Here is a 216,761-nt window from a genome sequence, read left to right as displayed (position 1 = left end):
TATAAAGTGTTTATTTCTGTCTTTTATAGCTGTGAAAGCTTTTTTAAGAGATACCAATAGATTAGTGGATTCAATTAAGCATTGTCTGCTAAATACAGACTGATGTGAATCAGTGATGAGGAATACTTGCCATCAGCACAGCATACTGCTGTGAGTCATTACTCTCTGGTGAACGGCTTCATTTTAATTTCTGTACTGTCTGCAATGTTTTTCTCCCCACCAGACTGACAGATTTTAACACATTTTTCCCAGAAAATGAATAATTACAGATATTATCATTTAAACTTGATTGAGAGAAAATAAACATGCTTCAATAAATATTTTTTTCAAATTTCAAGAAAAAAGCATCATCTTAACTTGAAATGTTCACCCTAAAAGGACTGAACATATGTCGTATATTAAAAAAATAATGTGTACAATAATGTGAACAGAGTTGCTGTTAAACTCGTCTGAGGGACTGATTCATTTTTTACGGGTTTTCCCTGTATGTTGTAATTTATTGATCTCTGACATCATTGTTTTTCAGTCTCAACAACTAGCTCAAAGGTATTTTCAGACACTATTTCAACTTCTGCCTTCAGTTAAATGTACATTATTCAAAGGTTTTGCAAGCATCCCTTGCAAAAATGTATTTCCCAAACCTGCGTAGCATTTTGAACGTAGAATGAGAGATACGTTTAAATGCAGCCATTTTAAAAGGGTGAACTTAAGACAAGTTAAAAAGGGTAGAAACAAATCAAAACAAAGTCGACCCTGAAACACAAGCAGATGGTCTGGTAATAGGAAGCAGGCTGGCCTTGTTGCTAAGTGACACGGGCTAAGAAGAGAGCCCATAGTTTTGGCCGCGGTTTTGCAGGAAAAACACTTCTCCTCCCTAGTCTGAGCCACCCTTTTTCTCCATAGTGCTGTGGTTCTGACGCAGTGGGGAAGGATGGAAGGCAGGCCTAGCCAAATGAGAAACAGACACTCTTCACCCCAGTATTGCCTATTTCTCCCTGTGGCTTTTTTTCTTCTTTTTTTTTTTTTTTTTAAAGAATTCTATCCAAAAATAGATTTGGGGTTCGCGTGCCATTGGGTTTTGAAACCTTCCCTCCCCCCATTCCCTCTAGTCACGCAAGTAGCCTGGCAAGACCTTGAAGAAAGAGCAGGGGAAAAAACACAACTCATGAGAGACATGAAGATTGTAGGAGTGGAGGGAGTCTCTTTGAAGAGTTTGGAGAAAGGATCATGTTAAGCTGAGGATGGGATGCTTTGGACCATAGCCATCTGTTGAAACAACAAGAAGCAGAGACTTCCGTGCAAGCTTCAGGTATGAGGTGTTTATAGGTAATCCAAGCATGAGTGGAAAGACACTGCTCAGCTTCATGTATTTAATGAATGGAAGCCTGGGTTTCACCACAGAAGAGTCTGTTCCCTACAAAAGCACAAATGAAAATATTCCCATGCCCTCTCTTTGTATGGGATGGATGTCTGCCGCTGATTTTTATCTTTACACAAGTCTCTTCATATAAAATGTCATCAAAATGAGAACACCACCTTGGTTGTAAAAATGAGACGTACCCTTGAAATCTTGTTAAATGCTTTTAAAAGTCTGTCTGTTTTGGTTGAGTTGCAATAGAAAATACCTTTAAACATAAGGCAGAGAGAGTGACGCATAGCCAAAGCATCTTCTGTGCAAGTCATGTTAAAACCATTGCATTCTTGTTGTCATTTTTCCTGCAAAGCTGGAATCCTATTTCTGAGGAGCAGGGGTATTCCTTGGAAGACCTTCATAAGGGTTGTGGCCATTTTCTTTCAACAAATGTTATATGCAAAAACAAAATCTGGCCACTGTACTCTTCATCTTAAACTGTAGTCACTCTGTAGACTCTGATACTTCTCCAGGTACATAACTGATAGACCGATTCATCCACAGTATTTTATTTTTCCATTGAGAGTGGGGACAACACATGAGAGAGTTGGTGCTAGTCTTTACTGAAGCGGAAAGTGTATCCCAACTATTGAGAAATTGCACTTCTCCATCTAGTGTTGTTAAGGAGTTGTTAAGGAAGTTGTAACTCGTCAGTTGTTGGATCCGAGAACAGTGAGACTTTCCTGGCCTTGGAACCGGTAGTAATTTCAATACTCACTGATTTTGCAAACAGCTACATTTCTCCACCCCTAGGAGACCACGATGAGCAGCATCTGGAAACCGTACTTGTTATGGACAATGAGTTTTATGTTCATTGTGTCATAGTTTATGGGTTTATAGGTCTATGTGTCATGATCTTTGAGATTTTCTTGTTTTGTGTGGAAGTCTGGATTTTTCCAATGTATTTACATGTTCTGTTTTGTGGTTAAGTTTATTTTATGTGTTATGATATTGCTTTGTGCACCTCTGTTTTTTTTTCTCCTCCTGTTTCTGTTTGCTGTTTTGTTAGCCGACTCCCCACACATGCAGTTTGTTAGATGATTAGCCCTGACAAGAACTTAGTTCTTTTTGTTGTTGCCAGCATGTCATCAATGTTTCATGAGTGAGCTGTTCTTTGTTTCAGTCTTGTTCCGTTGTTTGTCAGTGGATTTAGGAAGTTATAGTCTGCTTTTCAGTGTTTTAACTGTTTTGATTCTCAAAATGAAACAAAATCTGTTTTTTGGGGGGGCTCTTCATCCTGCTGCCTCTGCTCATGAGTCTGCATTTGGGTTTTACTTTGTCAAGTACACATGCAACCCACACCGTTTGCCAATACTAAAAGATTTGTTTAAAAGTTCCCATTAAACAGACAAACAATACTCTGGGAAAATCCAATGAGGTCACATCAAACCAGAGAAAAAGAGAGCTGCTCAGGTTTTAGAAAATGTGATGGAATAATGAGGAATGCCATTCAAGTGGTCTGCTATCAGGTGATCAGGAATGATGTATCTAAATGCGTAGCCAAGCTCTTCAACACAACAAACTTACATTTCTCAAGAAGTAGAATTTCCATGAAAAGCTTATTCAAGACATTCAAACTCAACATGTGGTTTGAGCTGGAATGAATTGCGGCAGCTTTTAAAGTTGTGACGCTCGTTGTGTTGCAATAAAAAGACAATGTTGCATCCATTTGGAAGTGTGCAACGCATGTACCGGAGCAAAATTACTCAACATGCATGAAATGACTTGAGCAGCATATTCCTTGATCAAAGTGTGCAACTGATCAGCATGGGTAGCAACACTCACTTCTCAAACAGGTTTAAGGATTTCAAAGAATGAATGTTTGTTCTGTGGAAAACAGCTTTAAGCCTGAATATCATAAACATAGAAAGCTACACAAACCATTGCTTCACTTGCTTGCTCATATTACTGAGAAACTGAAAAATAAACATCAATAGCAACATTTATTTGTAATGTAAAACCAGTAGAGGTACCATATCTGTATTCTTTCTACAATATAGTTTACCACAGCTGGCTCATAGTGTCTCAAAAACCATTAAAACACCCATTTAGTCATATTACAATGAAAAATATAAATTTACTTCACTGATACTTTTGAGATAGACCAATGGAAATCAGTCCATTATCATGAGGTGTAAGAAAAGTGAGGAATATATATGTTTTACATATCTGAAAAACTTGGCATGGACTTAGACTCCCTGAGACACTTTGGTAGAGCAAACATTCACTAATAGTTATTTTGAGGTATATCTCTACCAATTTTGAATATCTAGAAAAGTACAGTTTTTGATAAATTTCCTTTCCAAACTAGTTCAAGCTCTGTCAGAATGGATAGAAAGCAGTTTTTTTGGCATCATTTTTCAAACACTTGTGTACCGCTGTTCACACCTCCCCCTTGCTCTTTGCCGCACTGCTCCTATATTACTACAACAGAGTCTGCCATGAATGCTCAGGCTAGTTAGCATGGCCTCCGATAACGACAGATCAAAGGTCTTCCTGGAACAATAAGTTGTATCCCTATCATTAACACATTGAGCACAGCATACACAAATGTGATTGATTGCGCTAAGACCTTCCTCCTGCCTTTGGTTGGTTGTGTTCTTCTGCGTCCTTGAAATTGACTTCTAGACACGGCTAACAACAAATCTAAAGCTTTTCTGTTAGTAATGAGCACAATTAATACTTTTCATTTTGACAGATTCCATGAGCCTTCTAACTACTTCTCCTACTATTCTGTTTAGATCAGCAAACATGTGTTGGCAAATTTTCAGTATTCCTCAGTTTTGGATGATCAAGTGGGCAGTGGTCCATGAAATATTCAAAGCTAAAAAAATTTCCAAAACGTCATCTCTGACCTGGATGGTGTGTCCCTTGGTCTTCAGAGTGCTGCTCATTCATTCAAGATGGCCTGCACAGAGCAGGTGTATTTAGATTAAACACACAAAGGTGAACATTTTATAACTAATAAGGTGACTTATTAATATACTTGATTATATTCAGTGGTGTCAAGGTAAAACAGAGCTGAATACAAATGCGTACCACGTTTTTTGGGCATTTTCTTTGTTAAATTCAATTTAATTCACTATCAGTTTGTGTTGATCGGCCATATAAAATCCCAATAGAACAAGTTATTTTGTGATTGTGTGGCAATGTAAAAAAGTACTTTGTCAAGGCAAGGTATATTGGTTGTATTATTTAAAAAAATCATTATTTCATGGATTTCTAACCTTGAGGAACACAATTTTTAAAACACAGGCATGACAGCAGTGACAAATCACTGAAAGCCACAACAGTGAGCATGAGCAAAAAGACAGCCTGGCACTGAAGATTGCATGCTAAATCCAAGCCTTTGTGTACTGACTTTGTGTTGATGGGAAAATGATAGACTTCATTCGATTTGCACGCAGCCTTTCATTTAAGCTTGGGTAATTACTTGCCTTTTACCCTCTTACTCATATCAACTGAGCTCTGTTGTAAATACACTGACTTCTGATGCCAGATTTGGGCCACAAAACTTATTTCATAACCTGAGCCTGTATTGGAGCTATAACTTGTCTGTATCTTTAACTTGCTACTAGATTCTGTTTACTTTGCCTTGCTGAAGTAAACCAATCTCTCCCATCTTGTTGAAAATGTATTTTCTTATTTTCTTCAGGATGCAGCCTGCAGTGAGGTGCTCAAGAGCCACTTCTTTCTTGCTGGTCATATATGATGGCGAGTGAGTTTCGGAATGGAGAATTTATAAAAGCTTAAATAGTGGATATTCTTTGAGAAACCATCCATAGGAATGAAATTGGATGATTTTACAACTTTTTTTTTTTTTTTTTTTTTTACAACAATCTTTGTTCCACCACAAGTGAACACATGCTGGTGGGTCTTTCATTTTATGGTTTGTATGAATGGGTGTTATAGATAACTACATAATTTCACTTTAGGGTCAATAAAGTATTTGCGTGTGTGTCTGTCACATTTAACATGTTTTTATACTTCTGTTTTGATTAAAGGTGCTTCTAAAAACAGTCCAAAACACACCGAGTCTTCTAAAACCACCCAGACATTTTTGGCAATAAGTTAATGTTTTTTTGGTGTATGGAAACAGCATTATGACTGCAATCCCTGCCAACCCCTCATATAAAAACCCAAGTTCACATTATGGAATAAATATGTTTAGATATATCTAGGCCATCAATATGAGCTTGGAAAGATGCAACAGAGGCAACAATGAGATATCAAGAACTTTAATCAGGCACTTTTTCCTTAAAACATCACTCAGGACAAGTTTAGACTTGATATGCAGTATTTTCTCATGTTTTCTCTTCAATACTGACCGTAAAAGAAGGCAGATGACAAATTTATTTTCAACATCTGTTAAATAAAAATGTTACAAAAAGCAAGGTGCCTTCATTCAGTTAAATATGTAGTGCTTATTTTGTCATGGTCAGGATATTCTAACATTCCTGTGAATAATTTATCAAGCCCCTCTTTTTCTGGGCCTGTTTTAATACGGTTACAGTTAAATGCTAGATGATAATATAACTATAAAACTGGCAACTAAGTAGGGGAACTATGAAGTTAAAGAAATAGATTTGAACATGTTTTGTTCTGTAAAAGCCAAAAGCACATTATGATAATGCAGATGATCAGATCTCTGCATAAAAGCAACCGAAACATTCCTGCTTGAATATCAAAAATTAATTGTTTTTAAATTTGTTAGTTGATGATAAAAAGTTTAAATAATGTACACAAAAACTTACCAGAGAAAAGATCTTTCCCAAATTAGAGTAAAAGAATGGCCCTGTTATTGTGTTTTTACCAGTACAAAAAAATGTTAAAGTAGCAGAATTGCTTACATTTTCTGGAATGGTTCTGCTACTGACAGAGTAAGTGATTTTCCATTTTTCACATACCTGCTTAACAATTTTCACAATAAAACATGAAAAACAGTAAGGCTTAAAGTGATAAATTAAAGCCGTTGCTCTTACTGTACAAGAAAAATGGGTGTCATGTTCTCCTTTCCTTTGTACAGTTTAAAGGAGCGTGTGTTAAGGACATTTCAGCTTTTCACATTCATTATTATCAGTTCAACATATGATCACAGAACACTTTTTTTCTGACTGATGTTCCATTTAGGAAAGTAAAGAAGTCTCTTCTACTACAAATATTTACAGTTATCTCATACAAAAATCTAAACTCATAAAACCTTGACGAGGAGCTTCATTTGAACCACGAGGTTGAGAATATGTACAATGTCACCAACATAAAGTACGGACATACAGTACAAGCTACAAATATACAGATATATTCTGGTGTCTTCTACCCCTTGACACTTTAATGTTTTTGACAGAAACCACATGTAAGTACAAAAATATAAACAATTACTTTGTACAAAATATTGACATCATGTATAAATCTCCATCTCAATGTGCAAATTAACACTGATCAACAAAATAAAAATACATAAAACACACAAGCACACACAGAAAGGCATAATCCTTTTTGGCCTGTAAATGATGTTTTGTCTTAAAAAGCACCACAGCTTCAACTTTTTGGTCTGAATGAAACACTGTGTACTTGTTCTCTTGAGAAACAGAACAGAAGAGAGCTGAGCATTTCAAGTTGCAGCCTATGGTCCTACAGTAGCACAAGTTTTGAACAGCAGTGACTGGGTTTTAAACCAGCAGTTTAACATTTAAATCTGCAGATCTGCCTCCTCGCTGTGTTCAAAACTGTGCTCAGTTGTGCTGATTAAGGAGGCAGAGGGACCCTGTGAGACACTGAAGGGTGTAACTGCAGGAGAACGAGCTGCCAGCGGCGAGAGAGATGGGGAAAAACTAGGAGACATTGCGACCGAGGAGATGGACCCCTCAGCGCTGATTGGAGATCTTCTTAACGAGGCCAAGTGAGAGAATGTCCTCGATATGGCAGGCTTTGGAGGTACAGTTTTGGCCCCAGGGTGGGCCACAGAGGTTATGAGAGGCGGAGGGTCAATCCTTGACTCTGCTTTTGCTTTATGATGAAATGACCTGCGGGAATGAGGAGGAGCAGTTTCATCTTTTAAACGTGCTATTTCTGTAAAAACGTTAGCTAAGGGTTGGAACTGGGGGCACCAGTTAAGAAGGTAGTCCCAGTTGTAGCTGCCCCTCAGCTCTTCATCACTGGCCACAATGGCTGTAAGGGAACCGTCCACAGGAGGCTTCCCGTCCTCTGGGAAGGTATAGTCTTTAGGGTGGGAGATGTTGAGTCCTCGCCCGACACCCACATACCCACCCCGTTCATCCCTATACACTGGCACCTGGCCAGCTATTAAAGTACTATTTGTGCTGCTCAGTTTCTTTCCTTTAAACCAGTCTAAAGGTGGTTCACAGGAAACATCTGACAGCTGATCAGCATCCTGCTGAATTCCAGAGTCTGGACCTCTGGCAGATATACGCTCCTGCATGGAAGAAGAGATGCTTGACACTCGAGGATATTCATTAATCATTCGGATCTCGTCATCCTCTGCTGCCTCTGCAGAGCCCCGGCCACTAGAATGAGACGGATCCAGGGATCCCCCACGAGTGTATGGACCCCCAACATTACCACTCTGATCAGATGCGTACCCAGGAAGTGCCTGATGGTATATAATTTCATTTGCTGCTAGTTTTGTTTCCTCAAAATTATGCAGCAGAGTTCCTGAAATTGTGTTTCTTTTATGGGTTCTTTGCTCCCTTTTGTGGTGTCGCATTCTCACAAAAAATAGTGCCACAGCAATTACTATTAGAATCATTATGGTCCCAAGTGAAACAGCAATGACGCTGACAAGCAGCATATTCATGTCTGTGTTGAGGCCAAAAGATGTATGGCTCACGTCAATGGTAACTTTGGCGACTGCTGTGCGAGAAGTCTCTAGAGGGCTGTGAGCGGTAACATCCAGAGTAATCAGGCGTATCTCTCTTTTAGATCGGCTCATATGCCTAGAGTTGCTGTCCATCTTTATAGCAATTTCTCCAGTTGATTCATTGACTTCAAAGTAAGGAGAATTTTCCGATAACGAGTAAAGGACAATGCCATCCACACCTCCGTCTTCATCTCTAGCTTGTATTTTGCCAATGATCTGACCTTTCCTTGCTCCTTCTGGCACTTTAAATGAGAAGTCTGATGAGATGAAGACAGGATCATATTCATCCTCCCCGGTGACATAAACCTGTACTGTTACAGTGGAAGAATAATTGCCAGCATCCATGGCAACAGCTACAAAATGGAAGGAGTTGACCTTCTCAAAGTCAAATGTAGAGCGTGCTCGTACTTCGCCTGATGTTTGATTTATGAAGAAGTCCTCTTGTCTATCTTTAGAGGTATCTAACAGGTAATACTTCAGCTGTCCAAAGACTCCCTTGTCATGGTCAACTGCATGCAACATGGTAACTAATGCATTGGGGGGCTGGTTCTCCCTGACACTTGCAGTTACTGATTTAAGAGGGAAGAAAGGCCTGTTGTCATTTATGTCTTTAACCTCAATATTTACTGATGTCAATGCATAATGGCCTTGACCATCAGTAGCCTGAACAACAATCATATGTGACAGCCGAGTTTGGCTGGCTAGAAGTCTTTGCAGCCTCAGTACTCCAGTCCAACGATCCACCTCAAACAGATGTGTCTCATCTCCTGAGCTTATAGAGTACTGCACCTCTCTATTGGGGGCAGAGTCTGGATCTGTGGCTGATAAATGCAAGATTTCCGTCCCCATTGCTGTACCTTCACTAAGCACAACACTGTAATCTGTTCGACTGAATGTCGGAGGGTTATCATTGGCATCTGTAACACTGATTAGGACGGGCACGCTGGCGCTTCGCTGGGGGATTCCCCAATCTGACACCACAACAGTCAGGTTATAAGTTGGGACCACTTCAAAGTCCAGCTTTTCCACCAGAATCAGGCTGCCAACTGTTTGGAATCCCCGGCCCTCCAAGAAGTGCACACTGCTCTCAATCTGGAAGGTATTACCAGAGTTGCCACTGGCAATGGCAAAATCAAAACCACAGTTTTCCCGGAAAAGGTCTCCATCCACAGCTTCTAATGTGAGAACAGTTGATCCAGGAAGACCATCTTCAGAGACAGTGGCTCTGTACTCCAATTGGTGGAAAACGGGAGCGTTGTCATTAACGTCGGACACTTGGACCTGGACAGTGGCGATGGATGATAGAGACGGAGTACCATGGTCCCGTGCTTCAATTGCCACAAGGATGGTGGGATATTCAAAATCCAATTCTGTCTTCTGGCTAATAAAAAGAGTCCCTGCAAAAAAGGGATGTTTTTAATTAACTTAAAGCATCTTTTTGTTAACTTTAATTAACAAAAAACATTCATTGTAAACACCAGAGTGCCTTTCAGTGGTAGTCATACCCTAGGATCCTTTTCACATTTAGTCATATTACAACCTCATGTTTGAATTAGTAATGGGACTCAATTAAAATTTTAATCAAGTTAATTTCAGGGTCTGTAATTAAATAATCGCAATTAGTCACATTTTAATTGAAAGCCATATCTCAACAAAATAAGCAACGTTTTCAATTCAAAAAAACTTTTTGCTGCCAAATTATTACGTAAATGGACACATAATCTTAACAACAAGAATATTTCTTGTTTTTAATCTATAAAATAGGTTATTCAGCCATCGGATTAGCGCAAACTGCTGTTATACCCATCCAGCTTTCCAAAAATCACTTAATGATTAAAGAGATGTATGAATCCTTTTGCAAAGCACTCCAGCTATTAGCAATAACTACTCAAAAACAAAATGGCAATAATAAATATGAGGACTGCACAATTTATTGCACATAACACCATCACAGTTACACACAGCAAATTTAAGCATTTGTTTATTTATTGCACTCTATGTCTGCATCACATTTACCAAACTTGTTGCATATTGGACATTTTCATGATATCATGCTGCCCTGATAGCTACAATATCAGGAATATATATTCATGTACGATGTTATTGCTATATTTGGTAGAGTTTATATCCGGTTTGGGTACAAGATGAAAGTGTAAAAATGAGCTGAGGCAAATGAATTAATTCTAAAAAACAGTGACAGAAGTAAGTGAGGCTACAGCAGCTCTTGTCATTGTAGTGCAGATTTTAATAAAAACAAATTGTTAAATAACGTATTTAAGTTTATATTATGTTTTATTGAAGGAGAACCTTAAAAATTGTTTGCTTCCTTGTTCTAAACATGCACAAGACTCAGTTAAAGCATGTGCAAGATTATTATAAACTTATAATATGCACACATTATGCTTACCATTGCTTGGATCAATGAAGAAAGCACTCTTAGTGGATGACATTACTCTGTAGGTAATTCTTCCATTCTCACCAGAGTCACGGTCAGTGGCTGTCAAGGTGATCAATGCACTGCCTGCTCGTAGGTGTTCTGAGACGGTCACCTGTTCAGAAGCACAATGCAAATATATAACTGATGTCTAAATGATTTTCAAACAACAATTTGCTTCTCTAACAGATGCGATACGTAGGTGTGTTTAAACATGTTTGAAGGTAATTGTACCTGGTACAAATCTTGAGTAAACGCAGGGGCATTGTCATTCACGTCATCCACTAGCACAGTAAGATTGGCTTCACTTTGATGTTCAGAGTCAGATGAGCGGACTGTTAGTGTGTACCATGTCCTTTCTTCATAGTTGAGAGACCCTGTCAAAGACACTCCTCCCCCATAATGATGAACTCCAAACATGCCTTGGCTGTCAGCATCTAGGTGGAGTGTGTAGGATAGCGGGGGTCCCGAGTCCACATCATTTCCTGTGACCTGAGTGATAACTGTCCCAATAAGAGTGTCTATATGTATAGGGGATACAGGAAAAGAAAATAAGTCATTTAGGTTGCATCTGAAATGAAGCAGAGTCTATAATGAAAAACTGTTTTTTTGTTTTTTTTTTCTCCATGAAGAAATATCCGGTTCTGAAAAGCCTTGACTGAAGACACAGGAAATGAATATAGAAACACTGGCAATAACTTGTTTCATAAAAAGGGGTCTGATTTTTAAACACTGAGCTCCAGTGAGTGAGCTGCCAGGGAGCATGATGCGAGGCTTTATGATAAGATCACTGAACTAACTTCCACTGAGATGCTTACCCTCAGGCACCCGGATCTCTCGAGGCAGAGGAATCATGGGGCTGTTGTCGTTGAGGTCGACGATGATCACAGTGAGGGTGGCGGAGCCAGCCAGCCGTGGGGTTCCCCGGTCTGTTGCCACAACAACGAGCCTGGTGCCACAAAATGAATATCAGTATCTGAACTGCAGCTGAACTCGGATGGATAAACCATCATAGCAAACAAGATGAAAAGCAACCACAAACCATTTTTTTGGCCTTCACTCAACAAAAAATACTACAAGAACAGAATATACATTAAAATTTAAGTAAGTACTTAAGTAAAAATAATGATCTTCAAAACACTTAAAACTATGACAAGTCTAGCATAGAAGAAGAGGAAACGACTGACAATAAGCTCACTTTGTTTGTGTCCATATCTCCCGGTCCATGATGGCGCCAGTGGTGATGCTGCCAGTCAGCGGGTCAATTCTGAACAAACCACTCATGGATGATGACCTGATGGAATATGTTACCTGACCATTCTGACCCTGGTCGAGGTCATCTGCAGCAACCTGAAATGAAAATGTCCATATTGGAGGGAAATATATATTTTTTAAATAAATATTATCAAATATTGTGTTAGTGTAGCTTGAACTTTGATGTCAATTGTTCATTACAACTGAGAACCACACTTTATGGTACTAAGAATGAATAGTTATTTGCACTTATAGAATTGGAATAGGTTGGTTTTTTTTTTTCTTCTAATCTGACCCTAGGTGCCAACTCAGTTTGTAATTCAAAATTTATTTTTTTCCAAATTCAGTTTCCTAGGTTTGTCCAGAAATTATTTATTTATTTTACATTATGAACATTTGGTTTCCAAACCTTCACCAGGTTAGGTTTTATTAGCTGCTCTCTTCCCACCTAAAGCATGAATTATCAATTTAGTGAAGTTGGCTTCTGGTCTGGCAGTGTGATAAAACACTGCTTGATTATTTTGTGCTCTGGACAAACTTAAATTATTTAAAATATGAACTGATCAAAAAAAGATTATAATGAGCAGACGAAGTGTCAACAACTCAACATAGATAAATGTAAAAAGACCATTTCCCCCAAAAAAGTCTTAAATTCAGGTATGTAAAGATGAAACAAAAGCTGGGATCAAACTTTAATTCCATATTCAGACTTGGGAAACTTGTCCATTCTATTTAAGGACTCAAATTCACTTTTAAACTCCATGCAGCAATAGAAACATCAGAAAGAGTGGCTACGGTACCTGAATAATAGGAGAATTGTGACCTTGCGCCTCTTTGATGTATGCTACATAGTTCTGGAGCTGGAACCGTGGTAAGTTGTCGTTCACATCCTGTAGAATTAAGTTGACAGCCATGTAAGAGCTAGAAGATGCTGTCTCTGCTTTCACCACTAGGCGGAGTTTTGGAGTCTCCTCATAGTCCAGTCCTTCAGATTTCTGCACCCAAATTTCACCTGGTTCACAAGAGAACATTCACATCAGAAGTTAATCAATGACTTGGACTGGAAAATATTTCCTTGCACCTTTTGCAGCCATGAGTAAACCTACCAGTAATAGAGTTTATCCCAAAGGACTGAATTTTATTTCCACTGAAAATGCTGTAGATGATCCCAGTTTTAGAGCCATCAGGATATTTGGCTTCAGTTTTTGTCACTACGGTGCCTAAAACATCAAGAACGCATAATATTGAAACACTTCAATTTAACTTCTTGTTTACATCATGATACATTAGGATTTATTCAAACCTTTAGCAGCGTTTTCTTGCAAACTGACGTCTCTAGCTGTACGAGAGAAGCGGATCCCTCTGTAGTTTTGCTCCCTAATGTAAATGATAACAACTCCCAAGGAAGACTGAGCAGGATTTCCTTGGTCCATGGCCTGAACTATCAAAGTCCTTTGGGTTTGGGTGAGAGTTTGAAGTTTTTCTGTTGCCTGGATGTCTCCTGTTAGTGAGTTGATGGTAAATCCTTTGATAGGATTGGCAAAGCGATAAAATACAGACCCATTAGCCCCAAAGTCCTTATCCTCAGCCCTCATTGTGGCTAAGATTTGCCTATTAGATATGCTGCTGGTAGAGATGTTCAGAATAAGTGGATCCTGAACGAAAAACGGTGCATTGTCGTTCACATCTTGAATGTAGACTGTTACTTCAGTAGTTGAATTTAGAGGGTTTGCAGGGGATGAGTCAGTTGCACAAACCTCAAATGTGTAAGAGGCGGTTTTCTCTCTATCTAGGGGTGCTGCTGTGATGATGCGGCCTGTGTTCTGGTCTATAATGAACATGCTCTGAGAGCCATGGCTCAAGAAGTAGAAGATTTGACTGTTGGGTCCATTGTCCAAATCAATGGCCTTGACCTCTAGAACCAGGGAACCAATGGGAACGTCTTCTGAAATGTCAGCAGTAAAGCTGCTGCTTTCAAACTGTGGCCTGTGGTCATTAACGTCCAGAACTGTCACTTCAACAGTGGTGCTGCTACTGAGCGGAGGACTGCCTTTGTCCTGAGCTACAACTGTTAAGGTATACCCAGGTCTCTTTTCTCGATCCAGCGGCCTTGAAGTATACAGGACGCCTGATTTACGGTCAATGTGGAAGTTTCCAGATGGATCCCCAGCTGTAAAGAGAGCAAAATTTGATAATGACAGTTAAATATTGTCACCCTAAACTATAAAAACTAACAATAAACATGGAAAACAAAAAAGGCAATTAAATACACAGTAACACCTGTAATTCTGTAGCTAATCTCTCCACTGTCTCCTGTGTCCGGATCTGTGGCTTTTAGGGTGAAAAGAGGTAACGAATCCAGATTTTCAGGCACCTCTATGCTGTAGTAGAGACGTCCAAAAACAGGGGCATTGTCATTTACGTCAAGGACCTTGATCTTCACTGTTGCTTTAGCATAGTTGGGTGGAAGGCCTCCGTCTTTTGCGTAAACTGTCAGATCATTAAAAACACACAATATGGTTATAATAATCTGCTGTTGATAGAATTTTAAAGCCTACAGTTCCTTGCAAAAATATGTATACCTATGTAACCTTTCCATATTTTTGTCATCTTTTGGAAATCATGAGATTGTATGTGTTAAACCAACACAAGATATTTGTGGGGCTTGGGGAATATGTTGTTTTGTCATTTTTTGTGCAGTTTACATGAAAAAAGTGTAGTTTGCATTTGTATTTAGTATTTGTATTTGGGTAAAAACTTGGTGGAAAAACTCCACAAAGTATTTGCAGCTATTTAAATCTATTTATAAAGTTGGATTTAGATCTGGATTTTATTGGCCTATTTTAAACCATTGAAAGATTTTGTTCAAAATCACTCCACTATAGCTCTGGCTGTATGTTTACAGTTACTGCCCTGTCAGAAAGTGAACATCCACTCTATAGTGAAGCCTTTTTAAGTCTCTAAGAGAATTCCCTCTGTCTTCCCAATTAACTTTGGCTAGTTTTACTATCCCCACCAAAAGGGACAGTAAAATTAAGTTTGGTTAAAAAAACAAACAAAAGTTCAAATGTCTTCCGTTTGGTTGTTTAAAAGGAGAACACTGGGTCTTACAGGGCTAAGCAATCTCCATCTATTTTTAAGTGATGCATTTTGGCATGCTTAAATTGTGGAAAATACACATCTAACAACCTTGCTTTAAACTGATCTGTGTGCTTTTTTCGTACGGTTTTATGCTCTTTTCACACTGTGTCTTTCGAGAACAGATGTAATTAGAGTTAGACTAAATTACACACAAGTGGATTCTATTCACAAATAAATTGATTTCAGAAGGTCCTAGGCTGCATTTGGATTATTTTGGGGGTGAAATGAGCTTGATATAAATGCCCTCCACACCTCAAAGTTTTTATTTGTAAAGAAAAAAAAAAAAAAAATCTCTTCTCCTGCTTGTGGTATAACTTCAGTAATGTGAAAAGGTTAAAGAAGAGTGAAGAGTTTTGCAAGAAACGGTTAAAGAACATGTTTTTCTGTGATAGCTTGAGCCACACAATGGACAGTACCTGTGACAGAGTAATGATCCTGCAGCTCCCTATCCAAAGACTTAGTAGTCGTTATGATGCCTGTGACCGGGTTGATGGTGAAACTTCCCTGTGAGACACCATATGTCACGAGCCCATTGGTTCCTACAAAGAAACATGCAGTCACAACTCATTCATTTAGATATTGATTGTAAAAAGAAAAGCAAAACATTCAATTCTAAAATCTGCAAAGGAAGTTAATTATTGCTGTCTCATTTTAAGCCTTTATTCTTGTTTGCTGTGAAATTTGCTGTTTAAGCACTTGGCAGTGATAGCTGCCTCCCTTCTGTTACATGGATGCCAGATTGCGTGCTAAAAGAAAGCAGTCTGGCAGCCTCACTTGTTTACTTCACTAATTGCTTTTAAGTAGAAAGTTTATAATTTGCTTTTCTGTTTTATGTGCTTCTAAGTTCGGGCCAGTACATTTTCTCTGTATCTCCTTGCCTCCTGTGATGCCTTTATAATTGGAAACAATTGTTAATGTCAACATAGTGATCACAAAAAAGCATGAGTTAGAGTAGAAATAGATTCTGTTTACTTTTTCAGTGCAAATTAAGGTATTCTGTTTACAATAGAATGATGAAAAGAATGCTAATATGCATTTCTGATCCTTAACACAATACTAACAACACTTTCAACCCCAAATACTTCCAACCCCAAATATCCAAATCATATACAGTACGATTCCATGTTCTATGTCTTCACCTTGATCCAGATCTGAGGCCAACACTGTTAAGACACTTGTTCCGGCAGGTTTATTCTCAGAGATTTGGGCTTCATAATGACTCTCTTCAAACCAGGGCACTTCATCGTTGACATCAATCACATGGACACACAGCATCTGGCTAGACGAGCGTTGAGGTATCCCATGATCCTCAGCAATTACTGTGAGGTTAAAGATGTCCTGTTCCTCACGGTCCAGAGGTTTGAAAATAGAAAGAGAGCCTGAAAACAAATGAATGAAAAGTCAATTTTGACAAAGGAATAGCCCTTTGCAATAATACAGCTGGCTTCACAGAGTCTGTTGCATACAAAATTTTCAGTGTATCATCAAAGAGAGGAAAAACAACCGCTTTCTAGGACTGTGTGACTGCATCTTATTTAGAGGGTAAGTGTGAAAAGTTGCCGTGTGAAGGCCAAATCAAAGCTAATATCCTCCACATACACAGCTTTGCCTACCTGAACGCTACCACCACCATTGTTGTAACAGCCGACTAGTCTGGCCACAGTTTACGAGATTTTCCATTGAGGAATACCACAGCCATCGAGAAAGAAGCTGTAAACACACACTCTAGACACGCAACAGGCAGGCCTGCCGTGCTCTGGAGAAATTAGGGGCACCCTCGCCTTTTCATTATCCTGCCCTTAGAGGTTAGAGCTTGCATTGATTCAATTTCAATTTCATGCTATTAAATGGGATGTAACTGTTTATGGCAGAGGGGGCAAAGACTGTTTTGTGTTTAACTTCTTTATGTTTTTTCACTTTGTTTTGCTTGGAATGAGATAACTTGGCCCTAAGCTTTAAGCTGGTAAAAGTTAGTGCTGGGATTTTTTTTCACCTAAATTTGACTCCTCTCTGATCCTGCCCCGCTTCCAGACACTGATAACATGTGAGAGAAAACAAAGAAAGATTGTGGGTTGTTCAAGAAAGGATTTTGGATGTTCTAATCCCAATATATTACACCTGTGTAGGTTTATGGCGCCACATTCTAACTGTGTTGCTTTTAGACATCACAGTTGCCTCCTACATTGTACCACAGTATCTAAACATTTCATTTGGTGCACTGAGGCATGCAAGTGCTTCTTACTTCTCTGACTGTAGTTGTTTCAATGAGGAAACCCTTGCAGAATCTTATTTTTCCATCAGCCTCATTGTGGAGTTCCCCAAGGTCCCATTCTTGGACTAATTTTACTATCCATCTACTTTGTAGACTCACTGACTACAAAGTGAGTCAGTGAGACTCAAAATTAATCCTTCCCTGCCAGATTTAGGTGTGAAGTAATCTATTTCATCTTCTAACTGATCCATTTTGAAGTGGATCAACCAGAATTCCAGCTTTAATCCAAAAGAGAATAGAAAAAGTAAAAGATTAGGGGTTGGCAAAGCAACCTTCCAAACTCTGGTTTTTCTTGTTCACTTAATTAATTTATATAATTTTAGTGGTCTTTATGGTTTTAGATGATGTGGTCAATGCTTTATAAATAAACTTGAACTCAAATAGGACTGTACACTCTTCCACATAGTCTTACAATTGACTGAAAATTAAATTAATCATCATTGCCCTTTGACAAAGAGCGATGAAAATGTGCTACACTCTCTGACTCCTAAAGATTCCTGATAATTGGCTTAATGGCTCTCTCTAAACGGGTTAACAGTGTCATTGTAACATTGTGATGACTTGGTCCAAGATCGAGTCAGTCAACCCTATAACAGGAGCCGCCCAGGTGCTTAACTTTGTCATTATTTAAACAAATAACCAGTGTGCATGAAAACACTTCACAATGAAAACACACTGGGCAGAAGGGGTGACTTGGACGACAGATTCTGAATGTTTTCATCCTTTCAGAGGGGGGATGCCGATTGGGGAGTTGAAGGAGAGGTGGAGCAAACGTTGACACGTGTCTCAAACACCACAACAAAGCCCACAGGACCAAATAGCTCAGGGTCAGTGTTGACTAAGTGGCAGGGCAGTGTAATGTGAGCTCACAAACACACAGAATGTGGGTGAACACGTGCACACACACCCCCACACGCCCGCACACGCGCAGATATGCGTAACTGATCCCTTCTCTAATGGTTCCCAGAAGCCTGGGCAAAAGGATCTTTGGTCTTTCATGGGAATAGACCTACAATAACAGATGATGGGTTGTTGTGTGTGCACGTGTGTTTCTCGTGTGTAAGTCTATTATTTGGCAGGCTGCTCTATTCAGCCTTCAACTGTGAGAGATAACTTAAGAAAGGTAAAGTAGGAGTGTGTTGGTAAGTAAGGAATGTGTTACTGCTTCTGTGTGTGTTGCAGAATCTGTAAGAAATAAAATGAATTAGTTAATGGTTTAAAAAAATATGTGTTAATATCAATATCACAAATAAAGGGATATTGATATTTTTTGTAAAGTGCCTTGAGATGACATTTGTTCTGAATTGAATTAAATTTCAGACAACCGTCAGTTTAAAATAAATGCAATTGAGAGTTTTTATGTATATCTTTAAAGATGGATACATCGTATGTTATTGCTCACAGAAAAGGAAAACCTTTTATAATATAATTGTTGATATTAACTGAACATACCCGTATTAGGGTTGAGGTTAAACGTCCCGCCCATGTTGCCTGAATGGATTCTGTAGGTCACTCTACCGTTCTCCCCTTGATCTGCATCTCTGGCCATGAGAAAAAGCATCACAAAGCCCACTGGCTGGTCCTCCATGACGCTGACTGCTGTTGGTGATATGAACATCGGTGGGTTGTCGTTCTCGTCGGTTACATAGATCCTTGCTGTGACAGAACCCCAACGCCTCTGGCTGACATTGAGGGCCGAATCTGTTGCCTTGACAACCAGTATCATTGTGGATGTCACCTCATGATCTAGCTTGTGACCCAAAGAAAGAACACCAGTAACCGGGTCAAGAATAAAAAGGCCAGGGGTATTTGGCCACTGCTGGAGAATGGAGTATTTCAGTTCACTGTTAAGCCCACTGCCATCTTTATCCATCGCCTGGAAAGTGTAGACAGAAGAGCCAACTTCCATGTTCTCAGAGATGACAATTGTTATGGGATCCTCAGCAAACTCAGGGGAGTGGTCGTTGCTATCTTCTATGTTGATGTCCAAGTTGACAAGCGTGCTTTTAGGAGGGACCTGCGATAAATCATCCACTTCGATTCTCAGGCTGTACCGTGTGTCTCGTTCATAGTCAAGAGGACGAGCCAGATACACATCACCAGTAAGGCGATCCACAACAAAAGTCCCATCCCGATCTGTCCCGCCGATCACTGTGTAGGTCACCTTGCCCTCTTCTGCAGTTCCTCTGTCATGAAGGCGAACTGATCCAATAACAGTGCCAGGACTGGCCTCCTCCTCCACAGAGTTGAATGAAATGGAGTGCAGGCTCGTTTTAGTGGCTTGACTGTTTTTGCTGATAACCTGTAATTGAAAGAAACCAAAGTATTTGAATTAAAATGCAAAGTAAACAGAATGTCATAGGATGTTCCATTTATGTAAATCCGTGGCCAAGCAGCAGACAATTTTATAAAATCCTCTCACCTGCACAGAATGTGTTCAGTGGTAGTTAATGAATGCCAGTCACAATGAATGTAGTGACAAAAACTGTTTTATGGATAAAAAAAGCTGCTACTATTAATCATTTTCAATATGATTTTTGCATTACTGCCAGGACAAATTATACATGATAAAAGTAACACAATCAAAGGCAAAAAATAGTTCAAGGATCTGACTTTAGCTCTGGGAAATAAATTGCTCGCTTTGTAGTTTTTAAAGGGGCTGTTTATGCTTCTACAAATATTACAGCATTTTACGAAAAGAGAACATGTGTAACTAAATATCTTGCTTAAAAGTGATTGTTAGTTTTGTCTGATTTCAAGAGTAATGAGATGTTTGCACTAGAAACTTTTGTGTTTTTGCAGTGTAGTTGTTTTTAGTTTTTGATTCTCACAGTGGATTCCCGTTTCCCCACTAAGTATGTACTCTTAAAAATTCTAATATGAAATAATCATAACAATAATACATTCTAGAGAATAGTTAAGATTGAAAAATAAATAAGGTTAAAAGAATTAGTAAAGGGAAATTTTATTACTGCACCAACAGACATGGAAAACACAGCAATGCTCAATTGAATTAACCAATAATTATGACTTTCATGTTTTTTTAAATAATATTTGAAAAGAAAAAAATTCTGGACTTGCATTTGATGGATATGCTAGTTCTATTTTCCAGGAACCCATAAATTGAAGTTCCTTCCAGGGCTCTATGTTTCCATTTCTGTTCCACGTTATATATTACCTTTAAATACCATCAGTGCTGTGTTTTGTTGAGTGTAAGTAAAGCTCTGCTACTTTTCGTAAAAAGGGCTACTGTACCAAAAAAAAGTGTTGAAGTCATTGGGTATGACCTTGATCTGAGAATTCTACAGCTGGTTCTCATCATAACCCAGCTGGGAGTGTTTAATTTAGACCCACTTTTCCATTTCAGATTGAAATTTCCCTTTAGAAAATTCACAAGAGGAGAAAAGGGAGGAGGGTGGGAGGCGACCTTGTCAGAAGTGAGGCCGATATGTCGGCAGCTAGTCTGAGGGGCCCGGAGACATGGATCCTCTCAGCCCTGGGTCCATTCTTTGATATTAAATAGGTGTGTAGTGAGAGTGTTTGCGCTGGCTGAGCTCCAGTAGGAGTCTGACCTGAATTGTGAGAGAGCAGGAGGCGCTGCGCGGGGGTAGTCCTCTGTCAGTGGCTGTCGCTGTCAGAGTGTATTCAGCCCGTTCTGAGTGGCTAAGAGGGGATGATGAGTGCAGCTCGCCAGTGATTGCGTTCAAAGAGAAACGCTCAGCTCTGGGACCTTGGAAAGACACAAAATGTTACAGTTAGCAGGAGACGACAGGTGTAGGCAGACAGAATACAAAAACCTGACATGCTAAAATGAAGCCAAACATTTGTAATCGGGACACTAAATATGACAAATGAGTTTGTCTCACTGCTAGTGGGGATATAATGAGAATTTGTGGTGTTTCTTACATATGTCTTCAATATATTAGAAACATTATCAGAAATGTATTTCAGTAACTCGCTAAGTAAATTGATTATTTACATGCACACACTTATATTTATAAGTCTGTATTTCTGTAAATTATAATTAATTAAGATTTTTCTACTTTTTTTAGTTAATGAAACTACGACATCTGAGATCAGAATATTGCATCAGACTAATAAAAAACATTTCACCACAAAAATGTGGGTTTAAAGAAAAGTACATTCATAATCTTCGGGACTTTAGTCTTGTGTTTGTCAGTCTGCATTTCATATTCTGTTCATTTCTTAGTTTTAACATCCCTTATAGATTTGCTGTATACTCTATAATTTGATGACTTGTATTTTTAATTTTCTATTTTTAATATGCCCTGAGTAATTGGTTGCATTTCCTTGATCTTAGTTCCTGAATTCCTGTCTTTTTTTAGCTCTTGGTTAACAATCTGTAGGATTTGACTTTCTGTGTAGGCTTGTATCAGCTATTTACTTGTTTCAGTGTCTGTGTTCTCAGATCTACCCAGTAGCTTCCTTCAGTGTCTCAGCTATGTGTAGACCCAAACTGCTTCACATCTGTACTTTAATTAACCTGCCCACCAATAAAGCTACCCTTTAAAAATACTACTTGGTTTTCTCATTCAGTGTTGAATTCTCATAAGCTGTTTCCTTGTGTTTCCCTTGTGTATTATTTTGGACTACCCCATGAACCTTAGCTTTGGTAAGGTATTTTAATTTTCTTTTTTAAAAATAAAACTGTTCATTTTCATGAGCATGCCTCCTTCTCTCCTTCCTAAATTTGGCTCCTGCTCATCATCTTTATGTGACATTGTTGGGTGATAAGTGTCACCAAAATCTTGTACCCAGTCAAGAGCATGAGCCAGATATACATCACGGCTCAAATTGCGATCTGTGCCTCTGATCACGTAAGGTCACCAAGTGAACATTTTTAACTTGACATTCTGTTGTGTTTATGGATGGAAATAAAATTTTGAAGGTTAGTATTTCATGGCTAACTGCTGTACTGAAAGAGCTGGCTAATAAAGAGCTGGCTGACAATACATAGAAAACTACTGAAGAAGACCCCGCTGAATTTAAATCATTTATCTGGCAGCATTTTGTGGAACGCAGTTGAAAAAGGAAACTGATATATTGAGTTTTGGGTTTCAATTCCAACTTTCTCCTGCCACATATCGATGTGTTCCTTGGCAAGCACTTAACCCCAAGTTTCCTACTGATCTGAAAGTGATTGGATGAGTGAGGCTTAAATTTAAACCACTGTAAGTGGTCAGCTTGACAACAGAAGAACTACATATATTCAGTTAATTGAGATTCTTTAAAACACAGTGCAAGGTGAAACATTTACTCTGATTGTAAAAACAAAAATGTGGGCTTCTTCATTGTCCCAGACATATTGGTAAAATATTGTCTCATCTTTTTCTCATGAACCCAGTATCACGTCCTGTATCTTCCTGTGAGTTGGACGAATTATCAAACCCCTGCTGACGAGCCCTTTTTATTCAAGTACAATAAAAATATTTCACCACATTGGAGAAATAAAGAAAATTATTTAATCATAACAACAACCATTCACCTACTTTTAGAATCCCTTGAATCAAAATTATATGTTGTGCTACTGTAAGCAGCCTCTATAAACAAAAAGCTTTCAGGAGTATAACTATAGCAGAAAATGCAACAAAAGCAGCAATTTTTACCTCTTACTGCATGCAGTAGGAACCCAATATATTTTAAGCTGTCTCTTGTTTGATTTAATTTGTTAAAATACATTTGTTTTTGCACTTCAGACTTTCAACACATTCCAAAACCAGCTTCTTCTCTAAACACTGCAAGAAATTCAGGCAGCTGCATAAATGTGTCAGCTGTTATTTTCTCACATTCCTCCTGCAAACACATTTTTATATGTGTTTGCAGGAGGAATGTGAGAAAATAACATTGCATTTTTTTGCATCTATTTTTTGTTTCAAGAATCTTCACACATTTCACAGTAAGGACAAGTCAGGTCATACACTGGTGGATATTCAGTGTATGTTTTTCTGCATCTGTGGTTTGTTCTGCTGTTATTTTTAATTAGATTTTTTATGTTCATTACTTGTGTTAAAATACTGCTTTACAGTTATCTTGCAGTTAAATGTGGTAAGTGTCAATGAAAGAATTGTGTCTCCTAAAATCTTATGCCTCCTAATGAAAGCGTAAATAACTTTTCCATGTGCCACTGATGCAAAATCCATGCCATCACAGAGTCTGGATTTTGAACCTGTTGCTAATAAAAGTTCGGGCAGTCCTTTTTGTCTTTGCCTCAGAACACACTGTGTCCATTTATTCTAAAAAGAAATCTGGAATACAGACTCTTCTGACCACAAACCACTATTCCATTATGTGAAGTTCAATCTAAGATTTGTTCGCTCACTGAGAAGACAATTTTGCCATTAGACAGGGTTAACACAGGGCTTTTCTGTTGCACAGTAAAGTTAGAGCTGAGAAACTAATTGTGTATTGCACAATGAGACGCTTTCTCAAACTTTCACCATGCCCAGATGGCTACATCAACAACTGACATTGCAATTCTTGATGATATTCCATTTGAGGGATCAGAGATTGTCCAGTTTAAGCTTCCACCCACCTACCCCCAATGGCATTTGCCCAAATTCTGCCAGTATGCAAATCCTCAGCCATCTTCATTGGAGGACATTTCTGCTTCTCACACATTTGTTGGCAAACAAATGTGTGAGAAATTTCTTTTCTCCTTTTTTTTTCTCCACAACAACCCAAACAGTTGCAACTAATTATGATTACCATCACTTGTTGGACCCATTTGTTGTTTTTACCCTGCAAAATTGCCACATTACAACTTTTTGGAAGATTTTAAATGTGTTAAAGCAGGACTGACTATATATCATCACATGAAGAGTTGACAAGATTATTTGTTAGCTTAGATGCAAAATAAAATAGAACAGTTAATAGATGTATTGAACACATTAAGCTTGTCAATACATAAATCTATAAGAAATTAATTCATAATGTACCTGACAAGGAGTAGATTATTGTGCCATTCTCTCCTTCATCTGGGTCTTGGGCTTGCAGAATTCCCAGCACAGCGCCAGCAGATTGACCTTCTGTCACCTATTGGTTAAAAGCGAAATGCACTGATGTAATTTTAGACATGAGGTTCCCCCCCCCTTATTTGCTCATCTATGTCCCTCAGCTATGACATCACCTGTATGATGACATTTTTGCCTGACTGACTGTGGATGAAAGTTGGATCATTGTCATTGTCATCGAGTACAGTAATGAAGACGGTGCCTGTCGCAGAACGAGGCGGTGAACCTCCATCTTGTACCACCACCATCAGCTGATAGCTTGACTGCTGCTCTCTATCAAGAGTCATCCTTGTACTGATTTCACCTGAGGAGGAAAAGGGGGATGGATGAGAGGGAGTTTATGCAGAGAGACTAGCACACCGGAATAATGATGAGGGACTTAGCAGTCAGCAGGCTTTTATCAATGACACTCAGGAGTAACAGACATAAGCGCATGAGAATTGAATGCATTCGCTTGCTCAAACACACACAGCCAAATTTACAAGTGGATGAGGATTGGCAGATGTTGCAGACGTGCAGAACGGAGCTGGAGACTCATCACAAAGCAGAGCATGAGTCTCTACCCAAAGACCAACAGGCTCAATGGGCCAATTAGAGTCCAGAAAGATAGTTCATGCTGCTGTCACCATTATCTGACTTATTTATAACCATAATCAGGGGGCAACTTCACACTCTCATCTTTAAAACATTACTCAGTTAGTTAAACTCTGTTTTTCTTTCCCAAAAGAACCCTGAAGATTTCACTAAAAAACTATTTGCTGAAGTGTGATGTTTTTTTTTACTCTGCCATGCACGAGTGTCCTTGAAGGCAAATGTTCTAGATAATCAAGAATTCACCTAAAATTGTATATTAGAACTAACTGTACATTTCTTCTGGTTTATGTCTTTTCCCCACTGATTAGTATTTGCATGGATTTACAAACTCCTCTTTTATACATCCTGGAGTAAACCCAAGCAGTCCTAAGTGTTGTTTAAGCAGCCATCTAATTGACTGCAGACATTTTTCTGCAAACCTGTGTGTGTGTTTATCTGGAAGTGGCGGTCAGTATGCAGGAAGCGGTAGTTGAGCCGTCCGTTGGACCCGCTGTCTCTGTCTGTGGCCAATACGTGACCGAATCCTGTTCCCGTGGGCAGATTTTCCCTCACAGCCATGAAAACTCTCTGCTGGGCGAGCCGAGGAGCATTGTCGTTCTCATCGGTCACAGATATGCGAACCGTGGCACTTCCCGTCTTCTTTAGCCCTCCGTGAGTCACACTGGCCAGCACTGTTAAAAGAAACATGTCCTTCTGCTCTCTGTCTAGAGAGCTCTTTACAAACAGCCAGCCGCTGTCTGCAACAATGCCAAATCCTGCAGCATCTCCATCTGGACGAAGGTGATACATCAGCGGGCTCAGATGACCCAAGCCTGGGACCTCTCTGCTCATGGCCCTGACTTGCAGGAAGCGAGTGTTTATTGGGGTTCCTTCTTTTAGCTCCACTCTGTAAGTGAGGGTATCAAACACAGGACCCTGCTCGTTTTCTGCTTGCACATGAACTACAAGCATAAGGGTGGCACTAAGCGGGGGCACGCCTTTATCTTTGGCAATCACCAAGAGGTCATAACGGGGGTTAGTTTCATAGCTGAGGCTGCCAACCAATCGGATCTCTCCAGTGCTGCGCTCTATGCTGAAAATCCTCTGGATTCCATTTGGAGAGGAAAGTTCAAAGCTGAGTTGTCCATTGAGTCCTGAGTCTCTGTCCTCTGCTTGGATCCGATACACCACCGTGCCCATCTCTGTGTTCTCCGGCAGCAGCAGGGACTCTGAAGACGAGGGCAAAAACACTGGAGGGTTGTCGTTGATGTCTGCTATGGTGATGTGAACACGGGTTTGGCCAAACGCCGGAGGGTTGCCACTACGGGCCTGCACTTCTAAATCAAGAACAGGCTGGGTTTCGTGATCCAGTGGCAGACTGGTCCTTAAGGCTCCAGTGTCAGAATCCACAGTGAAGTAGCCTGCTGGGTCCCCAGAGCTTATTGTGTAGGTGATGCTCTTGGAATTGCCTGAAGTGACAGAAAGACACCAAAACAAGAACTTAGTTTTGAATTTAAAACTTTAGCAGTTGCGGATATCATTTAAAGGGGACATATTTTGCAAAATTATGATTTTACACATTTTTCTACTTTTAAAATACTTCTAAAAACAGCCTAAGTGCTTAAAAGATCACCTAGCCTTTTTATGGTAACAAGTTCATATTTTTGGTGTCTGGAAGTGAGCCGTTTCAAAGATTGTGACTGGGGTTACCTAGCAACCGCAGCCAAGCCCAGCCCGGTTACGTGGCAACCCAAGCAGAGCTCCTGTATGTTTGTTCAGCTGGTTTTATCGCTGTATGCACTCTTCAATGGCTGCTGGAAAAGACAGGTGTTTTGTTGTTGACTTACCATCCAGAAACCGCTTGCTACATTCTTATTGGCTGCATTTCAAAGATGTACGGTTATATAATTGCGCATGTGTTTATAGGCATTTTCATTTCAATGTGTAAACATTGAGTTGGGAGAGAGGAACGCATGGCCAACTTATTGTCTAGGAATGATTTTGTGCAAAAAAATATTATAATGAACAAGTTGTGAATAGTCCAGATACCTTTCCTAGTTCTCACCTGTTTTACTGCTGGCTTGGACGATGCCTACCACTGTCCCACGCAAGGCATCCTCTGATACAATAAGGTGGTACTGAGTCTGTTCAAACACAGGTGGTGCCACAAGTCCTGCCATCACACTGATGTTGACTCTTGCATTGTCTAAGGCTAAGAGTCCCCCACCGTCTTGAGCAGAGATAACCATGGGAATAATGGAGTTGACTTTCCCATAGACCGACCGAGACAGGGAGATAACACCTAAGAAATGGTTAAAAACAAAATATTAATTTATATGCTTAAGAGAAAATGTGTTGGCGTAAACAGGAAATTTTGTTTTCCAACCTGTATCTTTGTTGAGAGTAAAATATGGAGAGGCTCCTCCAGGTACCGTTTTGTATGTAATTTTGCCATTCTCGCCAGAGTCAGGGTCATAGGCCATCACTCTGACAACAGATGTCCCAGGGGCACTCTGTGTGCTCAAACTAACAGCATAACTGAGTGGATAGAAAGCGGGTCTGTTATCATTAATGTCAACCAGATCCACCTTCACGTAGGCTACTGAACTCAGTCCACCCTGTGGAGGAAACAGAAAGATCCACTGTTACACGTACACCATACCATGAGCAGAAAATAACACACATGAAAGAGAAAAGGTTCTGGTCAGGCCGTTGCTGAACAAAAAACACATTCAAGGTTCTGTTGGAGTTCTAACCCCTGTACTGCACAAGATATCATAATAAATGTTTAAAATTATTCATCACTGATTCACTTTAGGCTATTTTACTACCAGAAGTATTTTTATATCACAGAAGCCCCCCACTCAGATGTTTTGTAGTTGCTTAGAGGGAAAGTTGTGCAACAACAGTAGAAAACAGAGAAAGCTATTTTCTCATACTGTAGCTCATATGGAAACTGTTAGAGAACGACAAAAACATCATAAAATCCTCCAATTAATGTCAATAAATTATCAAACAACAAACTGAATAACAAACATATTTAGATATATGACTGGAGGCAGGCTCGGTTTTGTATTGTCCATGTGGAAATCAGCCTTTGCTGTAATTGGGTGCATTTACATTTGTGTTGATAAAAATATGCATTAATGCACCTATCCCTCTTCATATTGATTCTCATGTTGTGAAGAATTGCTTTGTGTGAAATTTCGCCAGTTGTTTTGTGTTGTGGAGCAGAACATTACTTTGTATCTTACCAGCTCTAGACAAAACTATTAACCTTTTAGTTTAGTATGAAACCAGATTAGTTAGTCCCAAAGGCTGAATCTAGTGGGAAGCTGAAAGGGACCATGACCAAAACAGACTTGATGTTTGAAGGAACTTCAATCTTTAAAATGTCACAGTATTTATGGTCCTTAAAATTGTAGTCAGGCTTGTACAGAATATTATTATTTAGATAGTAAATTATGGTTGGAGGCGGTGTGCCTTCAATGAACTTCCTGTGTAAAATCCACAGATGTAAAACATTTCCAGTGGAGAAACTGAGCAGAAAAAATAATAATTTTTTTGGAATATGACCTTAAAAATGTTCACCTTGCAAGCGTGTCTCTAATGTGAATGAAAATAAAACCTAAGTGACATTCACAGAATAATGTTTTTGGTTTTAATTATAAGCTGAAACAGTAAAATATATAGAGTTTAAAAAGAGAAAAAAAATATATTGAGAAATGATGGGAAATGAGAAATAAATCATTAAAATAGTATTCATAAAAATGCATATTGGTGAGAATGTGATTTAACCCACATGCTATACAATTATTTGTTTCTTCGGGGATAATAACTTCCTGTCATGATTGTAAGTCCAACTGAGATTAATTATCTCAGCTAATGAGGTCATAAAAACACTTTTAAGGATTAGTTTTGGCTTGTTGTTACAGTTCTGTTTTTCAAACAGTATTTCACACTTGAATTATATTTCTGCTCCACAGCGGGAAGGACCGCAGAAAATTACACAAAAGTAATTTTCATCTTTATTCTGAATGGATCAAGTTTTACTGGTACAAACAGCAAATCTAGTCAGTGCATCTAGATTTCACCCTGTATAAAACCTTCCTTTTTTTTTAAAGACGTGTTCGGTCTTTAGTATCACACAGTAACATTATTGGAAGTGTACCAACTTCTATTCTTTCCAATAGAAAAGTCCAGAGACCTTAACTGCGGAATACAAACTTAATGATAGCTTAGAGGTTTAAGAAACAGCATAAACTATTGCATAAACTGACATTGTTGAGATTGGAGTTGTATTAAAATACTAAAACTCTATTAAGCTTGCTAACTAATTTGAGCTTTTAAATTAATGACGACTCAAAAAGGGATATCTACTGCGGTACAGCATTGACTGCTTATTTCAATATAACCTCCTTTCAAAAATCCTGGACTATCCCATTAAAGGTGAAAATTAACAAAAGCTGTAAAGCCAGATTTGTGAATGAACAGAGATTAATAGCTTCTCTTGGGAAAGAGAAATGTCTCATGATCCATACTGGGTGTGTGTTCCCAAGGCACCTGAGACTGTTTCATTGTTTTTTTTTTATTTGAAAAGAATACAGTGCAGGCTTTTCATTTGGACCAGGTGGCAAAACCGAGGGAGGTGGCAGTCCAGCTTGTTAAAGTATTACTCCCTGACAGTTGAGGTATTTCTCCATCTGATTACTTTAACATACCCAAATCATTTTCCCTCATTTTAAACCTTTCCATCGTTGAGTATTTTTTGGCAGCCAGTGAACAGGATGGTTGAGCAAGTCTACCTACCATGAAGAACTTTTCATACTTATATTTTTTACTTGGCACTTGATTTCAGAGGTTTTTTTTCACTTATTTTTATTTTATTTTATTTTTTTAACACTGCTGATTCTGTTGCTGCTTTCCCATCAGTAAAAAAAAAAAAAGCATGGATGCTGTGTTTATAGGGTTACAATGTGGCTTGCAGGATTCATATTAAGCATAATTTCAAAGGATGGTGGCTTACCCCGTCTACTGCTGTTACAGTGAAGTCGAAACTGTCCGGCCCTTGATCCCTGTCTAGTGGGGCATTAATGCAGATCTGGCCCGTCTGCTTGCCAATGGTAAAATGAGAGGGAACAGCGCTGTTACTGCCAGAGCCGAGGGAGTATGACACCGAGCCAAAGGAGCCGCCATCCGCATCTGTCGCAGTCACCTACAGTAACAAAAACATGTCAGTGGTTAAAGATTGCTGCTCAGCATGTTAAAATTTGCACATTAATGCACAATGGTACACTAAAGTGGCAATATATTAAAAGCATTTTTAAGGGATGCTAGCGGGACGGTCAATCAAAAAACAGGAGAAAGCATCTTTAGTGTTTAGTGTTTATTTGAGCCAAACAGGACGTTTGGCAGAATCTAACTCTGAGAAAAAGAAAGATTTTGGCAGAATGTTGGTTGACTTCCACAGGGTCTCAGAGAAAGCTGCCAACAGGATATACAGCCTGCTTTACGAGTGGTGTCTGTCTGGTGACAGGATCGGCTGGCCGATGAGAAGTTGCTCTACATTATGAGTAGTTTTATTCATGCTGCACATCTAGTGGTGGAATCAGTAGTCTTGTAAGAGCAACTCACAAACCGTCAGCCAGGAAGTGCATTTAATTGCTGCAGGATCTCCCAGGACAGCAAAAGGTAAACAGAACAATCAGATCAGGCCCCTGGGTATCAGTGGTGTAATTGTTAGCAAGTGTGGGCTCTAGATTACTTTGGGGGTAAACCTCACAAGTTGATTAGATTCCACCTTCCTTCCATGTTTAATAAATGGAGCTTTTGAGGAAAACATTAATGGGAAGAAGTGCTCGGGTGCTCCGGCTCCCAGTGGCACATTCATCAGGAGAACTGCCAAGAAAAATAAGGCAACCCGTGCTTATCATCAAACGTTTACTCTTTTTTTTTTTTTAAGACGGCGTTGGAATGACTGTGAGTAGTTGGAAATCATTCATTCGAGGTGATGAGTTTGGCTACAGTCATTGAGCCTCCATCTCTTTCCTGAGCAGATGGCAGACGGGGGCTGAGCAGAGAGCATGGCCCACACTCTTCAATGTAACTCCTAACAGAGGGTGAGTGGTGTGTAGGAGTGAGAGAGTTGTAGAGCTGGCAGCGATGCAAACCGAAGAGAAGAATAATAAACCACACGAGGAGAGAGGAAACTGAGCGCAATGCAAGAAGGCTACTCCATTTTTTAGCAAGCAGGGAGGCTGCAGCCGACTTCAATGTTTTGTTACATTTTGGGAATTGTGTGTGTGTGTTTGAAGTGGGGATGAGTATTTATAATCACTTCACATCTTAATATTGATGCCTGAATCTTAATTAAATAAAAAAATCCAGAAGTTTTATAACTTTTTTTTTTTTTTTTACGAAAATGTGTTGGAATAAGTTTGTCCTTCGTCACAGAAAACACTGAGCGATATGAGAAGCTCCCCATGTTACCCATTATTAATGGGTAAATACACCCACCAAATGCTGGACATCTATCAACATATTTTTATGATTCATTCAGGTTGGCCAGTTCTTGCATTTTGTAGTCCAGAAAAAAAAATAGAAAATGTAAACTTTTTTAGTCTATATGTCCTGTCCAATTTAGGTATACATTAGAAAGGTTAACACACCTCATCAACTCAATCAATTTCCAAATAATCTGACTGGGGTATATTAACACCTGAAAGAACTCCTAAAAAAATTGAACAAACTAAGTGGGACACAGAGCCGCACTTCTATTCAGAGTTTAATGGTGCCGGCTCAGCTGGCTGCCTGCACACGCAGCTCCCGTTGTGTGTGTGTTAATCTGTGTATAAAAAAATTCTTGCTGTAACTGCGAAATAATTTCCCTGCTGGGATGAATAAGGTAATTCTTCTTCTTCTTCTTAAACGAAACATATTAGTGTCATCTTACTGAAACACTGAGAAGTTGTCTCTCTAGGAAGCAATGCCAGCTTCCATTTTCAAAGCACACAAGAGACCACAAGCAAATTTAAAAAAAAGAATTTTAATTTCTCAAACCACAAAGCATAAATCCTGAGAGATGAGTGCAGCTTAAAAGAAAAAGCCTTTGGCACTAAGAATTTTTCAGACGACATGATACGGATGAATCAGAATATCTAAGCAGATGAAGCAGAATTTCAGGAAGTCTTGAAGTGAAGCTTGTAAGAAATATGCAAGTAAGCATGATAGGCTAAGAAAGACATTCAAACAATTCTTAAGTTGAAAAGAGGATTGAACACAGGATCTCTGTCTTAACTAGTTAAGCTACGTGACAAGACAGCTGTCAAGTTGCAGGACGTAAATAGGTTTTATCGTCATTGCTGTGCAAAGGCACACTTTTTTGTCAACAAATAACTAAACTCCATTTTCACCCGCCTTAGCGATATCATCTCTATGTTGTGAGGGCATCTCTGCGAGTTAACTTCAAAGGTTGAGAAGTGCTGCAGCTCTATACGGTGTCTATTTGTTCTGGGTGGAAATGATGATTCATACTGAAAAAAATCACAGTTTGCTTTTATGAAAACTGAACACCATCCTAAATAATATCCAGAAGGCAGTTTGTTCACAGCTTAAAAATGCATTTTTAGATAAAATCGCATTGTTTCCATCCACCACTTCCATACAAATGTGTAAATATGCTTGTTTTTATTGTACTATTCTCTGGGTTTTTGCTTGACAAACCTGAAAAGTTATGTCTTTTTCCACACTTTCAACATTATTCTTGGAATATAAAGAGGTCAGAAGGTGGACATGTGCAATTTTGTACTTTCTGGTATTGCATTTATCTAAATGTGGTCTAAACAAACATCTAAATTTGGTTTCTGCATAGAGCAAGGTCTACATACAGCCTCGATGTTGAAATCAGCTCCATTGTTCAATATGCTTCCCTCGAGCAGATCAGAGAGAGACATTAATTTCATAGAAAAATATCTAATTCACTCCTGATAGTTTGTCTTTCTGAAGTTATTTTGTTAATATCCAAGACTACAACCACTATCAAAATAAACATTGGTGTTTAACTGGACATAGATATATAGACACTATTTCAATGTCCAATAGAAATTCCTAACACTTCCTTGACAATGCACTTCATTGGTTTTACACAAGGTCTGTTTTCACTGGATTCAATGTTTGAAAGCAGAAGTAACCTTACCTCATCTGCAGCAGCCAGAAGTATTCTCCCTACACTTCTTGCCTGTGAGTGAGGCATGATGGGGGCTGTCTTATCAGTGGGGGAAAGGCAGCATTTGACTTTTCCCTTCATAAGTCAAGTTTGTGGAAATCTAGAGATGACTGGGGTGCTACAATCAAATTCAAGAAACTTCCCAGATAGGATTTTTTTATTGACTATCCAATGAAAAGAAGCTGACTTTCAGCACAGAGTATATGTGTCTAAGCAGATCTAAAGGCTGTTGGTTTTTTTCTGTTCTTACCACAAGGTAAGGCAGGTTCTAAAAGTCTTGGACTGTCGAGTTTTCTGCCTTTTCATAAAAATTTCAATTGGTTACTTCTTAGTCTGTCTTTTTTTGCAGCTACTGTGTGTGAAAAAAAAAAAGTTAGTAAAAATCTGCAAAATGAATGATGCAAAGCTGAATCCACTGAGAGGTCAAATAAAGCCAATGTAATTTTTAATCATGCTCCCTGTGTTTTAGAGCGCCCAGTCAAACAAATCCATGACACGAAGCCCTCATTGAAACCAGCCAATCAGGACAGTGCCACTGCCAATCCAAACAGGCTGCAAATGACGGAGTCGACGTGTAAATGTTTGCCAACTGAGAAATTACCATTCACGTCTGTGGAGCTTAACATGCACATATCCAATGAGTGCAGTGGAGATGCAGAGGGAAGGTGCAGAAACATGTGCTCCTGTCCTTGTTTCAAAAACTTATTTAATGCAATTTGGTAAAAAATTGAAATCGATTGTAGTTGATCGATTTTAAAATACATGTAACTAGTGAAGAAGCAACTTCTGTGAGGTAGCAATCTCAAACCCCTGTAACAGCAGGACCAATGCAGTCCAAGACTAATCAACATGGAAAGACTGGTGACACGACACGTAGCTCATTAAAAGACAGCATGAACAAAGAGGAAGGCGTGGGTTCAATAAAATCAAACGAATGGGTGACTTGTAGAAATCTGGAGTGAGAGATGCTTTGAGCTGTCACAGCTGTGGTGTGAAGCCATGCATTCTCCCCCCTGTCTATTGTCCTGGCATCACTTCAGAGAAAAGCAGATGTGAAGAAAATCAGCCCAGTACCTCCCACCCCCTACCCCCAAGGCCTCTTTCACTACTTGCTAAAACAGAGGAGATACGTAGGTCAGAATGTTTGGGACATGTTTAACACCACACGAAAGAGCCGGGCAGAGACCGCAATGTGCCGGTGGAAGGAAGAAGCCCACGCATCTGTTGACAAATATGTCAAAATAACACACGTTTGAAGCTCAAGAAATATTGTTTGGATTCAGACCAACCATATGTGAAATATTTAGTTGGTTACATCAGAAGAGGCCATAGGAGTGTGCCATCGAATTTGCCCTGAGATGTTTGGGTCTACTTTGTGGAAAAAAAAAAAAAAAACTTGCAATGTGACTTAAATTTTAAACAATGTATAGAATAAAACATGAACTTATGAAGGCTGACAGAGGGCAGTCTCCACAAGAATAGCAGAGTGATTAAATTTATGTCCTTTTTTTTGCAAATATGACTGCCAAGTGCTCTTTCTATAGAAAGTACAACTGGCCTGGCGCCTCTGCATGTTTGACTGTGCAGTTTCTGCAACTGACAAAGTGCATTGTGCACTCCTTGATTTTCCATCCATGGAAAGTACTGTAAGCCTAGCTCATCTGTTTTTTTCCGTGTCTTCTTCCTGTTGTTTCCACACCCAGTGATAGCAGCAGCTATTGTAGTCACTGACTCTCTCCGTTAAAGAGGAAGTTGTCCCTTTCCACTATTACTTCATGCTTGCTTAGGATAAGAGATTGCTGAAATGTTAGTGACTCAATGGAATTGGCTGGACTCCCTTACATAGATAAATAGCCATTAAATTTTAACATATTGTGGTCAGGATTACTACATGTCTTAATAAGTCATAGTAATCTTAAGGGTTAGTCCATAAAAGTCCTAAATGGGTCCAGACTTTTCTTACCAAGTCTTAAAATTTAGTAAGCCATAAGTGGATTTTGCTTTAGAGATGACAAGAGCCATTCACTTGCTCTGTAATAAAGAGCTATAGCTGAGAAATTTAGGTGTAATTTTGTTGTGATAAAAACTACAAACCCAGTGATACAGGGAAGCAACAAGCCCTATCATAAGGAATGCATCCACAGAAATTTACTTTTCCCCACAGAGCTGTGAATGAGTTTCAGTCTTGAAACTATCTTGTAACTTAAATTTGAATGTTTAGGTAATTAAAATTGAAATATTTTTGTCATTTCATCCACTACCAGCTCTGTAAAGTATACATTCAAAGAGGTTTGACTTGAAAACAGATTTCAATAGTTGGCTAAAAACCTCTTGTCAATAACTGAAGCTGTGCTATATACTGTGGGAGGGATTTGAAGTTGTATGTAAACTTGAGGTGAAAGCAGCACAGTCATATGCCCGAGATGGAAAGAAAAACAATCTGCCAAAGTTATATTTAACTTGCACAATTCATTAAGTAAGTTCTTAAGTTGGATTAAACTGGACTGTGTGTCATCGGATCAGGATGTTCTCAAGAAGTGGAAAAGTTTCAGTTGGTTCCAAGACCAAATATGAGTCAAAATGGACTCTGAAATGTCTGTCTACTTTGAACCATGTCTGATTATATAATAGAAGTGTATTGGAATTAACCGGATTGATCTGCATTATTCATTGAGTTGACATTTTTGTGAAATAGTGCCTGATCTGAAAGTCCGAACAGAAAACCTCAGGGTATTACAACACAGTCCTGTGGCGTGTTTTTTAATGCAACATCAGATAAAAGTGTTCAGATAAAAGTTCCTAAAACAAATTGTTATTACTACTTTTCAAACCTGACTAAATTTGTTTTGTTTTAGTAGTAGTCTGGCTTTAAATAGGTTAGGAACCTGTTGAAACAACAGTTCATAGGAAGGGCAGGAATAATGGAAAACAGCAGGATTTACCCCTGGGGACCATAAATATCCAGAGTGAATTTCATGGAACCAGGACACAGTTAACTGTCTAAGACACCTTATCAATTGCATGTGTTGGAAGAGGCTAAATGTTGACCTAAACTGAGGTTCAGAGGGCCAAACATGGGGTCAGTGTACTGAAACACAGCAGCACGCTTACACTTCACTGATTTTCATTAAAAAATAGTAGACCTCTCTTGCAAGGCATGCCAGGCAAATGCTATTAAAGGCAAACACTGAAAAATAAGTCTCTAAAACTATCTATTTAAGAGTAATATACTTCAAAATAAGTTATGTTGTAAAAGGCTCAAAATCGATGTAAGCGCAGGAGTACTGGTACAAATTAAATATTGCAAAATGCAAAAACATCAGCAGCTCTGCATGACTGGAACATAAACAATCTATTCCAGATTTAACAAGTTAATTCTCTGTCCATATGTGCATTTGGGTGAATTAGGGTATCCCCATGAAGCACAGTATAACTGTCAAAGTCAATAACTATCTTAATCACACAGATTTTTAAAACATGTACCAGTTGCCAAATCGCATCCTCCAAATCTGTCTTTCACTGTGAAACTGGGTTCAAGTAATGATTTAACCAGAAATGAACTGCAGATGAACACTAATAAAATATGATGCACATGCTGCAGGGTAAACATGACAACATTTAATATTTGTTGCTAAATGTTCACATCTTGAAACAAAGTAGGTGATTTGTTAGACGGAGTAATATTTGGCTGCCTACAGAAAAGCTGTGCAAAGCAATAACTACTTTTTATTGCAGCAATTCCTATAGTCCTTGGAACTGGATTCTATCAGCTGTCCTCCAGAATAAATGAGGCTACCTCCTGACAAAAGAAGGGAAAATGTTTTAATATGTAAACAATGGACCCCTGAACTGGAAAGTTTCATCTTTCTGTACAATAAGTGATGCATTTATGAAGAAATGGACTAAGGATAGCAGGTTAGAATGGTGCTCAGTCCAAAGGTTTGGCAGAGGAACAAAAGGGAGGCAATATATAGTAACTTGCAGCTGGATTGCTCACTTGGGAAAGTATTACATTTCCAGCTCTTCCCTGTCATACATCGCTCTCTGTAACCAGCACACTGCTGGAAAAAATAAACAGAAACATCATAACAGTGTTTCTGTATTTCTTACCTCAGACAGAGTTCAGGTCAGTGTGTTGAAGAACTTTTAAGTTGTCAAAGACATTCCTCTTCACTACTACTGGACGTAAAACCCCTAATGCCTTGCCACCTTTAAGATCTCGTCTATACTATCAAGGTAAAACGATATGCTTCAAATGCTTGGGTTTTCTAATTTTGTAAGTATCTATTTAGTAATTTAGTTTCTTTACAAGTTTTGTGTTACAACTTAAATTTGTGGTGTGTGGTTTTCATAAACTTGAGGTCAGATCTAACTAATTTTAGGACATGGTAAAAAGGCAAAAATTTACTTTTTTGTAGTCTTATATAACTCTAGAATAGCAAAATTCCCTGTGAAGATGAGGGTTTTTCAAAAAATATTCCTGGAAATATATTTGTAAATGTACTGGAACTGTGCCACCACAGAACTGCGCAATTTTCTGCCAGAGTCTGGCTGGTCGGAAACTCAAACATTGGATTTTTTTTCTGATTGATGCACATTATGTAAGCGACATTAAGTTGTTCTGACAACAAAAATCGTCAGTGATGAAGTTGTTGTTAAAGAAAGAAGACTCAAAGTTAGCTACTGTCTGAAAATATTTCATACAACATGTCAGAACATGAGACTTTTACAGATGTGAAAGTCTGTAAAAGTCTTTCACATCTGTGAATCACATCTTTTCCATATCGGTGAGTACACCATGTCTTGTTTCACAGATCGCACAAACAATGACATTCTTTGCTATGGATGATGTTATCCAGTTTATGTATCAGTAAGGTATTTCAAAGTTAAGTCAGAGACAGCACATGGACATAAGTTATTTAAAAAGTTGTGGAGGCATGTGTGTGGTTTATACTGTCTGTGATATAGTACAACTTTCAGCAAATAGCAGGAAGGAGGATGGAGTAAAGTAAAGTATCTTGGTTTTATCTGCTTGAGATGTTACACTCTGGAACATGGTAGACTTGGAAAATCATTTGGAGTTTGGAGTTACAGTAAAGGTCTACAATCTCTAAGGCACGAGTCTCAAACTCACTGTGAAAATATAGAAAATTTGGAAAGTTGCAAAATTGAATTTCAATAAGGAGAAAGAAGTCAGGCACAGCAAAACCAGTATCCATATCTTAAATCATAATAGTTTTATAATACATCTTGGCATTCTTTGTAATTTAGGATGTATCACAAAGTTCAGGTTGCTGAAAGTTAGGTGGTCTGTGTTTTTTAAGCTTTCATTAGGCTTTCTTCTAAAACTCTAGAGTCTGTTTCTCATCAGGACCTTGCATCTGGAAGTTATTAGGCATCTTACCTTTTAAGGAAAAAGAGAATCGTAAAAAAGCTAAGTGAGCAGAGAGAAAAGATATAAAAGGTAAAGCTAGTAGATCTCTGTGGAGAGGGGTGCACAAATTCAAGCAGACATGCAATACTAGTTTTTTTTAGGTTTAAAATTGTGAATGCAGTTTGATAAAAATCACACTCCTACGACAGTGACAACAAAATATTCTGCAGCATGAAAACAGTGGATGCACACGTGCAAATGCACTAAAAACCTCTCAGTGTTCTGGGATATCTACTAACATGGACCAGATTATTCAAGATGGAAGAATGAAAGAATCCAGATAACTGCAACATGAAATCTTTCTAAACTATTCTGGTGAACATCAAGTCAGTTTACATTTGACATAAGTCATGATCCAACAACATAAACCGATAACACGAGACTTATAAAAAGAAAATGTGTTGAGTTACACAGCAAAGACAGTTTTATTTGTTGATTTTATATTGAAAAGTACACCAAAAAAATTTTGAAAAAAAAAAAAGACTGCAGGACTGCTACCCAGCAAAATGAAGGATTATTGTAATGTAGACTTTAAAAAATGCTTTTAAAGATAAATATGACAAAAACTCAACTGGATATGTTAAGTGTATTGCTGATGTGGCGTTAACCCCTGACCACCAGGGAATGACAGATGTTCCCTCTGAGACGCTTCTGCTCTAGACATTAACCTTTTTGTTTTTCAAAGGTCAAACAGCATAACAAACAGCCACATATTTTTTCAAGGTAGACAGCAAATATTTATCTAGTGGAATAAAAATTTTGATTATGCTAAAGATAAATTACTCTACTAAATCCCTTGAATATATTAAAAAGTTAATACCTTATTACTTTACATTAACCTTTTATTTGGTTTATTTCTGGTTCCCTAGAGCTGCTATACAGATGTTAAAGTTGGGTTTTTTTGGACTTATATTTTAAAATAGTAAATCTCTAATGAAGTAAACAAACTTGACTTGTTTCAGCCATGAACACAAAGCAGACGTGTCAGACTGACTGCCCTTCAAAGAAGGATCAGCAGACACCTTTGAGGGAACCTGTTATAAACTTAGAGCTTAGTATCGCTATGTGTAGTGATGTTAGAAGCATGCTGAGTAGATTCATTGAGTAGACTGAGGTAACCTCATATCAGACACCCAAGAAAGCAGCCTTGTCAGGCTATTACTTGGCTCTGTTTCAGCTACTCATCCCTTTCACAGTATCCAATAGCAGTGCTGAGGCCTGGTCTGGTGAGTCAAAGCAGGCGGTGAATAGCAGGGACTGGGTAGGTGGGAGGGGAGCTAATAAGAACCATCCACAGCGTGGGGAAACAAGAGCACTGATGTGGGTTAGGCGAGTGCTACAGCTGCTTGCGGTGGGTGGGAGAATGCCTACTGAGCCTGGCATGCACAAACAAAGTGCAGATGTAGATGGAGAGTCGGAGTATACCTGGGCACCATAAATCAATGAGTCTCTTTGATTAAATGACAAGAGAATATTCAGTGCATCAGTGGTCTCCCCTCCCAGCAGCACTGGCCAAGACTGCTACATTCCTGCTATCAAACTGAGTGCGTGCTCCTCTATCAGTTGCCAAGCTTCGCTGAAATGTCAGTATGCACTAACTTATCAAGCAGGTATTTTGCTCAACTTGACTGACCATAAAGGAAGGACTTGATATTGCATTATACCACCTGGATCAAATATATCTATTCACTGGCCACTTTAGTAAAGTACACTTTGCTTGTACTAGGTTGGAAACCCTTCTGCCTTTAGAACTGCTTTGACTCTTTGAGACAGATTCAATAACGTATTGGAAACATTTTTCATTGATTCAGATCCATATTGGCATTATACCATCAAACAGATTCAACAGATTTGTCGACTATACATCTTTAGTTCTAATCTCCTTTTACCCTACTTTCTGAAGATGCTCTACTAAATAAAAACCTATTTGTCGTGGAGGTCTTTTGGCTACATTGAACTCATTATGAAGTTCAAAAACAGAAAAATACACTATGCCACCTTCACTAGCCTGAACTCTTCGTACAAGATCTTATAGATCCATGCTTTCATGTTCTTTACACCAAATTCCAACCCTACAATCTAAATGTCACCCCTGCAGAGATTCATCCAAACAGGCAAAGTTTTTCAATCTATCACTGCACAATTTTTGTGAGAATATCTGAATTACTAGCCTCAGTTTGCTGTACCAATATGACGAGAGTGGCATCTGGTGTGGTCTTCTGCTAATGTAGCCCATCTGCGTCAAGGTTCAACATATTGTGCATTCGTAGAAGGTTTTATACATACTTTGGTTATAAAGAGTAGTTATTTGAGTGACTGTTGAACTTCTTTCATCTCGAACAAGTTTGCTGTCATTCTTCTGACAGCAAAAGGCTATTTTTCACTGCACAACACTGAAGATGCTCTCTTTTTCAGCCATTTTCTGTAAACTTGAGCGATAGTTGTGTGTAAAAAATTCCATGAGATCAGCAGCAACTCATCTGGCACCAACAACCATGTCACAATCAACGCGACGTAAATCTCCTGTCTTCCCCATTCATCCAGACACTTTTGCTGAGTTTCAGTAGTTTGTCTTCATCATGTCTAGGAGCTTCAAGACATTGATTTGCTGCTGCATTGGTTGATTCACTAAAAATGCTAACAAGTAATTGAACCAGTGTCCTAAAAAAAGAGGCCAGTGAGTGCATGTCTTTGAAATGCCAGATTCTAACATAAAACAATCATTTTAAAGGTACACCAGGGAATACTGAATCCTTTCTTCTATTTATCTCTGTTTTTACTCAGTTACATGAATAGTCATTGCTTCTAAGCCACAGATCACATACTCAAATTATACATAAAGAAGTGGTGCTTTTCTCTCTTAATGTTGATTTTCTCTATTATTTTACACTAAGGTACTTCAAATGCTATTTTATATGTAATAGAAAGCTAATAAAATAATAATAAAAATCCTTGTCGTTCCTTCAGAGGGCCAGAGATGGGTAGAACATAACAGAGAGAGTTGAACCTCAAGTGAAGATGTTGACAAACATTGTATAATATATGTATATTGACAGATACACTGTGCCATTGTAATTTTTTCTGCAAAACATCAATTGAACCAGACCGCTTGGTAAGAAGAGATACAATCACACACAAAGTACACACTTAATTAACTTTTGGTGTTTTAAATGTATTATTATTGATGCACCAATCTAATATTGAACAAACTGTAAGTGGTAGGTCAAGTTCCTGTCACTTCTTCCTATCTTTCTCCATTTATCAGTAAATCTAGAACTTTTACATGGGTCTAAATATGAACAAATTAAGTACTTTTTTCATAAAAAATGTTAATATTTGGTGCCTGCAAGATACATTTTCTCTTTCAGTAAAAACGAGCAGAAAATCTGGTCAAAATCAGAATCAACAGGAGAGACCTGAAAGCAAAACTTGAAATCTGTATCAGTCACAAAAATCTAAATCTATTCATCTCATTTCACCCCCTGTTTTTTCCACAAATCATCTTTTTATTTTCCTGGCTCTGTAATAAATTCTAACATCCATGAAAACATAGAAATGTTTTGATATAAATCTGCTAATTTAAAAAAGCTAATTACATACCAGCACAAGACGTTCAGAGCTACACTTGTACTGAAGTAATCAGCCCTGCAAAAAAAAAGCAAAAACTGGATTATTCTAAATTGGAGACTGCAAAGCAAGGCATGGATGAGAGAGGTGGTGATGGAGGGGTGAGCCTGGACTTACAGGGTCATGGAGGTCCACTGGAACGATAAATATAAACATACTCTGTCACTGGCTGATAAACACTACAAACAAACCAAAACTGCTCAGGCTGTGTTCTGGCATGAGCTGCATCTGTCCTGTAAACTATGTTTAAACTGCGAGCCCAGAGTTGAAGGTTAGACGTGGTTTAGACTCACGGAGACAGCATGCTGTAGCATTGGACACTGTCCAGATAGCTGACTGTCTGTTTAGATCTTTTTATTTCATTTCGCCAACTCGCATAATTGCAATTCAACATAAGCACATCCCGAGATGACAGAAAATTATGTACTGATATCCAGATGGATTTAGAAACAGTAATATGCAACAGCTGTTATACTGGTGGCTTGTCGTCATCATGCATTGAATCCCAACTTTAATCCTGCTGGGGGAAAAAGACCAGATCATTGGATTTTCCATATTTACACAAGCAGATTTTCCACTTTTTATGAAAGATAAATTTTTCCTCCTTAAACCTGGGTAGTTTCTGTTATGGCAGCACATTGTTCCCATTTGGCATGTTCAGCCTAATTTCTAGGCATCACTGGTGGGTATCAGCATTTGATTCATGAGATATTTTTCTTTCTTTTGAGCCTCCGAAGTTATAGGCAGGATTCATTTCCTATCCACGGTATTTATTTAGCTCTCAGCAAAATATTTAGGTGATAGAGTAATTATATTTTATCTTGTATACATGTCCAATCCTCTCCTTCATGTGATTCATTTCAAACAATCCCCTCTGAGTATACATAAGGTAGTCAGTGAGCACTTTAGTTGTTTTTCAGTGCAGAGGGGACTTCCACACTAAACATGTCCTTCCAAACAAGCTCTTAAATGCAACATGCACAAGTCTGAATAAAACATTTTTCATCTATGTAAAAGATAAGAATCTGTTTGGGTTACACAAAACAAACCTTTGGCAAGGACGTCCTGAAAGTATACTTACACACACCTCAAATTCACCTCACTCACTATCCAAGAGCACTTATTTATGAGCCAGAATCTGCTCAGTGATTACATTTCCTGCTTTCTGCAAAGCAGGGAGGCTTGCATAGAACGAAGTTGTTATCATCAAGTGTCTGGAGATATGCTTCAGTATTAATTACTTTTCCAGCTGTGCAGGAAAACGTCTTGTGTGTAAATGTTATGTGGAGGGCTGTTGAGAAAGGAATCCATGAGGTGTCCACTTAGTGAGGAGCAACAACTGATTTTGAGCCAAAAATGTTTTATCAACAACTTTGGAATTTCAAAAGAACACAACTGAAGGTTTAAGTAGCCTATAAAGCTGCCATCACACTAAATTCTGTCCTGCCATGTATACTGGCGCGTTGATGCATGTGTGGTACATGAGTCTAAACATCAGAAACAAAATTTTTTAAATATGTGGGTCACTTTTTGCAGCTAAATTACACTGTTTTGCTGAATTATGTGATTATGTAAAGCATGTGATTTGATTTTTTGTAATGTGTAAGAATCAGCCGACCATCTTGAATGAAATGTAGTTATAGATCAAGTAATATTTTTTTTTTAATTAATCAAGAAATATTTATTGAATTAATCAAGAAATATTTGAATTGTCAGTTTTACTTTCAGTTTCAACTATTAATCTTCATCAACTTGCACGAAGCATTTGCCTGGTGTTGTTTGAGGTTTAAAATCCCAATAAAATTGTTATTGGATTACAGTGGGTAGAGTATTAAAAAATCTTACTTAAGTGAGAGTAGCACAACTGCAACACACTTTTACTCATTGTGTTGAAACAGTTGTTAAAGAAATTAGTCAAGAGGAAAGAGTCACAACAACAAAACGCTGTGAATTTTTTTCAACATGGCGCGCAATACTGTGAAGAGATTATAAGGTTCAGTTAGCATACCAAAGGATGTCATTCCACTGTTACCCTAATGGTAGTCATATGCAAAAATAAAAAATGTATTCTGTTACATCATTACAAAAGCACCTTAAAGACTTTAATCTTTTCAACAAGAGCAAGAGAGAAATGCTGTTTTTTTTAGCAGCACAGCTGAGATTGCCCCTGTAGATATAGGTTCCTTGTGTCATTAGACTAAGTCAACCACAACAAAATTCAGAGTTAAAATGAAAGCAGATCTTAAATTTGACATTCAGATCAGGGCAGATTAAGCTTTTATCAGTTGAGGCAGCTGGCCAGAATAAAGCCAATTTGCCCTAGGAAGTACTTTGAGATGCCGATCTAGCCTTTGTCACCACTGGGCTAGATTGCTGTAATGTGCTTTATGTAGAAGTAAGTAGTTCGTCCACTGCTTAGCTACAGTGCATAGAAAATTAGGCTGTAAGTCTGTCATCCACCACACATAAATATGAAAACATTTTAGTTTCACTCAACTTCCTGTTTAGAATTAATTTTAAAGTTTTATTTGTTTCTACAGGCCCCCATTTTTTTTTCTCCATCCTACCTCCTTGAGGCCTGATCTCTAATGTCAGCTTATTAGCTGCTCCTCATTTTACATGTGATTACAGTAACCTGGGAGGGGCCCTTACTTTTACTGATGCAGTTACTAAATAAAAAAAAAGTGGAATTACCAACCTTTCCACAATAAAGAGATATTTTCTCTGTTTTAAAATAACATCTAAAAATCTTTCTCTTTTGAACTGGCATTTGCCATGGTCTGAGATGTTTATCTTATTGTGTTATGCTTTATTTTGTTGCAAGGCCGATCCGTTTCGATGGATTGTAATGCCTTTTCTTTCTTTTATTTATTGTTCTGTGCAACACTTTGATCTTAAAAGGTATTTCGTAATATAGTTTTATGCTCTGCTCACCAGAGATATTAATTGTTTTTTTGTTTACCTGGGCCTACAGCTTAGCACTGTTTCAAATGTTCTTTGTACACCATAAAACAACAGAGAGTCTGTGACAGATGTGTGATCAACATTACTGCAAAGGTTCTGCAGTCTGCAAAACAACTGTTACTGTGTCTCACAAAAATTTCAATACTTTAAAGACATTCCTCCAAAAGTGCAAATGTAATTAATGAGCTCTCATGCAAACCACTCTCATTTCTTTCTTTGCAGAAAAGAAAAATCTGTCTTTCCTCTTGAAATTAAATATGAACACAGTGGTGTGTCATTAAATGTTCTAGCTGTTCTGTTTTGTTCTTGGTTGGCCTGTCATTGTAAAAAATTGTTGCTTTCTGCAGAGAAAACTGACATCACAACCTTTGCAAGGCTTTGGCTGCTTCAGTGCCTGTTGCCTCAGGTGGTCTCAGTGTACGACATGTTTATTAATGTAAACAGAAGATGCCTTGTTTATGCATATTTTTGAAGCTTATGGATTTAACAGCCTCATTTTATCCTGGAGAAAAGTCTCAAGACACTTTCAATATATTTATATCAGTAAACCCAAAAATAAAAGGGTGAAAAAAAATTCATCTGCAAGTTTTTCAAATCCTTGATTTTACACATAAGTCAATGAGGAGTAAGAAATGTGGATGTAGTTTAAATAGTGATGATACAAGACTATTTGTGGATGAAAAGAATTGAGCCATAAAACTTTCTGAGCCTGAATTTGTTCTGCATATAGTCTGCAAATCTCATTCTGTTAATAGTTTTGTACTGCAGATTCAACAAAAGCTCAATTTTCATTTCCATGTAATAAGAGCACGATGGGCCTTTTAATGCCTGCATGTTCACAACTGAGACAAATGTGTCCCATACAGAGAAAGGGGTTTAAAGCGTGCCAAATCCAATCCAATGCAGTAGAAAGTTTTGACTAACGTGTGAGTTCCTGTGTCGCAGGTCAGCCAACCTGTTTTGACCTTCAGTGTGCTCATCATTTCACCCTCCTTTCATGTGTTGGCCAGCGGAAAAGTGAATTATGGTGCCATTAGGTAAGGAGAAGTGATGTGGATCACAGATTAATTGGCACCTGACGTCTCCCCAGAAACCTTTGTGCTCTTGCATGACCCAGTGAGCTATAATAAAAGACTTCACTGATATTCTGAGGAATGATATTAAAGGCTATCTCAGACCGGCAATCAACCTTCAAAAACACCACAGACAGTAACCCACTTATTAAACAAGGAAGCCAAGCAAAAAGCAACCCACCATTTAATGCCTTAATATGTTTTGCTATGGTTCTGCAGCACTGAGAGTCTATCATTTGGATTTTGGATTTCACGCTTTATTGGCTATGCTGGAATCTCATTTCCAGACATCACTAGCATTTCTTTTCATCTCTGTTTGCAGCTTGCTTCTCTATAAGTAATGAAAATTATGAATCAAATTGAACAAGCTAATCAGAGATTAAGTGAACATAAGAACCAAAGAAGGAAACTGAATCCTAACTGAATTGCAGACTTCATGTAAACAACAGTGATCAATGAATAATCATCTGAAAACACTCTGAAGAAATTAGTGTTACCTTTTTTGCTGGTTTGATTGTAGACTCTTTATGAAGAGATTGCATCATACCTCTGAGTCTAATCAAATTAAGAGGTTGCACCAAGTGAAACCAATATTCAGTTTTCTATGTGTATTTGGGATGTCCCAATCTGATCAAAGCATTTTTAAACAACCAGTACTGGCAATCTGCGTATAAACTCTACTGCTGATACCTGTTTTTAGTTCACGGTCTGTGAATATTTCAGGCCTACACCTGGCAAGACACACAGCCTTACACATATTTCACCCTTTACAGTGACATTTACAGGGAAAAAGAAGATCCAGCAGCTCCTTGTGTGTCTCTCTGTGTTGTGACTTTCACTCTCTGGAACTGAAAAGACTACTTTAAAATATCACTCAATGAATTATATCCAAGCAGAGATTAATTTTATATGATATAATAATTCTATCTGAAGTAATCCTAGCTAAATATTATACACACAAAAAGAAAGGGAGTGAAAAAATTTCCTTTTGTAATAATTTGAGACTTAAAAACACATTTTCTTTCTTTCAGCTGTTAAACAGATCCTCTATATGTATATAAAGTATATGTATATTATATGGACTTTGATGTGTATTGTAGATTTGTTAAGAAAAAAATATATATATTGTATACTGTTAAAGGAGATTGTTTGATTTTACTTAGTGTTCTGTTCAATATCATTTTTGTAATGTTCTCTGTTCAAAATAAGTGACATTTTGAAAAATGAAAAGCTATTCCAACACAGAAAGTGAAAGGGAATCAAGCTAACATTAGCTTAGCATAGCAAACTAACAGTGTAAACAATGTCAGCAAAACAAGAGGCGCATTTATTTAAAGCTATTGTTTATATGTCTACTCAGATATAGAACTTGGATAAACTATCAGTAATATTATTTGTTTTGTTTGAAAACAATTAGTAAGGCAAAGGTCATTTAAACTTTCTTAACTGAGTAAATGTAGGTTGGAGCAACATAGCTGTCCAGAAGAAACCTTATTTAAAAAAAATAAATCTTTTGCTTTTGAGCAAAAACAATATTAAGAGTAGCTGCACTATATAGAACATAATTGGTGAGTGAGTTGTAAAACTAAGTAAATGTCATGATGAAAAAAGCCATTGATTTTATTCCCCATTAGACAAAGTGTCACATCTCTTTACACCCAAGCAGCAGGGGGAACTCCCTAGCAAGTCAATGCAAACTCTCTGATTAGCAATAATCTGTACACCATTCCTCTTCTGTCTCCAAGGTAGTTTGCCCCAGTTTCATTAGTGTTGGACAAAGAAATTCACCACAGCATGCTGGACATTCTCCTGGTGTGTCCACTTGCTTATAAATGTTTGAAAAGATGAACATGGCACCTTCAGGCATCTGGAAATTATACGAAAGAATGAGCCATACTTGTGGAGATAAATACTTCTCTTGCTGATATCCTCATAGATTTCGTTTTATTCTTCTTTGATATCACAAAGGACAGCAGCATGTTTTACCGGTGTGTCTCGATTTAAGTCCAATACTTATTGGAGGTTTAAAAATATATTTATCTATGCTTTTACAAGAACATTCAAAAGCACCATAATCTTAATGTATGTAAGCTTTCTAAGTTAGTGAACATTGTCAAAATCTTTCTGGAAATTGTCTTTATTGTCATTCTGGTATTCAGTACGCATAAATAATTTGGTAATCACAAATGACTTAAAATAGTCAGCTTAGTCTAATTTAATGACAGGAAATGAGAAAATGAGTCTTTTTATACAGTGAATGTAAATATCTGGTTTCATCCACATTAAATTTGTGAGGTATACTTCATGCTTCATTGCTGTGCAGCCAGCCATTTGCTGAATAATCCAATTAAATGAGGCACTAACCTTGAGAATCAATGCTGTTTTTCAGTTGACATTATTATTTATAGCGCTGCATCTGTCTTCCAAACATACCCATAACAGCTAAACTAATGAGCCCATTAAGGCTGTATTGCATCGGCACTGAATGGGGTAATGTGTTGCATCCTGCTGCGAGAACCCAAACCCTAACATCTGTGACTCCGTTGAGCACTTTGACTCAAGACCCCTTTGACAACAGCAGAAATAAATCAGAGTTTTAATCCTGGCGAAAGATTTATTTAAGAACTGGAATGTGTCACAGGGCGTAAAAAAACTGCTATGCCAAACAGACACAAAAAGAGAGAAAGGTCACAGTCTGCCTCTTTTTTCTGTTCATCAGCAAATAAAAGGAATTGAAAATGTCACATGAGCTACTTTTTCTGAAATTCTTTTCTAAAGAAATATTTTTTAAAAACTTGCTAAATGGTCATGAAATAAACCAAACCGTACAAAATGCCTACTACAAACTGCAAGAATTAAATGTTTGCTTGTGGCTTTTTGGAAAGGAAAAGCTGGGAGAAGGCTACATTTATCTAGCTTGCAATGGAGCAATAAATTGCTCCTTTTAATGAATTCTTGAAGGCAGCAGACTTTCCCTTACTTTGATTTAGGCACATATGCGATTCAGTCAAGGAAATATCTTTACTCCAAAAATGTTTTTTTTTCTTTTCTTGATAAGTACTAACCCACTTTATAACTTCAGAATACTTTTCACATCTAATATTCCCCCTATTTTCTTTTTGTTGCTCTTAGGCTAGCAGACAGCAGAGCCAACTGTGATAAAATGTCCTTCTCAGAGCAGGCATGTCCTTTTACTTCTAAAGTGACGGCAGATTTACTCTCATATGGTTTTTATATTACAGGCACATTTTTGAACAGATTCTCTCAGCACCTGTTCTGTGACAAATTGGTCAAAGCATCTGGCTGCTTTGTACTTCAGCAAAGTATATTCCTAATATAAAACTGTCAGTATATTTCAAGTTCAGTGTTAGTGCAAAAGCCAAGGTGTATCTTCAATTGGTGATAACAACACTTGTGGTCATATTTCAGGGTAATAATACAAGAGAGGTCATAGAAGCAGAACAGCAGAGAGGGAGGCGGGACGCAGACCTTGACCAGATCAAAGAGAGGTTTGCTGAGGGTTTACTGTGCATTTCAACAACAGTAGTGAGGATGTTGAACTGTCTGAAAAACACTTCTCATTCTGTTTAGCAAAATAGCAGATTTTCACATTTTTTAAATTAAAGTCTCAAACTTCAGGGTATTTTATTGATTTTATGTGATAGACCAAGACACATATTTGTGAAATGGGGTTTCAAAATCTTTTAACGAAACTCTAAAATGTTTGCATCAGTGACGTGGGGTCAGGGGAGGCAGAGCCTCACCTGTCATCATGGAAAAGTAATATATAGTGATAAAATCATTTATATTGCTATTTTCACCCTGTGGTTTGTACAGTTACCTATTTTTTCATTTAGCTTAACCAATTCTGATTTATTTATTTATTTATTTATTTTCAAAATCGCAGAATTTTTGCATTTTCCCACTCAAATGCTCAGAAGTGCAGCCGGTGAGGCAGCAGCGAGCTGGGATTGCGCAACCTCTGCACTGGCTGCCATTCTATGAGAGCATGCTCCTCCTGTCTGTATGTCGCCAATAAAGTGGCTAAAAAGCATTTAATGTATGAACAGATTTTCCATAATTTAGCTTATGTATATAATATACAGTGGGAGTTTTTTTTGTCTCCAACTGTGTGTGTAACGTGTTTCGTGAGCTGATAAGCGATCACAAACGGCAGAGAACAGCTTCGAGGTGAGGCAGGCAGTTCTCTTGTTTCATAAGGACATACTTTACTTTCTGCAGAAATAATACATTTGTGTGCGCGTCGTCAGAGTATACTAGAGAACATCATTGAGCATAAAGTAGCATCTCCAAGAGAGGTCAGCCATAACTTTCTGGTCCACATACAAAATGAAATGTGTGTCAGAAATTATCCAGAACACATTAACCCCACAGTTTATTATAATGTTAGCATCATGCTGAGGGGCTGATTTTTTTTAGCAGTAATAAAGAAGCTCTTTAGTGTTTAGAAGAAAAGGGTTGGAGTTGGATCCAACCAAACCTGAAAAAATAGCTTTGAGTAGCTGTATGACAAAAAATAGCTGCAAAAAATTTAAATACGTTCAACTTGCATCTGTGCTGAGACATAGCCCAAACTGCAAGCAAAATGCACTACAAATGTTGATTTAAAAGAACAATGTTTTTTTTTCAGTCATTTTCTGTCACTTGGTAAAGTACACCAAATTTTGAAGGTGTAGCTCGAAAAAACGTAAAACAAGTTCAAGGTGCGTGAGTCACAAAATTGAGTAAATAAAGAAGTCAAGTAAGACAAGTTACAAAATAATTTCCACTGATGATGAACAAAACTTACATGGATCTTCCTTATTTCCAACCACCAGCTCTGGGCAATCAAGGATAATGGTACATTAAGTTTTTCTGTGCTAATGATGTGGGTTTAGTTTCTCCAAGGACTTAATGAAAATCCAAATAATTTTATGTGGATACAATCTGTTCTTCAGCACAAATTTAGGCATCTAGCCTTTTATTTTCCAGGACTTTGTTAATAATAATAATAATATTGAACAGCTACTTAAATCTGTCATTCATACTTGTCTGAATGGGTGAATGGGAGCATTGTGCAAGGTAAAGAGTAAAGCTAGTACCCTCTTGCAAAGAAAGGGAACTGGGAAAAGCTTTAAGGCATAAAATCACAGAAAGCAAAGTCTGAAAATGAAACAACAAAAAAACACTTCATTCCCCTCATCCTCCATTCCAAGTATCCTCTCAGGCTGGGGCTGTCTACAGCTCATTCAGCAACAACTGTACTGTGTTTTTCTTCTCTTTAACAGATTACATCAGCACACAGAGTCCATCCCCTTTAATTACAAACATTTGCTGTATTTCACAAATCTGGAGCTGATGTGAGAGGCTCCGACTTTCATACGTGATGTGAGAGACACGTTTGAGTACACATAAATAGTACAGGTCATTGCAGAGGGCCTCTGAAGAAAGCCATTTTATGCATTTACTGCACTTTATTGCAAATTCCCAGCTGCAGGCTGCTTAATCCATCAGTCTAACAAGACCACATACAAACACTGAAAATATTTTGTTGAATACCTAAAAACTGGGGTAATGAGGGATTAACCGTGGTTTTCGTAAGGAAACTCGAAGCCATGTGGGGTGTTTTAGAGTTAATTGCAGAAGAGAAAAAAAACAGCACAAAGAAAACAAGTTTTAATCCAAAAAGCCAGTGGGTTATGGGGACTGTGGATTATTGGCAAGTCATGGGATCTCTCTAACTTTGGTCCATTAACATAGCCTAAGAAACCTAAGCTTATTTAACAGGTTTAGGATTCAGATGTCACATGCTAGATTCTTTGGAAGGGAAACAGGTTTTGTGTGTAGTGATACGATAAGCTGATCAAGCAGACCTCAAGGAGATTACAACTAATTTCAGAGGCCAAAAGTTCAGAAAAAGGAACTACACAACTCAGAACAACAGTTGCATGACCAAAGTTGGACTGATCATGTAGTATTTAGTGGCTTCCAGCAACATCCAAGTCACAATGCCAGATTTTTCCAGACTTGAATTCCTAGAGTTTGCAGAGCCATTGTCAAAGAATAATTAAAAAGCTCATCATGAAGTGTAAATATTTTTACAGGTTGAGTTGCAGTTATGGGATGTGGCAAAACCTCAAATTTTCAGGAAAGTTGGATTAACATAAGGCTAGGTACAGGACTGAATGGATGGCCAAATGAATGGATAGATAGATATTATAATGTATAATAGCAATAATAAGCAAAGAAAATGAAGACCTATCATTAATTCTTTAATAAATATTATATGCAATCCAAGTTACTATTTTGGTTATCCGCCTTCCTAGTGTGCTGCCTAAGCAAGTCTATTGTGTAATAAATCGTTTATAAATTTATTAATCTATAAGGTTTGCTGCAACAGGAGTATTATTCTATTTTCACTCTTTTGCAGTGAATCCGTCACTAATGCTCCAAGGCAGACAATCGCATTATGGTGTGTTCCTAAGATGCCTAAAAAGAACATTTAAAAATCTTCTTTCATCTTTATCTTCTATTGTATTTCCTGGTGATTTTGCTATATTACTGCAAGATGCATAAAACAGAAACAATCTTTTCTGAAAAATATTTCCCTGCACTCAAACATCTCAGCAACCTTTCAACGCTTTTTATGCTATTCTGAAACACGAAAGCACAAACAATGACCCACAAATTCTGTGATTAACGTTTAATGCAGAATGATATCAGCATTTATTCGAACCATGTGCTTATGTTACTTTGTAGCACCAACAAGATGTTTAAGTACTTGTGGGTCATGATTACAGCATTTTCTCAAAGTCCCATTAAGCAGTTTTGCAGGGAAACAGCAATTTCTTTGCCAAAAAGTTGCACTGGAGATCAAAGCCTTGGTTTTACAGATATTTCCCTTCTTATGCTGCACACTGTGTGGCCTTTCCTGAAAGGTTCAAAGGAGTGTAGTGCTGGAAACACACTTTAACCATTCAAAACTCTCACTGTTACAATTATGACCTGGGATAATGAGGGCTTTCAGCATGCTGAAGTCTGACTTTTAGTGAGCTCTTCTTTAATTGATATTTCAATGCCAGTTGAAGGCATCTTCCTTTCAAGTAATAACTATTACCTGCTCATATCCCATAAACTCATTATTAGTATGGATCTAATTTCAACATATATATATATATACTGTATATATATATATATATATATATATATATATATATATATATATATATATATATTGATTCCTTCTACAGTTCATTGTCTGCTGGATCGCTGTTAATATATAGACAATGACATGAGGAGGTGACTGTCAGCACTCTCAGACCTGACCTCAGCAGAGTTTATGAGGTGATTTTTGATTGTGATGATGTCACTGTCGGCTGTAAAAACATGTTCAGCAGCATCTGCATGAGTCCTAACTCAAGTGTTCATATCATACCCAGGGTAGTGGGGAAATCTTCTAAAGAGGTGCTGGGGACTGAGAAATAGAGAAATGCTGCTCAAGTGCTCATAAAATCTAAATGTTAGCTTGCATTTTTAATCACACATTAAAAAAAAAAAAAGTTACTCTCGGTCAAAGCCAGAGCACTTTGCATCTAAGCACAGCAGTTTCATCTGAACTTTTTTCAGATGAAACTGAACTCTATCAAATTTACTCCCAATTTACTGTAAGAATGCCTGTGTTTTATTATTATATATTTTGGAATATACAATTGATTGTGGCAAATCAATTCAAAAAGAATAACTTATATAATATACAAATAATTCTTTTGTCTGTTCGTTTTGATTTTGCAGGAAATGAAACCCAAAGTAGTTTCTCATAGAATTGTAATATAACGTAAGACTACATATAAAAAGCTTTAAACCCCCCCCCCCCCCAAAAAAAAAACAGAAAAGTCAGCCTGATGAAAACATGTCCATGCATTTTCCATTATATGCAATCAGTACTTGGTCAGGGCTCCTTTTCCATGAAGTCCTGCATTAATGCAGCGTGGCAGAGAGATGTTCAGTCCAGGTCTCTGCTGTGGTGTGCAGGAATGCCAGATTGTTTTCAACTCATCTGCATTGTTGGTTCTGGTGTCTCTCATCCTCTTACTCACACAGTCATTAAAAAGAGGTTGGATTTTGTGCCTCTCCACTCTTCCATTAAACTCTCTTTTTTGCTTCACATTCTTCTCAAGGCTGCTGTAATAAATGGTATTTATACCATTTTTCCCCCTTCCACTCAATTTTTTTTTAATTGCTTGAAATGGCACTTTTTGAACGGACAGTGTCATTGGCAATATTTTTTTTTAATTTTATCTCCTACCCTCCTTATGGAGGATATAATTCTGCTTTTTGGAAAAACTGTTGAGTCAGCAATCTTCCTCACAATTTTGTAAGCCATAATATATCTCTTTAACCCACTGCATCACTTTGTTGCGAATCTAAAGGATATGTAAATTTCACTTTCAGTTGAACTGAATTACAGACATAAACATTTCAATCCCTAGTTACCATCATCCAGACTGCTAAACTAAGGAATCCAGTAATGATGGCGTTACTGGAGTTTACAATTTCAGAGCTGATGCTAGCAAGCAAAGTCAAATGTCTTTGTCCTGAACTTATGATCAGCAAGACAACATGAGAAAAAATAGGCAGGGGGTGCTGTAGATTGGCTGGAGGATACGCCCGGAGTCTAAAGTTTGGCAGAGCAAGTTGCATTGGATCTTTAAATCTCACTCAATGTTGTCAGATCAAAGCGGAGGACATGGCTGCAGACATTGGGATGAATAAATAAGGTAGTCCAATAATCCCATGGGGTGCACAGGGGCAGGCAGGGGGAAAAACTAACTAAAGGCAACAACTGAGTTTGAGGAAAATATACCCCAAGAAAGAAAACATCAGAAGAGATACTAAAGCGAAACAAAACAAAACGAAAATAAAACGTAATCCGGTGACCTACGGAGCCGGACGGAGAGTGATGCAAGACAAAACCTTTTGATGTTTGATGTCTTGGTTCTTTTAATGAATCTGGAAAATGGAGTAGGATGATGGGAACTGAGCAGGTAACAGTACCTCTCAGGATCTTACATGTTTAAGTAATACATTACATCCATTATTTTGGTATGTGCACAATAACAAAGAAATGTATGGAGTGTATTGTAAAAACAAAACAAAAAAAACAACAGAACGTTCTGAAGAGAGAGATCATTAAGGATGACTTCTTTTGTTGTTTAAAGTTAACTCTGCCTGCTTTATCGTCAATGTTTTTGTCTTTTTTCCCCCTCAATTGCACAGGGGATTTTAGATGCAAGGTGTGAGCTGAAAGGAAAATTACAGGAAGTGAGGACCTATAAACAGAATCATGAATGGAATGAGAGCATATATGATTACATACATGAAAGGGCGGACACATTATTTTAAAAATTCATTTTTGTAAAAATATTGTAAAAATGTGATATTCAAGGTTGTACCGTGAGAATCTCGTCCCTTCCCATGCCTCAGCTCAAGTATGATCAAGACAAACAAAACAAAGAGCTATATTTATCTGTAGAAATTACCCAAAAACCCAAATCATTACTGCCGGTCTTTGAATGCTGACCTACAAAATAATAATCTATCCCCTCATTTGGAAATATAATGAAATACTGATGTGGCATTAAATTTCAAAAATGCTGTGAGATGTATACTATTTCCATTTTTGTTTATGTCTTCTTTCCTGTGTGACTGATTTTCAAACAGCAGGTGGGAAGTCACTCTCAAAACCAATTATTGACCTCAGCATGAACTATTTTTAGCATCCTAAAAGACGTTTCAACTGTCAAAGTTAGACGTAGCAGACAAACAGCAGGGGCATTCTTCTTATGTTTTGGTCTATTAAATTTAATATAAACAAAAAAGAGACAAAAAGGAGTTTACATTTAGTAGCAATAAATTGATTTCCTCTACTGACACTCCAGTGAACAGGGTACATTATCTGTGGGAAGGTTTGTCTTATAGGAAACTTGACTCATGAATAATTAAGAGTTTTACATTTACCTTGATCTACTGACTTCATAGTGAGTGCAACCAAATGCATAAGTCTGATACTTTTATAAATAAAAACAGAAAAAAATATCATTATGTCTTAGTTTATGTACCCATGGTTCAGAAAGAAAGAAAGAAGTCTAAATTCAATCTACCTTCTGTGTGGGATAGACCAACAGAAGGTAGAGGACAGAAACATGCTAATTTGTGTAACCTCACACAATACATAGCTACAATCTGGAAATACTTCAGACCCTCTCAAAAAACTTATATAACTACCATTTTTAAGATAGGTTATAAAAATGTGGTTAAGGCAATTCACAGACTATAACTTATGATTCATGTTCATTCATGGTTGATATTTATTAAAAAATCACAATGCTTATATTCTATGTAAACACTATTTTCTTGCTTTCTTAAAACTGTCACAAGACAAGTCTAAGCATACAGGTTTTTGCCTAACTTTTTTTTTTCTATTACAACTTCACAATTCTTTTAAAACAAAATGACAGTGTGATCTTAGTCACACTTTCCTGGCATATGTTGCCCCAAAGACAGGGAGTCTATGTGATAATGGGCTATAAATGTTTTATTTATTTATTTATTTTTCACAAGTACGGCCCTAAAAGAGTTAACTCATGTTCCACTAGAAGCAAACAAGTCTTTTTTTCCAATAGTTCCTTTCAAAAAAATTCATTCCCACTTGTTACACTCAGTAGGTTTGCACATAAGTTTCCTAAATGACTGAAGAGAAGTGTCGTTGTCCCACTGGTACAGAACAGGAGAGAAAAAAAATTAACTGGTTGTGGAAGAAAAGTGTTAAATGTGTTTTAAGTGATAAAGATTTGTTTCTAATTCTTTTTTGAATAGAAATCATTGACGTGATTTATGCAGTTACAGTTAATGGGATTTTTTAATACACATCTTAAACAATAACCCTAGGGGAATAAAACCTATTCATCAGTGTCTTCTTAACAGGGTTTTATGAAGATTGTAGAGTGGAAAAAAATGTGTACAGTATGGAAAACAGTTCAGAAAAGGTTTCCAAGATGGGTGATTGCTCTGCATCAACATACTGGTAAATACCTCCTAAAAGCAATCTAAATTTTTCACGAAGCAATAGATGAAAAGTGTGTCCAATCTTTGCATTGCAAAATTCAATGTAAAAAATGTCAAATGATATTCACCTTCATAAAAGCCAAAAAAGCCTTATTATAATAAAGCCAAACCAATAAAGCCAACTTAGAATGGGGTACAATGAAACAATACTTAACTACACTTAACCTTAAGTTATGTGTCTCTGACCAACAATATGTAAAACCAACTGTCTATCATGACAAATACACTCTCACATCTATAATCCAGTTAAAACCCACAGGCTGGAATTATGCACTACACACTTTGGGATCATATGATCTTATAAGAATTTTCACCACAACGTATCTTTATATTGGAGATTAGGACCTCAGTAACACACAACGCAAATGGAGGGAAATCACCAAGCACAGGAACACTCCTCCAATCTAATTAAAGGCGATATTAAGCACTAATCCTCCATAAGTCTTTTTTTTTAAGCCAGACATACAATAGAAGGCAAAGTAATAAAAGAGAGATGTTCGTATCCACTGTGCTGCCTGAATGTTCTACTTTATTGCATACTAATTTACAGTACTTTGTGTTACACATTCCCCAGACTGTAATGGATCAAACACTGGAACACTGTAAAAACTGAAAGAACATAACAGAAATTACGGATGGCATTTTTGAATTACAAACAAGTATGAATGTTTTTAATTCACAACTACAAAATGTAAAATGATAATGAAATATTTCCATTTGAAATTCGACACTAAAACACTGATTCAAGTTAAAAATATATACTACTAACTGGACACTTATTACTCTCACTATTATGAGTTACAGTAATTTATGATAGCTTGAAAAGCTGATCAAATTTTTTTTAAATATGACTGTATCATACCTATCCTATCATACAGATGTTTGTTAGTACAATTTGAGCAGCAAGTGTTGATTTGAGATGGCTTTGTGAATTACATACATAATTTCTGCTTTGACCCTGTTTTTGGTACAACAACAGGTGTTCAGGAGGTGGCTTGTATTTTTAATCTTTATCCTATATAAAGTACTTTATGTACTTTAACTTTCAGTTCAGTACTTTGGGTGAAAGAGCAGAAATAAAATGAATGAAACCTTAAAGGAAGAAAGATGGGTGAATGATTAAGAAAATAAGGAAATAAAATAAGAAACAGCAATTTTAAGAGCTGGTTGCTGCTAAAATCTATCCCGTAGGAGCCTCTTTGTTATTTCCAGTGTTTTCTGATGGCATATTCCCTGCATGTTCAAAATTAATTCAGCCAGAACATTTACGACTGGAATGAATGAAGAGCTTCCTACCAAATGTCAGAGAGTGACATGCTGGGAATAAGAATTTCTCTGAGCATCAATTTTTTATTGAAAAGTAAGTATAATGACTGCCGCAACCTTTATGTCTCGAGTAACATGCGTTTGGCCTACAAACGTGATTTCTTAGCATTTTGTGGTGTAATGCTTTGCCACTAATATAGTTCTCTGCCTACAGCCTAAACCTGAATCAGAAACAAATTGACCAATCACTTATTGTGCCATACCTCAATGTTAACAAGTCGTGCTGGACTAAGTTAAATAAAACTGTATAAATTGTATTTTCTCCAAAGGCATGTCAGCTGTTCATTCAGGCTGTTTCTTTTAAACGGGAGGATTGGTAATGATACTTATTTATCTTTGTTTTGAAAAGAAATTGTGAAATGTTGTTTTGACAGCAGAGCTGTGTAACTCTGACTTCTCTCCCTCACTCGCAGAACATGGTGCTGCTTCTAGTTCTATTATAAATATATATATTTTCATGATTAATCCCAAGACTTCCCTATGTAACAGTAAATCTGAGTTGGACAAAGCTACCATTTGTTTTGTATCTTGCAGAGATATTTGAAAATCTTTTTAAGTGCAAATCTGTATTTTAGGGTGTGCAAATGAAGATAAAGTTACAGAAAAATGTTTTTGAGCTACAATCTGACAGATACTGCATTCCAAGAACAAGTGACGGGGAGAGACAGCTCTGTAAGTCCAGGCTGTTGTTTTACTTTTCTAGTAACATTGTCTTGCTTAGACAGTTACATTTTCTGTTCAGGCCATTGAAGAAAAAATATGTTGTTTTTTAATTTATAGTTCCAAAAGAGAAATCAGAGCCAACTAAAATCCTGATCGGTAGGTCGGAGATTTGGAAAATTACCGTGGTTGGAACAAACACCTGAGTAAATACTACACATTTCAGTTCATCTTTGATCTTTCAGGACATGACCTGAAACTTAAGTCACAAAAACTTCCTCTTCCATTAAAGTGTCTATTGCTTTTTATTGTTCTTTAACCCCCCCGATGTTCATGGTTTCAAATATCTTCTTGGATATCTCTGTGCTTTTAACTCGATCTGGAACACAAAACCTCTCCAGCTCAGAATTGCTTCGGATGTATTAGTGAAGGTTGTTTTCTGTTGGGTTATGTATGATAACCTTTGAACATAATTGAATGAGGCTTTAAGCTGTACTAAAATAAAATCTACGGGGACAAGAACTGTGCTGCTGCCCCAAATTTAGCTTATTTTCTTGATTTTTAGAAACAGTCTGAGCTAAAGTGGAGTCCCAAGCTACACTTAAGTGGGCCTCATTGGGGAGGTGAACAACAGCTCAAAGACAAATTGTCTACTCTTCTGTTATCACTGCAACCAAGATTTTTGGGCAGCTTGCCCAAACAAGACTATTACTATGGCATTTTACTGCAACATAAATGTAACTGAGAATTGGCTTGTGTGTGATTTTAGGTGGGACAATTGATCATAAATAACAATTAATAAACAATTCAATTGTTAACACCTTTCTATACAAAAAGGCGTCTTTAAGAAACTATTACGATTAGTGGCATAGCTTACAACTTTGAATGTTTTTTGCCTGATCCAATGAAATGTATGGTTGTTGGGGAAGAACGTATTTAATGTTGTTATTCTAATACATTAGCTTGCAGTCACAAAATAGTCTATTTTGACTGATCCTGCTGAGATAATAGGAAGAAGCCTTTGATTTGAGGTAATTTCAAGTAATAGTTTCCAGAGCCATTCAGCTCAGGGGAATGCAAAGTAATCTGCTGAACATTTTAGAAGATCCAGTCAGGTCATCAACCTCATAACACCCACCCACATTTACATCCCTCTACCATTGAAATTCAAAAGCAGTGAAAGGAAAAGAAAAGAAGGACGTAGTCACACATTAGCGAGTGAACAATAGGGGCTGTTCAAGTGGACAATAAATTCATGTCACAGTGCTCTAATCAGCACTAATAAATGGTTGTCGGCCATAATGAAAAAAAATGTAATTCTTTGACAACATTGTGCCATAAAATTCAAAATTGAATTCCTTTCTGTTTTTTAAACGCTGGTTTTTCTGGCAAGTGTTTTAAATATCACCATGGCAAATAGAAAACAAATCCTCAGCAGCCAGGACTGTTCTGTAGCGATCTAAGCCAACAAATTAAGAACGCCTGGTGTACTTTGTGAAATCTTGTTAAGGATACCGTTGACGGACAGGGACTTTGTCACTGTGCGGACAATGGCTTCACTCTGTTGCTGGGTCATTTTCATTAATTAAGCAATGTGGAGCTCCAAAGTTAATCCAATCTCTCAGCCGTCCTTTCTCACGGTTTGACGCCTAGCTTCTGGTTAATTCTACCAGACCTGGCGCTTGACACCACGAGCAACACAACAATGCCCACAAGAGTTTTAGGGAGGATTGAGGACGGAGAAAAGGAACTCAAAGAAAATTCTCATGAATAATCTGTAAAAGGCCAGAACAAGTAACTCTTCTTGCATGTGGCCTTAAAACAACTAAACCTTCCCGGAGAATAGTGACTGAGTTCACAGCTACTGTGGGTTATGTGGAAAGAGCTCAAAGGTCAAATCTGTATTTTGCTGTTTCATGATTTGTAACTCCTGCTTTCTCTCTTTCATCATGCAGGCATCCCTTTGGGTAACACATCTGCACAGAACAAATGTTACAGTGCTGTGAAAAGTATCTACCACTTTACAGATTTAAATTTGTGTTTGGCAGCATTTGCATTGTTCTATCAAACTGATTTTAATACCAGATAAAAGTGACATAAGTAGATGACAAATGCAATTTTATATGATGTATTTCATTCAAACTAATTTGATTGCCTCAAACCATCAAATACCCACCAATATATTTGATTTCATGTGTGCCATTTCATCTTCTGAAATGTGTTAGTTTTATGCCAGATATAACAGGATGTTCTCCTACCAAAAACTTCCACTTCTGTCTCATCAGTCCACAGAATATCTTCCCACAAGTCTTTGGGATCATCAAGATGCTTTTTGGAAAATGTGAGAAGAGCTTCTGTGTACTTTGAAACATTTTTGCCCAGTCTCTTTCTCTTAGCTGAATCATAAACTCTGACCTTAACTGATGGAATTGAGGACTGCTGTGCTTTAAAATGTCGATATGGTTCTTTTTGTGAGTGTTCAGTATGCTTTTTAGATATTCCAGTAGGGCAGCTTTTTTTCGAAGCTGCCGTTCACCAATGTTTATGGATAATGGCTCTCATTGTTGTTTGCTGAAGCCCAAATGTCTTGGAAACTGTTTTGTAAAACAAATTCCAGACAAAAAAGTGTAAGCAAATTTGTTTATCTGTTCTCGAATTTCTTTAGATAGGAGCATGACGCGTTGTTTAATGAAAGATTTTAGTCTGCTTCATTCTGTCAGACAGGTTCTGTTCTTGCTTTAGGTCATCAGACCTGAAAGCAGCTAATAGAACTAATCACAGCTTCTCAGAAAGTAGGATTCAGTTAAAAACGTATCATTTTATTCAAAATCTCAATGTATTTTATAATAATAATAATAAAATTACTACTAAAATGTGCAAATAAATACATTTGGAAACATATAACAATTCTTTAAATATATTAAAGACAAGACATATACAGTATACAGTATATATAATGTTCTGCAGCATATTTATTTTTATCTCTTAGGCTAAGAGACGAACACAGGTCTAAACAAAGGCAGCTGGTCCAAAACTCATTAGTGACATTTAAATATTTTTGAGAATATATGTACTTATCTACAGTTTGATTTTAACTGTGACATAAAATGTTACATAATTGTTTATTAAATTTGGAAACACTTGGCATGCAACTTCTTTAGTGGTTTAAACCTGAAATAGTCTGATCTCTCAGTAAGAATATGGCTGACTTGGTTCACTCTTTGAATCAGTTTTTTCTCACCAGTTTCTCTTTTGAAGTGTTTGCTTTAATTCTCGGTGTGTTACAATGTGCCAATATAACAACTGCTGCAAACAGTTTGCCTTATTCATGCAGGCAAAGAGCCTCAGGCCTCCTCAGGCTAATGGATCTAGCAGATCACACAAACTGCACAGACTGAAAGATAAAAGTTAAAGTGGAGAAAGCAGCAGAGGTAGTAAACTTGCAGAGAGACCCACTCAGGGTTCCCTTTCTTCTTGTTTCCATTTGGAAAAAACTAATTTGACAGATAATCCTGGAGCACAACTTAGAAGAGCTTGTCTCTAATTTATGAGTGGCGGCTCTGGAGAGCTGCTTACCCTACTGTTGGCCATCCTTTCACCCCTGACCTTTGCCCTTAATCACTCTGATCTTCTGCTGCAAGACAAAAACAGAAAAAACTGGTCTGACCTAAATTCTTCCTACTTAAAAGGCTATTTAATTTCATCACCTTTTGAAATGCTTCAAATACTACAATATTTTTCTAATTTACTAAAACTATCAAGAATCCAGTTTTGAAAGGCAAAATAAACCCCAGCAGATTACAGCAGTCGGCGCCATCTGTTATAAGGATTTGGGTTTACAATTATGAAGGTAGGGTTATTTCCAAACTGGAGACCAACTGCAGGATCATCACACCACAAAACTCAGTAAAATCCACCATGAAATAGCCCAATCTTTACAATTGTGCACTTCAGATTAGTGGAGCTGATGGGTAACATATGGATTTGATAAACTTTGAGGTTGGAACACAGACAACCATGCAAGAGGGATCTATTAGTGTGCAAATGTAACTTGTTGCACAGTGCAAAATAAAATGTCAAATGTTGGTATTTAACACCACATCACTATTTCTTAATCCAGTCAGGTCCAACTGACAACCGAACTCTTCAGTGTGGAAGCAGTTTCTGAGTGAAGAGGCAACATTAGCTATTTTCGTAACTCTTTATTTGACGGGTTGTGAATAAGACTGACATGACAATGTCATAAACATGACATAACACCTGTCATGAACATGAGTAAGTCTTCATGAATATTTATGATTGTTGTCATAAAGTGTCATTCGGTAAATAATTACATTTTTAATACAAAGTTGACATTATTCAAAATATCTTCGTTATGACAACTTGACATTAACTTGGACAAAAATGTCTTCATTATGACTTACTCATGTTCATGACAGGCGCTATGTCACGTTTATGACAGTGTCATGACAGTCTTATTCACAACCCGTCAAATAAAGTGTTACTGCTGTTTTCACCATCAGCAAGAGGAAAATAAGCACAATAAGCCCAGGCAAATTTTTTTTTTTTCTCGCTTTGACCTTAGGTCTCAAAGAAAATGTCATACATTTTTGTGACAGATTCAGATGTCTTTAAAAGAGGCTGAAAAAAGTGGATGGACTACTATATTATTATACTGTAAGGACTGAGTGACTCACTCAGAAATTAGATGTTGGAGATACACTACCCAAAGTAAGTGAAACGACACTTTTGGTGACACTATTCCCACATTCCTCCCGGTGAGTCCTAGAGATAAAGATAAACTTCACAGTGGTACATCGCATTGAAGGAGTTGTGTAAATGATATGCAATTACAAACTGAAAACATGTCTATTTCAAAATTTTTACCAGGATGCAGACAGAACATGAAGGAAACCAGAAACATGAAGAGAAGTGAGGAATGGGCAAAGCTTAGTCTGCAAGATGTCTTAGCTTTGCCTACGTTGGCACTTCAGAGCAATCTTGAAAAAATATTTTCCTTCAGTCTAGCCGTATCTCAGCAAAGTACTGGACTAACTCAGTGTGACATCTGCTTCTATTGGGTTAAAAAAAAATGTAAAGAGGCCCACCCCCTTAAGATGCAGTCCTGAAAACAAGTCATTCCCTTTAGACAAAACTTATACACAAAGTCAAAAGAGCAGGAGAGCAAGCCTACTGTTCACTGTGTCACTGGGGAATCTGCAGGAACACAGAGGTGAGGGGGGCTGCGGACCCTGTATGCTCAGGTTTGTCCCAGAGGGGTCCCGTGCTACTTCCATTTCACAAACAACCTAAGAACTGCTTGGCAGGATGCCGGAAGTGGTGGAGCCAGCTTACAAAACACAGAGAAAGATATAAGTCTGAGTCTGGCATGAGACCAGGTTTATATCTCAGTGACTGAGCCCTGACAAGAGGAAAGGGGAGGAAAGCTCTTAGCAAACTCTGATAATTTAAAATGGAGATATCCTGCTTAATGGTGGTTTAAGCAGCTGATGTCAAATAATGATGAAGTTAAACAACTGAGATCCAAAGCTCATTTATTTTGGGCTTTAACTTGAAGGAAACTTCCGTTTTTATCATGACTGTTCCTGGAGTGTAAAGTTCTCATGTACGCAATTTGCATTCATGATCTTTACAGAAAGGCAATTCTTTAAATGTCTTATTATGATGACTTGTTTAATCAAAAACACAAAGAGCTTATACTTATGTGACCTTCTCAGCAAGAGCAAGCAAAAAAGAGCAAGCAAAAATGTTTTGAATAATGATTCTTCAAGTGCAGAAACCTTTATTGGAGCCTTTATGAAATTTACAATAATAATAACTTTGTCTCAAATGGCTGTTGAGATGCAACGGGATAATAAGATTTTCAATCAGAGCAAAGACAGAACACTTATGCTGATTGTCAGAGATGAGAGGAAGCTGCTTTGTGTTGATTCACTTGGTCCTCCCTTCATGCAGGTGAAACCCTTCATAAAAGGCAACTAATAAACTCTCCATTATGATCATACATTTCTTTTTGCTGTTTATTCATATAAAAAAGTCATTCAAGGATCTAAAAGCTTTGTCTACTTTCCATCTTGTGATAAATTCCCAACCTATTCATTTTGTAACCCTGTCTTTCATACATTCAAGCCTTTTTCATATGGCTTGTAGGCCATGCAATGCTTCAAGGAAAAGAAGATGTAGACAACAAATGGATTCATGGGTAGATGAATGGTCTTCTGTGACATAGTGATTCAGTTTGCTTTTACCACTAGTCCCTTATCTTTATTTCTGATTTATCTAATCTTTCTAAAGTTGGTCTGAAGGCTTTATTTTATTTTTCTTTGCACTTTTTAAAGCTGTTTGTATTTGTGTTCTTCATGGAATTAATGAGTGTTTTCCTCTCGTGTTGAGATACTGTTGTAGTTCTTAAACCAAATCACAGCTCATGGTTGTGGATTAGCAACATCTCACAGAAAATGGCTAACAACTACACTAAAAGTAGCATAATCCATAGAAGACATTTGAAATAACTTTGCAAAAGGTCTCAATACCTCTTTGGTTTACAAAGGTTCCTGTAATCCTCTGATTATCTTTGATTTGTAATATTAATTGTCTCTTGCTTAGTTTCTTATTCTTCCAAATCTTTTAGCAATCTTTGCTCTTTCTGTATTTCTAGATCTCTTTTTGTAGGAGTAACTCAGTCTCATCTAAAGCCACAAGCCAAAATAGCAGATGCCAGGCCATTTTCCTGTCTGGCTCATTTTAACTGGCTTTATTTGGACACCTCTCATTTCCTTCTCTTAAGTCCAGTAAGAGCAGGCATCCCACGACGAAGCCCTTCATTGACCTCAGTGATATGACACACTGCAGCTTTAGCCATATGCCTACTGCTCCGGGCAGGAGGAAGCACATCACATATTTGGCTGCTTTCCATCTATTCAGACAGACACTTAATATTACCCTTTATCCCAGGTCTTACTTTCTAAAGTTGAGCAGATAGAAGTCGGTTTAAGTTCGATAGATAGCTGGCGGCTGTCCCGTCCTACTATGACCTGCTGTGTTGCTATCATCTGTCTACCAGGTCAAAAAATCTGAATTGAAACGCATGGAACCAGTTAGCCAGAAAAATACGACTCCACTATGTGATGACTTTGGGTGGAATTCATAAAAAGGATATTCAGTCTAGTCTCTTGAAGGATTACATATGGTGCGTATAATCTGGCAACAATCACTTACATTGCATGCACACAGGTCCCATTTTCTCTGTTTGCACTTGAGTTTATGCAATCTGGTGCTCATTTTCCACATCAAGCCCAAACACAGTGTGGTGACTGTCTCATGAAACATGAAAGAGGAACCAATTAAAACCAGTTGGCTGTATACGTATGAAATAACCACATTTAACTGTAATCCCACTGTTATTTTAGAAGTAATGAACAGGCAACACGTTTGAAAGGAGAAAATGTGTTTCAGTTAATGCTCCTCCCAAAAATAAATAGGGAGGCTTTTGAACTGATCTCCTTATTTTTCTGTCCGCCTAAAAGCTATTATGCACAAATGAAGTTTAAACTGGTATTTTCCATTTTAAAAGTAGATTATACCTCAGTGAGTTTATACTCCCTTTCTCATTTCATTGCAGCACAGGACGGTGGCTGATGCATCGGGCTTTTTGGTGACTGAAAGCTCAGAAGCAGATTGCTACCAGATGAAAAGGTCTCAGAGTGCAAAACGGCGGTTTTGAGTGAATCTATAACTCTACGGTTTCTATTATATCAACTAAATAACACCAGTATGACATGGAAAGAGAAGAAACCTGGCTCCAAGCAGTCTGATCATGAGACTAAATAGCATTTGCTTAAAACAGGTTATTCTGTAAAACTAAAGGTAATTGGGCTTTAACATTTTAAAAGGACAAATGATAAATTGACCGTATGACTTTCTTGTGGAACTCATTTCACTTTAGTTGTTGGATAATAAAGTCTAAGAGGCATGATTGACCTTTATAGAAAGTTATTCTTGTGTGTCAAAAGAAAAAATAACTTCTCTGCCTTGAATAGACTCGCCTGTGTTAGCAACAAAGTATACTAGTAACTAGAAAGTGAGTTAATAATTTCCATCAGTCTTTTTTTAAACTGAAATTTTAAAAAGGTTTAATTATTTGCCGATTAAATCTCACATGTGTTTGCAAAGTAAATATCTTTTAATGGAACAGAGGAACAAACTATTTTATGGCATCTTTATATCTGTAATGTTTGCGATTTCCCTTGTGTAATTTCAAAGTGACAAATCTGAAGACACGCATGCTCCAGGAAGACAAAACTAATTCAGGCCAGACATTCAAACATTTTTTAACTATGTGTATACGGTCCCTTTAATCTGCCTAATATGTAAAATTCAAAACAGTTATGAAAATATTTTCCCCCTGAATATTCTCCAGATGAGTGAACATGTTGAGCTGTCAAGTTTTCTTTTCTTCTTTGTCAGTCAATATCTCCCAGATGGTAGTGCCGTCTTCCTGATTAGGATCAGTTGTTTTTATATAAAGCATACTTTACTTGCTGCGCAATGACAATCTAAAGCAGAAAACTGGTGTCAAAGCTTATGGTCCCATGCTGTTTCAGAAACCCTAAAACTGACAAGCATTCTCAGTTTACCGTACTGTATATTGATCAAATATTTACATTTTCATTTCCTTTCTTCACTGAAAATTAACCTGAATAAACCCTCTCTATTGAGAACAGGACAACAAATGATTCTAGAGATGGATCAATCCAAGATCTTGGGCAATTTTCAGATCTGTGCTTCAGATTCCAAAGAGCTGACCTGCCACTTCAGAAAATTTGTAGAGACATACAGAATTTCTCGAATATTTCCAAAAAATAAAATAGAGCATCAGTTTTATTTAGCATGGTTTATGCTGCTAACTTTGCTGAACAGCAGAAGTTTCTCTATTGCAATAAATAGGCCCTTACCTTAATTAGATTTACAAATGTCAGTCAATATTTCCAAATCCAGAGCATTAAAGGATGCAACATCTAAGACAAATCAAATGCAGTGTAACTCCCTGTTGTGTTGCTTTTAATGAACAACCAAGATCCCTTTTTACACTTAAAAAAAATCTCAAAACTAAGCAAAAAAAGGGAGGGAAAACTAGCTGTAGATTAACATATTGGTTAAGAACATACCAGCACCAACAAAAAAACATAGTTACAAAAACTATTTTAAATTGCAGATATGGTGGTAAAATGGTTAGTTGCCCACATTTGTCTCTTCTCACACAAGGAAACTAAGCCTGCATTGTAAGCACAACATACTGTAACTGCTATTGGTGCTTCTTTTGGTATTACCGTGGCAAAACTAATCAAACTCATACTATATATTGGGATATCTAAAGGGTTGAAGCTTAATCTTTTTTCCTAGTTGAGCAGAACTGATGTTTGAAGCTTGTTATGATATTGTTATTCCAAAACAGGTCAAAAGTTCTGTACCAAAACCTGTTATAGTGAGAAAAAAAATAACACATGCCGATTTACTTTTGAATAATTTGGATAAAAGCGTTGGCAAAACTCCATGTAATCTACCCATGAGGACAAAAAGCAACATTCTGTGTTTGGGTCACCGCAGCTTCAGACATGCGATGATGATAAAAAGCTGATCCCACCCATGTCTAGAAAATAGTGTCTGCAGTGGAAAATGAAACACTGTACAGCTGCGATGAACCGTACCAAACAGAATGGAAAAACACCATGAATTAATAGTTCACTAGGGGTTTGTGTCTGTCTGTTTATGTGTGTATGGTTGCTTTTTTTCTGATAGGTCTCTCTGTTGGTCCTTTAATGAACTGACAATCTGTCTATGGCGTACCCCCTGTCTCACCCGATGAGATCTGGGATAGGCTCCAGCCCCCAGGCAATCCTGAACAGGACGAAGCAAGTCTGGAAAATAAATGGATGACTGACGAAGGCATTATCAGAACTTACTGATAGCCAAGGCACGTTGCACATAATTACCTGGAGAAAATGTAAGACCTCTGGAAACACAAAATTAACATCTGCATTGGACCAATGTAAAAAATTATATGAACACTATCACAGATTTTAATGCTTTGTTTTAGTTACCAAGTCAGTACTTGGCTCAGATGCATTTATTCCAACTTCCATACCAAAGTACTTTCTTGTCTTATTTGATTCTGTTTTTCATACAGTTAGTAACAGTGTGCTTTTAAACCACCTCCATAATTGGGACCAGTTTTATTTATGTCATACCGTCGTTCTTCGGGTGAAAGTATTTCAATTAATTGATGTCAGAGATGAGATGACATCTCTGAGATGTCATCTCATGTCAGAGATGACATGAAGATTTAAATGTCCTTGAGTCTTAAAGACTCCCAGTCAGAAAAATCTAATGGATATGAATAGCTTCTAACATTTTACAGTTATATGATAATATTTCAGTCCTTCAAACATTACATTTTCAGATTCAAGCCAAGAATTGTCATGTTTTGCAAACTGTAAAGACCCAAATGCAGGCAGGAGATAGACAGAATCATGAGGACACAGTTATTTAATCAGGTGAACAAAATTATACATTCTTGAAAACAGTTTGTGATTTGTAGATTACATATTATTATTTTATTTGTGAAAACAAAATATAATTTTTTAAATTTTCTTGGCTATATTCCAACTGAGAACAAATAGCCTGGTGGGATAAACCATCCTTTATTAAGAATAGAAATGCTTTATGACAGGGTTTGTGGTAGGTGAAACATCTAATGCATAAGTTAGAAAATATGAATGTACATTGGGAGAGATGCAGTGCTGTTTGGCAGTTTACAGACATCTCTTGGTGCATTTAAAACACATCGGATGTATTTTCCTGAACTACACAGAGTCAGAACGGGTTACAGGACCTCAGGTATTGATAGTTTTATCAGAAGCACTCACGCTTCAGAAAAGAACAGGTGTGAAATGTACCACTGGGTGCTGGATGATGGGTGGAGCATCTTCCAGCACCAGATGCCACAATTATGGGTTGATTCATAGAGAATGTTTGTGATAAGTTACAGAATAACTTTCTTAATAAGTTATACTTTTGTCAAGAAGCACAGGTAAAAAGAGAAAAAGAAAGATGCAGTCCAACCCATCACCTGTTGACGTTTGGTACCAGCTCCCATTTGACTTACAGCAGGTTCTTCTAGAAATGAGAGCAGCTATGTTGTCTTTCAGACTGATACTACAGAGCCCCCACCCCCAAACCCAGAAAGCGGGAGAGGTGGCTTGACACTGGAATCTTTGGGAGTCTTAGTGGTGAGAAAGATCTGTGGTGAGGCCCCTCCTTTTTACTGGGGTGGGATAAGGCAGGGATTGTGGCGCCTCTGAGGTTAGTGGGCTGTCTCATTGAGACACCATCTCCATCATGAGGCTATTTTTATTCCATGGTCTTTTTTTTTTGCCTACCCCACCAGACCACTCTTGCATTTTATTCAACTTTCAAGTTCAGCCTGTCTTCCTGCACTGTAAATTGTGTGTCAGTATGTATGGAAAATGAAGGCATACAAAAAAAACTAAATTGTTTGATTTTTGGACCTCAGTATGTACTTGCTGTTGCCATATTTTTTCTGTCTCACAGGAGCTTGCCAATACAGTTTGAGCTCTGTATCACTGGTTTGGCAGTATCAATGCAGTGCAAAAAGCTCAGATTCAAACTAAACAAAACTGTCCTGTTTTCTGTTTTAATTAAAAGTAACTTTAACCTTTGACCTTCTGCAATGATTATGTTGTGAGATCCATAATTATCATGCAGGATATATAAGGCCTGTCTTTGTTGGCATTATATTGCACTAAATGTCATGATTGTATTTGTGAGGGGAAAGTTCCCCACATTTACCCAGCTAATCCTACATGTTGAGTTCATTTGCATGCAGTGCTGTTCGGCCCGTGAGTCAACAGGGGGCTGCCAACTTTCAGGAAGGGAGTTTACCATCATAAAGCAGCTGTCCCACATCAACAGCTCCTGCAGACACAGACAGTGCAATGTTTGTACCATAGCCCATTCTACACAAGAGCAATCCTGAAGCATTTTAACAGCCTGGCAACAGCAAGCTCAGGGACTGAAAAGGTGTCTAGACCAGCCTTCTCAAGAGACTTTTAGTTCACATTAGCACTTTAGGTTAAAAGAAACATCACAACAAGGATACTAATGAATTTGAACATTCCCTTCATTAGGACTCCAAACTGGAAGTAACTACAGTAAATCTTGTAGATAGAATGAGAGAGAATTGAATTTTTTTTTTTAAAAAAGACCAAAAGCATACAAAATCATTTGAAGTTATTAATTTGCCTTTGATGTAAGTACTGTGTCAATAAAATAAATTATTTGATGCATTTAGATTGAATTTATTTTATTCTCAACAACCTTCCATTACCTACTAAACAACCATGGCTAAATGAGATCTGCAACTCTCTACCAAAAAAAGAGTTTTATATAAACTATGCTGTCAGCTGTCCTGGCAGAGCTGAATTCATTTGAATAATTTACTTTGCACAAAGGCGTGGAACTGTGGAAATGGTTTATCCATCAATCTAGTCTGGCATAGCTTGAGAAAAACACACTTTCTTCTCCATTGGTTGTTTTTGTTGATCTAATGACATTAACAAACAGCAACTGGAGGCAGTGATATAATAAAGTCTTCTTTGGCGAGCCTGGAAAGTAATCAAATGCTGTGAAACGGTTAGGTGCTGAATGAGCACACCGTTTCCTCTCTGTCATCCAGAGAGCACCCCACCACCACGGTGCTCATTTTCTCTGGTTTCCTTCGGTAACCACATCTAATGATTCCCAGGCTCAAGCAGAGACTGGAAACTAACATTCAGTCCAGCGAGAACACGGTTCTGTGAGCAGATCAAGTCTCTCTTTCCAGTCAAAGAACTGTGACATCACACCAGTAATCCATATTACTCTACCACCCAGGCCTTAGGAAGACCCCACACCAAATTGAGAAACTCCAGAAGGGGATTACTGAAGCTCACTACAAACCATATAATGTGGACACTGACAAGTTCAAAAGCTAAGAACTATGGCTATTGTCCTTTTTAATGTTTGGTGTGGTGGGTAAATCTATTTAAAGACCCTGATATTTATTTTCTCACCATTTACAGAGTAGCACTACACAAAGACAACCTGGAATAATGAAAAACGGCATCATTATATATTTAACTACACTAAAACATATGTAGTGCATGCATGCAGATTTACTTCTAGCTTGTACTATCATATTAACTTTGTGTTACTTAAAGTAACTTGGTGTTACCTCAGATAACATTACAATAATATGATGACAATACAAACTAGCAGTTCTTTTGATGACACAACACCCTACAGGGAATTAATATAGTGCCAGAAACATCAGTTCAACGGACATAAAATCTTTTTTGAGCTCAAAGCCTCCCCCACCTATTGCTTCACACAGTTGGTCAGCCAATGGGCTGTAATAAGTATAGGTGGTGAAAAACACTTAAATCATATTAAAATACTGATTCAAAAATGACTGTGGGACAGTTGTTAGCATTGTTGCCTTGCTGCAAGATGGGTTCTGGGTTCAACTCCTGACCAAGGAACTCAGTTTGCTGGTTCTCCACATGTATGTGTGGGTACTTTGGTTTCATCCTAGTCCAGAAATGTGAATGTTAGGTTAATAGCTGCTCAATATTGGCCTTAGGTGTGAGTGTTTGCATGCATCATTGTTTATGTCTGTGTTGGACTGGATTGATGGTTTTTTAAAAATGTTCCTCTTCTTCAACTAGCTGTGTACATTTTGGTGCTGTGTTATTAAACTAAATCATTGTAATTTAAAGTATTACTGTAAAAATAAAACAATTTCTAGTCCAGTGTTTAAGCTGCAGATAATTTTGTTTTTCTCCTGCTGGTCTGTATGTATCTGCTGTGACTGAAGCTTTGTCTGTTGTAAGTCCAGGCCAAAAATCTTTTCAGCTTGTGTGTTTTGGCCTCATCTTGATGCACCCTTTTCCTGCTGCACAAACTCTTGCCAAATCCTGCAGCTTTGTTTCACCTTCCCAGACTGAGAACAGAACACTCTGACATAGACTGTTGCTCTTCGTCTCTCTCACTCCCTTCAAACATAAAACCTATTTATGTTTTTTCAATTTCTCATCTATCACATAAATTATTTGCATGTCAGCTCAACTAAAAACCTGAAAAACCTCTAAGAGGTAAACTGAGAAATGACTGGAAAAAGATGATTGTTCTTTTTTTTTTTCTAACATGCAGATAGTTTCCATCAGTGTAGTACCTGTAGAATCTGTAGAACCTAGCATTTTAGACATCTAAAACCAGTGTCTTGTACACCCTTAAACCTTATCGCCTTCTGTCACATTTTAACCACAAACTTGGATTATATGTGATAGACACAAAGTAGTGGATAATTGTAAAAGTTGTGGATTTGATTTGTTCTGAGGCACCAACATAAAATCCATTGTACCTACTTGCATACATTATGTATAGTGGAACATAAATACCCTTGACACAACTCCATCATGAAATATGGCAGTGGCAGCATCATCATATGGGGATTCTTTTGTTTAACAGGGGGAAGAAAGTTAATCAGAGTTGATGAGAAGAGAAATTTACCTAAAGGCATGGGAACCCTGAAACAAAAATTGCCGAAGGACTCAAAGCGTACATTCACCAGACATCCACACAAAAGTCAGTCTTTATGACCGCGAAGACAGTCGTTCAGTAAACTGCTTGGTGGGAAACGGTGTTCACATTGAGCTGTTTTTGTGAGACAATGAGCTGGGTTAAGAGTTAGCACAACCAGTCACAAGGAAGTGCACCAGCCAGATTACCACTTTGTGCCACATCAGCAGGTGACTGGTAGCTGCCCTGGAGGGGAAGAAATGGGCCTTGCTGCACTCTAGGTTATCAAACTTGCTAGTAACCATTTGGATTGTGGAAAATGAAGGAATTTGTCATGAGAAATGTAGGCAATCAGTATGCAAGACTATGAAATCTCAACCATCTGTGGTTGTGGACACTGTGCACAGAATACTCAAAGTACGTAGGCCCGAGAATCAGGAGCCTGTACCATCAATGTCTACACATAAATTTGATTGAGAATCTGTGGCATCATTTGAAAACTGATGCTATTCCTACAATCTGACAGAGCTTGAACTATTTTGGCAAAAGCCATTCTTGCAGACATGCAAAAGTAGTAGAGACACTCCCAAAAAGATTTGCAAATTCACACCACACTTTATTGTTTCATTTTCCTGCCGCTTCACAAATATGCGCTATGTTGTATTGGACGATTAAATCATAAAATATGTCTAAGTTTATGGTTATAACATGACAAATGAGTTCACATTGTTGTTTGGCCTGACATAAACCATTTGTGTCTGCTTCCCCATATGGCTAAACTGTGGCAGATAAAGTCACAATGATAAGCGACAGTCTGGCTGCTTTTTGCGCCAAGAGACTGTACGATAGGTGCGGGATAAGGATGTTTCTTCTGGGAAGTGTTTTTCAGACTGATAGTTCCTCCCTTGCAAAAAGAAAAACACAAATTGAATCTAATCATGCTGGCACTTCATTAAGGCAACCCCTATCTATTATCAGAAACCAGGGTGCTGGAAGCAAGAGGGTGAACAGAAAAAAGTAGGGACAGACATGTCTAAGCAAAGCTTGGGGTTTAGATTGAGGGGGTCCACATGAACTTTCGCTCATTTGTGTCCATCGTGACGGATGCAGGGGCCCAACCACAGTCCACATGTGAAGACTGGAGGCTTATGAGATTGAACATGCTGACATATTCAATCCTCTGCAACTCTCATATCCTCTTGAAATAAAACTCTCAGCAGATATACAATATACATTCATCTGATAGCTAAGTTTATACTACGTGTTTACAGACCAGGATAAATGTAACCCTTCCAGTCAGCGGATCCTGATGTTTCCTTTCCCAAACAAACATCCCAGGTTCGGCTACACACTCTCCGTGCTTCTAACGTATGTTGATAATGTCATGTGAAAGCTGAGACAACAACACGGCTCAAAAATTAAAAAGGGATGAACCCTGAAAAATGGGACAGCTTTACTCTAAACAGACCGCAACATTTGGAAAAACTAGAAGTCAAAGAACTATGTTGGCACAAAGCTCAGCCTCCCAGGTTTAATAAATTGCCTTTCCTCAGGAAATATAGGAACTGTAGAAGCTCCTGTGCAACCAAAATGGTGAACCAGTTAATTTGGGATAATGATTAGCTCATGAAATCGATGGGGTCTCTTTTTAGACTACTTTCTACTCTCCCCAGTTTTTTCAATATTGCCATGGTAACAAACCACCACTACAGCTACATATACACACCATTTTTGCACTCACACTGCATGAGGTAAATCGCCTACTATTTCCTCACAGCATCTGCTTGGTTTCTCACTCTTCCTTCTTCTACATCTCACATTCACTTCTGTCATTCTACACCCTCATTTAGCCTTATTTTCTTCCCCTTATTTAATGTGCTTTTTTTCTTCTTCTTCAGTTTTGCCCAATTAAATATCACCCAACCCAAGCTGTGTGTTTTCTAAAAAGGAGCCAATGGTAAGAAAAATCTACAAGAGGTTATTTTAATTAGACTATTTAAAAGTATGATCAAAATCTTGTGTAATTTATGTAGTTTCATGTGTGAAACAGTAAGTAAGACGAAAATTTTAACTGGTGGGGGAAAAAAATCAAAGCGAAAAAAGTTTTCCTGCAGAGTGTCTGATATTGGCCCAGTCCTTTACCAGTAACGGAGCCCTTCCCCCACTCCGCAGCAAAAACATTCACCATACGTCTCTGTATGTGTGTCAGCATGATGAATAAAGAGCGGAACCAGGGCATAGGGTGACTTCACACTTAAACAGCTTGTTTACGAGTAATTCACAGAACTGCGGGAGATGGGAGGCCCAGTGGAGTTTCCCAAATAAAATTTATTTTTTACAAATACATAATCAGAGTAAAGGAAGGCTACAGAAAACTTTGAGTGAGTCTAAACAGGACTTGTGTAATCTTAAATATGGCTTCCGAAAAGCAAAATTTATTCTTTTTATTCTTTCATTATAGAGAAGATGATCAGTTTAAAAGAAAATGACACTAGAATCAAATTAAATAGATACCAGAAAACCTGCAAATAAGACAGTATGCTTGAGGTTAAAACATCCCAGGAAGGGAATTGGCCATAAATAAAAAATGGTGCTGTAGCAGTGTTGACAGGAACGTTGACAGAGGAAGAGTGCGGCTTTGAACTGGCTGAAAACCAAATCTAGAACACTTCAATTTTCTTTTTCTCTATTCGACAATGACTTCCTTTTAAATAACTACTTTGTACAGTCTCATTGTTGCAACACAATGCATTTCCATAATTTGCACATATAAAAGTAGATTCAAATTTGTTGATACTTTTGGCATATGGATGTGTGGAAACATGGAGCTAATACAATTCAATTTTAAGCAGACACCCCAATAAGGGGCTTCATCAAAATATCTAACACAAGTAGAGGAGCATATATGTTTAGACGAAACCCAATAAATTTGATTTCTCCAGAGAAGTTGATTTGTTTCACAAATTCAGTTTATGTAGTGAAGCTCAAAAATAATATTGATTATTTACACACAGTCTTGTGTCATATTCACAGGAATATGATACGTGATGAATAAAAAGAAACAATTTAAATTCATAAACATAATGTTATGGCCATGACCTACAGAATCACAGGGAAGACTGCTGACTTGATAGTTTTTTAGAAGACAGTATGTGACACCTTCCATAATGAGGCTAAGTTGCAAAAAACACACATTGCCAGTGAAGATAGCCATTCCAAAGGGGCTGTATCTGACCTTATTAAAATAAAGTTGTGTGGTAGGAAAAACTCTCGTTTTGAAAAAGTGCGCAAGCAATATTAATGAATGCAGCTTTGAGATATTTGTTCAGTCTTAAGAGGTTTGAGGAGATTGACAATGTGAGAACTCAGGTCAGAATCACTGCTTAAACACTAGAGGTGGGAAATATATGTCACTGACAATAGTACTGTAAATGTTGCTTTGAAACAGGAACAATTTTACATTATTGAGTACTCATGCCGTCCCAAACAGAAAGCAAATGGATGACGCATATACGGTAAGGGAGATCTACAAGGGTGTCCTCATTTAGAAAGCGTGCCTCGGAAGCCAATCAGCAGGCAGGATACAATCTTGTGATTTGCCACATTCAAAAAACGTTCTGAGTTGAATTGGTGCCATAAATTAACTTTTCAATGAAATCGTAATTCATTAGGCGTTGAGGTCACTTAGCAATCAAGAGTCTCCAATTGGCTATACAGAAGATTATTTTTGCTCCACAGAAAACTTAGCAAATTGCTGAAAGAAACTGTGTTAAAGTGGACTTCAAATATATCTTAAATCGAAATTGTGGTCATTATATTGATTAAACAGGTATTATAAATCTTGCAAAATCTTTGATGAAACAGTTGGGCTGCACAGTGTGGCAGTAATTAGCGTTGATGACTCACAGCACGAATGTACTCACTTTCTTTGTGTGTGGTTAGAGTGTTCTGCCTGTAAATCATGTGGTTCTCTGGTTTCCTCCTTCAGTACCAAGCCATGCATATTAGATAAAATAAAAGTTTCCAATTTGTCCCAAGGTATGAATATTGTCTTGAATGCCTCTGCTGGCTTTTTGATTGAACTAACCATGTCATGTATTCAGCTTCTCTCCCACTGACCACAGACCATTTCCCTCAATGAGTTTTACCTAGGATAAAGTATGGATGTGTATAGAAGATGAATGATTCAATGGATGAATGAAAGAAACAGTGTGCTTCTAGTTTTAAAAGATGTTTTCCATTTGAGCTTTGAAGTCAAACTTTTTGAATTCCAAGAGAGAAAAATCTACTGCCGCGCCCCTTAATGTAGTCTGATTAATTCTGTGGTACATGTAGTGTGGTCCAACATGTATTGCTGAACATGCTACTAAATTCAGATGATGTTATTTTGCTAATAGTAGTTTCCTTAGTGTTTCAAATGGTTTCAAAGAAGCAATAAGATGTATATGATTATGTAACAGTTTTTTTTTCAAATAAACAAAACTCTTGTTGGTATGCACATACTGGTATTTATTCATAATAATTTTGGCACTAAAGCATCAATGCATTCCTACTCAAAATTAAAGTGTCTCCCTAAAGTGCACTGCAAAATCGAGATTTTAGAGTGCTAAATAATCTAAAAAGCTAAGAATAAATCTCAAGCTGGTCCTTAAGTTAATGCTTTATACTTAACTTTTGCCAACCACAGATCTGTGCTGGTTTAAAAATCCAATATAATTTGCACATGTTCCCTTTACAGCCCTAATTAGTGATATATAAGAAAGTCAGTATTGGAAAAAAGGATTTGCTTACAGAATAATTCTGAAGTGGTGTTTCTCATTTGAGCTTAGAAGAGATATTTAGGGAGGTTGACTGTAAGGAAAAGAAAGTCCGATCAGATCAGCTAATGTTTAAATGGGAGACAATACAATAGTCTGTGGAAACTGCATGTGGATATTTGAGGCTTGTGAGTTCGCAACAGGATCTGATGAAAGTTATCATGTATAATTTAGGTTTGAATGGAGACAGCGTCTCAAACCAGATGTCTGGATGCTTTCATTCCTGGGAATGATGCATTGGCTTTCTGAAGTCATCAGCAACTTCTTGTGCACTGGTTTTTCTATTGTTCATTGAGCTGCGTATTGAGAATACTTTGAAAATGTCACAGCTGACTGTACACAGTGTATCTGGATGCCAAACTATTAAGAACCTTGTTTATGAATCCTTTGAGGGTGATAAGCTTTGCTCGAAATCCTGGAAGCAAGCCTACATACGACGTGCTTAGGGGACTTACAGCTAACAGTAACATTTCAGGACACATTTATTGTGCTGCATTGCAGCACAGATAGTCATAGCTTCTGCTAGGGATGATTGGGTGGGCACATTTTAGTCCTCAGCCTCAGTTTTGATGAAAGGTTGGTGCAGAATAGCAATGTGCATGACTTCAGTTTGGCAATCATAGCTAAGATCTATTCCTGAATCTCTGAGATACTTTGTATTCCACAAAAAAACTGTAAGACAGCTTTGAGGTAGTATAGGTAGGTCACTGCTTAAGGAATTTGTGCCACTTTGTCAAACATCTAGATGTGAATAAAAAACACAAGCTTACCTGGTTGTCTGTCCCAAGTCACAGATCTTAAATTCAGCATGCCAGCTCAAGTTAATTACACCAGGAAGTCCCATATCGCACTTTGCTCTGCACACTAAGCCTTACACAGTAATATAAACACAAGCTATGTTTTTCGACACAAGAGTAAAGAGAAGCAGCAACATAAATCAAGCAACATCAGACCAAATTAACCTTATTGATGAGGTAGACAACCCTCTGGTAATTAGTTCCCCTGCTAAATCTTTAAATCACCTCAGCACTCAGAGGAAATAACTATTAACCCAAACAGTTGTCTTTTTGTTACAACTAATCATCAATGTGGATTGATAATTATAGGAGAAAAATGTCAGATGATTACTTCAAACTGATGTCCCCTCTACCTTTTTAATGTCTGCAAACTAATAGCTGGATTATTTTAGTTTTTGGCATGTGAGATTAAAGAGGACGTACGTGGTACATGAGCACACACAAAATGGGAATCTGGTTAAAACAGTCTTCAGTCCATTTTTGCTTGAAGCCAATAGAGACAACAGTGGCGAACCACAATGTAAAAGTAGAGGGACTCATCACACAGTTCTCCCCATCTGTGCAGTGTATCACTCTCTCCCACATGCTTTGCTTTACAAGGCTTGGATAAACGAACATGGTAGAACCGAGCCAGGTAAAAGAACCAGGAGATGTTTTACTTAGGATTGTTTTCAAATTCTCTACTGTTCACTGGGACTTTCATTTGGTTTGGGGAATTTCAAACCAAAATGGGCAATTTTACAAGGAATGTTTAAATTAATAGCTGCTGTAGTAATATAACTCAAACTGTGGCTTGTAGAAGGGTCAAAACATCAAAAGCCATTGGCTGTAAAAGTTGTAACAAAGTTGAGATGATATGTAATCCGTAGTCCTACTTTGGTTCAATACAAACAAAAACTGCATATATTTTATAGCTCTGGTCTCTAAGCTCATACAGAAACTGAGACATGCTGTTAATATTAATCATCCGCAAAATACCCTTCATTGCCAGAATACAGTTGATTCCCACATAATTTGACCCAACATGCCAATTCAATATCCATTCCTACTTGCTTGGCAACTAAGTTTCTGAAAGATTTCAATGTTCAGTTTTCCTCCTGGGATAATTAGATCTGGTTGTAAACCAAAGCTGGCCTTTTTTGAGAGCACAAAAATGCTCAGTGACTCTATGCTCCAACACATGAATGAGTTTGTTAGGCTGCGAAACATTTTTCTAAATCATTATGGAGCAACCGGGGGTGTTGAGGTTGCTGGCATTTGAAACCGATGCATTCTTTAAAAAAGTCGTTCAGGATATGGAAACATTTGCTCAGTGGTTAAGATATTTTAAGGTTGTGTAATGTAAGACTGTTTTTTCCCCTCTAGGAAGATGCAAATATGCCATGAATGGAAGATTCAACATGCTGGCAACCCCAGATACAGAATTATAAAACACCTCACCCTGTTTTGTGTGATCTAGTTTAGGTGGTTACTGATTTTTGTTACCTGGCAAGCTGTCACTCCGCATCTGTTTCCCAGTCTGGCAGCTTCTGATGGACAGCAGGGGCTTGGATGGATGATTTAGCGCAGATTTGCTTTTGAACAGAGAATATCATGAGCAGATGATGCTTCCTGATGCCCGGCTTGTTTAGTGGTGCCAAGTGCCTTGCACATGTGCTGTAGTACCAAGGGGGTGGTGAGAACAGAAGGCCTGGCAGCCGTCATCACAGCCAGTCTCAAGGTCTAACCCCCTCTCCATTAATTTGTCTCAAAGAAGGAGGCAAAGTGAATAATTGCCACTTTTTAAAAGGTCAAACAAAGAAGCTCCTCTCATTTCTGAATGCAACACAGTGAAAACACATGCACCTGTTTTACTCTAATGGCAACCTTTATTCTTGTGGAAGCCAAACCCCAATTGCACTGAGACCCACACGTCAGCCTACTTGGGTCACTCAGAGGAGGACTGAGCATCCACAGGCAAGCAGATGTGCTACTATCACCTGCCCTTATCCTGATGTCACCAGACCACAGGGACAACAGGAAGAAGCAAAGAGGCGTAACAGGATCACAGTGGAGACACAACAATGTGGGAAAAGGAAATTGGAAGAGATAAGAAACCTGGTGAAGCCGACAAGGCAAGGAGTGACAACCAGACAATGAGACAGGACACCTCAGCGTCAGAAGATATATGTTACAACTGGGATCAACAACTGAATCCCGCAGCTGGGCCAGAGCTTTGTCACTGCTGCCAGAATCAGATTCCCCAGTGGACTGTCAAGTGTTTCCACTCATTTTCTCAGACTCTTTTCTTTCAGAACACCAACACTCTTTCAGATAAAACTAGCAGTCATACTAGGAGGTCTGCTTCACCTGTAGGAGGCGACTTGGGAAACAGACTGTACTGATGAAATGTCATATCCCACTGGGTATATATATTTAAAAAAATCTCAACTTTTTTTCCCTACCAGCTTTAAGCAGGAAATCTTCCCAGCTGATGTTTATCTTCCAGAACATTCACTTTAATGGCAATATACCACATGTGACTGACCATAGCCTCTGCACTTGAACGCTGAGTTTTCACAGTGATAGGCAACAACTGACAAAATTCATACAGCATGTTTTGTATTTATATGTAAAGTGAACAGAATGCACTAGATTTGACCTTTCAGATACACTGAACTGTGTTCGCCATGGCCCTTCAAAAGGCAGTTGCTGGAATCAACAACAATTCTACAAGTCTTAAACAATTTTTCATCTCCATGTTGGTGACATCCTGAATCTTCAAAATACGTGTTGTCTGAATGCTGGAGATGCCAGATCTCTAATAGAGATTTCTCCAGCAGTATGAAGCAAAAAAAATAACCCCACAGACCTGACTCTCCCTCCCCTATTTCTGTACACTGGCACCTACCAGGAAGGACACCCCCTGAAGTCTGACTTCCAAGTGCGAAAGTATGAGTTTACAAATAAATCTCAGAGTTTCATAATCCAATATGGCATCTTTGTATGTATGTTGTGAAAGCTGCTTTACAAAATTCCAAACATTTTAATATGTCTTTTTTGTAACCAAGAGAACAGTGTAGGGGAATTGATCCAAAATGTCGATACTAAATTGGTATCAGTATTGGATCAATAGTAGCGTGATAAGATCAATACACAAGTTTTAGATTCCCTCGTAAATGTTATTTTATTTTTATGTTGTTTTTCAACTTTAACTCAATTTGATTCAAATGGAAATTTGATTTACACTTTAGAAAAAGAATGCACACAAATTAGTTTAGATATTCTATTGTCTATGTGTATCATATTAATGTTACTAAAGTATTTTGTAGACACCTAGAAACTTGGTCCAAATTCTATCATAGGTTTTTACAAAATAATTAAAATGAAAAACCACAAAAACAGCTAAAGGTCACATGGTTGATGATATATCAAATTTAATTAAAAAGCATCAGCATCACTATCAGCATTACTAGCCTTGTTTTTATTTATATTGGATTGATACTGCCATATGCAGTATCGCACACCTCTATTTCCTGGAACCTTCAAAATACCAACTTCAGTATAAAAGGAGAATCCGCCATAAAATTTTGTAAAATTACCATCATACCATAAAACTGCAGTATTTTACAGAGATGCATACCATTCTGACCTTCAAAAAATCTTTCAGCTCATTCGGAGCTTAGGTTTGATCTTATTAAATCCCATTTTCCACTATCTTCTGAATTTAGTAATTGCTGTTAATGTTTTCCTCAAAACCTTCCCCACAACTCTTTCCAAGCTATTGCTGCGAGACTGATAGTGAATTCACAGATGTCTAAACAGACAAAAAAGTCTGTCTGAAGAAACTGGCCTAAACACCCCACCTTCTGTTCAGACGTACATGACCGTTTATGTTCACATCACTGCCCCTGCTCAAGTCAGGACTAAGTGTTCAGGGAAGTATTACATTCACCAACACATAAAGTAGCACATCCAGTTTCCTGCAATTTTGGCATTCCTGGAAAATACTGCTATCCCACAGAGCCACAACGAAGCTTGGTTGTTATGAGGAGGAAAAAGAAACAGAGGTAAAACCATGTGCAGAGTCAGCTATGCTTCGAGCTAAACCAGTCTCTCAGTCAGGCAGGCATGTCTAGCATTAAAACTGACAAGTGAACATTTCATTTGACACACACAATGGCCAGAAAATTTTCTGGTGAGAAATGATTGCATGTTTTGTGTACCAAAATACAACTCTGAAATTGGCATTTTCCTCACATCTCCATAATTAGCTTTTCTTATTTTCAGAAAGCTAAAGTCTTGGAACATCTTTCTTGTAAAATGGAATTTTTATGCTTGCGGCATGTTCTTTTTTTTTTATAGTCGGACAGGTTTCCTTTCTGCTAAAAAAAAATGTGTCCTCCAATTTTGTGGTCCTTTTGCAGAAATCTAATTTGGATAAAGGTCATAATAAACAGTGTTTATGCACAATCCTTATAAGGCTCAGCAAAACAGATTAAACAGTGAGAGAGGAGAAACTGCTTAGAGCTGAAATTAAAAAATTAGGTAATTGTCTAAATAAGCAAAAGGACAAAGAAACTAATTTATGTTTCTAAAGGACAAATGCATTGCTAAACCTAATTTCTTATCAAGATTCTGTTTAAATTCCACTTTAGTTTTCAATCTAAATTAATGAGTCTATTAAAAGCAGCACACAAAAAGCAAATAACATTTATAAATTAAATTTCAATGCATCTGTGCAGACGTTTTGAAAGACTATTGAGGAAGGATAAACAAAAGCTGATTCTGTGATTAAATTGTGCATACCTCACCTTTGTACTGATTGTAGCACAAGTGTAATGATTTCTTTTTTTTTCAATTAATGTAATCCACCTTTTTTACTAGCCAACACTGGAGTGAGGAAATGGTTTTTAAGGATTGAAATTAGCCTTATACACTTTTGGCTGGTGGTTGCCAGCAGGTGGCCAGTGTAGTAAAAAGAGTTCAGAAACCATGAGAGGCTGGTGTGAAAGAAAAGACATTCATTCAATCAGTCATACTTTTTTTCTCCACAGCAATTATGAGTAGTCTTTTTCCTCTGTAGACCGGCTACTTTTATGTTGGTAGGAATGGAGAAGTGATTTAGAGTGCCACTTCACTGAGGTACCTCTTTCAACTAGGCTGCCTTTAAAGAATTCAGCACAGAATAATGAATATGTCTGAGGGTTGCTGTTTGAATGCTGGGAAAGTTTTAGCTGTAACACTTTTCTAAAATAAAAACTAGAAGGATCACAGTTTTTCATCCCAAAAGACATTAAAAAGTCATGTCCATAGCAAACAATCCAATAAAGGAAAAAACCCCTGAAAGTCTCAAAACACAATTGATACCTTTGAGAGAACAGTAATTTTTAACAAAAGCACAGAGAAAGAAAACACCTTTTAAGCGTCATACTGAGTCACAGCTTCAACAAAGAAAAGTTGTTTTCTCCAGTAACTACTGCAATCAGTTTGTCTCAAATTGCTGAGGGGGCAGCAGTAGTAGTGATGAAAAAAAAGATCCTTTCTCTAATGAAAGTAGGAAAGGTGACATACAAAAAACTTATTATGGCCTATCATCACACCCCACTAATGGAAAATGAAAGGGGATCAGATAAGAATTTAAGAGGCAGACAGACCAGCAGACAGAAAAGGAAGCCCCCCTGCTCATGTCACCTCCGCCACTTCTGCAGGCGCTTGTCAGGGTTCATTTCCCCCACAGCTGCCAAGAGACCCCTCTCGCTTTTCTGCTGGAGCCAAAGGACCCCCGCAAAAAAAACAAAAAAAACAGACAGAGGTACAATTCTTAGCAGAGACCCTCTATGTTAACTCAAAACTGCAATGATATTTGTAAATTATTCTCTGGTGAAACATTCTGATATAACCAACTGAAAAGATTTATTACTTAAACATATGATAAAACAGTACAGAAAACAATAAATGACTAACTCCTTAAGCCAAGAAAACCTCTCTTTACTCTACCTATACTCTACCTTCCTATTGCAATGCACATACTGAATACATGGCATTTCAGAAGCAACTTTCAGATTATCTTTCTGTTTAAGAATGTTCTTTATAGTCAACTGTAAAGGACTGACAGGAAACAGGTGAATGAAGTGGACCCACCAATATTGTGCCCCTGATCCACCACAGGAGGTAATAAACCCCAAATCACTATGAAGTTGAAGGGGTAAAACAGGATTAGGAAATAAGCAAGACACAGAATATGAAACATAACAAAGAGTTCATCTATCGCAACAGGAGTGCAGAGAATGGAAAGATTACACGGTTAACCGTTTATCTGATTTCAGAAATAAGCATAACATGTTTAGGATGCTTCACAACCACTTTGCTTCTCTTTAAAGCACTGAGTATAACTGAAAGGCCAGCTTGATGACTGTAACACAGCTCTGCTATAGGAAAAAATTCCTATCAGGTTAAATCTCGAATTCATTTTTTTAGGCATTGCTCAGGTGAATAGTGTAAGTTGTAAGCTACACCTATTTGATTCCATAATTTCTGCTACATGGTCTGTAAGCACACATGGCCTGGTATATCAGAAGATCGAACTGTGCAATGAAAAAACTAACAGTGATTGATAGATTGGTTAATTATTTTGAAACTGAAATGAACCGAGGTATGTGATAGTGGTAATTCATTGTTCAACATGCCCCCAAAAAATCTATAGAAATAGATTAATTGCTTATCTGGTCATTAAGTTGTATATAACACAGTGTCAGATGCTTATTAAGGTGATGCTGAAATTTTAAAAAGATTTATGTGATTAGGTATTAAAAATGTCTCTCCCTCATTATCACTCATAAAATTTTGTAATATTGGCTTTCATCGTACATTTATGGATTCACGGCTGATGTTGCCAACATCTTGTCAGATGACCATGCAGTAATTACTGGTTCGTTTAATTAGTTTCCTAATGTCACGGAAAGGATACACATATTTGTAATGTAGTGCACAACAAAGAATGTCTCCTCTTGATACAAGCATGCAATCTGCAGAGAACATAATCTAAAAGGAGTAGCATAAAAATTAAACTTAACTTAAAATGAACAGAAGTAATTAATGCAGGACATAAGACTAAGAATACCACATTATAAGAATTGCATAAGCACTTAGGTCCCTGTATTTCATTGGATTTGCTGTGTAATAATATAATTTGACCTCCACACTATGTGTAAAACTTGCAAAAGTAGGCAGAATCAGGATAGCAAAAAAGTAGACTTAAATTAGTAATGCCTCATACTACATTTCAGTTTGTAACTCAGTGTTTGTAAAATGTGGTTTTCCATGTCATACTTGACTTACCCACTGAAGGAAATGTTTTCTACGCAACCAATCTTCTCTATTGAATTACAAAATTGACTGCTGTTAACTTATTTTCAGTTATCTCTGGACTTCCCTGATCTGATTATAAAATTATTCAAAAACCAAGTGATGTATAGTGGAACTTGACAGAAGAGCACAGGCGCAGAGCCAGATTTCATTGGAATAATCATAAACTGCTGTGCTGGTGACCCACAGAGTAAAATAAATAGAGAAACTTCAAACCTCTGAATTAATGATCACAATGCCCTTATTGTAAAGGGGTTTTTTTGGACCAGAACTGTGGATGGAAAGGGGACAGACACAGTGAATTTAGTCTACTGAGAAAAAAGGCAGTCATCTGATGTCTTGCTGTGATGTTTGGATGTAAAGCTGGCACCCTGAGTAAGAGCAGTCTGTTCTCACATGGTCCGCCAAATACACATGACTGCAACAACTAGGCATGCCAAAAAAAAAGCCTAAAAGCAGTGCCTTTCAGTGTCTACCTCACATTTAGCCAACCAATTTTGCATGGGGTGGGAGCAGCAGTGAACATAGTGACCATGGATCATGAACAAATGTTTAGTATTTGGTTTGATTACATTTTTTTACAACCAGCTTCAGAACACCTCGAAAATCTCATTGAGGTTTATAGATGAAAGTCAGAAGAATTGGAACGATGCTACCTAAAAGGAAACAGACATTTCTGTGGCTTGTTTGGCTGTGAGAGAGTGAGAAAAAAGAACACTTCTTTAAAAAGCAACAGAGCTAAACAGAGTACTTTATAGGATAGCATGTTTTATTCTGGTAACTCATGGCAGCCTTTTGGAAACCTCTACATTCAGTTGAGAACACAAAAAGACACTGTTGTTTTGGTATGCTAGTTGTGCTAATGACACTCATGGTCAAAAGAAGATGAGAAAGTCAGTTCATAAAAAGCACACTCCTTAACAATTTGGACTTTGTTTTAAAATAACAGTAAAACCTTCTCTGCACCCCCACAGCACTAATATTAATCTGTTTCTCAGACAAAAAACAACTTTTTGCAAAGTGTTTTATATATGTTCTTATACTTCTTAAAAAAAATGTCATTGATCTGTAAAGTACACATCAAAGTGTTGTAAAAGCTGGAAATTATATTCTCCACAAATGTCTGATTGGTGCAAAATTATATATATTAAAAAAACACACAACTCAAAAATATATATAAATTACTTCAGTAACATTAACGCCCAATGAACTTCTTTCCCATTGTAATATCGGCCTTTTTCCATTAAAATTGCCAGACATAGTTGAGAAAACAACATTTCCAAGGAAACAAAACTACAGCTGAATAGAGAGGTGTAATTTGTCTGAACTTTAATTAATCTTGTCTTCTGTGGCCATTTTTTTTCCACAATGAACAAGGCTAATTAAGTTGCCTTTTAAAAGTGACATAACATATAATTCTTTAGATAAAGCCCTGAATTTGTCTCTGCCTGTGTATGTGAAAAACCCTTTTGTGTCTGAGCTGACAGGGTACTTTAAACTGCCCCTGTTACCCTGGAAACCTTTCGAGAGGTGAAAGAAAGGACAGCCAAAATGGAGATCATCTTGGCCTAAAATTGCAGGTAAATCCTCAATAAGACCATCCAATTTCAACAGCTTTACCAATAAAAATAATTTGCCTCAGAGGAATGAAAGGTCTCAATAAACTCACAGAAACATTGTCTGCTATTGATTCTATGAATTTACATTAGTTTTGTCTTTCCAGAAATCTTGCCTGTGATTTTCAGGCAGCACCTTTGGAACTCGGCCTATAACCGGAGGAGTTCTGATTAACATTAATCTCTCAACATACTTTCACTAAAACAAAAATCCAGAGAAAAAAAGTCCTACCTGTAGAATGCAGGTCCCTGGAGCTGTGTTCTCCTTGATGGACACGTTGTAGAAATTTTTCTCAAAAACAGGCTCATTGTCATTTATATCCTGAAGTAAGATGTTAACCACTGATGTGGAAGAAAGGGGAGGTTTTCCTCCATCTGTGGCAACAACAGTTATACTGGGACTAGGGTTCTTTTCATAATCCAGCTGGGATAGAGTGGTAATAATGCCTGTGATGGAGTCTATACTAAACCAGCTGTAGTAGCCACTTGGATCTTGCAGGATGCTGTAGTTAATATCTCCATTTGGCCCCTGGTCTTTATCTCTTGCAGTTACCTGCAACACAAAGCTGCCTGGGAAGACCACTTCGGGGATCACTTGTCTGTACACTGGCTGATCAAAAAGAGGAGGGTTGTCATTGATGTCAGTCACCTGGATGACAAAGGAGGACTCCGCCCGTAGTGGGGGTGTGCCCGAGTCTGTTGCCATCACCCTCAGTTCATAGGTGTCCCTCTCCTCCCGGTCCAGAATCTGGTCCACACACACAAGATATATGATGCTATCTTTTGTTGTCAGGCCAAATTTTCCATCTCCTCCTTCTAACGACACATTCACATTGGCATACTCTCCATAATCTGGGTCGGTGACTGAGATCCGTGCTACATACTGGCCTGGCTGCGCGCCTTCAGAGATTCTAGGAGACCCATCCTCACTTAAAAAGATGATAGTCATGGTGGGCTGGTTGTCATTGTAGTCTCTGACATGAATGGTTACAAAGGCATTGGTCACTTCTGGATGGGTTGCATTGTCTTGAGCCTGGACCACAAGCTCATGGACTCTTCTCATCTCAAAGTCCAGCGGCTTGTTCAAAGTGATTATCCCAGAGCGAGTGTCCACGACAAAGTACCGATCGGGGTCACTTTGCCTCCTGTTGATTTCATACAGCACCAACCCGTTATCACCCTCATCGGCATCTGTTGCAAACACCTGGAGGATGTTGCTTCCTGGTTGGAGATTCTCAGATATGATAGCATGATAGCGGCTCTGGTTAAAAACAGGAGCGTTGTCATTTATATCTTGTACAATAATATCTAAAGTTATCTGGTCAGTTCTTTTGGGTGAACCGCCATCAAAGGCCTCTAAAGATAACGTGTAGGTTGATCTTTTCTCTCGGTCTAGAATGCCATTGACCACCAAGTCCAGGAAGAGAACCTCACTGCTTCCCCTCCTTGTCTCCAAGGTGAAGGCCTGGCCAACATTTCCATCCTTGATAAGATAACCCTGTGTTGTGAACTGTCCTTTATCACTGTCCACAGCTGGCTCAAGAGGAAATCTTGTGCCAATGGCTGTCTGCTCGGGAATTTTAAATGTCACTCTTTTTCGGGGAAACTTTGGAACGTGGTCATTTATATCATTTACGTTGATAGTCACTTCAACAGTCACACCTGTCATGGTGACTGCAATGAAGCTGTATCTGTCTCTCAACTCCCGGTCCAGAACTTTGGCAGTTTTAATTATACCCGTGCTTTCATCTATGTCCAAATCACTGCCCACTCCAGTGCCCTCATGATCAGAGATGAAATACAAGGAAGCCGTGACACCAGGAGGAAGTCCAGCGCTGATATCACCCACAACTGTGCCAGCTGGTTGTTCCTCATCTAGCTGTAGCTCAAGGGTCCCAAAGACAAAAGATGAATGGAGTGTTAAAAGCTCCAAGGCCACATACACTATTAGCACTATCCTTCTGCTAAACCACCCCTCAGAGTGCAAAGGATCCATTTTAAACTTTCCAAAACCCTTGGCAGCTGTCTTCATCTTTGCTTCTTCGTTTTAAGCCTGAAAAAACACAAAAAGACGGAAACCTGAGTCATATCAAAGTGTCACAACACCAGGAACCAGGAAAAATATTTACTTAATATTTCTAAGGTATTTTAAGAAAAAATAGGAATGTCTTTAACACCTTCTCATATGTTTTTTGGCTGATTTCTCTACCATAATACAGAAAAGGTCTAGTATATAAAATTTTCCAACACGTCTTAGCTCAGCTAATAAGTCAGCACCTTGTTCCTTCTTTAAAATTCTTCTTTTCTATGGAAGCAGCCAAAACCCGGACCACAGCATACCCCCTCAGAAAGTGAGTCTGGGGGAGTTTCATGCAAATAAGGTGAGAAAATCACATTTGCCTGGAAAACCTACATGTTTTCTGGAGGAGCATGTTCACATGTAAAGCAGGGAGTGTGTGTTTCTGTTGCACTTACAGTGGATATGAAAAGTTTACACACCACCTTTAATGTGACATGTGTCCTGCATTAAGTGAAAAAGCAATAAATCTGTTAGAAGGAAAATGTAATAAAAAGAGAAGCTGCAATAACCTGATTACATAAGTGTGTACCCCTTAAACTAATAATTTGTTGAACCACATTTTGATTGAAGTCCAGCCTTCCATATTCCACCAGGCCTTCAATTATACAGAATCTAAACAACCATAAATAAAATTTAGCTGCAAAAGTCAGCTAAGCTTAACTTTCATTTCCATCCTTTAGCTAAAGCCACAGTTTGCAAAGAGGTTACAAAGAACCACCATAGCTACAAGGGCACAAAAACTGTTTACCATGGTACATTAAAGACAACCTTTCAAAACGCTGTCTTTACAGTACAGGTGTAAAATGACCCTGTATTATTTGGTAAATGTGTGTAGTGAACTGACAGGGCTGTACCCAATATTTTTGGTACAAATAATGCTGCGCCTCTGGATTTGAACCAAAACCTTCAGAAAGTCGAAGATGAAAAATGAGTTTATTGTTCAGCCTCACTGCGACTGCAAGCATTTGACAAAACCCAACAAAATTACTTCAACAAAGGAAAACAGAATACAGAACAAAATCCAATCGAAAACCAGTGTGGTCACCTGGAGAGGGCTGTGGGAAAGAGATGTCCTCAATCTACTACGGAAAACTTTTGCCAGACAGACTGGGTAAATATTGCCAATTTAAGTTGTGGGCTGCCGACTGACTCTTCTCAAAGGGAGATAGAATGCTAAAATTGTCTTGATCTTTGTGACTCTGGTTTTGTGTTCAGCTTTATTTTGGTATTTCATAAGCCATTTCTTATATTTTCTGAAATCAACTTCAATTTCTTGCCTCCTCGCACAGCTCCACACAGTTTCACCTTATTTACTTTTGAGCGTAAATATCTCTCAGTTGGTCAGATCATACTGATTCAGGAAGATGTGAGTTGTGTGGGGAAAGTGAGACAATAGAACATATAATGTCTATTTGTAGCAAAAACCAGAAAGCAAAGCAGGACTAATCAGTCTTGAAATTGATAAATAACAGTGCAATCTCTTAAGAAAACAACCCTATTAAGACCCTTTGATGTATGTGAAAAGATTATTTTTTGTCATTTGAAGTTAACCAGATTACTTACAAATATAGGGTGTTTTCTTTTTGTTTGTTTTTGGGATTTTTAGCCTGCTTTTCTTGATTCACATTCCATTTTATAGCCAACCACTATTAAAATCAAGAAGATGATCATCCTATCTTCACATAAGGCTGTTTCTCTGTCGTCTGCATTTTTAAGTAAAGCTATTTATTTTCACTTGGCTGTCTCATGCCTGTGTTTGAGTCTTGCTCTAGACCATTACATAACAAATATTGAATTAGAGGTGGTTAAAAAAAGTATAAGCTTAAGGATCCACAATTATGCAACCAAGTTGTTATAACGTATTCAGTACACATTTTCCCTCTAAAGGATTTTTGTAATCATTTGAATTGCACAGGATACATGTTCAGTTTAAAAAAAACAAAACAAAAAAAACACTTTTTGCTACCTTAAACTGATTTTAAAAACAGATTTTCCATAGCAAAAAGCATCCATGAAAAATTTGGCATTGCACCCACTCCACCACAGACAATCTGTAACTGAGAATGGGAGACACTGTGAAGCTGTGTGGAAACAGTTCAACAAGATAGTCACCATCTGCTGAATAATCCTGAACCACTAAGTGTTTGGCACACAGAAAATTATCATGTCTTTTGAATCAAATGGAGAAACTGGCTTCCCAGTAGTGTGCGGTTCTGTCTAGATTGAAGTAATTCAAAACTACTTTCCTTGTTTTCAAAGAAAGTTCTACTTTAGCTTGAAGGAAACGTATAAAGACGAACGTAACACAGGCTTGAATTTCTAAACACCAAAATTTCTCAAGAAAGCTTTCCAAGACTCCCCCCAGTGGTTTAACAGACACATACATGGAAACATTCACAACACATCTGTATGTGCATATATGCGGGTGTTTATGAGTGCGAGTGTACCCACTAAATCTCTCCCATGTGTCTGTGAGCGCAGTGTGGTGATCTGTCTCAGCCACGGTAGTAGCGGTGTGTTTGAGTGACAGAGTAGTAGGCTAGAGCAGAATTGAAGGGCTCCACGCAGTCTACCTCTTTCCCTTTTTCTGGCTCGACAGCATTATAATTGAGGTCCTCTGGATGTTGGCCATATGTACACAAGATTCCAGGCCTAATTTCAGTCTGCCATAATTCAAAGCCCACAACACAGAAAATGCTAACTTTTAATGTAGTAAATTCCATTTTATGTGAGCAGAAAGAAACCTAGAGGGTCTTGTTTTAAAGTATGTAATTTAATAAAGTGTTGCAAGTGGCTGTCTGTAGTTAGCAGCAAAACTAACTTTGATCCTAATGTCCTACATTAAGTTCAAATTCATATTTCTTTCAAGAAGACAATATAAACTCCAAATAGCACAACCTTAAAAGTCAAGCACTAGAAATTCACCGTTACATTCCATCACTTGGATCGCCTTGCACGTTCTCCTCTTGGCAAAAATATATAAGCACACATCCATGACAGCCTGAAAATCTTGACTCTGTGTGAACTTTGTAGTCTCAGTATTGATTTACTTTACAGCAACAGTGGGGATAAACTTCAACATCCAAAGCACAAAAGGGAGCATTTTAAGGCCCTCATCTTTGACCAAATGCCACGACTGAAATAATGCATTTTCTAGTTGAGCTCCAGCAGTGGACCTCTGCAGAGCAGTTCAGCCTAATGGATATAGCAGACACAGCTGGGTAAGACAATTGCACAATACCAAGTTTAGTAAAGTGTGTGGTTTAAAAAATATATAGAAAGAAAGGAAAACACATTTTTGTACTAATGCCAATAAGTACACCAAGGGAGAAACAAACACAGGCGCACAAACGTAACGCGATATAAGTTTAGTTTCTGAAAAACAGAACTCCAAAGGTAGAATATTTTATTAATGTAATGGTGACAAGAGGCAGTTCTGTAAAATAAACTCTTTGTAAAAGTGCTCTCATTCAGAAAAACACAATATTCTCCCATGCATCAAGAGCCACAGATTATGTTTAGTAATTTCCTCCGGAACTTATTTCCATGCATCAGAAACAGTAAACATGGACGAAGGTGCTCTGGTAGGCTAAGACTATTGAACGTTTTGACCCAAATGCAAAGTTCTGTGTGACAGGATACTAAAACTAAACCTTAACACCAGTCACAGTGTGAAACATGGTGGTAGCATCATGCTGTGAAGATGCTTTTCTTCAGGATGAACACAAGCTAAATACAACCCGTCACAAAAACGGTTATTGAGCCTACAAAAGAATTGAGACAGCACCATCCTGGAGGACAGTGACCCCAATCAGACAGAAAGCTCTACAATGGAATACTTAAGCTTAAAGCGTAATCATTTGTGAAATTGGCCCCATGCAGACCAAAATCTATTTGAGAATTTGTGGCAATGTTGTAAAATCTGTCTGACCTCCAGCACATCACCACTCATTCATGCTCTCTTTGTTCTTCCTCTTCTACCCGCCTCACTGTTCCCTCCTTCCGCCTCATCACCAAGGGGAGCAGAGCCTTTTCTCACTCTGCTCCCCAACTCTGGAATTTTCTACTTCCTGATATCTGCAATATTGACCCTCTTCTTACTTTTAAATCACAACTCAAGTCGCATCTGTTCTAGTTGGCTTTTTCATTGTAATTTCTTGATTTTTTTTTTTGTTTTTGTTTTTTTTCTTCAGCATCTGTTTTCACTTTTGGTTTATTCTTGCATTTTTTCCTTGTAAAGTATCATCGAAAGGATGATACTCTCCTTTTATTGACTACTGCTCTAGTCAATAAAAAGAGAATAGAGTCAATGAAAATGAAAATGAATTTTAATGTACGTAGTAACAAATTAAAGTACATTTTCATTGACTCCATTCTCCTCTGACAAAGATGAATGGGCAGAAATTGCAGCCTCTAGCTGTCCAAAGCTAGTAGAGAAAAGACTTGCAGCTGTAATTGCGGTGAAAGGCAGTGCTACAGATATTCACTCATGGTGATCTGAGTACAAATGCAACCTACACTTGTTCTAATCACTAATTTTTAAAAACATACACTATTTTCCTTCCACTGAATAGTTAAATTCCACTTTGTGTTGATCCATTACAAAAACTTATCATAAAATTCATTGAAGATGGTGGTTGTACTGTGACAAAATGTGGAAAAAATCCAAAGCAATAATTACTTTTGCAAGGCACTGTATGTGTGTGAGATTGTTAGTAATAACTTTAGCAGTGGCCTCATTTTTCTTCCTAAATCCTTAAAACTAAGCCTGTCAACCAAACAATACCAAAGCAGTAGGTTTGAAACAAATATATTTCTGAGCACTTTGTTAGATGAACTGAACTGAATGCTGAAAACATCAGGGCTGTGATTCATCTTCCTCTCTTGTTATTCACACCTCATAATGGAAAATGTGTTCCATTTTGCTCAGAAAGCAGATTTGCCAAAATGTACCTGACTTCTCAGGTTTCTCTGAAGTATTATTTACGTCCTGCACTGCTGCAAAACCAAACACGTCTCTGGTTAGGCATGTTCCACTAAAAACAAAAGCAAACTTCTGTCTCTCACCTTGAGCCAATACAGACACTGAATGTGATATAACGACACTTACAAAAAAAACAAAACTTTTAGTATTTGGAAGTAGTGGAAACTGCTGTTGCCCTGCGACAGACTGGCGACCTGTCCAGGGTGTACCCCGCCTCTCGCCCGGAACGTAGCTGGAGATAGGCACCAGCAACCCTCCCGACCCCATTGGGGACAAGGGTGAACAGAAAATGGATGGATGGATGGATGGAAACTGCTGTTGCACATGAAGCTAAAACAACTGCTTTGCATTTGATCTAGTAATATGCATTTCAGGATTGTCTATATGAAGTTGCAAACATACATATTTTTAATCTTGTGTTATGTCTGTAATTTCACTTACTCAGAGAACAGCTTGAGGTCTAGCAGCATAAATCAAAATACAGTAGAATATTCCTCAAAAGCAATGGGACAGCTGACCTACTTTAATAAACACAACTAAATTTTTATTATCATCAGAGAGAGGGACAAATATAGTGACAGACTTTGTAAAATGAGCATGTCAGAATTCCAGTTAACTCAAAGAAAACGTCTGTGGTTTCAAGACCATGCCAGCCAAGCGAGGCTCAGAGGAGCCATAATGGAAACCACAGACAGAGCAGCAGATTGCCTGGACATGAGGATGACAGGCTTAGCACAAAGCAAACTAAAATGCTATGAATGTTGGCCAAACTAAGTGCTCCGTTTCTGTGCCTCACATTAGTCTTTGAAACCTCGCTCTGTGTGCATGTAAAAAGAGCAGGAAAAGCCATCATGGGCCTCCACATGCATGTGTGCTCCCCTGGTAATAACAAACACTGTGTTGAAAAGGCACACTTTCTCTTCCCCCCCCCCCCCCCGAGCCCTTTAGCCAGAGTATATGAGGGTGCGTGACAAGACGAATCATCCTCTTACCACATCAAGAGCAGCATGGGTCTGTTTAACTATTTGTTTAAAATGTTCTAGCTAAAATAATAATGATATATTTTAAAGTGAAACTTTTTGTCACTGCACTGGCAGCAGCACACAGTACTGCATCAGTAAAAACACATGTGCATTTAGTTACAGTACCAGTGATGCAAGAAGACAACAACTAAAACAAAAGGTCACCGTATGTGAGAATACTTAAAGGGATAATCCAGGGTTTTCTGAAGTGATGTTCTGTTATAAACATCCTGATGTCTACCTGTAATAGATAACTCCCTTGGCATTTTCATTTTGTATGAATCCAGATTAGATGGTTCCAGGAGCTGAAGTTAAACACTTGTTAGAAAGGGGAAAGGACCAAAGTGGACTTCCACCATATTAAAACCAACCTGATCTCCAAACATCATAGTGGTTTATGTAAACACTACTTTATGAAAAGTCATCACATTTGAAATGAGTGGTTATTTACACAGGAACCTATAGTTATTTACACAGGAAACTGAGGTCGGCCGAAGTGTTCCACAAATGACCCTCCTGTGTGAAACAAATTCTTTCCACTCAAAGAAAATTAAGGCAATGTAAAAATAAAAAAAACTTAAACCACTATAATAATTTTCCTTTTTACATCACCTTACTTTTATATCAAAGAGTTAGCCTGGCTGGAAAAAACATGTTTTCCACTATCAGCATGTGTTTCTCACTGAAAAATCATCAGTGCTGCACAGCCTCCGACCTTTATTTCCCATGAAACAATCACATCAGTGTAGGTAATTGCCCTATGTAAGCGTGTTGATACTTAGCAAACTGTTTTGACTATTTCTTTTAGATTTTGTTCACAGGTGGCCTTTATTAACACCAAGCCAAACGGGGAAGGAAGTAGCAAAAGGAGAGGACGGATATGAAGCAAATAGTCTAGAGTCGGAAGTTGAACCCTGGACTGTTGTCTCAAGGAATAATAGCCTTTGTATAAGGTACTTATGCTCTACTGCTGAGCTTCTCATTACCTGCGCCATGACAGTTTTAAGAAGAATAAACCGTCAAGACAGAACAAATCTGGTAGGGTCTTGTCTCCTCCCAAGCTGTTAAATCCAACTCCAAGACCAACTGTTTGGTTTAAATGAAGATGCCAAAAAAGTTTTTTTTTTGTTTTTTTTGTTTTTTTAATGACCTGTTTATGTTTTTATAAAACCTAAGTTCACAATCCTGGACAATTCCTTTAAGTACTTTTTTAGAATTCAAGTACTTTTAGGATTTAAAAGAAATTTCTGGAGTGGGAAAGCTGGACATCTCAGAGACGGAATATGGAACAGACAGTTTTATGAAAAGTTGTATAAAACACTGACTTTATTCAAGCAGGCTTTCTTCTTTTCCATTGTGATTTAAACCTGGTCTGCATGCAAACATCAGCATAAAGTTCTGGACTGAAGTTGGTGCTAAGGTTTTGTTATCTGTATGAAAACAACTAAGCACATTTGTCGTGGCCAACTGCACCATACCAACCGACACAACCACAACTCGGGTGCGAGGTGATGAAACCCTGTGGAGGTTTAATGAATTTATTAATTGAGGGAAAGGAAGAGCCCATTCACGGTTAATGAACATAAGTCTGCCGTCACAGTCATTGTGCCGTCATGTGGAACCGTTTGGTTTGGGCTCAACTGGCGCAGGAATGAGGCGTAAAAAGCGCTGCAGCGGCTGCAGGAGCTCCGAGGACAATAACTTCATGCTGCACAGTTTGAGAGGAATGTTTTCGTCTCTGGGGGGCTTTAATCACAAGCGACAAAAACGGGCTGTAAATCTCTCTCTCTTTTTTTTCTCCTTTGGCCGCTCTTCAAAGTATAGGCTATGTGCGGAACTTTTGTAATTTTACAAAGAGTTAGAAGTGGGCAGTGCTTCTAAGCAAAAGTGTCTCTTCAGTAAAATCTAGGTACTATTATATCAAACTTTTTCAAGTTAAAATGAATGTTTCAGCCACCTAAATGCAAAACAAAAGTTGACATAATCCTGTTTTATTAATTTTTTACAAAAGCATTGACAGCAATTTAATGACTATTCTCAGATATTTAGACTGCACTGACAGTCAAGCCCATCTCATGAGGGAGTGAGAAGATCCTTACTGTGAATGATACTCACATTCATCTGTTCCTCTGTGCTGTTTTTCATGCAGAACTACAATAAATCCACGCTCTTATAAGTTCCCCGTTATGAAGCACAACGTGAAAGTTGCATCCATCCCAGAAAAAAATAGTTGGGTCTCCTTCTTCAGTGAGTAGCCTAAAGAGATCTTCTCTGCAGAATTAGTTTCTTTCAAGAAATCCTTCACAGCCTCTTTCGGATTTCTTCACGAAAAGTGAAAATGCAAACTTGCGGCAAACTTTCCTCATCTAGGGGACGCTCTCAGCTCTGCGGCAGCCTCTACCTGTTTGTCTGTACGGCTGCAGACACACTGCTGTGGCTGCTGCGCGCTAACTGAGACCAAGCGATGTGGGGGCCGAGCAGTGGACGTCCGTCTCCAAAATCTGATTTATTCAACACGTGACGGGCTGCAACCTCCTGCTCTTCTCCTCTTCAGCGCTGCTGCTGCGGCTGTGATTGCTTTAAGGAGATACCGCAAGGAGGCAGTCCAGGTTTGTGCTGAACTCTGGTGCCACCAACCTATCCAAAAGAGAACTGTAAGTCACTTTATATTTCAAATGCTTACTAGTAGAGTATTTTCCCCATCATGCACTGTTGCGTCCAAATGTATTAGAATATCATAGAAAACGTAATTTATTTTAGCAGTCTTTTCAAATGACTGTATATATTTAATTTCAACTTAAAATCAAAGCTCAATATCCAGTAATTAAATTACTAAAGAACAAAAAACTTAAGTGCCTGCTGACAACAACAAGCACATTGTGTTGATGATGATGTATGGATTTCAACAACAGGAATTCACAAACAATACTTTTTTCTTTCCAAAACCACGCTGAAGAAAATAAGCTAACAATTCCACTTTGTATATGGGTGCATGTCACCACATGAGTCGAGCTGACCAGCTGGCTTTAATAAATATTATGGAAGATGGTAAACTTTTAACAGATTTTCACATATATTAAGAAAGACTATAGTTGCATAGGGTTCATTCTTACATATCTGAATGAGAGTTTGACTCAGAGAACTTCCCAAGCCATGATGACGAGTCTTCAAAACTTTACTGGGTACAAATCTGTTTGAGGTTTCACTGTGTATTTTTACCACTATTCTTCACTGTTTGTATCACCTTAAGTTTTCTGTGATGCGCAAGAGAACCTTCAAAATACTAATGAAACTAGAATGAAATCATATTACAAAACAACCTAAGATCCTGGGATCCTAATGCTCAATGTTTACACTCGCACTTGACAATGGCTGTAAACAGATGCACATTTATACAACCATACCTCTTTGAAAAGCAGAAGTAGAGCCTCCTCCCCAATCAACAAGTATGCAGCAAGTAGTTTTTGGATGGTAAGTGCAAAATTAAACACTTGCTTTTCCAGCCGTCATTGTACAGCACACCCAATGACTGCTGTTTTGTTGCAGCTGAAACTAGCTGATCAAACATGCTGGAGCTCCACTTGGGTTGCTAGGCGAGGGGTGGTGCTCGGTTGGGGTTACTAGGTAACGGCGTGGTACCAGTTGATTGTGATTTAACAATTGGGAGGTTCATTTTCCAGACACCAAAAAATATTAACTTGTAGCCGAAACTGACTGGGTGTTTGCTTTGAGTGCTTTGGCTATTTTTAAACACAATTGAGACCCAAATAAAAGTATAAAAATGTGCAAAAGGTGAATTTGGCATGATAAGTCCTCTTTAAGTTTGTTACGATGATGCTTTATGAGTGATGAGAAACTGTAGCACAATGTGATTGTCTATTTTGAAAACTGCCCAGACTGGTGACACTATCAATAAAATTATTTTAACATGAGAGAAAAACCTTTAAAAAAAAAACTTATCAGACACAATGTAAACAACTGTAATGTAAAATAATGGCTCTGGCTTAAGGGCACTCAGGCTCTTTTCCAAGGGTTAATTTACTACTGCCCTAATATCCTCAACAAAAACACAGCATCACAAGAAGGCCCAGCCATCATACACAAAGCATTTTCCCTCAGATGTTAGCAGTCAAGGAGCCCCCTGGGGGTATTTTTCATCTAAAGTCTAGAACAGAAACAAAGCCCGCAACTTTTCCTGGGATCTTGTGACTCTTGAAAGGCACATCGTCTGCATCATCTGTCAGCTCCCTGGAGGAAGCCCACTTTTATCTCTTGTAGTGCAGGAGTCATAACTGTGCCTTGCTACCTTGTCAGTCATTGGAAGCATTAAAACAGACTGAACCTGTGCCATGTTTTGTTTCGAGCTGATAAATGAGAGCACAACAAAGTGCTACCCGCTGTGCCAGTGTCGTACTGAGGAACATCTGATACCGTTTGGACGCATCTTCAGGATTTATGTCGTGATCACAAAGAAAAGACATCATACTTACTCTTGGTTAAACAAAATAAAGTAGTTTGACTTATGATAAATAAATCCAATGACAGTACACATGATTTAAAGTAATGATGCAGATGTATTGTTTTGTATGCTGTGAATACAAAAACCAAGCCATAAATGAAAAGTGGTTGGACAATGTGCTTCCTGCCAGAGCACAAGATTTTTTTCAGCTAAATCTTTTTTTTTCCCTCCTGGCAGCCCAATCATCTACCCCCACTATGTGAACCTCTCTATCACAGAGTGAAATGACTTCCAGAGGTGCCAGCTTCTCATTATAACTGTGACAGCAGTGTACGCAAACTCATATAGACATTTATGCACCTCCCAAAAAAGCCCTGATAGCCCAGTACTTTGCTTCCACAGGGACAATCATCTACTCTGCCTGCAAAAACTGTCACAGTTTCAATTCAGGAAAATAGATTTTGTTTTAATACACATCTTGTTTGGACATAAAGTTTGATAGTGTTCAGAAAGGATAATAGAGGACAATGTATAAAAAATGCAATGTCTGCACAACTCAATTACAAGGTTTAATAGAAGTTAGTGTATAAAGGTAGGGCTACACAAAAATATGATAAAATGACAAAAAAAACCCTTTTTATTCAGTTTTCTGTTTTCACAAAAACTGATAAGAGACCGTTTTTGATGAGAGTGATGTGGTTCTCTACCCAGCGTATCAATCAGCCAGGTGGCAGCAATAGCATTCAGTTAACAAAAGAAACAAATCTCCTGCTTCACAAAAAAGTTTTCTTTTGTTTATTTCTATTTTTCAGTGTGGATTGGCCTCTCTTCTATGGTCTGCATGGTATGAAAGAATATGGCGGTGTGCCGTGGTTAAAGTTGAATTTGAAATCTAAAGTAAGCTTTAGCTATTGAAGTGCTTTGTCTGTTTGCTTTTTGTAAGAAATATGCAATGAATTTGATTATCTCTAGTTCAAAATCCAAAATGCCTGGACAGGCCGCAATTAAACTGAGTCAGTCTGGTAGCTCGCCAGGGTGCCATTCATTCAAGAACTACTGCTAAGCCTTCTTTATAGTGTGAGTTAAAGTAATAAATGAGATGAGATTATTTTTCTCGGGTTTGATTAAGGAAGGCCAAAGGCACTTATCAAGATCAATTTTTTGTCTGCAAATTCATTTCAGTATAAGTCTTGTAGACTTATAGACTTATGTATTGTCAAATTTCCTGTTAGCATTCTTATCAGAAAACTTGTGAGGATGAGAGAATTGTCTTTCACTGTGATGTATGCTCAAAGATGAAAAGATGTGCTGAAATTAAAATGTCAAACTGATTCATTTAGTTATGGGTTCAGGCAGATTAGTACAGACTCTGTGAAAATGTATGAGCACATGTATAATGGAGTGACTGTAGCTCAGTGCCCATAGATACTTATTTCACTGCTCCTGTGAGTCATAACAGATTATGAATAAAAACTAAGGTGTGGTAATGAAGAATAAATCTGCAGTTCTACTTTGAGGTTAGACCCTGTCCACATCACAAGCTTGTAGTCCTAGTAATTTTTCTGTCATGCCTATTTTAGAGATATTAAACCATGAATTGGAACAAAAACCACAGCGCTTGGCTCACTGATCCCCGCTCAGAGGCCATGGCAGAAATAATAAACAGATCAAATTTAATCAGTGATAAAGTTAAGGGAAGAAAAGCTCAGTCTATCAGAAAATGTTACTATGATCTAAAACAAAAATGGTTCCATCTTAAAAACCTTTGAATTAGTTTACCACAGACAATAGGATCCATTTTTTAGTTGCGCTTTATAACATATGAATTTCTGTAGGTTTCATGTTTACTTACTTTTACTTTGTAATTTCTCATAAAGACAACTGTGTGTGTGTCTGAAATTTAGACTTGGCGCTGAGTTGAAGGAACAAGGATATTCTCTGAGAGCAGTGCAGCTTCCACTGTTCATGTCACTGATCCTATTCATCAGCCAGATTGTCTGTCTTGATTGTGTTAATCCTACTAGATTCTTACAAGTTATGATTTCAGTAAAAAAAAAAAAAAAATTAAAAATCACAACTTTATCTTAATCTCCTAACGTCCTCAAACAACCTACCTTGAGCTTTAATCTTTATTCATAGCTCACTCCATGACTGAAATTCTCTCTTTTGAGTCTCAACTTAATCCACAAGAGTTTGTCAATGATCCATTAGAAGAACACAACATGATATAACTCACCTATCTGTCTGCCCTCAGCAACAACACCAGTAATAGATAGTAATAGATTAGCCAGCCTTACGGAAGAAGTAAGATTCATCATTCACTTACTTATCCATGAAATTGTTCATCTGACTTGGGATCAACCTTACTTTCCCTGTCTTGGTAAAAATATAAGAAATAATCAGTATACAACTCAGCTCCAATCAGTTTTCCAGAGCTTCACAAATTCCCTTCTTGCCTTTCAAAACATTCCCCCAGACTGCTGATTACGATTACTGGCTACTCTTTCTTAATCTATGCTGTCAGTCACAGTGAACAGCACTTGAGTAACAGATTCAAGATAGATAGATAGATAGATAGATAGATAGATAGATAGATAGATAGATAGATAGATAGATAGATAGATAGATAGATTACTATAGACCTACTTTTTTAGATAAAATACTGTTTCAATATTCCTATTAACTATAAAATACTTTTAAAGTCTGTTTGCCTTATTTGTTACTATTTTTATTTTATTATTATTTAGTTTATTATTATAACTAGTATTTTTACTCAAATTCACAGTTACTAAAACACAAATTAACTTGCACAACACATATTGTTATTTCAGACAGGACAAGCTTTTAATTTTAATTTAAAAGTGGATAAGGAGAGACTGGACTTGCCAGCTATCTGGATCAAAACACTTTGGGAAGTATTTCTATGACATGGGTTAGCTATGAATTTATGAGAGTAGGGTACTTATCTCAACAAGAGGTCTGATGTAGACCTTTACTGAGACCAAACACTAGCCAGAAGCCCTGTCAGAACATTTCCTGCAGACTGTTTTGCATGTGTGGTAATATGAGCTCCACGTCTGTGAATGTTACCTCTGAAAGATGGAAATGGGACAAGTTCATAGGTTATTTGAAACGATCTATATAAATCAATTTGAGAAATTTGAGACCAGTTCACTGCATATTTGCCCATATTCACTGTATGCACTGTAAGGACTTATTCTGCATAGACCTACACTGCGTGATCCTTTCAGGAGGATATATGGTGTTGAGTGCACAGATGGTTTTCATTTGTGTGAAAACAGATCTAGGAGCTCCTTGTTTTTAGTCATGAGGTTAATTAATAGATTTGATCGATTTCTGCTTCTGCATACAATGAACACGGTATACATATATATATATATATATATATATATATATATATATATATATATATATATATATATATATACTGTATATTTATTTTATTTTTTTAAATTATATTCATTATATTAATTTTGAATATAATTCAAAATTTTTATATATATATATATACGTATATATGGATTTATATTCAAAATTTTGTGACATTCACATGAATTTATAGTGCCAAAGTGAAATACTGTGTCTGCCCTAAGTCTGAAAAAAAAAGTATATTACACTTTTTTTTTTCCAGGGTCTAGTGGGTTGGAATAGTAATTGGGGAAAGGGAGATATTTTATCAGTGTGGATACTAAACGTCTTCCTCTATTTCCACACTAAAATAGAAGACAAAGGGAATAAATTCAGGATTATCTCAAGGAAAGAGCGAGCCTAGTTTTCAAAGGATCATATTTGTTTTCTTCACTGAATTTCATTCCAGAGGTGAAATTTAAATTTGGCAGAGCCCTCCTTCTCCTCGACAGCATGCACTTCGGCGGAATGATTTGTTTGTGTGCAACAAATTGAACTCAAATATGTGTGACTCTATGAATGCGAAACAGAGCTATGGTTGACAGAGATCCTCAAAGTCACTGTAAATATACAATGGGCTAAAAAGTCCTTTTACCACATAGTGACATTGTGTGTTTCATACATTGTTTTGACAACAATGTTTTCTGTTACAACAAAACAGTAAGCTGCTTGTTGTCTATGAGTCACTTGTTTTATTCCTATTTACTGCATGTCAACAGATTTTATATTGTTTACAGTTGCCACCAGGAGATGAAGCTAAACACGTCTAACATCTGTAATGTGTTACTGCAAGAAAACCTTGCAGTGCCCTGTGATGGCCTGGCAACCTGTTTGGTGTGCAACCCTGCCTCTTACCCAATAATGGATGGATGGATGGATGGCTTTGTAATCTTTATATATATGTGTGTAGAGGTTTTCAACTAATCCAGATCTTCATTTAGAAACTCGTGCTGTTATGATCCGTTGGAAATTTTTCTGAGTTTTTTTATTTTTTTATTTTCCGTGTATCTATTCTGTATCAGTCATTTTTTCTTCCCTGTAGTCATGCTCCCCAAAGTGTTGTTGCCCATTCAATTAGCTAGACTCACTGGTTCCTTGCTCCAGCAATTACTGTTTCCTAGTATTTAATCCTCCAGTCTTAATTGTCTCTTTCTGATTTCTCCTCCTGTTTCCCCATGGTTTGTGGCTCAAGATCCTTCTACTCCTTTTAGAAACACAACAAAATCCTCCTGCATTACTTCTTGCCTGCATTTGGGTCTTATAAAAACTACAAAATGTGGCAAGCATTTGGTGCCTCATACTTCTGGTTTACACTGTTGTAGCACAGACTTACAAAACAACAGTACATTTCTGATCAAACCAAAACAACTTTAAATCATCTCTAATATTAAATATTAGTCACAAAATCACAGTTCTATGAGTGGACTATGAGTTTATTATAGGAAATTATCACCTAATTCATTTGTAATCAAAGAGATTTGAAGTTGACACAAATTTGATGCAAAACCTCCCATTAATGAAGTCTCATGTTCGTATTCAAAAGCATAAAATTCATAAAAGCAATGTAATGTAAACATACAGAACCTTCTTAAAATGTCTGCCACATAAAGAATATTATTATTATTATTTTTTGTTCTTATATTTTTATGGTAGCAGCTGCAATGTATATGACAACACTGGAATCCCAAATATTCTTTATTCCTCAGATTCATTGCTTCTAAAAACCGCTTCAGATTGAACCGTTTTTGGGCATATAACAAAGACACCTACGACCAAGACTTCTCTCTAATTAATACACTATCAATCACATTGTCTGACATTTTGTTTTCCTGTTGGACGAAATTCCTGAGACCTTCCTGGGGGTCTGACCAATTCTGATGGAGATCACTTTTATTCCTGAGGAATGCATTGTGTAGTGGAAACAAGGAATGCACAGCTCTGAGGGCGATGCCCTGGAATTTCCAAAACAATTAAATTGCTCAAGCAAACATTTCTTTGAAGGAAAAAAAAACTTCAGCAAAAAAGGGGTATAATCTCATTACTTCACATTTGCTAGTGCTGTCACTTGAGAATGTTTAGATTTTGTTGTCTATTCGTTCCATCGTTTTCTGAGCAATAAGATTTGGCACTAAAGTGAGCAATCACAGTCAGGGTCAGAGTGAAAAAACCTGAGGGAATTCCTTCATGTCTTTGCCATGGTAGCCTTATTGAACTTTACTAAATCATGAAAGCATCATGGATGACAATATAAACAGGAATAATTTAGTACCATGAAAACTATTTTCCCTGTCCTGAGTCAGTGGCTGTGATATTTTTTCTTGGCAGATGTGAAGCTTTTTGGTTGGTTCCACAGGAAACATAACTGACCCACACCCACCTAAAGCCAGTAAATTATTCTTCCTTATTTATAGTGCAGATAATAAAAGTCATATCATTTTTCATTTCCTCTAAATTGAATAAGCAAGAAATTTCTGATAAAAAGTAAATAAATATAATGATGTGTAAACATTTAGTAAATTAGATTGTGAAGAAGCTAAACAGTTCCATGAATTCATGAAAAGTTACTGTGTTAAAAGATTTTGTTTGTTTTGCAATGAAGTTGTACTTTAAAAATAACAGATGTGCAGTTAATAATATAATCAACTATATCAAGTGTTGGATCACAAAGGTTTAAATGGTCTTGCTGGTGGTTTAAATGGCCATGCTCCTCAGCAGACAGTTGCATAACGAGAAACAGGATGGAACATTTAGAAATGGTTTTCAGTTTTGTGAAAGAATTGCACAAAAAGCTGCTGGTTATCCTGTTTTACATTAGAGTTAAAATATGTAATAGCCACTGGCAAAACTGAGCAGAATTAAAAGAACAGACACCTGGGTCTTATCGCATACATTTTGACAACACTTTCTTTTTCCATTTTAGGCAACCAATTTGCATTAATTACATCATTTAAATGAATGCCTTTGGTTGGTTTTCATTTTGTTGCACAATTAAAAGATGTGCCTACTTTGAGTTCCAACTACAATCTATGTTTTTCTAACATTTGCACATATATTTAATATAAATTCAAACAATATAAAAAAAACTCAATATATTATCAACTAAACAATAAGAAAAAAACTTTTAATATGTTCATTAAATGTGCTTTTTTTAAAAAAAAAAATCATTTCTGGTGAAGGATAAACTTTTATTTTCACTTAAAATGCCTACCATTGCACATATATACATTGAACATCTACCAGCAGACGCAAGTCTAACTATCCCTCCAAGTTCACCATGAAAGGAGACCGCAAGATCCTAAAACAAGTCTCCAAAAACATTAGAAATACATTAATTTTGGCCAATAAAGTGAAAAGCGCTGAACATGTAAAATAAACTTAAATAGCCCATTGAAAACAAAACTAGACAATTTTACCTAACACGTATAACAGAAGGATACAGAATCTACATATGCGCTGGGAGAACATCCATTCAGAAAGGCTCTGTCCAGGCTGTACCCATCAACTTACCTAATGACAGCTAGAAACCAGATGAGAGAGTATCTGGTTCATTCACCCAGACAATGGGTGAATGAATGGATGAATTGAATATTGTGTTCTAAGGTCTCCTCAAATTTAAAGTAGCAGTATTAAATGCAAATTTCCCTTCTGGGAATATTGTATAACAGCTGCACAGTGGCGCAGTTGCCACTGTGCAGTACTTGTGCACTGTTGCCTTACAGCAAAAAGGTCCTGGGTTCGATACCTGTCCCGGGGTCTTTCTACATGGAGTTTGCATGTTCTCCCTGTGCATGCATGGGTTCTCTCCAGGTACTCCAGCTTCCTCCCACAGTCCTAAAACATGACTGTTAGGTAAATTCTCCCTAGGTGTGAGTGTGTGTGTGTGCATGGTTGTTTGTCCTGTCTGTCTCTGTGTTGCCCTGCAACTGGCGACCTGTCCAGGGTGTACCCCGTCTCTCGCCCGAAACGTTAGCTGGAGATAGGCACCAGCACCCCTCCCGACCCCACTAGGGACGAGGGTGTTAGAAAATGGGTGGATGGAATATTGTATATTGTATATAATATGAATATAGTATATTCATTCATTGTATCTTTTATTGCCACATTGTGTCATTTTATAGCGCAATCAAGTCACTATGTCACCAAATGCTGTATATCAAATATGGCTTAAAAGAAATTTGACTTCATAATTTAGCGCCTTGAAATTAGGCCTCTGTCTCCTTAAGAAACTCTTTCTCTTTCTGATGCTCTGCCTTCAGAAAGTCATCGCTCCACTATTACAGCAACATTTGCACTGAGAAGTAGCTTGTATAATGAGCTCAGCAGATGTGCAATTCCACCAGGCGTATGCTAATTGCTGCTAGCTAGTCTGAAGGAGCTGAGTGGGTTAGTTGCAGGGCAAGAGTGCTTGACTTGGAAGCTGTAGCTCTGAGGAAGAGTTTTGTCCTCAAAAGCTGCGCTTGGTCCCCCCAAGCATTTTGCACAGCTGAATGGTTGCCACGGGAGAATAAAGGATTTCTCAAACACGGATGAAAGCAAATCAAAGCAAAACCTCAGATATGTTTTTGATGAGGGAATAACAATATATCATGATGAATGAACTAAAGCTTTACATAACACTGCCCCTTTAAGAATCTCAGCTTATTTTGATGCTGCTCAAGTATTGGGGAATATATTGACATCAAAGGGCCATGAAGACCCAGCTTTAACTACACACATTCATCTCTGAAGGTCTGGACAGCAAGTCAGTTATCTGTGAAACTTTTCAAAACATGAAATACAGCCTGTTGCACAAATTAAATCCATCTTGGGAAACATAATAAATGCTTGTCAAAAGTTTAAGAACAATTCTAAGCAGCAAAGCCAGAGAAATCAATGGCACGCTTGGGCAAAAAGGATAGAGCACTACAATGATGTGGAGTAAGAGGCACCCATGGGAAGTTTCTACATCAGTATGTCGTGTTTTAGTATTAGTCATGCACAGATGTTAAACATGAGAGCTGCTATTTTGTAAAAAGCCACATGTGCTTTGGTTTTCACAAACGCTATATTCAGTAGCACTTTAAAAAATGGTACAGCGCCCATGATCAGGATGGAGCATTAAAGATTACAAATTATTGCACCCACAAAATCCTTTTAATGCGGAAATTATTTTGTAAGCATTTAATTAAAAATAACTGCATCCACTTTAACCCTACTGTTGAGTCACTTAGGATTTGAATCACAATCTTCATGAAGCAAAATTATTATTTTTCCTTAATAATCAGCTTAAGAATCTTCAACCAAATAACTCAGAAATGGTTCAGATGGCAAAAATAATTCAGTAGCAGGCTGACTAAAGCTGTTTGGAAGATCAACATGTTGAAAAGGCAGCCTTGGCCTTTTTAACATTGTAGAAGATAAGTTTTCAAGGTTTATTTTCCAACATTTGACTAAGTGCTTCATCATGTACTTGTGCTGAACACTGTGAGTAAACAAGTAAATCCAAACAGAAAAAAGGCCAAATGAGTCATAAAAATATGACATCAGAGAAATTCAAATGAAATGTCTGGAACAAACAGCTTTCATAAGAATTCGACTCTTACACTGTTACTGAGATTTATAGTCATTTTCCCACTAATATTTCAATTAGAAGTGAAAGGCACAAGTCTGAAACAATTTCACCTATATTTCTCCATTTAATTGTGCAGTTATAAGGGATTGATTAACAATTATAACAGCTCACTCAAAAAGCCTCAGAGAGATTTATCACAAAGTGCCATTATAGCACAGATAACCTTATTAACTTCCTTCTCTACATGTTCTCACATTTCACTGCCTCATTTCTGGATCTAAATGTCAGAAATAATAAAGCAGCCTTCAGCAATCTTCTGACAGCTAGAAGAATATCCACTTTGAGAACAAACTCATGCTGGTGAGAAAGGAGTACATAAATAGTTCTTGTACAATTTAAATTTGAGAAAAAAATATATATATAATTACATATATATATAATCTACTCATAGTTTTTTTTATGTTCAAGTTGCCGGAGAGACCTGAGGAAGATTTAGAGCCAGTAAAAACAGAAGACCCCTCTTTGATGTACAGAACGAAGCCGTTTTATTCCTATGAATGAGCTATGAAGGGTCATGGTGAGGGTAGGTTACTGAACCTTGCTTCAGATGTCATGCTCGGTCAGACTGGACCAAAGATGTTGTTTTAATAGGGTGCAAAGAGAGAGAGCAGGCAGAGACAGCGGAGAAAAAGAAAAACAGGGTGTAATGTCCACCAAAGTGTTTTTCTAATCACCATAGGGAGTCTGTGGGAGTGAAGGATTCTCTCCAGACCTGAAAAGGTCTGGTTTTAACATCAACTACACTTCATCACTGTGTCTACGCTACAGCCGCTCTCTAGGTGTCTGTGCAGTGCCAGGCTTACATAGGAAATCATTTCTTTAATAATTTATCAGTCAATTTCTCACTTGCCTCCTTTCACAGTTTGCAGTGTGTATAAATGTATCAATCGGGAAAACAGTGCAACACAATTTCACGGCAATACATTGTGCAGCAAAAACAAACGAGATCAATTTCATAAAATATTAGAAAATCTTCATAATCTTTCCAAAATTTGTGAAAAGACGAGATGAAATTTGGCTTGACTAAAAGGTTTGACGGCAGGATTTTGCATGCTTATCTGCAACATGACAGAAAACATCCAAGCCTGGCTTACCAAAACCTTGTGAGAGAATGTGTTATGTTATGATGAAATTATTCCTGGATTCTTTGGTCACAACTCCTACACAAAAAAACACACCTCATCCCACAGTGAAGAGGGGTTGTGGCAGCATAATGCCCTGGGGTAACCTTTCTTCAAAATAGAGTTGAAAGTTTTGTTGAGTTATATGAATTATTAATAGTTCTAAAAATAAATTTAAAAAACACTGTTTCTGCTACAAACCTCAAGAGGAATACATTTTTTTGCATCACAGTGACTCCTAGTGAACATCTAAAACCGTCCAAGGATGGCTTCACCAGATTTTAATTCAAATCGTATGAAAGTAACTAGAGGTTGCCTAAAGTTGGCCATGGACATGAAATTTCCTCAACACTGATTGATTTTGAGAACCTTTTGTAAAACAGATTTGCAAAGTCAAGGTGTGGCAAGTCATTGGGTCCTATTAAAAAATACTGCATTATTTGTCATTAACTCTGTTCAACTGAGTATTAGTTGAAAAATAAAAATTCATATACATAGGTTGTTGCATTTTATGGTTGTTCATTTTTGCAATTTCATTTTGAATTCAAATATATTCATTTGAATTCTATTTCAAGGTATAAAGACACCCAGGCTAATTTAAATTGTAATATTTTAATTTAGATTCAAGTCTATTTTTTGTTATATTGCAAGTAACTTAAAAAAATATGTATTTCTTTGCACAGAAGAGAAAATTTTTAATAATAATCAATTTATTAGTAACATTATTAGTAACATGTTTTTCCATGTTACATAAAGGTAACATGGAAAAACAAACAACTTGCATGCTTTGATTTACAGTAATTCAAAATTACAATGAACTGTGCATCAGTAAACATTACAAATCTCACTGGGTAAATAATCCTCTAATTTACGTAAATTCTGCATCTGTTGGTTGAAATGTGCCAAAAGATTTTGCAGCATTATGTCCTTCTGTTATTGATGATAATATTTCCCCCCACCCACTTAAAGAAAACACTGTTTTGCACTCTTTTCTTTGAGCACTTTGCATTCAGCACTGTTTTCAATCATCTTACTGAATAGCGACAACCCACAAGCCAGCGGCATAACCCAAGGCACCAAACCCAATCTGGGTGCAGCACAAACAGTCTAAATTTAATAGGACCTCAAAAAGCGTCCTGTGGTGAATGACTCTGACTAACAGAAACATCTGTAACTTACGTGAGATGATCTACACATCTGCTCTGATTGTTTCAAGGGTGTGGGCACACACCAGCAGCTGCAACCAACCACTCCCAGATGTTTTTGATAGGCCGAGTGTGTTGCTGTTTGTTAAGCAGAAGGTGATCTTTGATCCGTCAGTGGCGTTGGCTGCACTGTTATGGCGAGCAGGGCCTGAAATGTTCTGAGAGGCTCACAACGGAAGCGCAGCAACCTCACAGAAGGGCCTGTGGTTCGCTGTGGTGAAAACAGCCATGGTAAAGTGGCTTCAGCTGTGGAAAAGAGCTCTTTGGAAGCCACCCAGCGCTTCTCTCCAGACCCAGTTGCGCTACTGGCATTGTAACAGAAGAAGTCAACACACGTATAATAAAGGCTTGTGATTTACAATTGAGCTGAAAAAACAACAGCATTCTTTAGTAAGGCTTTCAGTAATGGATGTAAAACAAAATATTTGAAGAACTGAAAAAAAAAAACCTTAAAGTATTTTGTTGCATTTAACTTTTGGACTTATATTTTTGATCCATATCAGTAATAATTGGTATAGCAAAAAGCTGGAACTAAGAAAACCAGAGTAATAAATAACCCCTTTCTTCTGCTGCTGGCAGAAATGGAAAGGGTTTGCCCCGACAGGATCACACATGGCTTAACCACTTTGAACTCTGGAATATCCTACTCCTACATCCTGGAGCCATAAAGGCCTAACCATCCCTGTCAGAGCCATGACAAGCTTTGTACACCCACCATTTTGGTTCAAAGGGAACTTATATTAGGAAAGAGCTCACATGATGCCAAACCTCCCCAAATAAATCTACATTTTATGAACCAGTAGACAGTGCCACCCCTACTTCCTCTAATATGTATAGTCTGAGGTGGATATTAAATTATTAGTAATGTTAACAATAACATACAATTGTACATATAATAGGCTAGTAAAGATGCCTATCATTTTTTACCTCTACCACCCACTTCCCAACAAATGCCATTTTAGGGCACTTTACTAGACAAATAGCTTTAGTTGATATGCAATTACAACTTTTAGTCTAAATTCAGTTCAAATCAATACAATTTTCAATATAATCCAATTAGTTGAAGTACTTGCACTCCAATTCTATCCTAATATAATTGCTTGGCCTCTTTATTTGATACACTTGTTAAGTTGCTTGTTAACACAGTGATAAAATCTCATGCCGAAGAATCAGTGCACTGAGGCATCCAGATATGATGAAGATGACTTTCTGAAGTTCAAACAGAGTATCAAAATGATGAAGAAACTGGATTTAAGTGACCTTGAACATGACATGGTTGCTGGTGCCAAATGGGATGGTCTGACTGGCAAAGAAACTGCTGATCTACTAGGATTTTCATCCACACCCATTGATCAGGTTTACATAGAATGGCCTGAAAAAGGACAAATAACCAGTGAGAAGCAATAGCTGGACTGACATTGGACTAAGGCTTTCTGGCTTTAATTTTCTCTACGAAATTTGATGTTACCCCTGATGTCTAGTATTTGAAAGCAAGTACACCATGCTCTAATGCTGTTCACTATCTCCAAATCACATCCCAACAAAGTATTTGTATTTGAGATTCAAGTCTGCAGCCATCGTGTGATGCTTTCTGGTTAATATGAGCCAAAATCTCTGAGGAATGTTCATGACACCTTGTTGAATCTATGCCATGAAGAATTGAGGGAGTCCTGAAAACAAAATGAAGCATTGGCATAGCACCTTTGAGCATAGTAAAGTGCTATGGTAAGGGTAATTCAAACTGCTTTACATGGAAATAAAGGACAATCGGTTAAAAAAAATTACATTATGTGAAAGAAATGCACAGAATAAGTAGTTACATTTAATCACTGAATTAAAAAAAAGAAAAGTAAATCAGAAAAGCATACTAGAAGTCCAATACAGGTAAGGTGTGAAGGTTGCCAGTAGTGAGTGTATACAATACAGTCAAATTTAGTTGATGATGTAATGCTATAAAGGATGTAAATGATTCTATTGATTGAAGGTCAACTGCTTTATTTCAGTTGGAGATTTTACATTAATCCCTCATCCTTGGCAAACATGTGGCAAAAGTGGAGAGAAACCACTTCCTTTAAACAGAAAAAACCTCCAGTAGTACCGACCTCAGTAAGGACAGCCATCTGCTGTGACCAGCTAGACGCTGAGAGGACAAGAAGCAGACATGGAAAAAAAAAGATAGAAGCTTGGAAGCAGAGGTACTATTTATGGGAAGGAAAAACACAGAGTACCCTCAGTTGTAAGAGCTCTGTTGATGGCTTCCTCCAGGAAAGGAGCAGAACTTAAACACAGAATCACAATATCAGTGGTAGTTTCTGTAGGAAGGCAACAAACAAAGATTTTACTGTGTTAATCCCTCCATCAAGGGACAAATGACTGAGAGAAACAGAATACTATGTGATCAAGAACATAGGTAAATAAATTTCAGAAGGAGAAATGATGCTCAGGATCAAATTAGAAAAAAAATCTGCTAAAACAATAATTCATACGTAGCTGACTGGGAGAAAAAGAAAAGAATAAATTAAAGTAAAAATGTAACAAGATTGATTTTAATACGAAACCTATGAGCCACTTAATCATTTTAACATCGTAGAATCAAACTTGAACCCTGTTTCTTTAGTATTTGACTTTCCTCCATCCCCACTCCACCAAATATTGTAATTTTGTTGCTAGCCCATGTTACAATAATGCTGCTTATTATAGCAAAAGACATCATCAAAAGAAAACATAGAACTTGTTGTAGACCCTGGTCTTGTGGAAAACTATTTTTTGAAAAATATGGAAGTTAAGCAGAGAGAGATATAATCTGATTTATTTGAAAGATAAACATTTTTTTAAACTCCTTTGGATATTTAACAACACAGATTAGTACATATCAACTAACATCTGAGCTTTTTGTGAGAAGATGTTGGCCAAATATTTGAAATATATAAAAAGAGAGTTACAAATGGTCATTGTCAGATACAATATTTGCAAAAACCATAATTAAATTGTTTTAGCTAAAAGAACAGACAGGGAATGTTTTTATGCTGTCATAACAGAAATATTTAGGAAGATTTAGTCCAGAAAAGTCATTTAAGTAGTTTTTAGTGGTTTCTACTCCACAGGCAGATGTGTTTTATAGAATACGCAGCAGTGAGCTATAATTTAATCTTCTGAAACCCAAGTAACATTCCAGACAATAGCAGACTCTGTCAGGCTGACCTCACAATAGATGTTAAATGACCATATGTTACATGCAGCGAAGTGGTGGCTTAACTACAAATAAACTTCACAACAAATTACACTATCCTGTTTTTTTATTATGAACAAGACTATCTGACTGGATTAAATTTTAACAAGTGAGCCAATGGATTAATCAAACATCTGCTCATTGTTAAGACCTTTTGTTTTCAGGATGAGGTTTTGTGCATCATAGCTAAGCTTTACAACTGGCAAATGCGACCCCTGGTGGAGATAATATCCTAAGATAATTTACAATGCTTGTCAGGAGATGAGCCTTCTTGACTTAATCAAAGACAGTTTAAAACACAATAATGAAAGTAAGGCATTGCAATGATACCTATCAGTGTTCAGTTTAAGCTCTGAAGGTAGGAAAATATACAGATTAACTCCTTGTTGTCTGAGATGGCCTGGCGACCTTTCCAGGGTGTAACCTGCCTCTCTCCGTTGACCACACCAGCACCCCTCACGTTCCTGCTAGGGATAAGCGTGTTAGATAATGAGGGATGACCTTCTCATTGTATTTCCTATGGAACAGTTTTGATGACAACACAAATAGATCTCACTTCGTTGTAGCGTCATATTTTTGTCTTTCAAATTATTACAACATCAATCATGACTTTCTCAGTAACTATCAAATAGAGAAAAGTATTTTGGAAAGGCTGTGTCTGTATCAGTGCAATGACGCCAAATTGCATTATAGGAAGGTCTACTTTTCTTTGTGGGACCACAATAATTACCCTGCAAAAATAAAAAACATTCTTTTTATAGGTGTTGCTGAACACAAATTGCTGTTCATCGTTTCAAGATAACATTTAAAGTTTGGTCAGTCAGCCCCTGAAGCCATCTGTTGAAAGAAAAACTAAGAAGAAGCTCCAATTTAGCCATAGACCACAAACCCTTCAAAACGGCAACAAAGCTTAGCCAGAACTATGTTTACATGCTCTAAATGTATGGTTCCTCACTGTTTTTTACTGGGACAAGGTGGAAACTAAAGCAGGGCATGTTGGAACTGAAACAAAGCAAGCAAATAAGTTAATAACAATGCAATACCTTTGCTGCTGTTTCAAAATATAAATGTAATGTGTCAGACAAACCAATAAGGGATTATTAGTCATAAGTAATGACTTTATATTTTATTGGGTTTTTTTCATACTAAGATCAAAATATGTGAGTATAAAAGGAGTGGAACAGCTCTTCCCTAGGGTTGTCTTTCAGTACTGCCTTGTATTTAGCTTCATCCTCTCATCAACTCTACTTACGTTCTCTGTCCGTGCTATATACCCCACTTTATAATGCTGCTACCACCATGCTTCCCATATATTTTTTATATCACCAGTCGCAAAGGGCATTTCAGAATATTAGAATAATTGGTGTTCCTTCAAGGTGAACTTGCTTGAACAGTCAAAATAAAATCTATTCTTCTATAAAATGCCGAAATAATATTTTAACTTTATGTGAAATAAATTATTTTATTTTACAGGAAGTGTGTAATGGAAAACATTGTCGTTTTCTTTTTCGAAAGATGAAAGAGCTTAATTTCGCTGAAGTCCACGCGAATAATGCGGAACTAAAATTCGGCAGCAAGAGTTTCAGCTCGAACAATAATCTCAGATGGGATTTTTCTGTTTACTTCTCAACGTGGGTTTCTTTGATGGCAAGTCCAAGTAGTGAGATGAAAAGTTACCTGAATAGACGCAAATAATTGGTTTAATCAAAATGAGTAAAAAGCGCCCCAGCGATGCCCCCGTGGAGTCGGAGGCTCCGGCGAAAAAGGAGAAAGCTCTGGAGTTTAACGGGACTGTGTTCAAAACCATGCTGAAAAATCCCACCACAGCCATGAAAGGTAAGATTATTCTGACATTCTGTGATATTACATGCCGAACGTTATGTCAAGTTTAACTCCTTAATTGTTGCCTGCAGGGCTGGAAAGATTCATATCAACCGCGAAGAAGCTACCAAGCTGCGACCTGTACGATGTGGTCGAGGGTTATATGAAAATATCGATGGAGTGTGCAGAAATATTCAAGTTGCTTGAAGCGGAAAAGCCCCTAGAGACCGAGGTGAGCTGGGGCAAGTTTTTACAAAGGATGGAATTACTTTCGTGATTTGTTTTTGTTTTTGTCTCGTCCTGCTCATTGAGCTTCGCTTCTGTCCAGATGATGCTGATTTTTGGGAGCTTGGAAGTGATCCTTCTGAGGACAGCCAGTGATCTCTCCCACTTCAACATGGTCGGCAATGTAATAGTGAAAAAGATCGCTTCTAACTACATGAAGCTTCTGCAAGGGTCTTTTCATTCACTGAATCACGGGTTGGTACTATAATTATTATAAAATGTTCAGATTTTTATTACATTTAAAACACAAAAAGCCCCGTTGTATTTAATTGTCATTATATGATCCAATATCAAGCAGAGCAAAAAGGGGGTAGTTGTTGATTTTCAGATCTTTGCAAAGGTAGATAAAATCGGTGGATAAGATCGATTTCAGGTGCAATATTGTCTAATTGCCCAAAATAAAAGAAAAACTGGGCCAATTTATCAGCCGGATGATTTATAGTTGATCTCCTAGTTTAAATCAAAGTATGTTTGTGTTAGAATGAGTCCAGACCTAATATAATTTATAGTGAATAGATTTTGAAATTTTATGTTCACAGACACTTTTCAATGGTTGCCAGACTTTTTAGATTTTTACTAGTATAGAAATATTAAAGCCTTTGTATCATTATTAACTTCACTATAATACTTTTGTTTGTGGTGTAGAAAATGTGGCAAATTTTAAGGAGTGAGAATATTTTTGCTCTCCACTGCAATTCTGCAACATTTACTTCATGTTTTGTTTAACAGATTTGTCCGTCAGTGCCTCAATCTGCTGTCTGCCATGGTGTCTCAGGGTGCTGAAGCTGCCAGAGAAGTCTTCAGTCATGTTCAAATCAAAACACTTTTTGGACTGGCCAAGAGGAAAGATAAAAGGGTATGGTGTGTTGTCCTTTCATTTCTGTCTACCTGTCAGAGTCTTTTCAGCTAAATTGAATTGTGTCTTTTGAATCCTCTTGCAGGGTAAACCTGATGTCAGACTGGCTTTCATCCAGTTTGTCCTGTCCTTTTTAGTATCTGGAGATAGTTCAATCATTGGGCAGGTTTTAGAGGTTAAAGGTAAGATTTAAATGTAGATCACTATTTTTACAAAATACTTAAATTATTTTCTTATATGCTGATGATCTGCTCATCTGTTGGGTTAGAACTCCTGCCACAAATCCTGAACACGGGTCTGAAGGAGGACAGGATGTCCACTGTCAATTTGATTCTGTCAACACTGAAGACAAGAGTAAGTACATCAGATCTCATTTAAAGTGAAATCTCTTGATTATGAGCTTTGTGTTGAAATATTTGTCTGTGGTTAGATTGTGTTAAACAAAGCCATCAGTAAAACGCAGAAAGTGCGCTTCTTCACCCCTGCTGTGTTGGCCAATATCGCATCTCTGTACAAATGGAATGGAATTGTTGATGCAACCACTGATGATGACACAGTAAGTTAACATTCATTCTGATAACATAAAAACCATTTCAGCTAAATGCAGCCTGATAACTTGTATGTAATCTCGTAATCATAAGATGGCAGAGGACTCGGATGCTGCTGGGATATCGGTTGTCCGGGATCTTGTCCACAGATTCCTCGTTGACCTCTGCTGCTCTCGAAAGCATGGCATCAGCTTCCACGATATCAGCTTTGGCACCTCTGGCAGGTCAGTAGTTGATGTGTTAGGCACATATTTTACTAATTTAAAGATTAAAAATGCCTTGCAGATTGCTGATTGTAAAATTTTACTTGTGCAGACCTGGCAACCTCGTCTTGCTTCAGTTCTTGGTTGGACTGAAACAGGCGACTGAAGATGAGCTGGTGGCAGAGCTGGTGGTGAATATACTGAAAGAAAGTCCCGACATCTTGTCCAGATTTTTCAAGGAGACTCAATATTCATACACCCCGCGGATCAGAAGTGCTTGGCACGACAATGTCAAGCTCCTTAAAAGGGTAACTATTATTGATTTATTTTCTTATTTAGAAACATTTGTGTGGGTTAAAAGCCTTAGCTTTGGGTCATTCTGCCCCTTCAATAGTTTGTATGGCCATTTCTTTATAGGGGGCACCAATAAATTGGTTTCAAAATTCTTAATTTTCACAGATTGGCAAATGGCCAGTACTTGAATGTGAAAGTGATCTTATCCACCAATCTTTTCCACCTCCTCAAATGTCTGAAAATCAACCACTGTTTCATTTTTGCTGTGTTGTGAGAGAGAGCTGTCCACCAGCTCTCACGGTGTTCATGGTTAACAATAGTCCTCCCACTGTTGCCAACTTAGCGACTTGGTTGCTATATTCACCAACTTTTCAGACAAGAAGGTCGCTATTGGGCAAAATTGGAACGGGCAGGTCAGACTTTTTAAAGATCAATGATCATCCATAAATCTGTAATTAGTACACCTTAATTTCATACCATTTCATCCCAACGTTCTTCCATTTTGAAAACAAACTATGTTGCACATTACAGATTTTGGGGCTGTGCTCTGACAGGGGTATCTTGGTGGTGTTGCTTCAAGAAGTTGCTGTGTTGGGCTTGTATTAGAAATGCACTAAAATATGCAAATAAACAAATAAGCTGCTGCTAACATTCTTCTGTCTTTCTTCTTAATCAGATTTATGAGGCCCAACCAGAGATTTCTACAATCTTTCACAGCAGTGAGATGATTCCTTTGCCTCGTTTGTTGTCCATGGCTATGGTCATCTCTCTTCCTCCTGTGTGCAACAAGGCATTCTTTACACAGGGTCTCAATGTAAGCCACTTAATTGCATACTATAAATTATGCATATTAGTACATGAAAATGGAAAATATTCAACTATGTATTAATTTAATCCACAGCTTTCAAACTCAACAGTGCAGCTTACAACTATATCCATGATCAATTTCATTCTGAAAAAAGCCAATAAGAGCATAGCGTATCTTTTGGACAAATCAGTGTTGCACCAGTCAAATCTGTACACTGTTGAAATGATGGAGGAGCTTGTGCAGCAATACAGGGAGACTCTTGGCAAGGTAAGCTCATTAAAGAGATGTTTTATTAGGTTTGCTGTTGTGGGTTGACATATTATTTATTCTTGCTCTATTCCAGATTTTGCCTGATATGACACTGATAATTTCAGCATGGCAGTCTCTGAGCAAGAAAGAAAAGGCAGATGGTGAGAAGAAGATCAAAAGTGAAGAACTGGCTGACAATAAAAATGAAGTTCCTGGTAGGAACCTTTGGTTCTTCTTTTGTTCAGGGTTTGTCTGGGTGCTTGAAATCCTTGAAAATGCTTGTATTTTAATTAGGTGCTTTAAAGGCTTGGAAATGCTTGATTTTTGTATAAAGTCATTGAAAGTGCTGGGTATTTAAACTGCAAAGTTTTTTAATAATCTAACGCTTGATTAAAAGGCTAAATCTGGAAAACGTTATTTACATTTGAAGCCTGTTATTTACATACACCTAATAAACACCTAATAAGTGCATTTTTTTCCTCACTGTCTGAAATTTTTTGGTCAGTTAGAATTACCAAATTTATTTCTATTTTCTAAATGCCAGAAAACTTAGTGAGAAAACTTGTTCTAATATTTATGACTAATGTGAGTGATCCTCAGCTGACCGGTTCATGCTCTTTGTTCTTGAACAGTTGCAGAAAAGGCTGAGGTCATTGTGCTGAAGGCCTTTATTCTTCAAGTCATATGTCTTTACCAGAAAGTGGTCCCACATCTTGTTACACAGTGCAAATTTGACTTCAGCAAACTACTGAAAGGTAAAGTATTGCTCCTGATGTCTGGTATTTATTTTTTATTTGCCATGTTAAAATAAAACTAGTTTTTCCAACCATTTTTTTCAGGAATTGTGTTTGAGAAAGGAATGAAAGAGGAGATACCTCCGGTCTTGCAGTATCAAATACTCCAACTGGCTTTAGATCTTCCTGCAAACAAGTTTTCCTGGTTTCACTTGCAGGTGATGAAGTTTTATTTATTTCATTTAATATCCATTGAGAGCCATTTGTCCTTATACTCTGTGTTAATGTTCCTCACAGGATGTTGCAAATTCAGAATCATTGTCTGGCGAGAAGTCTGTCCTCTACCTGCTTCTGAAAATGTTTGTGTCCAGCAGCAGCAGCCACCTGAGCTCCACCACACGGAAGCTCATTCTTAAAGTAAGAAGCATTTTTGACACTGCCACTATTTTTCAGTGTGGGATATTTCTCCAGCAGCCTAAATATCAAACACTGGACATTATTTTTGACGGAAACGCCATCAATGTGCCTAGATATTACATCCAATCAGGCTCTGTTCAGTCCCGGAGGAAAACTTGTGAAATCTGTCCAGAATCTTCGATAAACATGATCTATTTTCAGTTTTCTGGAAAGGACCACCAGCTTCCTCTCTAAGAAGAAGATCGTTAGATCGCTAGTATCATCCATTATACTCAAAGCCCACAGTTCCTGTTAAAGTCCCAGTAGAATTTATACATTTCACATATTTATGTCTGTGATTGTGTGATATAAAAGGCTCTTTTGTGGTATGTTTCCTAATCAACCAGTTTATATGTAGGTAATGGTTGTTAATGAAGATTCTGTGACTGGAAGATGCCACTTTTTGCAGCAGAGAATTTGGGGGATTTCTTAACCTCTCTTACTATCTATGTCCATGCTGGCTAGAAAACTTTTATCCTAGTTCAGCTTTCTTCCTAAAAAAAAAAAAAATAATCAAAATTGTTGATTTTTGTGACATTGTAAAAAAAATTCTAATTTTGTAATTACTCAATTACAAAAAAATGGTAATTATGCTAATAATTTTAGCTCCTTTTAATTTTGAAATAAACTTCTTAGAAAAAATGTAACATTCAAACTAGGGACTAACATTGTATTGGCTGATATACATTTTTTTTAACATATTTGTATCGATCTGATAAATAAAACTGGGTCTTGATAATTATCTAGGGTTCTGTACATATTTAAGGTCCTTTTTCCAAGTAGACAACTTTTGTACATTTTTGTAGTTGGCCAGTGTGGGTTAGTATTCTGTAAAAGGATGTTTTCTTGAATTTGATGGCAGAAAATTCTTTCAGGAGGTTGAACTGTTCAACAGCAAATCAGGATTTCAAGGTTTAAATTTGAGCTTTTTTCTTAGTAGGAAGAACTTTGTATATTTATGCCATTTAATATGTTCCTAAAGTGAGAATGGCACAGAAACCTCTGTTAACTGTGAAGCTAATATATGGACATCTATATTCCCTGGAATTTATTCAGGTGCTGAGGGACACTGGGGTGTTTGAGTACACCTTCACCGAGTTCAACCTCTGGCTGGACCAGCTGGCAAGAATAAAATCAAACCAACAAGACACAGTCATCCAGTTCTTGGAGAGGGTAAGTCTAACTAGCTGCTTGTAGAAAAACAATTTTTGTTGCGCACCACAAGCTTCTGTTCCATTTCTTGCTTCTTATCAGAATTGTTGGAGTTTATGCACATTGATTGAGTTTTTTGTATAATCCAGAAATTCTTGATAGGTTGTGGTCGGGATCATTCCAGAAGGTTACGTTTGGACTGCTTCATCATAACAAACTCCTCTTGATCTCGTCCAGGTGTTGGTCAAATTGGTGTGCAACTCCTACGATTACACAGACAGAGTCGCTGGTTTTGTTCAGGAAGCAGCAAATATCCAAGCGAATCTGAGCGTCCAGGAGGGGGAGGCAGCGAGTGTTCCAGTGTCTCACATCGATGGTGAGCATGAAAGCAAAAGAACCAGAACTTGTTTTTTTAACCAATTATTGTGTCTGAAGGGTCTTTTGTTTTATTTTGACCCTCAGATGTGTTAGACATGCTGGACGTCATTATGGAGGGCAGTGAGGGCGAGATGGAAGAGTTTGGGCCATCTCTGAGCGAAGACCTCATCATCCAAACCTTCCCATTCAGTGTGGCGGTGCCTGCCGCTCTGGAAGCTCGGAATAAACTTCCTGCAGACAAAGGTAAATGCTAAGCACCTCACAGTCTCAATTCGAATAAAACACACATTCAGAAATTATGATAAGATTAATGTTTTATGACTTTTTATAAAAATCTTATCTGCACCTTTTCATAGTAAAATTCACCTTTAAGCATTAAAAATACACTTTATGTTGCCATGACGGTAACCATCTGTGTTTGCCTCCATCAGGAGTTGTGTGTGAGTACCTGTCAGCTGTGCTGTCTGATTTGCTGCACTGTCAGAGAGACCCTCTGCCCCTCTGTCTGGCCCTTCAGCAATATGATAAAGAGCTAGACTCTTCCCAACACCCTCCTCTTCATCGGTCCATCGCAGAGCTGCATCAGTATTACGCCAGATGGCTGCCGCAGCAGTGCCGAGAGGAGCTGGTGAGTCTGAGCCTTAATACACTCTAGAGGAAATATCAGTGTCTTGCTAATGTATTCATACCTCTTGAACCGATTTCCTCCCGTTACAACCTCTTAACCAAATGTTTTGGGATTCTATGTGGAAGGTCAACACAAACAAATCTACAAAAAAAAGTGAAAAGTTTTGCATTCATTTGTATTGAACTACCAGCATTGTAAATCTAGAGGCTGAATATGGGATAGAAAACATCTGTCACCATGAAGTCTTGCTACAGATTCAAATTTAGATTTAGGTCTCAACTTTGACTGGGACATTCCCATGCTGCATTCCAGTTGTACTCAGAACTTGAAAATTCCATTTTCCCAGTTGTAAAATTCAACTTTAACACCCTGCAAAGTTGGATTTCCCGTTGGGAAAGTGGGAAATCCTAATGACTAACCCCAGTTATGACATGTAACCTCGACTTCATATTTCAAAATGGCGGCTCCTTGCATCAACAGTAGTCTAAAATCAATATTGCATATAGCGCCTCCAACTCTAAACTGAAAACATCTAATTGTTTATGGAAAGTAAAGCTTAAAAGGATGTTTGTAAAAGCTATTGCAAGCAATTTTTTTGGTCAACACCATGTAGAAATTCCGACTTTTAATTAGAAGGCTGTTACCTCTGGTCTGATGTCAAAGCCTTTGTGAAGTTTAATTGTTTTAGCATTATAAAAGCCCCCCCCCCCCAAAAAAAAAACCTTAAGGATGTGGTTGTAACATCATAAAATATGTAAAATCTCTAGAGGTATGAATATTTTTGCAAGCCGTTCTGCTTTCAGAAAATTAGAATAATGTCTTCTTTTTTTTCTTTCTAAGCAGTTCAAATCTTCTGAAAGCTTTTCCAAGGATCTGGCAGCCCCAAGCTCGTACTCTTCCTTAATAAAAGCTGCATACATTCAGGGACCAGGTGCTTTGCTTGAGGACTCTTTCAGACAAGATGCAGAAAAAGCTCTAGCTGTCATGTCACTGTCAGAGTTTCCAGTATTAATCAAGCAGATTTTACTTTACATTAAATCAACGGTGGAAAGCTTCGGAACGGTAAGAGCACAAAATAAGCCTCAGTGCTAGATATAAATAATAAAAATGCTCAGCGCATCTTATCTTTTTGTTTTAGTTCTCCAAAGAACCCGGAGATGCGTTTCTTAGGACCCTGATGGAAATGCTCCAGGATGTAATAACCAAACTACAAACTTTTGAGGAAACTACAAGTGCAGACCCAGCTGTGGAAAACTCTCGGGAGGGATCGGACCTCTCGTTGGAACTGAACCAGTCACAGACAATAGAATGCAATAAAGAACAGGTTAGGGGGAAAAAACTCTTAAAGAAACTATTTAAACGGCTTTAAGCTGAACTTATTCTAATCTAAATCACCTGTGTTTAGGTTGTTGTTTCAGCTCTGGGCTCCGTCTTCAAGCATCCGTGTCTGGAGCAGTGGTTTCTGGCTCTGGAGCTGGCTGCATTGCCTCCTCACTCTCTGAAACCTGTTGCACTGAAGCGCTTATGTGCTCAGCTGACCGAGCGAATCCTGAGCCTGCTGAAGATCAGCGCTCCTGCTCTCGATGAACTCAATCATCTGGAGCTTATTTCTGGCTACATGGCGGCTATAGAACGGGCTGCGTTGAAGGAACTGGCTGAAAGGGGTTCCCGCCCTGCAAAGACGTACTCTAAGTCTTTTCAGGCACTCCTTTCTTTGCATGGCTACATGGACTCTAGTAATCTCCGAGAATTGGTGTCTAGGCTGCTTCTCCTGCCCCAGGAAAGCCTCTTCCTTCCCAGCACTGAAGGGCCACAATCTGAGCTAAGCGTTTATGGGCATGTAGCTCTGCAAATCCTCACAAAGTGTTACTCTGCTTCTTTGCAGAACCAGAACATATTTCTGACACAAGCGCACTTCCATGGCTTAGGCGCTCTTCTTCTGTCCTGCTCCAGCCCTGAGTTGGACGCCTTCCTGCTGCAGGCTCTGTCCAGCAAGCCGGGCAGTGCCAGGCTTATCCACACAGATGTGCTGCTGCGCTGCCTGCGGCGCTCTCGCCCAGACTCTCTGGCTGTTGTCTCTTTGCTGCTGCAGAACAGCTCATCTCACCGCCTCTGCTTTGAAATGTGGTGTGAAGAACCCACCAATATGAAAGTGTTGTCAGAGACTAAGGTTTCCCTCCCACTGATCAATACCTATTTAAAGGTGGCGCAAAGAGAAGACCCAGCAAGACCAAAGGAGGGTGTGTTCTGATTTATTTTATGTAGATTTTGGGATTTTCTAAGTCATTTCTTTTTCTTACATTTAAATATTCATTAATTAAAATCCCATTTTCTTCCCTCCACAGTGCAAAAAGAGGTTTTAAAAGCTATGAAACAAGCACTCCTTTCAAAGTTTTCTCAAAGTATTCTGGGAAACCTGAGTGAGGACCATGGAGTCCATCTTGTAGAAGCTGCTGCAAGTCTAATCAAACTCTCTGCAGATGTGAACGACATCCAAGCTTTGATCAACAATCTTCCGGATTTTCTTCAAAAGGCAGAACGTTTTGAAAGGTAAAGTGTTCAGAAATCACAAAGCACAATAAGGCTGCAGTGAACAATTATTCAATCGATTATTCTATCGTTTATCCTGAGGATCGACCTATTAATTGGATAAGTAAAAATACAGAATTTGAACCATGTGAACTTCAGGAGTTCTGGGTGGAAGAAATTAACAAAGACATTTTTCTTTATTTTTTTCCATGTGTTTTCTCAACCCTTTACCTGCATTGTGGTAATCTTCAAACAATTCTTCCTAGGGTTTTATTTTAACCGTGGGTTTATTTTTATCACCTTCCCATAAACACCTGTTTTCCTTTCTCTTCAAAATTTTGCTCTTCTTTGATTTTGGTTTATCATGAAATCCCAGGACAATACATTGACATCTTTGGGTGTAACATGTCAGAATATACTGTACTAAAATCTTTTTAGCCATTCTCAGCTAACAGTTTTTTTGGGGGGTTTTTTCAGATGGAATCTAGTAGACATTATAACAGAAAAGCTAGCTGACTGCACAGAAGAGCAAGAAAAATGGAGGAGATCAGTTGTCGCTGCCGCCTTAAAGTGTTTAATAGCCTCTTACTGCCACTCTAAAGATCAGACTGTCTCTCCATCCGACCAGGAGGAGGGGATCTTAAAAAGACTACAACAACTCCTGGTGGGTTTAACATTCTTATTCATACAGTTAAAAAAAAAAATTTCATTTTAAATAATTCAATCATATTTTTTCATACAGAAATCTGCTGAAGACATCAGTGTGTCTGACTGGAACAGTTTTGTCAAAAATGGATTGAAGTAATCTATACATCCAAATGCTTTCTTCCATCAAATACATCATTGCCAATGAATTTATAAATTTATCAATGACTTTATGATTTTTCTTATATTATAGGTATCGGTATTGTAATCAGCATTTCCTCAACACCTTGAGCAGTCTGTTGGAAGTTATGTATGGAAGTGCAGAACAGCAAAAGGAGCTAATTCCTTTATCCTCTCTTCATCTGATGACCACAAGCCATTCCCAGTTCCTACCAGTTATGCTGGACTCCAGTGAAGAGCCCAACGAGTATCAAGTCAAAGGTTGATATTCATATTAGAACCTATTATTTGCAGCCAATTTAGTCATTTATTTATTTTATTGTTAGACATAAATATACATTTTACTCTCTTCTCAGAAGCGTTGGTTTCACTACTTCTGTGTGTGGTACAGAAATGCCCAAAGGTGTGCAACATAAACCACTTTATTGTACTTTTGGCAGCCTATGGAGCCACACTTTCAACTTCAGGTAAAAATAAATAAAAATAATTCAGGGATGGATCAGCATGTAATTTCTGATTTTATGCGCTTTCATCTCTCCACATATGTTGCCATGCAGATCAAAAACTGTTAATGCTTCTTCGGCAATATGAAAGATGCCAAGTCAGCTTGCTGAAATTTCAGTGAGTTTGATTTATTATTTTAGTATTTTATGTGGCGCCCAGAAAGAAGCACACTTGTTTGATCCAATTACTGAGTGTGAGGTTTCTTGAGCAGATCGCTCCTATGGGGCCCTGCGGCTGTAGAGCATCACAAAACCAGAAAAATGCTGGGAGCCTCTCTATGGAAGCAGCCGAGCTCAGACGAAGTGTTGGCACTGCTGAAAGCCGACAAGATGCTCCAAACGGTTTTAAAGTTTCCACAAGAGCGCAGAATCATCCCCCAGGTACATTTCTCAAATTATGTTTGTTTTGTAAATGTAGCATTTCGAAAAAGATTGCTGTGAAAAATGAGTTCCCGCTTAGCCAAAGTGGTTTTAGAATGAGATTTTTCTTTATGTTTCTAATTCAGGATGGTACCGAGCTGCTGCACAGTAAAGATGCAGTGGAGAACCTGGGGGATTTGTATGATCCATGTTTCCTTTTGCCGCTTTTCAGTGCTATATTGCAACCAGGTGAGATGTTCTAATACAAGCTGTATAAAAATATGTCTAGCAAATCAAATCAACTTCATTTGTGAAGCAAATTTAAAACAATATGGTTAATCAATTTGAAGTTCCATCAACCCTGTAAAGAGTAAGAAAATTACTCTGAATATGTTTAATTTAGTGGAATAAGAATAAAATGTATTACTGCAACTACAAATTAATAGTGTCATGGTATTAAAAAATATAAAAACAGGGAAAATAAATGTTTTTTAAGCATAAATAAAAGATGCACACTTGACTGACAAAGGGAGGCTGCTCAACAGCTTACAACAAAAGGTCTAACTAACTGCCTTTACTGACTAATCCAGAACAAAGAACTTCTGTCTGTTCAGACAACATAAGAACTCTTGGCATTAGAAAGAAACAAAAAAATATATTCCAGGTTGAAACCAATGTACAAATTTAAAAACAAGCTGTAAAATCGGACATGTTTCTGAGTCGCAAGAAACAATTCTTTACCTAATCAGGTTATTAAACCTAAATAACAACCAAAGTGTGAAGATTAAATGACAGTGGTGCTGAGTGCAACGTAAGGTTCAGAGAGGTACTCAAAGGAGCAAATATTACCATGTGAGACTTTCTGCTTTAACATTAGAAATGTACTAGCTTTCCATCATTGCATCACTTCAAAGCATTTGAAAATATTTTGTACAGGTGACGAAATGACATTAATACAAAATCCAATCCTTCTTTTGCTCCATGACAGAATGTGTTATTGACTGCTTTAAATTCGTGTCCTGCCACGCCCTTGGAGTAACCGTGATGGCTCTTAGTAGCTTTGATCCGAACATGAGAGCCGCAGCATACCATGTACTGGCCTGTTTCTACCAACATCTGGAGGGCGCTCGCTTCAGAGAGAAGAGACAGGTATGTGGTGATGAACACCGTGTGGGTTTGGGACTGACCTCATAAATCTTGACGACTTTTTCTTTTTTCCAACAGCTGCTGTATTTTATGGACAACCTCAAGAATGGAATTCCAAAGCAGAATCAGAAGCTTCCATTTGTCCTGGCTGTTTATATCAGCAAAGTGGCTCAGCAGATGCTCAGACCCGGTGTGTATCCCTGAACCTTTGGATTTAGTCCCTGACCGGTCTTGTTTGACCCTCATTACTTCCTGAAACATCTGCTAATGAAATTAGCTCTTGACTAATTCTTTAAACTTATTAAATTTAATCCATTTATTGTTTTTTTTGCTGTTTAGGATTAATGTGATGCATTTCAGGATTACTGAACTTTACCTTCTGTCTCTGTGTTTCCTTAGAGGACCACATGTATGTGGTGTTAAACAGATTTGTGCTGTCACGCCAAAGTTTAGACTTGAGAAGAGTTCCAGAGTTCTTCAAGCTGTTTTATGGTTTTGACCTGGAGGTAAATTATTCAGTTTTTATAAATCACCTTTATTTAATGATGGATAAGAAGTTGGATATTTCTGGAATAAATAAAGGACTAAATAAACTTTTTCTGCATCAACAGCATGTAACCTTCATATGTTTGCTTATTCAACTCAACCTTTTTCAGTGGGATGTTATCTTTTTCTGGGAAAGGGTTAGGGGAGATGTGGGAGTTGACTTACCCTTTTTTTCCCCCTCTAGCACAAAGTGGAGCGTGAGTGGATCCTGAATCTGCTGCAAGAAGGAATAAGTGATGGACACAGCTATGAACTGTGCAGCCATCAAAACATCTTTCAGGTCCTTTTGGGTTTCAGCAGCAGCCCCCTGTGCAGTGAATACATCCAGGTACACTGCTGCAGATGCAGTTATGTAACCATCACCATACATAATAACCTTTTTTCATTTAATTTTCATGATGTTTGATTATTTTAATACTTTGAACCATTAGGTGGTTGGGAAAACATTCCTGAAGATTATTGGCTCTGTAAAATGTAAAGAAATTATTTGATGTTGATATGTAAATCTTTACTTAGGCACAGATAATCAAGGTGTTGTGTCAGGCTGCCCATGTGCCAAAAGCAGTTTATGACCTCACCAAGAGCTGTGGACTCCTGAGCTGGATGATACAAGTAGTTGATAAGAAGTAAGTTATCATATTTCTGAATACTTTGGGGGATTAAACTGCATAATGCACCTCAAAAACATTCACTCCCTCTGAGGTTTTTCTAATTGGGACAATATAAGGGCCATTTAAGCTAATTTAATCTGTGTAATCATAGCTGTTATTTAACAAATTTCAAGACATTTGTTAAAACCCAACCAACAACCACAGCAGACAGGTCAGGGATTACGTTACAGGGATGTTTTTGATCCATAGCTCATGTTGGTAAATGAGTTATGGATCAAACAGGACAGCCATTATTTATGGATGAGTAGAAAGCCGTTGCTAAAAGAAATCATAAGAAATTCTATTTGCAGTCTGCAACCTAATCCAATTTAGCATCCGTGACAAGGCTTTAGTGAAAGAGTGATTAAAAATGTAAGTATTTAAATGTGTAAGTTTAATGGAAATATATCTCAAAAGATGCAACCGGTGTTTTGACAAAGTAATAAATCAGGGGCATAGTCAAAATCTGACACATTTTCAGATTTTTGTTTGTAAAGGATTCTGAGAATCCCTCTTGTTTTCTTTGTACATGTTGGTTATAAGTGTAAAAATGGGAAGAAGTTAAAGTGCTATGTATTCTTTACGGTCTGTTTCATATTTGCAACAATAATCTGTTTTTCTGTCCCCGCAGGAATCTGACCCAGCAGACAGTATCCGCGGTCATTGATCTGCTTCATACTCTGTGGTTTACCAGCCTTGGGCAGAAGGAGAAGAAAGTTGATGGGAATGGCGCCATCTTGTCCACTGAGGATGAACCTCTGTGTTTAGTGAAATGTCTTCCACTCCCACTCATCAGTGAATTTCTCTGTGTGGCTTTGGCCATCAGCAGACACCTCAGGTAAAACTTCATACTTACCAAATACATTCAGCAGTGAAAGTGTAAGTTATAGCATAAATACAGAGTGTCTTTTGGTCATGGATGCCGGTGTTTGTGTGATCTCTTCTTTGCAGATTGGGTGTGAAGGCTGCTCAGTTGAGCCTGTTTGTGCAGACTCTTGGCTCCGTCCTCGTGCATCGGGGCAGCGCTCTCCATGTAAACAAACAAGCAGACCGACTCACCCTTCATCCACAGCCGCTCTCCTCTATGGAAACACTCTCCCTGCTTTTCTGCTGGGCTTCCTTGTCCCACAACAGCACCATTCTAGCGCAAATACAAGCCCTGTCTGAAAAGCACAAAATAAAGGAATTAATGGGTGAGTGCTGAGAAATGTAATGAAAATTGGCCGATGCTTCTAAAATTAAGGAAATCTAGGCTGATTTATTGGTGCACCTCTATTTACACCTGAAATTAAATGTACTTTATCTGGATTTGTCTGTGATAGACCAACACAAAATAGTGTATGGTGACCAATTCTAGAGAGACATGATTTATTACTTTAGCCTTTTTCTAGTCATAAAATTTGAAAGTGTGGCAAGTATTTTTACCACCTGAGTCAGTTCTTTGTACAAACGGGTAACAGTTGCAAGTCTTTTGGGTTATGCCAGTCTTTGCACATAAAAAGAATAAAATTCTTGCCCATTGGTCTTTTCAAACCTACCCTATTTAAATACATGCTGTGTAAGACAGTTTTTTTTAGCCTCTTAATTGATTTTCTTTCAAAATTGGCTTCTCATCATCTTTCACCATGTATCATTTTTTTCTATGTCCACTCAAAATGTGAAAAAGGTTTTAGGGGTATGAAAGCAGCAGTGAACACTAGATAGTTATTGTTTCATGCTGTGGCATTATGATTTCTGTTAAATAAAAACTGAATGTTTTCCTTTATCTTCAGGCTTAGGGAAGTATAAGGTGCGAAGTAGAGGTCGCCTTACCTTTCAACACACCCGAGATGGGAACGCTTCAGAGGACAGCAGGACTGTGAAACAAGAAGAGAGTCTTCTGGCAGGCTGCAGAGTTCACCTCAGCAGTGTGTTTGTTTACTGGCAGCCTGTGTTTCAACTGTCAGAACCACCATCAGCTCAACCTGGAGGCAAACTGGATTCCAGGCACTTGGCCTGTGATACCGCGCACCTGCTTACAAAATGGTCCCTGAGGTGGCTGGTAGAGGATGGGTACGACGAAAACAGAACAAAGGACTTCCTGACCTGGTTTGAAAAGGCTGTGATCAAACAAAGGGAAATCGTGGATGTTTTGATGCTCGATCCTGTCGTGAAAGCTGACCTCCTTCAGCTCTTCCATAACTCGTTTGAAGCTCCGGGTCATGCCAGCGTGGAAACCTGCCAGCTCTTCACCAACACTATGATCCGCTTATTGGAGATGCGAGGCCAGCTTCCGGACCTCCATCGGGTCATTATCTCTGCCTGCATGTCCGATCAGGACCAGTCTAGACATGGTGAGAACCGGACAGCTTATTCTGGGACAGTCCATAATTTAAATGAGAGTAGAAGCGCTATTTGTATCCTTGGTGAAGTTGGTGTCTAAAAAGTCATAAACTACTGTAAATAACTTTTTTTGCAGCAACATATCATCACATACTGTATATCTAGTGTTTATCTGCTGTTTAAAATTGAACAGTAAATATTTTGCCTGCCTTCAATGTGTGAAAGACAAAAGAACATCCAATTCAGGGAAAGTAGTTGTGTGTTGATCTTTCTGAGCCACAAAATGGCTCAAGAAATTTTTATATGTAGTACAGGTATTTATTGATTTACTTTCATTTTAAGTTTCATTGATTCCAACTGTTACACAAGGGCATGTAAAATGGACCTCAACAGACACAATAGAAGCCAAGCGAACTTTTCCTGCTCTAAAAGACAAAAATTGGTACATATGTATATATTTTTTTACCTTTATTTAAACATGTTGTTTCATTGAGAGCCAAGATCTCGTTTACAAGATAGACCTGTTTTGATAAAGCAAACAAGCAAAAAATTACAAACACAGCAACAAAACCAGTAGTTAGAAAATTTGACTAGATTAAGTAAGCTAACAAAGTATACGCTAAAAATAACAAGTTTTATAATAACAGATGTTTTCTGTCTTTTTCAATTGGAATGGTCCCAAAGGAATCAAAGCGGATAGCTTCAGATCCTGCTATATAGTTTTTCCACACATTAAGAGTTTATGATAATTGTGTGGACATGAACATTTCTCATAAATCCCCAGGTAGCATGCCAACTAAAAACAAACTGAAGTTAAGCCTTTTTTTATGTTTTTTTTTTTTTTTAACTAAATGGCAAAGTCACACACACAATGCTACTCTTTTGTAATGAGCTGGGGTTTTATAAACTTTTTTCTTCTTTCCAGAACCAGGACTGTTTTTGTTGTCTTTGTACATCCATGAGCTGTGGAGTGGATCATCTTCAGCAGACCTGTTCCTGTCCCATGTCACCTTGGTGACCAGAGCCCAGTGCAAAAGACAAAAAGGGTCCAAATCAACGAGGATTCAAACAGCCATCGGAGCCATCTGTAGTGAAATAATTGAGATGAAAAGTTAATCAAATGCTTGAAAATGTCTTTGTTTATTTTCAAACCCTTACAGTTTGGCAGACTTTTATTTTACTTTTATAGCTTTTTATTTGTTTAGTTGTTTATTAGCCTCTCTGCAGAGTTATATTTGTAATATGTTTATGCAAACTACTAATCTTTTATCTACAATAAAATAGACAATCTGACCATTTTCTGTTATTCTTTGAATAATTCTCATGTACACACACTACCATGTAATGCTTATCTAACATCTGTGTAAACAGCAGCCTTGTACTTTGTAAGTAATAAGACAGGAACAATTAATCATTTGCATGTTTTTCCTACACTGCTAAACAAATGGTAATTTTAAAGTGTGCCTTTTTAAAAATAAATTAGTATTTGCCAACAAGTTTTACTACTAACCTCCAGAATCAGCCGAAGCAGGTGAAGCAGTTGAGCTTTTGTGGTGACGCTTAACTTTAGATTTGTTTATCCTGAAGTGAGCATAATAGCGCATTTTAACACACATATACAAGTAGAAACAGATCAATTTGTATAATGTACTTGGGTGAAAAACCCTTACTCATGTCCACTGTTCCAATAGATGAACTACACTTACTTTGGCAACTTCACACTGAGAGACATTAGGTTCAAAATGAGAAAGAGAAATCCCACAAAAGCAGCCAGAGATACCCAGAGTATTATGACAATTGAGTCTGAAAAGAAAGAAGGACATTGTTATTGTAAACATTTTTTACAACGATGAGGGGAAAAAATCAGGAGTTAATAAAAACTTACATTTATGGTATTTCAGCTGGCTCTCATCCACAAAAACAGGATCAAGATAATCCAAGTAGTACTCCCATTCATACAGAGGAGCACTGGTGGAGTTCCCCGGAACAATAGTGTCATTTTTGGAGAAATAGCTTGCTGTTCTGTTGCTAGAGTGAAGAGCCGAAGTCGATCTGAACATAGTGAAAACAACCTGAAGAAAAATTTTTAATTTATGCAACCCAGGAATTATTCCAACTCGTGTGTTTAAGTGGTCTTCAGTTAATTCTTCTGACAGGTCTGAGAACAGAGCACTACTGGAGGTGCGTGTAGTACTTAAAATTTGACACACGAGGGCGTATGAGTCGTTCAATTGAAGTCGGTAAAACAGATGTGGGGAAAATGTTTAATTTAATTAATTAGCTGTAAAGGGTAATGGGTCTCGTCTTACTACACATCCTTAATTACATAAAATAAATGCAAATCAAAAGATTTAATGAATATTGAATATAAACAGAATTATTAATAATATACTGCTAATGTTGTGTTTTACATCTTTGTACGTCTCTTTTAGTATTTAATGACAGTTTTAAATATTCACTCGCCACATCACCCCTCTATTTTGTTATCCATCATACCTCGGGGTGAGTTTGCTGTTTATATTTTAAAATGAGTGTAAAGACAGTTTAACACATTTGCCTGAGACATGATTAGTTATGTGTAGATTATCCCAGATGCATCATTTTTCCAACAATATGGAAGGCACCACCACCTTGTGACGTCGCACTTTATTGTAAGTCAACACAGGATAAAGTTCAGCAGTGTTTGGAGTTATTTTTATATTGTGCAATTGCAAACTTCCTAACGTTCCCGTTAAAACTTAGTAAAGTTTTCGAGGGCTTTCACAAAAAAGCCCTCAAAGAATAAATACTAATTTATAAACACAACTTCTCTCCTTCACCGGTAAACGACATTTAGAATAAAAGGAATATATTATAGGCCTACAAAGAATATATTTCTTAAGCATTGACTTGTTAGTATCATTTTGGAAAGGCCAGGATTAAGCACAAATTAACACTTTCTGAGGTCTTTGTCTCTGATTTCAGTCGAATATGTTCTAGTTCTACAAGCTGTTATTAGTTAGTAGTTATAGAAGAATTAGGATAAAGATATATTTTATTGTCCCAGTGGAGAAATTCAAGTGTAACAGTAGCATCTTTTATAGAGAGGTTCACACAAAAATAACAAAGTGTTAAAGAATATAAACAGAATTATTAATAATATACTGTACAATATTACAGCATATAATACACGTAACAAAGCTACGTGTTTTGAGTGAAACTGTAATAAAGCAAAATGTGATTAATGATTGGAATCAGTTATGGGGTCACCTTCAAAAAAAGAGAGGGATATCTTTCAAAATGTTGATTAAATTTCAGTCAGTGAAACATTTCCTTACGAAATGTGAATTCAGCATTGACATAAACCGCGGCCCTTTTCTCTGCTACATTTGAAACAAATCCTAATCATTTTTAGAATCAAATACAGCAAAAATTTTGTGATATTTCCAGACTTATTCCCTCCTAACGCAGCGACTGTCAAGCTTCTCATGCCCAGACAGCAGGGGGAGCAAGATAGTAAATGTAAAAACATTCATATTTCTATACCTTCTTTACTAACCTACAATGTGTGATAAAACTTTGTAAATCTTAGTAACAGGCCATCTTTTATTACCTAAAATACCTATTCAAAAACCCAAGATTAAAATTTAGTTTCTTAAAAGTATTTTCACTCCAGAAAGGATGTAGTTCCCATTTCGTATTTCCGCTTCCTGTGGAGCTCCGCTAGATACATTTCTGTACAGGGTGGTATTCCTAGCTTTTAGCTTAGCCTTTCCTGAATTCGGATACTAGAAAGCCATTTGACCGTTTAGTTGTAATGTTTTTGGGTACACTACTTTATAAAATAATTTGTAGTTAGTTTAGTTCAATAAATGTGTGAGTCGAACTGTTTGAATTAATAACAAGCCGTAATGGATGCCGTGAACGCGTTCAACACGGAGGTAAGTTTTTACTCCCAAAGCTAAACCGTTAAGCTAAGCTAACTTCTATCCGTTCTTCTTCTTCACCTGGTAAGATCCATAGTTGTCCTGCCATTAAAAATAGAACCCGTCAGCCCATATTTTTAATTTAATCGATATTTTTAAGATGCACGTCATTTCTTTGTAACCTAGTTTTAATGTTTGGTTACTGCTATTAAGGCCAATAATATTGGGCTACAGATAATAACAAACTCCTACACAGACTTAATGCGAATGTTCAGAAACCGACTGCCTTCTAAATACAGTTGGTAGTAGTACCTCGCGTACATTAGTACTGTTTAATAAGAAATTGTAAGAAGATTTGTTTAGAAACGAACGAGAGGTGAATAGTTAAATCGCCACCTCGCTTTTATTTATTGTAGCTTTGATATTTCTTGTTACGAAATTATTCCAAACGTTATTTTATAATTTGTTATAAACTGCAAAGGTCGCATGTGTGAATAAAATAGAACTTCGTATAAGCATAAGTTTTTATGTGCCGTTTAAGAAGGTATGTAAACACACGCGTCTGGCGCCTTTTCCACCAAGCTGGTTCTAGTCTGTTGCTGAAGCTTACTTAACCACACTTTTTTGCGTGTCTGTCGATACAAAAGCCTCAATATTGTCCCTGGATCCATAAATACTGTTTCTGACTGTTTTTAAAACATTGTTCTAATGTTCCCACGGTGGTGTTAATAAATCTTGCGCTAGAAGCTGTGTTTTAACTTCAGTTTTTCTAGCGCTGGTGGTGCTGATAAGAGATCAGCTAATCAGGATTGTAAGCGTGCAGAAGCAACTTTCGTTGTATAGAAACAGTCTTAATAAATTAATATTGGGGTATAGTTATATCATCTATTTCCTGGAATACTGGGATTAATAATATTACTCATAAGGGTTCAGTTATTTTCTGCACTAAAGTCCTTTAGCAAAAACACAAAAACATTGAGAATACTTACATAGAACACAATGTAAGTAAATACAACTTTATTTATACATATGAAAGACATTTCTTTGTAAAAGTCATATACTGCAGCTTTAAAGATGACCAGCAGCTCCATATTCTGGATGGCAGCCAATCTACAGCATTATAAGAAGGTTTAAGCGGATGTTTTTAGTTAATCCATTGGAACTAATCTAACAAAACATTAATCTGCACAGTGGCGCGGTTGATTGCGCTGTTGCCTAGGGTTTGAATCCTGGCAAAAGGTTTTACTTTATGGAGTTTGCATGTTCTCCCTGTGAATGCTCCGGCTAAATTTTCATTAGTTTGTGCTGTTTGTCTCTGTTTTGCCCTGTGATGGGCTGGCAAGGGGCAACCTGTCCAGGGTGTACCCCGTTGACCGCTGGAGATAGGGACTAGCCCTCTTGCGACCCTGGAAGGATAAGGATGTTGGATAATGGCTGGATGGATGACACCATTAATCAGCAATTAATATTAAACTAACTAACTGTTTGCATTCCTAATCTAATGTCTTTTATTCAACCAGTTGTTTGCTATGCTTGAGATGAAGCCTCCAATATCCCGGGCTAAAATGATGTCTGTTACCAAATCAGCTATTAAAGCCATTAAGGTAAATGTGTATAAAATACTCATAAAGGAAATAAACTGCTTACTATGATATGGTGTACATAGTATATAATGATTGATTGGTATATATATATATACTTTTTTCTGGTACTGATTTCTATTTCTATTTCTTTTACTCAGCTGTACAAACATGTTGTCCAGATTGTTGAAAAGTTCATCAAGAAGGTATGCATATTTGTCTTTTTTTTTCTGGTTATTTTTCCTGAATTTCCTTTTGTTTTTAATTAGAAACACCCCTAAAGATACAATTATCTATGAGATAACAAATATGCTATAGAGGTGTGTTTGATATAAAATATTTATTAAAGACAGAAAAACAAAAAAGTAGTTTCAGATGGAATGTATGCACTCACTCCATATTGAACAAACAGTAAAATGTTTCCTTTTGCTTTCAGACTACAAAAAAGATTCTTAATTTTAAACTTCATCTTGAGAACATTTGAAAAAGTTATCAAGATAATCAATGTTTTTCTTTCTCATTGTTTTATTTCTTTTTAGTGCAAGCCAGAATTGAAGGTACCTGGTCTATATGTGGTTGATTCCATTGTCCGGCAGTCACGCCATCAATTTGGTGTTGAAAAGGATGTTTTTGGACCCCGGTTTTTAAAGAACTTCACAGATACTTTCCGAAACCTTTACTGCTGTCCGGAGGATGACAAGGTACTATTTGTACTTTTAATGTCCTTTTGTAACATGATTGAGATATTTGTAAAACTCCAATGTCTGAATATTTTTTTTCTTTTCAGAATAAAATTATCAGAGTGCTAAATCTCTGGCAGAAGAATGGTGTGTTTGATATGGAGATCCTTCAGCCTCTAATGAATATGGCCAATGGCACTGTTGTGCCACATTCTGCTGCAGAAGGTAATGAAGTGCTAAACATTGTAACACACATAAATGTACTTAAAATGTAGTGTCTTTCATAGTTTGATGAGTAATATTCCTTTGTTAAATAATTTCATATTCCTGTTCTGAGCAGTTCCTGTTGACCTCCAACCAGAGACTACACCTCCGACCGGTAATGCTTCAGACGTACTGTCTGTCCTACCCACTCCAGAAGCTTTAGCTGCTGTGGCACAACTCTTTCAGTCCTCTCACGCTCAGGAGGTAAGTAGTAAATTGTTTTAGATCTCCATCAAATGAGCCAAGATTTTGTTTAGTAACATTTCATTTTGATCACCAGCTCCAGAGGATGCTCCAGAACTTTCAGCAGGCTGAAAAGACAGTTGGAACGTCTACAATTGCAAATAACGTAACAAACCAACATCAGATGCCAGTAACCCAGCCCAACCCAAGGACTGATACTGTGAAGAAAGGTTCTTTAGCTGAGGTATTGATAATTTTCTGTGTCTCACATGTTTTTGAAATTCAGTTCCGTCATTTACCCTTTTACACTTTTTTTTTTTTTTCCAGAAACTTCTTGACCGATTTGACTATGATGATGAACCTGAGGATATGGCAGTGTCAGAAGGCAACATTCAGACACAGTGAGTGCTAAGGACATAATTGTGAGAAAAAAATCAAAGATGAGGATGAAAATGGCTAGTTTATGTATTCTACACATTTAGCTTTTTGTCTATTCAGTTAACAACTGTTTTGAAAACCTACATTCTGGGATTATTTGTTCAATTTTGCATAATTTCTGGTGGTTATTGTAGAGCAATTTATGGATCTAAACTGCAAAACATGAAATAAGCACAGTGACAACAAGGTTTTATTTTTTTAAATTTTTCCTTTTTCTTTTATTTTGGCATATGAGTTAATTTCTGAATTATTATTAATGCTCAGTTGAAGCTAAAAGATGCGGATGCAAAAATAATAACCCTGTTTTTAATAGCATGCTACTGCTGGCAAAGCTTTTGTTCTTTTTTTGTTCAGAAAATGCATGTATCTAAATAGTAAACCTAATGGTAGGAAGGGTAACAAAGACAGGCTGGCGTCTTTTTTTCCCATTGACTCTTGTTAACTGGCAGGTCCAGTATTTATCTGTCTATTCATAGAAACAAAAAATATAGGTAAAAGGAAAAATATAAGCAAAAAATGCAAAATTAAACAAAAACTATACTAAAAGTGCACTCCTTCAGAGAACATGGTCTTCCATAAGAAAATCTCTAAAAGACATGTAAGTCTTTTTGAGCGATTTTTGCCATTCAAAATTTTGAAGTCTCAATATTTCTTAAATTTATAATACAAAAGTTATAATTGTATTTTCTGCCTTACAAAGATTAAAGTTTCATGTGGCAAAACAAGCTTGGCATCTCAGATTTAAGAACTTTTGAAAATAAAACTGCAGTAAGGGAGCAAGGTCAAATTATCTTTATTTACAGATAATTTGACCTTGTATTTACATGTTAAAACATTTTTGTAGTTGAATGAGTTATTGAGTGTGAAAAGGTCTGGAATTTTAGTGTCATTATATGTTGTGCTTACGTGTCAATGTGTGTTTTTGTCCTGACAGAGGTATACCTGAAAACATGTCAAACCAGTTCCCCGTTCAGATGCTAAACACAGATGCTCACCCTAATATGTTGGGTTGGACTAGAGACACAAAGGTAAATTTGTTAAAAAAAAAACAAAATATAAATTTTCAGAATAATAACTTATTTCAAATTTGTCAATATTTTACAGCAATGTTGTGTGTTTGTGGATATTTTTCATAATTTGTGGGGGTTTTTTCTCTTTATTTCTCAGCATAGTGAAGGAATGAGTCATGTTGAGCAAAATCTGACACCCGATGGATTTACTTCTGTGAAAGAGTCTGAATCATGGGTAAGCTTGCCAACTTTAAGACATTATGTTTAGTTGTAACAAAACAATTGTTGATTAGTCTTTAAGTACAATTTTTAATAATTAGGCTTTTGAATAGAATAGAATAGAAGTGCTTTATTCATCCCAGCAGGGAAATTACTTCGCAGTTACAGCATAGAGACAAGACACAATAACAGCTACCACTGAGTAGTAGTTGCAGATAAAATAAAAGATAAAATATAAAATGCTATGAATTGTAAAAATATAAAATGCTGTTAATATAAAAAGTAACTTAAGAGCAGTCCTTACAAGATTCAAAAAATGCAGATATGTATATGTAAATATATGTACAGCAAGTGTGCCACAGTGCAGTTGTGCAAACTTGGACTAAATAGGGAAAAGGTTTTTTTAAAGTGTCTTTGTTGTCTGTGTCTAACAGGAAAACTCAAGAGAAAATTCTTCGACGAAGCAGGAGGGGAGAGACAGAGACTATGGTGCGAGATCCAGATCTTCTTCTAGGTAATGACTGTTCGTCACTTACAAATGTCATTAATAATATAATTTTTAATGGTTGTGAGGTCAACTTTAGCTAATGACGGTCTTTGTTGTGACATGTACTAAATTTGCTGTGGTATGTAGTAGTATTATCAGTTCAGTGCTTAGTAATAAAGCAAAAGGCAAATTTCAAAGCTTCATGTTGCCATAAGGAATGGTTTTACTAAAAGGTGTGCAAATGTTTGATTGGTCAAATGTTTTTCTGTTGCTGGTACCACAAAAAGAGAGTGATCTTAAGGTTATTTGAAATCAGCGAAGAAGACAATATTAAGACTCAGTTTGCTCAGCAAGGCTTCACTTAAAAGCTGGCAGGCACTGACCTTTGAGTTGAGTGTTGAGTCCAGGTGTTTCAGAGAGGCTTTTATAGATGCTACTGCTGCATTTTGCAGTAAATTGGGTAATTTTACTGTTGTGACACCTAAAAGATGTATGAGGCATCCAAAGATTTTCAGCTTAAGGCACCATTTATGTTTTTTTTTTGACATAAAAAATATTTTATTATTTTTTGAATGTAGCCATAAGTAGCCAGCTAAATCAAGGTGGGTAGAGCTGTATTGAAAGGATCTCTAATCCAGTCATACTGAGTGCTATCGCCTGGGAAGAGCTTTTTAAAGAACACTGAGGAAAATTATGTGTTTATCAAACTTACTTGACAGTTTACCTAGGAAGAACAGACGAGGTGGAGTAGAACAGCCGAGGGTTCTCAAATTATCTCAGACATCACATAAAGAAGTTCTGCGTTGTTTTGTTAATGTTGGCAATGCTAATCACTTCAGTTACAAAATTGATTAGTTCTTGTTTCATCTGTTTTGCTGGGAGTAGATCTGTTTGGTTATTGTTTGCCTGGTGTTCCTGTTTAAAGAGAGGTACTATGCAATTTTGACTTTTTCTGAGATTATTGTCATGTTATGATGTCATTCCCTCATCAAAAAAACATACCTGGACTGTTGCTTTGACACATTGATACATGTTTAAGAAATCTTTGAATCTCCTGTGCCAGCCATTTTGGGGTGCCTTAATGCCTTCTCGTACTATGCACCGCCTATTTCCCTAAGCTCCACCTTTGAGCTTCAGACCAGTGGCAGCAGCAATTAGCAAACACCTGATGAGCTCATCGTGCAAAATACTTCTCAGTCCAATGCTCTTAAAAGCCTGGAAAACACATAAAGCCATTTCTTTAAGCATGTACTCAATTCATGCAAATGTTGATTCAGTCTGTTTTCCAAGGAATTCACTGATAGGTTTAAATATCTGTAAAGCTGTTGCTCAGTTTGCAACAGAAACTGAAACTTTCTACACCACATGTAATTACATTAGGTAGTAGGGACAGTTAATATAAAAGCTAAGCTTGTGAGTGCATGGTGATTTATTGAACTTAATATAATGTTGAAATCTGACATTCCATTTTGAGTCTGAATCTAAAATATTTTTTTTAGCATATTGGAAACAAATAAATTGCTACATAATTTTAACATGCTGGTGAAGGTTCTTAAATAGAGGCAACTGGACTTCTTGTCATGCTTATTCCTTTCTGAGAACAGTAACACCATCTTGTTATCTCTCCTCTGACACAACTGAGTTTTAAACACCACATAATGACTCCTGGGATTGTTTCAGTGGCCTTGGAGGTAAAAAGCAAAAAAACAAAAAGAGTATGTACTTGGTGAGTTTCTCACAGAGCCACTTGCGTCCAGTGAGTGATTTTTACAATAGTGCAGAACAAACTCCCATTCATCTCTAAACTGCACATTTAACGCTTGGAGTGAATAATTGTGATTCAGGTTTGCCTGTGATTTTGAAGAAGTGGAGGTACAAGACCAGTGTAGCACCTGAAATGCGTCCTATTAAAAGATTATTAGTTTGTTTTTTGGCCTGTAGGAAAAAAAATAGACAGTATTGCGCCCTGCCTTGTTCAATGACTTTTATGATCGATGTTGAAAGTATGTTATAATACTAAATATTTTTGGAGATTTGGGGCAGTGTGTGCTACCTCTTATTGTAGATGCAGGTATAGCAATGGTAGCAGATGAATTTAATTTAAATGCATTGGCTACCAAATATTATATTTACAGACAGTGCAGGATGAAATAAATTTAAAACAGGTATTTTATTCATCCTTGAGAGGATTTAGACATACAGATCCCATTTGTCTTGGTGGTCCTCATCTTTCAAAACAGCTTTTCTCATTCAGTAAGCATTCATTACCAACTGGCCATCACTTGACTGTGGGCTGTTATTAAGAAATGATGCATTGTGGCCAAACCAAAAAGTTATGGCAACATAAACACTTTTAAACCAAGTTACTCACTTGAAACAATATATTAGGCTGAATATGAACTTTGCAGATACTGGAGAAAAATCAGCATGTACTCAATTCTTTTGAGTACTTTGAGACTTTTGAGACTTTGGAACCAGCTCAAATTTTAAAAAAAAAATTCCTGCAAGTTGGAGGAATCTCTATTTACAAGAAGATATTTTCACAGCAGTAGCGCATGCTGTATTCAGGGAGGTACAGCTAGTACACTGGGTTATCAAAATATTTAAACAACTCTAATGTGATTTAATCATGTTTTATTCTCACATATGGGTGCAGTCTTTAAAATTTCTAAACCTCACTATGAGCAATATGATGGTGGTCTGTACAGCAGAAAGAAATTATGGTAAACAGGTTTTACATGAATAACTATTGCTTCTAAGTTATCACAACACACAGAAACACTTTCAGTTCTAAATATGTTTGGGCACAACAATCACAGTAATGGGGCCAATAAAGTCACTAATGAGGCAATTAAGACCTTATTGATGGCAATGTTTGGTTGTTGCCTGATATTCCAAGCTGGTCCTTAATGATGCCATCTGAGTTATTTTGGTAACATTTTTCAAGGTTGTGAATTGCTTAGAATTGCATGGGGAATTGAAACCATGGCTGCAGAGTCGGTGTTAGAAAGATTAAATCTAAGGCCACCTCCTATGTTTAGTGTTTGTTTTTTATGCTAAACTTACATTGCTTTTTTCGCTTCTATCAAAACACCTGTGTTCCCTATCCAAAATGTTTACATTGCTGTCCTCCAATTGTCGCTTGTCTTTGAGATGTAGGTGAATTGCTGTTTCTTCAACCAATATTTGCTCTTCTGTGTTGGGTAGTCCATTTGTTTAGCTGCTATTTAGTTTCTCCAGTGTAGAACTCTGAACAGTCCACGCTGGACCGGGCTACATATAACACTGCAGAGCTTTGTGTTTGGGTGTTTTATGCTCACGATAAACCAGTTTCTACCTGCAAGTTTTGTGTTTACCTTTCAGTTGAATATTCAGGTGGGAGGTCACATGTCACACTTAAAGTTTGCTTTAAATACTTTGACATCTATTGATTTTAATTTTAAAAAAAGGAAAAACAGACCCAGGCGTCTGTGCAATCAGAGTTCTACCATTAATAAGGCTTCACTACAATTAAACAATCAGACTGTACATCTGGCATGTAACTCTGAGCCAGCATATCCAACAGAAAAGAGGAGAAAGGGGAAGAATAAGTTATTTACCCATAAATGCAAACATTCATTAAAAATAAGCAATTATTCCACACATTGTTTGATATTCTTATATGAACAAGTCCATTTAATACTACAAATTTTCTGAGACATTAAATTTTGGGTTTCCATTATCTGTAAGCCATAATCATCAAAACTGCACAAAACAAAGGCTTGGAATGTATCTCTGTAGGCCCTACAATGGACTGGTGACATGTCCAGGGTGTACACCGTCTCTCACCTGTTGACCGCTGGAGATAGGCACCAGTACCTCTGGTGGCCCCACTAGGGATAAGCGTTCAAGATAATGGATGAATGTATTTCTGTTTGTGTGATGATTCTATTTTTCACTTTGAGATGACTGGCAAGAAATATTTACACAACATTGTCATTCTTTAGATGTGCTAGTATATGAAGAATACAAGCCATTCATATAAACATGCAGATTTTTTATTTCAACAAACCATACATATCCTGGGATAGGTCTGTGCAAGATAAGTGTACAAAACCAGGAAAGATGTCCACTGACTTAAAAAGTAATGAAATTGTATAAACATGCACTGAAAAAACTGCAAATAAGCCTTCATCTGTAACTCTATGACTAAGGTCTTACTGAAGTATTGCACCCTGCCTTGGTTTTTTAGGAGCACTGACCCGTGTTATACTCCTGCTGAGAGTAAGGATCTTTTATACTGTCATATGCTGTAGCCTTGTATTAAAGGAGCTTTTAATTGCAGCCACCATGAAATACATTGGGTTTCATCAAGACTAATCTAAGCTTTTATGGCATCCTTTTGTCTCTCTACAGCTGTAATGTGTTATGAATGGGCTTCTAAACACAGAGCCTTCTCAATGAGTTTGAGTGTTTTTCACTGTTGAGTCATCAAATTCTGCTTAGAAGTACATCCTGACTTAAGAGATTCTACATCAGTACAAGCTCAACTGTCAGGATTTGTTCTGTTGCCACTAATCAGATAATGATAAAAAGGGTACATTTTCATTTGAGAAACGTATTTTTCTGTTGCATCTAAACTGTGTCTTTTATTTGTATCTTAGATCGCCAAGGAGAAGAAGATCGAGATCTTCATCTCGCTCAAGGTGGTCAAGGCACAGACGCTCTCGCTCCAGAGAACGCCGCTGGAGATCTCGCGCTAGTTCAGAGGACCAGAGTGACAGAGAGAAGGACAGAGAACGCAGACAGAAAGGTCTTCCCAGCTTAAAGAGCCAAACTCTCAGCGGTATGTACCAATACAGAAACAAGTCACTGAGTAATATATTGTACAGCGTTAAGTTAGTCACAAATGTGCCACATGTGTTCATAGTATTAGAAATAGGTGTAATCAATTCTTCATTGTTCTTTTAACATCAGCTGAGTCTGGGTAAAATGATTTATTTGATGTGTTTATGTAGGAACTCTTCTCTGCCTCAATGTACAGTAATGGACAAAGTTTTGGCAGTGACATAAACAGTGATACATGGCATCTTTGATGTTTGTAATCTTTTGTGTTTTCTTTTGATATACTAAACATAAAATGAAACATTCAGAGTTTAAAAGGCTTAAATTTAGCAAAAACCTTAAATAGTTTTAAAGAATTATTTATGTTGTTGACCCTTCTTCATAACTTCTGTTCTTTTGAAAGGCTTTTGTAGGCATTTTATGAATTATAGTGGTGCCTTCTTATCTGATTGGGGTAGTGGAAACTTAGTCACAATTTGTCAGCATTTATTTATCCATTTGCTTTTTTGAGAGCATGTTCTCAGTAATGAGACATTTCCTGACTTCTGATCCTAAATTTCAGTGTCGTAGTCTCTGAACTACTTTTGCCAGTTTTCTTTGACAATTAATCATACTGAAAAGGGAATTGTTAAACACCAAATTGTGTCTGGATTGATTTTGTTGGAGACCGAAACTACTTTTATTAAAACCAGTGTGGCAGAATAATATCCCCAGTTTCATAGGTGACAACATTACACTTGGATTCTGTGTGATCACTTTATTAGTCTGCAAGACAAGTGAACCATAGCAATACTTTTTGTTTTTCCAAATGTCTCCAACAATCAGAATGAAGGTTCATCTGAAAAAATTTAGCAGCAACCCGTGTAATTCTTGAAGATGTGCAGTCTGTTCTCGATATATTTGTTTTAAAACATAACTGCCCTTCTTGTCAGAAGCCTATTGTACAAAAGACTTTTCCTCGCTCTAAGTTTATATTAAGTTGTCACCAACATGGCCAATGCTAGCTCTATACTGGTGGCTATATGAGCTGTAGCACACTCTTTAGAAAGGTACTTGAATTGAGCTTCTTGGATGTAATGAAACCTTCTTGACTTCTTGACAGGGCAGTCCTTCCCAAATGCAAGAAATGTCTTAACACCTATTTGAGGATTTTATTTGTTGAGCATATATAATATAGTTGAAAGGAAATGTATATTGGGAAGCCGAAATACCTATACACAATGCTACTTGACACATTATTGGCTGGTGTTTGCAAGACAACCAATCAAGGGGAGCCATTTATTTTCCTTGCCGCTGATTGACTGTACCACGTTTGGAAATAAGACTGTAGATATTAGCGTCCATGGTAGACTGTTTCCACTGTGCATGTTAATCCATAGTAAAGTGTACTTGGTATATTGAACTATTAGTTCAGGTATTAAAATCACTGTGAAAACCTTTTGTCAAACCCTATATTTAATTTTAGTCCCCAGAGTAGTTTAAATTTCTTTTGTTTCTAGTTTGCAGTACCACACTTTGGGTTGGGCAGCTGGACAAGAAAACCCAGCAATCTGATGTAATGTCCCTTTTAGAAGAATTTGGTCAGATTGAGTCCATCAATGTAAGTTTGTGTGAAATATAATTTTCACCTTCTGTGACCAACAGATCATGCTAACTTTGTTTTCACTTTGAACCTTTACTTTGTGTTCAGATGATTCCTCCGAGAGGTTGTGCCTATATTGTTATGGTTCACAGACAAGATGCTTATATGGCCTTAAAAAAACTCAGTAAAGGGTCGTACAAATCCAACCAGAAACCTACTAAGGTATGTGCTTTACACATTTAGGTTTGTTTTGCAATTGCAACGTTTCTTTTACGTAACAATATCACTGCACCTAATGTAATTTTCTCCCAGATTGCTTGGGCTTTAAACAAAGGTATAAAGTCGGCACACAAAAAGTTATGGGATGTGGAGCAAGGGGTTACTTACATTCCTTGGAGCAAAGTCAAAGTTGAAGAGTTGGAGAGCTATCAGGAGGGCGGCATGCTGGATCCAGAGACCCTAAATCCAGGTAAATACAGGACATTTTTCAGCGTGCCCTCAATTCACATACCACAAGGTTTTACAATACATATTTCCTTACTTTATCCTCGTCTTTGTTGATACTCTAGAGTGGAATACTGCCGAAGACGTTAAGAGCCAGGCAGCTGTAAATGGAGCAATGGAAATAGTACCAGATGTGGCTGTCAGTGCTCATGTTCAGGTAATGTTTTTTGCAGTCTTTAAACACTTTCTTGTTACTACTAAAACTTTTCTTTCCTGTTTTGGCCTTTTTGAGAGACTATTTGACAATACGTCTCATTGAAGTAATAGCAAAAATAAGGTATTATTGGTTACACATGGAGCCTATCTGAATCATTTTGTATGTATTTCAAAATTAAAATACAAAGAAATAAGTGAAACCTAAAGATTAATTTTGATCAGATATGACATTAAAACTTTTTGCTTGGTATTGACCAGTTCTGTCAGTAGTTATTCAAACATTGTGGGAGAAAATAGCTTTTCTAGCTTGTTATAATTATTTTAAAACAAAACTTTGGTACATTATGTGAATGACATAATGACATTAATGACAGACACCATTCCAGCTTCTTAGTAACTGAGTATTTTTATTTGTTACACAAATTTAGAAAAGAACATAGTATTTGTGGGAGGATTACCTCTGCAAACTGTTTTTCATAATAAAAAAAATCAACAAAAAAACAACCCATCAGGTCACTCAATTTCACACGGGGTTTGAAATATGGTGAATAGTGGTCAGTACAAAACATGCGACAGATGGCTCCATTTTGTACAGAAAAAAAGATGGGTATGAAATGAACAAATCTAGAAAGGTATGAAGTGCAAAAGAATGACCAGCACCTGCAGAGAAATAAGGAAAGCTTCACAGTTTCTGTGCACTGGGCAGCATTTTATAGTCAATCGTTATACAATCTTTTAATTATACTATTTGTCTTCTACTGAAGGCTTAAGAAAACTACATGATTCCAAGCCTCACATTTGCCTCATTTTCTTCTTTTAACCTTTTGTGCAAATGCAAACTCTGGATATTTAGGTGACATATTGTCATCTTTAATATTTGAGCCGTTAGAAATGGACCTCTGTGTTAAATAATTTGTATTGCAAGGAAACAGAAGTTATTTATTACTAATAAAAGGTTTCTACACACTGCTTGTAGATCTCACCTTTAAAAGTGCTTTTTTACTTCTTTCTTTCTCATTAAGTCTTTGCATATCTATACAGTAATCTTGTTCTGTAACATCTTATTCAAATAAAAATGGTAATTAAAAACTTTCATTATTGTGGTATGTGTGAAGGGAGGCATTTCTGTTATCCTTTCTGTGCTCAGTACCAAGCTTCATTTAACACCAGCATTTCTTTAGCATTCGGTTTTCTGGCTAAATAGATATGTGCTTAATGCTAATTGTGAATTACATAATACTTCTCAACCATTATACATCAAGAGATAGTAGAATGTGCTGAACATGTATTAAAATGTTACTGTGTGTCTGAATTTTAAATGAAATTCTGAAAGTATCCAATAACTTGAAAGACGTAGATTTCCAACTTATTATTTAGCTTTGTAAAATGTAAAAATGTTTAAATTAGAATAAGGTGTTTAAAAAAAGCTAAATGAACAAACTAAATTAATGACCAAATGACCCAAATAAAATTGGTAGTCAGTATTATTCCATGTATTGTGGGACTGATTGGCTCAGCACTTTACCTGGAGAAAAAGTCTCCAGGTAAGGCGTTAAAGTGCTTTACAAAGATCTTCAAAACCAAACAAACTGTTGGCTGCTGGTGGGACATAAAGGTGTGACTGGAAAGAGGAATATCAGAGTGGAAAACCAGGTAAGCTCACAAATGCGTTGCCTAGCCTTCTGGTTGTTAGTGGGTGCCTGGTCAGGTGATTTTAGAGACATCTTTAAACATATTTTTTTTATGTATCATAATTACGACCGAGTATTAGGGCCCTACTAAGGAAAAAGAAACAAGAAAGTAAAATTATAAGAATAAAGTGGGATGAGAATAAAGTTGTAATAATGAGAATAAATTTGAGAATGGGCATAGCATTATGAGAATAAAATTATATGAAACTCATAACGTAAGAATAATAGCTTACCAGAATAAAGCCACAGTATGAGGGTAACGTGATATTTAGAGAATAAAGTCACTTTTATGACTTTATTCTTGTAACACTACAACTTTATTCTTACATGACTTTGGTCTCCTAATTTTATTACTTTATTCTTGTAAGTTTTTTTTTTTTTCTTAGTGTGGCCCTAACATTTATTAAGAGCCCAGAAATGTTTTTCCTAAACAAACGTAAAAGTTTAACTCCACCTTAATTTAATACTTGACCAATAAAACTTCAGTTTGTTTGTGACTTCAAAATAATCAACAATGAGCAAGTAGTGCAAAATCCAAATTTTCAGTATTACAGTTAACTATGTTTTAATTTAGATTGAGCATGGAGCTGGGCATAACATAACATGATGTGGTGCAGGTAGACAAGAGTTAGGGCTGTTGCTTCTCGGCAACAAGGTCCCAGTTTAAAAATGTGACCCTCCCAAAATAAGGGGCGAGCTCCAAATATGACTGCAAAGTGTATTGTATCGATCATTTTTGGGAGCCATGATAGTAATTCATTAATAAAGCAGCAGCATTCTTTAATACTAGATTTAACATATTAGAGTTACCTTTGAGAGATCAGGTAACCCTCAAAGAATGTGCTTAAGCAGTACTGCGAAATTGGTCGTCAACTCGGTAAGTTACCCAGGGTTACTAACTGGATATGTATGCATTTATACAAAACGTGGAGTTGTGATACAGGGCCAATCACATTGAGGAGTCAGAACGGAGGCTGGCATGAAAAAAGACAAAATACATAAATTAATCTGTTCGGTATCACAGACAAGCTATCAAAGGGGCAGTATTATGTGTTTTCCAGGCAGTTGTTTAAAAATGCTATATTTAGCAAATATACATAAAAGCAGTTTTACTTAGTAATTTAACGCCTTGAAATTGGGCGGCTGTCGCTTTAAGAAGTTGCGCTCTTTCCAACACTGCCTTCACAAAGTCATTACAACTTTTAATCCTCTATTAATCCTTTAACAACATTTTACCAGCATAGCTACTATAATGAGCTCAGCAGATGTGCAGTACCTCCAGGTGTTTGCTAATTGTTGCTGGCTAGTCTGAAGGATCTGAGTGGGGGAGTTGTGGGACGGGCTGGTCTGTGAGGCGGAAGCCTGGATTACTGCAGCTCCGAGGAGGAGCTGCGTCTCAAAGGCAGCACTAGGTTCACCCAGGCGTTTTGCACAGCTGAATGGTTGCAACAGGTTAAAGGATTTCTCAAGCATGCATGAAAGAATCAAGGCAGCACTCCAGGTATGTTGTTGATGAGGGAATAACATAACATGATGTGAAGCTAAAAAAAGTAAATTTTTTATAATACCGCCCCTTTAAAGCAGGAATTTATCTAACATTGTGTCATTGCACATTTAAAACACCAGAATCACCTGAAAGTTTTAATCTTAATCTCTGTGCAGCAACCATGGCTATTTAAATCCCTCATTGCACCGAATGATCTGATAGGATAAAATTAATTCAGTCCAACAGGTAGCAATACTGTAAAGGTCTAAGTTTATGACTTTTTAGTTCCACATAGAAAAATTTAGAAAAGCCTCTGAGGAAGCAACTTAATTAGTATTTAATTAATTCTCTAATCTGCAGCTTCAAACACACTTTGGCACATAAGGATTAATCCTTCTGAGATATGTCTTCTGAAGATTTTTTCTGATAGATATATCTTAGCTTGGAGGAAAAGCTAAGATATATCTATCTTAGCTCTGCAGGATGACTCATGCAGTCATCTTTTTCATTTTGAAAGATTTCCATGAACTTGTTTCATGGTTTTGATATATAATTGGGACAAGTTCACATCTTTTATATGGCACCCTGTCTTTACAGTTAAACATATAAATTCTTTAAATCTTTAGAGAAAAAATAAAAAAGAGTCTACACTCCCTTAAGATGATGGGTTTTGGAGCATATTTAAACCATCTAAGTCATTTTCTAGGGTTGTACACATTTTTAGAAGCAAATGTAAAAATCAGCACTCTTGCATATTTCATCTAATTGTTTTTTTTTTTTTTTTTTTGAAAGCTACTTGCTCATATTAATGTCTGTTTCTTGTTTTCAAAGCTGTGTTCTGGCAAGTATATCAATTGGATTTGTTTGGCAAAATGTCTGAAAGGAGAGAGAATTAAGAGTAACTTGAGGTTTTTAGACTCCTGCTGTTGTGGAGTTCAATGTGCAACTCTTCTATATGACAAAACTGAGGTTTTGGAGCCTACTGTAGTTTTCCTTCTGGACTCACTAATCGTGTTGAAATCCTATGGGGGAATTCTATTCAAATTGCTTTGCTCATTATAAAGAATGCTCTGCTCAGAGCAGTAAACCGATTGACATACATGGGAAATGTAAGCATCACATGTGCAAAAACACATTACTGACTTATACCAGATTTATATTTGATATAAGTATTTTTTAGATTAAAATACCCGTTTTCACAAGTGTAAATATGCAAGCCTTGCCTCTAAGCTTTTGGCTCCAGGATTTAAAATAGTTTGCAGGACCAGCTGGATTGAGAATCCAGATCTGTCTGTGGACTCGGCGTCATATATGTATATACATAATTTCTTTTCTTTCTGGACAACAACAGAGAAAAGGGCCTTTTTTTGGAATCACATCAGGTGAGTCGGTTGCTCCTCGATGTGGATCTGGACACACTTCCAAAGGAATGTGGCTTCATCTGTAAGGACCCCAAGCTAACTTGGTCTGAGTGTGTCCTCATGCTGTCCTACATTTGGACCTGTACTGAGAACTCTCTGCTTGTTATTGGATCAGCCTATGCATGCTCAAGTGAAAACGATATGTATTTCTCTTTTGAATACAACCTGGGATAAATCAGGTCGTTACCTCCTTTAGAGTGTACTTACTAATTGGTTCTTTTTGTGTTGTGTGATAAACAACACTTCCCTACTTTCAGCAGTACTTGCATTAAAACAGTCTTTTCCAGTAATTTCCTGATGCATACAATTTCCTGGATCTTATGGATCCATATCTTACTGACCACTGCTAACCTTCATGTGATACAAACACTCCTGTAAAACTTTACAAATGTATAGAATTTGCTTCTTGGATCAGTTTGGCTGTAATGCTTGCCTGTGCTTATTCTATGTGGTTTGTGGCACTGACTTTCTTAAACGTCTATTGTGATGAGTATACATTGGGCAACACAATTCAGCGTGCCGGTTTAATATTCTGAAGATAAGTGCTGGAGAACTGCTTAGTAGTCAGGAATAAAAGAGACTTAGTTCTTGACCATTCAGCTAAAATTTGCTAGTGAAACTATATTTAGCATTGAGGATGTAATTTTAAAATTTGTGAAATTCTAGAAATTTGAAGCCAGGTATGATATCCCTTCTTTCAGTACAGTATACAGTGCCTTGAAACTGCACATTGAAGCTATGTTTTAAAGACATTCTTGCCTCTTAAACTTTTCAGTATTTTTGAAGTGTTACCAAACAAGGACACAGTAATGGCCTCACGAGAACCAAGGAACAAAATAGATCACAGATCAAATTGTAGAGCAGTTTAAAGCAAAAGAGGGCAGCTGTCAGCTGTGCACTTTTCCAAAATGGCCTTACTAAAGGGATGCCAAAAATGGCATTTTGAAATAATGCTATAAGAAGCCCTATTTACAGTTTCCTACAAATGGGAAGGAGTGTGTGGATAAAAATGAGTGCTTCACATTAAAGCCACCATGAAACATGGCGATGGCAGCATCATGCTGTGGAGATGGGGGTTTTTTTCCAGAGGAAGCGGAAAGCTGGACAAAAATTGGCAGCAAAGACTATATTGGTACTCTTTGAAAGGTTGTTCTACAATTTATTGACTCGGGTAGAATACATTTGCACACCACATTTTAAAAAATGTATTGGAAATGATAAAAACCATAGATTATTTTCCTTTCATATCACAATCATGCAATAGTTTGTGTTGGTTTATCACAAATCGTAATGAAATACATTGAAGTTGTTGACATATAACATGACAAACTGTGGAAAGCTTTAAGAGGTAAACCTGTTTTTTAAGACGCTGTAGATTTCTGAATACAGAGAAAAACTTTAAGCACACTTGCTATTTGTAAATGTATATATGGATTGCATTTAGGTGTATGATTAACATCAGATTTGAGTATATAGAAAGATTTCTACCAAAAGTGCTAAAAGTCTGATTTTAAAAATATTCCTTGACATTTAGTTTCAGGAAAAAGGGAAACGCCTGAAAAACTGGTCTGGTTTTCTTTCCACGAAGATGGGAGTGGAAATAAATTTTTGTTCATTAAAATTTCTGAACGTGTATTTTTATTGTGATAACTAGTCTGAACCCAGTAGAATATTTCCAAAAGAACTGTTCATGCACCTAAATAGTGCTTACAGTACAATGGAAATTCAATTACTTTGAATGAAATGAAAAATCTCTGCAGATATGCTGTTAGTCATTTTAAATAGCTTAACTTTTCAAGAAGAGGATTTCTTTCAGTTACAAAAAGCCAAACATCTATGAACTAGAATCATGGACAACTTGGCCTTACAAAGGTGAGTAGGAGGAAAAATGTTATGTTTCTTAGATAATTTTTAAAAGGTGAATTATGGCTCATTACCTGAAGTTTCTTATCATCATCTCATAATAAAAGATGTTAATTCTGCATGTTGTTGAAGTAGCCAACTAAACGCAGTGTTAAAGTCTATCAGGAACAGACTCCTGCTGAAAGTTCGAATGCCTGGCTGTCTGCCTGCTGAGGTTTGCTTTGAGGAATTAAGCAGCGGGGAAAATGCAGCTATTGTTCCTTTTTTCTGCTGACGGAGTACACATAAACAGGGTAAGAGCAGAACCTTTTAAATGTTTCTCTGTTATCATTTCTTCTCTCCATTTACTAGTTCAAATATATAAAATCTCAAGTGTTTAGCTTTGCATGGTAAAAAAAATACCCGTCTTCCCTCTTGCTATAAGTTGGAAAATATTTCGATTTAATTTCATTAGAATTTGTGCATGCACTGTTTTTTGAGGCTATGTTTTTGAATTTGGACATTGACGTTGGCTATATCTTACAGTCAATTAAATTCAGACAAGGAAATAGGAATTTTAACCTATTTCACTGCTGTATAAACTCCCATTTGTTCCATATGCGTAAATAATCTTAGAATTATGGATAATGTACACAATTTTTACAAGCCAGATCTAGTATTGTAAATCCCGTTTACAATAATTACATTGTAAACTGTATTTGGAGTATTTTAAGTTCAATACCCCACTTCTAAAAAAGTGTAGTGTTTTTTAAAATGTTATGCAGATCAGTGTCTGTAAACACTACTATGCAAAAAAATGTCCAATGATTAATCTAAATAAATCCTAGTCAGATTAGGTATCATAAAAGGTAGATTTAGTTGTAATTTCAGATGCTATTATCGACATAATGTATTATTGGTGTAATGTAGTTTTTTGGTGATGCTTTAAAACACTGATATGTTGCTATGCATTGCCAGGCAGAAGCAGTCATTGTTTTAATGGATGGAAACTGGTGAGAAAAGTATTTCTGGTATATTAATGGAATATATTATCAGCAGCCCAAGTACATATTTTTAGACTTCTAGTACACAACGCTCTGTCTGGCCTGAATCTTGTTCAGAGAAACAATTAATGCAAGTTATGGATTCACCTAGTGATGATTTACAGTGGAACCTCAGAATACAAATGAAGTGGAATGTATTAGTATTTTGTTCCCTCATTAAAAATAACACATCAACCACGCCCAGCCAAAAGACGATCAGCCCTCAGATTCATAATTTTCAAAATAATAATTAATCCGCTGTTATAAGAATAATAACATCTTATTCTAAGACATAAGTATGTGAAATAATGAATGCAGTTTCTTTCCCTTTTGATATAGAAACCATTATATCAAAATGGTTTAAATAATAATGTAAAGAACTTGCATTATTACTTAAGTCATCATGGTATGTTCAGCATCTTTGAGGATAGGACACTGGGTCCAAACTAAACAAGAAATTTTGGCATCACTGGCTTTCCACAGTAACTGCCTATAAGCATTGGCCGAAATTGTCACAATTTATGTAAAAAAAAAAAAAAATCTGTTAATTGATACTTCCTTCAGCCTTCTCTACAAAATGTTTGCAAATTGTTAATGGCATTGTGTCCATAGTTATGCTGGATTAGCAGCTTCTTTTTTCTTTTTTTGGTTGAGTCTGTGCACCGAAGGTTTGCAGTCTGGAGTTTTTATATTTCTTTTGGATTAATAAGTTTCTTCTTGCTGAGTGACATTTCTGCCCATGTCAGAACAGAATATGTTTCACTCCAGATAATGACAATGTCTTACCTGCTTCAGCCATCATCTTCACAAGGCCTCTGACATTTCTGGAGTCCATTTGTACATTTCTCACCAAAACACGGTCTTCTCTGGGGCACAGAACCTGTCTCTTTCTTGAGCGTTATGAAAGTGGGACATTTCTCTTCCTTATATCTTGACAAGCTACTTTTGACTTTCCCATCGTGTCAAACAAGCAAACAATAAAAAACAGTAATCTGTTCTAGGTGTGGCCTTAAAATTCTAAATTAACTGTGAATTTTCTTAACAGATCTTTCATGCAATTTAGCCTGCAGGCAAAAAAGACGCTTTGGATAGATTTCAATCTGATTACGAAAAAAATAAAAATCTGAATTCTGAAATACATACTGTATGCTTCTAGTTGTAATTCAAATTCACTACAATGAGCAAATAAAAAAAATCCTACTGGACCAACTAAGCTTTATTTTAGGTTAGACAGATTCACTTTAATTGATGGGAGGCATCTAATGAAGAAAACAGAATATTGAAACTAAATCAAACAGTCCAACAAAGTTCAAGGATTACTTTTAGGGTGTGCAAATAGGTAATTTCACCTTTAGATTTTGTGTTTCAGTGTAATTGTACAGAATACATCATATATGTGGAAAAAAGTTTGACGATATTGATCTTATTTTTCTACTACAAAATCCTTGCAAATGTGAACGGGAGCTACAGTAATTGTGCAACCTCTAAATGAAATCCAGTGTAACTAGTCACCTTCAGAAGTCATCTATTTGATAAAAAATCTACCTTAATTTTATCTAAACTCAGTATAAATATGAAGAGCAAAGAACACAAACAGGTCAGGGATTAGGTCCTAAAGCAATATTTAAATCTTTAAGCATCTCACAGGACATTGTTCAATGTGTCGTATGAAGATAGAAAGAAATATGACATAACTGCAAACCTATCAAGATATGAATGGCCATCCACCCAAACTGATAGGCTGGTCAAAGAGAGGATTAGCAATAGAAGGATCCATGAGGCCCATGGTAACTCTGGAGGAGCTGCAGAGATCCAGAGCTCAGGTGGAAGAACCTGTCAGGACCACAATCAGAGTTGATGGGAAGTCAGATTCAGTTCAATGCAGGGCAATCAACAACCGATAAACAGATAAAATACACTGAAGTGTATGATTTTAATGTTAGATATAAAGCCCTTAGGTTAAATAATTTTGCAAAACAGTGTACACTCCTTATAAAAAGTATTCACCTCCTTGGATATTTAATTCTTTGTTATTGCTTTTAACAGAATTTGACTCTTTTTTTATATGAAAAAGTACAAAAAAATTAAAACATTTAATGTCAAAGTGAAAGCTGATTTCTACAAAATATTGACAAAAAATATTTAAAATGAAAAAATGAGTGCATAAATATGAGTGCACCCCTCTTAAGGGACTGACCTAATTCATCAGAGGTCCAGTGAGTTGGTGCTTGTAGTCTCACAAGGACTGGAATGGAGATCTCTTGAGTTCAGTTAGTGAGTCTCAAAAAGACAACTGTTTTTCAAAGGTCCTTTCACTGATTAATTTGTATTCTTGGCTGCCATTACAGCATGAAGACAAAGAACACGCCAAGTAAATCAGAGAAAAGGTTGTTGGGAAGTATAAGTCAGGGGATGGATTCAAAAAATCTCTAAGGTACTGAACATCCCCTAGAGTTCAGTTAAATCCATCTTCTAGAAATGGAACAAACATGGCCCTTGTATAGATCAGGCTGGAGGACAATTTGTTTCCATCTGAAAGAGAACTGTGACTTCAGAGAACATTTATTTTCCAGTAAGACAATGACGGAAGCGTCCAGCTAAAGCTACACAAAAAATGGTTTGAAGACAACTAGGTGGATGTTGTGGAGTGACCCATTCAAAGCGCAGGCATCAATCCCATACAGAATTTTTGGCAGAATTTGAAATGGGTGTTCACAATCGATCCCCACATAACCTGACAGACTGTGCTGTAATTGCAGCCATCTGCTGAATACTTACTTTAAGGGGGCTATTTTATGTTAAATATTTTTTTTTATTAAATATGTTTTATATATATATATATATATATATATATATATATATCAAATGTTGTTTTCAATAATTATGCATTTTGAATTTCTGTGCTCTTGTAGCTCTTCACATTTTGATTGTTTTACTTTTGCTGAACTATGCAGATGAACTTATGAACTTATCAGGTCTTAACAAGAATTTATGACTACTTTATGTAACAATAATAAACAAAACTCAATTTGAAAGGGAAATAATTATAGCATAATATTATAAGACATGGCCTTTCTTATTTTCATGATTTATTAATATTAATAAAATAGTACATGTGGTCCATATTTACAACTAGAAGTCAGTATTTTAAGACTACGAATAAACCTTGAATGTTTTGGTTAGTTTAATGCAAAAACTTTAAAGCTGCAAGGCTTCTCAGGTCATCTCGTCCTGTCTTTATCATCTGTGTTGTGGACAGTGATGAATAAGAAAACTGACAGAAATGTAAGATTTTATTAAGTCAAGTTAACTAGATATGATGCAATCTGCATTCTCTAATTGTCCTATATCAACCCATGTTTCTGTCAGATGAGGAGTAAAGAATTGCTGTGACGGATCTTCAATTAATTTGACTTGTAATGTGGTATTACTGTCTAACACTTTTAACTAGTAGGAACTAGTCTTGTTCATTATATGACAAGAATGTGTATGGAAACAAAATTGTGTCCCATTGCCAGAGGATATTGATAATTTATGTATCTTCAAAAGTATGAGATCAAACACCAATCAACACTTCACAGTTGGCAAAAAAAAAAAAAAATAACCAAAGGCTTCATTAAGGCAAGACGTTGCCTGTCAAGAATGTTTTTATTTCTTATTTGTTCTAGTTTCTGATGACACTTAAACCACAGAAGAAATCATTTGCAATAACGCCTTAGGGCTCAATATGTACTTTGTTCATTAGAGTATCTTCCTTCAAAATAAAGTCAAATTATATGTTTGTGTTTATATTTTTCTGGTACTCACATTTTTATGAGTTAACTTGCTCCTGATGTTTATGTGTTCTATGGTGGTGTTGTGAGACTGAAAATGTTTGAAACACCCAAATGTATTTTTCTTTGAAGTGAATTTCTGCACTTCATCTGCAGGAAGATGGAGGAGGGGCAGCACTGGAATTAGATCTGAAATCTCATTAAAGGAACTCCAAAGAAAGTGTGTGATGGAAAGATTTTGCCGTTTTGCAATGTTAGATTTTTTATGCCTTGGCATGTGAAGGGCTTGGATATCGGGAACTAATAAGTCATTGTACTGTTAGAGGAATTTTTTACATCTGAGTTAAACATGGTTCAAGCTATAAAATAAATTTTTACTAGTTTTTTACCTTAAGTTTTACTATGTGTCCAACTCATTAGTAATTTGACCTGGTTCAATGCTTACTTCAACCATAACTCCCTACTTTTGACTCCAACTAAGACTTTACAAGAACAGTTTTCATACTGTTTCCCTCATATGAATTTACCTCACACTTTGGAATCAAAGGGTGTTTGTTCAACATTTTTCTAAGTGTAGTTCACACTAACTCTAATTAACAGTAATTTTGATAAGACGGCATTATGTTTGATTTGTTTTCCAGATGCCAACAGTTCCGCAGTGTGAACCGATTGGAAGTCCGCCTGCTTTTTCGGCCCCCATCATGCTTTCTCCAACGTCATTACCTCCTAGAGGAGCTCCTTTCTTACACACAGAGTTTGACGCCGCACATCAAGTAGGAGGCAAGTTATACAGAGAGAATATTTTTTATATATCCACTATTGTTTAAGTTTAAGCATCATATTACCCCTGGATGCATTGGTGATCTACAAATGCTACTATTCTGGAAACCTTTTGTCCATATTTGTTCTTTCTGCATTGTTTCCACATAAGATAATTCTTATGTGGAAACAATAACAGTTTCCTTTTTTACCACAGGAAATTTTGAAGCTCCAGTGGAGTCCATTGCAGGTCCTAGTGGAGGCAAAGATCCCTCCTCAGCTATTGGTGCTGACAACCAGATGGGTTCTCCAACAGGACAGGTTATGATGCTGCCAAACCCTGCAGTCATGCACGGTCCCCCCAGACCAGGAATGCAGGGTCCCCCCAGACCGGGAATGCAGGGTCCCCCCAGACTGGGAATACAGGGTCCCCCCAGACCGGGAATGCAGGGTCCTCCCAGACCGGGAATGCAAGGTCCTCCCAGATTGGGAATGCCACCTCTGCAGCCTCCCCTTGGCATACCAAACCCTCATATGCCTCCCTTTCCTGGTCCACCAAACATGCACCGCATGCCCTCGCAAATGATGCCAGGAGGGCCGATGTTTCCGTCAGATAGATTCAGAATGCCCATGCCCTTCCATCCTCGGGGCCCTCCTTTCCAACAACATCCATCAATGGGACCGGAGATTATGAACGATGGGGAAAGGGGGCATTTCCGAGCAGTTAGACCAGGATTTGGACGCCCACCATTTCAAAGAGGGAGGTGGTAGAGAGTAGCAGCCTCTGTAAAACAACTCTTGAGCACCAGGGGGAGCTGTAGCCCCTGTTCAGACTTTTCCCCTTTCTCCGTTTCCAACACTAACAAATAAAACACTGCGTCCCTCAGCTGCTCCTGTAAGTTTACCAGAGATGTTTCTTGTTTGGTTGGTTTTAGGTTTTTGCTCTATAAACTGAACATGTGTGTATATATTTAACTTTTTGTATATTTCAGTTTATATATGCTCAACTCTGTTGGCAGGACTTAGACACACATGGTTTGAACAGTCAGCTTTTCTCTTCTGAATAAAAAATGTCCTATCCGTTTTTTTAGAAACTGATATATTTCATTGTAAAATAATAATAATAAAAAATTGAAGCTTTCATTTCCGGCCAGTAGAGGGTGGAATAAGCCCAAATACTTTTTGAAACCTCTGTGACGCATTGAGGTCACAACTTGTAACAATATGGACTGTGAATAAAGAATGTCCACCATTTGCTAATGTTTTTTTTGTGTGTTTACAGTTCTAACTCTATTTACCTTTTTTTATTAATCTGGTCAGTCTATAAAAGGGTAAAGAATTTTTTTGTTTTTCCTACAGGTGCGTGCAGAATGTTACAAAAATAAATTAATTGCAATTAAATATAAATAAGTATATAACTGCAAAAATAATAATAATTCATTCTCATTACAAAAATAAACATATATGTGAACTCTACTGGTAGAGTTTAACCAACAAGAGAAACTGTATCACAGAAGTTAACACCAGCATGAGGAAGACTGGTAACTTTAACACTTTCAAGTAGACCTAATTATGAAAGTTATCTTTTCATAGAGAGCTGTATGATATTACATATTAAAGGGAAGTTGAGCAGAAAGAAAAAAGTGTTTTAGAAAAAAGTGCACATGCAGTTGAATATCTGCCTTAAAAATACTGTGAAACTAAACACATTAAAAAAAGTTTTTGCAGGCATTCCCAATGGGTGTATTGTAGCCAGTTCTTCAAGAGTTGTTTCCAGGACATTCTTTCATAATCCTCTCAACGTGGATATCAGTGCACGTGCAGCCTTTTTACCACTTTTCTCCCCAAACCTTAAATTTACTGAACACAGTTTTCACAGAAATCAAAATAAAATATATCACTTTGTGGAAAACATCTGTATAAGTTGTGCTTTTTAAATTGAATGACTGACGCCATTTTAATCTCTGGTAATATTAAGATTTATGGAGATGAACTTGAGCATTATTATATTTTGAAATTGTGATATACGTTTTGCATAGGTACAGTAATATGTGGTTGTTATGAATCAGCTTTTTCCCTATCTTTTGTTATGTTCAGTGTCAAATTTTCTGTTTCATTTATAAAAATAAAAGGAACTGAAAGGACGCATGGATCCGGCGCTAATATAAATTTGAATCAACCATTTTTTTTCTTCCAGAATTTCCAAAAGCGGAAATGTTGCACTTTCATCTTGAAAAACACAATACCCGCACTAAAGGGATGCAAACAGCAGTAGGTGATTTGCCTTGACTGGCATCTGATTGGCTCAAAGAGTAAGTAAGTGGCATTGTCATGATCCAGTTGCGCGCCGTCTCCAAGGGTCGTGGGCTCCGCCCCTCTCAATGATGTGGAAACAACACACATGGTCCGTGGACGCACACAGACCTTGGAGGAGCGGCGGCGGCGTTCAGACTAGCAGATCAAACCGGCATGAGGGAGAATGGATATCTCAGCGTCTGGAAAAAGGCAGCCATGTCCCAGAGGAGCTGAAGACAGGTACGTTAACATGTGACGGGGATCGGGAAGTATGCTGTCCTTTATTAATGAGAGGGAGGAAAATATAAGCTCGGTGACTGTCCGATCATGCGTCTGCGTGGTCCCATCGCCGCGTGCACGCATGAGCGCGTCACTCAGTCATACAAGTTTCCTGGAGGCGAGAAGCTGGCGCACTGAAGTGCGATGCGGTGCGGTCCAGTGGGCAAGCCGACAGGATGCGTTTTTTACCCTCAGGGTGCGCAGCGTTTGGCGTCCAATGGGGCCGATCCAATCACCGTCGGTTGTTTTGGGGGGCAACAGCGGGCATGTGCCCGAATGGCGAGACACGTCAGGTTTAACGCATGCATGTCCAGACATATGAATTTCAATTCTGCTGCATGATTGTAGAGCATTCGCTAGAGATGCAGGACAGGCAGCATTAATTCCGTTCAGGTCCCCAAAACATCTTCTACCTCTCAGGATCTATTGCGGTAAAATTTGGCTTAATCTTTACTATTTGGCTTTTTTTCGCGTTTCTTGTTGCTTTACTGTTAACCCAGTGCTGCCCGTATTGAAAATGCGTAAATACAGGTGAGTCATGTGGAAGGTGGTCTGTCACCGGTGCTGTTGTTTTACTCCAGTGACCTTATGGTGTCATGCATTGTTGCAGCGTCACAGCTACAATCCGCTGTTTGCGGTATCCTCTTCTCTTTTTTTTTTCTCTTTCTGTAGATTACATAGTTGTGCTCCACATCATGTTGTGAACTATTTCAGCAAAATGCAGTCTAATGATATTTGTTCCTTACAAGTCTGTTTAGGACCAGTTTAAATGCATTTTCTGTTACTGCCATGCAGTTCAATCTGCTAAGAGAAATACAGCTTTTGCACTGAAGACAACCTCACTCTTTGCTGGGGGGCAGTTTCTCTCTCATCAGCTTGTATTTATGGTGAGCCAACACAAGCATGACCCACAAATTCAGGGTACTGTTTCAAATCTGCTGCAGAATGCAGTTTCACTCCTCCAGAATTGTGTCAAGAATCCTGTTTTAGTAGCAGGAATACTTGAAAAGTGAATAGAACTGGTTGTTGCAGCAGTGCCTCTTCTGTCGGTAGTACTATTCAACTTAAACACTCCAAGTTTTAGTGACACATCAGATATTTCCTTATAGTTTTGGGGAAATAAACTGTTCACAAGTTTTATAATAACATGATATGTAATATATTTTATGTACTGGCTTTTTAAAGAGTGGAGCCCCTGAGATGGTAATTATCATCCTATACAAATTCTCCACTATTCCCAGATTTTTATTATAAATGAAGATACATTTCTAATAAAGTACATTATCGGTGCGTTGGTGACGGAGCAGCAATATGCTGCCCTGAATGTTGATCTGTTCAGTGAGATGCATATTCAGGGATGTTGCTTCTAATGAAGAGGCAAGAATTCAAGTTTTCCCTATGGATACACTTCAGTTTTTTTAGAGAATTTTAAAAGGAGTCCCCCAAGGCTCAACATTAAGCCCCCTTTTATTTTCATTTTGTATTAATAATTTTGGGACTAATAGTTAGTTTTACAGATTACACTATTCTTTACTCTGTTCTATTCTGAAATATTGACATGTTTCAAACTACGTTTCAGGTGATGCAGACACAGGTACCCTAAAAAGTGTATTTAAAGCTAAATCAATGTTGTTTTTCATAAATAACTCGCATATTTTAAATATTTCTACCCTGGTGGGAGATTTTGTCAAGTTAATATGGTCCTACTAATATTTGGTTATTTGGCTAGACTATGAAAACTGAACATTTGGTTAATTAGATCGGCCTTTTGCTTTATGTGCATCTATGCTTTATACATTTTACCAATTCAAATTGTAGGCCGTTTTTGGTTAAACAAGAAATAATAATACAAAATTGTGGTTTTGGAATTCATGCAAGGTTGAACAAAAGCAGTCAGCACTTGAAAGTGGAACAGTGAGATAGACCCCCCAAGCAGAATGACCTCAGTGTTCAGGGATGTGTCCTAAAGGTGGTAACATGAACCCATCTGTGCTACATGCCTGTTCAGAGAACTGACCTTCTGTTTGTCCCTATTTGTGTGGTTGAGCAGCAGCCAGTTTTGCTCTTCTCTGGCTTGTAGACATGCTCTGTAACTCTAAGGGATCTTCAATGTTCAACCAACTGTCTGCTCATGAAAGAATGTCTGCACATTCATATGGTAATTTGTCAGCTTTTCAGACAATCCATGACTTTGTACTTCATGTATGTGCTACCAAAACAGTGTTTTCTTGCTATGTGCATAATCTAACCCTCGTAAGGCTCTTGTGAATAATTCATTTCCATCCCACTGGCGCATAACTCTTCTTTCATTTGCAAAGTACATATTAACGACATTCTGATGTTATGTTTTGTGCCAAGTGAATAATAAATAAAGCATACTGTGATTCATTAATTCATTGGAATGTTTTGGTTTCTGTTTCCCATAGTTTCCAGAAGCTTTAGAAGAATATTACTCTTAATATTGTTAACTTGCATTAGGCATTGACTGGCTACAGTCAAAATCGACTTTACCATACAGTTACAATTGAAAGTGTTTTTAATGTGGTGCCAGAGAACATGCATGATTGATCAAAGTTTCCTCTGTTTATATGGAGCATAGAATGATACAGCCCTACCCCTCTCCCACCTGTTGCTGGCTGAAATAAAGGCATCATTTCAAAGACAAATATGTTCCAATTTTTTAAGTTGCAACCCACAGAGCCCAATTATTCCTTATTTACAATAAAACCTCTTAGATTGTGATTTACATTTTTTGTTTTAGACATTTATGTCAATATTTTGCAAATATTAATCTATTGGCCCAAGCATACACTTTGAGCCTTATGAGTATTTTGTTATTTTTATTCTCATAGATTTAACAAAAAAAAGAAATATTTGATTTATTGTTATTAATCATTCCACATGTCAGATTTTTAAAAACCTACTCTATAACTTAGAACATTTTCTAAATAAATGAATTATTTACATCCTCATTACAAATAAGCCGCATTAGGGTTGAATGAACTACATTTTGAATGAACTTCTCTGCCTGTTTAAAATCCTTTCTTTAAAGACCGGTTACCTTTTGTTGTGTTGACATATTTCAACACAACACCCCGTTTTCTTACATGTTTAGCACAAGATCACATTTTGTCTAGCTGTATTTTTGATGACAAACAAGAAAGCTTTCCAATACTGTTGTGCTTGCATCTAAGCTGTATTCTGTAACAGAGAAGAGCTCAGCCTTCCCTTGTTTCGCCTGACAGGATATCTGTCTTTGTTAGTAAATATCTCTGATGTTGCTGCTCTCTTTTGGTCCTCTGCCATCTTTCTGTAGTTTAATAAAAGGAATTCTCTACATTCAGTCTTACAGTGTATGCCCAAGGTTATATGGGTTTGTTTTTCATGCTTTCACCGCTAAACATTGGAAACTCCCCTTCTTCATAGCACACATATTGCTTAATATAAAGTCTTTATTTTTCTAAGAAGATGTTATCTTGCATCGTATTTTAGATGATGGAATGGTAATGTGCTGACTGCCAACATTATCTGATAGATGGCTTGGCAAGATTCGTTTCCAGATGGTTTCCAGAGGCCAACAGTTTCTGCGTATCAGCACGACTTTGATGTATGCATTTAATGTTTGCAAAAAAAGTTGAGAAATCAACATACGGTCCAAAAGTAGTACTAAAGTAAATGCATTTGCAGCTCTTTGATCCTTCAGCTTGGATCATCATGAATTATTCAGCCAGAAATTATAATCAAAGTGTAAAAAAAGTAGCACATTCTAGAAAGAAACAAGGTTTGAGTTGTATTTTGAGCTTTAAAGCCAGTTTTAAAGAGTTCTAACAGTATTTTGATAACTTACTGTGGGCTGCTATTCGAAATTAACCACATATTGGACTCAAGTACTCATCCCCAAACATCCTCATCTTTCTTTATGGGGATGAATAATTGTTCAGAAATCTCATCACATCTCAGTTTCACCTGCTCTGAGGCTGGGAGCAAAAATACAGGCGCTGCTGTCAAAAATGTGCATGGTGATGGTCTTCAGCTTCACATGGCTGATCCAGTCTTGTAGTTCCAGGATGAATAATGGATACTAAGTGCACAAAACTGCTGAGGCTATGAGTCACTTTGTGGAGACTGGAGTTAGGCTAACTTCACCACACTATCAGTCAGAAAAACAACTACAGTAAATTCATTCTAAGTATTTTTGGGTTGACTTGGAGCTAAGCTGTTATTAAAGTAGCATACTTTGAATAATTAATCTTTAGAACATTTCATTTTAAGTATCTATTTGGTGGATTCAAGTGAGCATCAAAGCTAATTTAACTAAACCTGGTGAATATTGTTTCCATCACAAGATCAATGGATTCAAATCACATTAATTTAGAAACTTTGGAGCAAATAATACTTAACATCTGGTTTACCCACCGTAACATCCTGCTGCAGCAATGACTTGAGAGCAAGAAAACAGAGTTTTTGTACTTCTAAACCTTCAGGGTGTGTGAACATTCAGATCTTTATGCTCATCTAATCCTGTCCTTGAAGAATCCATCTCTGACTATTTGAGTATTCAACTGAAACAGAAAACCTTGTCTTAAAAAACCCGTTTTAACTTGTTTTTGTGGAAAGATGACGGATGACCTACTTGGTTGTCTTAAGTTAAAGAAACTCTGATTATATAAACTTTTTGAAAGAATAATTAATGTGTTTAATTAAATAGAAATTATATTAAGTACTGATACATTTAGGGCAATTCAAAACATCCTATTCCAGTCCTTTTCCAACACTGTGGTAAAGAAAAGCTTAATGTAGCTATTTTCTCCTGTTTCGGATTCATTTAAGGTAAATTATGGGTGAAGTGTTTTGTGTAACTAACTCAGCATATAGCTGACTAAATGAAGCCGCTTGCGAAGTTGCACTTTAATATATTCAAGGCTTCCCTAATAAGTAACTCTGGCGAGCAGCCACCTATGCTAGTATAGGCTCAGTCTTGTCCAATGAATCTGAGCTTTTTTCTCTCTGAACTCTAAATTATTTTCCTCTCCCATACCCTCGTCTTTGATGTTGACTCTTGAGATTCCACTCTCAGCTGGAGACCACTGGATCACCTGCTAATGATCTCTACCCTGCACTGGTTACTTCTTTCATGTCTTGCACAGCACTTACATTTTTCTTTTTTTCACATATCAGTTGTGCAGGGTGCTGTTTGGTACAATGGATCATCTCTTTCCTCTGAGGAATATAGGTGTGGAAGGGGGCGGTGTGAAGGAGGAGGATGTGTGGAAAATAAAAACACTTGAACCTTCGTTCTCATGGATCTTATTTTCCCCCACCACTTGCAGAACTGAATTGTTATCCTATCGTTGGTGATGGCCTTTAGGTCTGTGTAATAATTCTAAAATACATTTTGTAAGGTTACTGTGACCTTATGAACTGAAATAAAACTTGTTTGTGATCAGCATTGTTTGTATTTACTGCATGGCCTTCAAATTAATAGTAAATAATAAAGAATTTGATATCACAACTACATCATTTTGAATAATATTGCATCAAGTGGCCTATGCACAGTTGCTATAATAAAACGCTGTGGCTATTTATTAACTGACCTTTATCCAAGCTCTTCTGGGCAACAGGACTGTGATTTAGCCAGTTAGACATGGGCTTTGCTGCCTTTAGTAAGGCTTGAACTCTGCTGCCTTTTATCACATTTAGTGGCATTAACAGCCATTCAAGAGAACAAAAAAGTAATAATTTATGTGTCAGATCCCTACACAGTAACCCAAAATGGCATAAAAAAAAAAGTCTCAGCAGTCATATTTAGAAATTTGTACGAGACAAAAGAAGCCGTCTCTACTGGAGACAAGAGGTTGCTCATTACTTGGAAATCTACGTGCTGTCTTACTTTATAAATCAGCACAAGTTAGGATTCATGTAAAATAATTCTGGATGTAAGTGACCTTAATCTAAGAAGAAAAATGAGAATTGAATTATTTAAAACGGTTGGTCTTAGGCTTTTCAAACACCTTTTCATATTCCCAATTGTGGATCTTCTGGATATTCAGAATATCGCTGTCATTTTTATGTTGTTTGAAGGTCATAGCCGTAAACCTTGCCCAGATGCAGCTATATGTACCCTTTTATTATCTGGGACACAAATCTTAATATAAAGACCTCTTGACGCATGAAAGCTTGCAATTCAACCTTTGTGGTTATGTAAAACTGAGATGCATCCTGTAAAAATTAGTAAAACAGACATTTTCACTGCACCCTTATATTTCACCCTTTCTGTGGAGATTATGAGGATTGATAGATAGAGATTACATCTTGTCCTAGTGGGACCAAGACCAAAGCGGACCTCTGTAATTTTAAAACAATGCCAGTCTCAAAAACATTATATTGTATTTTATAAATCCCTAACCCTGTGGGATGTTGGTATTGGGTATTGATTTACACAGAAGTCAAAGATTTGTTACTTGGGAGTTGCAATTTGAAGGAAGTACATCCACAATGTTCTTCCTGTGTGAAACACTCCCTGAGAATGGAAAATATCAAGTATTTCTAGTCAGAGCTGCATGATGTAAAAGTAAAAAGCAAAAATGTTACCTGTTTCTCACAAGAATATCACAAGTGCTGCATGTAAATCATTTTCTCTGTAGTCAAAACCCAGTGTAAAGCTGATGTCTTATTATTTATTCTGCTGTGTTTTTTAAGATGATAAAGTCCCCTTTGGTCTTGGACCGTTCTGTTAAACCTTGTGGACCAAATATTCTGGACTTACACTGAATAAAGATGTCAAGAGAGTTATTTTCTGTGTGCAAGATATTTATTGTCAATAACATTTTAACAGAACCGAACATTAAAGATTTCCTCGTCCCTTTAAGGAAAATTGATGAAAGGAACGAGCACTTAGAGGGAACCTATGTTGACTGTCTGTGTCTATTCATTAGCAATGATGAGAGTGGAACTCATTTGATTTACTTGCCCGCAAATACATTAAGTGGCGATTTATTAAAGAGCTTAACGCATCTGGGTCCTTGGACAGTAAAAGTAATGTAATATAATGTATTAAACGTCTGTATTTGTAGCATCACCTGGCAAATTGCTCCAGAGCAATCAATGCCTTGGGTGCTCAGCTACATCAGTTTCTGGCTGAGTGTTTAGCCTTCTGCCAGTAGTGACATAAACAGTTTTAAGTTTAGCTGAACTTCACACAAGCAATCTACATTTCTGAAATGTCCTGTGGTGACAGTCGACAAGGCATCAGCGTTAACCCACATCATTCATGCATTTTTATTTCAATCAATGTTCTGTTTGTTAAAGGAGAGTTGCATATGGTTGGGTTGCAGAATGTATTAGTTGACATTTTTCATGATTTGTCATGTGCTTCCAAGTCCTTTTTAAGATCACACGATAGCCATTTTAATGCTAATTAAAAAGCATGAAAGTATCAATAGGGAATTTTTTGTATAATTTGTATTTTTGAACTATCCTGACCCTAGTTTGGTGGAATCTAGCTCAGAGCTTCATCTCAAGTAATCCCACTCTAAACAAGGCACCTGTGTCTTTATGAGGACATTTCAGTTATTTTATCAGGGTCACAACCTCCTGAGCCACGTGAAGGTTGCCTCAGAATGGGAAGTCAGTCTTGTATGTTGTAATTATTTTTGCTTAAATTATTAAATTCAAAGCTTGTCCAGAATAACAATATTTTTGCCAAACTGACATTGACATTTGCAACTCTGGTCCAGGATCAAATAAATGCTTTATACTTTGTCTACATATGTTTGCTGTGCGAAAACTGCTGTTATCTTCTGATGGTGATTGGAAACAAGTGTCACATTTAGACAGCACTTCATCCATCTTTAGATGAGACTGCCGAGCCACCTGGAACCAGCTGTAGTTGCCAGGCCAGGGCATTAGAGGGCACTGAGATTTTAGCACGTCGTCAAATCTCGTACGTCCTTTGAACGTTAACGTCATCCTGCAGCTGTGCGTTCTTCGAATGGTCGCTTTCACATCTGCAGAGTACTTCACACTTTCATGTGGGGTGCTGCCAAAAAGTTCCACTTGGAGACCTGGTTTCAAAAAGTCCCAGTGTCAGACTCTGGTGACATGTAAACGAACGGCTCAGTCGCAACAAAAATGTTATGGTTTCACTGCAAACCATGTAATGAAATGGAAAATGGAAAATATTATTCTTGTTTTTTTCCTTTGCTTTTTCCCCAAATAAAACATTCATGTTGACTGTATATTTGGTGATTATAGGGGAATATGGTGTCCATGCCCACTTTGTTATTGCTTTTTTCCCCCCTTTTTGCTAGAAAAAAATGGATCCATTTTTTAAAATCAGTTTTTATAACCCTGTTTTCAAATAAACTACACATTTATGATGAAGACTAGGCAAAGAAATTATGTGCCATAGTGGTTTTGGAAGAATTGTTTGCCCAGCACAGCCTTAGTCATACCCAGGGCAATAGATTAACACATCCAAAATCAGTTTTTTTGGGCTTTGTACTGATTTACCGGAGGTCAAGTACGCAGAACCAGATCTGAGCTTCAAACTGACATGGGTGATCTCAGCATTAGCCAGGGAACCCAGACTTTTCAAGTCAGAATTTTGTCTTGAGAGCTTTAAACTTGACTTATCTTTCAACTAAAGTGCAAGTTTCCAACTTGTGAGTTTGAACAGAAGACACATAAGCTCATAGCTCTTGTTGTCTTTTCTCCTTGGCTGGAGGTTTCTCACACACACTTGCTTGGGGCATGTTTCAATGCTCAGTGTGCATGCCAAACTGTTTTCTGGGGCACATGATGCAGGCTGCTGTTAAGCATGTGATGTGTTACCCTCACTCTCACATTTTCCCCCATCTATTTTTTTTTCTCTGCTGTGTCCTCTGCAGTTCTATTACCTCAAAAAAAAAAAAAAAAATAACTGCGTCAGAGCTGACGTGATTGCTGTGATGCGCTGTGCTCTTCTCATGTAGTCCACTAGGTTGCCTAAGTCTTCAGAATTATGCATGACAACAGAGTAGTATTTTTCCTCTTCCAGAATCAAGTTTTACCAAGCCTATTCTTAAGAATCCTTAAGAAAGGATGTCAAATCAGGATTACTTTCTTGGGGTGCAACAAAATCTTGAAGTGAAATTTTTAGTACATTTTCTGGCAAAGAAAGTCTGTCAGGAAAACACGCTACTCAGTTGCTTTCAACGTGTGGCTTTCTCTGAAGTAAGTTTGGTCGAATATTGTGAGTGACAGAAAGCTTTAAGTTAAGTTAAAGTTTAACACCCTGTTGTATTGTTTATTCATTTTGAAGTAAAAGAGGAAGTAATTTTTGAATTACCTCATTTCCTTCCTATACAGCTTAAGTAGAAAGCAACTAGATTTCTTTCCTTAATTCTTGACATTTTACTTCTCATCCAAAAGGTTTCTTCCGTTTCAAACATGGTTGGAACTAACAGGCTTATAAGCTGCAGTCAAAATGGATTGTTTTTACAATAAAACTGACTATAAAGAGCAAGACGCACCAGATCCAATTTGGCATCTGATTCGACCAAAATAAGCAATTAGAACACATTAAAGTTAATGGGGCCTTGCAGACTGCTAGCGATTCCCTGTAACTGTCTCCAAATGTCTGACCAAAATAGCCTCCATGTCTACTTTGGTCAGAACTATGAGGCAATTTGATGGTAATGTTATGAGTGAAATGGGAAGTGACACACGGTGGAAAAGAAAAACACATCCGCTTTGTGGAAAAATACAAACTAAATCTTTTACTAGCAAAAAAGTAATGTACATACCCATGATAGAAGCTCAGAAGTACAGAAAATAAATGAAATGGAAATCTTCTTAGAGCTTGTTTGAGCATTTTTGAGTTTACTTTCATGCTGGCGGGATTTCCAGCACATACTCTCGTGTGAATATTCTATCCTGCAAGTCCAGTAGTCCGTAGAGGGATTCTTGAACTGAAGCCTGTGGGTCAGGGAAAAACGGATCAGAACTTGAAGAGTCGGATGCAAGCAGTGTATCTTGGGCTTGAGAGTTGAAGCTGCCATCGTTGCAAATGGGCTGACCAACAAGATATTAATCCTATAGAATGGGATGTCATTCAGGTTCATATGCGTGCAAAGGCAGATTAATATTTTTGGCCATAAAGTCTAGCTTAACTGATTATTTTTTTGTACTTATTCTGAAAAACTAACAAACCCCCAATTTTCTCAATTTAAAAGTCAGCAATTTGTGTAAATATCACGTTTCCTTTAGAGGGAAATTATAGAGGGAGAGAACAAGCATTCCTGCTGGCACTAGATTTGTAGTTTATGGAGATTAAATTATAGAATAAGAGAAGGAGGAGAGTATCAGCTGGAGTGTGTTTGGGGGGTGGGTGGCTAATAAAGAGACACTCCCCCTCTTCCCCTCCTCTGGTTTTCCAACTCCTGTGTTCAAATAGTAGTCATTCTGCTGGGAATTCACTGCAGAGGATCTTAAACTTAGTTTCCAGTTTACTTCACTGTTCTCTGTGGCAGAAAACAAAACAACACCTGGTTTTGCATAATACGGTAAGTCATTATGTTCGCTGGTTATTGTTTGGCTTTTCGAAACACTTTTTGTGTTCCAAATAGACAAAAAAAAAAAAACACTCTCCACAGGTGATGCATGTTGAGTTTGTGTTGAGGATGCAGGTTAAGGTTTTAAGATGCAAGTTGGTATTTTTGTTCAAGTAGATTCATCCAGCTGCTTTCTCACTGTTTTGTATTTCTGTTGAATTTGGTTTGCATTTTCCACTTTTTACTTTATTTATATATACTGTATATATATATATATTCTATTTTGTGGCCATATTTTGAGGTCTTAAAAAATCTCAGCTCATTTCAAATATTCCTTAAACATTCTAGGTGTAAATGGACGTCGTCGTGACACCACAGCTGTTTCTGTTTGGTTATTCTCACAGACCAAACAGAGGCGCTCGCAGCCGAATCGTTGTGTTTTTACAGACGCGAGTTAAAATTGCGACTGACAGAAGTGCTGCTGGTTAGAGAGGTGTGCTGCACGATCCACCCCCTTCTTCACACATACATGGCAATCTGACTCTGTGCCTGGTGTCCTTGCCAGTCGAGAGGCGTATCCACCCTGTATCAGTTACAACCTCCCATTCCTCATCTGTGCTTTTACATGAGGGCCCAATGTGTAAAGAAGGTGTTTCAGGCCAAGCTTAACGTGTGACGTAGGAAAGGGACCTTTGTTTTCCACCATTTTATACATGTAGAACTCCAGTATAAAGCAAAAAATATTACCTATATTTAATTGCGCTCTATTGCTACAGGAAGCAAACAATGCAGCCCGTCTTTGTTGTTGCAATGACAAAGCAGTTGCTGGTGGTTTTGTGATGCTGGGAAAGACAAATGATGAATTGCAAATGTGAGAGGTGGTCAAAGTCAGAAAGAATCCCCAGAGCACATCCTGGAGGGGGGTAGCTGCAGACTTCATGATGTCCGAGTTCATTTAAAATCAGAGCATTGTGCTTAAAAGGCGCTGTGACTCCTGTGGTGGGGAGAAGGGCGAGAAATGGTCATCTGCTGTCATAGTTATGGTAATGTATGTGCCGTTCAAGGCTCAGCAGGACAGGAGGTCAGATTCTGACGGCTTGGGTTGTAAATCTTAACAGTGCCTCTGAATCAAGTAGAGCTACCTTAATAATGAAACAAATTTTTTTTTTTTAAAAAAGAAAAGCTTTGTACCCAAAAATAATATGCAGAAAATGTAATTATCTTTTATTCTCTTTCAACAATTGTCTCCAGAAAAGGCAAACGTGTGGAGGAGCTTGCTTGCACAGTCTTAAGCTTGGAAAGCCTCTGTACAGTTAAACAAAGGCTATATTGTAGATTTACAAGCCACAAGCATTTGTCAGGATCATGTGGTCTCTCAGAACTAAGCTTGTAACGCTTTGACCCTATGAAGCAGAATGCAGGATCACGGCCACTATGCAGACATCTCTCTCTACATAATGTAAAAGCCAATGTTATTTCACATGCATGCAGATTTGTTAACATTTAAACACTTATTTTTACCTTTTATTTCCTTTGTGCTTGTATTAACCTTCATGATGTGGTTACACACAGGGAAGCAGTGACGTCAAGTTTAACTTAGACGTGTTAGGGTCCATCACATGCAGTTTAGTAAAGAAGACTGTTATAGGAACTGTAAACAGAGTTGCTGAGAGGAAATTGACTCATTTTTACCTTGCTTTGTGCAGTCATGTGTGCCGAGACCTTGTTTGTTTCTGCTCTGTGGAACAGTGCATCACAGCAGAAAGCTGGGAGCTTCAGGCAAGTTATTGTTGAGGTGTGCTATAGACAACTTTATGGGATTTAGAAAGATATTTTAAAGATGTTGAACATTGGACATTTGTCCTTGATGGTGAGCTGGAGACGTTATGCAGGAATTAAAAGATAACATTTTTAATTTTTGCGCAGTTTTTTTATTTTGGAAAGTGATTTTTGCATTCACTATGAGGTAAGGAACAGACAGACACATTTTTTCCCACTGCGGCATCTAACAGGAATAGACCTATTCTGTCTCTAGTTTCTATTTGCAAAACAACCTGGAACATGAATTCCCTGCTCATTAATATTGGAATCATAAATATGAACATTCTTCTTGACGTTGACCCAGTTGTGATTTTGAGTGGAGTGTGTACTTATGGTGGTGTTTAAAGGAAATGCACTCAGACTGAAAGCATGAATGGTTTTTCTCCATTTACTGGCCTGGAATCTGATGTTTGGCTTTTTGGAAATGCCCAAGGGAAGTGCATGAATGAATCTTTTGGAAAATATTGTTCCATTGTTTTGATTACACTTTAAGTTTGGACCTTTTGGAAATATTTTGGCATCCAAATTTAGGAGATCTATAGAGATGGACATGTCAGATTATGTTAGCGCAGCTAGCGTTGCTAAAATTGTAGTCTGTGTATGAGTATTTTAACGAATGTCCATCCTTACCTTGACTTTGAGATTTAGGAAAAGCTGCTAACATCTCCAAATCCAGCATGTTCCATGATAAAGGTTGAAAAATCAAACTGATAAAACAATGTAGTTTGTTCATCCTTCTTGTTATCTGCTATTAGTTTCACTCTGTCTTTTGCATCCTGAATTAACCTCATGTTAATATGACGTAGCTTCTTCCCTCTTCAATTGTTTTTAAACATCTGAGACTGAAAAGGACTCTCAGCACCTAATGATGAAATATACAAATATTTATTTTATGGAAATCCTGATAAACTCCAGGTAGAAAAAATCCTGAATCTTGCTCTCTCTTTTGAGGACAGTGTTATGTTTTGAAGTTGCGTATTAGTTCTCAGAGATCAGTTTACGTCTCAAATCTCACATTTTATGCATCTGGCACAACTCTCATTAATATTTCCACCCACCCTTTTTCAGATGAAGCCAGTCAGAGTCATTTATGACATAGGGCATTGTTTCACAATATTAATGTCAACAGGCAATTTTTCTTTCCTACATCGTCACCGGTTTCATTCCTCTGATTGGATGTAGCTATGTAACCGTTGTGAGACTGCAGATGTAAATGTTTTTTTTTTTCTGATTTGCATATGGATATTTGTTTACTGAAAGACAAGATAGTGGACTGTTTACCAAAAATTCCTCTGGCTCCTTCATGATTCAAAAATGCAAATTTTATCCCTGGCAAAATGATAAACATGAGAAGGTGCTAATATTGGAACCTAATGCTGGTCTGAGGTCTAGTGGTTTATGACTGCTTTCAACTTGCAGCTGTTGAGGTGCTTTGAAAAGCTGTCAATGAGAAACTGTGAGTCTGTGTGTTGGAGTTGGCATTTGAGTAGCAGCTCAGTGGAGAAGAAAGCCTGGAACTGGCACCTCCGATACTGAAGTGAAATGTTAAATATCAAGAACAGATGATATTAGCGTTTCTTCCTTTCATTTTTGAGGTATTTATGAATTCCTACATTAAGTTTCTATATTAATGATGTTGCATATTGTAATGTGAAGTACAAAAATGATCCTTTGCATTGTTTTGACTGAAAATTGTGGAGTTGCAAAACAGAAGCGCTCTATTTTCAAACTTCTACCTTAACTGCAGAATTACACTTCCTTCTACTTTTATCTGGAAAAAATCCGACTACTAGTCTTTTTTAGATTTACAAAACCAGAATGTTCAGTTGTCAAATAAAAATGTCATATTTGCTCTTTTTAAGTACAAAGTAAAATAGCTGAGTGAGCATCCTGCAATGTGGTGGTTTCATATTTTTGCCAGGGATAGTAGTGACCTCTGCAGCAGGGATACCCTAGAGGAAACACTGGTAGGGACCAAGATGTCGCTAGGCTTTTTTAACAACAGCTGCAGCTCAGCATTGAACTCCATGTCACTTCAAAGAACACGGGACCTTTTTTTTTTTTACACTGCTCTAAAAACCTGCTAACAACCACACTATCATTGCTTTAACATTGTAAAGCAATGTAAATGCGTAAAGTGGTTACTCTTTCCTGCATGAAATGACTTTGTAGTAGTATTGGTTCTAGACTCTGATGGGCTCGTATGGAAGAACAACACGTGGTGCTTTACACAAACGTGTGTACTCTGACTTTAACATCTCACACTGTGTTCCTGAAAGTGAAAACAAACTAATTGACAAACAGCAATCATGTAATTTGTCTTGCTGTTCAGTTCCTTCATCCCAGTGTGTTTGTTTGAAGCAGAACTTTTTTCTTTGGTCTAAAGCAGGGGTCTGCAGCCTTTTTAAGGGCGCACTATGTTTCTATGTATAGGGTGTAAAACAAAGAAAAACATCCAAGTTTTCCAAAAAGAAGATGGAAACAATTGCTTTGATGGGACGTTATTGGTGGAAAATGGCGTTTAAAAAAGCACATAGTTTCCAACCTAATGACAAGAAAACATGTTCCGATTATGCCAGTTGGTTTGGCCTTTTAAAAGGAAAACATTTAAGCAGGTAATAAATATACTTTTCCTTAAGCCTACAGTTCTGTATTTAAAATGTGTTGTATTACACTGATTCAATATTCTAATCTTAAATGTCATGTTTTGTTGGCTACAAGCAGAAAAATAATTAGTACAAAGAAACGCTTGGAAACGTCAGTCTGTAATGAATTAATATAGAATGCATTTCACTAGGAGTTATTAACATAAGTGATATCGCAGAACATTTTCATACTTAGATGTGGTCAAATATACCCTGCAAGTGCAATGTATCATTCTTTCAAGTTGTTAAAATGTAACAATGTGTCCAATAAGACACACGGGTAGTCTTAGTAATAGGTAATATTATACATATTATGTAAATCCTAAAACCTGCAATTAATTTTAAACCAACAAATGTGATTTGCTTGATTAATGTACATTTATATGTACAGTATTATCATAATAATATGACACGGGCTTTTAATTTTCAGTTAATGACACCACAGATTTCACCATTGTTAAATGAGGGGGAGAACGGTGTTAACAGGTTCTGACTGAGGCATTGGAGTACCACACAATATACAACACAGCCAGACATTCACTGACACTCCAGATGGCCACTTGTCAGCTTAGTGGATAACACCCCACTGAGCTCAGACCCCACTGGCCCCAACACTGAGCCTGCAACCATCAATAACCACGAGGATAGCAACTTGTTTTGTCATTATTTTGGACCTTAATAAATAGAAATAATTTTGATAATTCTAACTGGCCTATAACAGGAGACGTTTGGTCTGGTTCAATTTCAGACAGTGAGAAAAAAGGTGTAAACTTCTGGTTTTAACTGTATAGCTCTATACTGTAAGTATGACGAGAACTCAAAAAAAAAGAAATGTAGAAAAAATGATATTTCAGTTTAAAGACAATATAAAATAAAACGAGGGTGGGAAAATTATTGTCAGAATAGGACTGTTGTGCCTAAACAGTACTAGGATTACAGTTTTATATGCAGATAAACAACGACCGAGCAGTCATAGTTTTGCTATTTGGGACTTATTCCTGCACACATACGGATGTGAGTTTATTTGCTAGAAAATATGATCCATCTTCAGTGCAGCCCTAATTTGCCGAACCCCTCCCCTGTTCTGTATACCTAGCTGTGTTATTATCTTAAGAGCCTGCCGTGTTTAGATTACAGGGTTTTGTGTTTCAGCTTGTCACTAGTGAGCCCAATGCATTCTTTTCAACAGCATAGTTGGTGTCAGGCACTTTTCTCATCCCTGCAAACATCTTTTTTTTGTTGCCTTTTTATATTACACTTTATTTTTTATAGGCTTTGTGGCTAAACTATTTAGACCGCATATTTAAAGTTGATGACTTGAAGAATCTTTGTTCAGTTTTAGCTGTTGGTAGATCCGATTTTGCCTCTGGGGGCATTCTCAGAAGATAAAAGTAAGTTGGCTTTGGGTCCCCGAGTGTCTGAGGAACAAAGTTAAATGGGGGTTTTGACAGTTTCCTCTTCCTGCTCCAGCAAGCCTAGGAATTTCTCAGTCGTAAGATGTGCCTTTAAGTGTTGTTTTGCAACAAAAGGACCTTAAATCTACTCTTCACATAGCTTAGACTTGACATAATGACACCCCCTTCCCTCAGGCCATTGTTTAGAAAAAAAATTATTTATGAGGACATTATACAAATCGTGGTGTTACAGGGAATGCATAAAGATAACAATTCCAAATGGAAAACTACAAAAGCATTTATTTAACAAAAACTTAAGCTATAATGGAAAAGCAGTGTATTTGAATTATGAGATTAATTAGCAGATGGGAGCAGTTTACTAGATGCATCGATTTACTTAATTATCATTAAGTGTGACCGAATGTTGTTGCAGTTTGCTGATCTTTAGAATCCAGTTTTACAAAATGCATTTGAAAAGCACTTCAGTATTGATCCTGGAGAATCACTGTGGATTATAAGGCCAGTCCAGGATAATTCAGAGACACCCGTTCTGCAGAGAGAATGATTTCTGTGGATACAGCATTTAAGAGAGTTGGCAATACTCCAAAGAGTGGATGTCCCAGGAAGCTCCCACTGAAGCGCAAACAAAAAACTGCAAACATAAAACCATAAGGCTGCAGCTCAGATTCCAAACAGCTTTAGTTGACGTATGGAAAGTAAGTACGACATGAAAAACATCTAACAAATGCGACAAGCTTCTAGAGCAAAATGTATTTATTTTTAAAGAAGATTTTAACTTGAAACACAAAAATTTACGTAACTAACAACCATTTACTCACTCACACCTGGACACAATTTAGAGGGACCAATTAACTCAACAGTGATGTTTCGTAACTGTGGGAGGAAGTCAGAGTACCCTGAGAGAATGCCTGCATGCACAGGGAGAACATACAAAATCTATGCGCAAAGACTTCAGGCCAGAATTTGAACCCAGCAGTACTACTAACTTCGTCTCCGTCTTTTTGCAAGATTTCACATCTCAAAAAAATTTTTATGGTTAAATAAGGTACAGATAAATGTATATTTTTTGCCTACCTAAAGGCAGCAAAATGCTTTCCGTGTATTCACACCTTCCCAAATAGATGGTAGCTTTGTTGGATCTCTACTTTCCTAAAAGCGGTTTTGTTGCTGTTATGTAGATGCATTAAAAAAGTCTTGTGGTTATGTTCCTATTTTTGGGTTGTTACAGAAGCAAATTATGAGTCAAGCTATTCTGTGTACCTACACATCCCACTGAAATGAGAGGCGAATCACTGTTTACCTCATATTTAGGAAACTTAAAAGTCCCAGGGCACCAGTGAAGCTTTAAGCAAAATCCATAAATGTTCACGTGTACTTTGTTTTTCCAAGACAGGGGTAGCAGTTTGTGATGCGACTAAAGACTGTTTTCTGTGGAAAGCATGGTTATGTTGATGAGCCCCTCTGAGGATTTATGACACGTAGCTGAACTGACCAGGAACGGTGTCCAACAATCCCAGTGGCATGATGCTTTCCCTGCACATGCATCAATGTGGAATGATTGACATTTTCACTAGTGGCTACATTGCTTCTGTGCTGGGTAGTGTCAAGAAGAGAAACAGATCTATTCCTGTTTAGTTTGGTTGGCCCTAGCACTGTGGAAACCTTTTTTTAATTTGGAGTGTTTTTTTATAGTGTTACAACTACACAATTTACACACACAAGTACTAAAGGGGATTGGAAAGTCGGGTTAGAAAAAGCTGGAACAATACTCTACTTGTTTTCTATTGCAGGTTAGTAAGACAGAGAGATATTGTTATCCCAGATTTCTGTCTTTCAGTTACTTAACAGTTCATGTGTCTTAAAATTGTTACCTTAATTTGTGGATCCAGGCTTAAAAAGCAAAAGCACTCATATGTTGCAAGTTATATTGGGTTAAAGAGGCAGGTAGGTTCAGTCATGCTCAGTTGTCATGAGTTTTGTTGCCAAAAAAAGCCTTAATAGAGAACTGTCTTTTACTATTATCTTTTTATAGGAGGATATCTGGGACAGTGATCAGTGAATATACTGTTGACATTTGAATAAGTTCTGTTTTCTCATAAATACACTCACTAGTAAGCTACAGTGGACAATAGACTGTACTGTGCCACAAGAAAAACATTTGTGTGCAGTTTGCTGTCCAACTTGCTATCAAGTGAATAAATCTTGATGCAGTATTAATACTTGAACAATTTGTATAATATAATATAGTACAAGATTCCACAGTTTTAGAGATCCTCTTTATGTAGCCGAACCTTCATTCGCAGACACAGATTTGGACTTCAGGTGTAAAATACATCCTTTTTCTCTACACAGATGACATCTGCAGAACCATTAATTTTTAACATTCAAACAAATAAAATATGAAGAAGTTTTAGCAGGAAATGGTACAACCCTGATGTAGCACAGAGGGTAATATGTTGCAGGCACTTACACTTTGTGTTTGTTCCTGTTTGTTTGTTTTCCTGTGAATTATATAAAAGGAGGAGGATTACATTAATAATCTAAACCATTATCCATTGCAGTCCAAGTCAGTGGTGATCAGAGAACATAATTAAGAGAGAAATGGGCGCAACAAGGTAGAAAAACAAGGTCAGCAAGAGTTTATGTAACACTCCCATCACTGCAAGCTTGAGTGCATGCAGCAGCAGGAGGTTGGGGTTTTTTTCACTTACATGCATCAGCTACACACATGCATACTAAAACACTGCAAACCCTAGAGTCCTAAAGCCAGAGAAGGAAACATGAAGGGGGGATAAGAGCTACATCCCTGGGTAATCTTCACTCCCATCTGCTGATGGTCTCTGGGTTTAAAACAGAGGGAGTTGTCCTGCCTTGAGGACGGTGGATGGAGTCTGAATAAGTGGTCTGATGAAAACCCTCCTCCTGCTTGCAGTCCCTCTTTACAGCAGCGGGTAGCTTCTGAGAACAAATGGTAATTGAACAACACGTTGGTTCACTTCAGCTTTAAATAACTCATGTTCACTCAGCCTGTCACTGCAGTCTCTGGTGCATTTTAAAAGGGGTTGACTCAATCATATAGTTACAGTTTAATAGGAGGTTTTAGCTGGTTAATATAACCAAAACTTGGTCAGAAAGTAAAAGGTTGTTTAGCTGAAGTTGCATTTGCTTTACTCTATTACACTGCTATTTATGTCCCTTATTGAAATTAATGTCCCTTTGTTATCTCCTTCAGGAAGTGTAGCAGGTTACATGCATACATCATTTCTTATATTTATATTTTTGTCTTTACTGGCTCAAAGTTATAACTCAGGATTTTTGCTGATATTTGCATCAAAACATTATAAGTAAGATGACTGTTTATCTGAAATAGAGAGTCTTTATTTAGTTTAAATCCAGAGTAGTTGGATTTACTCTGGATCCAACTAGGGATCCAGAGCTAATGGCTCTTTGGGGTTGAGCTAATGGCTAGTTTGAGAAGAGCCAAAACTAAAACTACCACCTTGAAAAACCTCAAAATGGCACAATTTGTGCATTTTTTATTTTATGAACTTCTAACATATTGTGATGGTTTCAATGGGTTGTTATTTACAAAGAACTCAGTGGTAATTTAGATGGAAAATGGAGGTTAGAGGTGATGTGCCACCAATGATCCTTCTTTGTGAAATGCACTAAAAATTGCTCATGTACAGTGTTTCCTGTCTAAAAATATGGGAAGATAAGTTTAGGAGTGTAAAATTCAATAAAGTTAGTGTTTAATTAAATCAACATATTTTGTAGTTTTACACTTGACTGGAAACAATTTACCTGTTCTGTTGTTAATGTGTGTTCCTTACAGGAAGGTCACTAGTGGCAAACTGCCTCCTATCTTCTTTTTCCAAACTACAATTTTTTAAAATTAGTTTTGTATACTTTACAATTTCTTGTAATGTTGCCATTGTTTTTTTTTTACTTACTAAAATAAAATAAAGAATGTTTTCTTGAAAAACAAACATGAATTTGTATTTTTTTAGGGTTTTGTGGACCTGACAGCTGCTGAGGTCTCAAGTCGTCTGAAGATTCGGTGACAAGATGCCAGAAAAATCATTAAAGTTCTGCAGGTATGCCAAAAATATTGAACAGTTTCCATGTCTCTTAGTTTTATTTGTAAATGGAGCAGAAAATAAATGTATCTCTTTTCTATTTAGACTCTAAATCATGGGGAACACTGAGAGCCAAAACGGGGAACATGCCCTCTACAGTACTGGACGTGGCTATTTGTCACGGAAGCACATGTCTCGGTCTCTACGCATTTCCAACAAACAGTCAAGGCGTTCTCGGCATGCTTCGTCGGGGAAAATGGAGCACAGAAACTCTGAGACAAGCACTCGGTCAAGTAGTACCCCCAGCATCCCACAGTCCCTAGCTGACAATGGTTTGGAGCCCTTCAATGAAACAAACAACTTTCCTGACTTCGGAAGCCCCATTTGGGTGGATCGTGTGGCAATGAGTTTGCGCCCTATATCCTTTCATAATGATCTGGCCAATCCCTCACTGCATATGAATACAATGCACATAACCCTACCTGGTCCCACTGCGGAAGAGACGCAGGATGAGGAAGTGTACACAAATGAGGTTAAATATATTCAGCAGACCTTAGAGTGCTCCAAAGAGACAATCAGCTTCAAAAAGAGATCGAAATCTGCAGACACCTGGCGAGATGACAGCCTAGAATTTTCCCTGTCTGATGTCAGTCAAGATAATTTAACCAGCACTGAGGAGATCATCGACATGGCTAACGAGAGAGACTTTGCTGACTGTGAAGGCCACATGCAGTTCAGCCCAACAGACTCCGCCGACAGAGCAAACTCGCTGGATGAACTGTACAGTGACACCAGCCCAGCCTCCAGAATCCACGGCCGCTATGCCAAGTGGCATGATACCAACAGATCTGTGGGAGAGGGAGATGACGGTAAGAGGCTGTCACCATCAGAGGAGGATGGGACTTCATACAGCGCGTACACTCTTCCCTGCCGACGTTCCCACTGCCTGTCTGAAGGCCTGAGCAACCTCCAAGCCACAATGTGCAAGAGTATGCAGGGCCGGAGGGCACAGACCATACAGGTGAGATCTTTGCTTTATCTGAGTTCACCTTTCACATTTCTAATAATATTTGGCATATCATTTCTGAAATGTGACATGGACTCATGAAAAATGAAACAACTGTTCATAACAGGATAAGCTTAAGTAAACACACCAAGGTGTTGTCGCATCAAGGTATTAACACAAAATGTTGTAACATGACCTTTACATTTTCCTAGAATGGAAAAGGTACATTTGTTCCTTTAGCATATTTAATATTACAGTTGTAATTGACTACTCAAGCAAAAATATAGAATAAACCACAACTGTCTTTATTCTTTTGGACCACAAAGGTCCAAAAAACATCTTAATAGACTTTTGTAAAATATTCTGTGGACAAAAGAGACAACAGTAAAACTTTTCCACAGGTATATCTCCTGTGATTGCGGCAATTTTCAGAAAAACAAGAAAGTAGTCATTGTCAAAAGTGGCGGTGGTAGTGTGATGGTCTGTGGCTACTTTGCTTCTTCAGAATCAGTGCTACCTGCCATAATTTTAGGTTTTGTCATCTAGTAACTCAATGATCCAATCCACCAAGCCCACCAAATTTCTCCATAGTGACGTAAAAGATTCCCAGTCTCAAATACTTGATGGCAGTTGTTGCTGCTAAAGGATGCAAAAGTTACTATGTATAGGAGACAGTTACTGGGATCACGTTAATATGGATACATTTTTAGCCTACTCAATGAAATAATTTGCACTTACTCTGGTTATCTTTCATATCAAAATTTTAGTTTATCTAAAATAAGTGTGACAAATAAAGTTATCTAAGATCTCTAATGAAGCAAATACTTTGTCATAATTTGCTAATTAATGCAAAGGATAAACTGTTAATGACCACAGTCAAGACAACACATGGCATTATTTTATTTTTGATGATTATTAATAATCCTCATTGTGAATTTCTTGTATTGAACCCACCCCATAAAGTTTTTGCATTTCACCTCTAATGAAACCATTTTTTTTCCTGGGAAAGGAGACTAGAGAGAAGGGAGGGAGTGAGCACAGATTTAGTCACTGTGTTAGAAATGCCAGGGCCTTTGTTATGATAATGAGGGGGAGGCCTGTGCAAGAGTGTAACAGTAAAACGTGTGTGGTGGCCCCTATCATGACAGGATACCGTCAACCTTGTTGAATAGAGCTCCAGCGTGCATGATTAGGTCATGTGACCAGATGGAGATACCAGGCTCTGTGTGTCCCCTTTTATCTCCCAGGAGCCTTTGGCCCTGTGAGAAGGAGAGTGCAGACCTTGTGGTGCCACAGGGAGGGCAGGCCGTATTCATGCAGAAGAATCCTTACTGTTCATTAATTTTAAGCAGAATCTGAGCATTAGACATTCTAGATCAAGCTTTAGTTTATAGTAGTCTGGGGTTTTTTAAAACTTCCTTGCTTTTCAAGAATAGCTCTATTATGTATCTGGAGATATTACTGAGTTATCGTTCATGATTTCTTATTGTTTCCTGCCTGTGCTCCTGGTGATGAAGAACAGGCGGTTGCCATGCTGTCTCACCTGCCTTGTTTCATCTTCCAGGATGTCACGGCCGGAGACGGCAGTGAATATGAAGACAGCGGGATCGACGGGGTGATGGTTGAGGCAGTGCACCAACCTCGACGCTACAAGACGATGTCGGCGTCCTTCTCTGTCTGTTCCATGCACGGGCGAAATGTGTTTGTTGGCAGTGACAGCGGCAGCAGCAGTGGCGGCGGTGGCGCCAGCGAGGGTGTGCAGGGTGTGTACGAGAACTTCCGTCAAGAACTACAAATGAGTTCCTGCCAGACGGAGAGCTTGGAGGAAGCGGGCTCCGCCCTTAGCGATGAGCAGAGCACCATGAGCTCCGCCTACCAGTCTGATCTGTTGCTAAGCGTCGTCCAGGGAATGGTCCGGAAAGCTGGAAAACTTGCTGTAAAGAACTTCCTTGTGCACAAAAAGAACAAGAAAGTTGAGTCTGCCACAAGACGCAAGTGGAAGACTTACTGGGTTTCCCTAAAAGGTAAGTTCAAACACAGTGCAGCATTAGTGTCACACATTACTAAATAACTCTAAAATTATAACTAAGACCACAGGTTTACATCCCTTTTTATTCTCAATGTCAGATATGGAATCAGTACAAATTTTTCCTGTCTTAGATTTGAATTTCTAAAATTATTTGTTTATTTGTTTGAATAGCTTAAAGCTGCCTGAACTGGGTCAAATATTCTGGGTATCTTTCAATTAGTTTCTCACACTAGTTTCATAGAATTTTAGTAATGGTAAGGTTTCGTAGGCCACCTTGTTTACACTCAAACAACCTTTCAGTTATAACCACAAATTGTTTGCACTTGTCACCCCTGAAACTTTCCAGCTTCCTCTTTTATTCTTCCCAACATAAAAATGGTTGTTATGGCTAAACTCTTCAAGTAGTTTTGAGCAGAACACAAGATGTGACTCCAAATATAAGGATCGTGGTCCTTGAGTGTCGTTGCAAACTATACTTTTTCAGTGAAATGGCTTCTTAGTTGCTGAAAGGATCTTCAGCGAGCATCTTTATGAACCCTTTAGCCTTTGTTCTGCGATTGAAATGCACATTTTAGACATCAATTTCTTTGACACAGAACCCATCTTCCTAACTGGACAGTGTGATGGTTGGACATTGCCTTTATAATTGTGCTTAATTTTTTGAAGAGGTAAAAGTAGCACATTCAGGCATGTAGAAATCGTAGCCAAGCTGCACCTTCCTTTTTATATAGTGTATGTAAACTTCTGGTTTAAATTGTATATTAATAATGACATGTTTGACTTAAAACATTTGCATACCTTGGTACAGGTAAGGTGCATCATACAAACAGCACTTCATATAAACTTGTGTTTTTACCTTTGTGTTGCTTGACAGTATTTTCAAATAAAAATCATGCCCTTCTCCAAGTCAGCACTGCTGCACTTCTTAATCTTGGCCACTGGAGAGCAGAAGTAAATTGCTGAAGTGATTTAGGCTTTCATGGAAAATGAAGACTGGAAGCAGCAAGTATGCTTCTTAAAAAACGTTTTTGGTTTTCCAGGATGCACTCTCTTCTTTTATGAAACTGATGGCCGGTCAGGGATTGACAACAACAGTATTCCCAAGCATGCCATATGGGTGGAGAACAGTATCGTCCAGGCTGTGCCTGAGCACCCCAAAAAGGACTTTGTGTTCTGCCTCAGCAATTCCTTGGGGGATGCATACCTTTTCCAGGTAAGAAAATGTTTCGGTGTCACCAGATAGCCATTGCAAAATGAAGGTTCAACATATTTAAATAATTATTGTTTCCATAAACATTAACAAATCAAAGTCTCAGCTTTACTGTAGAAGATTTTATAGGAATGTCTATCAAAGCAATAAATAAGTGTTCAGCACAAACTTCCAATTGTTTTACTATAGTTTGGTGTGAGAGACCAGAAATATGAAAAATAATGCATTCTTTTGAATTCAGCCACCACCCATGAACATGCTTCAATCTAAATTGTCCTCTGCCTGTACGTAGGTTCGTTATCAAGCTGATAGATGAACGTCCTCCCCAGTATCAAGTATTTTGCAGCCTTGATAAAGTTGTTTTTTTCCAGGTTTGGTCTGTATTTTGCTCCATCCATATTTTCATCAAATCTGTGTCTTGGCTGCTTCTATGATTAATGCTCTTCTTACCCAGAATGTCAGTTTAATTAAGACAACTGACATCATATTAGGTTTGCAGTTGTGCCATTCCTTTCAGTCATCGACCAGATATTTGTGAGATTTGAAAGCTCGGGACATTCAGACATATCCACAACTTTGTTCCTGATTCGTCTGCTGTGTTCTCCAGTTTTCATGATGCTGTTGGTTAACCATTGTTGTCTAACAAACATCTGAGGATGTAACAGAAAAGATATATTTGGACAAAGAATAAATGCACACATTTTCAAGAGGCAAACTGATTGTTTTATTATTTTTTCTTTAAATGTATAGTTTCATTTACAGTTTACACACTTGATCGACTGATGTGCTGAACTTTGATTTATCACAAAATCAAACTTCATGGTTGTAATGTGACGAAAAATATAAACATAGATAAAAGGAACATGAATACTTTTTACAACAAATCGCATGTCAACGCGTTTAACCTCTAAACTTGTACTTTCTGCCTCCATGAAGACTTGCAGCCAGACAGAGCTAGAAAACTGGATCACAGCCATCCACTCAGCATGCGCCACAGCCGTCGCTCGCCAGCATCACAGAGAGGACACCGTTAGGCTGCTGCGTGCTGAGATCAAGAAGCTGGAGCAGAAGATCGACATGGATGAAAAGATGAAAAAGATGGGAGAGATGCAACTGTCTGCTGTCACTGACACCAAGAAGAGGAAAACAATCCTGGATCAAGTAGGTTTCATAACCCTCGCTGATACGCCCCTCACTCTGCCGGATTGTTGGGTGTTATCCCATCGGTTGATGTGTTGAACTTTCTGTTCTCAAATCCTGCATTTTATCTAGGTCAAGCTTTAACAATCAGTTCACTTTGAGATTTTTAGCTGTTAATTACATGACAGTTTCCGCTTGAAATATAATTTATTTATTTTGATGATGCCAAAAAAGATGAAAGTATTATTTAAAGTTTGGAACAATAAAATTCCCCCCCTTTTTGTTACTTAATATGTGAAGCAAATGTTTCCAAAAGAGATAACTTTATATTTTCCATGCTATCATTTTGGCTTTAACTGAGTTAAACTGAAAGGGGTGTATTAGAGTTGCACTAAAACCAAAATTAAAGACTCATTATTAAAAATGCAAAATATGTTTTGACTCACTTATATTGTTTTCAAAATACCTAAAAGGAGAAAAGGTTTATTTTGTTGATGTTAATGTATGTTGACTAAAACGCAAGTGATAAAATTTCTAGGTTAAAATTTGGTTTAAATAATGCTCCACTTCATTAAAGAAGCTTTTCTGAGTAAACAGCGTTTCACGTCTGAAACGGATCCATCAATGATAATGAAATTACGACACATGAATGGTAGTTCTCAAACTTTTTATAAGTGTCATGATTGTGAATGTTAAAGTTTCCAAGTAACGCCATACTGAATGACATTTCTGATTAGTAATGCAATAAAAGCTGCATTTAATCTAAAGTAAAAGAAGAGGAAGAATGTGCATTATAAATTTGACTATTTTGGTAGTTGTTTCACAATCAGCGCAGGAGAGATTTATCACGACAAAACAAGAGTGGGGCAGAGAAGAAAAGGTTGCATGAGGAGACGAGCTAAAAGATTTTCAGAGTTATTGTCTGAACAGCTGGTGGTGCTGCACACATACTTTTTCTGAACTTGGTATGCTGTTGGCACTGCTGAACAGAGCCCCTTTCTCCAATAAATGAGAAGCTCACATTGTGTCTAATAGGATTGCTTACAGAGCGGGGACATCAAATGGCCTTTGTTTGGTCGGTAAGGGAACTGCCTGGTTGGAGCTGCTCTGCTTGGCAACGTCAGGTTGGAAAGTTTGCAGAGCTGAATGGATGTAGGACTGGTCCTTAAAAATCTGAAACTCTTCCTGCTTCTGTCTGCCAGTGGAATGTGCAGCATTGTTTCTCCATCTCTGGGTTACTTGGCAGTAAAACAGAACTTTCTCCCATGGAAATGGCAATGTCAGAAACCTTTTTCAAACACCAGCTCAGAACCGTGACTGGGAGGAGACGGCCCAGTGAATAATAACAATCTCCCGCTCTACTGGCCCAATAAATATTTAACTATTTGGCCCAGAGAGTGCAGATAGCTTTGAATAAACTAATAGAGCTTTTCAGTAAGAGAAAAGATGCTCTATATTAATTTGAAGTTGACAAATAATTAAATATATGTGTTGTTGTGTCTCTTTCGATCCACAGATCTTCTTGTGGGAGCAGAACCTGGAGCAGTTCCACATGGATCTGTTTCGCTTTCGGTGCTACCTGGCCAGCTTGCAAGGTGGAGAGTTGCCCAACCCTAAACGCCTCCTGGCCTTTGCCTCCCGCCCCACCAAGCTGACCATGGGCAGACTGGGAATATTCTCAGTCTCTTCCTTTCATGCACTGGTAGTTATCCTCTTTATACTTCATTCTGACTTTAGTTAACCATAATATATGATCTTGCTACATGTGTACATGCATTTAAACCAAACTGTTCAACATAATAACTGTAAAGGACTGTTTGGATAGACTGTAACATAGCAAGTGTCATCTATTCAAACTGTTTACCAATTGCATTTTTGGCTAGTTGGAAGGATGTTTTGCGTTTTTATGGGTAAACCTGATCAAAGTACAACATGATGCTTCATGGTACAAAATGTTGGTCAATCACAACCAATATTTTCATTGTAATATTCAAAGTAATATTGTTGAATATTCAATTTTCCAGTTTGGAGGACATTTTTTGAGAAAGCATTAGCACAGTTTCCTTCATAGTATATTTTGGCAGCACAGAGTTAACTTGATGACTCACCTGGCACAGAAAATTGCCTCAAATAATAATTCTTTATGCCACGATGGCTATTTAGGTGCTTGAGTTTACCAGGGGTCACCATTTGATAGGCTTTAGTTGTGTGCCAGCCTCCTACGGCTACAGCAGGGTTATGCACTCCAAATACAAAACGAACTGTTCCAGAGAGAAACGTCAATTTGATTTTTGGACTTCATTCAGGTGCTATTTTTCTTCTGCAACCACCAACGCAGCGTTCTAGGGCAGGTGGGCGTTCAGGCTGTTTGGTAGCAGTTTGTGATTTGAAGAGTTGGCTTGCTGTTTTATTTGCCTCATTTGCCTATCCCTACATTCACAAACATCTGTACGAGTATGAGCCTATTTAAAAGCATTAGATGTATGTGTACTGCAATTAGATGTTTGTGAGTTAAATGTCTTCTGATAAATATTCAAAATATTTGTTAGTGTCTTGTCACGAAGATCTCGTAGAACATGATTTAAAAAAAAAAATTATTTATGTTTTTGCAGGTGGCAGCTCGCACAGAGACTGGAGTAAGACGCAGAACGCAAGCCATGTCTCATTCATACAAGCGCAAAAGCAGGTTTTCCTCCCTCTGGGGTGTAGACACAACCTCAAAGAAGAAAACAAAAGCCCACCCTACGGTTAGCCAGGTCTGTGTGGTCCTACATTATTGAATAGATATTTTTGAATCTCATGGTACTGGCACAACAGAGTTATCCGCACAGATCTTTTTCCTTTGCCCTTTTGTTTAAAAACAGCCCTTCTCTATTCTGCCTGAGGTAACACTACACCTCTCACTTTCTTTTTGGCCTTGCAGGTGTTTGCTGATGGTGAAGAGCCAGAGAAAAAAACAGTAGATCGCATATTTGTTGATTCTGGGAAAGAAAACACAGTAAGCTTTTGCTCTCTGTTAACACAAATTAGTCTGTAAAAAATAGGTCAGACATACTTTATTTCAGTCTTTCCAAACGTTTCAGCAGGCTAAAGGAGTTTGTTTTAAATAAATAATTCCTTCACATTGATGAAAAAGTACTTGTTTCTCTGGCAGATTATTTACTACATTCTAATGTTTATAATAAGTGGTTTGTGGTTGGGACCACTAACTTTTTATTTAGTGGTGCCGGCCACTGATATTGGGCTTAAGTTATATGCTATTTTTTTCAAGATTGAAGTTTTGCTAATAATCACCCAAATTCACATTAATTTGTTTTTCTACCAATGAAAGAATCAGTTTCACTCATCCAGTTTTCAAACAGAGATATTGAAATAAACTTAATTTCTGATGATATTCTACTTTACAAATGCTCCAGCATATTATAAACAACTACCGAAATTAAAATGGTGAACTCTGAGTAAAAATAACTATTTAAGAAAAGAGTGGAAGCGAGGTTCTACCGAGATGATAAAATTAAAGGACTACAGTTAATTAAAGGACTGTAATTTACCAGCCTTCTAATATCCGTGTTGTCAGAAAACAGAGGACGGAACTGTGAAAAACCTTGCGCGACCAAACACTGATAGCGACATGTGGGTTCCTGAAAACCTCACTCCCTCCTGGGTTTGTCTGCCAAATGACCAGCCTGTGTTAACCACCATCCAGCCAGGAGAGTCTGCACTGTGTGTTCTGGAGTCTATATGCAAGGTAACAGAACTATGCCTTAAATATAACTTAGAACATGTATCTTTTTTATGCTAAGCCTGCTCTGTCAAAGGGTCTGTATGCATATGTGCTGTTATGAGAATATGAGGGGAAAAAATATTTTACTTTGGTATTTAAACACAACTTGTTCTTGTATTTGCAGACCCATGAGCTTGACCCAACCAAACACTACTTGCGACTTAAGTTCTTTATGGAAAACCAAACGCAATTCTACATTCCCAAGCCAGAAGAGGACATCTATGACTTGGTATATTTGACTGCCTGATTGGAAATGATCTTTTTCCTTACATCCCAAAAGCTTTCAGGAAGTTAAACTTAATAAAATAAATCTTAAAGTGCGTTAGCTGTATGAGGACTCACAAGGCAAAATACTTCATTCATAAGAAAGAGAGAATCAGTGGGAGATCATGCTCCAAAACATGAATATGGAGACCTTTTCACAATAAACCGATACATTCTTGTATTTACATCCTTCCTGTCAAGATATTGTTAGTGCTGCTTTGTGTGAGGAGGAAGAAAATGAATGCTCTATTTTTCTGCTGTCGATAACCCACCCACCACACTATGACTAAAGTTAGACAGAGCTTCAGGATTTATGTAATAACTGCTTTTTGTTCTTCACAGCTGTACAAAGAAATTGAACTCTGCTCCAAAATAACTAAAGTAATCCAGTTTGACAGAGATGAATCCTGTATGATTGGTTATGGTAAGAGCAGTTTTTGTTTAATAATGAAAATTTCATATTTTCCGCTTTTGTTTTGATGAGAAAGAAATGATCATGTTTCACCCTGACATGAGTCGTGTTCCTTTTTTAACCCTTCTGGTTTTCCCTTTTTTCCCCATCAGGTTTTTCTATCTCAGTGGTGGAAGAAGATGGAGTACAGCAGCTTTACATCACTGATGTGAAGGCTGGGGGATTAGCCTTTGCCAAAGGTTTGTGTCTCATAGAAGAGCTATCTTCAGTTGCAGTTAATTTGTTACAAAGATGGCAAAGAGCAGTAAAAAATGCATTAGATGTTTCCCTCCACTTATGAATTTTTATTACATTTTTTAAAAATTACTGTTTTCATATTCATGCAGATTAGTGATGAACTTGTAACTTGGCCAGTGTTATCCCATAAATGAGGATAAATGGGTTTTTACGCAATCTTGAAAAGTCAGGCAAAGATTTGATTTATGCAGGTCTGGTTGTTGGTTTCTAGTCTTACTCAAATGTCAAAGAATAAAATGCAGAAATGTTATTTATGAATGATTTATGATCCATTCATGTCCTTTATCTTTGTTTTGTCACATCGCTATTTGGCAGTTCTTTTGCCTCTAGACACTTTTAACTTAAAAGGGTGTCAGATTGCTCATGTGGATTTTTATCTGGGCCTGGTTTAGGTGACAAAAAGAGCTTTTTTTTATTCACCTGTTTTATGTTGTCATATTTTCAGTTTTTCCAAACTGTCCATTTCATTTTTAAGACAGATGGTTCCACTTAAAACTAAAACTCAGGAAAAGTAAATGGTTTGCATATAAAATGTCAAGGAATGTAAAACTATCTTCAAAGTTCAACTAACTCCTACTTTCATTGATTTTGTTAAACATTCCTGGAAACACTGGACATACTATATTTCTATCTGTCACTGCAGACAGTTTAAAAAGTTTAACTCTTGCATGAATAATTTAAAGGGGAATAATCTGAAGTGAATCTGCTTTTTACATTTTAACAGGTCTGAATGCCGGAGATGAAATTCTCCAGCTGAATGGGAAAGACTCCCACAGTCTCAATTTCTCAGACATGAAGGCTGCATTCTCCCAAGTGTCTCTGGCTTTGACGGTCAACACTTTGCCCTCAGTGGACCGCCGTCAGCTTTGCTACCTTCCACCACGGCGCTCTGATGCGGCAGAAGACCTCTACACTGACATCTTCTCCCAAAGTCAAGGTAAAAAGTACTTTTAAGTAAAGCCTCTTGAGCAAATGTAGCAGTAAAAATAGCTTCTCTGCAATGTTAAAACAAATTTGTACATATAAACATATATGCAAGTGAGATAAAATAATAAAAAAAAAGAAAATAAACAAAAACCTCCATCAGAAATTATTTTTGTTTCTTTTTAGGCATTAAAAAAGTTATAAATAGTTTTTTTTCTGACTTTTAACAGGTTTTCATTGATGTTGCATTTAGACTTTCTATGCAGCAAGCACATTAATAGTACCATATGTTTTAAAACTATGAAAAATATGAATTGGCTACTTATTTTACCATTCTCACTTTATTTGTTGCACTTCTTACACTCTCCTCTCTGTTTGTTTCTGTCTCTTCTCTCTGTCATTCAGATTTTTGTCTTCACTCATTACTTCCCACTTTTAACCTCGGAATATTAAAAGTGATAAAACATTTTTTTTAAAAAGAGTTCGGCCATGTTGATCGTTTCATAGGAGTACTTTTGAGATGAAAATGTATTCTTAGATTTTGTTTTTGTAAGGTTTATGAAAATATAACATTAAATGTTAAACTATTTAGCATTTTGTACAAGTGTTGCAAAAATCATGTATGTGCACATTTTCTAGACACTTTAATGATCACCACAAAAAACTGAAAACATCTATTTTTAATAGTCTGGTCTAGTGAATCACAGAGATCTTCATAGAGATCCAGTTCAGCCAAAGATTTTCAAGTTGTGGTAGTTTCTGACTCTGAGGTGAGGACGTAAATACAAATCCCCTACCCAATAGCATTCAATAACTGAACAATAGGGTCTAATCTCTAATGTTTGTGTAAAAAAACCCCTGAAAATTTTGATTTTCTTTTGTGTGTGAAATAGAGACGTGATATTAAAACGCTGGGGCTTATAGGGTTAAATTGACTTTCAATTTAAGTAGTATTTCCACAGCAACAACAAAAGTACTGTATTATAAATAAACATGTTTTTAGGAAGAGTTAGTGGCTGTAATGGTTTCTCAAAGACAGACAGTGATGCATGATGTTCACCTAAATGAACAGATGCTTAGTTGTCAAATGTACTAAATTTGTCCAAAGTTAATTTATGTTCCCAGTATTTTTAACAACGTTTGAATACCTGTTCACTTTCACGGGTGACGAGACATTTTAATTGCAAAATGTATGGAAATATTGGGAAGACACAGAATGTGTTCCGAAACAATTCTAAATAAATTAGAAAAATGAAAGGTGGCACATTTTAGACTTTTAATTTTAAACAACCATGGCTTTAGATATATCATCATAACATGGCAAAACAGTGAAATGCTTTAACAGGAAACAAAAAGTGCTTGTGTTTGTTTTGTTTCGATGCAGAGGAGATTCTGGACGATAGTGTGGGACTGCTGCTTGAGAGCTCTGGAGACAGCCTGGATGATGATTCGGAGATCTTTAGCGAATTTGATGAGTGCGGAAAGGTAAGACTGCAGCAAACACGTGACAGCACATTTGTTTAGATGCTTCCTGCTTGTCCTTCACAACAACCCTTCTCAGCCGTCTGTTGTTATGGAAAAAAAAAAAAAACCCTCTTATGAACATTTGCTGCAGCACAGTTTGAGTCACCACCTGTTACTGGCTCATTTCAGCACTTTAAGAAAGCTCCACAGTTTTTGTTCACATTCACTTATGGGTGCTGCTGTTAAGTGCAAATTTGTATCGGACCTCCTTTTGACTATTGCTGTAAAGGAATATAGTAGCCTCAGACAACATATCATTAATAACAGCGCAATATTAAAATTGCCTAAACAAAAGTATATAAGCTTAAAGCTTTTTGAATGAAACACGCTGGTGATATTTGTCTTTATTAAACTTAATTTCTAATGTCTTTATTGTGCACAGTTATTATCCTTCAGGATGAATGAGGTTCATTTATCGAGGGACACAAATTGCACAAGAACATAACTGTCAAGATGAAGAAGTAACATTGCCATTAATTTGCTTTTGGCTGATGGTAAAAAAAATTTCCATGCTGATGGAAAAATGTGGCTTAATTAAGACGCAATCTCTAATTTTCTCTTCGTAACTGACTTTGAAAGGTTTTCCAAGTGTCATCTTGATTACAACATTTCTAATCAGTCATAACACCAGTTTACGACCTGATTAAGTCTCTATGTAGACAGCATCGTCTGAACTTCTTAATCCAAATAAGGTTATGCTTATTATATTTATGCTTTTGCAAGATGTTCATTTTCTTGATGACTAAACAATGTACAGTCCCTTGCAAAAGTATTCACACCCCCTGACTTTTTTACACCGTTTTATAAGCCCCGTTTTATTGGAATTGAACAGAAATTTACACTTCTCGATTTTTATTTATCAAAAGTCTTCAAAGCACATGTTTTTAATAACTCCTTTGTGTTGGTCTATCACATAAAATTATGCAGTATATGAGCCCTTTTGTAAGGCAATGTTTGCTTTATTATATTCACGTTTCCTGAGTATCAATTGCAGTTTTTCCATTTCCGCTTACTGAACTTGAAGCAATCCTGATTTTGTCCCATGCAGTGAATCCTCTTCTGTGGTGTTACGGCTTACACAAAAATGAAGTGTCTTTTCTCAGACCTAATATTAATGTTACTTTCTTTTATGTTCAAATTATCTATCTGGTTACCACATTTTACAAGCACAAATGAAATGCATGTACAGTAGAAGTCATCATTGTAATAGGAGTATATAGCATACTAGAGCTTCTATTTCACATAATTTATAAGAGTTTATATATAAAATTCCCCATTATCTGTTTTGTTCCTGCAAAGCCTGCTTGTTTGCAGCTCATTTCACCCCCCTCCTCTTCATCAAACCCTACATTTATATTCTACTGCTGTGTTGCTCACTCAGCCAATCCTGCTGCACTGCAACCCTTGAGGAGGAGACTCCTTTCCTCCTGCACTGCTCTGCTTCAGGTTCAGTCACAGGGATTATTAAACTCATTTGCAATGTTGTCAAAGCTGGACAGATCCTCACACTCACTCCATGTGCCTGAGTTTAGCCAGGCTGTAAAGAAGAGAGAAAGTCAGAGAGAGAAAACAGGAGAATATTAGAGACAGAGCTACAGCAGACTGTGAAGGCGCAAAAGAGGGGGAGCTGGAAGGCTGTAAGTGCTGGTGGGCGGAGAGGAGGAGGCTGTGCAGATTCACTCAAGGACCACAGCACCTTCTTTTTTAAAACAGGAAAGACAAAAGGGGGCGAAGAGATGTGTTCCAGAGGCACAGAGTAGGCTTGACTTTTAAAAAACCTGGAGTTATCTCTCGGGCACTTTACCTGCCGCTGACTGTCCACTGACTGGCACTGGGCAATGTCCGTCCTGAAGTGGAGCAAGCACAGAAAGCGCTCCGCAGACTCCATCTATGACATGCTTCATCTGGTGAGATCTCTATCGTGTATCTCTTTACCTGGGTTGCTGTCGCTGCGGTCGTAGCCGTTTTGTCCTAGTTAGGGTAGGAAAACACCTTCATAGCTTTTGTTTAAAATCCCCCTCTCGACTGCTAAAGACAGGAAGCTGTGAGTCATCGATGTGCCGCATAGTTGCCCCATAATCACAGGAGTTCTTCACAAGATAATAAGGAAATAAATGACTACATGCAGGAGTTCATTCCCGTGAAACTTGGACCTGACACGACTTTGAGAAACTACCCTCCGTGTTGCTGCGGTGATTGACTGCTGGGGAGCTTTCTCCCTCGCAGTCCTGGGCTGTGATATCAATCTCTTGTCAGATTCATAGAGCAGATATGTAACCTTCTCTCTACCTCATCAGCGCTGATCCGCTTTATGTGTTTCATCCATATTTAATAAGCTAGGGGAGACAATAAACTGGAGTCTCACACTTTTTTTTACCCATGACAGTGTCTTTGATTTACATTCTGTTTGTACTTATCCTAAAAGCTTTGTTGTTTTTTTTCTCATCGTCTGTCTCTTTGCCATCTCATGACTGTTCAGAAGCTCACAACTGCAATGGTGTTAATTAGACTAAACTGTGAGGACTATGAGCAGACTGTGACTGTCTTGCGTGACTTAGTGAAACTTGTTAAATTGTATTGTCAATTTACCAAGGCAGGAGGAATTAGGACTTCATAACTAGTTCTTATATGCTATTGCAATCATCTAGATTTTACTTTAAGGCGTTTTGCATATTTTTTTCTGGAGAAGGCATTGATTGTTTAATGGGCTATACATGTGCAGTTCTATAAATTGGAAAACAAAAAGCTATGTCAGGAATGCAATTCAAACATGAAACTGATATAAATATTCATTATACATAGAGTAAGAATGGTTTAACAATTCAACAGTTGTAGGTTATCGTCTGTGTCCTCTAAGTCCAGCTGCAGTCCCCACTTCCCCCAAACTCTGTTAATGGACTTTGAATAACAATCCTTGGCTTGTTCGTGCACCTATTTATACTATAGTTCTTTTTTCTTCCACTTAACTTTCCACTAACAAACTTGCATACAATACTCTGTAAACAACCTTTTGTGACAAAGCCTCCTTTTTTGAAGGTGTCAGGACTCTGTACTGTCAGCAATCATACGTGTGATTGCAAACGGTCCAAAAAAAAGAAAAAAGAACCCTTGAATTAATAGTCCCTTTTTATTATTGATATAATATTCTATAATATTCTAATTTTCAGACAAACATCTAAGTTATTAGCATTACTAAGTCGTAATAATCTGAGATGTCTTAAGAATGTTATTTGATATTGATGGTGATCTGTATATAACAGATTATTTAAATTTTACTGATAAAACAATTGAAATAAATATGCTTAGAGATTATGCTGTGATTCATATTACAATATTACAACAAATAATGCTTTAGAGATGAGTGTTATGAGTAGCACTCCTTAGGTTCAACACCATGAATGTTTGCATTTTCTGTTTTTCCCGTAAGTAAGAAAAGTGTGTAAAAGCTCATTTCGGTCCACTGCCTAGCAGTCTGCAGCAACAAACGGGGAAGGATGGAACATTGTGCAGCTTTATGCTCCATACAGCTGGAGAAAACTGGTTGCTTTGAACTTTCTCTGGTGTCTCATTTTGATGAGCATTTTTGTGGTTTTGAAAGTGAGACTGTAAATCTCTTGTTGTATTTTGATATTAATAACTAGTGCAAACTACTTATTACATATAAAACCCCTAAAATCTAAATAGTCCTAATGCATTTTAATTCGCTTCATCTACTAGAATGTCAAATGATCTGGCGAGTAATCTGCACTGTGAAGCATTGAGCTGCTTTCTTAAACATTCAAAGAGAGTTTGATCACAGATACTACTTGTTCTGAACATTTATGAAGATATAAAGTGCCATATTGATAAAGGCCGGATTAATAAAGTATTTCTCCATCACAGTCACTGCATTCAGAGCCCCTCTATGCCACGGCGTGGAGCCAAATTGGGCATACATCCATGCTTTGTTGACCTCTCTTAATAATCATTAAGATTTCCAACCCTGCTGAAGATCAACAGGAGTCTTGTACAGACATTGGCCCTGGCATATTCAATTTAATATCGCATAATGGAACGAGGCGGCTGTTCTGACTAAAAGCTGTCACAATTAATAAATTGTCATCCCGTTTTGTTGTGTGTGCAGAATGAAGTCAGCTTTGCCAGTATTTTATAGTGCTCTGTTTACATGCATTAAAACAGCAAATCATAATTAATCATTTTAATATATGTCAGTGTTTTTATGTTTCTTCTCCCCATTTGAGAAGTGGTACAGTAGTGGGAAAAAAAAAGTCTGGCTTATTTGTTTAGTTTTCTCTCTACATTAATGCTGCACAAATGTTCTTGCACATCCTTCTTCACCAATGATTTAACAGTCGAGTAGAAAATGAGTGCCACTGATTAGTTATCATATGAAATGTATTTCCATTTCCTTTCTTTCTTGTGGTCACAGACGCCTTAAAAAACCAAAACTAAGCAGGGGATAATTAGTTGGATCTGAAGCACAGGCAGAAGGTGGCAGTCAGAGGCAATTATAACACTCCTCTTGTGTGTGATTAGTCAGCTCTGAACCAGAGATCCTAAAACACATCTACTTATTTCATCTTGGATTAATAGGCTCTTCCAAACTGCTGATGGCTTCTTTATTCTTGTTATTTAGACACAGTTGAACAATTCTGTGTGCCCGAGATAAAAAAATAAATAAAAAAAAGATTTAAATAACATTATTAGGAAAACTAAAAGCAGTACCACCCAAAATACAAGCTCTATTATTTTCTATCAAACATACCACACCTGCTGCCTCTGGTCCGCGACGATACAAGGCTCATCTCCCTGTAGTCCAGAAGCATAAAGACCTCTGATAAAATTTACAATTCGAGTCTAATAATCTATTTCATCTCGACACACTTCGGCACAACACTTCTAATGTGTATTAAAGGTCCTGACTGTCATGCGGTAAAATGCTCCAGATTTAGGATCTAAATGACAGCTGCATTATGTAAAATGAAGTAAAAGCTATTAGCACTTCTTACTGCTTGCATCTCAATAAACCAATGGCACTCAAAGTATTGCTGAATATCTAGTCAATTTTATTTGTATGGCACACTTTAGCAACAAGGCAGTTCAAAGTGCTTTACACCATAAAAACATAAAACAGAAACCAATTGTGAAACAAGCAATAAACATTACATTTTGTCAAATGCCATACCAAATGCTATCTATTTGTGAATGTGTTTCTTTTGTTTTAAACCAAATTCTCATGGATTTCAAACACTTGGCAATACCTAAAAGGTCAGTTCTGTGTAATTTAACCCCATAAAGAGACGGATCAAAGTCTGCAGTAAAAATTGGTACACTGACAAACTATCAGGAACTAGAAAACAGGAACTTCTAGCTCCAGTTCTGGCTTCACTTCAATGGCTTGCCGTTTATTACAGAATTGATATAAAAATTAACTGTTTTTTTAATGGTCTTAATGGTTTCCCCTATTGCTATACATCCACAAACAAAAAGGGAGAAAAAAAAGTTGCGCTTGAATGTTCCAAGGTCCAAACAAAAATGTCCCTGCTTTGTGAAATAATGTACCATTCCAAAGTATGGAGACTTTTAATGAGCGTTTATAGACACACTTCTACTCTTTTGGCTTTTGAGCAAAGAAATAACTGGGTATCTGAATTTGGCTCTAGTGTAAAGTGCTTTCAGTGGTAAGTATGACCTATAGAAGTTCAGTCTGTTTTCAGTGGTAAGTATGACCTATAGAAGTTCAGTCTGTTTTCAGTGGTAAGTATGACCTATAGAAGTTCAGTCTGTTTTCAGTTTTCAGTATGACCTATAGAAGTTCAGTCTGTTTTCAGTTTTCAAATACTCAAACCTACTGAAATTATTTTGTTGTCCTTTATTCACAATTGAAGACAGCAACGACAACTTCATGTTGAGAAATTTTTGATAGATGCTTGCTCCACAAATTTAGCAAATTTTCTACTTGTATGTTATAAAGTGCATTTGTGACAATACATTTACAGCCATTTTACCACTGCCTAGTTGGTGTACAAGCCGCCTGAGAATTTTTGGGAATTTTTCAAGCGGAACAAACGGTCGTCTTTCGTGCCTCACATAAATGTCTCCTTGATTAGATAACAATGCTGACAATCAGTTTCATTTATAAAAGCTGCGTGAGATTAGACGTATCTGGCATTGATGATATTTGAATTTATTTCAGTCATTACATATAACTGAATGATGAATTAAAAACAAACATGAATCTCTTTATTGAATTGCATGTAATGAAGCAGGCCTTTTGAAGAAATAAATGTCACAGTTTTGTTTGGTGAGCATTTTATGCATAGGAGATGGTGTTGTTGAGATTGTCAGATGTGCTGACTGGCAGCGACTTTGACCTTAATTAAGATTAGAAGCATCCATCTTTTGCAGCTGTGTGAAGTCCATATCATTATTATTTCCCAGAGGTATTTGTAGGCGTGACAGGATAAATTACTTCCATCAAGTCTATAAAACTGCCCATATTACAAGCGAGAGTCATCTTTGCCCTCCTTTACACGGTTTTTAATGTACTCCTGCTGGCTGTGCCTTTTATATGGCCTCCGACCACTCTGCTGGATTTTCTCAGCTGATCTCTTTTGTGTCATGATAATCCTTAATATAATGAAATCAAGTTGTGATAGATAAGGAAGGAGCCTCTTTGTGCATTCTTTTTTGTGTTTGTATTGCTGTTACAAGCCAGCATTTCTTGTTTTTATTTATTTATTTTCTTGTTTGGCTGATGAGGCTGTAGCCTTTTGCAAACAAAGTAACTATTTGTTCAGCCATGTAGGCTTTTGTTGAGAGGGGTCTATTTTTGTCCAAAATAATAGTCTAATGCACATCAGGGCCAGTCACCATGGCAACTCATACTCTTTGTGGACACACAGTGTGTGTATATTTTGATCCAGTGAAAGAGTTGAATCATTACACCACTAATCCATCAGCAGGAAGAAAGCACCCGGGGAAGTGAGCAAAAAAGAGGAGGTCGGAAAGTCATAGTTGTGATAGACTGAAATAGACCAAATTAGTGCAAAAGATTTTTTTAGAGCTGCCTCTGCCTCTTTCTAGGCTCACTCTCTGCACATTCATGAGTCTGTGCACATCAGTAAGTAGAAGGTGATGCCTACACATTTTCTTCCAAGGTGCTGATTGGTTGCTTCATGCATATTTCCTTTTATATTCCAACATTTGGATTATACTTTTGCCTGTTTTTCATCACTTACCTGTCTCTTTTGTCTTCCTTTTTCCTTTAAAGAGTACAGAGCAGGTTGCCGCTTTCTGCCGCAGTCTCCATGACATGAATCCCTCAGAGTGTGTGTCCTCTTCGCCGAGCCCGGACTCACCCTTCCCGCCTACCGCAACTCCCCGACAGCTGTCTGATGCCGACAAGCTCCGCAAAGTGATCTGTGAACTCGTGGAGACCGAGCGCACCTATGTCAAAGTCAGTATCGATCATCAGACTCGTTCCAAGCAGATGGTGTCTGTGAGTGCATATGTTCTCCTGTGCAGCTGTCAGAGATTCTATCCGTCTTGAGATATGCTCCGCCTTCATATTGTCTATTCTATATAACCAATCCATATTTATCTCTGCGTCCCCGGAGATGTGATGGGGGACACAGCTGTGTCCTTGTCTGGATATTTTCTAATCTTTTCCAGCTCGGTATAAAAGTGGCTCGGTGGAATAACTGGGTTAGAGATGGTATGTAATGGGAAAATGTCAAGACTGTCTTAATGATTCTCAGTCCAGGGGGCACAAATGGGCTTACTGTAGAAATCACATTACAAATGATTGATTGTATATTGCACAAGATTCAATGGGAATTGGTGATTTGTTCTAATTTACTTTAGTCTGGTGCACTTTTTGTTTGTATGTTTAATTGCTGCTGAAAAATACCACAGGGACTTAAAAGCCAGAGGAACAAACGCCAGAGAGGACTTTCAGTGATAATTAATGATTTGAAATGAATGCTGCTGTCAAATTAATTTGTAGGTTTGCTGGTATACAAGATCATTATACACATGCATTTCAATAAGTTAGAATATCATTCAAATGGTCATTTATTTAATTAATTCTGTTAAAAAAAGATATACTCCTAACGATTTGCACAGAGTGATACTTTTGTTAATTTTTATTATAAATGTTTATAGCTAATGAAAACCCAATACTCCGTCTTATATAGCAATCTGATTTTCTGAGGAACAAATTTAAAAATATACGGCTTAATACAGGAATGTCTATCTTCAGAAAGGTTTGTTCTTGAAAACAATATACTTGTTCAATACTTAGATGTTTTTTTTTTTGTCATTATTACTGTATTTATGTGACAGTAATACCAAAGGTCAGTCTTTGGTATTAAGACTTAAGATATCCTTAAATTTTAAGGATGGACATGTTGCTTTAATAGTGGCTATCATATTGCTGCTTTGTTGCTGCTCGTGTCTCTCGTCTTCCTCTTGTGTGGCTTAGGTCAGGGCAGTCAAGCACAGTTATACCATGGTCATTAAACCAGGTATTGGTAGGTCCCAAGGCCCCAAGTCCTGATAGAAAATGAAGTCAGGATAACCAGAAAATTTGTCAGCAGAGGGAAACATGATATATGGTTGAGCTGACATAAGAAAACATGGTGGACCAACACCAGCAGACAAAATGAGTCTTGAAATTTCTCCTTCCAGAATTTTAATTTACTTCTAAATGAAATTCACAATTTATTTCCACCTGAAGAGAGGACTTTTGTCCATTGAACAACAGTCCAGTTCTTTGTCTTTAGCACAGGTTTTATCTTTATTTTACATGTCTTTGGTTGAGGAGTCACGGAACAAAGAAAGTGACAGTTGTGGACCACTACAACTAGCCTTCATACTGTGGCTATATGATGGCTCTTGAAGCACCGACTCCAGTCACACTGAATCCTGACCAAACTTGTGAATCGCAAATTCAAACTACACTTTTCCTTTCAGTCAATTTATATGTAAAAAGACAGCTTTTTTATGATAAGGTTTTGTTGAATACCCCTGTCTTGCTATACAACTATCAAGTCCACAATTTTTCCCATGATTGTACAAATCATAACACCTCTGTATTACAAATTCTTTCTTCAAATTGTTATGGAATATTGTCATTTTCTGAGAAACTGAACTTTGAGTGAATTGCTGCCCGTAAGATGCCTGCCACAGTTTAAAAACACAGTTGTCTTAATAAGAATAAAGAGTGGGCAAATACTTAAAAATGTGCAACCTTTTCCCCCCAGTTGATTGCTGTGTGTAGCAACACCACTATTTTATGAAAAATCCAGTCCCTATGATCTTATGTAATTATTCATACTGAGAAACTGAAGTTTGGGTTTTCATTGCCTGTAAACCATAATCATCAAAATGTACTGAAATAAACATTTTAACCATATCAATCTGTGGGTAATAAATCTAGATATAATTAATTCTGCGACAGACTGGCGACCTGTCCACGGTGTACATCGCCTCTCACCCGAAACGTTCGCAGGAGATAGGCACCAGCACCCCTCCTGATCCCACTAGGGACAAAGGTGTACAGAAAATCTGTTACTGTCTACAGTGGTTTATAATAGTCTCTTGCTCATTTGTATTAAAACAAGTCCTCAAGACTGGCAACATTTCTCTCTGACTTTTATCACCAAGAGTCTATTTCCTATAGCGTCCCACATAAGTGACAGAACACAATTAAACACACTTAACTCTTGCCTTGCAGGATCTCAATTGTCTCATTGGGAGATATTTAACCCCACTGCAGAAGGAGAATTTCCTCACACAGGATGAGGTATGTGAAATGTTTCCCATGCATGAGCTTTTAAGAGGTAGCTTGGCTTTTATATGCCGGTGCTGGTGAAATGTTCTATTAATGGTTTGTTGCATAATCATGTGAAGTGTTGCCTTGTAGAACAAGAGGGATGGATAGTAATTAGAGAGACAGAGATTTTTACATGCATTTGCAATATTAAAATTCATGTTGTATGTTAGTTAGAGTTTTTGTAACTGTTACAAAGTCCTAAAAATTTGACAATACTAGATGATGGAAATTATTATTATTATTATTTTTCCCAGCTGGATGTTCTATTTGGCAATTTGCCAGAAATGGTGGAATTCCAGGTTGAGTTCCTAAAAACGCTGGAAGATGGAACCAGATTGGTTCCAGATCTGGAGAAGCTGGAGAGTGTGGATCAGTTTAAGGTACAATTTTTTCTTTTTTAGACAATCCTGGAATATAAACGGCATCAAGCATTCAGAAGACCTATAAACTTTTTTCTGACTCTGAATTCTTTCACAGAAAATACTCTTTTCTTTGGGAGGCTCTTTCTTGTACTATGCGGACCGTTTTAAGATCTACAGTGCTTTTTGTGCCAGTCACACCAAGGTCCCAAAGGTTCTTGTGAAGGGTGAGTACATTTTTTTTCCCATTGGGCTGACATTCCAGCTTGGCTCAAAGGACAGTGTGTATTTAACCATCTGCTGTGTATTGCAGTTCTCTATAAATCTGCTCTTCATCATTGTCAGCCGCAGTTGTCCATCTGACCCCCGTATACTTTCCAGCTGGAAGTTCTTGAGGTTAAAAGCCTGGCTAGATCGTATGATATGTAATTAGAAGTGTTGAACAGACTCTTCTGAAGCTACTACACCCACTCCCTTTCTAACTTCACTGGATGGCTTTGTTTGCCACATTCATATTCAGTGAGTCAACTGCTTTTCTGCTGTGCAGGGTTTGGTGGCGGTATTAAAATAAAGCAGTTTAAATATGTTTATTGATTCTTCCACCTCGCTCTTCATAAAAAATACTAAATGGTTTATATTTGGCAAGCCTGTGGTTTTGTTTTTCTGAGAGACAAGCAGAAATATGTGCTCTCTGGATCAATAACAAGGCCTTTATTAGTATAATTATTTCTTGGTTATCTCTCAAGTCCATGACTTGATGCAGTCCGCTGGGTTTAGCAGATTGAGACATTTTTGAACTTATTAGGATAATTAACCAAGCTTAATGTGCTCTTTGATTGCAATGTATGCGTGACTGAATTGACTTTATTTTATTTTTGCAAAGTGACTCGAGATGACATTTGTTGTAATTTGGTGCTATATAAATATACTAAATTGAACTGAAGTACTTTTGGGCATTGTGACTATGGGATTCTCACAATATAACTCAAGAGTGAAACTGTCATAGTTCTATGGTATTTACATACAGTTATAAGATTTAACTTTGTTTTCAATTTGCATACAGTCTTAAAGATCTAATGAAGAACAAAAGACAAAAAAAATGCATATTTTGCATCCATACAAAGTTTTAATCAAAAGTTTGCTTTTAATTATTTACAACTGTAGTAAAAAACTATTAAAGCCTACGACTTTCCACCTGCTAAGTGGAGCTATAAAGCAGAGTCAAAGATCCAAATTCTTGTTGCCATGTGAAGTCATTGTGGACAAACGATCTGGCTGCCAGCCTGTCCGTCTTTGACAATGAATTAGATTTTTTCAATGGAATTACATGTACTGTTTGAACCTATCATACAGACTGGAGTATCTGTTACTCCTCACCTTAGGTCTTGCTGGATGAATCTGTGATTATCGGTAACTTACCACTAACTTCAGCCTGCGTGTTATGCTGTTTTGATTCCACTCATTCCTGTGCGCACACCTGCATCAGACTGCCTTGGTCCGGTTAGAGTGGGTGCTGTTTAATGAGCTGTATCCCCTGCTGCAGCCCTGTTCGAGGCACTCAGTGTAGCTATTTGGGTAATGAACGAGGCAGGTCCTGGACTCAAGCTTATATTTAAAAATGACCACGTTATTTTTCTATCATATTCCAAATAATTACTGCCCGCTTCACCTAAGCTGGCAATTTATATTTTGACATCCCTTGAATACAAGTATTTTACCTGACCCAATCAAAACCACATGTAAAAAAAATATTTATTTACACTACTAAGGATTGCATGATCTCTTCCAATCTTTTGCAAACACAATGTTATTTTTGTCATTGCAGCCAAAACTGACCCTAATTTCAAGGCCTTTCTTGATGAGCGGAACCCCAAGCAGCAGCACTCCTCCACCCTAGAATCCTATCTGATTAAACCCATACAGAGGGTGCTAAAATACCCCCTTCTGCTAAGGGAGCTCTACTCACTGACAGACCCAGACAGTGAGGAACACTACCACTTGGATGGTAAGACAATGTCAGAGTTTACTGACGATATAAAATCCTTTTTATCACAGAACTGAAATGAATCCTTGAACTGACACAACAGTTTAGCTGAAAACATGTTTTCTGCTTGACATAGTTGCTATAAAGGCCATGAACAAGGTTGCCAGCCACATCAATGAAATGCAGAAGATCCACGAGGAGTTTGGAGCGGTGTTTGACCAGCTGATCACTGAGCAAAGCAGTGAAAAGAAAGACGTAGGTTTGGACAAGTGCAGCCTTTTTGTTCTGTCAAAAAGGAAAAAAAAGTCCCTGTGGGATGACGATGTTGATATTTTCACACAACTGCCAGGTGGCTGATTTATCGATGGGAGATTTGCTGCTGCACAACACAGTGACATGGATCAACCCACCTATTTCTCTGGGAAAATGGAAGAAAGAACCACAGATGGCAACATTTGGTATGCCAGTGATGATATTCAATTTAATCAATCTATTTTGTTTTCCTACATTGTTTCAGCATTAAAGGTACTAGAAAATGGTACTTTGTTAAAATAGGCTAACAGTAATATATAACCCAGAATTTAGCATTTATCACTAGTACTTTACATTTAGTATTCATTATGATCATAACCATAAGTAATCTTATGTGCCATTAAAAAAAGGTAACCCACTGAAGATATTTGGGGCTTATTTAGTAAAAAAAAAAAAACATATTTAAATGCAAAAATATGTAGGATTGAACATAATCAAACAAATCAAATTAATGAACAAACATAAAATGTGCTTTAAAAAATGTTGTTTCTTTTAAGTAATAGATATTTGTCAAATACAGTAGAGAAATAGAAGTCTGTATTTCCATTTCCATTAAAAATACAAAGCACACACAAAAGGGTACAAGCGTAAAGGAAGATAAAAACAAACACAAGATACACTTTTGAAAATCGTGTATCCTTTTCCTTCCAACTTATAATTTTGCACTACATTGTGTTGGTGTAACACAGCAGTTCGAACTTAAGTGTACCAATTTATTGGCTTTGATGCTGATTGTGTCATTGTACCACTTTTCAAATAACTTAGTAAAAGGGGTCAGGAAACTCTTACTTTTTCTATTTTGTAAGTTAGAGTTAGAAACTTTGAGAAGCACAGGTCTAACACATAAAATCTCAATCAAACATTAAAATATGTGATAATAATATGTCACAATGTGAGCAAATGCACAACTTTTAAGATTATTACTTTTGAACAGTAGTTCACTGTTCAAAACACTTTAGCTGTGTTATCGAGAAACTTTAATATTCCAAATGATCACATTTATTAAGTCTGCTTTTAAAAATATATTTCTTTTATGCACAATAATTAGTGATTATTTGGAGGTAACTCATGTCTGCCATCTTCTTCCGCCTTTCAGTTTTCAAAACTGCTGTGGTGTTTGTATGCAAAGAAGAGTCCAAGCAGAAGAAGAAAATTGTAAGTTTTCACACAAAAAGGCACATGCATTCTGTAACTGTACGAGCAACATTTAGAAGTAGCTTTAATATAAATATATTTATCTAATTTAAGGGCGGCTCACATCGGGTTTCTGTATCTTCGGAAGAAAAAGATCCTTTCCGTTTCCGTCATATGATTCCTACAGATGCCCTTCAAATCAGATCCATGTCAAACACAGGTAGATGATCCACTAAATACGGCTTTGTATTTTAATCTCACCTTTTCTTTGTGGATGATGCAGATTGTTTGTATCCCACAGACGGTGAGAGTTCTGCTATGTGTGAAATAGTTCACACAAAATCAGAATCAGAAGGAAGACCAGAGAGGACGTTTCACCTGTGCTGCAGGTGAGGATTTTCTTCTGAAGGAGGTGGAGTTTAGATTCAGATTTAAGCCTGTCTGCGGCTCTTTTTTGCTGCTCTCAACACAATGACAAACTGATAATGCAACCCATCTTTTTCCTTTCTCAGCTCTCCGGAGGGCAGAAAGGAATTTCTGAAGACAGTCCACTCCATCTTGAGGGAAAAGCACCGCCGACAGCTCCTAAAAACAGAGAGTTTACCCCTCAACCAGCAGTATGTGCCATTTGGAGGAAAACGACTCTGTGCTCTGAAAGGAGCCCGTCCAGCCATAAATAGAGCTGGTAAATGCCAGTCGGTGGCTACATTCACCCTACAGCTTAAAGTGTCCCAATTTCTTCCAAACTGACACAGATAGGATCTTTGGTGGAATCCAGGGTGTTCATTTATGTGTTCAACTGTGCACACAAACAATTTGCAACTGGTTAATATATTACCTTGAAAAGTTAACAATACCCCTTTAATATATTCAATATTTTGTCACATTAAAAAAAAAAAAAAAGCTCCAGAGTATTTGTAATTTTTATAAACAAAATCCAGTGCAAGAAACTCCATCTCAGGGGTTAGTTAGAGAACATCAGTGAACTAATGGCATCATGAAGACCAACAAGCCCACCAGACAAGTCAGAGTTAAATTTAAGCAACTTTTAAAAGAGATGGGTTATAAAATAATACCCCAACTCTAATGTTAATTTAATATTTGAAAGTGTGGGCAACATGGATTGAACAGGATCGTTCACTTCCTCCATTGCCAAAATATAACCCCACCCGAAAATCAACATCATTGTTTGCAATGCCTTCTGTTCACTAATCGGCTTGATTGAAATTCTACCAGAGAAATCAAACTCAATAGGAGAAATTCTAGACAGAGCACTGAATGGAGATGGAAATTGAGCAGAACTGCATAGCAACATAATGGCCAGGCTGATGTAGAACTAGTATACTTTACAAGACTTGTCTATGAAAATACAGAAGAATTTTATGTAAAGCAATGGCTCAATACAAATGCTCAGTGCCATTGAGAAAATTATTTATAAGAATTCTTACTTTAATAAAATAGTTTTTAAATTTTTTTTTTATTTATCCTAACAGCATCTGCCCCAACCAGAACTCTAGGCAGGAGAAAGCTGGTGCGCAATCGTTTCACCATAGACACCGACATTGTTTTTGATGGGGACTCGGAACAGCAGGACCTCACTTCGCCACAGGAATCCGATTCAGTTCCGCTGCAGCAGAAGGAGGAGCAGCAGTCTGAGTTAGCGGGAGATACAGACCGCTGGGTGGAGGAACAGTTTGACCTAGAAGAGTATGAAGACCAGGAAGAAATGAAGGAGACAGACATCCTAAGCGATGATGACGACGGGTTTTGCCAAACACCCAGACCTCCATCTGAAGAGGTTGATCTGGAGAGCCCCCTGATGGCTTTATCCCTGGAGGGAGCAGAAACAGATGGGAGTAAGAGCCTGCCGTCTCCAACTGTGAGCGACACACCAGATGAAGAGAAGATATCCGACACAGAGAGGAAGAGCTCTGTAACCGACAACTCTGAGGATAAGAATCAAGCAGAGAAGGCTGAGGTTTGGCTTCGACGGGAGCCATCAGATTCATCTCCAGAATGCCCCACATAAGAGCTGAAGGGGACAGGAATCTCCCCACATTTGCCGCACAACGATCACTCATCACAAACCGTGCATGAGCATTGATGTATATCACACAGCTAGTAAAAGAAACAGTATACCCTCCTTTACCTTACTTTATGCTGAATGCTTTTTTGTACAGGTAAGATCATTTGTGGAGCAATAATTAACCCAGAATGAGGGAGCTGTATCCCAAATCAGATGCTGTTTCATAACGGTCAAGTGTTTGCTTAGAGAGGTGAAATAATGGTACAATCATGGGATCTAATCACTTGCTTTGATTGGCATGGTTTGCACATTTGGGCGACATTCTGTAGTCCTGCCTGCTGTTGCCAAATTTGGGTATTGTGAGAACATTTATATTTGTTTCGTCTCTGTGACTCAAGATATTATCATAGCTAAGGGCTGTATATTATTTGTCCTTAAAGACATAGAATAATAAATTCCAGATGACAGTCTTGCATAGATTACTGTACATTTTCACATGCATATACACTGCTGTGTCATGATTTTGATCTTTAGTCTTAAGTTTTAGCTCTCTTGTTACATTTAATAACAGAATGATGTGAAAGCCGTAATGTCACTGAAGCAATGGGGTTTTAATTTTTTTAACCTTATCCTGTTTTTACTTGAACGTGTATTTGCTGTGTCATTTTTTTACTACTGTGAAATCACGTTATATTTTACCAATGGTACTACCTAAAGTACTCCAGCTCAGACACACTGACATATCACATGCACACAATATTGTAGATACTTTACACTTCAGCTTCTTGAGAAGGTTTTTGGTGTCCACTTATTTTTTTAGTAATGGATTTCAAAGCAATGGTTTTATTTATTTGTGTGTAAAATAATTTGCTAGTAATAGAAGTAATTCTTTTTCCACACAAAGAAAGTCCAAAGTTGCTCATGCAATCAAGGTGAAAGACTGGCAAGATGTCTGACCAATGAAAGAAGTCATGATTTAAAAAAAAGTTCATTATGCTTCTAGGACTGCATTTTTATTTTGTGTATATATAAAATGTATTGATATCATAATAAATACATTTGTTTCCTACTTCTAATTCAGAACTGTTGTGTTTTAATTTATTTGCTTTCATTTTTAAACAGCTTATTAAGTTTTCTCTGGAGTGCATCACAATATATGCCCCAAATTTCTTCATTTTGGGTGGCCGGCCAATATTTGCATTTGAAACCGATAACATCTACCTCCACAAAGGTCTGAAAATCAGTGTCTTCAGTCCTGTCCCGTCTTCCCACCAGCTCACATTTGCACTTGAGCTAACAGTCGCTCCACTGTTGCCAATTTAGCAACTTCTCAGACAAATAAAAAATAAAAAATTGGTATCTGCTTCAGTTGAAAATCAGCAAGTCAGACTTTTGAAGATCAGCAATCAGTAGGGGGCATTTTTAGGCAATTCAAATAAATTTCAGCATCCTTGTGAAAAATTTCAATACGACTTATGTAAGCACACCTATTAAGGCCACACAATAAAAGATGGTGGTTCTATGGGCTTTATTTATCACAGACTTTCATTCCTCTACACTTCTACCACCAATTCTGCTAACCCCTTAAAATAAAGAGAAATAATTGAAAAAATTTAAGTCATTAAAATACAGCTCTGTGGCTTTAGGTACAACACTCGATTCTAATGGATCTGCACTTTGAAGTCTTGAATATACACAGGATTATATTTGTCATCAGTTTCATTACATTTGAACTACTTCAGTTCCAACTGAATGTTATTCTGAGCTAAGGTTCTCAAAGGGACTTGCATCAACTTTACTGGATATAGGGGATTATCTACTAAAGTAGATACTAAACTAAACCATAGTATAGTATAGTATTTACTATAAACTAACTGTGATAAGCAAAAAGGAGGAGTTGCTCTATTACAAGTATGCTTTAAAAACAACTCAAAAGAGTGAAGTGGATGATTTTCCCTCCCAGTGTAAGCTCATGCGGACAACAATAAACCAGGAACTAACTCTATTGGGTGTTACTGTTTTGTTACACATTACTAGGAATTCAGAAGTAGGAACTAGAATCTGGGAATGAGATCAAACAACCTTGTTCAAAGTGAAACTCCGTCCACTGAATTTGAAAAGGCAACATGTTTCTTAGCATTTTAAGTACAGAGGGAACATGTTTGTAGGTTGTATAGCATGTGTGTGAGAGATACAAACCATAAAACTCAGTTTGCTACAGGAGTGAGTAGCCATCATTACTTTTGGGATTCTAGAATGGAGCTGGATTTTGTAATTTCAATCTGATCATCAAAAAATACTTTTTATATCATTTTCTAAAAAATAATTTTGGATATACCTAGCAAATGAATGTACTTAGTCTATTTGTGTGGCAAAACAGATGCAGATCAAAAACATATGTAAGATTTGTTACTGGGTGATCAATGAGCAAAAGTGGTAATACAGAAGTTTTATAGTACTTGAGTACTAAAATATGAGCACATTTTTTGTTCAAAAATAATTTTATGCCATTTCTTATTTCCTTGTTCCGTGTTTATTATAATACCTCAATGTTTTTCATTTTGTTTTCAGTTCTTTATTATGTAATATCAAACATAAACACTATTATTATTTTGTTATTTTAAGGAAAGGTTCGATAAGAAAATGTCAGGGAGAAATTTATGACAGATTTTTGAAGACAGCTTTGAGAGAAACCTCAAACCTTCACAATTAAATTCTTACCTTAAGAAGGGATTACTAAAAGATTTTTGAACTCAGGAAAGAACATTTTCTTGTCTTTTTTGTCATTATAAAATACACAACAACTAAAACATTCAGGTACTGTACACTATTAATTCAAAACATGTTTGTGCATATTTGTACTTGGAAAATGTGGGTTTTCATCGATGTAAACACTGGTCTGCAGTCATATTTGCATACAGCAGAGGGCGCATTGAGCCTGCTGTAATTTTGCTGTTTTTATCCTCTAAACCTCCAACAAAGGGTAACAACATACTCCTCACTCATTCATATTAATTTCTTTTTGGTTAAAATCAGTTATTTCCCTCCTATCAAATCAGGATTGAAATTAGAATTCACAGATTAAACTTTTAGCAATAGCAGAGTTGTCATAACACAGCCTACTTTTTCATATCTTTGTTTCCATGGGTTTTTCATCATGATGCTATCTGTTTACATTCAAAGCAGATGACGACAGTATTGCCCTAAGAACCTGTTCAGCAGGTTTTCCAGTTTCTGTTCCTGTCTTATGACCTCTCATGCCATATTTTTTTTTCCCTGTGGTGCTTTTTTGTGTATCTTACTTCTCAGAAACATGACGATCGACTGGGTGTCACCTTTTTAAGACCAAATAAGGTTTGAAGGAAGGAGTGGTACATCTTCACCACTCTGAAATCCCACACTGTTTTAAAACAGTGTCTCTTAATGTTAAAGCAAACCAAAACGCTTGTTGTTTGTGTTGTCATGCAATAAAAGGCAAATACAGAAGTTTGAATAGTTACAACACCTTGGAGTATTGTGCTAAATATATAATGTGGGTATTGTAGATAGAATTAGTTGTAGTCCAAGTTTTCCAGTTTGAGAAAAATCTTGAACAATTACCCCCCGAGAGTAGCAGAAGGAAAGTATATTCACACTTTAAATCAAAGTCATTCAGAAAGCTGCCTCAATGTGAGTTAACACTGAAAAAAGACCTGCTGATCCAGTTGGACCTACAGATGCACTCATCAGTATGAATGCTCTATTCATTTTTGACTTTTAGTAATTTGTTTATTTTTATTTTTTTTAAGATAGCCTGATGATAAAACCACACAACTCTGTTTGTTCTGAGGTTTTAAAGCCTCACGATGGGTCTGATCATGAACAGTAATAAATCTGCATAGAAGCAGGATGTAGATCCTCAAACACAAACACTGTAAGCAGGACTATAATTCCTGCTGCAACAAAAGTTTCTGGCTGGTCATCTTTCACCCTTAGAGTCCTGCCAAAAAATATCCTAAAATCTTGTTGATTTTTTAAAAAAACTGCTTGAGAACATTTGTCCAAGTATTAGGCCCATGTTCAAACAGCAGACGAGGCAAGTCAGATTTTTTGGTCCATATGCGAACTACAGACAACGTCTTCATGGCAGTCTGAACAACCCAATTCAGATCTTTTCACCTCCCATAAATACTTGATCTGTGCCACTTCCATAGGCGATAGAAAATTGGATAGGTATCTGATTGTGTGTAAAATGTTTGCAGTCAGAATGTTCATGTCACATTTTATCCGACAATTTACGTAATTAACATTACGTAACATCGTAATTCTACACCAGCAGAAGCCAGACACACTAAATATGGATGCAAACAATGGCTGAAAGTTATAATTATGAAAATATGAAATAAAAATTGTGAGTTTATGATGTGAATCACATAATGTGATTCACATCCCACAACTTCTGGCTCTTGGTACACATCCAAACAGACCTTCCTACAGAAAGTTTAGTCAGTGCTCAACAAAAAGTTGTTGTGG

General features: G+C 37.4%; 5 protein-coding genes across 10 annotated transcripts; 3 read left to right on the top strand and 2 right to left on the bottom strand.

Annotated features, from left to right (window-relative positions):
• Positions 1-5,633: 5,633 nt before the first annotated feature.
• LOC114161900 (protocadherin-16-like) lies at positions 5,634-99,320 on the bottom strand. Of its 2 annotated transcripts, XM_028045540.1 has the most exons (21): positions 98,862-99,320; positions 88,893-90,713; positions 30,020-30,208; positions 27,380-27,611; positions 27,059-27,295; positions 25,434-26,462; positions 24,537-24,724; positions 24,346-24,442; positions 20,962-21,119; positions 18,842-19,691; positions 16,257-16,496; positions 15,534-15,656; positions 14,257-14,466; positions 13,280-14,146; positions 13,083-13,196; positions 12,777-12,988; positions 11,921-12,072; positions 11,541-11,671; positions 10,957-11,243; positions 10,696-10,837; positions 7,101-9,685 (listed from the first exon to the last, which is right to left on the bottom strand). In XM_028045540.1, the coding sequence occupies exons 2-21, from the start codon at positions 90,690-90,692 to the stop codon at positions 7,101-7,103; spliced, it is 9,843 nt and encodes a 3,280-aa protein (XP_027901341.1). In that variant the 5' UTR covers positions 90,693-90,713; positions 98,862-99,320. The 2 variants fall into 2 exon arrangements, with proteins under 2 accessions (XP_027901342.1, XP_027901341.1); XM_028045541.1 differs by lacking the exon at positions 98,862-99,320 and having other exon boundaries at positions 5,634-9,685; positions 88,893-90,692.
• Positions 99,321-117,263: 17,943 nt separating this feature from the next.
• On the top strand, positions 117,264-134,394 carry urb1 (URB1 ribosome biogenesis homolog). Of its 2 annotated transcripts, none has more exons than XM_027999028.1 (39): positions 117,264-117,636; positions 117,714-117,853; positions 117,950-118,101; positions 118,636-118,762; positions 118,848-118,944; positions 119,031-119,116; positions 119,193-119,318; positions 119,404-119,534; positions 119,626-119,821; positions 120,484-120,621; positions 120,709-120,882; positions 120,959-121,079; positions 121,497-121,619; positions 121,704-121,816; positions 121,896-122,015; positions 123,111-123,227; positions 123,444-123,582; positions 123,669-123,827; positions 124,016-124,212; positions 125,056-125,274; positions 125,351-125,536; positions 125,618-126,452; positions 126,558-126,762; positions 127,219-127,405; positions 127,484-127,542; positions 127,640-127,827; positions 127,923-128,033; positions 128,124-128,187; positions 128,282-128,450; positions 128,576-128,678; positions 129,418-129,578; positions 129,654-129,765; positions 129,975-130,081; positions 130,306-130,449; positions 130,638-130,747; positions 131,403-131,609; positions 131,723-131,964; positions 132,544-133,104; positions 134,019-134,394. In XM_027999028.1, exons 1-39 carry the CDS (start codon positions 117,510-117,512, stop codon positions 134,207-134,209), a joined length of 6,744 nt encoding a protein of 2,247 aa, XP_027854829.1. In that variant the 5' UTR covers positions 117,264-117,509; the 3' UTR covers positions 134,210-134,394. The 2 variants fall into 2 exon arrangements, with proteins under 2 accessions (XP_027854829.1, XP_027854828.1); XM_027999027.1 differs by having other exon boundaries at positions 125,053-125,274.
• Positions 134,042-135,273, bottom strand: mrap (melanocortin 2 receptor accessory protein). The gene is made up of 4 exons (XM_027999030.1): positions 134,979-135,273; positions 134,800-134,896; positions 134,604-134,674; positions 134,042-134,178 (listed from the first exon to the last, which is right to left on the bottom strand). The coding sequence occupies exons 1-4, from the start codon at positions 135,151-135,153 to the stop codon at positions 134,147-134,149; spliced, it is 375 nt and encodes a 124-aa protein (XP_027854831.1). The 5' UTR covers positions 135,154-135,273; the 3' UTR covers positions 134,042-134,146.
• A 1,710-nt stretch (positions 135,274-136,983) lies between these two features.
• Positions 136,984-162,195, top strand: LOC114161547 (splicing factor, arginine/serine-rich 15-like). The gene is made up of 18 exons (XM_028044868.1): positions 136,984-137,013; positions 138,519-138,602; positions 138,740-138,784; positions 139,118-139,279; positions 139,366-139,483; positions 139,599-139,726; positions 139,803-139,949; positions 140,033-140,106; positions 141,078-141,171; positions 141,311-141,388; positions 141,807-141,886; positions 146,503-146,684; positions 148,183-148,283; positions 148,374-148,487; positions 148,578-148,734; positions 148,835-148,926; positions 160,823-160,961; positions 161,158-162,195. Exons 1-18 carry the CDS (start codon positions 136,984-136,986, stop codon positions 161,709-161,711), a joined length of 2,379 nt encoding a protein of 792 aa, XP_027900669.1. The 3' UTR covers positions 161,712-162,195.
• Positions 162,196-163,349: 1,154 nt separating this feature from the next.
• LOC114161546 (TIAM Rac1 associated GEF 1) lies at positions 163,350-212,860 on the top strand. Of its 4 annotated transcripts, none has more exons than XM_028044864.1 (27): positions 163,350-163,475; positions 183,938-184,024; positions 184,112-185,027; positions 186,577-187,036; positions 188,082-188,254; positions 189,188-189,412; positions 190,908-191,093; positions 192,004-192,147; positions 192,315-192,389; positions 192,969-193,139; positions 193,300-193,404; positions 193,782-193,863; positions 194,004-194,090; positions 194,873-195,085; positions 196,457-196,557; positions 203,870-204,055; positions 206,336-206,404; positions 206,689-206,814; positions 206,912-207,020; positions 208,619-208,798; positions 208,914-209,032; positions 209,127-209,235; positions 210,186-210,244; positions 210,338-210,443; positions 210,525-210,612; positions 210,736-210,908; positions 211,717-212,860. In XM_028044864.1, exons 3-27 carry the CDS (start codon positions 184,122-184,124, stop codon positions 212,250-212,252), a joined length of 4,788 nt encoding a protein of 1,595 aa, XP_027900665.1. In that variant the 5' UTR covers positions 163,350-163,475; positions 183,938-184,024; positions 184,112-184,121; the 3' UTR covers positions 212,253-212,860. The 4 variants fall into 4 exon arrangements, with proteins under 4 accessions (XP_027900665.1, XP_027900666.1, XP_027900667.1 ...); XM_028044865.1 differs by lacking the exon at positions 163,350-163,475 and adding an exon at positions 173,957-174,058; XM_028044866.1 differs by lacking the exon at positions 163,350-163,475 and adding an exon at positions 177,360-177,462.
• Positions 212,861-216,761: the final 3,901 nt, after the last annotated feature.

This window comes from Xiphophorus couchianus, chromosome 18 (genome assembly GCF_001444195.1).
Source record: "Xiphophorus couchianus chromosome 18, X_couchianus-1.0, whole genome shotgun sequence".
In the NCBI taxonomy this organism is placed as follows: Eukaryota; Metazoa; Chordata; class Actinopteri; order Cyprinodontiformes; family Poeciliidae; genus Xiphophorus; species Xiphophorus couchianus.
The sequence above is the reverse complement of the archived record's forward strand: the minus strand, read 5'-3'. Positions and strand labels throughout refer to the sequence as shown.

Coding starts and splice junctions, on each gene's coding strand:
- LOC114161900 (XM_028045540.1), bottom strand. CDS start 90,692: ATGAAGACAGCTGCCAAGGGTTTTGGAAAGTTTAAAATGGATCCTTTG. Junction 27,612..30,019: donor CTGTAACAGCAGTAGACGGG/GTAAGCCACCAT, acceptor TTTCCTCCACAG/GGTGGACTGAGTTCAGTAGC. Junction 24,725..25,433: donor CCAGATAAACACACACACAG/GTTTGCAGAAAA, acceptor TTTCCTCCTCAG/GTGAAATCAGTACAAGGATG.
- urb1 (XM_027999027.1), top strand. CDS start 117,510: ATGAGTAAAAAGCGCCCCAGCGATGCCCCCGTGGAGTCGGAGGCTCCG. Junction 117,637..117,713: donor TCCCACCACAGCCATGAAAG/GTAAGATTATTC, acceptor TGTTGCCTGCAG/GGCTGGAAAGATTCATATCA. Junction 124,213..125,052: donor AGCAGTGCCGAGAGGAGCTG/GTGAGTCTGAGC, acceptor TTTCTTTCTAAG/CAGTTCAAATCTTCTGAAAG.
- LOC114161547 (XM_028044868.1), top strand. CDS start 136,984: ATGGATGCCGTGAACGCGTTCAACACGGAG. Junction 137,014..138,518: donor TGAACGCGTTCAACACGGAG/GTAAGTTTTTAC, acceptor TTATTCAACCAG/TTGTTTGCTATGCTTGAGAT. Junction 141,389..141,806: donor TGAAAGAGTCTGAATCATGG/GTAAGCTTGCCA, acceptor TGTGTCTAACAG/GAAAACTCAAGAGAAAATTC.
- mrap (XM_027999030.1), bottom strand. CDS start 135,153: ATGTTCAGATCGACTTCGGCTCTTCACTCTAGCAACAGAACAGCAAGC. Junction 134,897..134,978: donor CCAGCTGAAATACCATAAAT/GTAAGTTTTTAT, acceptor CTTTCTTTTCAG/ACTCAATTGTCATAATACTC. Junction 134,675..134,799: donor CTCAGTGTGAAGTTGCCAAA/GTAAGTGTAGTT, acceptor TGCTCACTTCAG/GATAAACAAATCTAAAGTTA.
- LOC114161546 (XM_028044864.1), top strand. CDS start 184,122: ATGGGGAACACTGAGAGCCAAAACGGGGAACATGCCCTCTACAGTACT. Junction 193,864..194,003: donor ATCCTGTATGATTGGTTATG/GTAAGAGCAGTT, acceptor TTTCCCCATCAG/GTTTTTCTATCTCAGTGGTG. Junction 204,056..206,335: donor CCGAGCGCACCTATGTCAAA/GTCAGTATCGAT, acceptor CTTGCCTTGCAG/GATCTCAATTGTCTCATTGG.